Source organism: Panthera leo, chromosome D3, assembly GCF_018350215.1.
Source record: "Panthera leo isolate Ple1 chromosome D3, P.leo_Ple1_pat1.1, whole genome shotgun sequence".
Lineage (NCBI taxonomy): Eukaryota > Metazoa > Chordata > Mammalia > Carnivora > Felidae > Panthera > Panthera leo.
In genome coordinates this window covers 2,555,893-2,844,250 of record NC_056690.1, presented here as the reverse complement: position 1 = coordinate 2,844,250, position 288,358 = coordinate 2,555,893, and the positions used below count along the sequence as shown (strand labels likewise).

At 50.7% G+C, this 288,358-nt stretch overlaps 1 protein-coding gene and 1 pseudogene across 1 annotated transcript; both read right to left on the bottom strand.

Annotated features, from left to right (window-relative positions):
- Positions 1 to 65,144: 65,144 nt before the first annotated feature.
- On the bottom strand, positions 65,145 to 284,049 carry LOC122203992 (transmembrane protein 132D-like). The gene is made up of 5 exons (XM_042911160.1): positions 284,045 to 284,049; positions 282,469 to 282,615; positions 159,205 to 159,388; positions 65,951 to 66,094; positions 65,145 to 65,162 (listed from the first exon to the last, which is right to left on the bottom strand). The coding sequence occupies exons 1-5, from the start codon at positions 284,047 to 284,049 to the stop codon at positions 65,145 to 65,147; spliced, it is 498 nt and encodes a 165-aa protein (XP_042767094.1).
- Positions 77,194 to 77,292, bottom strand: LOC122204282 (annotated as a pseudogene).
- Positions 284,050 to 288,358: the final 4,309 nt, after the last annotated feature.

Genomic DNA, 288,358 nt, shown 5'->3' with positions numbered 1-288,358 from the left:
TGTTCCGGGACTTCTGTCTGAGACTTTCCCAGTCAGTGTTTACTGGCAGGTGGCACCGCCTGCTCTCGCTCTTGAGGCCATCTGTGCACCTGCCCCAGCCTCCCTCCTTCCACCGAGGCACCTTCTGCAAGTGACTGAACAGGAGGGTCCCCTCGTCGTCCAGATGCCTGCGACGCTTTCCCCACTCGGAGGGGCAGAAACCCCACTAACACCCCATAGACGGCAGCCGGACAGGGAGGGGCAGAGCAGGAGCGCGGACCTGGCCACAGCGTACCCACCAGGTGTCCCTCCCAGAGACGCAGGACCGAATGACGGTCACTCCACACACCGGGAGCAGGTCCCAGCACGTAGGAGGGAGGACGGCACACTTAGGTGAAATCACGGAAACATTGCTCAGCACCCACAAAATCTACAAGCTGCTGGCAGTGCCCTTCTGTGTTTGCCCATCGGGGAGACGGTTATTTCTAAAGTCCCAAGTCTGGCCGAAATCCACACGGCTGCAGGAGGTACCCGTCCCCCGGCTGTCTCTCCCAAGCAAACCCCATCAGCTCTCTGAGGGCCGTATTCCTGCGCCCAGGCCCCAGCCTCGACCCCGTGGCACCGAGGAAGCTCACCGCGAGCTACTTTTCCCGGATTCTGGGAGGTCGGCCTGAGCCAAGCTGTGTCTCCTATTTCCCGGCCTGGTTTCCGGGCGGCACTTCAGGGTTCGGGGAGAGGGCTCAGATCCAACACCTTTGGACGGCCTGCTCGACTCAGCCGTGGCCCCGCGGGGAGAAGGGAGGCCACAGGACTCAGATGCATTGTCCCGGGAGGCCACGGCCCCACTCAGGGGCCGGGGAGGCTGAGCCACCGGGGTCGCCCAAACTCTTCTGTCCCCTCTGCCGCCCGGGGAGCCCTCTCTGGCCATCACCTCTGCTCACTCTCTAACGCGGCGTTTCCCAAACTCCCACAGTGGTCCGCCTCCCCACGGAACAACTGTCAGAGTCAGACATCGCCTCTGGTTTTAATATTTCGATCAAAATGTTTGACCTGCTTTTCCAGCACATTGTTGTGACACACTTTAAGCATAGGGGAAAATCCGTATCGTATAACGAACACCCATACACCCGCCGCCTAGCTTCTGCAGTGGACATTTTCTGTGTTTGCTTCAGCAACAGATCTCTCCGCGTTTCAAGCCTCCGTCCCTCTGCTTTTAGGATTCCCTCCAAAGGAAGCTGCAAACATCAGTATCTTTAATGCTAAATGCTCCAACTTGGGGCACTTCCTGCCTCTCTGATTCATCCCTTGCAGGTGCTCCCCTCACAGGATCGCCTGTGTGCCCAGATCTGCCCGCTCCCAAAGATGCACACGGCCCCTGAACGTGCCCCACGTGCTGGGATCTGAGAGCTCGGCGGAGGCAGGGAAACGGCACGCTCCGTCACCACTTCTACCCTCCCCCCTCCACCACTGAGAAAACTCACCAGTGGTGCGTCCATCCTCTGGCAATAAAGCCCTTTGGTCCCTATTGACCCCAGAGTGGACTGAGCCATCCTGAAGTCTTTGTTTTCTTTTCAATTTTGCATTATCTACTTTTTCTCTTCAGTCACAGAATATAACATATATGCAACAGAACATTAAACACGTACGGCTGCACGAAAATTATAAAGCAAGCACAGACCAGCAAGCCGTGCCGTGATAACACCCTCCCTCTCTGTCTTATCAGAGGTGCCTAAGTCAGCAGAGGTGCTGGCAGGGAAGGGGCGGGAGGGCCGTGCTGGGCCTGCTTCCCCTGTCAGCACAGACCGCCCAGCCCGACCCGGCCCGTGACTCTCCTTGTGAATCACCTAGGTGCTTGCTGACCACACAGCTCTGCGGGCCACACACACCACATGGGTGCAGGAAGGAGCCAGGAGTGCTCTTCACTGACGTGGAGGGAGCATCAGGGCGGATCCCTAAGCGAAAACGGTCAGGCAAAAGCACCCGGCGTCCATGGCAAAGGCCAAACACGCCCTCAGCGCTGACATTCTTCTTGGCTCTTGGTTGTCACTGCCTCTGTGTCTCAATGCCCCCTGCATCCTTAGGACCCTGGCACCTCCCCACTGCAGAGCAAGGAAGGGGTGTAGGTGCCCTGGAAGGAGGCCGTGAGGACCCGGACAACAGAGAAGCCCACGGAATAGGGAAGGTCAGAGTATATATGTATAAACGTCCTCCAAAGGGACATAGAAAAAGGCAACGGAACCCATAGAAGCAGGGGAGGAAGAGGCAGGGTTGCGACCCGTCCTCGGGGAGCACGTGGGCAGCAGACAGTCGCTTGCTACCATGACAGGTCACTCCCGGGGCGGGAGCCAGGTGGGGACACTAAGACCCGCCACACAGGACACGTGGACGCATGGACCGCCAACCTGCGGCCCAGCTCCGTGGTGGCCTGGCTTCTCCCCCTGCTGATTCTGCTTCCCCCTTTCCCCGCACAGCGGCTGGCCCCCCTCAGAGGCGGTGGCCCCTGATTCCAGCCCAGCACCTGCTCCTGGAGAGCCCGCCTGGTCCACTTAGCCCGGCTGCTGTACCCAATCGCCAAGACGGGGAGACTGTCAGCAGCAAGTGTTCATGTCTCACATTTGCGGAGGCTGGACGTCCAGGGTCAAGGTGCCAGCAGGTCCGAGGTCTGACGGATCCCGCATCCTGGCTCGTAGACGCGGTCTCCTCGCCGCGCCTTCCAGTGCTGGAAGGGTGGCACAGCTCTTTGGAGTCTCCTTTATGAGGACATTGATCCCGTTCATGACCAGCTAACCCCCAAAGACCCTACCTCTCAATGCCATCACCTTGGGCATCAGGTTTCAACACATGAATTTGGAGGGGCTTGGGCGTTCGGTCTACAGCACCATCTATGGCAGGACCTTAGTGTGTCCCTTCCTCCAGGCAGCCCTCGCTTTGCACTGTGCTAGTGAAACAGGTAAGATTGGGGGGCGGGGGTTGCTCAACACATGGTCACAGACCAACGACACGGTCCTGAAGCAGGAAATCCCGCTAACGGAACGCTACACAAATGAGAACCGCCCACCTACCATTATTCTTTTAACCCAGGTGAATATAGCACCAAGTAAGAAGAAACTACAAAACTGCAGATCTCCAGGACCGTCTGCAGACCTTCTACAGGGGGCTGAATCGTGTTCCCCAAATGCTTGTCTACCTGGACCTCAGAATGTGACCTTATTTGGAAATAGGGTCTTTCCAGACATAGTTAAGATTCGGTCATACTGGGGTCAGGTGTACTCTGGGTCCGGTGAGCAAATCCTTGTAAGAGCCAGACGAGGAGAGACACAGGCATCCAGGGCAGAAGCCATGAGACAATAAAGACAGAGGCTGGAGGGAGGCGGCCACTGGCCAGAAGCTGGAGGAGGGGAGGAAATGCCGTACCCCAGAGCCTCCGGAGTGGGCACAGCCCTGCGGGCTCCCTGGCTGTGGGATCCTGGCCTCCAGGACTGAGACAGAAGGGAAGTCTGTTGCAGAAAGCCACCAGCTTGCAGTCATTATTATGGAAGCCCTGGGAAACTAGCCTGTCCACTGAGTGGGACTCCTGAGCGAGGCCAGTGAATCTGCACCCTGACAGACAATTCTCATTTCTGATTCTCGTTCACCCTGTGAGCTGAGAGCCTGAGCCCAGAGAAGGGCCGACCCGAGGGGCTTCTTACAAAGGTGAGACCCACCCGTAGGTTCTGAAAGGCGTGGGTTTCCATTGCATCTTCCAAAGTGGATGAGCACTGATGGCGGAGTCCTCCCTCCCTGTCAGCCCCTCAACAGAAGCCCAGCTTTCCCAGCTGCTCTGGGCTGCAGGACTGTCCGATTAGTAGCATTCGATGTTGCGCGGTAACCCTCAATGGGGCAACGTGAATGCTCACACGGGCATTTCAAACACAACCGTGCAGCGTGGGTCGACTCAGCATTACCTACGCAACGTGCTCCCTCACCACCTGCAGAAGTGCTGTCACTGGTGGCCTCGGGACCTGGGCCAACAGTCCAGGGGCGCCACGATAGGACCCCTGCTCGGTGGGAGTGGTGGTGGCGGGGTGGCAATGTCATGAACGCAAATGTCTGCTACTCCTCTGCTTCCTCCCTCCCTCCCTCCTTCCTCCTTCCTCCCCTTATTATTTAAAAATTCATTTTATGGGGAACCTGGGTGGCTCATTCAGTTAAGCACCTGACCCTGGATTTTGGCTCAGGTCATGACCTCATGGCTCATGACTTGGAGCCCCATGTCAGGCTCTGTGCTGGCAGTGCAAAGACTGCTTAGGACTCTCTCTCCCTCTGTCTCTGCCCCTCCCCTGCTCTCTCTCAAAATAAGTGAACTTAAACAAAAAAGTGCATGGGGCATTCTTTTACAAAATGCAGACTTATCATATTACTACCGCATTATTCTTGGGACGCCATTTTAAAAACTCATCCATGGTTTTCCATTGCTTTGGGGTAACACAGGAGATTCTCACTGTGCCCCACAAGGTCTGACGTAGCCTGGCCCCTGCTGGGTTCCTGGGTCCCGTCCAGCACATGTCCTCCTCAGCATATCACAAGGTGAAAGAAACGCCAGTCTGAAAAGGAGCCATACCGTGTGACATTCTGGCAAAGGCACAACTATGGAGACAGTAAAAAGATTAGCAGAAAGACCAGCAGTCAGGAAGGAGGGAGGGATGAACAGCAAAGCACATGTTCTCTTTGGGGCCAAGGAGCCGTTCTGTATGGTGCTGAAATGGTGGCCACATGTCATTATGCATCAGTGAAGACTCCCCAAACTCACAGCCAAGAGGGAACCCTAAAGCAAACAATAAGCCGTCATCTCTAATAAAGCGTCAATATTCGTTCAAAAAATCCCCAACACGTACGTAGCGTTTACTACGTTGCACGCACTCTTCTAAGTGCTTTCCGTTTTTTATTGAATCTTTGTAACAAGCCAGTGAGGCAAGTATAATTGCCGTGACTGCTTTACGAGAGAGGCACAGAGCCAGAGACGAGGGCCCGGGTCTGAACTGGCGGGAGCCCACGCGGGGCACTGTCTCGCCGTCTCTAACTCAGTCAACCCCAGCGAGCCCCTGTGACAATCTGATCTCGACTCGACTGCAATGAAGAGAAATACTGACATCAATGAACACGTCTCCTTTTAATGATTTTTTAAAATTCATAAAGCTTTGTCGTGTGTTATGAATGTTTCATGCCGGCTTTTCAAGTCGGAATACCGCAGTGGAGATTTTCTTTCCAACTGCTAATTTTTTTGGCATTACAATGGAAAGTGGATACTGGCTCATGGTCTAAAAGTTAAACAGAACAGAAAATTGAAAGAAGCACACACCTGCGAGTCATGTGTCCCGCCCACACCCACCAGGTTCCCTGTCCTTCACCCTGAAAGGGACTGTCGTCGGTACAGACTCTTGTGAAGCCTTTCTGAGTCTCCGTATGTACATGCATCCAAGTATGTACTTTATAACTGTTTTCTAAAATCATGATGGCCAGTATTCTACCTTCTGTGTTTGTTTGTTTCTCCCTTTAAAAATACAGCTTGTAGAGAGTCCTAAATCCTTCTTGGTAATATTCAAAAAGTCTGTGAATCAAAGTCATGCTTTTGAAGACGATGGTTGAGTGGCAAAGGGACGCCCATCTTCCTTTAAACACAGGTGACGGAAATCAGCACGGTGGTCTTCTGAATTATCGGGAACGTCTGCGCGGGGGCCTGGCCAGCCGTTCCGGGTTGCATCATGACGCAGCACGCTTAGCGCCCAGGATGCACCTGCCCTCCGGCCTCTGTGCCCCCCCTCAACCCCTGGGACCAGCAAGGTGTCCCTCTCATCTCTGCCCTGCTGGACCCTGGGACGATGAATACAGGAAATATCTAGTTGGAAGTGTATGTGTTCTCCGGTAACTGTGACATTTAGTAGTGATCAACCTGAGGGCCTTAAAATTCTGAGTTAAAAAGCAATGTCAAAATAGGTCTCTGGGTGCCCGGTGGCTCAGTCAGTTGAGCATCCGACTTTGGCTCAGGTCATGACCTCACGGTTTGTGAGTTTGAGCCCCGTGTCGGGCTCTGTGCTGACAGCTCAGAGCCTGGAGCTTGTGGGGCCGTAGAGGAGGGTGAACTGAAAATGGCCAGTAGAGCAGCTCGAGGACACGAGACACAGCAATGGTGTTACTTGACCGGACTTTGTATAAAGGAACGTAGCTGCCAGATCTGGGATGAGGCGCCACCTTGGGGTCTGAGGAAGGTCACTTGGACCAGCGGGGCTAAGTGCTCCTCGACACGGCACTGGAGAGAGCCATGGACCGGGAATATGAAGTGAAAGGAATCCGTTCATTCAACAAATATTTTATGAGCACCTTTGTGTCCTCAACACTGGAGATAAAGCAGTGAATCACACAGATACAGCTTCCTGATTTCAAGAAGTTGATGGTGTCGTCGGGGGCAAAGACATAAATCCCGCCGGCGTCAGGGTCCGGGAAATGAAATGAAGCCGCTTGCTGCGGAGAGATGGGGGAGAGGGTGCTGGCAGGAGGGTGGCGGCCCTGGAGGGAGGGGGGCCATGCTCTCACCGAGACCTGAACCTAAGTCTTGTGTCAACCGTGGGAGGGCCTGAGCCAGGGGATTTGGGGTGGGGGGGTGGGGTGGGAAAATCAGACAGTGGAGACGAGTGTGGCATCTTGGAGAAATAAAATAAATGGGAGGCGCTGTGGCTGAAGCCTCAGCGAGAGAAGAGGCAGAAGGAGTGTGGGGGTGGGGCATGGGGGTTGGCAAGGCCAGATCACACAAGGCCTGAACGTCCTGGAGAGGGGGTTAGATTTTATGAAAAGCACCAACTGGGGCCATTAGGGTGTTTCGTGCATGCGAGGGACACAGCCTGAGTCACGTGGTTAAGAAGCCACTTGGGCACCTGGGCGAGGAGTGGGCTGTAGGGATGCTGAGCTGAAGCTTCCTCCCATGGACGGGACCACCGGCGTGCGGACGACTGACGGGGAGCGGGCTCGCGGCCTGGTGTCGGGACGCCACCCCAAATGGATTGCAAAGGCAGAGAAGCAACTTCACAGAGGGGCAGCCCGGCAGACAGCACCTTAAGCAAGGGGTCCACGCTGACATCATACTGACGAAAAGCACACCCTCGTCCAATCACGAGAAAACACCAGACAGACCCAAACTGGGAAGCGTCCTTCAACATAGCCACTCAGTACTCTTCAAAAATGCCAAGGTCAGGGGGCGACTGGGGGGCCCAGTCAGTTGAGCATCTGACTCTTGATCCCAGCTCGGGTCATGATCTCACGGCTCGTGGGTTCCAGCCCGCGTTGGGGTCTGCGCTGACAGCCCGGAGCCTGCTTGGGATTCTCTCTCTCTCTGCCCCTCCCCCATGCTCTCTCTCTCTCAAAATAAGTTAATCACAAAAAAAGGAAAGGTCAAGAAAATAAGGAAAGACAGAGGAACTGTCCCAGATTGGAGGAGACGTAGCAGCCACAAGAGAGAACTTCCCACTCTGCTCTTGTCCCTTCCTTCTTTTCCACGTGAGGCCATGGTCCCTGGGGCTGCAAGAGCCACCTTCTGGTCACGAGGGGAAGCTCCCTTCGAGGTCACCAGGACAGTGGCCAGCGAAATGCTAACTTGGTCCTGGAACTGCCTATCCCAAATCGTTCTGTTCAGCGAGACAAGAAATATCTCAGCTGTGGCTGCACATCAGCGTTACTTGGGGGGAGTTTTTGAAAGTACAGATTCTTGGGTCTCACCCGAGACCACCTAAATCTGAACTTGGAGGGGTAGGGGGGTAGTTACTTTTTTATTCTTCTAATGTGCAGCTGGGTTGAGATCACTGGCTTAAGCCACCGTTGCTGTTGGACACGGCATTACTCCCAGCTGGAAGCAGTCTTGACCAGTCCCATCAATGTGTCTGCGTCTACCTATGTGCCAAAAATGATGGAACTCATCGTTTATATGCCATCAACTTCCGGCCTCTTGGAAGCTGGTGAAATCTGGCTCAAATTCCCGCCTCCCCACCCATTTCACAGTCAGGTGGGAGTTTAACAGAGATGCGTCCCTAAAGAGATCGACTCTAAGGCCAGTCAAAGGTCAGCAGCTGCCTTGAATGGTTCTTCTCCCAAGCAATGTGTTCAAATGTTCAGGTGCTCTTGTGCTACTGGCAAAGTAAGTGATTTAACCATAATTATTTAAAACCACTGTCTCTTTCCATTACAACTGTATCTTCCTCATGCTTAGTCCGTGCCAGAGGGGTTTTGAGTGGCCATGGCATTTTTCTGTCCCTCTATGGGGCAGTTGGACTTGGGATATTACTGGATGTGGTTCTAAGGGGATCCATTTATGTGATGTCCAGTTAGTTCCACGGCTGGCTATCCTGGTCTAGCACGACATCAGAAATACTTAGATGGGGAGCTACGACAGCCGGAGCATGTGACATAACGCCTACCATGAACTTGCATGTGGCATCGGGCTCTGGAAAATGTGGACGGTACAGAAGAAGCGAGGTTTGCGGTCCAAGGAGTCAAAGGCTTGACTGGAAAACTGTTCCCATCATGTGACGTGCAACATTGGGGGTGGAGAGTTCCGTGTCCCTCTTACGATCCGCTTAGAAAAACATACGCTCTAACATGTCAGAAACCGGGCAGCCCATCAAGTAATAAACACACTCCACATTTTCTTCTTGGAGTGGGAATTATGCAAATTGGATTTTATCAGAATTTCTGTTTTAATGCCTTGCTTACTTGACGCGAAATATTGGCAATGACAAAGATGACGTAAAACTCCTAACACATCAATCTACAAAGATTCCAATGGCAAACTGGTTACGGTTAATGACTGCCAGGAATTCAAAGAGTATCTAAGATTAGTCACTTTGTAAGGAAACGTGAAATGCCCTGAAATCTTACAGCTCGTGGAAAGAAGACACAAGAGGGTTTGCCGAAATTTGAGAACAATTATACATGGGGTTAAGCATGTCAGGTTATAAAGCTGAAGGAAAATTTTCTAAACTATCAACATTAAAAACATTAATGTTGATCTGCGATGCTAAAAGAAATATCGAATTGCCTTTCAATTCTATCACTAAGTAAAGCACTTATAAGATCATTGTCAGGAATGCTCAAAGTAGATACTGCCAGAAATACGTAGGAAAAGGTAGGACAGATTAGTTACCGATTTACTTAAAAATAAAGACGTTATAATACTTTTGATATGTTTGATACATTTTGTGATGTCTGTAGCATTTTCCCATTTTTTGCAACTTGTAAGTTGCTGATTCCTTTACTTGATCTAAATAAATATTCAGTAAGCTTGCGTACATGGTCTTGCATTCATTCTCTTAGACGTGCGCCCCCAGCCCAACGGTGAAAGTTTCAAGCTGCACAGAATCTAGGTCTGGCCCCGCCGCATTTCATGGTTTCTGGGTGTTCAGCTCCCCTCCCTGTGCTGTCCACATGGGCTGTCTCAGATCCATCCCAGGCCAGCCCGGAAAATGACCCTCCGCTGGTTTCCACGACAGAGACCCTCACGATGAGTCTGTCATGAATTCCCGGGGGGCGCGCAGGTGACGGGGGCTCACAGTGCCTGCAGATGTAGGCTGGCCTCCTCCCTTCTTCCCCTTCCTCCAGAATAACATACTCCGTGCTCCCCTTGACTCACCAGGAGCGACCCCATCCACTCAGGACCTTGTACGCACGGGTACTTTTGTTTCCACAGAAGCTGAATTACAGCCTAACGTTCGGATGTGCACACACCTTAACTGGGCGACTCAGTGGACATCTACCCAAGCGCGCGCCTGTCAAAGCCTCCCGAGCTCAGGACCTCCAGCACTCACACAGACGCCCCAGCTCCTGCTGTCCGTCACCCCCACGCCTCCCATTAACTATTTTTCTGACCGTTCTCCCCATAGATTAGTTTTCCCCATTCTAGAACTTCAGAGAAGAAACCACATGGCACATTCTGTCTTGTTTCCAGCCTCGTTTACTTGCTGTTAGGTCTGCGAGGTGTGTCTATGCTCAGTGTTCTCTGTTGCTGACAAGCGTAGAGGTGAGCACACAGCGTCCTGTTTAACCAACTGAGCCACCCAGGCGCCCACAGCGTCCTGTTTATCTCTCCTACGGACGGGCGTCTCCGTCATCGCCAGCCGTCAGTTATCATGAACAAAGCTGTGTACATCCTCATGCACAGCTTCTGCGATGCATGCCATTTTTTTCGGGATAGAACTGCTTGGTTTTGGGTAGACACGCGTTTTCCATTTTTCTCGGGGTGAAATTGCTCAGTTTTGGGCAGACACGCGTTTTCCATTTTTCTTGGGGTGAAATTGCTTGGTTTTGGGTAGACACACGTTTTCCAACCCCAGAACTCTTAAGGGCTTTCCACCTCCCTCTCAGCCAATAAACTCGGTTTCTTCTCTAAGAGGGATCCTGGTGCCAGCTAGGAATGTAATTATATTTCCCCGTCTCGTTGCAATGATCTGACTGGGGCTGGAACTCATCCGCACAGGAAGACCAGAAGAAAATGGCGTGTTTGCTTTTGGGATGAAGGGTATCTTGACAAGGCTGAGGGGGAGCGGGGGTGCCTGGCATTTATTAATGGCGCTTTGTGCTTTTCCGTTGGTTCGCACAGATCGACAGCGTGAACCAACCCAGAAATAACGTGACGTGTTCCCGGAAGTGTGTTCGTTTCTGGAGGGATTATGCGTGTCGATAGCTGGAAACTCCTGATCAGCTCTTAAGTACCTTCTGGGACACTACCTCCTAATCGACATGTATGTGATCAGAGCCGCTGAAGGACACAGCTCGGAAACCCATTCCTTCTACCCTTTTAGAACATTAGCAAGAGACTAGCTCGGTGCACACGCAATCCTTCTAGCTCGGGGTTTCTTACGCTTTCTGTGATGAAGTTACGTTTTTTTTTTCTTTAATTTTCAATCCAGTACAAACTAACACCTCTGTAAAACACGATAAAAATGTGTTTGGAGGATGTGATGCTGTCCGGTTGCTGTCGGCATTTCTGGCTGCTTGCGCTGGACTCCTGTACCGATCTCGCCGAGGACCGGCGATCAGGTCTCTGGACCTGAGCTAGCATCCCGACCACCCTTGGTGGTACACCCGAGCCCGTCTGCTCCCCGGCCAGGAGGCTCCCCTCCAAACATCGTCAGCATGGGGTCCCTTGCCCCCACGATGCCCCTGCTAATTCACGCCATGTACGGGGGGCAGGACGTCTCCTGGAGGATGTGCCCGGCTGTGCCAACCCGCACGCGCCTCTCTGTGGGAAGAAGGGAGCGCGGGGGGCATTGCCTGTATGGCTGCTTCTCTGCCCGCAAGTTCTCCCAGTAAATTTCCCTTTACTTTTGCTCGACATGTCAGAAGAAGTGCATGTGCTTTAAAATTCGCCGAGGCGTGACATACAGGGTATTTAAATGCACAGATATTAATATCTATAAACCTCTCCCTGCGTTTGTATCTATATATCCATATTCATACCCCTCGCTGTGGCATCTATTTCAGTGATACTCGGAACCGGGAGCACTCTTTGCGTGGTTCCGTGACCCTGAAGACGTGGCTTCCCCTCTGATGCCTTCACTTTCTCCTTTTCCAGCAAGATCCAGTCTGCAGTTTCTGGCTCCCAGACCTCTCCACCAGCAGAGATCCTGGAGCACCGAGTGCCCGCAGAGGGGACAGACGTCACAAACAGCAGCTTGAGAGGCTACGGTGGGTTCGTTCTCTCTCACTTTAATTAGCATGGATAACATCTCGTGTATACTAGCCCACTCAAGGCTGCGAGCACCCCATCAGCGTCTAAGGGATTTGGCTCATTAAAGAACAAAAATATGCCAGCCCCGTCAGGGTGGTGGGTGCATGCTATGGGAATAATTACGATACGTATACGTTTGGCAGGAATTTATATTAGGTATTGAATTAGCATCCTTGAATTAACACAGGGTTCTACTTTAATATATTTTTCAAGAGCCTGATAAAATGAGCCAGAGAAGAGAGTTTTTATCTTCGTCGCTCCAAAATTTTAAATTAACAAAAGCTTTTTCCTCTTCATTATTAGCATCAGGCAATTACAAACCAGGGCCAAGTCCTGCATGAAAAGATGTGTCATTAGAGCTAACAGATCTGTCACTGGAATGCCAAGACGCTTCACCAGGAGGATGTCATATCTGCAGTGGTTCTGGGCGTGTGATGCTCTGCATTTGGGGACACCATCTAAGGGACAAGTATGCCGTCCAAACCAACCCAACATCTAAAGGGGAAACACTGGGTGCCAAGGACCGGCGGACCCGCCCATCAATCACGCACGCCGAGGGAGACAGATTCATGACACACATGCACACATTCGCTTCAAGGCTTTCCTATCGGACTCACGCTAAATGCACCAAAGCACACATTTCCTTGATTAAATTTCTGATATCTCCAATCACTCACCTCCAAAGAGTGCTTTTTCTCCTCACCTTGCGATCTTTCAAAGCAAGACCTTTCCAAAGCCCATTCGTTGCCGAACGCGGCACAAACTAAAGTTCCGTACCTCCCTGTGCCAAATGCCTCACGGTCCCCAAATCCAAACGAGTCTGGACCAGCTGAGGCTCGTTTCATCACCGTGGCTGAGACTTACAATCATCAGATACGGGAGGGGCGGGTTGGGGGGGGAGGGATTGGCAGGTGCCGTTGGCTTCCAGCAGGTTCTGAAGTCTTCCCAAGAGCCAGATTTCGGGCTTTACTCACACAAACGAAAGGAAATAAGCCGAATGCACGAGAAAATCGGCTGTTTTAGGACATGCGAAAAACCTGCTATCCAGGCGTTTGCTAAGTATTGGGGCTTTCGGAAACGCTTGTATTTTACCCTTGGTTTCTGGGCAGGCGGAAAGCAGAAAGCCGCATAAACGCGACCTCAACCGCAGCGAAGGAGATTTTTGTACACTCGCTGCATTTACGTCTCGAGTTCAGATGCCCGGCTGACTGAGGGGAAGGAGATCGAGGCTGGCTGGCCGTTTGTGCCAACGCCCCGGTGTCCTGGGTCTGTGTTCTCACTCACCTTCTAACCAAAGGGCCTGCTGGTGCCTCACCTTGTTCCCCGAGGCTTCTCTGCTGCTGCCACACGGGCACCTGGGGGAACTGCTTAGAGGGCGACCACCTGTCTCGGGTTGCCAGGACCGCAGAGCTCCCTGGGACGGGGGACCTTCAGCACCACGTCTGGGGTAGCCATGGGCAAACCAGGACAGTTGGTGCCCTTCTGCTTGGTCTCAGGGACCCAGGCGCACACTTAGAAGTGCAAGGAGCTAAGAGCCTAGCCTAGCAACCCTCCAGCCACGGGGGACTTGGGAACTGTGGGCAGTGCTCCCCTCCTCGAGAGTGCTCCACACACCCCTCCGAGGGCCCCAGCGGCACTGAGCCCCTGAGCTTACGGACGAATGCGTCCTTCCCTCATTCCCTGCATCATTCTTCCTGCTCTCCTCAGCCTGCTCCCTGGGACTGCTTGCCAGAAAGAAGGACCTCCATGCAAGCTCAAATATCAAAGCCCTGCTTTTGTTTTTGGAGGCGGGGAACGGAAAGACACATCGTCTGAAATATTGTTTGAGCACTGCGGTGGTTGCTGGGATCCGGCTGCAGAGGCCAAGCCTCCTCGCTCAACTCGGGGCGGCTCAGAAGGGCCGTACCAGCCCCAGGACCCCCGTGGGGGCTTTGCGGCACTCAGCGCCCCGCTCTGTCCCATCCTGCCTCTGTGGCTCCCCCCTACAGGTGTGGGTCCCTAAGCGATATCCTGCCTGCTAACCTCCACCTCCGGCTCTGCTTCAGGACAGCCTAACCTGCCACAAGCACTTTCTGGATGCTTAGGATGCAGCAGTTAGAGCAAAAAAAAATCCTGGCCTCATGGAGTTGCAATCCAGGGACACATACAAACCATAATCCGAGAAGCAAGCAAATTCCCTGGCAGTGAGACACGGTACGGGGAACAGCAAAGCAGGGCTGAGGGATGGACAGTGAGGGGCTGTGCGTCCAGACAGGGTGGCCAGGAACGTTCCAGGTGAGTGCCAGGCTTTCCAGAACCTACCAGTGTGGACGTCCGTAGACTATTGCAGACAGTAGACGTTGGTGGGAACTACCCGCCTGTGGGTTACGTGCAACCTGTTCTTACAGGCAGACTAAAACTCGCCCACAAAACATGGTCCTCACCCATTAGAATCATCTGGGAGGCGGGGGTGCTGGAAAAATGCCAGTTCCCAGGACCCACGGTTCCCAGGGGTTCTGATTCCCCTGGACGGTGGTGGGGCCTGGGCCTCAGAATTTAAACAGCTCTCCAGGTGATTTCACAGGACGTGGGGTGGACACCAGCGAGCTAAACGCTCCCTGAGTTGCTCTGTGGAGAAAATCAGCACCCGCACACGCGAGAAATCCTGCCGGAAAGTAGCACACGGCCACCAGGGATCAGAACCAGGCGCATTCAAAGCGTGTTTAGGAAAATGTGAGGGACTGAGGGCGCGTGGTGCCCCGGTCACCGAGGCCCTGCAGGAGCTTCTCACCACGGGGCTTGTTCGACTGGCTTCGAGCGAGGGGCCCAGGTCAAGGGCAGCAGACCCTGAGGGCAGGGACGTCCCCGCTGCCCGTGCAGATGCATGAACAAATCCCACCAACTGAGCCTTTTAAAAACTAAAACTTCATTACGTTTAAATCATTTTTGGACATTTATTCATTTTTGAAAGGCGGAGAGAGACAGAGTGTGAGTGGGTTAGGGGCAGAGAGAGAGGGAGACACAGAATCCCAAGCAGGCTCCAGGCTCCGAGCTGTCAGCACAGAGCCCGACGCAGGGCTCGAACTCACGAACTGTGAGATCATGAGCTGAGCCGAAGTCGGCCACTTAACTGAGCCACCCAGGCGCCCCAAAACTTCATTACATTTTAAAAAATACCCCAAACCCTGAAAAAGGACCCGTCAAGCAGTGCATGCAATGTTATACTGAAACACGCCCCAGCTGTGTTTCTCTGCACGCCCACAGAGCCCCCAGACCAGGAACTCATTCTTTTTTCTAAAAAAAATTTGTTTTTAATTAACGTTTATTTATTTATTTATTTATTTATTTATTTAATTTTTTTTTAACGTTTATTTTACTTTTGAGACAGAGACAGAGCATGAATGGGGGAGGGTCAGAGAGAGAGGGAGACAGAATCGGAAGCAGGCTCCAGGCTCTGAGCCATCAGTCCAGAGCCCGACACGGGGCTCGAACTCACGGACCGCAAGATCATGACCTGAGCCGAAGTCGGACGCTCAACCTACTGACCCACCCAGGCGCCCCAACGTTTATTTATTTTTGAGACAGAGAAAGACAGAGCATGAACGGGGAGGGTCAGAGAGAGGAGACACAGAATCCGAAACAGGCTCCAGGCTCCGAGCTGTCAGCCCAGAGCCCGACGCGGGCTCGAACTCACAGACCACGAGATCATGACCTGAGCCGAAGTCGGACGCTCAACCGACTGAGCCCCCCAGGCACCCCCAGGAACTCATTCTTATATTCCAGTTCCCACTAAGCGCCCGCAATCTTTGCTCTTGGAAACTTCAGTGAAATAACCAAAATTAAAGGCAAATATTTTCTCAGTATTCTGAAACTTTTGCTGGAGGACAAATACTGAACTCTCAGCTGGGTTTCGCTCGAACGATTGCAAATTTAGCCGTCCCAAGTTGTTGAAAGCAAGAATTCATGGCACAAAGCAATTATCCTCTGTTTACAAAAGGGTTGGGTGCGAAGTTTTCTCCTACACTTTACTGTCGTGTTTATTTGCAATAAGTGATGTTAAAAGCATTTTTGAGAGCAAGAGAGCTGGTGCAATCACTTGCTTTAAAAAGAAGAACACTGAAAAAATAGCTTTGCCCGGAATTTGTAAAATAGCAGGAAAAAACGTATGTGTGTGTATACACACATATAATATGTGATTATATGTTATAAATTACATAACACATATAATCACACACTATTAATCATAATGTAATTATAATAGTATAGTTGTAATTATACACCTATATATTAAGTTCCTAAATACGTAAGAAAGATTCTGTCTTGAGGAAACGGCAATGTGGTCCTTATAAGTGGAAGCATTTTTAAAAAATTAAATTACGGGCAACGGTCTCTGCGGTCAACTAAAAGCAACAATCTCCGTTTCCAGAGACCTTTCACAAAGAGACACAGAGGAGTGTCTGGGGCACTCCTGGGGGTGACAGACTCACCCGCGGAGGGCTGGGCACGGAAGTGGCACGGGGCTGGTGCTAGGTTAGCGGAACAGGCTGGCGGTGGCCGCGACACTCATTGCAACTTACGTCCAGGCTTCCTTTCAAGGATGCTGGCTGGAGGGCGTTAGCTGCCACTCCCACGACTTGGGATCGGATGCCGGTGCTGAGATCCCCTCGCCCCCACCTGTTTCTCTCTCCCTTTCCTGCTTCTCTCTTCTCCCTCCCTCCCGTTGGCCCCTTGTGACTCAGGGCTGGTGCCCTTCCTTCTATGTCAATGTCTTCAGCTCAAGGTAATTCTTTTCCTTGACCTGGACGGGCTGGGAATGATTTAGAGCCCTTACTATTTGCCAGGCATTGTTCCCAGGACCTGCAGTACATTATCAAATAGAGGCCCCCTGACCAGCGTAGGAGATAATTCCTATTATTCCCACTTAATAACTAGAGCGTGGAAACACCGGGGGGACATCTGTGTAATGTTACTCAGTGAGGGATTAATGGGGTCCGGCTTTGATCCTGGGCAGTCACCTCCGGAGACTGACTCCCCCACGCTGGACCGCGCAGCGGGAAGCAGGACCGGGGAGGCTGGGGCTCTCAGCCGGTCAGACACCCCGTGTTTGTGGCTCAGAGCCTCATGTCTGTGGCAGACACACTGGGTCTGAGGTCCGGCACTGCCCTTGCTAGGGGGTGACTCCTCTCAGGGCCTTGGGTTGGATCACACCCTGCTTCCTCTGGGACAGACCTCATCCCCGTGCTGCACACAAGGCACGTCTCGGGCAGGGCCGATCCCAGCCCGGGGCCACAATGGCGGGTCCGTGGCTGTGTCTCAAGTCAAAGCAAGTCGATCACAGTCCTGCCCTGATACCCTGCTTCAAGTTAAAGTCTGTGAAGAGACATTCTTTTGTCCTCTCTGGTCATGGGGACAAGCGGAAGAAGCAAATGGAATTTCTCGGGGCCGTGCTGGCCTGGATGTGGGGGGAGTCACGTGAACACAGATCGGGAAGACCGGCCAAGGCGCAGAGATTACAGACTGACGGCGGCACCTTGGCCTCCTCTTGAATCTCATGACCTTGACCGTCTTGGGAGCACCATTCAGTTACTTGGTAGAACGTCCCCTGATGTGGAGACCCCGGGTGTTTTCTCGTGATTAAGCTCAACTTGTGTGTTTCTCAGCGCCTTGTCTCAAGGGTACGTTAGCACTGCTTGGAAACTCTATTTGAAAATAGCTTCCTGTAGCTTCCCTTCATAAACCCTGGATGAAAACCCACCGGAAGCATCATCGACACCATCTTTTACGACGGCCAACCGTGTGCCAGGTGCTGTGTGACATACTTCATAGTCAGTGACTCGCTAACTCCCGTGGAAATCAGCCATGACAGGTGCCCCTCCCGCCCCCGTTTACCACATGAGAAACCGAGTCAGGGGGACTAAGTGACTTGTCCGAGGTCACGCTGGAGTATGTGGTTAAGTCAGAGCTTGAATCTGAGTCTTAGTGATGGCGTGCCCCACTTTATTTCCCCCCCTCCTTGAATGTGACGTTCACCTCTGCCTGCCCCTGTAATGTTCAATGCTGCAATGCATTTACCTTTCCAAATTCCCCTGAAGGTGGTAGTGGTTATGTGATACCTTGGGGACAACAGGAAATAAGCTGATGGGTTCTGGAAATGTTCTGCTTTCCTGATACACCCCGTGCCAATTTCTGCTTCACTCTTGTTCTTGCTTGGAACGCAGAACTGCGGCTGGAGGTATGGCAGCCATTTTGCAACCATAAGGCAGCAGACATGAGCAAGAAAGTGATTCTATTTCTGAGTATTTATTTGAAGAAAACAAAAACACTAGTTCAAAAAAAGATAAACACACCCCTGTGTTTACTGTACCATTATTTATAAGAGCCAAGATATGGAAGCAGCCCATCAAGAGATGGGCTGAAGTGGGGCTTGAAGGGTCCATCAAGAGAGGAATGAATAAAGATGTGTGTGTGTGTGTGTATTTATATGTGAATAGATGGATATATCTATATCATATATATTATATGTATCATGTATATATAAATGGATAAATGGATATATATAAAGGATATATATATATGTATACATATACACACCACATCTCTTTTATCCATTTATACACATCCATGTGGATATATACAAGTGGATCCTTTATACACACACACGCGCGCACACACACACACACACACACACACACACACAATGGAATATTCCTCAGCTCTAACAAGAAGGAAATCCTGCCATTCGCCACAACATGAATGCACCTACAGATATTACGCCAGGTGACATTAGCATAGCAGAGAAAGGCAAATACAGTGCGATTTCACTTACATGTGGAATCTAAGTAAAAAAAATCCCAAATGAGCAACGAAGTCAACAAACAGAACTGCAATAATAGCAACAAAAAAGAGGAAGACTGGTAACTACGGAGAGCACCCTGCAGTTGCCAGGGGAGGAAGATAGTGGCAAAACGGGCGAGGGGCATGAAGACATACAAACTAACATTATATATTAGCTACACTTTAACTCTTAAAAAATCCAAAAACTGGCTCCAGGCTCTGAGCTGTCAGCACAGAGCCCGATGCGGGGCCCAAACCCACAGACCGCGAGATCATGACCCAAGCCGGAATCGGTCGCTCAACTGACTGAGCCACCCAGGCACCCCTCGATGCAAATGTTTAATGTAACAATTCCAGATTTTCAGATCCTGGCCAGGATTCGGAAACGTTCAGGCCAAACACAACGTGCGCACTGCGACACAAGACCCACGGACGGACCTTCAATTTGCAACCTCTGACTCCGACAAAAAGCGAACTTCGCGACCTTTGTTTCCTTGAGGGATGTAAGAGAAGGGGGATGTTGCAAGAAACCGGGATGGAACTTCTCTGATCTTTGAACTGGCAATAAAAACGGACAGCAAGAACAAGTTGACAAATAGTATCTTCTCACATCGCCATCCTTCTTCAACCCGGAGGCTGCAGACCATGAAATATGGTGACAGGAAGCCCATTCTTCCAGCCTCGCTGGGTCTCTGCCGGCAGCACCACACCAACGTCCCCGCCTTCGTGCGGATGACAAACAGCCGCCTCCAGACTCAGCCTTGGCACGCTGACTTCCGGGGCAGCACACGGCAGCCCCGAGAAACCGTCTCAGCAAGAGCACGTTGAAATCCTCCCCTTGTGCACACTCTATTTTTTTTTTTTTGCAATATTAGTTAAAGCTTGCAGGGAGGAAGAAAGATGAGTCCCAGTTTACAGTTAGGAAAATAGAGGGGGAAAAAGTCAATTCTCCAAGGTCCTACTGAAGGAAGTGCAGGGTTGCCTGGAGCAAATGAAGTCTTTCTCTTTCCAGTTGAGTTTCTGGCTCCAAAAATAGGTATGTGGATGCATGCGTGTGTGTGAGTGTATGTGTGCATGCGTGTGTGCATGTCCATGTAGACGTGCATGCATGTGCGTGTGTGTATGTGTGCATGTGTGTGAGTATGCATGTGTATGTGAGTGTGCTGTATGTGTGCATGCAGGTGTGTATGTGTGCGTGCATGTGCATGTATTTGAGTGTGCATGTGCATTCTATGTGCGTGCGTGTGCACGTGTGTGTAAGTATGCATGCATGTGTGTATGTGTGCATGTGTGTGAGCATGCGTGTGTATGTGAGTGTGCATGTGCGTGTATGTGTGCATGCAGGTGTCTGTGTGTGCATGCATATGTGTATGTGTGAGTGATGCATGTGTGTATGTGTGCATGCATGTGGGGTACATGTGTGCGTGCATGTGCATGTATTTGAGTGTGCACGTGTGCACGTGTGTGCATGTGTGTTATGTGCACACACGTGCATGTATTTGAGTGTGCATGTGCGTTCTATGTGCGTGTGTGTGCACGTAAGTGTAAGTATGCATGCATGTACGTGTATGTGTGCATGCAGGTGTCTGTGTGTGCATGCATATGTGTATGTGTGAGTGCGTGCATGTGGGTACATGTGTGCGTGCATGTGCATGTATTTGAATGTGCATGTGTGCACGTGTGTGCATGCGTGTTATGTGCACACACGTGCATGTATTTGTGTGTGCATGTGCGTTCTATATGCGTGTATGTGCACATAAGTGTGTAAGTATGCGTGCATGTATGTGTGTGTGCATGCATGTGCATGTGTGTGTGCACGTGTGTATGTGTGCGCGGACATGTGCATGCTGGCAGGTACAAGCTGTTTTCAGGTGCTGTCACATGCAGTGCCAATTTCCAGCATATTCAGCCACCAACACGGCCTGGCTACAATGGCCATCCGGTCAGACACCGGCCTTCAGTTCAGCCAGGCCAGTGCAACCCTTCTGAGTATCACCCGTGGTCGCAGGGAACACCCGAAGGGGTGAGGGTAGAGGGAGGGGAAGGAAGAGGATTTCCCCGGCCAATAGCACTTGCCACTGGTAAATGACAACAAATAAAAACACATTTCCTATCCTGTCTCTACCGTGGAACTGTTGCCTGGCCCAAAAAACAAGTGACAGCTCTGGTGGCTTTATGTCCCTATTTTAGTAATACACTTTGTTTTGATTTTATTTATTTTTTTAAATTTTTTGCATTTGAGAGAGAGAGAGAGAGAGAGAGCAGGGGAGAGGGGCAGAGAGGGTAAATCCCAAGCAGGCTTCATGCTCCGTGTGGAGCCCAACGAGGGGCCTGATCCCACAACCCTGGGATCACAACCCGAGCTGAAATCAAGAGTTGTAGCCTCCACCAGGGGCCCCTAGTAATACATTTTAGAGTCTGCAGAGAAACATGCATTTTTAAACTTGCCATGGACTTCTCTTCTTGTCTCTTAGGGTACTATTCACATACAGTAACGTTTGATAATATGAAGCATGCACTTTGATGGTGTTTGGTGATTTGCACACAATCGTGTGACCCCCACCACTGAGACACGGGACACGGCCTCTTACTCTCAAGGTTCTCATCTATCTTCATATTTGATTTCCTTTTCCCACCATGGGCCACGGGCAACGACTCATTTGCTTTCTGCCATTGCAATTTTTCCCCCCAGAATTTCATGGAAACAGAATCTTTCAGCATATAATCTTTTATGCTTGCTTCTTCCAGACAGCACAATGCTTCTGAGATGCACCCACATGGCTGAATGTGTCAATAGCTCACCCACGCTGATGGCTCAGAAGCATCCCCCCTCCATGGTTTATCCACCACTGGCTTATCCATTCACCACTTATTACTGGACATCTGGGTTGCTTCCAGGTTTTGGCTTTTATGAATAATATCACACGCTCTGAATTTCGGCTTGATTTTTTAGCACTACGTATCCCATGGATGACCTCGCAACTCTTAGCTTGAAACATATAAAAACAGAGAAGGGGAAATAACTTTGCTTTCAACAAGTTGGTCACTGGCCCTGCTAAGAACTAGAACAGCCCCAGGAAAGTGGATGCCCTTGGGTTTATGGTCCGTCTCAGGTTCAACGGCCAACATGATTAGATGGGAAATGATTCACTCATCCGACAAATGTCTGTGGTGTGCTTTTCTGTCAAGGCCCCTTCCCGAACTTGGAAACACAATTGCGAATTAGAGTCTTTGCTCTTGCTGAGAGGGCAGCTGGTATACAACCAGAAAAAAAAAGTCCATGAACAGGTAAGGATTATTTTTGGTGATTCTGTGAATGATGGAGAAATTAAAACGATGTGATGTGATGGTGAGTACTTCCTTGGGTTGAGTGATTAAGGAAGGGAGGGGCTCCTGGAGGGGTGTTGGCAGGAGAAAGGTGTAGTCGCTGGGAGAATTCAATTGACAGCTATCTTTAGACCTAAGTGAAACAATCAGGCATTACCTAGAACAAGTGGTTGGAAAAAAGGCTGATACTGGGCTGCGTTCTACGGGACCCCAAAACCAGTACAATTTTCCCGGAAAAGACGAGGTCGTCTAGAGTAATAATGATTAGCCAGAAGCAACACACCGGACGTCTTCTCCCAAGTGGGCAAAATGTATCTATAAAAAACAATCTCGTGCAACCAGTCGTACGTTTGTGGACCACCTTGGAAGGTGGTCTCTTCCATAAACATAAACATTTGTTGGACGAACGAGTCATTTCCCATCTAATCATGTTGGCCATTGAACCCGACCATAAACCCTCAAGTTTCCTGACCCCAACCCCCAACATAGTGATCACCACCTGTGGCTGACGGCGGCCCCGATTCTCTGTGCTGATGAAGAACATCACACCCCACCCCCCCCAAAGAAATAATAACATGAATCAGAGACCATGAGCACGCATACAACCACGATGTGAGCTTCCGTTTACAGCCAGTGTAGCCCATGGATTGGCCTCATAGCCCTTGTTCGCTGTGTGTTTTGTTGAGTTGAATGCATTTATGAAGATCTGATATATGAGACTTTGATTTCAATGGAATGTTGAGAAATGTATAATTAAGTTGGTAACCAATATTTAAATACAATTTAACTTAATACGTTAAATTTGTTAAATTAAAATTTTTAATTTTAAGCCTATTTATTGTCGGAGTAGCTTATGGCCTTTAGAGAAAAGTTAATTGTTTAAAGACTGAGAAATTGGATGGGGGACACAATACATGTCCTGAGCACTGAATTGCAACGGTAAGGGGGTCATCGGGAAACCGTCTCTCTTCGTGGCTTTCCTTTGCTTCCCTAATCACAGAGACTCTCCCGTAAGCATGGCCCCTGTTGGCATAAGATGCCTGCGGGTGGTCTCAGATGCTTTTCTAATAGCGCCCACTGATTTCCAAGATCAAGTGTGATTTGACCGAGTTGCGTCCCGTGCCCGCCCCTCTCCCAATCGTGATCAACACGATAAAAGTTCTGGTCTGCAATTCTGGAGCCAGAGAGGGTGAGAGTGGCCCATTCAAACCACAGGAACACATGGGGGTATTTCCCCCAAGGAAGCTAAGCCTAAGGGGAATTGCTGGGTAGAATCAACAGCCATACACATATATGAACTTCGGGGAAAAAAAGGAGAGACGTAGCAGTTCTGAGATCTGAGTTCCTGACAGCACAGGATGCATGCAAATGAAAAAGGCTTTTTATTGAATTCCCAGGCTTTGACATTGTTCTTACTTTCCTCCGGAAGGTCAGTGCAGTTTGAGGACTCAAATTACGCCCCTCAGAACAGAAGTGAGCGGGAGACCCGCTGAGCTGCACTGACGACTTTGAACTCCCGGGGGAGATTCCCTGCACCATTCGTGGGACGGTTAATTGGGGCTGTCTTGTGACAGCTGGGCAGATGCCTTGATTTATTATTTAACATTTCTCTGCTGGACCCTTATCTACTCAGGTGGTTGATCAGTGGCCTGAGGGCCAAGGTGATATCTACTTATCTTTCTTGGTATTCTCTCCTAACAGAGGCTTTCCTGCAGGTTCCCAGTTAATGAAGAAGAAAGGTAGAAAAAAGGAGGAGCAGAGTGGGCGGCAGGGATGAGCCAGGGTGGAGGGCAAGCCTCGAAATTCTGGAACAAGCAGAACATGGGAGACGGGGATTGTGTGCTTGTCATTCTCTGGCGGAGGTGAAGCCAACGGTCTCTAATCAATCACAGACCCTTGCGCAATCCCTTCCCACATCAACTGTGGGCTTAGTGTCAAAATGATGATGTTCAGATCTGCTCTGGCCAATGTGACATCAGCAAGCATGACACAGACGGCTTGGGGAGTGCTCGCCCACCGGAGTGCGCCCTTTGGAGGCCAGGGGCCACCTGCCGTGCAAGGAAGTCCCACTGGACCACGTGTGAACCCTCGTGCAGGAGAACCAGGGCCCCGGCTGACCGCTGGACTCGTGACTGAGGCGTCTGGCACCATCCAGCCCTAGTCCGGCTTCCAGACAATGGTGGCCACTCATGTGATGGCAGCTGAGACCAGCCCAAATTACAGAGTCACGCGTATATGTAACTGATGGGTGTTTTAAGCCAGTCTGGCGTGGTTTTTCACGCAGTAATAGGTGGTTGGCACACCCTCCATTAGCAATAATCTAAGGCAGTGTGTGTGCGTGTCTGTATCGAAACACGTATCTGGGTTAGTTACATATATTTTGTATCTTACACATCAGTTGAAAAACCGATATGCATGCTATAAAAGTGCACATAATCAAAAGTTATATAACAAGACTTCTCCTGCATGTGATGCCTGATAATATTTTCTACCCCTTTCCTTCCACTCTTTCCCTCGTTCCCTCTCCTTCTCCTTCTTTAATTCTGATTAACAATTCCCTAAACTGACTGCACAAATCACTAATGCCTCGTAATTCATTTTTCAAAACCCCTGGTCTACAGAATGTATTTTTAAACTGGGTGGGGGGAGGGAGGGTAGCAGGGATGAGCTTCATGGGGTAGTTCCTTACATTTGTAAGACGACTTCTCTGTGCAAATGGCTGTGTGCATTTTCTGGGAGCGGGCCCCAGACTTCTGTCACACTGAAAGAAGCAACCATTGATAATGAGTCACTCTGTGCTCTCCGGCCAGATGATGTCATCCACGGTCACACTGTCGCCAAGCTGAAGGCGATAACCCTGAATCTCTATCTTCAAACCTGGGCTCTGGATTCGCAGCCAACAGCCTACTGGGTATTTCCATCTAGATGTCCTAAAAGCACCTCAAACTCACTGGTTTCTAAGCCTTTTCAATGTTTTATTACCCCTGCCCTCTGCCCAAACCCAGTGCCTCCTGACATTTTCCATGCCAGAAGCCTGGGAAGTCATTCTTGATGGTTTCTTCTTACCAAGACTATGTAGAATCTGATGGATTCCGCTAGATACCCTTCAAATCCTTCCTTCCTACCTAGTGTCTTGGCAATTGTCCTGGTTCCAATGTTCATTATCTCTTTCCTGGATTGTCACCAGGAATCGTTAGTGGCTTTCCACAGGGGATTTCCATTTGTCGGGTCTATTTCCTACCACGGCCACCAGAGTGGTCTTTGAAAATTACACGTCATGACATCACTCCCCTCTTTGAACATTAATTCCCCAAACACCATCCACACTACAGAATGACAAATAACAGACTCCTGTGCACGGGCAAAAGGCACTTCACGACTGGCCCAGCTCACGTGTCTAGCTTCGACTTAAGCCACGTCCCACCTCGCGATGGAGTCTTTAGTTATTCCCCTCGACACGCCCCTGCTCAAATCTTTGCACACTTCCCCTGTGGCACCCTTACCCTGTGCGTCCAGCGGGCAAACTTCTACACATGCTCTAAACCTCTGCCTAAAATCTGCCTTTTCTGGAAAGACTAACAACAGTGGTGGTCAGTGCCTGCTGAGCACAGAACGCTCCACCCAGGGCTTCACATGAGTGAGTCCACTGGAGCCACACATAGCCCCACAAGGGAGGTGCTGTTAGTACCCTGATTTTACCGATGGGGAAACTGAGGCCCAAAGGAATTGTGAAATCACATAGCCAACAGGAGGCCACTGGCAAGACTCAAACCCAGGCAGTCTGGCTTCTGAAGTCAATTTGTTGGCTGAAAAATACTTTTTATTTGGAAATGATTCCAAACTTATTGAAAAGTTACAAGAAAAATACAAAGAATGCCTTACGCTCTTGACCCAGATACACCTACTTTTAACATTTTGCCTACTTGCCATTATTTGTTCTTTTAGCTATGTATCTATCCATCTATCTGTGTATCTACCTGTGTATCTATGTATCTGTGTATCTATCCATCCATCCATCCATCCATCCATCCATCCATCCATCCATCTGTATATCTATCTGTGTATCTATCTATCTATCTACCCATCTATCTGTGTATCTATCTATCCATCTATCTATCTGTGTATGTATGTATGTATGTATGTATCCATCTATCTATCTGTGTATCCATCCATCCATCCATCCATCCATCCATCCATCCATCCATCCATGTATCTACCCACCTACCTACCTATGTACCTATCCACATATCTATCTATCTATCTATCTATCTATCTATCTATCTATCTATCTATCTATCTAATCTACCTATCCATCCATCTATCCATCCATCCATCCATCCATCCATCCATCCATGAATCTATTTACCTACCTACCTACCTACCTGCCTGCCTATTGGCCTCTCTTTCCTTTCTGAACAATTTGAGAGTAAATTACATACAGCATGCCCATTTATCCTTGGACACTCAAGCATGTATTTCTCGAGAATAAGGATACTTTCTTACATAACCTCAGTACAGGTATCAAATTCAGGAACCTTTTAATTTAAATTGATCTAATCTTCTGTCTGTAGTCTAATTTGGTCAATTGACCCAAGAACGTTTTTATAGATTTCTGTTCCCTTCCAGTATGAGACTCTGTCTTGGACTGGGTATTGCATTACACATCATGTTTTTCTTTAACTTGGAACATTCCTTGACCTTTTGTTCTCTTTCACAGTATTGACAGTTTTGAAGAATACTGCCAATCGTTTAATAGGATGTTGCCCATGGGGGTCAGTCTGATAGTCCCCTGTGGTTAGACTACTCTACGCACGCCCCCCTGGGATATCACAGAGGGGATGTTGTGTTCCGCTCACCGGTCACATCACAGGCATTAGATGTCCACCTGCACCTTATGAGTGATGTTAATTTCGATCACCTGGTCAAGGTAGTGGCTGACTTCCCCATTCTGTAGCTACTACTTTTTTCCCTGTAACTAATAAGCTTTCTTTGGGACACACTTAAAACCATGAGGATCCTGTCCACCAAATCTCGTCCTCACCTTAGGTTTAGCATGAATTACTGATTCTCATCTGGACCAACTTTGGTGGATGGTTTCAAATTCATGATTTCACCCCCAGTTTCCAGCAATCTCTGCGTGCTCTCTGGTTAGCATCTGGCACCTGCTTCCGTCCCACCTCCAGACAGATTTGGGCGTCCCTTACCTATATCCCCATGCTACTATAACAGAAATTAACTGTCTGGTTTACTCAACTCTGTCACCGCCAAACCTGCGGTTTCCTGAGGGCAACCACCCCGTCTTTCCACCTTTGTATTCATGGCAATTGTGAAGAGCTTGTCCTAAAATGATCAGGAATATTTACTTTCTTTTTCTTTAAGTTTATGTCTTTTTTTGAGAAAGAGAGATAGCGTGCACATGTGTGCATGCATGAGTTGGGGGGGGAGAGAGAGAGAGAGAGAGAGAGAGAGAGAGAGAGGGAATTTTAAGCAAGCTCCAAGCTCTCAGCATAGAGCCCAGGGTGGGGCTCACCAACCATGAGATCATGACCAAAGCTGAAATCAGAAGTTGGATGCTTAACCGATTGAGCCACCCACGCGCCCCAGGAATATTTGCTTTCAAATGAGATGAAATATGTCACCTAGTGCGGTAGACAGAATATCGCCCCCACCAAAGTGGGCCTCGTCCTGATCCTTGGAACTTGTACGTGGGTCGCCTTACATGGTAAAGAGGACTTGGCAGGTATGATTAAGTGAGGACCTTGGGATGAGCAGACTACCCTGGATATTCTGCCCGGGTCCACTGTCATCCCCAGGGTCCCTCTAAGAGGGAGGCAGGTCAGGGACAGAGATTGGAAGGTGCTCTCTCCTGGTTTTGAAGATGGAGGGAGCCAAGAGCCAAACAGTATGAGGCACTTCTAGAAGCTGGAGAAGGCAAGGGCGGGATTCTCCCCTAGAGAGAAGGAGCGCCCGCACCGGGATGTTAGCCCCTAGAACCCGTTCCTGGACTCCTGCCCTCCAGGACGGGAAGAGAATAGATATCTGTTGTTAAAGCCATTACGTGCGCAGCAGTCTCTTAACAGCACTGAGGAGACACTGATGCTCCTGGTTCAGTGGGGACTGTTGCCCTCCTCGCTGGCAAGGAGGAGAAAGGCCTCCTGGCGTGCACCCCTCATGCCCCCACCACCTCTGAGGGTTTCCTGCTCTCTAAACCACCTTGCACGCACCGGGCCCCGGCCTGGGCAGCCACATCTCTGGCTGGCGCCCCCCTCCACCCCCGCCCTTTCATTGGAAGGAAGGTGTTCTCCATCGTGGGCCTCCCCAGCTTGCTCAAAAGGGATTCTCCAGAGAAACACTGCCCCAAAACCATGGGGCTCAAGTCTTTCCGCCCCTGAAACAAAAGCAGGGGGATGCTATCCCAGATTTCTGTGATGGCTCAGGACTAAGGCTGGAAAAACACCCAACACAACAGGCGACCGGGCGTCACTGGGGAGAGCAGAGGAAGGTTTGCGCTTCTGTCCTTCCAGAGCATGAAAGTATCTCTCAGGGCTTCCTGGTCCCTTGAGATCTGCTGGACTTTGAAGATGAAGCAAAGCATAAAGAGAAGGGGTATGGAGGCGGTGAGGGTGATTTCGCCTTTAAGTCCTGCCTCTTCCCTCCCAGAACCGTACACCCTCCTCCCGCACGTCCGTGAGCAGTGCTGGGGACTGGACGCGGCATCGCGAGGGACAGAAGTGAAGCTAGCTCACGTGAGACCCATGGCCGTGGCTCCCACAGCTAGCTCGCGGCTTCTCCGATTTGTGGGCCTGGACGCGCATCTGTTTCTTCTCTCGGGGAACAGCCTAACCCTTTTTGTCAAAAAACCTAATGGACGCCCCAGAGCAGAGGGGAGCGATTCCTGACAAATTGGTGCTATTTTTCCACAGACGTAGAACACAGATGGCAGCAGGCAGGAAGCCGTGACCCCCAGGGAGGAGCACCACTCTGCCCACACCACGGCGCACCCCGAGCAAGCACCCAGGGCGTGGGACACCCGGGTCCTGCTCTCGGCTGGCCTTGAACGTGCCGCGTGCTTGACTCATGAGCTCGTGTTCTCCACGAATGAGTGGGAACACCACCAACATTGCTATGCACGCTTATACATACAATCTCGGTTATTCCCCGTGACACCCTGTGAGGCATGTCCCCCATCCCTTTGTTAACCATCAGGACGCCTGGGCCGAAAGGTGTGAGCGCCATTTGCCCGGTGACAGGGTGAGTCAGTGGCAGAGCAGAGGCACGGACTCAGTGCTGGTTCCCTATGTCCGAAGCGCTGACAGGCTCCATCGCGGAAGAGGACGAACACACAGCCCATCCCTTTGCCCCAAACCTGCACAGCCGTCACGGTTGGCCACACTAGGTGGAGGGTCAGGAGCCAGTCTGCAGGTATGCCCAGTCGGAAGACAGCGTCTCGGGTCTCCCCGGAAGGAAGAAGAGAGAGAGAGAGAGACAGAGCACGAGCAGGGGAGGGGAAGGGAGAGAGGGAGACACAGAATCCCAAGCAGGCTCCAGACTCCGAGCTGTCAGCATGAGGCCCGACGCGGGGCTCGAACTCACGGGCCGCGAGATCATGACCTGAGCCGAAGTCGGACACTCAACTGACTGAGCCACCCAGGCGCCCCTTTTGCTTCCTGAACCTCAACACCCCCACCCGCACACCACCCGCTCTACCGGGCCATTTTCCCTGCGGAGCTGGGAAGGTGTAAGACAAGAGGGATGTTACAAATCTATCGCAGTGTCTTTGATGCCTCGGGGCCTCCCTCCAGAATGTGCCGGGTGGGGAGAAGGCACTTCTCTGGCTGCCCAGGACTGCGGGGCGGGCACACAGCACGGCGATGGCTCAACGTTAACGGGGCGTTAACGTTCACCAAATACTCAAGGATGCCACGTACTTTCCAAGTTATAAGATACCTGAACGTACATGGTGATGATGGGACAAACGTTTACGTTGTGAAAGGATCCCCCCCATCTCGTTAACACGTTTGTCACCTCACCTATTTATCTTTTGGGGCGTGCAAGTTCTGCTCCCAGCAAATTTCAATTTGTCGATGCAGTGCTGTCAACAGTGGTCACTGCCTTTTACGTGAGACCCTCAGACTGCCTTCGTCCCATACACCTACTGTATCCACTTGCTTTGAAATCAGTTCACCTTATTATTTTCATTTTTATTTATTTATTTCATTTTTTAAATGTTCACTATTTGAGAGGGAGAGACACAGACAGACAGAGAGCAAGCAGGGAAGGGGCAGAGAGAGAGAGGGAGACACAGAATCAGAAGCAGGTTCCAGCCTCTGAGCTGTCAACACAGAGCCCGATGCGGGGCTCGAACTCGTGAACTGAGGTCATGACCTGAGCCGAAGTCAGACGCTTAACTGACTGAGCCACCCAGGTACCCCTCAACATTGCTGTCTTTTTTTTATTATTAAATTTTTTAATGTTTATTTATTATTGAGAGACAGAGCATGAGCAGGGGAGGGGCAGAGAGAGAGGGAGACACAGAATCTGAAACAGGCTCCAGGCTCTGAGCTGTCAGCACAGAGCCCGACGCGGGGCTCGAACTCAGACTGTGAGATCACGACCTGAGCTGAAGTCGGCCACCCAACTGACTGAGCCACCCAGGCACCCCGAAATCAGCTCCCTTTAACACCCTGGAGGTTTCCACAGGCTGGGAATTTTCTCTGGGAGCTTCCAAGGGCTGGGGATTTTGCTCCGAGGTCCTGCAGGTGCTCTGACACTGAGGAGTAGGGAGTTAGAGCAGAGCGTCTCTCCACATTCCCGCCAACCTGGAAATTCTATCTGCCGAGGTCTTCAACCTGCCTTTTCATCAGAGTCCGGGAGGGAGACCAGGGGCAATCGGGTTTGCGGTCTCACCCCTGCTCGTGGCCTCCTGCTCGGCAAGGCAGGAGCACGGAAGGCGCTGGAAAACACCCAGGTTTGACCCCACGTAGGTCTGGGCTCCTGCACGAAGGCACCGTCATAATTAGCCGTTTCGAAAACGTCCAACCACTCCTGCGAGCACGTTCTGTCAGCGGGCGGTGAAAGAGGGGTCCCAGAGAGACGGGGTTCTGGCGCATCCGGGGGAAGCTAGTGGTCCTGATGCTGGCTCCGTGCACTCTTCTGTCCTTCAGAAATTATCTCCCGGGTGTCTGACGTTTCCTCCCATTCGCTCCCCTCCCTTCCTCTGTTCCGGGTCACAGCCCTTCGCAAACCATGCCCGGCTGGCCACCAGGTGGTGGCAGGCGGGGTGGAGGAGGGGACATGCCGGGGGACTTCTGCCCCCATCCCTCCGTGCTCCCGACAGCGTCTCTGCCGGAGGCCGGGTTTCCAGCTCCCACGTGGCCCCTCCGTGACGCCAGATCCTCTGTGCGTCCCCAGGCCGAGAGGCGGTCGTGCCTGCCGGCCGCGGCTGATGTCGGAGCGTCTCCCGATTTCCCGTTTGCCCCTTCAGGTCTACAGCTCTAATCCCGCACATTCAGCTCCGTCCACCGAGCTCTCTTCGCTGTGTTTTCTAATATCCCGATTGGGTCCGGCTTCATGCGCTACTTTGCGTCCAGGGCTGTGCCGGACACGGCGAGGCGGGGCGGAGTCGGGACGTGGTAGCGCATCGCAGATGTGAGCCAGAGACACGTGCGCGGTGTACCTGGGGGGGGGCTCGCCAGACGCAGAACTTCCACGCGGGCACGCAGGGTCTCGTGCGGTAAAGATCAGAGGTTTCTGCCTAAACAAGTGGAAATCAATGCTCGCTGGCTTTTGCTGCCTCCCCCGCGAGGCTGGATCTCGGTGCTCAGGTCACAGTGAAATGTCACCCCCCCCCCCCCCCAGGCTGCGCTGTGAAAAACGGAAGCAGATGTGCACATACTAACTCCTTCTACCTCCTCACGCTCCTCGTGGAGATTCTCACAGGCTGATTTATGAAGCATTTTCGTACTTACAAAGAAATATTATGAATGTTCCACCTTTAAGGTACCTACGTGCTTTTCAGAATGCCGGAACCAGAAGGAAGGGGCCTTTCCAAAGAACGCCGGACTCAGCTGGTTGAGGCCGCCCCAACAGGAAGATGAGGAGACCCCGGGGCCCCTCATTTCACTGGGGATCAGTGAAGAAGGCAAAAGCATCAGGTGCAATTTACGGGAGAGATTTCGGGGGGCTGGGTCCTGTGTCTTCTGTGTGCCTGGGACCGGCGTGTGGCACAGGATGTGCACTCCAGACGAGACCGTCCAGAACCTTCACCGAGTTTCTGGTTAGTCTTGCATTGTCAAAATTTGCTCTGAAACCATCACTAATCTCGTATTTAAAGTTCAAGGGGCGCCTGGGGGGCTCCGTCGGTCGAGCGTCCGACTTCGGCTCGGGTCATGATCTCACGGTTCCTGAGTTCAAGCCCATTGTTGGGTTCTGTGGTGACAGCTCGGAGCCTGGAGCCCGCTTCGGGCTCTGTGTCTCCCTCTCTCTCTGTCCCTTCGCCACTCTCACTCTGTCTCTCTCTCAAAAATAAACATTAAAAAAAAGTAAACTTCAAGACACAAGTTCAGTGAAGCCTCAATGCCTCTACCTGGATGACCAATAGTACACTTGACACAAGGTTGCTGGGTGGTCCACAGCCCGGGTTTTGGGATGGGATGCACCGGGGATGCCGTGAGGGGCGGAGACAGCGCAGGTGGGAGTCCCCAAGGGAGGCAGGACGGCCTCACAGGACACACAAGCAGGTACCAGCATCCACGGGGCCATTCAGATTTGAGCGCTGCTCTCCCCGCCCCCACATGTTTAGAAACCGTGGGAAATACGCGTTGCTTTCCCAAAGTCTGCAATTTATGTTAGCGAGCCAGGATGCGACGGCTCTGATTTGTTCCCTGATTCAACAAGTACGGACTCTTCAGCACCCATCTCGATACAGCATTTCCAGGCTTGTTCAAAAGACGGATCCTGCTGTTGGGTGAAGTTTTCTCAACATCTGGCCTCCTCAGATGATTTCATGGGGCGTCTGGGTGAAAATCACTAACTTATAAATACAACATAATATTTAAAAACTTAATGGTAATGACACTTATTACTAAGCAGGATCATATTGTTTGTGATATTACCCTGTGACACCTGTGTCTTTTTTTTTTTTTAATTTTTTTTTTCAACGTTTTTTATTTATTTTTTTGGGACAGAGAGAGACAGAGCATGAACGGGGGAGGGGCAGAGAGAGAGGGAGACACAGAATCGGAAACAGGCTCCAGGCTCCGAGCCATCAGCCCAGAGCCCGACGCGGGGCTCGAACTCACGGACCGCGAGATCGTGACCTGGCTGAAGTTGGACGCTTAACCGACTGCGCCACCCAGGCGCCCCTGTGACACCTGTGTCTGACTCAGTGACAGATGGCTGGTGCCCTTAGCCATTTTTCGTAACCACTTGGCTACTTTTCATTTTCTCTTCCTCCCTCCCTCCCTCCCTCTTTCCTTTCTCCTTCGCGCTTCCTTCCTTCCTTCCCTCCTTCTCCCCTCCTTCCTTCCCGCCCTCCCTCTTCCTTCCTCCTTCCCTCCCTTCTTCCTTCCTTTCTCCCTTCCTTCTTTCCTTCCTTCCTTCCTCCCTCCCTCTCCCTTCCTTCCTTCCTCCCTCCCTCTTCCTTCGTTCCTTCCCTCCCTCCTTCCTCCTTCCTTGTTCCCTCCCTCCTTCCTTTCTCCCTTCCTTCCTTCCTCGTTCCCTCCCTCCCTCCCTCCTTCCTTCCTTCCTTTCTCCCTTCCTCCTTCCTTCCTCCCTCCCTCCCTTCCTTCCTTTCCTTTCTCCCTTCCTCCTTCCTTCCTCCCTCCCTTCCTTCCTTCACCCCTCTCCCTTTCTTCCCCCCTCCCTCTTCCTTCCTTCCTTCCTTCCTTCCTTCCTTTCTTTCTCCCTCCCTCCTTCCTTCTTTCCTTCCTCCCTATCTCCCTCCCTCCTTCCTTCTTTTCTCCTTCCTTTCTCCCTTCCTTCCTTCCTTCTTTCCCTCCCTCTCCCTTCCTTCCTCCTTCCCTCTTCCTTCCTTCCTTCCTTCCTTCCTTTCTTTCTCCCTCCCTCCTTCCTTCTTTCCTTCCTCCCTATCTCCCTCCCTCCTTCCTTCTTTTCTCCTTCCTTCCTTCTTTTCCTCCCTCTCCCTTCCTTCCTCCTTCCCTCTTCCTTCCTTCCTTCCTTCCTTCCTTCCTTCCTTCCTTCCTTCCTCCTTCCTTCCTTTCTCCCTTCCTCCTTCCTTCCCTTCTCCCTTCCTCCTTCCTTCCTCCCTCCCTTCCTTCCTCCCTCCCTCTCCCTTCCTTGCTCCCTCCCCCTTCCTTCGTTCCTTCCTTCGTTCCTTCCTTCCTCCCTTCCTCCTTCCTTCCTTTCTCCCTTCCTCCTTCCTTCCTCCCTCCTTTCCTTCCTCCCTCCCTTCCTTCCTTCCTCCCTCCCTCTCCCTTCCTTGCTCCCTCCCCCTTCCTTCGTTCGTTCGTTCCTTCGTTCGTTCCTTCCTTCCTCCCTTCCTCCTTCCTTCCTCCCTTCCTTCACCCCTCCCTTTTTTCCTTCTTTCCCTCCAACCCTAGTTTGTTGGTTCCAACAGTTCTGGTGGTTAGAAATGATGGCACACCCAGAGCATTTGCTGTGGCTTCTCATCGCTGACTACGTCCTGGGAGTCATGTAATTACTGCCCAGTTGTCTGCACCTCCCACTGAAAGGACACATTCCCAGTGTGTTTTGAATCATATTTACACTTCTCTGCCATCACAGAGTCAAGATCAGGGAGCATACTGTTGACCACAACATAACAGACTATGGCGTCATTTGCCGTTTCTCCCTCATGCTCACACAGCACAGACGCCCAGAGCTGTTATGTATGAAACACACACATCAATGAGTCCTTGCAAAGTAAAGCACTTGCGAGACGGCAGGTACAAGTAATTGCTTTTGCACACAGAATGCTGTCTGATAAAAGAGGTTCCCAACACCGCCTCGCACGTACTCTCTGAGCCTCTGACGTGCAATTTGCACCTGACTTTGCAAGCTCCTCAGAGCTGGGCTAATTTGTACTCATTTTACGCTACAGGGAGCCCATGCATCTTTGATGGTGATTATGCGGTTTTGTTTTCTTTCCCTTTGACCAGAACGTGAGCTTGGTATAAGAGCACGATGTTGTTCCTGTGGTAATAAGTTTATGAGAGAGGTATTTCTTCCGAAGGATTGGAAATGTTCCACGTCAGTTTAATAAAATCCAATTTTCAGGGAGTCATTAGCATTCATACTCGTCACCCTTTTCTTTGTTATACCAGATCATCGTATTTCCGGATCCCCTTGTCTCCTGTCCACTCGGTATGTTAATTCCGTCATTGTAGATGTAACGCTAATATTATTATTTTAATCACTATGCTTTGCACTTAGTTAGCCTGCATTGATCTATCTTTACGAATTCGGAATGAGATCCCAACGCAAGGGAAACAATACGCATCACAGACTTCAGAAACTCAAAGGAGACACGCGTACATTCCCCCAAAATACGTCAGCTGATATTAATTATACGCTGATAGCTGAGTGTTAGCTGAAGATAGAATCCCAGACCATCTGGTCTTTGCAATGCCTACACTCTTAAAAATTATAGTGATTATTAAGAACAAAATGTGGTTTTCTTAATAAGCGTAATTAATCTCACATTTAAAATTTATGACACATACGATCTCATTGCTTCTCCTCTGTGGCTGTCCAGCCACTTGCTACCCTGTTGTACATCCTCCGCCAGAGAGTGGGGGTCTGGCCGGTGGGGGCGTGGAAGTCACAGCATGACGTGCTTACGGAAAGGGGGTTCGGTGTGGCTGGAGAAACGCAGCTCGACAGGTGAGCGGGGGAGGAGGGACGGGAGGGGGTGGCAGGTGCGTATTTTGGAGACCACCGTGTGCTCGGGGACCCACATCAGGCAGAAGTGCACCAACTGCCCAGCCAGATGGGGAAGCGGGCTCAGCTCTGCAGACTGGCGGAGCCCCCCCCGCTGGATCTCGGCACGGGTGCAGCTGCTGGTAGAACGCAGTCCGCCGAGAGCCCCGTCTCTGTCTGATCCCCAGTGATTCCTGGGAGGGGACACCCAGGGGGCCTCCTGGGAAGTGTCCCGCAGCTCTGGTGTCCCCGGACGTCCAGCCGGGGCCCCCCTACCCACTGCAGAGGCCACAGGCCCAGGGACCCTCGTGGCCTGGTGTGGGGCCAGCTGGGTAAGGCCCTGTGGTCAGTGCTGCTGTTCACCCGTCTTGTGCTGTCTTGCTCAGACGGGCCTCCACACTCCCGGATTTTCAGTGGTGCCTCGTCGATGGACAGCTGCTAGTGCGGGGGACCAATCTGGTCCCCGCTAGGACGGCGTGGCCTCCAGGGGCTGTCAGCTCACAGTCGAGAGGGGCCGGAGCCAGCTCGGGGTCACCTCAGTATCCACAGCCAGGACCCAGGCCCGTACGCCCATCGCCCAAAGCCTGGGTGGCCGAGACTCCTCCGGGCGGATGACGCTGGCGACAGAACCAAAGCCAACCGAGTCCTGGGCAGGCTGCTCTCTCTGGCCACTGCGGGGACCACGGCGGCCAGGCTGCGTGGAGGTCCGCCTTCAGATGGCTCTTCTCGGTCTTGGACAAGCTCCCACCCGGCTCTCACCAGTCCCACAAAGGCAGTGGGGATGCTGCGAAATTATCCTTGAGGGGCGGACGCCCGGGGTGGCTCCTGGTCTGCAGTTTCCTTCTGCTCAGCACGAATTCCCACGGCCACTGGCGCTCTGGACTCATCCAGGCTGTGTGTCTGGGCTGCTGGGGCCCGACCCGGCCCCACAGGCGGGCAGGACTCAGGCCTGGGCCGCTGGACGGTCACCTCCGCCGCCCCGGTGACTGCTTCAGTGACACACACGTGGCCGGGGCCCTGCGGAGAGGCGCTCGCTTCTCCCCTCGTCCTGGAGTGTGGGCAAGAAAGTCTGAAGGAAGAGCCTGCTCGAGAAAGACGCCGATGTCGAGGAGGACGGGCAGGCAGAGACCCGGCCTGCCCGCCGGGCTGCGCCCCAGCTGTTACCTGCGGACGCGTGGCTACGTTCACCAGTAATCCCCTCGCCTCCCTTGTTCGGGGGCAGATGAAGCCACTGTGACTAAGCCTCTGTCACGTGCAGCCACGATTCCGGACAGAAACGCCGTCTCTGGGGGTTTTGCTGCGACCGCGCTACGTGCGTGGTAACTGTGCTGAGTGACCAGACATAACGACGCGGTTAACGACTAAGAAATAAGTGTCTCTCCAACTCTCTGCTGAGGACGTGCGGCTTCAGTCCCCAAATCCACGTGAGGCACATCTCCAGGCAGAAGCAGGGACCTGGTCTGCCCTGGCTTGGCCTCTGGTATCCGGGGGGAAAGCCAGTGCACCCCTGATCGAGTCGGCATTTATTCTGAACACGCTGTAAAAATCACCTTTACCCCTAATGCTTACAGGAACACCAAAACCAGAACGAAAATCTTAGCAGGGGTCTTTAACTGAACAGCTTAGGTTTTTAGAACAGGCTGTGAGACATCAAAACCCAGAACCTTCTGGTAAGCCAAGCTTTGTGTGGGCACTTAGCATCGTAACAGGCTTACCTCAAGGAGCATATCTCGGAGGTCTGGGGACAATTTATAACAGATCCCTTTTATGTTAACAGAGCAAAGCGAGTACGTAGCACCCTTCATGTGTTTCCAGTAATGTTGGAGCCTGTTACGCGACGGTTAATGAGTGAGAAGTTAGATCACAATCCAACTATTTCAACCTGCAGAGAGCACGGCTTCCCAGAGCTCGCTAGAAGTCACGCACAACTATGTTCGCCGGGTACTCGTCTCGTCCAGCTGGACAACTGCACGGTTTCTTTTTTTCTGAGTTTCTGACACTTTGGAGATGTTTGCCATAGTCCCCAGCAACGTCAGGATCTTCCAGAGGGAGCAAAACCTTTCAGCAGGTTCCAAAAAGGACCTCTCTCCTTCCTTCACCTGCTCAAGCCCCGTCCCCTTTTGTGGTTGTGTCCTAAATGCCTGCATCATAAATTCCTTCTGCGTCTCTGCGGTCTGGGCCGGTTGATCCCTGGGCCCCTCGGGGCCAGGCCCGGCTCTGGGTACCTCCAGCCCCACCAGGAAAGGCCAGCGGTGGTCCTGTTCTCTGCGTTCCTTCCCCTCCTTGGGAACTTGTACTCTCTTCTTGGAAAATAGCTGGTAGATATGGGAACCACCCCCCCAAATGCCTATGAGTAAGAGACCAATGATGTAAATCGTAACACGTGATGCGTGATTCCAGGCCACGGAATAAATACTCTGGGGCAGGTAAGACAGAATGAGGCAGGGGTGCCTGGGTGGCTCAGTCGGTCGAGCATCCGACTTCGGCTCAGGTCATGATCTCACAGTTTGTGAGTTCGAGCCCCGCGTCGGGCTCTGTGCTGACAACCCAGAGCCTGGAGCCTGCTTGGGATTCTGTGTCTCCCTCTCTCTGCTCCTCCTCTGCCCAGGCTCTGACCCTCTCTGCCTCTCAAAAATAAATAAACATTGAAAAAATTAAAAGAAGAGGACAGAATGAGGCAGTTGTGTGCTAGTCCGGTGGAAAGCCAGGCGCACAGCAGACGTGGTGAGTCACATTCTGTGCATCGCAAAGGTGGGGGTGGACACGCGGATGTCTCGACTGTCCCCGGTGCTTGAACTGGACACTAATGACAGGGCAGAAGAGCTGGGCACCAAGGTCCGGGAGTGCCTTGACTTCATTTCACGAGCGTCCGCGTGCGGGTCCTGTGACCTGAGTCGTCATCCTGCCTCCTGCACAGACTGTGTGTCCCCGCGGCCAAGCTGCTGAACCTCACTGTGCCTCGGTATTTCCATCTGTACAGTGGGGGAAATATCAGTGCTTCCCTCATACGGTTGTTACAAAGGGTAAATGAGTTAACACATGAACAGTGCCCGGTTCATACGATGTGCCGAATGAGTGTTAATTATAATCCCTGTTTGAATGCCTTACCAGGCACATGGAAAGCCTTCTCTGTAAATCAGGGGAAATGTGTGAAAAACAGGCGAAGGTGAAAAAGGAAATCTTATTCGGACTAAGGAGACCCTTTTCAAGCCCAGGAAGCGATCTTTTCTCTTTGCTGCTGCCCCCACTTAGCTTCCAGCATAAACAAACACGGAGGCAGAGAGAGGCCCAGGCTGCCTAGAGGAAGAGACAGAGCTTCTGAAAAGGACTGAATAATCGTGCGTGGACGCAGGTCAGCGAATGCCACCGGGGACGTAACCCATTTGCTTTCAGGCTGGGCAGGCGGGACGGTGGGGGGCGGGGGGGGGGGCTCCAGGAGCCAACTCTGGCTTGAAAGTTCAAATGAGCTTTGCCACCACGCACAGGTCCCTCCTGGCCCCGAGAAGCGGACAATTCCGAGAGCTGCACACTGTCCCACTTCGTCTGTTCTCTGTCCGTGTCCGCATCACGCCTGCGTCAACAACGCAAAAGCCTCCGCCCCTCCTCCAGAATGTTCCGGGACACAGCGGACGCACCCGACGCTTGCTGATGGTTTGGGCACGGAGGGGCTCGAGGGGCAGAGAGCAGGCAACACTGGGGACATATGGGGACACCTGCCGCCAGAAGGGCACAGCCCCGTGTCCTGCCACGGGAGTGTCCACGGGCCGCTGGGCTCTGCCCTCCCTTCCCACAACCTCCACCTTGCCGCACTTCTCCTGTGACAGATCACATCCTCTCCTTCCAAACCACACCTGTTGACACCCTGAAACATGGAGGCGGCGGGAGAGAGCGCAAGGCAGGGCCGCGAGGGGCACTGGCTCACTTGCTGTCCTCAAACAGCCATTAAACATTGCTTTTCTAAATACATCACAACAGTTTCCTAAAGCCATCTTCTCTGAGATGGCTTTTGCCTCTCTCTGGGTCCCCCTGCTCGGTGAAGATTAGGTTGGAGAGCCCCTGAAATTATCTTCCAAGTGAGGCCAGCCTCTCCCGTGGCCCCCTTGAGGATGACCTAGTTTGCTGTGTGCGGATGTCATTGTTGGGGAATGCAGGGCGGGAAGCACCCGCTGTCCTGAGGGCGTATGGTGACAAAAACTTCCCAGGGCCCTCACAGGACCCCTCGGTTGCTAGGAGGGAGGGAGGGAGGTTTTCAAGACCGTTTGGGGTGGGGACCAGTGGTCCAAAGTGGGGGTGTCATCAGACGTGCACGCGGGTCTGCGTTGGTGACTCAGGCTGACGCAAAGCCCCACGGATTTGCTGGGGAGCATTTAGTGCCACCGAATGCAATGTCGTGTCTTGGAGATTAACGAAGGAAGCTACGGCCTGAACTGTGCCCCCCGCCACTTGTATGACAAAGCCCTAACCCCCAGGGAGACTGTATTTGGAGACAGGGTCCTCAGGGAGGTGATTACGGTTACATGAGCTCATGGGGGGGGGGGGGTGTGATCCTTACAAGAGACAGCTTGAAGCCGGAAGGCGGCCGGCCGCAATCCAGGAAGAGCACTCTCGCCACAGGCCACTCCCGACGGCACCTTTGTCTTGGACTTCTGGTCTCCAGAACTGCGAGAAAACAGATCCCTGCCGTGCGAGCCCCCCAGCCCGCGGTGTGAGTCACGGCGGCCCAGGAGGCTGATGCGCGAGCGTGTGAGTGTTAACACAGGTGTCCAACATGCGGGCCAGACCTGGGCCGGCAAGGTCACCACCCAGCATCAAGCACGAGGCCATCGGGCCGTGCGGACCCCGTCCTCGACGGAGACACCACGTGGCCGCGGATGCCACGCAGCTTTGTGGCGTCACAGCCCCCCTTGCCTCCCTGTCCTCGCTTGCTCTGTGCAAGCCCCCCGCGGTCCCCGGACGAGGTGCTGAGTGGGTGGCCGCTGCCAGGAGAGTCTCCTCTTGATAATAAGGCAGCTGTGTTCTTCAGGAATTAGTCCGCAACAACATAAGAGGTAATTGCATTTGCGTCTGGAATCGGCGAAGTGAGGCGTTTCTCGGGGTAACAATGTTAAAGCAGTTTTAACAGCTATTGTTTCAAATAGCGTTTTAATTTCTTGCTCCTACAGCCGAGCAACAGCTACGATGAATTCCGTGAGCTTCGGGATCCTACTGCGTGTTTTTTATTTCCTCTTTCTGCCTCTTCAGACACACGGTCGGCCCTTTCCTGTCCCCGGCCTCTCCCAGAAAACCCACTTTTATGGAGTGTGTGGCACTCCATCGCTTTTCCCCGCCCGATTCCGGGCTGGGTCCGGCCGGTGGGAGGCAGTGGCAGGAAATCAGAGTAGGAGGAGAGAACGGCCGGGGTGTTTGTTCCCTGTTGGGCTGCTGGTGTCACACTGGGTGCCTCTGCCTGTGCACGGAGCCCCTCGCGGTGCCGTGGCTCCATCCGGGGTCCAGGGCCAGCCCCCCGTCCCTCCCCTTCAGGCCCACGGGAGCCAATGGCTTCCCACCGTGACGGCTCCCTGGGCTCTTTGTCGTTCCTGCCCTCGCCTCTGAAGACGCCCCTTCCCTCACGTGTCGTCAGTTCCCTCTATACCTTTCCTGCCAGCCCGAGTGACACGGGATAATCCCCAGCTTCATCTTTGCACCCCTTCACCCTCTGTACTCGACACGGCAATCCGCTCTGCAGGAGAGGCGATCATTTAGGTGCACCAGCTGGAGGGAAGTTGGTACCAAACGACTGTGCATTCTTGTTCAAGCACGTGGCTTCTGTGTGGCTCCCGTGCCCTCCCTGACTGGGGCTGGGGACCCGAGCACGGTGACCGCCAGCTACCCCACGGGCAGCTCGATTTGTGCGCAAGATCCTCAGCAGCAACCTCCGACCCAAGCTTGGGGTCTGGGGGCTGGTGGGAGGTCATCCCAGCTCCCAGCTTCGCGCTCACCAGGACGATGCTCCCTGGCCCAGCAGCGGCAGGAACGGAATGCGAGGGCACCTGCTCTGAACCAAGTGGGATGCTGACACCCCTGGTGCCTGTGCCCCGCGCTGGCCTGGCGGCTTGTCCACCAGTGAGATCTGCCGAGGGTCCCCGCAAAGGACCAAAGCCAGCCGATGGCGGCGAGGACCGGAGGCATCCAGAATACCCAGACTCTGCGGGCGGACGGTCTGGCAGTTTCTTACAAAGTGAGGCGTATACTTAGCGTGTGACCCCAGCATTTCACTCACACGCATTTACCAGAAAGAAGCAGAAACACGCATCCGCATGCTTACATATGAACGTTCACACCCGTATCCACGTGAGCTGAAACCTGGAAACACCCTGGGTGCCCATCCCCGGGGAAATACGCTGGGAGTGGCATCGTCATGCAATAAAAAACCGCTCACCAGTAAGAAGGAAAGGATTATCGCCCCACGCGATAGCTTGAGCGAGTCTCAAAGCTATTGCCCAGAATGAAAGAAGCGCTCCCCACCCGCTGGATGTACGATCTTAAGACAGAACAGCAGTGGGACTCAGCACCTTACGAGCTCAGCGGCAGGGTCTCCCCGGCAGCAGGGGAGGCAAAGCCTCGAGCAGGGAGGCAGGGAGGCTCCCCAGACAAGCCCCAGCAACGGCTCATACCTAAAAGCAGACGGCGGAGTCAGCTGTCTGACTGCCCAGCGAGGTGGCTTCCACACCTGCCAGGTAAAAACGGACACTGGTGGCAGGAGTCAGGCCCCTCCCACCCCAGGGACGCAGCCCACCGTCCCAACGTCTCTCCACGGACTGATGCCAGGTCAGGGGTCCACCGCCTTCCCTTGCTGCTCCTGGCTTCGTAATTTTCCCCAGTAAAGCCCATTTCTTGACACGTATCACATGACATCGTGGAGTCTGCCTTCTGCCCCTTTGCACCACGGTAGACATTGCTGAGATCTCCGGGAGGTGCGGCTCTTTAACTTTAAAACAATCTAATTTTGGATCCAAATGGCAGTCTGACAAACCGGGAACCAGCCGAGCCCTGCATTCAGAGTTGCAAAGATACGGGAGCTCACAGAAGTGCAAAGAATTACCCTTTACCCAGAACATCGCAGGGGGCGGCCGTGGGCACGAAGTGGATGTCTGTGGGTGGACGGAGCGAGCCTTCCAGAAGGAGAAAGCAGTGGAAAACAAGTCTTTCTCCTCTTGTCCTCCGGGATGACCACACAGTCGAGCCGTTGCCAGGGGTAAAAATGGCGGCCGCATTCACCGAGATAACGATGACGAAGGCAGAGATCATGGAAGGCAAAGTACGAAGTCATGGCGATTCTTGGAAAAACGCATTCACTTGGGGAAACACTGAAGGGATTAGCCGTGGGGTGGGGGGGAATGTGGCTTTCTGTAAGACTTGGAACAGTGGTTTCTTAACAGAAAGAAAAATGCCTACCGCCAAGAACGGTTTTGCTAAACAGTCTCCCGCTCAGACCCTCATGTCATGTCTGTCCGCACCCAGCCCCTTAACTGTGCTGTAACTCACATCCCACACAAAGAACCCTTCCCCAGTGTAACCTGTTTGTAGCGTCTCCACAGACCTACGCACCCATGACCCTTCTAACCACTGGCACCCCCACAGCCAGCCCCGGCCGGCCCCCCGCAGCCACCAGCCTGCTTCCTGTCTCTACGGGATTGCCGATTCCAGATATCTGACAGAAGTGGGATCCTACAATGATGGGAGGCTTCTTGTCTTCTACTTAACATAATGTTTTCAAGGCCTGTCTGTGTCCCGACACGTCGTGAGTTACCATGTGCCCCCCCGTACATCTAACCTTGTGACCGCCGACGCGTTGGGCTGGATGCTTCTCTGTGTGCCGCACGCTGTTCAGGACCAGCCCTGTCCACCACCCACTGGACGCCATGGCATCCCCTCCCGTGTTGGTGGCAACGACAAACGTCTCCAGATATCGCCAGATGTCCGCGGGTGCAGGACAGGGTCGCCCCTGGTCGTAAGTCTTGGGAGCCAAGCTCCTGACAAAGCCACGCCTCACTCCGCCCCCATCGACATTTAGACACACAAAATCCGGGGAGGTCAATTTACATCCCGAAGCCGCACACGGAGCTGGTGGCCAAGAAAGGGGCTAGAAACCCCAGCGCGTGACAATTTACCTTTCAAATTTGCCTTTGCTGAAATCGGGCTGCTTGTTACCCAAACAGTGCTTTCTTCAAACAGCAGGTTTTTAGACCTCACCTGGCAATCAACTCATCGAAAGGGCTTGTCAGGACACGGATTACCAGTCCCAACCCTCAGGGGTTTTGATCTGATTTGATAGCTCTGGGGAAGGGCCCTAGAATTTGCTTCTATCCAGTCCTCAGGTGCTGTCAAAGCTGGGACTCTGGGGATCCTACCTTGAGAGCCACCTCAACTCTCGCAGGAGAGTAGGATCCTCCTGTCCTTTTTATGGACCAAGACTCTCACAAATTTCTGCTGTGGGCAAACAGGAAACATACCTATGAGGCGTGGTGGTGCGAGGATGCTGTGGCTGGAGCTGTGGCAGCCACTCTGGGATAGTGAGTACAGAGCCACGAGAGGGGCTGGGATGCCAGCCTGGAGGCCTGGCAGCCCGGAGCTGCTGACATAGCCACGTCTGAAACTGGCAGTCTGTGAGCTCGTTATCCTGCAGCACGGACTGTAACTCGTTTTATTAGGCCCTTCTAACCTGTTGTTCTGTTATTTTCACCTGAGAGCATCTTGATGAGTGCATTCACCTTGTAGAATGCAAATACAATGAGGGAACTTAGCCCGCCTATGTTTTGTTTATCTCTATACGCCCACCGTGTAGGAGTGAGTCTGACACAGAGAGGGGATTCAAGACGTACTTGGTGAATGAAGGAAGGGATTAGCTGCCGAGACTCTTCTCAAACTTCTGCTGTCTATACATCCCATTTTCTGGATGTGAAAAGCCACGTCCACTAAGACTGTTACTTTACGAGAATTCCCTTAAGCTTCTGCTAACGCAAAATATCTGCGATCCCAGTTCTGATGTGCTACTCCTATTTTCCTAATATATTAAACTAGATGCACAAACACCGTATTCCGAAAACATCGATCTGTGTACCATCCAGAATCCTTACGGCTGCAGTCCCGGCCACACGTCAGGAGGCCATGCTGGACCACGGCCAGCACTTAATTGGGCCCACGGGGGTCCAACTTGTTCTTGAATAATCGTGAAGTCTCCAGGCCCCTCTCTCATTTAGAGCCTCTGCACTCAGGTCAGGGGTGAGGCGAGGAGAGGCGGGGAGATGGTTTCCGAGCGCTCTTACCATACGCACACCGAACACATAGAAGATGGTGAGATCTGGGGCCGGTCCGGGGGACCCTCGGAGCTGTGGCTGATTCACCGGTGCGCTGGGGTGTGGGTTAGGGTGCAGGGAGCGAGCAGGGATTCCCCGTGTTTGCTGATACACAGAAGAATGAGGCTTGCTTCTTCCCAAAGTATTCAAAATGGGCTGTGTTAAGAAAAACTGCTTTCGACATGCACAGCATGATGCTTTATGCCCCCAGACGATTTTCTTATTTTGTACCTAAACATTATAAAGCAGGATGTTCCCTAATGATGCCTTATTTCTCAACACAAGCTTAGGCAGCCTTTATTGAGCTGGCTCCTTTTGTCCAAAGCCAGGCTTTTTCTCACCAAAGATTTCCAGCCAGAGGGATGCTTTGCCCGATGAGTGGATGATCTTTTTAACACCTGCAGTTTCGGACTCTCATATCGCATTAAACCAATCTTCTTTTGTGATTTATATTTATGTGTTCAATTCTAGCACCTTCTCCTACCCGTATTCTCGATTTCCTCTCTGATTCCTTTTGTCTCGATGATATCATTTTGTAGCTAAGTCCTAGGCTGTCGCTTTGCATTTACGAACCGAGATATAAATGTGCATGATTGCTTTTGTGGGTATCCGTAAGGACTAATGCACTGACTGGATTTCTAAGACGGGGCTGTAAATTCTACTTAACGGACTGTCCTCACCCCAGCCCTCCAAATGGCCAGCTTTTTAACAATCCACACAGGCTGGAGAGGTATAAACATTTGTTAATTCCTTTTCAGGGGTTTTCAGATGTGAAGAAAGGTAGGGCTGTATCAAAACTGTCTGAATTTTAGAGTAATTCTAAGTTGTGGTTCAAGAGAGGAGGGGAATGGAGGTCTATTTGAATAAGAATGGACCAGACGAAACCTAGCCAGGCTACATGAATACTCATCCAAAGTAAAAATCGGACCGTCTAGGAAACGATGCTGTGCTGGAACAAAAGGCGCCCAGGACGTGGAACCAGGTGTTTATGCGATCACCTAACTGCCCAACTGTTATCGAGAATGTCCAACATTATGTATTCCAGCCCCCTTATCTGTCTTACAATTTTTTTTCGCAATGAGGAGACTGTATGAGAAAACCGCATACATTCTGAATACGTTCATATATTCAGAAACACAGCACCGCATCAGGGAAGCCATCCTAGCAAGGCAAAGCCGTCTTGCTGCTATAGCCCCCTCGCTCTCTCAGTTTGCCAAGCCTGCCGTTGCAAATGCGGTGGTAATGTGTCCGCCTAACTTCTTGGAGGTAGTATCCTCAGCTTTGTAAGTTTATTTTTGCCACGTCCAGGAACCTTCTGGGTTTAGTCTCGCACAGGGGTTGGGACGGGAGGTCAAATATTCTGCGGAGTGCACACGCCCTTGCAAACTCCTCAGGGCAGCGTCGTGTTGGATCCGGAGACCGTCCCAATAATTCCAACACGTTCACGCCCCTCTCCGCAAGGGAACTGGTCACAACTTCTCCGGTCAGGGATGGGCTGTGGGGAGGGGGCTCGGGTCAGGGACCCCGCTGCGCGGAACCTGGTGTCTTCCCAAGCTAGGGCAGCCAGATGCTGACACCCCAGAAGCATCTGGGAAGGGAGAGGTCCCCGGGGAAGGCAGATTTTGGCTCCCTCCTCGCTATAGCCACAAGGGGGATCCTCAGCGCATGCGAGGTAGGTGACATCTCCCTCCTTATCTGATGATGATTTCTCCGTCTCCCCCCTCTAGCCCACGTACGTAAGTGGCTCTCGGTGACAAATCCACACAGCGTGGCTCCCCTGTGCCACCCAGAAGCATATACGGCTGGGCTTCCTCATGCAGTCTTTGGGACTCATAACTTTAATTCCTGAATCTCGGGAAATCTTCTGACGGCCTGGCCACGGCCAGGGACGGAGATGAGCCTCGAGGAGGAGAAGCTGAGTTCTGACACAGTCCCCCCTTCTCCACGCCAGGGAGAGGATTTCACCTCCTGGGATTCGCGACACCCCATCCACTCGGCTTTGGCAGCTCTCTCTGCAACACTGCAGAAGATACCCCGCTTTTAATTACAGTGAACTGGAACCCATTTAGAGACTCGCGTGGCCCCTGAGAGAACGTCAGCCGTCTTACTGTCAGTAATTAGCTTTGCAGAAGGGCGGCCAGTGACGGCAGGCCTGGTGTGACGACCAGGTCCGGTGATTAGTGTCCAGGAAATCAAACGATTTCCCTCCACTGGGTCGTGGGTACTGCCCGTCACAGCTGTCAAGCGACTAAGTGCTAGGCACTGAGGTGTACTTAGCCTGAGAACAGAAGCTGCAATTGGTTAAACGTCCTGTCGAGCACGTTGGGAGGGAAAATGCAAATCCAGCCAGGGCAGCCCTCGGTCGTGGCCGACCTCTCTCCGAGCGTCTTCGCTGGGATTCGGTGCCCGCTGTGCAAGGTCCCCCCCAACAGAGACCTCCGCAGCCTGGAAGGGTATCACGGTGGCAAACGCACAACTGGAGAGATTCGATTCTTGGGAAACGGGGAAAGAACGGGATAAAGGAAAAGTGCTGCGAATACGTACAAGGGGAATCACACGTCAGAATGCCTTGTGAGTCGGGTTCTAAAGTCAATGGATTCCTTCATTGAAACAAAGGCTTAAGGAGGTCCTAATGAGGCATGTCGCCATACGGGCTCTCTCACTCACCGGAAGCCGGGGATCCTCACTCACAGGATGGGTGTTTGCGAGAAGATGGGGGTGGCAGCATGTGCTTGTACTCCAGGCGACGGGGGCGGACCCAAGGCTGAGCTCCCCGCACGCGAGGAGAGGGATCTGATTTGCTACACAGACCACACGGAACAAAGGTGCAAATTATTTCACTGACTCTCAAGTCTAAAACCAATTAATGTGAGCCTGGTACAACCTGAACTGAACCCATTCATTTTCTCAAATTACAGAATAGCCTCCCACTTGAACTTGGAGCTGACCTTAAAGGTTAAAATTCCTAGTTCTGCCTTCAGGGAGGAAGATCCAGGGGCTCATTTACACCACCCCACAGAAGCGGGCCAGAGGAGAAACCGGGGGTCGGGCACGAGCAACCGTCACGTTTGAAAAAGCATTTCCAAGGTTTCAAAGGAAAGAAGATTTCTGTTATCTGAAATAAACTAAAAGTGTGGCGATGCAGAAAAAAATCACATTTTCAAGTCAAAAGAAAACAAGTTATCACATGGCAAATCCTCAATTAATCTGCCCACCCAGAAAGTCAATGTTTTTCCCAGGTGTTTCCAAATATAACAACAATTGGTCATTTAGTATGTCCAACATTCCACATTTCCTTCTCAAAATTGGTTGACTTAAGATTTCCTTTAAGAATGCTTAAAGCTTATCTATATTTTTATAACCATCCATCCACCCTACCTATCTGTCTATATACCCATACTATCTATCAATCATATCTATCTTTCCATCGCTATCTGTAAGTCATATCTATCTACCCATCCATCCAACCATCCATCCATCCATCCATCCTCCATCTATCCATTTTATCTGTGTATGTATGTATCTATCCATCCATCCTGATATCTATCTATCTATCTATCTATCCATCCATGTATACATCCATCCATCCTTATATCTATCTATCTATCTATCTATCTATCTATCTATCTATCCATCCATGTATACATCCATCCATCCTATCTATCTATCTACCTATCTATCCATCCATCCATGTATGCATGTATATATCCATCCATCCATCCATCCATCCATCCATCCATCCATCCACTCTATCTATCTATTTATCTATCTATCTATCTATCTATCTATCCATCCATCCATGTATGCATGTATATATCCATCCATCCATCCATCCATCCATCCATCCATCCACTCTATCTATCTATCTATCTATCTATCTATCTATCCATCCATCCATGTATGCATGTATATATCCATCCATCCATCCATCCATCCATCCATCCACTCTATCTATCTATCTATCTATCTATCTATCTATCATCTATCTATCTCTCCACATCACTGAGTGTAAGCCACTGTGTTCTGAAATACACTGCATATACAGCTCCTGAAACAATCCAGAGGCCCTGGAAGTGTGTCTGGTTTTGATGAAGTGATCTTACTGTGACAACCCCACAGAAAACCTCTAAATTGAACTGCCACAACAAGAACTCCTCAGAGCTGTCAAGGGTTCTGCAGAGGAGTCGGAATAGGGCGCTGAGCTCCCGACTGCCATTGACAACAGAGCTCAGGGAGGTTTGTGACCTGAACAATGCCAGGCCTTTCCTTCAGGAGCCTCTAGCACGTCCATCGGGGGAGTGGGTGCAAGCGAACGTTGGCCCCCACAGGGGTTTTATGTGCATATTTATTTATTTTTCTGAAGGTATTTTTCTACTTTTCTTAATGTTTATTTTTGTGTGTGAGAGAGAGAGAGTGCGGACAGGGCAGGGCCAGAGAGAGGGAGACACAGGATCAGGAGCAGGCTTCAGGCTCTGAGCTGTCAGCACAGAGCCCGATGTGGGGCTCGAACTCATAAACCGTGAGATCATGACTTGAGCCAAAGTCGGTTGCTCAACCGACCGAGCCACCCAGGTACCCCAATGTTTATTTATTTTTGATAGAGACAGAGCGCAATAGAGGGAGGGGCAGAGGCAGAGGGAGACAGAATCCGAAGTAGGCTCCAGGCTCTGAGCTGTCAGCACAGAGCCCAACGCGGGGCTCGAACCCACGGACCGTGAGATCATGACCTGAGCCGAAGCTGGACGCTTAACTGGCTGAGTCACCCAGCGCCCTGAGAATGCATATTTAAAATTTAGGTGATCCAAAGATTCCCTGGGGCAGGGCCGACTCTCATCCTGCTCCTCCGGGCCTGCTCTGGTCGCTGGGGCTGGTGGTTCTCTTTGCCTGTGAGAGGAGCCTCCAAGCCCACCCTGCCTCTGGCTCGACTCTGCCTCCTTCCGCGCCTCTCCTGGGGCAGGGACTCTGACCTGCACTCTTCCGGGGTCACTGTTCCTTCCCTGGGAAGGGGTGCGTGGCCGGGCTGCCCCTCCCCGCCACATGACCATCCCCCCCCCGAGCCATCTGCATTGCCACTGGGACCCACTGCCTGGCTCTCCTGGGTTCTGTCTCTCGGCGTCTCAAGCAGTGTGTTTATTTGTGACAGGTCCTGGCACAGGCTGGAGCCAGACCGCCTGGGTGTAATGTGGGCCGTTCTTCCGACCCCTCATCCACAGCACGGGCCCCACCTTCAGGGGGCGTTATGAAGCCGACGGGCGCTGTTGCATGTAAGGGCTCAGAACGGTCCCGGGGCCGGAATGACCACGACGAGTTAGCGTACCTACCGCCGTTCGCTAAACCAGAACGGCCGCTGTAAATTCACTATAAATAGGACAATCTCATCTTTTTTCAGATTTGATTTGGCACAGTACTAACATCTCATGAATGCTCAGAATTCACTGAATTAAACCTAAGTATTTAATCCATTTTGATACGGTATTTTTACGTATTACAAAATATGAGGTAAATCACGCACTCGTCGCACGCTACGTACTGAACAACTACTGTCCATCTAATGTAAATAATCAGCTGCTCCTCTGGGTTTCCGGGCCCTCCAGCCCGAGAGTGCCTCTTTACTTCACTTCTTCCCGGGTGCACGGCTAGCCTCCCTGTCAGGTAAATCCTCAACCAACTTGTCCACCTAGAGAGTCCGTGATTTTCGGTAGGCAGGACGGTGTGACTGAGCTGTAGCGAATGGAACACATCCAACCAGCCTCGTGCATGATTCTCCAGACGGCTCTCCATCCCGGAGAGCTGGGCAATAGAGTAGCCCCAAGATGGCAGGAGCCTGGGTCCCCGAATCGTCTCGGGGTGGGGGGTGGGGCAGGGCAGGTGATGTTGGCTGTTGTACAAAGAGAAATGGATCCTGAGCGTGTTAAAGTCTCACTCGTTACAACAGCGAGCCTCCCTCTAACCAGTGCAGTGGGAGGAGGGCAGGTGGTGGGGCACTAAGGAGGCTTATGGTCTTGGAGGTAAAACGAGGCAGGGGGATTTGGACAAGGGTGTCGGGGAAGCAGTGGTGCTGAGGGAGGGCCGCCGGGGGTGGGTGTGCGCAGTGAAAGTCTGGAACAGTGCTACTTAAAAGTTACTTAAAAATCAGCTCAGGTAGTAAACCTCCATCACCATCATTAAACCAGAGCCACTGAATTTTTAAAATAGTAAGAGACCCGGCTGTGCAAAGCGAGCGTGGTGTGTGCTGTCACAGGGACACAGTTAGAAGTGACAGGCTGCTGTTCGCCCCTCTCTGCCCCTCGGAAGCGATGGAACGTGACGTGTTTCTTCTCCCGCACAGTCGTCTCCCCGCCAGCGTGAGACAGAGCGAGTGCGCGCTTCAGTGACGAGGCTCACCTGTGCTCACCGATGAAGGGTAAGCCCACTTCCGGCAGCGGGCTCGGCAGGGGACATCTGCCCACTTAATGAAGTCCTAGGTCAAAGCGGGATTTTCTGAGCATTGCGCACGACCTTTACTGCTGGTGTATATCCACCCACCTCCGACCCACATTATTCTTTATCGAGACGCTTCTTTACCTCTTCTTTACCCTAACTGCTTTTTCAACTGAGTCTGTTCCCAAGAAAGAACATGCAGGAAAAGCACAGTTGACTGCGTCAGACATATGTCCCTCTAATAGACATCAGAGTATAATCCTCCTAATACAGAGGATGTTCTTGTCGCCGTCTTGACAAACGTGGTGAATTACGCCTGAGCAAATACGACGTGAAAGCATCCAGGACACGCGGCTTCCTTAACACCACGCAGCTCGGTGAGCGAGCCCTGGGGGCCTTCAGAAATCAGGACCGTGTCCTTTCTAGGTCTCACCTTGGGGGTGATTTTTTCCTCTGGAAACAATTAAATCGTAGGTTGTCATTCAGTAAGACGCTGCTTTGGGGTCTCTGACCCACAGAAACACATCGATGTTCGCCGCTCAGGTTTTGGCTGTGCTTAGAAATCTCCCCCTGAATGTGAGGTCCCCCTAAATATGAGGTCCATTCTTGTTCCATGAGGCAGTTCCTGCTTGGCCCATATCTGGGGTGACCACACATGTGGTTTGTCTAGGACAGGACAGCTGTGCGCCTCTACTCGCGAATAATGTCTCATTTGATTCTAAAAAGTGACCTAGTGGGAGGAAGATACTAAATTAGATTCCACTCGGAAATGGCCCATTGGCTGCTCCCATCACAGGATCCCTCAGCATCTGAAGCTGTGAATGGCATGTCTGTGCTGTTCCAACTCCCTTTATCCTCCTGCCCCCCACGAACCTGCTTCTTTCCAAGTTCGGTGTTCGTGACTGTCCCCAAATCTGACCGAGCCGGGAGCCTGGGCACCATCCGTGGACTCGGCTATATCACCTGCCCCTTCTCGCTGGCGGTACGTACCCATTTAATCCCTCGCTGTGGACTACATCCACTTTCCCTCTGCAACCCCTGCCACGATTTTAGGTTATCACTCTTCATGTCTTGCCTTGCCCGACACGTGGCCCCTTCTGCCTTCCAGTCCCTGTGCTGCAGCCAGAGGGACGTCCCTACAACACACACTGCTTGTGCCACTCCAAGCGGGCAGACGGGACCCCGAGAGTCTCAGCGTGGCGAATGGATGGACTACATCCACGCTCTCGTGACTTCGAGCTTCCCCCGTCAGGAGCTAGCGTCTGTTTCCTACCGCGTGAACCGGGGCATCGAGACGTGCTGGCCAGTAGAGCTGAGCGGCTCTGAGACCAGGCTGCAAGAGACCTTGTGCGTGTTCCCCCTTCTCTTAGACCCCGCCACGGCCCAGGTGGCCTGCTGGGGGATGTGATTCGTGCGGCCGGGGCATCTCCGACCGCCAGCCCCAGCTGACGTCCGGCCCGGCTCGGCCAGCCCTGCGGCCCTCCAGCGGGCCCCGGGTGCACGAACCAGCCGGGCTCAGCTGAGGCCAGCATCACCGCCCAGCGGACCACAGGCTTCTCAGGGAAACCAGTGCGGACTTTAAAATCGTTACTTCGTATGATTTTTGCTAGGTAGTGTCACTGTGGCAACAGAGGACAGCTACACACGGGGGCTCCAGCACGTGGGGTTCATGAGCCCCCACCCACGGACATGTCTCTGCTCCCCAAACGGGGGCGACTCTGCTCCCAGAAGACGGTCAGCAATGACCAGAGATGTTGATCAGCTGTCACCTACGGGCATCTCGCAACCCCAGGCCGGCGTCACCTCCTACCCCTTCAACGGCCACGCTTCAGACCCTACAGCACACGGCGGCCCTCGGTTCTAGCATTCTCCCTTGGGTTCCCTCTGCCTGGGAAGACTCACCCAGTCTCTCCTGCGGCCCCTTCGATCCACAACTCTGACGCCACCTCCTTCAGGAAGCCTTCCCACACTCCCCTTACCAGAGGCAAGTCCCTCCTCGGTGAGCTGAAGTACCTCCCGTGACACCCATCACCTTGCACTGTGATGACGTGTCTGTTCCCAGTGCTGAGCTACCTCTGGGTCTATGGAGAACGTACCTGGGGTGCTAACCAGACAGAGAGAGGGAGGCAGAGAGGCAGACTGAGATGGAGACAGAGAAAGAGAGAGACAGACAAAGAGACAGAGAGAGAGACAGAGATAAAGAGAGGGACAGAGACAGAGAGAAGTTTCAGCCTCTATGAGCTCCTCCAGAACTTTGAAACCAGAAACCCTGGAAAACAGGTAAATGTCGTATCCCACACGAGACAGGGTGGGTTTAAGTACCAAGCTGGATCCTGGCTCACGGCACACACCGTTCTAAGTGCTGAGACCACCCACTCTCCCGAAGGACGCACAGCGCTGCTCGGCTGCAAGACAGCCAACACTGTCCGCCCCTCACTGGTCAGCCAAGGGCTGGGCCTCCAGGCCCCGAGGGGCTGTCCCAACTGGGAGAAGCCAGTGCTCCTGACAGAGAACCATCTGCGGCCCTCGGTTCCCCACGAGGAAGGGGAAAAGCCCCTGAGAGGTTACCGCCCGACGGAAGCCAGGGGAAGGACGCCCCGATGAGGCACCCAAGCGTCTGGATGTGTCGAAGCCATCACCCGTCACAAAGCCAGCGGCTTGGGACCTGCCATCCCAAAGTTGGGGAGCCCCCGGACAACAAAGGGCCCCGGGCTGCTTGGAGATGAGAGAAGCGAGAACAAACAGACGGCCTGATGCGGAAACTTTCACGTCTGCACCTGCTGGCCAGTAAGGAAAACAGTCCCCGCTCGGGCCTCAAGAACGAAAGCCCAAAGGGGAGATGATGCTGGAACTCTGCACAAGGGCCCGAGACCAGCTCTGGGCAAGGGGGACACACCCGGGACCTGGACACGGCCCCCGTGGGGCCCTCGCGAGGCCCGGCAAAAGGGAAGCATTGCAGGGACCAGGGGCTGACCAACAGCCCGGCCATCCACAAGGATCAAGAAAACACGTGGAGGGAGGCTGTGTGTGGCCACGGGCAGTCCGTCTCCTATCCTGTCACCTACAAATCAAGAGAGAGGGCTGTGTGTACCGTGCCACCACCTAAACATCAGAAGAACACATCCCGTCAGCGGAGATGTTGGCGAGGTGGCCCGGGACGACGTGTCCCCAAAGACATCAGCACACGGATGCCGGCACCTGTGAACACATCAGGAAAGTAAGGTCGTGGATGGAGCCACGCTTGCTCCGCAGCTGACCCTGAGATGCACAGATGTCCCGGGCTGCGCGGTGGACCCAGTGCGGTCAGAGGGAGGGGCGGCGGGGAGAGAAGGGGAATTCTCAGACGCGCGACCTCGGCAACACAGCAGTGGGAAGAGCCACACTGCAGGCTTTGGACACGGAGGAAGGGGCCACGGGCCCGGGGACGTGGGTGGTTTTCACCGCACTTTTTCAAAGGCATTTAAAACTTCACAGGATTTAAAAACTTTCTGGGGTGCCCGGGTGGCTCAGTTGGTTAGGCCTCTGACTTTGACTCAGGTCACGATCTTGTGGTCTTTGAGTTCAAGCCCTGCGTCCGGCTCTGTGCTGGCAGCTCGGATCCTGGCTTCAGATTCTGTGTCTCCCTCTCTCTCTGTCCCTCCCCCACTCACACTCTGTCTCTGTATCTCAATAATAAATAAAAGTTAAAAAAAACTTTCAGCGTCTTTGGCATTTTAAGTAACAAGCCTCTGCCTTGTGCCTTCAGACACCCCTTCCGTAAGGATCCTGCAAAGTAACAAAACACCTTTAAAGAAAGTCATTTGCCCAAAGCGCAATTTACGAGCCCAGGATCGTGCTCCTGAGGGACAATGGTGCTGCTCAGTTCCAGGAGTGTCCTCTCTCCCTCCCGCCCTCCCTCTCTCTCACGCTGCCGTACTACGAAATCAATGTAAAAATCGATGATGAATTAAATCTGATGACAGATTAAAAATTGATCTATTCTTTTATCTTTGTAAGTATTAGACATATTTCATTATTTTATTTAACTAATTTGATTATACTTTATTATTTTGTTATTACTGCTCTCATCATCCCGCGTGGTTTCACACGTTTTGCTTTCACGGAGAGAGAACACTGCAATGACCTTGGCTTCAATATGAAACATTTTTTTCTCTGGCTTTTTACCCCAGCTTTAATGAGATATAATTGACATAGAATACCGTGTAATTGTACAACACGGTGATTTGACCCATGTATCTTTTGTGAAACGGTCCCCGCGACAAGGTTAGCACCTCCTTCACGGCGGTGAGAAAATGTAGGCTCTGCTCTCTTGGCGGCTTCCCAGTCCCAGTGCGTAAGGCAGGACTGCGAACTCGGGCCCCCGTGCTGAACATCAGATTCCCAGAACCTATCCATCTTGTCACTGGACATTTGTGCCCTTTGACCCACAGCCTTCGAAGGGGGAAAAGTGACGGAAACAGATTCTGCCCTGGAACCGCCCCGAAAGGACGCCGCCCTACAGACCCCTTGATGTTAGTCCGCTGAGACCCATGCTGGTCTTCGAACCTACAAACCGCAGCATGATAGACGCCTACTGTTTCGGGCCAATACGCTCGTGGTACTTTCCACAGCAGCCGTGCAAAACCAACACAGATCGCAAGGGGGTCCACACAGCAGCAGCCGGGCCTGCCACCACCTCCTGGCCTCACCGCCCCAGCCCCGGGCACCGCAGAAGGCATGGTCCTGCCTCTCTGGCTGCCCCCTCATGTGTATCGCATGTGCCTGCCCCACACGGTGCCTCCCACCCTCTGCCCCCCCTGCTGCCCTTCTGGCTCCCAGACATACCACGCAGCTCCCACCCGAGAGCCCTCTCCCTGCTGTTCCTCCTCCCCCAAACACTCTTCCTTCCTGCCCACCCTCCCTGGGGACTCGTTCCCTCCTCCTCTGGGCCCGGGCCCAAGGTCCCCTTCTCAGTGAGGCAACTACACTCTTATATGAATATACACATGTATGTGCACACACACACACACCTTGCTGGGAAGGCACAGAGGAGGAAGGCAGACGAATACACATATATGTATAATTATAATTATATGTTATATTACATATTGTAATTATATGTAATTATAACGTATTTTTCTGTTTAAGATTGTATAGGAAGACTTTATATATTCTACTACACATAGGAGAATATATATGTAAAACTTTCATATAAAATGTAAGGCACAGAGGAGGAAAAGAGAAGCATATATATTCTAATATTATGTATTAGAATATATGTATTATAATTATATTCAAACATATAATTATACTATATATTTTATTCTATTTAAAATTGTGTAAGAAGGTTATATATTCTATTATATATAGGAGAATATATGTGAAACTTTCATATAAAATGTAAGGCACAGAGGAGGAAAATAGAAGCATATGTATATATATTCTTATATATAAGGTTCTATAAGAAGGTTTTATATATTCTGTTTTATATAGGAGAATATATGTGAAACGATTATACAGGAGATACATGATAATAAAATACATATGTGAAAAAGTATGCATGTATAGGATATACAGAAAAGTAAAAATATTTTTCCTCCTCTGTAAAGGAAACTACACGTACGAAACTCTTTATAGACTGTAGATAGCTTATATATGCGGTATATATTAATGTGCAGATGACTAACATGTAAACAGGATAGATTCTCCCTCCCCTGTATATACATCCTGTTTTCTTCCTCTGTGGAGGACGCTACATATACATGAAATGATATATATGGGATATATTCTGTCTACATTTGAAGCTATATATATATTTCGGTATATGTATCTTATATATATATGAAAATACCTATTTTCCTTTTCTATAAAAAAATTATTCACATATTTATGAAAAAATATGACATAGGATACTATATATATATCTCCTATACTTGTATAGATAGGATTTCCTATTTTCCTTGTCACGAGGGCAGGAATTTTGTTTTGTCCGTGGCTCAGTCTACAGCACCTGGAACCGTGTCCTGTATGCCATCAGAGATTCAGTAAATATTTGTTGAATAACTTATGTTTATACTTAAGACTCTTTGTTAGACTGTTTATAAACATTTTAATATGGTTTTAATTTTGAACTCTATATGGGAGCCTCCATAGTATCTTCTGAACTTTGGGTCTCTAAAATCTTCATGTGTTTTGGAAAAAGAGTATTTCCATGTAGAGAGGTGGCCAAATATTAGCCCGGGCTGGGCCTCCCCTGTGTCCTGCCACAACATGACTTGTGTCTAAGCCTGCCGGAGAGGCCTCTCTGGAATAGACCCCTGGACCCGCCATCGTGGTGGCTTTTTGTCCCAAGAAATGTTACTCAGAGGCCTGAGGGTCCACATTTGGGACTAGGGACCAGGCTGACTCTCTCACGGACTGAGCCCACCGCCTCCAACGTGAGAAATCTGGTTTTACCAGTGTAGAACTGCCTCAGAACTCGGGTGTTCCTTTTGGTCACAAACACACATTGTACTTCCTGGTATGTCCTTTCTCTCTCTTCTTGGATTAAAGACCTTTCCCTCAGGGAAAGACAGCAGAAGCTTTCTGTGACTCACCCTAAAATTAAACTCAAGACTCAATGTCAAGCTCTTGGGAGACAGGAACACAAGACTCTGAAAGAAAATAATAGTAAAAAAATCCCTTTGGACAAGTACAGTCTCTAATTTTGGTTTCTACATGTACATTTTTTGCCACCTTTTCCTTTCTCTTAATTTAACTCTGTAGAAGCAGCTGACAAGGGTGTGCTACTGGGTTGGTACTAATTACCTATTAGATAATTAGTTCATTAATGAGAGTCTCTGCTGTCCATTCAGGTTTGCAACACAGCAGGTGTATTGTCAGCTCAGATACATTCAAAATGTGATGTTCAAGGGAAGCCCGAGTGGCTCAGTCGGATGAGCAACCGACTCTGGCTTAGGTCACGATCTCACCGTTCAGGGGTTCCAACTCTGAGCTGGGCTCCGTGCTGTCAGTGCAGAACCCACTTTGGATCCTCTGTCCTCCTCTCTCTCTGCCCCTCCCCTGCTTTCCCTCTCTCTCTCTCTCTCTCAAAAATACATTTTAAAAAATGTGATGTTCAAGCGGGCCTCTGCATGCCTCGTTTTAGCACCAGTGAAGGTTTGACTCCTAAATCGTCAGGCAAGATAACAAAACAAAAAACAAACCACTACCATTCTGAGGCTGGGTTTTAAAAAAAACATAATACAACGGCTTTGTGCCAACCATGCACATTCTGTATATACTACACACTGCTTAACTGTCTGGGTGCTGAGTGAGGATTTTTTTTTTTTTCAACTTTTTTTTTTTTTTTTTTTTTTTTTTTTTTTGGGACAGAGAGAGAGACAGAGCATGAACGGGGGAGGGGCAGAGAGAGAGGGAGACACAGAATTGGAAACAGTCTCCAGGCTCCGAGCCATCAGCCCAGAGCCCGACGCAGGGCTCGAACTCACGGACCGCGAGATCGTGACCTGGCTGAAGTCGGACGCTCAACCGACTGCGCCACCCAGGCGCCCCAACTGAGTGAGGATTTAAAATGAGTCACAACCTGCATCTCATGCCCTAATGCACCTGTTGTCAGTATGTTTTCCTTCTTCATAGAACAGTGTGTTTGTAGTCACAGAGCGAGTCGGATAAATGACTTCCATCACAGAAATGGAGGGGAATTAGCCAGGTTCACCCTTACAGGAACGTTAGAATCCTGGAAGGTACTACACCTGCAATTCCAGCTGCTGCCACCAGGTGGTGCCCATCAGGTAACCCGCGGTTCATACCCAAAAAGAAAAACAAAACTCACAATTTCAGACTTTAAACTATATTACAAAGCTGTAGTCATCAGAGCGAGAGTCTGGGTCCATCCAGGTGGGCCTCTGCCGCCTCCAGCTGACAGCTCCCGAGCATTCGGCGAACAATACATCCAAAACCCAAATTTACTAAAGGAGCCCATTAAACACAACGTATGTGTGTTAACGATGTCCATTTAGCCAGAACTATCCCAGAACGGTAAAGGAGGCTGTGATACTTTATAGCTCACTGGATGTTTCTCAATGCTGAAATACAAATCTAGGTTTATTCTCCCGTCATTCATTCAGCGAATAATTACTCAGGAACTGCCACGTGCCAGGCCTGTGGTTTAGTCCGGGAACCCAGAAATGCGCTCGATGGGTCCCCAGTGTAGGATTTCTGCAAACCCATCAGAGGTGCCCACACACAGACAACTCAGGATAAGAGTGGTCCAAGCCCGGGACGGTCACGTCTTACCTAAAGAAAGGTCAGTCACCTGCAGTGAAAATTACTCTTGCAAATCTTTTAAATTGAAACCCTTTTGGCCACGAATGCTTTGTTTGACTTCTAAAGTCTGACTTTTGCCATTTTAATCCTTAAAACCTTGGAAGTAACTGTGCACGGTCTTCCTGCTGAATCTAATCACCTACACGGTGTCTGCAAAAGGGACACTTGGCCCATGGCCTCCTGTTCCCATTGAAGCTTCAGAGAATCCCAATTAACGATACATTTCACATAGGAAACGGGAAGTATGGAGTAGTAATCAGGCCGATCCCTGTCTTGCTTACCTCACCCCTGCTCCTGGCCTTTCCATCCAGAATGTTCTCTCTCTACAGCCTTCTAAACATACTTTACTCCTTCTGAACTGGACCAACAGAGCTGTTTTCATACAGTTCTAAATACCATCCATCAACTCACTATCCCTATCCATACTCCCTCCTGGGGCCCGGAGGGTGGGCCATCCACTGTGTTTGGGATGTTTTTGCTTTTTTATACGAAGGTCCAGGGAGATCCCACTGCACAGTCAGTAAACAGGCATCTCCCACGTACTGAATTTTTCCTACTGGAGAGAAGTTTGTCTCTGACATCAGCATCCTCTGTGTGGCAGCCCAGAGAGATGATGCTCTCTGCCCACGTTCGCGGTACAACTTCCTAGCTAAGGGCCTTCCTTTCCGCAGCTCCTGGCAGAGGGCCCACGAGATGCTCCAGGCACTGGGGGACCAGCGATGACCCAGCCTGCAAGCCCCTCTCCTCAGAGAGGCAGAGAGCGAACAAACGGACAAGGGAAGATACAGTAAGACAATGGGGGTATGTTCCACGAAGAACAGTAAGTCTGAGAAGGGGGTGCAGAAGCAGGCGTGCCACGGGAACGTCATCACACTCACTTCCCGAGGAAGAAACCGAGGAACAGAGAGAGACTACGTATCTAGCGCTGGTTCTCATCTAGAAGTATCGGGGCCAGGATTTAAATCCAGGCAACCTGGCTCAAGAGCCTGCGCCCTCAAGAGCCCCGCGCGCTCTTTCCGCATGGTGAGTCAGGTAGGACACAGTCACAGCTGCGCCCCCCAGTCCGCCGCAGGCCCCACCCCTCCCTACTGTTCACACGTGTGTTATCTCCTGGATCTCGTAGTCTGCTGGGTTTGTGATCCCTGGTCTCCGCACTCCGGGACCCCTCACGTAAATTCTACGTAAGTGGGGGTCGCGGTATGTGGTTTCCTTCTAGGTCTGGGAGGACAAAGGGGTGTTGTCTCTTATGCCCACGCTGGCAGCGTTGTGAGGGGGTTCCGGCCCAATGTCTCAGCACAACAGAAACACGTGCTGAATTCTACTGGTGATGTCTGCCACGGGGCTGGCGCTGTCCTAGGCTAACCCGGGGTGTGGGGCCAGGCTGATCCCCACCGCGGACGCATCTTGCCCCTCTCCCCAGAAGGCAGAATCTCGGCTTGTCCTGATTTTTCCTATCACGGAGGAAAGTGACCCAAGCAAGTCCATTCTGACAGAAATGTCTGGAAACTGATACATACAGCGTCTCCCAGGAGTATATTTGCTTTAACAAAGCATCGCAGGGAGGTGTTCACGCTCAATCCCACAGCATGGCATTTTGCCGGAAGGACGGTAACCATCCATGGAGGAGTTATTTCTGGCCAGGAGCGCAGGGTCTCAGGGCGCCCGGAGAGCAATCGGCCGCGGAGGAGAGGCCTGCGTGGAGCCCCTGAGCAGAGATCCGCAAGCCTCTCTGTAGGAAGCGGATGGCGAGGGCACCAGGCCCTGCAGCCCTCCGGCCCTACTGCTCCCTCACTGCCACTCAACTCGGCCACGGCAGCGCAAGAGCAGCCACGGAAATAATACACGAATGGGCATTCCCGGCTGGCTCCCATGGCGGGAATCGTCCGCCAAACCCCGTCCTGACAGATGAGTGATAGAGGCAGGAAGGGAACGGGTCTTGGGTACCATGGCAACGGGCCCCACGAATCTTGGTTTCTGAAGACGTGTCAAAATTCTGCGTGCTCGGAGCGGCGTGTCCGGAGACGGCCACCGGGAGCCTCCTAACACCACCCATCCGCACGCCTAGAAATCGTTAAGATGGCACATTCTACGCTCTGTGTATCCTGCCACCGTTTTACAAACCCTCTTCTGGGTTCCCTTAAGCAGAAACAGATAACACTTCTTTCACGGCCTTGTTGTGAGCATCCAAGGGGTGAACGCTGGGCTGCTGTGTAAGGAGTGAGCAACACACACTCAAACGCTATTTCTGTTATTACTGGCGCACCACGGGCTGCCTACACGTGACCCGAGGCGGAAGCCAAGGGCGCCCCAAGCGCGTTGTATATCAGAAACTGATAGACACGGAGGAAAACAGTTGGCATCTAGGAGACCGGCCTGTGCATGGGGAAGGGAAATGCTTCCTGTAAACCCAAACATCGAATTGCAATCAAGGAATCACGAAAAGCTGACACCAGGAAGGAAGTCAGTTTCAGGCAAGGAACACGATTATCTGGTGTCGAAAGAGATGAGAGAAGCAACAGCACCAGACGACCCCCAAGTCCCTGCCCACCGCCTCCGGGCTGTCTTCCATCATTCCTCTCCTGCCCCGCCTGCGTGTGCATCCCCGGCTCCCGCGGGTGGCTTCACCTCACTCTGCAGCTACAGACTCCATCCCGCCGTGGGAGACGCCTCGTCTACAGGTGGACTGGCGGAGGGGTGTCCTGGGGGGTCCACCTGCTCCGAGACCCCGCTGGGCCCAGGAGCCTAAGAGGGGCCAGGTCACGGACACCAGTGCGTCCCCCCCACCAGGGCAGGACAGGATCGCGCTCGAGCCTGGCGGGGGGCGGGGTTAGAGGTCGGCTGCTTTCTGAGGCTCCTCCCTGCAGGGGACCCAGGAGCGGTCTCCAGCGGGACGGCAGAGACCGTGAGGAGCTTTAATCCCTGCTGCTGCCTGTTCCTTCAAGGGATACTTACGAGGCCATCTGGCTGCGGTCTTGGCGAGAGACAACCGAGCTGCCCTGCAGAGCAGAACCGCAGCCAGAGGGTAAAGACGGGACTAACGCGGGCCTTCCTGCTCGCGGCTCCCTGCGCTACCCGGTGACCGAGCCCCGCAGTGCCCTGCAGGGCTGTGTACCAGCCGTGGCTCCCTCTGTTGGGGCCCACAGCCCCCGCCAGGAGGGGCCAAGCAGCAGGTGCACACCCAGCGCTGTGCCGGGGGGGCCGACAGCCGGGTGGAGGGCCCCCGCCCCTCCGGCCACTCTCCCGGCCTCCAGCTCGTCCACGAAGCTTGCTCGGCGTCTGGCCCCTCGCTTCCCCTGACAGAGGTCAGTAGCCGTCTTCTGCGGGGACCAACCCTGGGAGAACGGGCCGGGCCGGGTTACGCCCTGTTCCCAACGGGCATGTCTCTGCTGGACACACAAGGGTGGACCCTGAGCTGGGAAAGTACTGCGAGGTGGCGAGTCCAGCTGTGACGGAGGGGCTGAGTCCCCCGTCCCCACAAGGGACCGGCCAGTCCACTTTGGAGCTGCTCGCGAACGCCCAGAACCACAGTGGAGAAGAACAACTCAGCCCACGTCTTGGTGATACTCCAGCAAATCCGTCTTTTTTTTCCCCACAGCCTGTGATAGACCAGCTGCCCATGGCACCACTTTGGGGATTCCTAAAATCCCCTCACCCCCAAAGCCCAGTCCCAGGCAGTGGCAGGGTGGACGCATCTACAAAGCCCGTTCCCCTTCTGTGCCAACAGCACACAGAGCTGTCCTGGGGCCTCCCTTCCCCGCCTCTCCTCCGCGGATCATGTACCTCGGGGTGATCAGGCTTCGGACAGTCGGGGGGTCGTTGCTGCAGGCCGGGCTCAAGGATAAGGAGGACCACCTGGGTGGGTCCCAAGAAAGCAGGTGCCAGGACGGGCCCAGAAGGTCTGCCTGGGATTCGAGCCACGAAGAGGCGCCTGTCTCCTCCCACAGGGTGGCCTCTGGGAGCAAAGCCATACAGGACGGAGCTCTGTCTCCAGGTGGGGGTTGAGAGAGACAGAGACAGAGAGACAGAGAGAGAGACAGAAAGAGACAGAGAGACAGAGGCAGAGACAGACGCAGAGAAAGAAAGACAGAGAGACAGAGAGAGAGAGACAGAGAGAGAGAGACAGGGAGACAGAGGGAGACAGAGAGTGAGACAGACACACAGAGAGAGACAGAAAGAGACAGAGACAGATTCAGAGAAAGAGACAAAGACAGAGAAAAGGAGATACAGAGATACAGAGAGTGACAGATATAGAGAAAGAGAGATACAGAGAAACAGAGAGAAAGAGAGACACACAGAGAGAAACAGAGACAGAGAGACAGAGAGAGACAGGAAAGAGAAAGAGACACAGACAGAGACACAGAGATACAGAGAAACAGAGAGAAAGAGAGACAGACACACAGAGAGAGACAGACACAGAGAGAGACAGAAAGAGACAGAGAGAGATACAGAGAAAGAGACAAAGACAGAGAAAAGGAGATACAGGGAGTGACAGATATAGAGACAGAGAGATACAGAGAAACAGAGAAAGAGATACAGAGACAGAGAGACACAGAAACAGAGACAGAGTCAGAGAAACAGAGACAGAGAGACAGAGAGAGAGACAGAAAAGAGAAAGAGACAGAGCAGAGACACAGAGATACAGAGACATACAGAGAAACAGAGAGAAAGAGACAGACACAGAGAGGAAGGGAGGGGTGGGAATGTTCTCATGATACCTTCTGAGAGGTTTTATTTTATCTGAATAAAACCCCCCAAACTATCCCTGACTCTGGACTTCCCAATGACATCAGCCAGCAACACTTTCTGATCTTTTTTTCTAAACTGGAGTCGGCGTGGGTGGGATTTCCCGTCATTTCCAGACCCCAGGACTCACGACGGACGTGACCGCCGAAGTCTGCTGGCTCCTAAGCTGAGCCTCCAGCCGTGCGGCTTGAGATGCCCTTGAGACCCCGGGTTTCTGGGGGTGACTGCATGGGCCCCGGGATCACTCGGGTCGGATCCCAAGCCTAACTCAGACCGCTGTGCACAAAAGGGATCCCAGTTCGGGAATGTTCCGGGCAAGCCTGGCTGGTCTGACGGGACTCGGGCTCTCGGGCGCCCTCACAGGACCTGGCTTCCCCGCAGAGCGCCTCTGCCTTCTCTGTTGTTGGACGTGTCCCCGGCAGGTCCCTTCCTCGAGAAGGTGACTGCAGGAGATCTTGTCGGGAGGGGAAATCTTTCACAGGAGTTGCAGCCCGCGTCTCCAGGCTGCCCTCGTCGGCTGGGATTGGGACCCTGTCTCTCCCTGAGCCAGTGACGGGGTCCAGAGGGACGCAAGGCTTTATGGCCACGCTGGGTCACTCTGGCACCAGAAGCTGGCGTGGGGACGGCACCGTGTGTTACGTGGATTAAGTGCAAAGACATAGAGGAACTTTCTGGAGAGCACGTTACTGTTATGGGAAGACGGGCAAGTGAGAGCTAGTGAGAACACACACGGATGTCCTTCACGGGAGCCCGCAGCCCTCTCTGTGCACGGACGCGTCCTCACCGCCCTCCTTCCCACCGCCCCCGCTGCCCGCGATGTGCTGCCATATCTTGTTTCGTCTGGCCGACCGCGTGCAGAACCGCCCTCAGTGTCTGGGAAGTGTTTCCACGATTCAGTGACACGTTTTCCCTTCTAGCTGGTTACCGACCGCACGGTTCGCTCATTCATTCAACACACATTTGCTGAGCACGTCCTACGCGCCCAGGGTTGTAAGTGACGGGACAGAGCGGCGCAGGGAGGGAACCCGACAGCACTGCCCTCCCAGAGGGCACACGGAACACCCCCACTGACCTTGCCGTGAGATCATCCCGGAGCACGGCCGCACCCTGGCCAGCCTGGGTCTGGCCCTCCTTCCCAGCCCCCACACCAACCCCCCCCCGCCCCGCCCCGCCACGGCCTCCCCAGGGGGCAGGAAGAGGCCCGAAGCACCTGGCAAACGCTGAAGGTCAGGAGCTTTGCAGACCAGGCTCAGCCTCCAGCGTGGGTTTGTACCCTGTTCTACTACTGTGCAGGGGAGGGTCTCTGGACCCCAGCGGTGCGGCAGCCAGGACGGGCCGGTGGACACAGACACCGCCATGGCAGCGGAGTCCCGGGGAGGACAGGGAGGTGTCGACTTGCCTTGATGACATCCTCGTCAGACGACCTGCACTCCACAGACGTGAGCACATCCGTCACCGTGCCGTCTTCCTCCACCGAGACCACCTTCACCGGGACGGCCACCGTCTTCCCCGTGAGGATGGCCGTGTTCAGGATCTCCGCCTCCTGGAACAACAAACACACCTGCCCGTCACACACCTCCCGCTGGGCGGACCGCCTCCCCGCCACCCCTGCAAACGCCCCAGCGCCAGCGCCGCCCGGAGCCGACGGTCTCCCGTCACCCAGACGTCCACCGGGAGAGTGTGATGGGGAGGGATGCCACGTGCGGAGGGGCAGGGGCGCATCTGACGAACGTCACCAAGTGCCAGGAGCCGTTCATCTGAATTTTCAGATGAGACCAACAGGCATTCGTATTCTCTCCGTTTGGTAGATGGCACAGAGGGGTTGTGTCACTGGCCCGAGGTCACACAGCTAGGAAACAGTGAGCTGGGATCTGAAGCCAGGGAGTCCGGCAGCTGAGTCCCCGCGAGAGCTATTCGAGCAGGTCTGAACTCACACAACACGCGTCTGCCTTGAGCAGTGAGCTGTCGGCCAGGGGCGCGAAGCGCCGTAAACGGGGCTGAGGTCACCTGCTTCCTACAGTGTGTGGGGGCACGCGGACGCTGAGACCCTCACTCTCTGACCCTTCCGCTCTGCCTGTCTCTCACCTCCTGTCCCTTTTCCGGGCTCTTGTTGGGTCCTGGCCCCTGTGCACATTTGTAGTGCCCTTGTGGCTCCAAGGACACACTCAGCCCCACCGATGTGACACTTGTGTGCAAAACACACACATGCACACACTCACCCAAACATGCCTTCTGCCTGATAACCACGTTTTTCAGCTCAGCTCAAGGGCTGTCCCGCGGGATGTCCCCGCCTGCCCTTGTTATTTGCTTTCCGAGCTCCCCAGAGCCTGGGAAACACAGGCACAGAATCTCCTCTGTGGCACCTGTCACTGCTGCTGTCTCACTTGGGAGTCATTCAGTCGGTCATCCCTCTTCTAGGCCACCAGGTCCACGGGGCTGGATGTGCCTTCTGCCCCCCCCCCCCACCCCAGTGCCCGGCGCAGTGCTAAGCTATGGCGAGCGGTGCACGTCTGCAGAATGTACGGCTGAGGACTTCAACAGGAGGACTGCAATCCACAACCCCCTCCCTGTTCTCAGTCCTGCGCACGAACCCCGACCTGAGCAGCGGCCGTGCTCCACACCTGTGCCCAGTGCACCTGTGCCCTCTTCAGATACTCCTACAGGGCTCTGGGAGGCCACATGAGCCCATTTCTCAGATGGGGAAAACTGAGCTCCAAGAACCAGAAGTGGGTCTCATTTCCCTCTGCGGGGACCGTCTCCTCCAATCACATGGCGATCAAAGTCCCCGTGTAACCCGCAGCCTCTGTACAGCACGCTTCCCGAGTTCCAGCCCACAGTGTCATTGACCACACGCGACGGCGTCCCCGAGAGGCGTCGTATCGGCGCGAATGCGGAGTTTCCTCTGTAGGTCCGACCTTGTCTGGCCCACCCTTGGTAGAGGAACAGCAAAGCGCCTGGGGGGCTGCTGGGAGGTACATCTCTGTCTCTCAGAGCCAGGCTCGGGCAGGTTCTAGCTAATTTGATTTTCATGTGAAATCACAAACGCCTGTTTTAGGAGCGTGCCAGAAGAAGGAATAGAAATGTATCATCTTCGCATTGCATAACTGTTTTCCTTATGTTAACTTTATTTCTTACGTAAGATCTTTTTTCCTTACAGGACGAGGTTCATCTTATAATTAGCTCCTTTGGTTTAGATTTGGATGCAACACTACATATACACACACACACACACACGCATATATATACATCTGCATATGTATTTTTTTCTTTATTTAATTCTGAGAGACCTCCAGTTTGGAATGTTCCTGAATCTCAAAGACCATGCCTGATACTGTCTCCATACACAGGAGCCTCCAAAGGCCCGTTGATTATGCACTTGGGTTTGGTTTTGTTCCCTCCTCTGAGTTCCCAGCCTGATGTGATTTCATCTTGGGCACAAACACCGTAAAAGAATGAAGGTGGGGGGGGAAGTGAGGCTATGGTGCTACTTTCTGCTGCATCTGGGGAGAGAGGCCCGCGTGCACGCTCCTACTAAACGGGTAGAGATCCAAGAGGACCGTTCACACTTTGGAAAAATACGGGAAAATGCTCCTTAACTCTCTGGTCCAAACTGGCTCATCCCAAAGGAAGGAGCAGACCGGGGTGGGGAGCGGGGCATCATGACCGCTGACATGAGTTTCAGGGAAGAGGAGAGCGATTTTGCACCTCCGTGCAGGAAGGGTTACGAGCATCTCTGTCCACCAGTAAAACCCGAGAGGCCTTCGGCGTGTGCACACGGACGCCAGCACGGGAAGGAACGGCGGCGGGAATTAGCTGGCGACCATCTGTAAGCCCAGATGTCTGGGGTGCTCCCCTGGCCTCCGAATGGGCATGCCACTCTGCCTGCAGGATCTCGTGGGGATTCGTGAGGCAACTTTCAGGTCCTCCCTGCCTTCTCTGTGCACGTCCAGGTTTTCGAGGTCAAGAGCGCTCTCTCCGGCGCAGCTCTGCCGTCCCCGGGAGGCGAATGACAGGTGCACAGCTCGTAAAAGTCTCCAGGCAAGAGGTGGTGGACGTGCCCTGCACATTCGACCCGCAAGTGCCCGGATGATTAGATGCCATAAATCCCTAGAGAGCTCAGCTGCCTTACGGTCATGGGCTCTCTTCACCCCAGGCCTTCAGAGCTGGGAAATCAAGGAAGGAACCTCTTGAGAAAGCTCGTGTCCGTCCTCACTGGTGGCTCCATGCTCCCTCTGCTACCTGGACGCTGTGCACGCCAGCAGTGACTCACTGGGTATCTGACCACAGAGCGTCGGGCTCTCCAGAGGCCAGGAGCAGGCAAAAATGGCGGGAGAAGGTGACGGTGCCTTGAGAAAAAAGGGGCAACCTCGTAAGAGAGGCCACAGATAACGTTTCTGGGGATTCGACTCTTTATCTCTCGTAAGGAAGCAATCCCTGTCCGGATTTTGCTGGAGAAGCGATGACTCACATCTCTGCCCGGATCCCCTCTAGAAACCGACTCTGGCACAAGGATTCAAGGGCGGTTTATTTGGGGGGTTCGGGAAGTGTCAGTAGGGGAGCAGGGAAGAGAGAGCCGGGAAGGCGCGTGGGCCACGCCAGCTGCCACGGTGGACAGCTGGAGCTTGATCCCGCGGGACGGGGCTGTGATGCAAAACACAGCATGCGTGTCAGATATTTCAGACATTCCCTTGCAGGGAAATTACCTAAAATACATACTTAAAAATAATTCCATGGTGGGGCGAGGGAGCTGGGTTATTTATACGGCACCTCCTGAGAGGTGCTCCGGGGGCCGACCGTGCCCGGCAGGTCCAGCCTGCTGCACGAGCAGAGGAGGCAGCCCTCCGTGGTTTCAGAGAACGCTCTGGACGGGTGCTGTCCAGAGCGCTCTGCCCGCGTGGGGTACGGAGCTGGGGCACGGGGCAGGATCCGCTGCGGTAAAACCGAGGAATAGCGTCTCATACCGAGGTCTGATGGATTGGGCCCGGAATTAGAGTGTTTGTTTCTCTTAAACTTCCTCACGCCTCTGGCAGCCTGATTTTCTGCTCTGTGAACACAGTCACGGGTTCACCTTCACCCTCCAACACCCATTCGAAAAACAGAGGGGAGGAAATGATGGAGAGATAAATATGGCACGGGGGCCCTTCTAGAACGCACCGCGAGGTTGACCGGGGGGTTGCCCACTTGGTGTCCACCCTCCTTTCTGCCCTCCTCGAAAACCCCCCATTTTGTCTGAGGCTGTAAGATGCCCAGCTAAAATTACCGCTTTTTTTGGGGGGGGGGGCTGCCCTTACTTTGTGACACAGTTCTGGTCCGTGAGATATAAACGGAAGTCAGTTGGTGAGGCTTCCAAAAAAGTTCGTTGGAAAAAAAAAAAAAAGCAGATTCTGAAGGTTGATTTGTGTTTCCCCATTCTTCCTGCTGTCAGCACAGAGGATACTGGAGTTGGGGCTGGGTCGTGCACCCCAAAGGCGAGGGCGTGAGGCTAAACTGCATCATGTTGGGGGTCGAGGGCAGGGAATCTGTTGTCGGAGCGTTGGGGGCAAATCCCGCCTCGGACGAGGCCCCCTGGGTGACCTCGGGTGACTCACCTAACTCTCGGTGCCTCATAAGCTTTGACTATGGACTGAGGACACAGCAGTGCCCCCCTCCCGCGTCTGCCCCGGGTTTGGTGAGTTAGTAATGCTGGAGAGCTCACAACAGTGGCCGGTGCCTCGCCCACCCTGTCTCTGACTGTCTCATAAACACGCAGGTGTGAGTGGTGGCTGGGCCAGAGTGGACAGCGTCCCCCCAGCATCCGCGTCCGCTCAGAACCTCAGAATACGACCTCATGCGGGAAGACGGAGCTTTGCGGATATAATCAGTTAAGTTCAAATGAGGTCGTCCTGGATGGGGGTGGACCCTCATCTAATGGCTGGTGTCCTTATGAGACCAGAAGACACAGACAGATGGTTCTGTGGGGCTGCAGGCGGGGGACATCAAGGAAGCCAGCAGCCACCGAGGCTGGAGGAGATAAGGAAGTATTCTCCCCCAGAGCCTTGCGAGGGAGCGTGGTCCTGCCGCCATCTCGATTTTGGGCTGTGACCTCAGAACGGCGTGTGGACAGATGTCTGCTGTTTTCCGGCCACCACGTTTGTGGTGCCGTGTTTCGGCGGCCCCAGGAAACCGGTACGATGGCCGAGCCAAAGAGAAGGAAGCGGACGCCTGCGAGATGGATCAGAACGCTAATCCCGGACGCCCCCTCCAAATGCACGGCGCGGCAAATTCTGAGATCTTGCTCATTCACACCTGTGTGCGTGTTCTGTGGCTCACAGACGGGCCACAGTCCCATCACATACCGCCTGCCAGAAACAGGCCCTCCCTTTTCCCACGTCTTGGGCTGAAACCAGCAAGTCGAACAGCCTATTGTTCCTAATGAGGGGGGAGGAAACACTTTTTTCGTCTTCACCGTCACCGTGGCCCCTTTGGAGATCATGCGCCATTTTAATATGTGGTTCTGAGACCATCCACATATGTCGCACTGGAGGCGTAGGGTTGGAAGAAATACAAAGAAGCGTGGCGTTGGTGGTCTCACCGCTTCAACCTCAACCAAAGCATCGCGGGTAAGCTTCAAGCAGCCCGCCGGAGGAGGGCAGACAAGGGCAGACATCCCGTAACACCACTGGCGGCCGCCAGCCACGTCCCTCCCCTGCACACGCTGAGTGTGTCACAGCATCTTACTCCCTGAGAGAGACACCTGGGAGACGGGCATTTCCAGCAGGGGGAAACACAGTCAGGGGGCACACTACGCCTGCCTCAGCGTGGACATGCACGAGGGAAGCATTTCCTACCTGGGCCGCCAACGAGGACCTTAAGAAAGGGTACAAGCTCTCCCCCAAACAGGGCTTGAGTGCAATACCGCGGCCGAGTTCCTTATAACATCTTTTATTACGAGTCCCGCGGACTGAAGCTTCTGGTTTTGCCTGCCAACCTCTTGTCCGTAACCGTGCACCCATTTTCCTCTGGGAAAATCATCCCTTTTCCTTCGGAAGGAGAGTCACAGCAATCCTCCCCGCCCCCGGCCCAGAGTAGGCTGGCATCCTCTACACGCGGTGGGGCCTGTCCCCCTGGGACAGAACTCCACTCAAGGGGAGCGGGCAGGAGCCGAGATGCTGGGATCTCCTACGCAGTCAGCGGCACCTGAAAACTGGTCGTTCAGCCTGTTGTCTGCGTTTCCATGAAGGTCCTGGATCCCACCTTTCCGGCTGTCCCATCCATTCTTTGGGAGAGCCCATGTTCTTTCACTAAATTCCTTTCTAAAAAATTTTTTTAAATGTTTACTCATTTTTGAGAGACAGAGAGAGAGCAAGCCAGGGAAGGGCAGAGAGAGAGGGAGACACAGAATCCGAAGCAGGCTCCAGGCTCTGAGCGGTTCGAGTGGGGCTCGAACTCACAAACTGAGAGAATCATGACCTGAGCCAAAGTTGGATGCTTAACCAATTGAGCCACCCAGGTGCCCCATCACTAAATTCCTTTTTAGAGGATGGTTCTTATGTTAAGTGTTCTAACACACGCACACACACACACACACACACATAATAATGATGATGATGATGATGATGATGATGATGATGATAATGGAAACTTTGTAAGGTGATGCCTATGTCTGTGGCCTTGATCATGAGGCTGGTTTCACAGGTATGTATACTCCTGTCCAAACTCAACGAGCTACATACATTAACTATGCACAGCTTTGTAAACGTCAACAATACCTCAAAAGTAGTTAAAAAAAAAAACACAAAAACAAAAACCAAAAAACCAAACTTAAATCAATTTCCTTTGCTTCCAAGGAACTGTAATCAACACAGTTGACCAGGAAGGTGGATGAAAGCACATTGGTTCACAGGGTTTCCTCCCAATTCTCACTGGGATGCAGACTTCGTACTTGGTAACAATTACCAAGCTCAGTCCCCCAACTTGCGGGCTGGAGACGGCATTAGTCTGAATCTGCACCAGAGCACAGCCTGGGGCGGCGATGGGTGGAGTCGATTTATTTGCAAGGGGGGGGGGGTGGTCAGGGGAGAGGCGTGGGAGGCAGACAGGTGGTGCTATCAACCTTGCAAGCAGGGACCCTGGGCACTAGTGTCTGCAGAGGCCTGGCCTCCCAGAATTGTCTGACGTCAGGCTGAAAGCAGGAGTTCCCTCCAGGGTGTCATCTGCCCACCTGTGCGGGGGTCAGGTGGCTACACAGTTCTCCTGTGTCAGGAGAGAAACTGCCCACGACAAAGTCTGGGACACGTATCTCACTTTCTAAAAAACAAAAAGAACACACCTAGGCTTTCTTGTTTGCACGGAGACGTGTGGCCAGAAATGACAGTCACTCACACAGCAGGTTTCAGAAGCAACGCTTCTACTCTGTTCTGCTTATAATCGTCGGAGAAGGGAGACACTCTCTTAATGAGACGGCATCAAATGCGCCGCTGAGGCAAGGACACACACGTGGGCGCATCCCTCCAGGGCATCTGGACACGACTCACATGCCCTGCGTCAAGGATCCAGGCGGACAGGGCGGACCCCCTCTGGGAAGGTCCCCTGCAGGGCTCTGGGAGCTCACTGCACGTCTACCTGCAACATCGTCCCTCCCTCCTGCTACTTCTGCAACCGCACTGCTCCTATCATAGATGGGCCCCACCTGTCTCCATATATTTACTCCTTCTTCAAGAATATCCTGGAAACCACGGTCAGTCTTGAGAGATACCGTGCGGGTCCAGGATCTTAGCCGTAGACAACGCAAACCACTCTCGTTCATTTCAGCAGAAAGGGGTTTGCCGAGGCATCGGCGCTGTTGACGGGGTTGCGGAAACAGACCCCCACTGACCTCCCGAGATCAGTGTGTGGAACCCCTCGGTGTTCCTGCCTCGCACCTGCTGCTTCTGCCCCGACTGGGATGCCGGGAGATCAGGCACATTGGTTTAGACCCTTGTTGACACTCCCCACCTTCCACATACATCGCCTTCCCCCTGCTGGAAAGAAAGCGTCACACAGGCACATCCAATTGGCAGAGACTGAACCACAAGCCTGATCCCTCAGGGACACTCTGTTCTCTCCCAGGGGAGGCTGAGCAAAGTAGATTTTTGGAATTTATTTAGAGAACACGAGATTTCCACAGCAAGGGGCTGTAAAGGATGGAGAGAGAGTGTCTTCTGGGCAGCTGCATTTGGTGGTTTGCCACGACCTGTATCAGCATCGCATGCCCTGGGATCTTCATGATGTTTAAGTACAAAAAGGGCATATTCTGCTAGGTCTATTGGTTCTCTTTAATTGAAATTTTACTCATTTTATATTTAGTATTATTTTTTAAATCATGGTTTTAAATTTACATCCAAATTAGTTAACATTTAATCTTATAATGATTTCAGGAGTAACATTTAGTGACTCATCACTTACATACAACACCCAGTTCTCATCCCAACAAGTGCCCTCCTTAATGCCCACCGTCCATTTAGCCCATCCCCCACCCCCCACCCCCACCCCCACCCCCTCCAGCAACCCTCAGTGTGTTCTCTGTATTTAAGAGTCTCTTAGGGTTTATCTCCCTCTCGGTTTTTATACTATTTTTCCTTCCCTTCCCCTATGTTCATCTGTTTTGTTTCTTAAATTCCAAATATGAGAGAAATCATATTTGTCTTTCTCTGACAAATTTCACTTAGTATAATACCCTCCAGTTCCATCCAGTTCCAAATGGCAAGATTCCATTCTTTTTTATCGCCGAGGAATACTCCATTGTATCTATATACCACATCTTCTTTATCCATTCATCCATCGATGGACATTTGGGCTCTTTCCATACTTTGGCTATTGTCGATAGTGCTGCTATGAACGTTGGGGTGCGTGTGCCCCTTCGAAACAGCACCCCTATATCCCTTGGATAAATACCTAGTAGTGCAACTTCTGGGTCGCAGGGTAGTTCTAGTTTTAACTTTTTGAGGGACGTCCATACTGTTTTCCAGAGGGGCTGCACCAGTTTGCATTCCCACCAACAATGCAAAAGAGATCCTCTCTGCGCATCCTCACCAACATCTGTTGTTGTCTGAGTTGTTAATGTGAGCCATTCTGACAGGTGTGAGATGGTATCTTATTGTGGTTTTGATTTGTGTTTCCCTGATGATGAGTGATGTTGAGCATTTTTTCGTGTGTCTGTTGGCCATCTGGATGTCTTCTTTGGAGAAGTGTCTATTCACGCCTTTTGCCCATTTCTTCATTGGATTATTTGTTTTTTTGGGAGCTGAGTTTGATAAGTTCTTAATACATTGTGGATACTAACCCTTTATCCGATATGTCATTTGCAAACATCTTCTTCCATTCCGTTGGTTGCCTTTTAGTTTTGTCGATTGTTTCCCTCGCTGTGCAGAAGCTTTTATTTTGATGAGGTTCCAGTAGTTCATTTTTGCTTTGGTTTCCCTTGCCTCCGGAGACATGTCTAGTAAGAAGCTGCTGCGGCCGAGGTCAAAAAGGTTGGTGCCTGTTTTCTCCTCTAGGATTTTGATGGCTTCACGTCTTATGTTTAGGTCTTTTATCTAATTTGAGTTTATTTTTGTGTAAGATGTAAGAAACTGGTTCAGGTTTGTTCTTCTGCATGTCACTGTCCAGTTTTCCCAACACCATTTGCTGAAGAGACTATCTTTTCTCCATTGGATATTCTGTCCTGCTTTGTCAAAGACTAGTTGGCCATACGTCTGTGGGTCTGTTTCAGGGTTTTCTATTCTGCTCCATTGATCTGAGTGTTTGTTTTTGTGCCAGTACCATACTGTCTTGGTGATTACAGCTTTGTAATATAGCTTGAAGTCTGGGATTGTGATGCCTCCTGCTTTGGTTTTCTTTTTCAGCCCTCTAAGAGCCCCTAAAATGTTATTATATTGGCATCATTTACCCTTGGCTCTAGACCCCACCTCCAACAACACAGAGAAGTATGACCTTATGATTCTTTGTCCACAAGAGACTGAATTCTAGGACGTCAAATGTCAGAGGGGCGTAAGATACAAGAATTCAGTTTACATTAGCCAACTTAACAATAAAATATTAAAAAAATAAATCAATCTCTGTAATTTTGCAAAAATTTGTATAAACTTAGAGAAAATTTTAATATTAAAAAAATAAAACAATATACTCTGCAGTTAAAGACAGATGTTCATATCTGGTATAAAAGTGATTTTCTTCCTCCTGCTAAATTATATCATACGTAAAGGTGATATTTGAAATATGGGGGGAAAACCCTAAAACACACAGTATGGCATGAGTCGTGACTGATCGGAAGACATACCTGGTCAGTCAGTCTGGATGCTGATGGTTATGTCACATGATTGGATTTCAGTGTAAGACAGAAAAAGGAAGGCTCAGGAGGCATGCCACTTGTCCCCCTGTATTTTCCAGGTCCCTTGCAGTTAGAGCCACACGACACTCATAGCTCCCAAAACGGGAGGGAAGTGTTGTCTTACTTCTTGGGTTGGGGCAATAAAGCTTTCATGCACAATTACGACCTTTCTCATCCGCTGCCCTGGTGACTGAGGAGGCCGCCATGTTCCAGATGGAGCTGCCATGTTCCAGATGGGGCCGCCATGAGATGGGAGAGCCTGTTAGCCTGGTTACCCCAGTCACCGTGCAGAGAAGAGCTTTCTACTGACCCACGCAGGACAGGAAGCAAGAGTGATGAATATGCTTTCCTCGTCTTCAGGCAACAAAGACTTTTGGGGTCACTGGCTACCGGATAACACCTAATCTATCCTAACTAACACACGACACTTCCCAACTCCAGTTTCCAAAAATAAAAATATTCATGAACACTCTGAACTCTGCCCCAAGCCGAAACAGATTGCTCAGGTATGAAAAGCTAACCTTGCCTCCACATGCTGGGCGGCTGGCCCACTGTCTCCTGATTTCTGTTGTCGTGAGCTCGGACAGACCCGGCCCAACTCAGTGCGGAGACCAGACCCTTCTGCAGCTGTGTTCTTCCCCAGTGTGATTTCTTAACTGTGGTTATTTTCCTAAGTCTTTTTCGATGCATTTCCCCACAAAGATCAATAACCCAATGAACAGAAGAATGACTCATCACCCTGTCCTTGTTTTTTGATGGTTTGGTCAAGCTCTGTTATTCCAGCCCCCGTGACCTATGCCCGCATAAATAACATACACATACTAGATGATGGGCTGCAGTCTGCCATTCATACCACATGAAACAAAAGAGCTAGTACGTGAGCATCGAAATACTACATTTCACTAGCAATAATGCTGCATCGCGATAAGTAACTTGCATGCTTCTTTTAGTTTATATTTTTTAATTTTTAAATATAATTTATTGTCCAATTGGGTTCCATACAATACCCAGTGCTCATCCCAACAAGTGCCCTCCTCCCATGCCTTTTTAAAAAAAAATACAGAATGCCTGGGGCACCTGGGTGGCTCAGTCGGTTGAGCGTCCAACTTTGCCTCAGGTCACGATCTCGCAGTTCGTGAGTTCGAGCCCCGCGTCGGGCTCTGTGCTAATGGCTCAGAGCCTGGAGCCTGTTTCAGATTCTGTGTCTCCCTCTTTCTCTCTGCGTCTTCCCCACTCATGCTCTGTCTCTCTCTGTCTCTCAAAACTGAATAAATGTTAAAAAAATTTTTGAAAAATAAAATACGGAATGCTTCAGAAATTTGTGCGTCATCCTTGCAAAGGGCCATGCTGATTTTCTCTGTGTCGCTCCAAGTTTAGCAGACCTGTTGCCAAAGGGGGCACCTGTGTGCTTCTTTTAACAAGTGGGGCGCATCCGTCAATTTGGCCTGTGCTGCAAACACATTTATGAACCCCTCTGTTTTTAAAAGCTGCTGACAGCTTAGAGCCTGAACCTTTTGGATTCTGTGTCTCCTTCTCTCTCTGCCCTCAGTTTAATGTGACATCAGCGCCTCAGTTTAATGGTTGTGGCACAGTATGGAGAATTACCACGTTCCAGCAGCCGTAGCAGGTAAAATGCAATTATCGTCCCGCCCGTGGGGAAGCGGCAAAGATGCCACACAGCAGAGCCCACACGGGGCTGATGGCAGCGTGTGCCTCTCGCTGGCCGGGCCGTCTTCCGGAAGCCGCTGAAGCAAGTCAGGTGCATGGTGCTTCTTCTCTATGTGAATGAAAACACACCACCTCATGGTTGAAATGCTCCACTTGTGGAAGGGTTTACCATAAAATGCCACCAAAGGCCATCCTTATCTCCATTCCTTCCCACTATTTCGTTCCCCTCCGGCCACCACTTTGGACTCCTAACTGTTACCGAGGCGTTTTCATCTGTCTAAACAACACGCTACGTTACACTTTCTTGGTACGGCGGGCTCAGCCATCATCTGCCGATTTTCTGGCACGACAGGTGAAACCTCGTCTCTCTGTTTTCTCAACCACCACAAGTAGATTCCTGTTTTGGTTCTTCCATGGGCTTTATTTCTAACCTGAAGCAAACACACCTCTAATCAAGACACAACGTGTTGTAGGCGCCTGGGTGGCTCAGTCAGTTAAGCGTCCAACTTCGGCTCAGGTTATGATCTCGCGGCTCGTGGGTTTGAGCCCTGCGTCGGGCTCTGTGCTGACAGCTTAGAGCCTGAACCTTTTGGATTCTGTGTCTCCTTCTCTCTCTGCCTCTCCCCTACTCAGCTCTGTCTCAAAAATGAATCAACGTTAAACAAAAAAATTAAAGAGATGCTGTGTCGATTCCTGAGGGGTTGTGTCTGCAGAGGCGGTGACACTCCTCCTGGGTGGTGGCGGACACAGGGTGCCCTGGCCTTCAGTACGGGCTGGCCTCTGTGACTCACACGTGTGGTCGACATGCCGTGCAGGTAAGGTTGTGCTACTTGTGAGGCTTGGCCACGGAGCCACTGTGTTTTCTCCGATGATGCTCGCTCGTGGAACTCGGTCGCCAAGGTGTGTGGAGGCCCAGGTGCACAGGAGGGGCCAGTGGAGGTGGTCTGGTCCACGGCCATGGCTGTGACCCATTGCCCACCCCACAGACATGACCACAAGGAAGCCTTCCAGAGGACTCCCTGCCCGAGCGGAAGCCGCCTCACCGAGTCCCATCAACTCCTAGAACCCTAACGAGAGCATAAGTGGCCACTGCTGCTTGACCACTGGCGTCTCCTCACACAGCCACGGAGACCCCCACGCACCGTAGGAAATGACAGTATGAGCCTGGTTCCAACTCCCGCCCACTCTTCCTACCACCGCGGCCTCCCAACATCCTCTCGTTTCCAGCCGACACTTCCTTCTTCCCAGGGCTGACAACGCCCCCACCGTGCCCCCAACTACCACATAGCCTTCCATGCTTTATACGAAGGTTGAGTCCAGAAACTGGAATCTGGAAACGGGCCTCCGATGCTCACACACGGTGGGGCCGTTTTCCAGCCTCCAGGCTACTGCTGTTCTGGGCCAGATAATTCCTTGTTTTCAGGCTATCGTGTGCACTTCGTATGTTTAGCAGCATCCCTGCACTCAACCCACTGGATGCCAGGAACGGCCTCTTCCAGCCGTGGCAACAAGAGACGTCTGCAGGCTTCTCCAAACGTCCCCTGGGAAGCGGTGGGGGGCGGGCGGCCTCGAGAACGTGCTGCAGGAGTGAACCGTGCCAGGGACTCTGTCCTGTGTCCTGTTATTTCTGTGTCCATGTGTTCCTGGTCGCCTCTTCTTCTGCCTTGCCTTTGCTTGTTTTAATAAACGGAACGCACCAAAGGGTGGGGGAGGTTTTCAAAGCACAGAAGCAGGAGGGAAATCCTCAATTTTCTTCCTGTTGGTGGCAATTACAGGCTTTGCAGCATACAGGGCTTTGTGTGACCAGAGCCGGCAGAGCCGGCAGGCTGTATGTGGTCGATGTACTCTTGAAAACCAAATATAAATCAACGTTTAAAATCGTATTTTTTTACACCAGAGGAGTTTCCTATTAAAAGTGATCCTAAGAGGGGCACCTGGGTGGCTCACTCGGTTAGGCGTCTGACTTCGGCCCAGGTCACGATCTCGCGGTCCGAGAGCCCCGCGTCGGGCTCTGTGCTGACGGCTCGGAGCCCGGAGCCTCTTTCGGATTCTGTGTCTCCCTCTCTCTCTGCCCCTCCCCCACTCACACTCTATCAAAAAAGGAATAAACATTAAAAAAATTTAAAAAAAAATTATAATCGAGGGGCACCTGGGTGGCTTAGTCGGTTAAGCATCCGACTTCGGCTGAGGTCATGATCTCACGGTCCGTGAGTTCGAGCCCCGCGTCGGGCTCTGTGCTGATGGCTCGGAGCCCGGAGCCCCCTTCGGATTCTGTGTCTCCCTCTCTCTCTGCCCCTCCCCCGCTCATGCTCTGTCTCTCTCTCTCTCTCTCTCTCTGTCAAAAATAAATAAACTTAAAAAAAAATGATCCCAAGATAGTAAGTTCTAGGCCCAACTCAAATGCTACATCTTTCTTAATCCCTCCAGGTGGAAATGATCAGTGTTAGTGTCTACAGTTTATTATCGACATTACATAAGAAAAATTATATATGGAGGCAGTAGAGCCTGGTTATGGGGCCAGACAGCGTGACTTTGAACCCTACTTTCTATACCTACTAGCTCCAGGACTGTAGACAACCTAGGTAGGGACTGCACCGTGCCTCAGTTTCCTCATGTGTTCAATGGGGACTGTGAACATTTCCATGTTATTGGCTGGAAGTGAGGACCGAGTATGTGAGAGGCACTCAGAACCGTGACTGGCAGGTGGTAAGAAAACCACGTGTGAGCATCGTCATGATATCAGGTCACTTGACGTGGCCTCAGGATTTCTTCCCGCCGTGCCTAGCAGCCTGAGAGCAGGAGCCGGGAAGGGGAGCCCAGGCTGAATAGCGTGAGCCCTCCCTTGGCACGGCTGGGCGATCTCGGCCAAGTCACGTACCCCCTCGGGCCAACCTTCCCGTCTTTCAAGAAGATCTCAATGGCATCTGGGAAAGCCTGCTCACGTGCGGGTCACGTAGGCACTGTGCACCTCGTTTTTCTCACCTGGAAAGTGGGGTTCCAAGTAGCATCTACCTTGGTGAGTTCTCGTGAGGGACGGGTACGCTAACGCATGCCAAGTGTTCAAACGGTGCTTGGCATCGCCAATTTTTCAATAGGTTGGCTATTATTAGCAGTATCATAAGACATGCGGTGACTTATATTAATTCAGGATGTTCTTGGCAGAAGGAAAAAGTGAGAGAGAGACTGAGAGAGGGAGGGAAGCAGGGGGTGAGCGAAGGGGAGGGGAGGCGGGGAGACACAACCCAACTGCACGCCCGTGAGCGCTGGCCCTGTCCTGGAGCGAGACTGTGGGGACAGGCAGGGACCCAGCGGCCCACAGCATGCGCCTCTTACAGCACTGACAGGAACTTCAGAATTAAAGGCGTATTTTTCAGCCGCAGGTGCCCCAAGCATGAGCCAGCCGCTCACCTGGAGCCCAAGCAAGGAGCATTCAAGTGTCTGAACACGGAAGGAAAAATGGAGGTTTTGAGGCTTAGAGGCTGTGTTTTGCAAACTCAGGTTTTGCACATTTCCTGATTTTTTTTGAGAGAGGCTGAGAATCGATATTTCTATGTGAAATCTCCTGAATTTCACATTGGGCTCACGTTTTGTAAAAAACACCAAGAAGCCGGGACAACATACATTTACACGGCGTGTTGACCTCCGTATGGGCTCCAACTGGTGACTTCTCTCCTGGTGGATAATGAATCGCCCCTAACCATGAGATCCCTTGTGGGTAAAAAGGGTGAGATTTTTAAACTCTTGCTTGCCTGCCCGCACCCACCAGCAGGGCCAGTGTTTTCCCAGGACCCTGGTTCACTTCTCCCGGTCACCCCGCGACCCCTGCTGTCTGGGAACGCGGCCCCCTTTTATCCTGTGCCACCTGAAGAAATCTGGTCTCATAAAAGCACTGCTCAGTTTTGCATAACTAATTTCAAATCATATTTAGCATCAAGTTTCAGAATTAAGGAGCTAAGTGACAGCTGTTTAATTAGCTCCTTAAGCTGATTAGACGGCATTACCAAAATCCCCTGAGGAGGAGGACGTCACCGTGGGGAGACCCTCGGGCCAGGTTCCTGCCACTGTTCAAACTCAGTAAGCTGCTAAGCCAATTGGCCAAGCATTCTTGACATCCTCAAGGATGTGGTCAAATAGAGATTTCTATTTATGACATTCACTGCTGCAGGAGACTCTAAGGGACAAAAATAACGCAAGCCTCTTTCGGGATGCTAGGCAAACAGACTCTGCATTAAAAAAAGAAAAGAAAAAAAGGAGTCAATTGGGAGTCTCAGAAAGCACTTTAGGACGTGCATAAGCCCCATGTGTTCCGTCCTTGTATTGTATTAAGGAGAGGGGCACAGATTAACCCTTCGTCCCCACCGAATAGGCTGTCTAGCCTCCTCCTGATCAGTAAGACAAAGGCATATTAACGAATTTAAGACTTTAAGCCAATTTTATCCGTGAGATTAGTGCTTTCAAAGTGGCATTTCCAAGAAAGACAGGGAAACTACAGTATATGCCTGACTTTGTACGTGAGCCCGGGAATGGACGGACATCCCTGGCCCTGGAGAAAGTGTACAAAATGATGGGTTTTCGTCTCGATGTTCCTTTTTAATCCTCGGCAACACTGGCAACAGGACGTGTGGACAGAGTGTCTAAGACCTTCTCGGCAGGAAGGGAGGCTAAGTCAAAATGCACACTACCATCGGCCTAAATTTTCTGGAAACAGGACATAAGTTTAACTTTTGAATTGAGTTTTAGGGGGGATGCTTCCAGTGAGCCAGGGTGGGTGGTGGTGCGAATCCCAGACTTGGTGGGATCGGTTTTGGGTGCTGAAAATTTCAGCTCCCTGCTCGAGGGAGGAAGAGCGGGTTTTGGGAGCCGTTCGTGTCGTTATTCTTCTTGACAGCTTTATTGAGATACAATTCACATCCCACATGAGTCACCCATGAGAGTGTGCAATTCGTTACTTTTCAATATATTCAGAGATGTGTGCGACCATCACCACAGTCTATTTGAGACCATTTTTATCATCTTGAAAAGAAGCCCGGTGCCCTGTGGCTATTGTCCCCTCCCGTCCACCTGCCTGGCTCCGGCCGTCAGCCATGGCCAATCTACTTCGTGTCTCCATGAATTTCCCAGTTGTGGACACTTCCCAGGAGGTGATTCATGCGACACATGGTCTCCCGTGACCGGCTGCTTTCAGGAGGCATCACGCCCTCACGCTTCATCCACGCCGCAGCGTGTGTTCACGCGTCCCTCCTCGTACGGCTGGGTGACGTCCCTTAAGGCATTGAAGAACTTTAAGTCTTCCATTTTGCACAACTCAATTCTCCCGATGCCGTTCAAATCACAGTCTGTAAATTAGGGTTGTGTCAAGCTGAATCCAGCTCATGGAGGGCTCTGCTTGAATTGCACAGATTTAATCCTTTTCAACTGTTCACAACATTTAAAAATTGGGAGATACGTGAAAATCTGGATTTCTGGTTTGTCCCGAGTAATCAGAACGGACAACTCTGGGGTATCATTTCGCAAGCTCCAAGTAGTGACTCCCCTCCCTTCCACCAAAGTTCCCATCTCCTGTGTGCCACACAGCTGGCCGCAGGAGGCTGAGTCTGGGACGCCTCGTATAGATGCTTCTGGACTGCCAACACGTGTGTGATCCAGCAGTCCAGGACGCAAACTTCGCCCGATCCCAACAGCCAAACTGAAAACAAGCAGGACACATTAAGGACACAGGGGTAAGGATGTGGCTTCGTTTAGAACTTTCGTAACTTTTTTGTTAAAGCAGGATACCGTGTGTCGGAAATGATACATCCAGGGGCTCACTGCTCTCCCTGATGAGAAAAGCCTGACAGAATTACAAGATGCCGTTGAGTACCCTCAACATATATCCGTGATTGACGACTGAGACTGTCATTGATGGTTCTTATGAGAATCTTCGCTTCAGCCTTGGTTCCAAACAGCAATTCTGTGAAGCTCGGCATGAATATTTAATTTATGTCTGTTGATAGAGTTCTCTTGATATCATAAAGTATTTGCTCTTTGAAACTGGGGGAGTTTTTGCCTGTAGCCTTTAACTAAACGAGCTGTCAGCCCCTTTCTCTATCACTACAGAAAAATGCATGTCAAATTGTCAAAGGCAACAGAATTTTCCGTAGGCTGGAAGAAGCCTATTGGTTTTATGGTACGTGAAACTAAGGAATTAATTCAATCGGTACGGAAAGGTCATACAAAATTAATAAACATCAAAGGGCCGCTGCAGACTTCATTTGACTCAGTGGGCACCTGAAAGCTGGTCTTGCTTAGAACCCCAACCCTCCAGAGGGATGGTAAGTAGTTCCGAGTCCTTTTTTGACCTGTGAGCCATAGGGATTTTGGAGAGACTTATTGGTGGGGCTTGTGGCCACGTCTCGGTTATCTATGCTAATGAACATCCAGTGGCGTGGCTAATCCCAAATCATGTGAAGTCCAAAAGTCATCTGCAGTCTGGCCCTGGAATACATTATGGGCTCTTTCTTTTTTTCCACCAGACAACTTCTTAATTACGTTTTTCTTAGGCTAATGCAAAAAATGAGTTTGCATGTCTTGAGCCCACACTAATTGGGAATTGCGGGGGGATGCAATTAAGATTGTTCTGGGAGGCAAGGAAAGAGGAGTCTGGGTTTTTTCAATGACCACAGCCATCCCTGCATTGACTTCACCCCCATGATGTACTACTGGCCGTGGAAATGTTTCTTAGATCTCTGCTTCCCTTTCTGGGGGGTGGGGGCGGGAATGCCACCTTTAGGAGGAACAAAATCAGTATTCTTGGCTACTCCCCCAGCCGGAGTCTTTCTAACCCCATCTCTTCTGGTTATCCAGGCCTAGGATTCCAGGATTCACAGCTGTGCGTGGCTGGCGGGGCAGTCCTCCGCGAAACACAGATGGGTGCCAGGCGTGCTTGACGAAAATGAAAATGATTCTACGCCGTCCCGTACGGCGAGGCTCTGTGAACGAAACTGTGGACACCGATCTAACTCTCACCCATTTGAAATGCAGAGAAGTGTGGGCGAAGCAACTCTGTTGTCAGGTGTCGGTGGCCCCATGTGACCGCGGAAGGCCGAACCATTGGAAGTTATCTCATCCAGTCCTGAGATATCTGGGTTCTGCTCATTTGCAGACTGATGTCTCTGGCTCTGACCTCTCCCATGAGCTCCCGACTCAGATGCTCCCCTGCCTGCCTGACCTTTCCAATGGGGTGTGTCCAACTCCCTGGGTCCCAAACAGAACTCTTGCTATCCCTGCCTTGAAGCTCTCCTCTTCCAGCGCTCCAAATAGTACATGGTGCCACCTGGTTGCTCTGGGCAGAGCCTCAGGGATCGTGATTCATCCTTTAGTCCACCCCCGTGTCCCATCCAGCAGAGCATCCTGGGAGCACCAGCTCCAATGAGTCCTGCACACCCAGCCACTTCCTTCCACCTCCACCCCTGTCAACTCCACTCAAGCCGCCATGATGGAAGCCAGCGTTAGGGAAAGCCTTTGAAACCACTCATCTTGGTATTCTACAACATTGCCCTGGGCATTCCCAGAAATCATTTTTCTCTACACATCTCTTGCCTGTTTGACCACACCAGAATATAAAGCTCCAGGAGGGCAGGGCCTTGGGGCTGCTCCACACACAGCCCTGAGTACCTGCGGGAGACACCGTGGGAGCTCTGCCTCTGGGTGTCATGCGTGCTTAGCACGAGGCCCATCAAGGTGCAGTCAACTCCCACTTTCAACAGGTAACTCGCCTCATGGCCGTGTTCCCTTCAGTGTTTGGTGCCACACTGAAAGCGAAAATGCTTCACTGGTGGATCCTTATAGATATCTCTAGCTTTCACACTGCCTGGCTGGACTCAGGAGATCTTGTCACAATCATAAAGCCTGCAGGGGAAACTGAGTCACACGGTTAAAGCCACTCAACTTTGTCGGATGCTGCTGAACGCAGAGCAGGAACAGAAGGAAGCGATGCTGCATTTGCTGGGATCGCGGGGAGATCACCACCTTGTGCCGCCATCATGATTTTTTTCCTACTGAATTCAGCTGGGCTTTGGCAGGCATGTTCCAACCGGTGTGTAGCCAAGAATGCAACTGCTGCTCATGTGCCCAGGTGGTCCGTGCATGGTACTATTGAGTCCGAAGTCAGGGCTTTAATCCCTACCTGGTCACAGGTTTGCTCAAAACCAGCAGGCTGAGATGGTAACCCTGGCTCTGGCCGACAGCTTAATACTTCCAGGAGAGAATCACTTTCAGTCAAGCCACCACGATGGGCAGCCAGGGGTGTGAAAAGCGTCGGACATATCGGAGCCTTGTCCTCCTAAGGCTCTAGCACACCTGAGGTTGAGTCCAGAACTGTACCCCTCAAGCAAGGCTGCAGGGGAGATCTGACCAATGCCAGGAATCCGCCTCAGACCTGGGGGGATGAGTCCCAGACATCAGAAGTGTCGTATCTTCACCGGACATTCTGACCCAGTGACTTCCAAACTTAGTGGCTCCTGGCATCACTGGGGCAGATTAAACAGTGCTGATGCTGGACCGTGCACTCAGAGATTCTGATTTAACTGCACGGGCTGCCGTCTGGACCTTTGGAAATTTAACATCTCCCCAGGTGATTCTCACAGACAGCAGAGGTTGAGAACCACCGGGAATTATCTCTGCCCACGATGGATGGCCACTTTCCCCAGTGATTCAGAAGCCTCCCCACCCCGACTGGATCTATAAAACACATGCACACACCAACACGGTCCGAGACAAATGACTCAGCAGACAGGGCAATCGGCAAACCAGCGCGAGGCAAAAGGTTTACGGCTCCACGTTTAAGGGATATTAGAAGAGAGCAATGATGCCATAAAGTAAACACAGCAGCGAGGGAAGGATTCACCGCAGAGAGTGGGATTCAGGAAGAGTAACGTGAACCTTGGCTTGGGTGGCGCAAGGCGATTCCAAGTGAGGCAGGTGCAGGGGGTGAGGCAGGACCTCACAGCCCCGGCCCGTCCATCACGCCTCATCTGTGGCATCACCACCTCCAAGAATCTTCTCTGACCACCAAGGGGCTTCTGCTAGTCCCGGCTCCCAGTGTACAACCCCCCCCCCTCCAACCGTTCCCCACTAGAACGCTCCCTCTTCAACTCTGTAGCACGTACAATTAGAGATGACCCTATTTTTCACGTTGAAGGTTAATTTCTTAAATTACATGATTATTAAGATGAGAAAAAATAAAAATTATTGAGTAATTCATTGTTTAGCCTTCTCAGTTGAGAGATTTACACTTTTAAAAAATTTTTAATGTTTATTTATTTTTGAGAGACAGAGAGAAACAGAGCACGACTGGGGCTGGGGCAGAGAGAGAGGGAGACACAGAATCCGAAGCAGCTCCAGGCTCTGAGCTGTCGGCACGGAGCCCTACGTGGGGCTCGAACCCACGAACCGTGAGATCGTGACCTGAGCTGAAGTCGGACGCTCAACTGACTGAACCACCCAGGTGCCTCGATGGTTTAGACTTTCAAGCTGTCTCCTGCTCCAGACTAAAAGATGGACAAAAACAAGGACACCGTGTGTCTCACTTACTGCTGTCTTCAGACCGCGGGGCAGTGGGCACAGCACCTCAGTCCTCCCTGGGTACGTAACTGGGTGAATGTTACCACAGGTTTGTAGAAGAAAAGGGTCTTTTCTCTCTTGGCTGTTATTCAGTTACTGCTGCTGGTCATTTGCAAATTTAGGGAGCTTTGGAAATGTGAAATCCAAGAAGCTATTATGAAGAGACATAATCGGTCTTGTAAAAAATATTCTTAGAAATGACACACCAGTAAAGGCTTCGGATCCTTTCTCATTGTAGGCATGGCAGGAACCGTTAAATACCTAATCTTTTCAGACCGGTAGCAATAGAATTTATGTTAATGCCCGCTCTGTGTGCTCAAGAAAATAAATCTGGGCTTGACTTTGGCTTTCAAAGCTTGTGCCTTGAAAAATCTACATTTCTCCAAAAACCTGATTTTTGCAGTAACTTGCAGTCTCTTCTCACCTGCCCCAAACACAAGATCGGTATTTCTTTTGTGCTTCTTTTCCAAAATGAAGTACATTTCGTGAAATTTCCAATATTATCTAAATCTCTTTAAAATACCACAGGCGCACAGAGTCACAAATCCATAAAGAATGCCGACAGCAGCGACTCCTTATGTTAATTGGATAGGTTTTAATAACTGATAGAACTCTAAGTACTATTATTGTGGGTGAACATAATGGTTTTCATTCACAAAGGCAATCTATGTGGGTGAAATCCATTATCTTAAAAGTATTTTGATAAGGATAGATCTATGTAGAAATGGCTATGCTTCTCCCCTGCAATTGTGAAACCCCATTAAACATGCCTAATAATTAGCTGGCCGAAGAGTGTCATTAGATGTACATTAAATGTGTATTTAAGGAATATTTGAGACACTTCATTAAAGGTGACACAGTGAGCCTTACTGAATAACTTTAATAAAAATTGTAGTCAAATTAAAACTTGAATTTATGGTCACTCCTTTCTGTGAGAACAGAGCGCTGCACTGAATTCTTGTTTTTTGTTTTGTTTTGTTTTTCGTCCTCGAGAGATCAGTCCTGGTCATACTATGTATTTTCTAACTACTTTATTTAGCTAAAAGTTATATAAAGTGAATGCAACCATTTTAAGTGTATAATTTGATGACTTTGAGTAAATTAAACATTTTTTATTATTTATTTTTGAGAGAGAGAGAGAGACGGGGAGGGGCAGAGAGAGAGAGAGAGAGAGAGAGAGAGAGAGAGACGGAGACACAGAATCCGAAGCAGGCTCCAGGCTCTGAGTTGTCAGCACAGAGCCCGAGGCGGGGATCGAACCCACGAACCGCTAGATCATGACCTGAGCCAAAGTCGGAGGCTTAACCAACTGAGCCACCCAGGCACTCCAAGTTTTAGTAAATTTGTATCATTGTGCAACTATTACCACAACCCAATTTTAGAGCATCCCGTTGTCTCTGAAATGTTCTTCTGTACCCTGGTATGGTCAGCCTCCCTCCCAATCGATGACTTCGAGTTTTTCTCCACCCTTGAGTATTCTCTAGATATTTTATGCATGCATCATCAGGCAATACATCCTCTCTTTAGCATGACGTTTTTGAGACTGGTCTATGTTGCTGTGTGTTCATTCATTTGTTCCCCCTTTTTACTGAGAAGTAATATTCCACTCTGTGGATATATCACACTTTGTGGATACATTCGCCAGTGGGTAAACACCTGGGCTTTCTCACTCTGGCTACGATGAATGCAGCTGATGTGACCATTCAGAGAGAAGTCTTCGTGGGACATACGTTTTCATTTCCTCTGGAGAATGGAAACACCAGGTCCTAGAGAAGTTCACGTAACTTTTTAAATCTGCGCACTGCTTCTCAACATGGCTGCAACGCTCCCATTTCCGCCACCGATGTCTGAGGCTTCCGGCTTCTGCACATCCTCTCGAGACCTTATATTGTCAACCTTTCAGATTCTTGCCGTTTTAAGGGAGCGTGTGGATGTATCTCTTTGAGACGTTAATGTGCACTTACCTAATAACTAATGTTTTTGGACATATTTTCAGGTGCTTTGTTTGACATTTGTAGGTCTACTTTTATGAAGTATTTATTCTAACAATTTAGTTATTTTTATAGTATAGTGTGTCCTACATCCTAATTCAGAGATGAGATTTGCTAAGATTTTGTAAAGCATTTTTGCATCTGTGCTGGGAGATATTGGTCTACGGTTTTCCTTCTTTTGATGTCTTTGTGTGGTTATATTATTGGAGTAATCCTAGCGTCATTAAATAAATTGTGAAAATGTCTGTAATTTTTGAAAGGGATTGTGCAGGATTTACTTCATTTTTTAAAACTAAATACCTTATTTAGTTTGTTAAGATGTAATACACCTTTATTGAGGTGTACTTGTCATGCAATCAAACACACTTATTTAAAATCCATGACGGGGGCGCCCGGGTGGCTCAGTCGGTTAAGCATCCGACTTCGGCTCAGGTCATGATCTGGCGGTCCATGGGTTCGAGCCCTGCGTCAGGCTGTGTGCTGACAGCTCAGAGCCTGGAGCCTGCCTCAGATTCTGCGTCTCCCTCTCTCTCTGCCACTCCCCTACTTGTGCTCTCTCTCTCTCTCTCTGTCTCTCAAAAATAAATAAATGTTAAAATCACTATTTGCAATCTAAGGCACAAATCGCCAGCGTCAGAATTTCCTTGTGGTCCTTGACCATCCTGACTTCCCATACTTCCCTGTCACCAGCTCCCTTCCCACCCCATCTCTAGGCAAGCAATCATCTGCTTTCTGTCACCATACATATATAAAAAAAAAAAAAATATATATATATATATATATATACATATATACATAATGGATATATATAAATGGAATCATTTAGTATGTGTTCTTATAACGTACAGCTAAGTTGGCGGATACATGTATTGATGGTTGAACTGTGTCCCTCTTCCCCCTCCCCCACCCGCCCCACCAAAAATGATACATGCAAATCCTAACTCCAGTAATCTGTGAATGTGACCTCTGAAAATGGGGTCTTTGTATCAGTGATCAGGTTAAGATGAGGTCCCACTGACAGTGGCCTTAATCCAGTGACTGGTATCCTTACATGAAAAAGGAAATTTGGATGCAGACACGAAAACAGGGAGAATGCCCAGCGACCACAGAGGCGGAGATCCATATGCTAAGGAACGTCAAAGATTGCAACCACCAGAAGCTGCAGGATGGACCCTCCCTGAAAGCCTTTGCAAGACAGCACGGCCATACCCACACCTTGACTTCCGGCTTCTACCTCTAGGGCTGTAAGAGAACACATTTCTGTTGTTTCAAGGCTATCCAAGTTTGCGGTAATCTATTACGGCAGCCCTAGGTCACGACTACACTTTGTTTGGAACAGTTGTGATTATAGTCCCCTGGGTCTGGAGCCAGATTTCCTGAACGTATTTCCCTCTCAATACCTTAACAAAACTGGCCTTCTCTTTGCAAGGAAAGGGCAGGAATGGCTCTTAGGTTGCTTTCCAGTCCAACTAGATGGATGGCCATTCTGTCCCTTAGAGATAAAGCTTGCATCAGCTTCATTGTAGAACATTTGGAAAATACATGGGAAGCATAAAGAAGAAAATAGAGGTGAGCAATAATCTTGCTACCCAGACACAACCACCGTTACGATTTTGATGTCTATCCTTTAAGACTTTTCCCAGTATCTAGGACTATTTGTTTGTTTTATGTATAAAATGAGTCCCTGGCTTCCTTTTATGGCATTGTGGATGGGTCTCATTTCCTATTCTATAGCTAATGTAACTTTGTTCACTTTTAGTTCAGTTTCAGTAAATTGGTTTGCATTTTCCCGAGGGGGGCAGTAATTACGCCGGCCAAGCAGACGTTACGCTACAGAGCAGCTGAGGCAGCTGGGTGTCATAAATTCTCTGAATTTTTTTGTTGAATGAATACAAACTTCAGAACTGTCCCGAATGAGAACATATCAACCTAGACAGTATATTGTTTCCAAACTGTAACATCAGAGAGCAGGAGAATGAGGGAAGCTTCAGACGCAGACCAATTTCTTGATTTGTGATTAAAAAAAATAAAACCTTTGCGATACTGAGTGTTGAATTCACCTGTGTCATCATTACCATTTTTAGAGATATTTCCTCCCCCCAGGCTGACCTCTCCAAAGTCCAGGCAGGAGACCTGTGTATAGGTGCACTAATGCTCAATTTCTAAGGTCAAGCTCAACATATTCGTACCCAAGCTAATGATCTTCCCCTACTTGAGTCTCCCCATCCCAGACAACAACACTGCCTTCCACCCAGGTGTTCAGGTAAGGGGATCTGGGGAGCCCCCAGACACTCTTCAGCCATTTATCCAACCATCCATCCATCCATCCATCCATCCATTTATCCATTTATCCATCCATCCATGCATCCATCCATCCATCCATCCATCCATCCATCCATCCCTGTGTCTTCTCCATTCAACCTTCTGGACCTCCTTCAAGCCCATCTGCTTCTCTCCATACCCATCATACCCACCCCAGTCCACAGATACCCTTATCTGAAGTGCCATTTTCTCCTGCCAGAGCTGTGCCACTAAAAAGAACCCCCCATTTGGCCCACCCACTCCTGAGCCCCATTTAATAATCCGTTCACTATACCCCAGTCAAAAGGGCCTTTCCCACCTCCTGACAACCCATTCCCCTGCCTTACCCATCCCTGGCCAAAACCCAACCTCAGTATTTTCCACTGCTCTTGGAACAGCCAACATCTCCCTTGATGCGACCCATGAGGCCCTTGGTGATGTGGCCACTTGCCACCTGCCCATGCACACCTTTGAGACACTCTTCCTGCCCCTGTGCTCTGGTTCCTGCATCCTTCCATGATGCTCCCTCCTGCCCCATGCTCTCTGCATGCCCTATTTTCTCACCCTGCAGCCCCGCCCATCCGCCCCGCGGATGTACGAGGGTTTCCTCGTACTCATGCTTTGGGTCTCTGACCAAGCAACTCTACCTTGGAGAAGCATCCTCCACTTGTCTTAATAAGCTAACCTCTACACTGCAGCCCTTCTGGGATGCTCTCTCTCCTTCCCAGCACTCGTCAGAGGTAAACCTTCACATACGTTTGTGTTCATTATGTGATTCAGATCTTTCTGACTCATACTGGAGTGCTTGGAGAACAGCAGATGACCCAAAATATTTACTAAGTGGATGATGCAGAGGAGGCCCTCCTAATTATAAAGATGAATGCATGAAAGGGAGACCAAACTTATTGAAGAACCAGAAAAAAACCATTACCTCCTATAATCTCACTAATCTGAGGGAGACAGAGACAGAGAGACTCCGAAGACTGATCCATTGACCCGGGGCACTTGGGTCAAGGGGCACTTAGTAACATCCATCTCTCGTGTTCAAAGGTCTCAGTTAGGACCGTAGAGTCCCTCAGTCAAAATGCCATTCCGAAAATGGCTGTGGCCCTATGCTTTCAGATCTGTGGAGACCGGCTTCCACACCTTCTCCCATTGACCCCGTTCTAGAGTTCAGGCCTCCATTCAAGACATGTTTCCTTATGTCTGATAAAGTTGTTCTTTTCCTCCTAAGAGGGGAATGAAGTTTCAGAAGCCTACTATTTTTGGTGAGATATTTATGCATGCACCAAGTGTACAGAATATGTGTATATGTACAGAGGCCATTTTCATGTCTCCTTATACCCTTTGCTTTAAAGTCTATTTCACTTGATAGTTTTATGGCCATACTAACTTCCTTTTGGGTAAGAATGGCTTTGTATGGTTTTCCAACCTTCTTTCAGTCCTGCCACGTTCTTAATTTTTAGGAGTGCATTTGTGTGTGTGTGTGTGCGTGCCTAATAGTGTTTATTTATTTTTGAGAGAAAGAGAGAGAGAGACAGAGAGAGAGAGAGAGACAGAACATGAGCAGAGGAGAGGCAGAGAGAGAGGGAGACACAGAATCCGAAGCAGGCTCCAGGCTCCGAGCTGTCAGCACAGAGCCTGACGCGGGGCTTGAACTCACAAACTGCGAGATCGTGACCTAAGCCTAAGTCGGACACTCAACCGACTGAGCCACCCAGGCGCCCCCTACACATTTTTTAAGTTTTCTTTGATGGTCTTGGTTTTTCAATTGCAAAGTTTAATTCCTTTTCATTGGAAATCATTACCTATGTATTTGGATTAATTTATTTTGTGCTTTATATGTTTTGTGTTTTCTATTTGCCCTGGTTTTTAAACTTGCTTGATTTCTTCTTTCTTCTCTTACTACTTTTGTTTTGTTTGGGGTTTTGGGCTGTTTTTCCTCCCTTCCTTTGATCTTTCTTCTTTTTCTATTTTCAGAAGTTAAACACTCATGTGGCTCCTATTTCCAGCAATTATCCCAGAGATTTGATTTCTAATGACGCCCATTGATTGGTTCTTTAATCATTTAATTATTATTCAGCGGCTACAAAATGCCAGATACCGGGACTATGAAGGCGAGTAAAACACTCTTGAGGACACTCCTGTGTAGGGTGAGGGGCAGTATTTTTAAAGTAGGGTAGGGTCTGTAAGTCCAGCCCCTTTCGTGTCTTGTCTACGGAAGACCTTGTTAATGAATCCCACGCCGGGTGCAACGCCAGCCTTAGCTTCAGAAGTCCACTCAAAACCGACAGCTAGACTTAGCCCTCAACCACAGCACAGTGAAGAACGCCCACACGTGCGCGCGCACACACACACACACACACGCTTTTGCTACCTCCGATCACAATAGATAAACTATAATACAAATCACTCGATGCTCTTTCAGAGGTGATGTAAGCAGATGTAGGGAGCCCTGTATTCACTGCAGTAAAAACTATTATGTGCCCCCAGCTATTTCTTGTTGCAGGCCCTTCTGATTCGCTTTTCCAGACGAGGACTTCGGAGTGTAGAAGTCAGGAGCGTTGACCCTAAGATTTATGAACCAGCGGGTACCTTTTCTACCACAAGGCAAGGCTAAGTGGATTTGCCTACATTGTATCCATGGCCTTATCTCCCTCCCGGCTTGTCCTTTGCAAAAGTCCATGTGGGTTAGTGAGAAGCTGGGGGGAGGGGCTGCAAATACCAGTTTAACCTAGTCCCACTCTGGGTCCACACATGCAGCTGCTGCACAAACCTACTTCTGCAAACCAGATTAGAACAGCTGGAAAGAGCTTGGCCTCTGGCTTGTCTCCTTGCTAACAGAGGGCTTCATCTCCAGTAATTTTGAATCTCATTATCATCATCTGGCGAGACTTGATTTCAATTCTTGTAAAGGTGAGTTTAATGCAAAGTAAATTAGATTCTTTAATGGGATTTTCTTTAGCATGAATGAAAAATATAAAATGTCAATATCAAATAGCAAATTATTCTTGATTAATTTTTTTATGGGTTTAGCTAACAACCGATTGAATACATTGTAGATAATTACTTCTATTACTATCCCATCTTGGAATTTTAATTAACCGTTGAAATGTCCTCATTTTGATTGATTTGGTTTTCTTGAGTGAACGGAGCAGGTACCTGGCTTAGGTCTGTCTCTGGAATCCTAACGCTCCCTGGGGAGGAAGTGCTGGGGGCTCCTATGTTAACAGTCACTTTTCCCCAGGGACAGAAACACCGGTGAACAGCGAGGGGTCCGAGGAAACGGATTTGCTGCTGACTACAAAATAAAGGGTAAACATTTCCCACGGCTTCATGCATTTTGGCTCTGATATGGAGAAAACAGAAAGGAACCACAAATGATTTGGAAGCTAGGGAATACAAAGAGGGCAGACTTAGGATTGGTCTACTCCCCAAAATCAGGTTCTAAGGAGCAACTTCGTAGCTCTGTCTTCAGGGCTGAGCTACCTCCCACCGTCTGGATGGATGGGGCTTTGTGCCTCCTGAAGGACGCCTCGGTTGCTTCCAATTTGGGGCAATTATGAATAAAACTACTATAAACATTTGTGTGCAACTGATTTTTTTTTATCATTAGAACATTTTTTTTTCTGAATAAAGACAGCTATTGCGCTTACTAGATTTCTGATGTCAGCTGATGGATAGTAACTTCTATTCCCCCTATTTTTATGGGGTAGTGGTGCATTTGTAAAAGCACAGTGATAGTGGGATAGTGGGCTATAGTGGACGAGCCACTACCGCTTTGGGCTAAAAAGCAAGCAGGAGGAAAGTGGCAGAAGCAGAAGAAAATCGACACGCCAGCAGACAGAACGTGAGAAACAGCATCCCAGCAGCCAGACCTGGCCTGCAGATGTGTTCTGTTTAGCCTGTCTGGTATTTAAAAAAAAAAAAAAAAGGAATTACTTGCCAGACTTTAAAACCCAGGAAGTTTGGCATAAAAATACTGCATTATAGCTTTTATTGAAAAACCGGAAAATCTGCGAACGTGGGGTGCAACAGGGGCATGATGGCATTTGGCTGAGTGGGGGGGCGGCGGCCACGGCAGCCGGACCGTGTATCATCTGACTTGTCGTCCATCCTGCCCGACTCACTTCATCTCATCCAAGCTCCCAGAGACTCTAGGGTTTTCATCTCACAAAGCAGGTTACCATATGCATGGAGAAGGGAAGGCATTCTAATGCAAAGGCGGTAGAGGAGTTAAGAGTTTGAGAGGCCTGGGCGTGAGAACAGAAAGGCAGGGTGGTCATCACGGCATACGAACCAAGGAGAAGCGGTGGCTGCTTTTCCTTCCAGGTGCAGGCAGAGAAAGAGACTGAAACCAAGGTCAAGAGATGGGCCAAGAGCTCAACAAGGGCACAGGTGAAACTACACAACGGACCAAGACGTTATCTTCTGTGGCGAGAGGACGCAGTGACGTGACAAGTGCATTACTATTTAGCGACAGGCCAGCTCTGTTCGCTTACTGGAATGGGGAAGGTGCTTTTATGGCCCAGAATAAATTATATCCCCATCCAACCAATTCTCCCTGCTCATTAAGCTGGTATCCAAGGTATAAAAACTGTACAAGCTATAATATGGATTTTCTTGTTAACGTCTCTGCCTCCCTAATCGAAAAGGTGTTTCAAAAGCCTTCTAAGTAGCTCATTTTAGTTTCCCTAAAAATGTGTATCGGCAAATTGCTAAAGCTAAAATCTGGAAGTCGATGTACAGAGTTTCTTCAGGAAATGTACAAATTAATGTCAGTTTTTAACTTTGCTAACTCTTCAGATTTGGGGTTGGCTGTAGAGGTTTTTCTGCATTTGGTGTATTGGAATGTGAATGGACAGACCTCATTTTGCAGCTGGCAAGTATTGGGATCGATATTTAAAAAGATGACATTTATAACAGATGTCTAGACCAAATGGGCAGCCCCTCCCTTTCTGGCTTCCAGAATTCTCAACACACATTATGCTGTCAGCCTTCTAAAATATTACTGAAACAGGTCACGCTCTGGACTTGGCCAACTAAATGTCATTTCTTCCAGTATTTTGATGACTAGAAAAAAACACATCCTCAACTACTTTCTCCCCTAATATTATTCTGCACTTTCTCATTCTTCTTCATCAAAACATGAAACAAAATCTTAATATACATTATCCCAATAAGATTCACATAGATGTGGAACAAAGGATAGACACAACACTATCGAGAACAACTAGACAGAATGCTATCTACAATAACTAGACAGAACACCATCTAGAACAACCAGACAGAATGCTATCTAGAATAACCAGACAGAGTGCTATCTAGAATAACCAGACAGAATGCTATCGAGAATAACCAGACAGAATGCTATCGAGAATAACCAGACAGAGTGCTATCGAGAATAACCAGACAGAGTGCTATCGAGAATAACCAGACAGAGTGCTATCGAGAATAACCAGACAGAGTGCTATCGAGAATAACCAGACAGAGTGCTATCTAGAATAACCAGACAGAGTGCTATCTAGAATAACCAGACAGAGTGCTATCTAGAATAACCAGAGTGCTATCTAGAATAACCAGACAGAGTGCTATCTGGAATAACCAGACAGAGTGCTATCTGGAATAACCAGACAGAATGCTATCTAGAATAACCAGACAGAATGCTATCTACAATAACTAGACAGAACACCATCTAGAACAACCAGAAAGAATGCTATCTAGAATAACTAGACAGAATGCTATCTAGAACAGCTAGACACAACACTGTTCAGAACTAGACTCGACACTATCTAGAACAACTAGACAGAACGCTATCTAGAACTAGACAGAATGCTATCTAGAGTAACTAGACAGAACACTAGCTAGACCAGCTAGACACAGCACTGTTTAGAACTATACTCCCTGTTTCCGATTCTGTGTCTCCCTCTCTCTCTGCCCCTCCCCCGTTCATGCTCTGTCTCTCTCTGTCCCAAAAATAAATAAAAAACGTTGAAAAAAAAAATTTAAAAAAAAAAAAAAAGGGGCGCCTGGGTGGCGCAGGCGGTTAAGCGTCCGACTTCAGCCAGGTCACGATCTCGCGGTCCGTGAGTTCGAGCCCCGCGTCAGGCTCTGGGCTGATGGCTCGGAGCCTGGAGCCTGTTTCCGATTCTGTGTCTCCCTCTCTCTCTGCCCCTCCCCCGTTCATGCTCTGTCTCTCTCTGTCCCAAAAATAAATAAAAAACGTTGAAAAAAAATTTAAAAAAAAAGAACTATACTCAACACTATCTAGAACTAGACAGAACGCTATCTAGAATAACTAGACAGAATGATATCTAGAATAATTAGACACAGCACCATCTAGAACAACTAGACAGAATGCTATCTAGAATAACTAGACATAACTATCTGAACAACTACACAAGACACTATCTAGAATGAGACATGAAACTATCTAGAACAACTAGACAGAACATTATCTAGAACAACCACACACAACACTATCTGGAATAACTACACACAACACCGTCTAGAATAACTAAAATAGTCCCTAGTTCTCAGGAAATCTCCCTCAACATGGGCAGGTGTCTCTCCTCACCATCTGAAGTCAAGGTGACAAGTTGGCTAGTGTGGAAACAGAAGATGATTCCACCTGACTAAAAAAGCGTGTCACTGAAAGTGGAGGCTGCCTGTCTTCAAGAACAGATTTTCATGATAAAACTTGAAAGAACAGGAAACGTTGAGGCAACAAAGCTCCCAGCTGGCAATTAGATTTTAATAGATAAACAAGGTTGTATTGATAGAATATTCATATACCTGTAACATAAAATTTAAGTCAAATCTATAATTATTCTATCTTGATATCCTGGAGTTAAACTTCTACAAGTCTGTTTGCAAAGAAAGGCAAAATGTATTCACACAAAATTGAAGCATCTAATAATTCTCAGCCCTTTTGACTTGCCATTTTGAGACCAAGAGAGATTACTGAGGGCTCTACACTTTTTGAAATGTTTGCTGAAGGAAATGGCGTTCGCTCACTCAGTGTGGAAACTGTGTCATATAGTTGATTTCCCCATCAACTTTGTGATAATGAGCTCAATCCGACCCTCTGATCTCACACTAATTAACTCGACTATCACGAAAGAACGCTGCAGATGCTCGTGGTAGTACAAAATAGCAAAGGCAATCCTCCTTGAAAAACCTGTTCTACAAGCAAAATGAAGACAACTCTAATGGATTAACTTGAAAATGCAGACTCTCATTGTGCCAAAGCAGAGACACCATTGAAGGTGCAGGATGAGAACCAAGTAAATTGCTATTTATGGCCACACAAAGGACTTAGGAGCTGGTGGGAACAGAGGTTGACCCTTTATTAAAACGCCCATTTAAAAATTTCACTCCAGACGAGATCAGGGATTACAGACCCTCCCCCCCCACCTCACTGTGTAAGACCCCTGTGGCCGTGACACTCCTTGCTAAGCAGTTATGAAATCACCTTGGCACCTGCCCGCTGCCTGCCCCCATCATTAGGTGCTTTGTCCTGTCTGAGAATATTGAGTGGGTGCTGAATCGCAAATGACAAAATCAGATTTATAATTAGTGCTTGGGGATGCCCAAACATGCTTCCCAAGTCTTCCTTGACTGGTTAATCTAGGTACTCCCTCACGTCCAGGCACCCTGAAATTCCCTGAAGGATGTTTTTCTTCTCTGCCACTGTCACGCCTGCTCATAAGTTTACTGACTGTCTTGTCCCCCTTGGGGGGGGGGGTGGCAGCACAAACAAAGAGGGAGCAGAGGATGCATTTGGTGGTGCAGGGAGTGAAGGTGGCCGGCTGGCTGTGTGTCCTCACGGGGCTGCTGTGTGACATGATTGTGGCTGTCACCCTGGATGCCCAGTCTCCCTGTGCTCTCTCTGCTGGCCTTCATCCATGGGCCCCTTCCACATGGAACCCCTCTCTCTTCGCCCCTGCTGCTTGGTCTGGGTGGGGACTGGTATAAACCACAGTCAGAAACCCTTTTGCCCAACTGGCTTCTATTTGGACTCGGGCGACGGGAGGTGCCAGCGAGGGTCTGACGGGTGGAGCAGAGGATCCCTGGGTGTTCGCGCCTGGTCCACCTCCCTGCAGGGCTTCCCCTGGTGGCTCCATTCCTTCTACTGAGGGTCTCAGCAGGTGCAAGTCAGGCTAGTCGCGCAGCCCTCTGTCCCCTGATCCCGGTCGTTACTCTCTCCTGACCCGGTCAGGTCTCGGGGGCTGTCCCCACCCTACCGCACTTCGCCAACGTCTTCGCCAGACCCTGTCAAACTCTCTTCGAAACATCCTAGTGTGAGTGTGCTGTTTCCTGCAGGGATCCTGATGCTCTACTGTCCATTTTCCAAATGTGGTTCTAGAATTTTCCCCATGATTCTGTGAGCCACAGGGGGTCCTTACACCCGAATTCCCTTTCTGTCTTTATCAGCCAAGGCAGGTATCTATTATTGGAACTGGGAGCCGCGGTGCACACAGCGATTGGCCACTCTGCACGGCAGGATCTCGGCCCGGTTCGCCTGCACCTGTTATGGGGGCCCACACACAGTGGACACTCAGGGAATGTTTGCTGAACGACGGCAGGCGTGTGGCCGAAGAGACAAGACTGACACGTGTGCCACAATCCCAGACAGACGCATTCTGGGCCGTTCTCAGCTGTGCCCCCCGCAAAGCCCTCTACCTCACTGCTCAGAGTACTCTTGGAAAGTCTTCTTTGGGAATTACCTCCAGGGTAGACCGTTTGTTCTTTGAGTGAACAGAGTGGAGACAGGCACCGACTTTAATCTGCTCAACAACACGAGTCCCATGGGGCACCTGGGTGGCTCAGGCGGTTAAGCGTCTGACTCTTGATTTTAGCTCAGGTCGTGATCTCACAGTTCCTGAGTTCGAGCCCCGCATTGGGCTCCTTGCTGACATCTCGGAGGCTGCTTGGGCTTCTCTCTGTCTCCCTTTCTCTCTGCCCCTACCCCACTTATTTTCTTTCTCTCTCTCTCTCAAAATAAATAAGTGAACATAAAAAAAAAAAACAACCCCAAACCAAGCAACCAAACAAGGACAAAGTGAGTGACTGCAATCCCCTCACGCTGACAGCGTCTGGGACACACACGCACTCCTGCAGGCGAGGCTAAAAGAGTGTGTGGTCCCTGAACTCCCCTTCCTCTTAGACCAAGAGTCCACCCCTGCTCAATGCGGTGAGTGACCCACTCGTGTCCTCCGTGGGGTGGCTGAAAACGGTTCCACGACAGAGCTCCCCCTTCTCCCGAGGGTATCAGACACATGCACGGGCAGGTGCCAGGGGCTGGCCCCGGGGAGGAGGACCAGGTTACACCCCTGCCTGGGGCCAGGCTCCGCTCTTTGGGTTGCACGGCCCCGCCCCGGGTTTCCCTATGCAGAGGGGATAGTAGATGTCAGCAGCTGCATTAGGTAAAACCGTGTGTAATCAAGGCTGGCTTTGAAAATCTGCTCAATCGCTCACCAATTTCCATTTGCCCGGGCTCGTGTGTGCAGTCTCGCACGCCGAGGATTGGAAGCACCACGCAGAACTGGACACGGGGCGAACGGAAAAGCTCTTTCGAGGACCCTCAGTGGCTGACACTCTTCTGCCTTCGAGCCCCGAGTCCCGTCCAGTCCCTTGCATGGATGAGGGGTGTGGTCCTCATCTGTAGGAGGCTCTTCACCTCGCCTTGTATGAGGCCTCCCAACTTCCCAATGTGCTCACACTTCTTTCGAAGGCTAAATGACACACAGGAGCCGTGAGCGGCACTGAAGCGTCAAGGTCAGTCAGTGTTCTTGGCACAGACTATGCTTATCCCCTGGCTCCAACCCTCGCCTTTGCCTAGCACACAAGGCTAGACTACATTTCCCAGCGTTCCTTGTTTCTGGGTGTGGCCGTGTGACCAGGAATGGCCAATGGAACGATGAAATGGTGCTTTTGGACAGGTGCCTTTAAGAGAGGAGGTGTGCCTGCTTTCTGTGCGTGTGCTGGCTGGACCTCAGATGTGGTGACTCCTTGGCCGCCCAGACAGCAATGAGGTTTGGGGACGGCAGAGCCATCAGGTGGAAGGAACCTGGGCCCCTAAATCGCTACATGCACGGGAGCAACTCAGGAATCGGAACATCCTCCTTGTACTTCCAGAGTGAGAAATCCTATGGCGTGAGCCATTGCGTTTCGGGGCTTATCTGTCACAGCGGTTTAGTGGACAGAACATATCCAAACCACTCACATATCCCGTAAGTACTCCTATACCTAAGTCTGGATGCTGGGCAGTTAAGAACCTCCCTGACGCCCGTGTTTCAAACTTACAAGCCTGAGAAAACTGGGCTTGTCCAGGAAAATAAAGGCAGGAGGTGGGACGCAGGCCTGACGCCACAGCCTGATGAAGAATGAGAGGAACGAGGACTGGACAGATGGTTTTGCCCAGAAGCAGAGGACCCGGTGTGGCCTCGCCCTCCTGCCTGAGCCAGGGAGCAGTGTCCCTGGGTGCGGGGGGGCGCGAAGGACAGGTGACTCCTGCCCCTCGGGCATCCTGGTGGTGCTGATGGAGAAGGAGTGGGAATGCGCAGAAACGTGTGGCGGTGAAGGCAGGCAGGCAAGGCTGCGGTTCCCTCCTGGGAAGACTCCGGACTCCTGAGCACCGTCAGGAAGCCCTCAGAGCCCCGATTCCCGGCCAACACGAGCGGGCTCGCGGCTGCCCAGCGGCGACCAAACCCGGCAAAGAGTCTGAGGGCCTCATGGGCACAGCTCACCCACGGTCCGTGTGCTATGAGCCCGCTCACCCCTCCCGTGAACAAGCTCAGAAACAAGCAAAACGGGACTGGGGTTAATTTTCCTGCCAAACCATAACAAATTGGGAGCTCGGAAAGGTAATCACGTTGAGGTACCGCAAAACAAAGAAATAAATATTTCTTGATCAAGTGAGCCATCTGAGTATGATTTATACCCAAGGAAGTCAGACCTGAGATGCTGAGCAAAAGGGACACCCGAGGTCCGCGAGCCCGGAGCGACCTTTGTCTGGGCGTCTCGGCCTCTTGCGCATGGTGGGTGGTCGTTCCAGAGTAAGGAGAACACGTTCCGAGCACGGGCAGGCTGTGCTGGCCTGAGTCTGGGGGTTGCCTTTTCTCTTCACTTCCTTTTGTGGGAGGGGGAGGGACCGACTTCTTTGCCCACGTAAACCCGGACTCGGGAGTGAACAGATATGCTTCCAATGAGACCAGATCTGGTCACTCCTCCCATGGAAACTATCAATTTGGAAGAGAAACACAGGTGGCCTCGGTTCAGTCCCCGGCCCTGCCACTTACTAGACCTAGGACTGTCCCAGGTTAATCCCTGGAGGCCTCAGATCCCTCGCCATCCAATGGGAACAGACAAGAGGGTCTACACCACAGAGCTGCCTCGCGGATTAACTGGGATCATGCCTGCCCGGAGCTTATCCAAGGGCCTGGAGCGTCCGAGGGCTCACTGCGTGCCGTGGGGTTTTGTTTCCCCTACGAAGGGCACAGCTGGTAAGGACACGGCTGTCCTCAGCACTTCTAGAATGGGCACTGCCCGGGGACACTTCTTTGGGTGCCCTTTCTCGTTCTCCTCCACCCCGTCATCCCCTTCCGATGTCAACGTGTGTCCTTCCATAAGTTAACCAGCTGGCAATTCAGTCTTCCCAGCCCCGGATTCTCAGCCCTTGCCCCAAACTCCCCGCGCATGGCGGTTGTGACAGTTGGGTGAAAGTCACAGAAAACCCAGGCTTAAACCGAAATGGGAACTCATTGTTTTGTAACTGCTGCGTTCAGGCAAGGCTTGATCCAGTGGCTCGAACAATGTCACCCTATAGGAAATGCATTTCTGTCCCTCTCACGGGAAGCTCTGCTTTCCACAGTATCAGCTTTACAGGGTTGCTAAGATTCGGCGAATAAAAATACAAGATGCCCTGCTGGATTTCAGGTAAACTACGCTTACTTTTTTAGTACAAGTCTGTTCCAAGTATGGTACATATCCGGCGAGCCTATGGCTTTGAGAATCCTTTGTCTCTACTCCACCCTCCAAGCACACGCCATCTCTGTTCTCCAGGCTCGGCGATCTTGACAGTGAAATAGCCAATAGGACTTCCTGTCTCCACAGCGAGGCAGAGATCCACCGTGTGGGACGTGGCACCCTGCCTCACCCGGAGAGGCTACGTGTCTGCACGTGACGTGCCAAAGGCACTTGGGAACGATGGTGTTTTCTGGACAAACGGACCCGAGGGAAACCGAGCTTACCTGTGTGCGACAAGTCAGCTGAGCCCGGCCGCTGGAGCCGTTCTAGCGGGACCCTTGTTTGTGACAACCATTCACTCTTCTCCTGCTAAGGACACCTGGATGGAGCCCCGAACTACCCCTGCTCTCCTTCTCAGGTAGCCCAGGGTGAGCATGTGACCCAGACCCGGAAGATCAGAGCCTTCATCCTTCTGGGCACAGAGATGGGTCTAGAGACGAACGTGCCACCCAGGCAGAGACAGCGACGCACGAGAATTTCGCCGGGAGTTCTAGGAAATACCCCGGCATTGAGTCTAGGAGACTGTGAACTTACATTTGAACTCCAGCTACTGTAGGTATCCCAACACCACAAGGCGAGACGCTGTCTGAGAGATGGGGAGAACACAGATCCTAGCGATCCTCTTTGAGCTCCTGGATACAGCTCCACCTGAAGCTAGTGCTCACTGGCTTGTTCTATTACATGTTCACATGCGATCCAGAGTTGCACGAGCCCTTTGCCTAGGCTGTTTGGGGCTAGGTTGTGTGTCTTCAGCAACTAAGAATCCTAACCAATTCAGCAGGTAAGGAGGACACACAGCCCACACACCCCCCACTGTTCAAACAGGACACGGTTTTCCATAAAACCGGACATGTGTTTGAACTGCGGAGTCTAATCCCTTCTGGACGGCTGATTTGGGGCAAGCCATTTAACCTGTCGAAGCTTCAGTGTCCTCCTTTGTAACACTGGGCTAGATCCCACTTAATTGTTTTCAGAATTAAGTAAAATCATCTGTGTAATTCGAATAGTGCGTCTATGAACCATAGTCAGAACGCTGCCAGTATTATATGCATATATTATTACCAGCCCCGTTGATAGTGACTGGAGCGGGGACGTGAGGCGACACTACGGAAAAGACACAGTCCGTGCCTAGAAACTGCTTATCCTCAAATTGGGAAATGAATCATCTCTAATACATATTGGCTTACAGACGCCCACTGGGAGAAATAATTTTCGAATGGTGAGGTTATGGGACTCTCATAAGTTAATTCAAATTGACATCTGCGAGGGGAAAGGATGATGACCCAGGCCATGTGCCCCTGTCTGCCTCTGTGCCCAAAGACGGTCATTTGCCTAGGCAGTCACGGGCGACTGGCCGCCTGCGCTCTGCGTGCATTCCCTCGTTCTTCCCTTCGTGTTCTCCCACGGATCTCTGTGCACCGAGCGCTGCCCTTGAATATGGCACAGGATATGGATCGCCCACTTTCAAACAACCTCCAGCGGGAGGAAAGGACGGAAAATAATAAGTAAACAGATCGGTCTGTTCGGAAATGATAAGGCTTCACAGTAAATAAATAGGCGGTATTATCCCCCGGCGTAACGTGTGCCTTTGGTCCAGTTTCCTAGCGGCGAGTCTGAGACACGGGTTGGGGAGCGCGTCACTCTTCAGGAAACGCCTGTGTGAAATGAGGGGCAGAGAGGAGCAGGGACGTGTCTTAGGCGGAGTCTAGCCCCAGCCCGTCCTTGTGACCTCCTGGGGTACAAAGCACACAGCAAGGCCGTCCACAACTTCGGCCCACGTGTCAGCCAGCCACCGGCTCTGGGCCACCCTCGGGAGGGACACTGTCTCCCAGGTTAGGTGGCCCCTGAACCCCTTGGGTCATTCCCCAGAGCAGGCAGTCCAGCCGACAGCTGGGGGCCTGGGCTGAGAGCCGACAGCGTCCACACGTACGATGAGTGTTTTAAGCTGGTCCGGTAAGGGTGACATTCTTGTGTCGGTGACATGTGAGCTGCTACCCGAAGGAGAAGAACTAGCCACGATACGATCCAGGGGAATACGTTCCGGGTGAGGGAGGAAGCAGTGCAAAGGCCCTGAGGCACGAATGAACTCAGTGTGCTAGTACGAAAGGGCTGGAGCCTAGCGAGGTGCAGAAGTGAGGCTAGAAAGGGGGACAGAGGCCAGATCACATCTTTGAGGAGAATGGATGGTAGGAAAGCCGGGGAAAACACCCAGGGACCGGGTGGGAGGCCACCCAGAGGGCCCGCGTGTGACATCCCGGGTTTGGAGTAGGGTGGCGGCTGTAAGGGTGGGGAGAAGCACACAGATTCGAGAACCATTTCAGGGGTGAAGCCATCGCGACTTGTAACAGCCCGGGTGTGTGGGATGGGAGTCGGCAAAGGGTCGCAAGACGGCTCCTTGCGTCGTGGCCTGAGCGACAGGGACGATGTGGGTGCCATTTCCTGGGTGGGGAGAACAGGGGGCCAGGCTGGCCTCAGAGGCTAGGACACCGAGCTTGGAAATGAAAGGGAAGAGGGTCCTGTGCAGAGGGAGACCTGGGCCACTGTTTCTGGACGCTGAGCACAGGGGACCAAGGAGGAAGGGACCCCGAGGAGCAGAGGGGAAGGTGGGAGAGGCTGAGGATGTGGACACTGAGAGCATCCGATGCCTGATGGATGAGGGGCCTCCCTGTCCTATGTTGTCACAGACAGGTGGTGACAGGAGAAGGGCGGGGGCGGGGGGCGTTCCACTTGAGGCCCGGCCACCAAGAGAAGGGAGAGCTGACCAAGTGGGGGGCGGGGGAACACTGGCTTCACAACGTCCCAGGACGATGGCTACGGGAAGGGAGGAGGGCTAAGGGAGGGGGTTCCTGGGGGTGTCTGACTCCGTCGGCTCAGGCTGTGGGAACAAACAGACCGGGGGGCCCGGACAGCACACGCTTGTTCTCAGAGAGAGTTCTGCAGACTGGGCGTCTGCAGGGCTGGCTTCTCCCGGGGCTGCCATCACCCCCCGTGTCCCTCGTGCTGATCTCCCCACGCACCAGCCGGCGCTCAGGACACTGCGGAGGCTCCACAAACGTGAACGGATGAAGGCACGTGCCAGATGTGCATGGGGACCGTGCAGACAAACCTGGGAGCTGGATTGTCAGGACGGGACGGGGGCAAAAGGAGGAGACAGGAGCCTCGGGACCTCTGTACCCAACACGAACCCCGGGGCCCCTGTTCTCACCCCTCCCTCCCCCCCGCCACGCTCAGATTCTGCTTCTTCCCTGCGGCCCCACGGGCAGGCTTGGTCCTTCGTGTCTCAGTCCTGGGGCAGCTAATCAGCTAGCCGGGCTTCCTCAGAGCACAGACTACGTCGCGTCCTCGATGCAGCGCCTGGCATCTCGCTAGTGAACGTGCCAGAACAGCAAGGCATCCGTCACCGCCGCTTAGTGACGGGTGGGGAGGTGACCCAGGTCCCCCAAGAGAGAAGGCAGCGCCGTGAGCGTGGTGGGGGGGAGCGGCTGACGCGTGAGTGACGCTGACGGCCGGGCCAGAATGGAAAACCCAGCGAGCCACTCGGGAGAGCCACGGGGTGCGTGAGAGAGGGTGTCGGAGCCACCTGATGCGCTCTGGCTTTCTGGCTGCAATTTGTGAAGTTTTGGTGCTGGTGCCGGGGTCCTGTAGGCAGATACGGCGTCTCTCCCTTTGTCCGTTCCTCATTTTCCTTCCGGCGGCGATTTATCGCCCGCACGTCCGCCTGAAAGGTAAGTGTTGTCGAGAGGTTTCCTGTAACGGAAGCTGAGTCGTTGCATCAGGACCCGAAACCCAGCCCCCAGCAGTCCGGCCTGGTTTCCACAGAAACGCCCAGAATGCAGGTCCCACCTGAGCTGAAATTCGCAGACTGGAGAGTCGAAGATGACTTCTGGAAAATGCCTGCATCGTTAGGCAGGAGGGGCATCCGTGAGCACGCGGGTGTCACCGCACGTTTCCTCCGAAAACCATCCGCGTCCGCGACTTAAATGCCACTGGATGACATCTAGACAAGTGTCCATCGAGTGACAGAAGCAACGCGATACGTGCGTGGACGCCCCCTCTTCCGTCCCTGTGGGGGCAGCACATCCTGCCCGGTCGAAATGCCACGCTGCCTAGGTGGGCGCGAGGGTGGGCATCGGGCGACTGTGATGCCACTTACGGCTCAAGTTAATTTGGAAAAAACACCTGCTCTCTGTTTCGTTGCGCGAGCGAGGCTCTGACGGGTTCTCTCCGCAAAACGGCGAGGCGCTTTCAAATTTCTCCTCAGCCTCAAAGCTGGGCACGTGTCAAAATATCAGCATCCCTTTGAATTCGTGGCAGATGAGTATAGTCACGACGGGGTTTCACTCGTGCTTTAAGGATGGCTGTTGTTGGTATCTTCCTCGGGCACCTGCTGGCTGATGGGCAGAGCTATTTCTGCCCTGGCGTTCCCCACGACCACCGCCCAAAGGCATCATTGTTAGCAGCGAGAGAGGGAAAATGCTGGTGTTTTATTAAGCCACAGACACGCACACAAAGGTTTGTCTTTGTTTTTGTGTCTCAGAGTACATCTTCCCTAAAGCGGTAGCTTTTAAGTAACGCTTGGGAAGTTCATTTGGAAGAAAGACCAAGCCCTGTTTTGCTGGGAATGAGTGATATTGTCAGAGAAAACAAACAAGACGCCCAGACAAGGTGCCCTTGGAAGACCAGGGGTGCTCCCTTCCATGAGTTTAAGATTGTTATTCTTTACTGGGCAGCCCCACAGCTAAACACGGGAAAAGAACGACTTCCTGTAACGTTCTGCCTAGAAAGCCACGCTCCTCCTGGGGAAGGACAGACCTCAGGAGGATTTTTCCCTCTGCCACGTGGGAGGTGGCTGACTGCCAGGTGCTAAAACGTCCCCGGGGAAGACAGCTTCCCAAAGAGCCACACAGCACCTCGCTACTCCAAGCCTGGTCCTTGGAGCACCAGGGAGCACTCCGGGCACCTGCTAGAAATTCAGTCTCAGGCCATTCAAGTGCCTTTCAGTCAAATTCTTCATTTTAACCAGACTGCTAGCTCATGAGTACCCGAATCAAATCTGAGAATTACTTGTCCAGCGAGTCAGGGGACCAGGTCAGCCATAACCCCCGACCCTCCTCCTGGAGGACCACCTACCCGCTTCCTCTGATGAATTCCCTGGAAACATGACTAATGTTTAAGTCCCTCATTTGAAATTCCATGATTTTGAGCAGTGTGGCCCCACAAGGTTCTTCATAAATTGGGTATTTCTTTGTTATTACAACACAGCCCCATCCTTAAGAGCATTTGCATCTGACTTCTAGTTCAGGGTCCGCAATGGCTTGACTGTGCCGATAATGGGCACCTAGTTCACACGCACCCTGTCCTGGCCCCAGTGAGGAAAATGGGTCCTCTCTGACGTGAGGCCCATCGTTGTGGGCTAAAGAGAATGAACTTTAAATGCCCAGATGCCCTCCAAAAAACTGGGGAGCTGGACGGAAGCATCGAAAAGGATTCGGGGTATCTTTGTTCCCCCACCTCTCCACCTGGTGGGAACGTTTCGATCAGAACTGCAGGCTCTCCAAGATGAGAGAAAGCAGGACGGTGTCCACGGCAATAATGACAGCTTCGCAATGGAATTCGTGGGGCTGGAGTTTGCCGAGGGTGGAATTAGGAGCGGTTTTCACTAGTGCGTGCAAACTGCGAGGAGGTACCACTGAGTTCCTCGTACTGGGACACAGGACCCCTCCTCAATTCTCCAGCAATGGCTCTGAGCGCCTCACAGGGCTGATGCCACTGTGACCTGACCGTCCTTCAGCTATCGCCAACCCACAGCCCCGCCCCATACACACACACACATGTTTCTTTTATATTTTTTAAGTTTATTTATCTTGAGAGACAGAGGGAGCGTGAGAGCAGGGGAAGGGGCAGAGAGAGAGAGAAGGAGAGAGTATCCCAAGCAGGTTCCATGCTGTCAGCGCAGAGCCTGACGCGGGGCTCGAACTCACAAACCGTGAGATCATGACCTGAGCCGCGAACCAAGAGTCGGACGCTTAACTGACTGAGCCACCCGGTGCCCCTACCTTTTTCTTTTAATAAAGACCAAGAAGCCCCTTCCTGGCGAGGAGATGCTCAGGAATCGTTTTATAACATAGTTATTTTTTACAGTTGCCCTATTTTCAAACCCTACTAATAAAAGTGATACAAAGTATCTTTTAAAAATACATTTATCAAATCAACAATTGTGCCTGCTTGAGGAACAGCATTCGCTTTAACACAAGGAGGGACACAGGAGTACCCCAAACCACGAAGGTTGTGCTTGCAGCCGAAGTTGGGCAGTCCTGCCACGACTTAAGGAACAGTGTGTTTACTCACTACCGAGTATATTCTGTGCCACTCGCCAACTTTGATCAGCGGCTGAAAATACAAACCCTGTGCTCAGAAAACTTAACCGTCGCCTACAGGCGACTCACACAAAACGACGTGATCGAGACGGACCGCAGGCATCTCGGCGGCCGCACGCCGGGCCACGGGATGACAGAGACAAAGATCACAGGGATGTCGCCCCACGTTTGCCCCCTGAACATTTCAGACCCCTGCCAGGCACCGGGCCCCTCGCGTGACCCAAAAGCCATCCCTGAGACCGGGCACCTGGCTTGCGCCCGGCGAGCGGCTGTTTGCAAAGGCATGAGCCTGACTGCTGCAAAGATTTTTCAGGGATAGGTCCACTTAGGGAAATAGTGTCTAAGTAACTCAGTGACCATTCTCCCAAGAGAAATCTCTCTCTGTTGGTGCCCAGAGATAAGACGTTTGCTACCAAAGGCACCATTTTGTTAAAGAGCAGCTTCTACGGGAAACCCCGTTATCAGTAACTCTGAAAACTCGAGTGCCAATCTGCAGAGAGCACTGCATGTTTCCCTTTCCAGATAGCTTTCAAGGGCACTTACGATAAGTCTATGAAAAGTGAGCTACTCACAAGCCAAGGATTTGTGGAATTTGCCGGTTATTTGTGTCTCTTCTTTTGTCAGTAGCCTTACGAGTTGCTGTTTGTGTGGATTCATCCACTGACCTAAAACCTAGCAGGCTATCAAAATCTGCTTCCCAGATAAAGTCGTGCGGGACTGGGAGACATCTACGGGTCCCAGGCACGAGGCCACTCCTCGGAGGGGGCAGCTCCGCCTTCTTCCAGTGCCAGGCAAAGGGGTCGCGCAAACAGGCGGCCACCCACTTACGCAGACAGTTCTCAACAAACAGTCAGTGCCTATTGTTCACAAAGTACGGTAACAGAGTCCCCCTGCCTTCTGGTTTCCTGCAAACTTTTAAAGCATAATGACACCCAATTTGTTTACCTAATGCACAGCCCCTGAAGATTACTGACAAGGCCGGTGTGATTTATTGTTCCTGCATTATGCAAACCTCTCTGGATGCATCACGCCTCATCATGCAAAATGAAAAGCACCACTATTCACTTGAGTGAGTGTCCCTGCCTGAGACTTCAAGGCAAGGCAGGATCCCAAGTAGAGCCCTGAGGGAGGAGATGCTAATTTGGACCAAAAGGCTGGGGTCCCCGAGTCAGCAGGAACAGACCAGCACACACGGGACTTAGGAACAGAAAGGCGAACCTTGAGATCTCAGGTCATGCGTGGGAGAGAAAGAGGCACGTGTGTGTAACACGAAAACTTCAGAAACACGCGTGCCTTTCTTTCTCCCTTTACTTTATGTTTCTGGCTGGAAGGATTTGGTTTTGTGTGCCTGTGAGTCTTTGAAGGGAGAGATGAATTCTTCTCAACCGGGAGACCCAACTCTTAGAGGCATTGATGTCAACTTACAGCTTCATCATTATTTTGAAATATTTGACACCAAAAGAATTGTTTGATCAGAGAGCAGCTCAGATTGTCACGAGACATTTCAACATCAAATCTGTCAAGGAATTAAAGGAAAAAAGATGTAGTTTCAGCTGTTGTAAATTTCTGAATGCTTGTATAAAATGGTTTTAAAAAAAAATGTTTTTTATCACCTACTCATCAGTGAGGACCTATCAGGAATTTGGAAGGTGGGGAGGGCGCCTGGTGGTTCAGTCGGTTAAACATCCAGCTCTTGGTTTCGGTTCAGGTCATGCTCTCACGGTTCGCGAGTTCAAGCCCCGCGTCGGGCTCTGTGCTGACAGGGTGGAGGCTGCTTGGGATTCTCTCTCTCTCCCTCTCTCTGTCCCTCCCCTGATGGCTCTCTCTCGAAATAAATAAAAAAACTTAAAAAATGTTTGAAGGGCTTATTAAAAAAGATCCGATGGGGCGCCTGGGTGGCTCAGTCGGTTGGGCGGCCGACTTCGGCTCAGGTCATGATCTCGCGGTTCGTGAGTTCAAGCCCCGCGTCGGGCTCTGTGCTGACAGCTCGGAGCCTGGAGCCTGTTTCAGATTCTGTGTCTCCCTCTCTCTGACCCTCCCCCGTTCATGCTCTGTCTCTCTCTGTCTCAATAATAAATAAACGTTAAAAAAAAATTAAAAAAAAAAAAGATCCGATATGGCCATTTCAAGAATGAGACCAAATATTTAAGTTATGCTCAGGCTGGCATGCTGAGGTCTCTTATTAAACATTTAGAAGGTTGGATTTGGAAGGCAGAAACAGATACCGTACCCTATGTGTCTCTTAATTGCTTGCATTGTATTCTTCTCATCATGATCATATAACATGAAGAAAGAGCCCTGTGGATGCTCTGAAGCCCCTCCCCTTCCCCCAGGGCCCCTCATGTTCAAGGACGGTAAAGCTTGGCAAGTGCTCCCTCCAAGGATGCCCCCTCACAGGCAAGAGCTCCCCTCTGCCCCACCGTCTCTTAAAGCCCCAACCTCTGTGTAGACAGGAACCTGTCCAGGCCCTCGCTGAGGATCTGTTCTCTACTGGCCCCTCTTCCTTCTGCATCGAGAGAAGCCCAGTCTCAGTGAGACAAGGGAGCCCAGGCACAGACCGGGGCAGCAGAGAGCGTGGGGGACAAACGGGGGGTCGTCCTGGGGACTCACCTGGTCTGGGGCCAGCCTGGGTCTTGACTGCCCCCCTTTACACGGCAAGCCCATCCCTCCCAAGCTCTCAACTGCAATGAAAACTAGAAAAGCACGGGTTCCCCATGGGTGCTAGATGGACCCAGCAGCAGACTTCACATGGGGGGTGGGGGAGGGGCTCCAAATGAGGATGAGCCCGGTGGCAGGGTGTAGATAGACATCCAGGGACTGTCACTCCCAGGCCTGAGAGCGACCCGCAGGGGGCAGGTGAGCACACAGCCCCGGGCTCCCATGGGTGAGGCTCTACGTCACTGCCCGGCCACGTCTCCACAGTCAACGGAGCCCCCAGAGAGGAATTCTCCACAGAAGGGAAGGGGCTGGCTCAGGGGCCAGCCCTTCCAGACCAAGCCCCAGTCCCTCCCCCGGGTCCCAGCCATGTCTGGCGAAACTCTTGACTTTCCAGGGGGGGGGGGCATCCAACCGCATTTGGGTTTCCTCCTGAGGAAAATGAGCTTAATGCCATTGCACCTGGGCTTCTGTGGGCTTCTGTGGGCTTCGGCTGGAGGAGGAACAAAGGGAATTTTGCTTTAGAAAGGATCATGCTGGCCTCCCGGCTACGGGCTCCTAACAGCCAGCCCTGAACTGCCCAGGGGGGAAGGAAATGCAGGGAAATTAGCACAGAAAGGGTAGGCGCCTCGGGCATGAGCCACTAGCTCGATTTTGGACAAGTGTCTAGATGGGGCCTACAGGCAGCGGGCCAAGCAGGTCCCGGGGCCCCAGACACGCAGGGTGTGCAGGGGGGAGGTCGCTCGGGGCCCGCCGCTGGCACCGAGCAGGATCCCCACCTGTGCGCCAGTCTCTACTTTTCTAAGAGAACTCAGACATCCGGGATTTCCTGAGGTTAAAGTTATCGATGAAATTTCAATAAAGCCCTGTGAACAACCAAGCGGTCCTTCCGTGGGTGAGCGGGTTCACAGACTGCCGTTGTTTCCGGACAGTGGGATGTTGTTTAGCACGGGAAAGACGGGCTAGGAACCACGCAAGACGCGGCACAAAGCCTAACGGTGCATCGCTGAGAGGAAGAGGCCGGTCTGAAAAGGCCGCGGCATCCCCCCGACGCTGTGACATTCTGGAAAAGGCAGACCTCACAAGAGCACCATCAGTGGGTGCTGGGGGTGGGTGGGGAGATCTGAGGGCAGTGAGAGTGTCCTGAGTAAGGCCGGGATGGTACAGACACATCATCACACACCTGTCCAAGCCCACGGAATGTCCAACAGCAAGAGTGACCCCTAACGTGCGCCACGGGCTCGGGTGACGACGTGTCCGCGTGGGTCACCACTGTGACAGACGTCCCATCCGGAGGCGATGCCGGCGGTGAGGGAGGCCGTGCGCGTGGGGCACAGGGTACATGGGAAATCTCGTACCTTCCCCTGAATTTTACCGGGAACCTCAAAAGGCGCTGAAGAAACAGTAATTTCAAAAAGGCACCGCACAGCCTAGGCACAAACATATCTGGCTCACGGGACACCAGGGTCTGGTTTTTGATCCCAAGGGACATGCTACTGTCATCTACGTGGTGTTTAAGAGAGAAACTTAGGAAATCGGATTTTCTCTTGCAGGATAACTGTCGGTTCCTAAAACTGAGCACAGCAACAGCACATTAAATAAACGTAACCCTAATGGACTCTGGCAAAATAATGAATGTTGGGGCCGAGGGTATCTTCCCCCACTTCCTTCGCCTCCCAAAGGAATGTTTGGGAATGAGGACTTTGTCCTCACTTAGGAGAGAATGGACCAAGCGTTCTAGCAACATGTGAAACGTGGTCGCAAAGCCTGTAAACCCAGAGCAGAAGCTCTGGTTCTGCTAAACAGCAGTGTGGCCATGAAACGTTTGGGCAAGTGGGGATGGGGTGGGGTCTGAGAATTCCCCAGTGGCTATGCTCTTTAATATCTGATTTCCTTAACTTGATTTTTTTTTTTTTGGTAGAAAAACACAAAACTTAGAAAATCTTTTAGCAAGACATTAAATAATGGATTAGAGCCAAGCCGTGAAGGGCATCCATTCGCGGGGAATCCCGTCACCCCAAAAGATGGAGCTCGGGGTCTCGCGCGTGTTAACTGGGAGGTCCCAGAAATGTCCTCCCCAGGACGGCGGGGCAACATTAAGGATGATCTCACGCTTCACACTGCTGCCTCTGTGCATTTTCAAGTGACACGACTTCCTAATGGACAGTACCAGACAATCCCACTGTATCTGAAGTTAAGTACGTTAATGTAGCTCGAATTAATTTTCCCGGTGTTAAAGTGCAAACCGGCCTAATAAAAGTGACACATTGACTTTTCCAGAGAATAATGTTCGGCTTATGAGGAATGGCCGCTCAAAGGGAAATTAGCCTCAAGACAATGTTAATTACACTTTATCCATTAGTAGGAGGGTAATTGAACTGTTCATTTCACAGCAAAGAAAACCCTGCTGGCTTCATAAAGGGAAAGTATAGTAGTTAATGTTCTCATTAAGGCCTAACAACGTGGCTGCAGAGACAAGAAAGGAAGTGAAATACGCACCGTCTATTGGGGAGACAAACCGTGAGAGCCATCTTGTTGGGTTCCTTGAACATCGCCAAGGTCCCTCTGACTTGTAAGCAGGTATTGCATAAAAGGCATTGACGTTGGGTGCAGTGGAAACAAAGAAAGAAAGAAAATCCAATGACTGATTTTTACAACAAACGTGAGTTTGCTTAGGTATTTTGAGAAGTCAGAGGAGATGGCTGTGCCCAGGCCACTGGTGGACGTGCAGGGACTTCCCAGTGGGATGACCCTGAATTTTGTCAATGGAGAGACACTGGTTTTGCGAATTTTGGAACAATGTGGCTAATCTAGATGGCAGACTCACTGAGAATAGGAAGAACCTTCTTGGTGCCCCAGTGGTGGCTCATCTGCTCCTTGGCATCCAATTATCTTCCATTCCTAGATAAATGGGATCATGGACGCCCCAGCCCCAGCCCACATCCACTGTGAGGGTTGGGTGCTAACAGCCCCAGAGCTCAGGGATCTCCTGAGATCTGCCTTGGGCCGATGGCCCCTGCCTCTCTTGGGGTTATCTGGAAGGTTATGCTCTCCCCCAAAGCACCTCCCATGCCTGACTGATGGGGAGGACAGCCTCATGAGGGCTCTGCTCAGAGATGCCTTACATGTCCCAGGGCTCTGTCTGGGGTCAGGCTGTCGATGGACTTCTGTGAACCCTTTGCACACTTCTTGCCCTTCCCTACGTATTCCCTTCCCTCTCCTGAGAATTCTCCCTCAGTCACTCACTGAGAGGGGCACCTGATGGCTCAGTCGGTTAAGCGTCCGACTTTGGCTCAGGTCGTGATCTCACGGTCCGTGAATTTGAGCCCGATGTCGGGTTCTCTGCTGTCAGCACGGAGCCCGCTTTGGGTCCTCTGTCCCCTTCTCTCTCTGCGCCTTCCATGCTCACCCTCTCCAAAAATAAACGAACATTTACAAAAATCATTTAGACAAGAATCTGCATCCTCCTTCTAGACAGAGCTCAGAGCCGTGGTATCTGTGACCCAGAGATTAGTTCAGAGTCAGCAAGGGGCTGAGGGCTCTTGAGGAGATGGCCACACCCTGACTCCTCCCTGGGCTGAATTCCCAAGGCAATCAGGGCACCTGCAGGTGAGACTGGGAATGTGACAGCACAGAGAACAGGTCTCTTCCCCTAGTTCTGTCCCAGAGCGTAAGAACATCTGTATGAAGATAAGGTTCAGGACAGACCAGAGCCTCCTGTCCCTCCCGGTGGCGTCTCCGGTGAATGGCACAAGTGTGGCTCAGAAAGCTGGCAATCTGCAGATGCCCGAGGTCCAGGTAAAGACGAGCAGTCATCTGGGTCGACTGACGACCGGAGGCCAGGTGGGAAGGGCTGCTCTGGAGGCTCAGCGCCCTTCCCCGGAACCCAATGCATGGCTCGGCGATAAGAAAGTTCCATGGGAGTTATGCCCCGCCCTAGACAAAGTGGGAGTTCAGCCCAGAGAGCGTCTGAGATACGGGTGGAAGGCGGGTGAGTCTGAAAATACAGTTGAGAGGTAGAAAATCAGAGAAATGTACGTTTCTGGCACATCCACGTTACTGAGATGATGGTTGCAGCCAGTAGGGCTTCAGAAGCATTTAGGGTTGTGGCCCCCTGCTGGATGACGTAGCCAAAATGCACCAGCCGTGAAGGAGAAGGGAGGTAGCTGTGAGCTTCTGGGCTGGCCCTTCCTTCTCACTGGGGAGGCCAGACGGACACCCCTCGGTCAGTCACGTCTTGTGGGAATCAGGCTACTGTTTCTGGTTCTCTGTGTCAGAAGTGTGCATCTCCTGGCACCCGAAGATAACAAATCTTTGGTTCCCGAGTCCCCTCGGAGGCTGTGTTTATACCGAGTAACAGAGAGGACTCGTCAGGCAGGAAAAGATAGCTACGGATCTGCCATTCATTCACTCATGAGCCAAACAATTATTTACTGAACACCTGCTATAACCCAGACGTGACTCTTGGCTTTAGGCTTGCAGTGGTGATAGCAACAGAGAAGGAGTCCCTCTCACGGCACTCACACTGTAGTGGGGAAGACAGACAATGAATAAATAAATCATCGATATAATTTCAGACGGTGATAAGCACTCTGAGAATGATGAAGCATGTTCTCCATACACCAGACCCTCTCGTGAGCGCTTCACAGGACTCTGTCACTCAGCCTTCATAAAAGCATCCCGAGGTGTGTGACCGTGAGGTCCTAATTCAATAAAAGCAGAAACGGGGAGGGACACAGGGGTAAGAGATGTGCCCGAAGTCATCGCTAGGAAGTGGCTGGAACGTGGAAGGCCATCAAGGCAGTTCGGTTTCCGTGTCCGCGGAATGATGTCAAGTGTCGCTAGACTGTGTTACACTGTGGCCTCGATACACCGTCCCTCGGCTGCGGCGTGACACAGGGAACTAAACGTTGGGGTCAGACACGTGCAATGGGTACAGTGCTCAGGGACAGCCTGCGGTCTGTGTGGTGGGAAGGAAATCAGCTGGTTTAGTTGAGGAGAAAATTATTCCAGGCAGAGGGAATATAGATGTGGGAATGAGCCTGGCATCTGAGCAGAACAGAAAAAGAAATCTTCATGAACTTGGCCCCCACATATATTTTCGAACTTCCACGGGGAGAATTCTTAGCACGAAGTCCCATCCTACAAGCTTCAGGAACACCTCGCCCTCACCATCTCAGACGTGATGCGGGTTCCTGTGGCTCACGCATTTGACTCCGGGCATCAGGCACCTCATACACAAATTTCCTCAGTGTGCACAGTAGGCATCCGTCCAAGTCCCGTTCCCCATTTCTTCCTCCTCTTTCTTACACGGGTTTATCAGGCTTGCATAATTATACAAAACACCTTCGACTAACACAGGTTTCTTCTAAAGCACGGAGTGCTTTCCAAACATCTCCCTGAAAATGGAACTGTCCCTGCACGGCACATGATGGAGACGTAAGACAATGGCCACGGAGGGTCACCTGGCTGGGCGTCCGTCCTCTAAAAGTCTTAGGCCACTAACCAAGATGAGAATGTTGGTTACCCCACGACAGGCACCAAGCTGTCCACACAGTTCCAATTCTCTCAGCAACGACTCCAACGACTCCCTGCCTTGGGGCGTAGTGAGTCTACAAACGTGGCCCCGGACATCTTTGTGCCTGTGCGCCCTGGGGGGTGAGCAAATTCACCCCCTCCCTGGATATGGGTCTGTCCACACAATGGAATATACTCAGCCATAAAACGGGGTGAAACCCTGACACCTGCTACCACACAGGTTCACCGCAAAAGCGCTATGCTGAAGGAAAGAAGCCAGACCCAGAGGGTACACATCGCATGAGCCCATGTAGAGGTAACATCCAGAAGACGTGCACCCACAGAGACAGAATGCAGACTGGTGGCTGCCATTGGAGGGACTGGGGAGAAGCCACTTGATCGGGGCTTCCCTTTGCAATGGTGGAGATGTTTTGGAACTAGACAGAGGTGGTGGTCCCGTGGCTCTATGTATGTATGTAACTGAGCTGTTCGCCGAGACGATTAATTTTATGTTACTGGAGTCTGACGGTCTCCCCCAGTCAGTCCACCAGGATTTGCTGAGAGGAGAGGCTGGATCCAGATTTTCTCCGGCAGATCCTTGTCGAAACGGTACAGCTTCACCAACCGTGCCTTGCCGTGTCATACTTTTATTTATTCAGAGAAGACGATTAAAAAAAATCTGCTATTAAGCCCATGATTTTCTTCTTGCTAACAAGAAAGGTTTATTTTTTCTTTAAAAGAACAGTTTATAGAAAACTGTGGCAACCAACCCTTGAGTCCAATTCTGGAGAGAAGTTTTCTCTAGTTTTTGGGTTCATTAGGAAGAACATGGAACTAAAAATAAGATAACTAGAAGCAGAGTCTCAGACATAGCAGCTTGCCACAATCCACTTGAGATCATTATACGGGAAAAACAGCTGATGATAAACCCAGAAAGAGTGCAGAACCCAAAATATATGTGGGCATCAGTGTTTCGCGTGTGGTGTTTAATAAAATTCAGAAAACATATCACCAGTGCCATATTTGAAGCTGTCCTAATCTTCTTATAGTTCAGCTGGGATATTTTTTAGGGATGATGCGCATAACAGTCTACTGGGAATGTGACCAAGGAGACAGGCTTGAGGGAGTGTGTTGCAGGGTTATTTTCAAGAGTGAAAAAGTGGAAAGCAATTATATGGCGAAATAAGCTGGAGGCTAGTCACACCGAGGAACTCTACTGTGGAGGCAATAATGCTGCCTGTTTATCACATTGTTTTGCCCTACTGGAAGCAAAGAGAAAGACTTCTGGGTCTCCCTGTGTCTCAGGCTGGGGCAGGTGACGGCACGCTGGCAGCTGGGAAGGAGAACAGGGCGGGAAGCGCTCTTTCCCTCCGAAGGCAGCGAAGGGCAAGCGAATGCCTCTCGCACCAGATCTTGGAGTCTAAAGACCGTCTCTCAAAGGAACCTGGGCTCCTTGGAGAAACAGCAGGCCCCAGGGTAGGGCAGGAAAGGTACAGGATGAGCCTGGGACCTCTTAGGGGGGCAGATTGTATCCTAACAGGACATAGGAGCCAACTGGAGGCATTCCGAAAGGACAGATCCGGGACAATTTGTGCAACAAATAAATAATGATAGTAAAGGATTACGATCCACAGAATAAAGCAAATATCTAGGTGTCTGTCAGTGATGTGAGTGCACAATTGAAGAAATAAATGAGTCCCAATTAACAAACGTAGAAGGAAGGACGGAACTAGAGAATTGCCATTTGGCAAGACACCGTGGGGATGACCGTTTCAGAATCGAATCGTCAAGGGAGGCTGAGATTTGTGGGCAAAGTACAGCCATCAATAGGATATTTACGTAGTCTCCATGCATCTCTACATTTACTTAGTGCGTCAGGGAGGACGGAAGCATCACAGTTGATGAACGTGGCAGATACCACCTTAACCAGATGCTCAAAGCCCACCTCCCCCGGAAGAGGCTATACTGACATCATCTGCCAGATGACATCACGTGACGTTGACGGGACAGGGAAAGTCACAGCAGAGCTTCCGTGATCTCCATGCCCAAACAGTATAACCGGAATCTAATCGTCAGGTCACACTAGCCAAACCCTAACTGAGGAGTATTCTACGAAGTAACTGGCCAGTACTCTCTCTCTCTCTCTCACACACACACACACACACACACACACACACACAACGGCAAGGCCACGGAAAACCCAGCCGGCATAAGGAGCCATCCTCAGAGGCATGGCGCCCATCTTCAAGGTGTGGCCCCAGACTGCTCTTCGCCAGGCAAGGGCCTTTGTGCGCCAGCTGGTGGGATTCGGCTGGATCTGTATTTATTATTAGTTTTGTGTCTGTGTTTACTTTCTGGTTTTGACCATGGCATTGTGTTTCTGTAACACGTTAGCATCTGGTGAAGTCAGTCAAGGGACTCTGGGAATTCTTCCTGTGATTCTGGCAACACAGTTTTAAGCCCAAACTTGTCTCAAAATAAAATGTTAACAGACACAAGCCAGTGTGTTTCTTCCATGTCTCCCTCCCCTTCCGTGTTAATTTTGGGAGTCATGCACTGAGGCGGGAGCATCACGAAATGGGAAAAGTCTGGATCCCTGAGTCACTGGCTGCGAAAGCACCCATGGCAAACTGAAGTTAACTTCACGCGAGCGAGAGAGAAATTTCTGTTGCGCGGGGACACAGAGCCTTCAAAGAATATCTGTTACGGCAGCACATAACCTACCTTGTTCTGAGGCAGGCAATTATGGGCCAGTTAACAGAAATCACTAGTCCTGTGTGTACAGACACGCAGAGCTTTCTAGAAACACTGTCGATTAAGGAAATTGTAAGGTCACAAACGATAGCTACAAAATGAAACCTTTTATGCAAAATCATGAAAGTTGAATGCAGCATTTATATTTGCAGGAATGTGTGTATAAAAGCACAGAAAAAGCTCAAGCAGGATACCCAACATGGAACAGAGGTCATTTCCGATGAGGACAGAAGGCCGCGCGCGGGATGAGGGACGGTAACCTTACCCGCAGTATTTTAGACACGATGATACATTCAGGAATCATTTTTGCAATTAAAATTCACAATAAAAGCAGGCAGTCTGTTAAGCTGTTGACCTCAACTAAATGATTTGTAAATCCATGGCAAAGATACATTTTCATTACAGACATCATTAATTTGGCACGGCCAGATTCTGTTTACTGTCTAATGAAATTGCCTTTCCCCAGAGGATTAAGTCCCAGACTCAGAGCTGAAGGCAGAAACGGCATAAAGCTCATTACTCCTAACATTTTCCTTACATTGTCCATAAAGTACAGGGGAGACGGTTTCCCGTATCCAATGCAGTACAGAGGTTTTCACGGCTTGAAGGTCCAGGACTCACTGAGCTACCCTAAGGAGAGAGGCCAGACAAAACTCCAGCAGCAGACATCTGGGCGCAAGATTTCCACTCTTAAGTCAAGTGCAAAATCCCTGTCAGTCCCTGGAGCGTGGCCGGAGAACCACGCCTGCGTGATGTCTTCTGTTCTAATGTTATGCTAGTTTTAACACATGCTAATGGGTGTGTCTACTGCTGGGGAATTGAGTAAAATAACGAGGTTTCGTCTTCCCAGGGTTCGCTCCTAAGGACAGTTCAAACGTGATGGCAATCGTGGTGTAGCTTTGCTTTACGAGGCTCTTACGTGGACGGTACCTTGTCCATAACCTTTCCTCTGGTCTTCCTGCCAAGAGTGTCAAAAAACTACAATTCTTTTGTTTTGTTCTTACCCTTGACGACTTTCTGTCTACCCTGAGCTACCGTAGTAAGACTGGGACGGGAAATGCTTGGTGAGACGCTCGCTCATGACTGCTGTAGGACAGCACACGGGCGACGGAAGGAAATGCTCAGTACATAACGGGGCACAGGTTACGGAATTGGAATCTGATGTCTCTGCAGTCTGGTTCTCACTTGGGGTTCCTCTGGGGTCCTGGGAGGGGTGGCGAGGAGCAGAAGAGCTTGGGGATGGCTATGAGGCCATTGTAGGGCAGTGGTTCCTGGCCTGAGCAGAGGCAGGGAGGCCGGGGGTCACCCAAGCAGGTGTCGCATCAACGGGAGAAGGCAAGGAGCTGGCCACAGGGGATCAGAAAGACAGAGCGAATGGGTCTGTAGAGGCCACGCGAGAAGCCATGAGGTCGTGGGAGATGGGGAGGAAGGTTTCCAGCATGAGCCCACAGCACAGCCTGTGATGGGAAACATCCTACAGGATTACAGCCTGCCCGCCATGTTAGAATACCTACAATCTCAAGGCGGAAGAACGTTGGTCAGGGACAGCATTCACGTCTGTTGAACTTATTCACATTCTTTCTGTGATTTAGCAAAATCAACTCATTCTCATCCATAAGAAGACTTCTCCACATTCCTTTCTTTTGCATTAATAGAAAGCTTGGCTCCCAAAAAGACACCTCCTCTCCCATTTCCAAAACATAGCCCTAATGCCATCAGCAGAGGAGCAATGGAAGAACCCGTCATCTTACTCCCCAGTAGCCTGCCCGAGTGTGCCGATAACTAACACTGGAGCAGTCAGAGATCCTGTTAGAAAAGGTGCCAGGGCGGCCCCTCACTGCTGGCCAGATCACATCCGTGAGAGACACTGAGATCGACCCATCCCTTAAGGAGAACCCTTTAACAAGGGGAGGGCCAGGGCTAATCAAAGGAAAACAGCCCAGAACACTTGAACTCGGTGCTTGACCATCTCAATTCCAGCCTCAGCCTCTGGCTGAGATGGGTGGTATCCCGCCACCAAGGGTCACTGGTGTAGACGGATAGGGATAACTCAAGTGTCACCACCCAGAGAATCCACTGATATTGTTAAGGTTCGTGAAGATGTTACCTTTATTAATACCAACAGATGGTGATCATGCCATTGTGTGAGATGAGACGGTGAGAACAGAGAGCAGAGCAGAAAGCACAAGAGGGAGGGAAAAGTCTTTTCCTGCCTTTGGATTTCCAAAAACCTACACCATAAGAGAAAAAGACCACAGGCAATGTTGAGACTTGAGGGAATAGGAGGTGGGTAACAGCAAGGGTTCCTTGACTTCTGGATCCTTCCTCCTCAAACCAACAGGAGGGAAGGCGGTCGGCGGGGAGGTGGACAGAAGTTGTGGGTTCTCGCACGAAGCCTTGGTCTTCTGCTCCCCAGAACAGGCTAAGCAGAGATGGGACCGGCGAAGGAGGAAGCATGTGCTTCCCAAGGAGGGTTCCCCGGGGACGCAGGGCGTCTGCAGAGAGAGAGACTGCCTGAGACTTCGCGAGGCCAGAAGGGCTTCACAGAGCATCTTGGAGACGCGCTGTGCCCCGGGTGCCAGGAGTGGCTTGAGAGTGCCAACACGTCCTTGGACCCAAAAGACACCCTGAGGTAGGTGGGGCGAAAGTTCTCAAGGTGGCTTGTGTGCAGTGGGCTTTCCTGGGCCAGGGTGTAAAAGCAGGTGGGGCAATCTTGGAAGACACCTGCATGAACGCATTACATGTCACCAGATATTTCCTCCCATGTGCTCTGGAAACGTATTCTGGGGCTTCCTGGTACATGAAACACAACCCAGGAGGAGAAGGAGGGGTGGTGTGTCAAGCGACAGGGACCAGGTTTGTGACAGCGAGCCCGGCAGAACGTGGCAACTTGAAAAAGACATTGAGTTGCGTTATTAAAAAGTATTTACCCTTCAGCGCTATGTGGATAGCCGAGGGCACCGTCTCCATGTATGGATCCTGAACATGTACGCGTTAGAATGTAGTGAAGTATATGACTGACATTCACTGATTCTAACTCAGAACACACTTCAAGACTCCCAATGCCCCGAGTGCGAATTATGGGCAATCGGTGGCTGGCTGGTCTTCATGCCTACTTCCTAATCTGGAAAACAAGGTCATTAGATGAGATACTTCATAAAGTGAAACAGTATAGGGAGGCTAATCATCAACTGGCTGCCCCGTGGTGCTGATGCGGGGCTCAAACAAGGAAGGCGCTAGGACGTGTGCAGGCTGCTAGTGGAGCTGTGCCCGGTCCACAGCCTCTCCTGCCTCTCGGTGCAGGCCTGGGACAGGGGACAGAGGCAGGGAGAGAGGAGGCTGTTTTTTTTTTTTTTAATGTTTATTTACTTTTGAGAGAAAGGCAGAGTGCTCGCGGGGGAGGGGCAGAGAGAGAGGGAGACATAGAATCCGAAGCAGGCGCCAGGCTCCGAGCCGTCAGCACAGAGCCCGACACGGGGCTCGAACTCACAAAGTGCGAGATCATGACCTAAGCTGAAGTCGGATGCTCAAATGACTGAGCCACCTGGGCGCCCCAAGGTTCCCAGGAGAGAGTTTTTAGCCCGTCTTCCTGTTTCCACCTCTGTCTCACACTGTCGATTTCCAACATACCTGGAACCCCCAAGTCCTATGCATTTTTTCTTTTCCTTTCCTTTTAAATCACTATGGGCCCCATCCTCCCCCCTTCTGCAGGGGGCGCGCTGCCTCTGGTCTGCTAACTCAGCTCCCAGCTGGCTGTCTTCTTCCCATCTTTCAATATTTTGTTGAAATCTCTTCTAGGACTGTTTATTTTTTTTCTTCCGTTTGCTGAAGTTTTGGGGGGAAATACCATTGTGATGGTTAATTTTATGTGTCAACGTGGTTGAGACACAGGGTGCCTGGATATTTGGTCAAACGATACTCTGGGTGCTTGGGGATGAGGTTAACATTTAGGCAGAGTGCTCTCCGTAATGTGGGAGGGTCTCGTCTGATCAGTCGAAGGCCTGGATTGAACAGTATGATTGACTTCCCTCGTGCAAAAGAGAATATATACAATTCCAACTGGTCCACATCCATATCGAGAGATACCTAATTGGGTCTGTTGCTCTGAGGTGCCCTAAGATGCCCATAAATGCAGGTAGGCAATCCTCCACGGACAATCCAGATTCAGCAAGAACAGTCTTGGATTGTTTCTTATGTACCAGGAGAACTTAAATACATCATCTCATTTAATACCCCCCAATGGTGTTGCAGAGAGATGCTTGGAGCAGGTGAATGGCTCGCAAAGGAAAAATGGCAGTAAAGGTATTTTTTTTTTTATTAAAAAATGTTTCTACAGCTTTACTGAAGTATAACTGACACGGAAAACTGTAGTATATTTAAAGTGCACAATGTGATGGTTTTGCATTCGTGTGCATTATGAAGTGATTACCACAATCAAATTAAGACATCTATCACTTCACATCGTTCCTCTCTTTTTAATTTAATTAATTTTTTTGGTGAAAATATGTAAGATCTACTGCCTTAGCAGATTTAAACGCACAAGGCAATATTGTTAGGTATGCTCCCTGCTCTGTACAGCACATCCTCAGAACTGATTCAACCTGTAACGGGAAGTGTTTCCCTTTGCTCAACGTCCGATTTCCGCCCCCCACCCCCCAGCCCCTGGCAAGCACCACCCCACGGTTTCTATGACCTTCTTGGTTTTTTTTAGGTTCCACAAATAAGTGACACCATACGGCATTTGTCTTTCTCTGTCTGGCTCATTTCACTTAGCATGATGCCTTTGGAGGAAATGCAAACTGGTAGAGCCATTATGGAAAACAGTATGGAGGTTCCTCAAAAAAAAATCAACAATAGAATTACCCTATGATCTAGCCATCTGTCCCACTTTTGCATATATACAAAGGAAATGGAATGGTATCTCAAAGACATATGTGCACCCTACGTTTATAGCAGTGTTATTCATAATGGCCAAGATATGGAAACGACTCACATGTCCATCAACGGATGAACGGATAAAGAAATTGTGGGCTCATGCATGTACGTGCACGCACGCACACACACACACACACACACACACACACGGGAATATTACTCAGCCATGAGAAAGAAGGAGATCCCGCCATTTGTGACCACAGAACAGGAACCGTAAGCTAAGCACAGAGCCCACTACAACAGAGATGCCTCCCTAAAACACCTTTACGTTCTGTCCTAGAAGGAACACGACGTCCTTGGGCACCATCAAAGAATCCCTGTGTCATGTCCTTTGTCTTCCTGCTTTTCATAGCCATGCCGCATGGTCAGCAGACAAGTGTTAGACACTCCCAGACTATACTCTTGTTTCTACCCTTGAGTACCAGGAGGATCTAGATGAAGCCTAGGGGTGCCTGGGTGGCTCAGTTGGTTAAACACTCTTGGTTTTGGCTCAGGTCCATGATCTCATGGTTTCATGGGTTTGAGCCCCAGGTCAGGCTTTGCACCAACAGCATGGAGCCTGCTTGGGATTCTCTCTGCCTCTCCCCCACTCACACCATCTCTCTCAAATAAATCAATTTTAGATGAAGCCTGTAACTCTGCCCTTCTGTGCCCGACACTTCCCTCCCCACAGTGCACTAACATCCTAGGTGTGTGGGGGCCCTTTAAGGCCTCTAAGAGAGAAAGTTTACCTGATTCTTCCAAATGAACCACAAATCACAGTTCAGCCTATGTTCTGCAGAGCCTGGAGCAAGGGTTATGTGATAAAGAACATCCCTGGAGGGCCAGCCCAGGAGCAGCGGTACAGGAGAAGGTGTGGGGCGGTGCGAGCGCAGGGCTGAGGGGGCCAGTGTTTGGTATCATGTGTGACAAATTAGTAGACTCTGCCAGACTGTTTTCCGGGAATGTTTCTGAGAATGGCCCATTTGTGGACGACTTTATCCACTGGTTTCCATCTTTTGCCAGTCAAAGCTGGTCCCTGCAGGTGCTAATTCTTCTCTGCTTCAGGGTAGCATGTGGGTGCTTCTCTGGAAAAATATTCACATTCTGGAGTGAGCACGAGAGGCCTAGGGCAGGACGGCAAGGGCTTGAGGTCGGACGCTGTCTCTTGTGCAGAGAAAAGTCACTGGAGTCAGAGTCGGATGCAACGGTGGCAGCCGGGTCTGGAAAGCTGGCCCAACACCTGGAACCAGGTGGGGCTGAGAAGACACAGCTGTATCCGGTCCCGTTTCTTCAGTCCAGTTCTCTTCTCCTGCCCTCCAAAGACCCCCTGAGTGACTGGGGCCTGGCTAAATCTTACAGTGGGCACAGGGCAAAGCATTCGCTCCAGGCAGTAGGAGGCGACTGGATAGTTTCACCAACGCAGGGATTTACCGGAAGGATACTGGGTAGCCACCGCACTCCAAAGCACAATCACAAAGCAGGTCTCCAGAAGGACAGGAGCTTGCACATAAAGGGGCCTCTGCAAAGACGCAGCTTCCAAGCATTTTGGGGTCAATGGCTCTCCTTTCAAGTAGAAAATTCTTAAGTCCGATTGGTTTGGCTTGCATGGGTGTTTCCATGCCTCTGTCACTCAGGGAGGCCGCAGGTTCGTGGCAGGTGAAAGGTGGGCCCGTCAGAACCCCACATCAGTCTGGATAAGCTAGGTTATGCCGCAAAAAAGAACACCCCCGTTGTCTGCTTTAGCCTTCATACTCGTCACAAGTTGGCTGGGCTCGGCTCTCCAAGACTTCCCGTTCTGGGCCCCGGATGACCCTCACAGCCGGCACGTTGGACATCCTCAGACACCAAGCCGGAGAGAAGGTTGTTCTGGAAGTTTCTGAATTGACAGTGAAAGGTTCCTTAGTAAGACCCGGTCATTTGACTCCATCCAACCACAAGGGGAAGAGGAAAGATAAGTCCATGATGTGACCGGAAGTGAGGAGTAACGGAAGCCTTTGACCAACAACGTTAATCGATACCACAGACACCGGGACGTGCTGGCAGGGGATCATTTCCCAGGGGAAAGTGAAAGAGGTGCTAGGCAGACCAAACAACCCATGGCTGTTACAAGCAATGAGGAAGATCACGGTATATCAGAATTCTAGAGTTCAAGGAAACCTATAGTTTACCAAGTAACAGTCCTACTTTTAATCAGTGGCAAAGCTGGGACCAGACCCGAGGTAACTTCCAGGCAAATGTTCTCCTTTATATGCACCTGTTATCAAATGCTCCGATGGACCCAGTGTTAGCATGAGGCTTAAAAAAGGGCCCGGTCAATGTCAGGTAACTGGCTGACTTTCTGCCATTCGAACCATTTTTTTTTTTTTCTAACTTTCACATCAGAACCTTAACTTCCCTTCAAGAGAACAAAATTCACTTCACTTTCCAGCCAAGTGCTTCAGAAAGAGTTTCCGGACGTGGATATGTGACTTAGGTGTGGCCCGCCCGAGCCAAATGGTGCAGACGTGACATCCAGGTGAGTCCGTAAGAACCAATGAGAGGCCATGAGGTGTTGGCTGGGGCTCTTGGGAGATACGTCTGCATGGACTGTGACTGATAAAAATGATGTGGGCTTGGAGGTACTGGGGTCAGCCTGTAGAGGGTGACAAACACAGGGGAATCCAGGGTGACAAGCTGAAAACAGCAAAACAGGTCCTTACGATACTATCCGAGCTTCTGGATCCAGCTGTACCCGATGAAGTCTAAATGCAGGCTCTTTCTTAGGACAGTCACATAAGTAAGTCTTTTCTGTTTCACCCAGTTGAACTGGGTTTTCTGCCACTTGCAACAAAGAGTTTTAACAATTTCACATTGGACGGATGTGTCTCCAAAGCACATTTTGGGACTCATTTAAGGGCCATTTAAGGACTCATTTACAGAAAGCTAGGAAGGCTTTGAAAGTCTTTTGTGTGTAACAACTCATGGCAGTATCCCCTACCCCGCCTCCCATCAAACTGAACAAGCTTTTTTTTTTTTTTAACTCTTGGAACTAATGTGTGCAGTATTAACAATAAAATATCATATTCTCTTCTTCCTTAGTATCCAATTTAATTCACTGCTGAGACAAGAGGGACATGGCCACGGCCTCTTCCCCCGACGTCCTTCAGGACGGTCCACGGTGGTGCAAAAGAGGAGGAGGCTGTTATTTCTACGAACCTTTCATGCTGTAAAGTTAAATGGGTTTCTGCAGTGAACCATCCCGAGCTGACTGCCTTCTGATACGCTTGGTTGTCTCCGTAGGCAAACTTCAAATCTCAAGTGCTTTCCTAGCGCTTTCAAAATCCGAAATTAGCCAAACATACAAAGATGACTTTAGTGCTTTAAAGGTTGACCAAAAAAAAAAAAAAAAAAAAAATGGTGAAAACCAGGAAGCAAAAACATAAAACCTCACACCTTTTTCTTTTGTGAGTCCCTGCACATTTGGAACTTGGGCGCACAGAAGTTTCATAAAATAATGACGGTTTTAATAGCCCTTTCAAAATGTGCTGGGGAGCCAAGTCTTCTTAGAGGAGATGGTGAACATTGGAGCCAGCTGCTTAATAGAGACGCAGGAGCGTGTGGTCCGAATCCGACACTCCCAAGGCCAACCGATGCGCAGAGAAGCTATTAACCTGCAGAGCAAGGCACGTTGCCAAATCGCTCCCCTGGAAAAGGAGAGAGTTCTGAGCCATCAAAATGGGAATGCCATTGATCCGTTAAGGTAAAAAGGTATTCGATTCTGCTTAGTTGCCAGGGTGGCTTGGGAAAGCAGAACATGATGACCGGCTATCGACGGTCCCCGCCTGTCGAGAGCTCACATACATGCCACCTGCCTCTTAGGTCCTTGTTTGGGTTTCCTGTTGCCATGGTAACACATGACCATGAACCTAGTGGCTTAAAACGACACCAACCTATTGGCTCTCACTTTTGCAGGTTAAGAGTCCAAAATCAAGCTGTCGGCAGGGTCTGTTTTCCTGGAGGCTTCAGGACAGCATCTGTCCCCTTGCCTTCTCAGACTCCTGGAGGCCACCTGCATTCCACTGCTGTGGCCCCTGTCCAGCATCTGTCCCACCTGTCACTTCCCTGCTGCTGCCTCTTTATCCTCCTGCGTCCAGATGCAGGCTACTTCTTCCTCTGAGCGTCCCTCACAGAAGGCCTCGCGTGGTCACACGCACACAGGCGGTGAGGACAGCCTCCTCGCCTCGCATCCTCAACCACACCTACAAAGGGCCATTTGCCACTGCAGCTGACATTCACAAGGTCCAGAATTTAGGATATGGGCATCTTGGGGGACCATCATTTAGCCATACGGTCTTCAGAACAGAAGACGGAAACAAGGCACGAGCTGTCCTGTTGCAGAAAGGACTCTCCTCTTGGAACAGGGACCGGTTTTGCTGTGCCCTTTATTTCAACTTCTTGGTAATGCACACCCTTTCCCAGACTTTGGTTCATCTGGTGCCTGGGTTATCAATACCCAAATCCTCTTTTGTGCGTGTGCATAGTTCATACAGCCATATGGAGCTGCGGGAGCCCAGGGAGATCTTTGGTCAACTGTCCACCCTGCCTGCGAACGCTGGGTCAGGAAATGTTGAGGAAGACCTTGTCGGGAATGTTTAACAAAAAGAGGCCCACAGAGGAGGTTCAAGCGCCCATGGTGATTACATCCTCATAAAACCTGCTTCAGAAGCACGGACATTCTTCGTATTTTCCAGATTGAGAACCAAAAGATGCATGGTTGGGTCGGCATCTGACCCCTTCACTTGCGTCTGGAACGACGCAGCAGCCACCATCATCCCAGCCACCATCATCCGCGAGCGTGACGGGGAACATCTACTGGGCACTCGTGTTGCACTGGGCACGGCTCTAGGTGCTTTTAGGCATTACTTCATTAAATCTGCTCTCCTTTCCAATCCCGGTGGGTGGCGAATCATTGATTTATTTTCCAAGGAGGAAACCAAGGTTTAAGGAAGGCTGAACAAAACACCTAACGCCCAGAGCTAGTGAATGGAAGACACAGGATTCACTCTCGCCTCAGTCTGATTTCCAGGCTCTGCCTCTCAAGCACCACATTCTCTTGTTGCAGAGGACGACGTGGCCGGCAGGGAACATGATATTTTAGGAGGTACACTGGAAAAGACCATCACAGCACCGATACGCCCGAGGAACTCTCAATTCTTCCTTTCACCCAGGGTCCACGGCATCTATCTGAAGGTCATAAACTGCAGTGACTGTGAACCTGGCAGACTCCTGGGCTCTGAAGACTTTGCCGAAGCCAGGCCAGAACAGGGCCCGCCAGCCCATCAGGCTCCCGAGGCGGGGCCGGGACGCGTCCCTGAAGGGCCCCGCTCTAGTTACCAGGGTTTGGCGAACGGCACCACGCACCTGTTCTCGCCACCAGCGACGTGTGGATCGGCAGCTCTGCTTCAGGCCGTGGGTCTGCAGGTCGGCTGGGCTCTGAAGGTCCCCGGCACTCGGCCCTGGGCTGCTCCACGTCTCCCGTTCCCCCAGGACCGGCAGACTACGGCATGTTTTCGTCAACGATGGCAGAAGGTACAAGAGGGGGGCCCCGACCGCGGAAGGCCATTGCCAGGGTCTGCTGTGTTCGTGCCTGCCACCATCACCTTGTCCAAAGCAGGTCGTGTGGCCAAGCTCAAAGTCAACGGACAGAAAGCGGCTCCGCCCTCCTGGAGGCTGCCCAGCGACGCGGCCCGAGAACCAGCGTAGACCCCAGTGTAGTCCACCACAGGCTGCCTATTTCTGGTTCTGTCTCCCCGACTGCGAGCTCCTCCCTTGTGCCGCCGCTTCAGGCGAGGAGGAAGCGAGGAATAAAACCCGGCGTCTTCCACCCCCTCGTGTCTACACTGTGGCCACTGGTGATCTTTACAAATGTGAACTCCCTGCATCCACGATAGAATTCAAATTCCAGATCATGCCCTGAAAGACCCCATATTCTCCAAGGCCTGCCAACCACTCTGCCCTCATCCTGTAACGCCCCCTATCCTGACCTCATGCTCAGACGTGGCCTTCTCTTCGTCTGCTGTGCCGGGACCCCGGGCCTCCACACTGCCGGCCTCCTTGCTGCTCAGGGCCTGCACACACACCCTCCCACACCCACCACTAACTCAGCCGTTCTTAGTGTCTTACTACTTGGGGACGGCTAGTACCTCCCACAGAAGGCAGAGAAGGGACTGTAACAGAACCTTAGGAGCCCAGCTCGCCACTCGGCCGCCCGTGGGGAGCACAGTGTCCGCTTCTATCAACGGTTCCTGGACTACGTGTTGAGTTACAACAACGACCAAGCAAGGAGTCACGAACATGACACTCGCATGGGGTCCAGAAGGTTGGAGACAGGGATGCTTTGTAGCCATTACTCATGTCTGAAGAAGAGTCCTCCGAATATGAGCCCATCACCAACCTCAGCACACACTGGGGAATGCATCTCTGACGTTTGGGAAATGTCAGCCCGATCGAGTTTCAGGGGGTCCGCGGGCCGGTGTCTCTCCTGAGGCTCGGCCTGGGTCTCGACTCAACCCCACGCCGTGGGACATCGCGTTATGGGGGACTGGGAACTGGGCATGAACGCGTGCACAGCTCAAGCGGCGGTCTGCCAAGGCTGAAGGAAGGCAGCAGGCGAGTCTGAACTCTGGAGCCGGACTGTCTCAGTTGTTAGAATTCTGGAGAAGCTCCTTGGCCTCTCTTGACCTCTGTTTCGCCATGATTCAAATGGGGACCGTAACAGTACCTTCCTCACGGGTTACCAAGATTAAACGGGTCAGTTTGTGCAAAGCCCTTTGTGTACCGTGGTCGGGTACCTAGTAAGCGATCCATCTGGGTTTGCTATTATTAGTATAAATAAATATTAATTTGGATCAAATTGCAGTTGCAAAGCAGAGAGAGAAAGAAAAAAATCATAATTAGAGTTGTTAAATAACACTTGTTATAATTTCCCTGTGGTGCCTTCTCAAAATAAGGTCTTCTGTAAATGCCACTTCAAATCTCAGAGCTTAACAACTCACCCACCAGCCAGCTGTCGGGAATGGGCCTGGCTCACAGAAGTGGCTCGGTACAGCCATTTCTCCTTCTCTGACAACGCTATCTCAGGGTTACCCGGTAGAAAAGTTACACGGCTTATTATAACCACAGTATAAACAAGGCCTGGGATTTACATAACACCTCGGTTACCGAAAGATAAAAAGCACATCTAAGTGTTGAAGTGATGTCTGTACGTACCCACAACAGCCGTGCAAAATTAGGAAACTTTGGTATACACCCCATTCGCAGATAGAGAGAGGGGAAAGCGATCGAATAACTTGTTCAGGGTCACCCAGTATAGAAGTTAACACAATCGCTTAAATAATCCATCGACCAAGTAAGAGATCCCGATTGCATTCCACGGGACGGATACAGGTGGTAACAGGTGTGCTTGAGAAAGCAGGCCCTCTGCGAGCAAACTGGACCCCACGGAGAAGAAAGTCTGCGGAACGTGGCAGTATTTTAATGCCTGCAAGGGGGAATCTGATTATTATTTATGGCTCCGAGTGGCCCCGCTGTGGGGAAGCCTGCTAACTGTGTTCACTCAGCATCTGACATGCCTCCCAGAGCATTTTGAAAATACAACATCAATAGTATTCAGAGTGCCAGTATTCAGATGTGCTGTGGATCATCTGGTGGGGAAATCACGGTGCAGAGAAATTAGGGGGACGGATGAGAGACCGAGGGTCAGGCGGGTGTGCACGAGTGAGCATCCCGCTGGCCGAGGAAAAGGCCGGAAGACGGGTAGCTCTAAGCGTCGGCTAACGGACCCGTAGATCTGAAAGCAGGTAGTTTCCAGGGACTGGATGAGCCTTTAACTCAAGCTCAAAGACTTTAAAATTTGAAATACAGAAGAGACACAGGACAATGAGCAAAAAGCAAAAAGACTACCCGGGTTCTGTTTTGTTTTTTGTTTTTTTTTTTCCCTAAGCAAATTTAGCAGTTCCAAATTTGACTCGTGACATTCTTAGAGGTACTATTTAAATTTGTTTTAAAATTTGTGCTACTAGTTTGAAAATGGCCATGTATGTTCATGCGGAAAGACTTCACAGAGAGTTTCTGGAACGAAGGAGAAACTTGAAAACACCATGGGAAGGACATAGCTCAGAGAACGACGGCGACCAGGGGGGCCCAGGAGAGGACCCCCATTGTTCCTGTTGCCACGGCACCAGTGGAAACGCCACAGCCTCCTTAAGCTTCAGACTGTGCCCAGCCGCTCGTGGGAGGTGGGAGGTTTTTCTTGGGGCAATGAACCTACGACTTACATGAGGTTCGCTTCATCACCTTAACCCTCCTGTGTCCCCAGCGTCGAAAACTTTACATTTCCAAACCTAAACTCTTGCTTTCCCCTTGAAACCAGGCTGTCCCCATCGTGGCCGGCTCAGTACACGGCACCCCACATTCCCACTTGTCTGAAGACAGACAGACAGACAGACAGAGCCCCGCCAGCGGGCCCTCTCCTTCTCGCGGTGCCTGCGAGGGCACACCAGCTCCTCTGGAGACGCTGCTCTCTGGCTCGGATCCCGGCCACGCTGGCTGTGCCGAGTCCTTTGAGCCGACCTGCGGTGTCCACGTCTCTGCGTTTCGTGCGCCGGGCATTTCTTCGTCCTTTGAGCCTCATTTAAAGAACACCTCCTTAAGGCAGATCTTCTCTGATCTTCCAAATTAAGTATTGCTTTTTCCCAACTCTCAACTCTCTGTCACCAAAGTCTGCTTGGTATCTTTAACCTGCAATTTCTACTTACTTATTTATTTGCCTATTCACTGTCTGGCTCCTACGTCTTCACTGCCACGGGGAATCTATGCCTTTTTTATTTGCCAAATCTTACACTTTGCCTGAAATATTCCAGGCATAAGTGCACGCGCACACACACACACACACACACACACACACACTATATGTATATATATATTTATCAATCTATCTTTGTAGGATGAAGGAGGAAAACCCCACAAGGGATTCTTTACAACAAAAGAATAGAGTTCGAATGTGTGGCACATTATAGAAATAATTTGCAAAGCACCCAAGACAGGACGGTTCATTACTTAATTCCCCCCCATTTCTCCACCACAAAAGCCACTTGGGCCAACGTCTCAGAACGCGAGCAGGTCCTGCCGTCTGTCACCTTACCTTTAAAACCCTCAACGACTCGCTGCCTTGCTTAGAAATCATATGAAATACAGCGGCAAAATGAAAGCAGATATCTTCCTCATTAGTTCTCAGTGAATGATGAAAAGTGATAAACAGCGCCCAGCACTGATGCAGTAGGTGGACTTACTAACTAGTTTGGGAAAAGAGAGGGCAGTGGAGACCCAGCTTTCTGGGTTAATCTCTGCTACACACGGGTAGAGAATGTCAGATGGAATAAAAGCGCCCTGGGTCAGAGGTCTCGATCTGCCAACGAGTGGTAGAGAGCTGAGTCTAGGCAGCTACTGATTAAGACGCCATGTTAGATGTTAAGCCACTGGAAAGGACGTAGGTAACAGTAGGTTTTACGTCTAAGTCTCCAAAGAAAAGCCCCTAAGGGAGCATTGACTTCGCTAGTGGAAGGCCAAGGAGCATTAGTCTTCAGGGTTTGTGGGCTGCTCTTCATAGCCTCGGTTCACCATCCACTAAGGGAGCCCTTCTTTCTTCTTACTCGCACAGCCTCCGGAACAAACACACTCAAACAGCGTTTATGCAGTGTGGTTGTTGATAGCAAAACGCATCGTCATTATCTTCTTAAACAGAGATTTCTCTTAGGTCCTACATTATGCATTCCCTCTGCTTTGTTTCGAATGTTGAGTTGATTCTTAAAGTCTTTTTTATGGCTGTTGGTGATATGGTTTGATGCGGAGGAAAGAAGCTGTTCAATTACCTATCTAATTACCAGCTCAGTAATTACTTTATCACTACTTAGGTATCAACTTAATCTAAACAGTGTTTACTCCAGGATTCGTCTTCAAGGTCCTCCTTGGATTTGTCTCCTTACCGTACTGTTGGCCCATCTCTTCTCTCGATACACACTCTAGAGTGTGGGTGGAGTCCTTGGGCACGAACATGGGATTCTACTGGGTAGTTCCTTGCTTTAGGGTCTATGTAGTAGATGGCCATCCAGCCTACAGTCTCCATTTTGCAAGCAACCTCAGGCAGACCATCTAGAGGAAAGCAGGGTCTATGAAAATCAACTTCAGTCTTCGTTGTTATTGGTACTCACTCTTTAGCCCGCAAAGATTAGCACAGCAGGAGCCTCATGGGCTGAACCACTGAGGTGTGAACATACCGCCCTCATTGAAAAAGAAGCAGAGGGCAAATCAAACTCCCTGGGGGTGAACAGGCGGTCACACCAGGTAATTGAGGAATTCTAGGAAATAAGCAAAGCAAAGCTAGAGCTCAAAAGCCCGTAAGAAAGTAGCCCGTGCAAGCTAGAAAGGAGGGACTCCTTATACTTAGAAAGTTCCCACAAGACACCGTGGCCGAGTGGAAGTGGCCAGTGTGGCAGGGCCATGTTACAAAGTAGGGTCACAGAAGAAAGCCAGATTATTAGGAGTCTCAAGAAAAGACAAAAAAACAATTCCGTGGACAGAAAATCCAGATGAAATCTAGCCGGGTGGGAAAACTGAAATTCTAATTTCCTAACCCAAATGATTGCTAGAGGAAGAAAAGTCAAAGGAATCCAAAGGTCTACGGTTGGCCAGGAGACAACATGGGAAGACACGTGGCAAGAAATGGGATCGGTCAGCGCCCCAGCCGAAAACAGAAGGGCAGTCTGCGGAGGGCTCATTTAGAAAGGCGGGGTGTTGGGGAGCCATGGAAAATGCTTCTGTAACACAGAGCTAGCAGCAGCTGAGTTGTGGTCACCCAATGGCCTGGGGGGGTGAGGAGGAGACAAATATGATGGGGGGCAGTCACGTTTGGTGATGGAACAAGCCCAGCCCACCTCGGGGGACCTTGTAGACGAGGAGCCAGGAGGGAAAACGCTCTGACGTTCTCTGGCCAAACCTAGCTGGAATCTGAGGGCCCCGAAGTCCCTTAATGTAGGACACGCAAGAGAACAGCGGTAACGGGTCTGGGGAAACAACAGAAATATCCCAGGCAATGGAAGTCCTTCACAAGATGACAGCAGCTCCTCACTCCCCTTTGTGCCTCCATTCGTGTTGTCGGAGAGGGTCATCGGACTAGACATAAAAGCGATTAAGAAGGAACTGGATCTGCACGTGGTGAGCACTTTGCGAGCCATCACTGAGCCTTTTTACGTGACCTCGAGTCTCCTGGCTTGCACGTACCATTCCCCGGGACACCAGGATGGAATCTATCTGTTCACTGAACCCGTGAGGAGCTATGTATACGGAGAAAGGTCCTAGAATAATCCTCCATGAACAAAAATGACATCAACGCAGACAAGAGTTAAAAATATCGCGGTGCCTTCACAAACACCTGATAATCAGTAGAAGACAGAACAGCCTCAATAAGGACTTGTCGCGTCTGAATAATCTCAGCTATGATTTGTTGACTATTAACAATAACCTCAGTTATTAATTCACATGCACCAGCATTTAGTCATTCAGCAAATATTTCTGAGCCTCCACTATGTGCCAGTTAATGTTCTAGATGTGGGGATGCTCCATCAATCGAGGCGGACAAGCTCCCTGTCCTCAAGAGGTTTACCATCCAAAGGGGGTGGGGAACACTCACAAGTAAACATAAAAATAAACAGGATAATTTTAGGTAACCAAAGGTAGAGTGAAGCAAATAAGCCATGTGATGGAATAAATGGTGTCTTAACGGTGAGGTTGCGGGGGGGGGGGGCAGCATTCATCAGTTGATTCAAGAAAGCTTACACAGAGGGTCCCACTGAATGTCGGGTGAGTTGGCTGAGACACATGCTGGTGGCAGAGATTTCCAGGAAGGGGAACAGTGAATGTAGACACTCAGAGGTAAGGGTGAGTTTCAGAAATAAGAGAGGACAGGGCATGTGAAACCTACCAGCAAGTGAGTCAGTTTTAGGAAATGAAGTCAAGGAAGCAGAGAGGGGTCAGACCATGAAGGGGGTCCCTGAGTCTTGGTAGGAAATTTGAATTTTATTCTTTGCATAGATGGAACTGCATGTAACAGCTTTAAGCAGAGAAGAGGGCTATGCACACTGCATTTTAAAAAGAGCTCCCTGGGGGTACCGGGGTGGCTCAGTCCGTTGGGCGTCCAACTTCGGCTTGGGTCATGATCTCACGGTTCGTGGGTTCTAGCCCCATGTCTGGTTCTGTGCTGACAGCTCGGAGCCTGGAGCCTGCTTTGGATTCTGTGTCTCCCTCTCTTTGCCCCTCCCCTACTCATGGTCTGTCTCTCTCTCTCTCTCAAAAATAAATAAAAGCATTAAATAAATAAATAAAACTCCCTGGAAGCTCTGAGGAGAATGGGAACAGGACGGGGTGTGGGTGGCAAGAGGTGAGGAAGGGGGACCAAGGGAGGGCGAGAGTATCTTGAACTTAGCAAATAGCAGAAGAGATCAAACTCAAGACTATACTTTGGAGGGGGCACCTGGGTGGCTCAGTTGGTTAAGCGGCCGACTCTTGGCTCTAGTTCAGGTCGTGACCTCAAGGCTTTGTGGGATTGAGCCCCACATTGGGCTCTGTGCTGGTAGCGCAGAGCCTGCTTGGGATTCTCTCTCTCCCTCTCTAGGCGCTCTACCCCCACCCATGCTGTCTCTGTCTCTCTGAAAATAAATAAATAAACCTAAAAAAAATTTTAAAAAGACGATACTTTGGAAGCAAAACCAAGAGACAGGGTTCTAAGTTGGCTTTTAGGGTAAGAGAAGTCAGTATCATGGAGAACTCTTAGGTTGTTGGTTTGAGGACCAGGTGGAATGGGGTGAAATTTATTGAGGTGATGAAACCAAGGGAAGAAACGGTTTAGGGGAAAAGAAGAATTTATTAATTTTTAGACTATGGCAGACATGATTTATTGGGGGTATGGGTCCAACGGTGATAAAATCTATCTCATCATGTCACTGTGGACAATGAGAAGTGACGTGAGTCTGAAGGAGAGGGCATCCATCACTTATTCATTAACTTACTCATCTGAAAATATTTTTGAACACTTACTATGTATTAAGAAATATTTTAGATACCAAAACTAACCATAAAAAAAAGACAAAACAACAATTCATGCCCCCATGGACTTACAGAAAATCATGTAAAATTCGCGGCATTTCAGATGATACTTTGGACTGTGGCATTAGCATGAGATCGGGTCAGGTTCTGGGTATCCTGTGAAGGCAGAATTACTTATCAGGATCAACCAAGAGACTGGGTGCTGGGTCTGATAGCAAAGGCTTCCTCAGGTTGGGTCTGAGCAGCTGCAATAATGGAATTGCCACTGACTGCGACAGACAGGTTTCAAGGACCAATGCGTTTGGAGACTGAAGATGATAGATGCTGGACAGAGAGGTCTATTAGACAGACCACAGGTGCTCTGGAACCAGGCAGCTGAGACGTATTCCAAGCTATAGGCATATGCTTCAGAATTATCAGTGACTAGGTAATACTTAATGTCACAAGGATGAAATCACCAAGGGGCTCAGCGTAGGCAGAAAGGAATTCGAAAGACTTCCTCAGAGCAGAACAGGTGGGTAGGTGAGAAGTTGTGAGTGAAGAAGATCAAGAAAGAGGAGCCTATGAATTAGTAAGAAACCATGAAGCATGTGTTGTCTCAGGAACTTGGGGTTCCACAGAGGGTGTTGTTCTCTGTGCAGAATTTCAATTAATGGATTGAAAGAGCAAGTTGATAGCATGCTAATCATATTACACATGACATAAAGCTGAGAGTTATAATCGAAATGCTCAATCACAGATTCAGGATCCTAAAATATTTCAACGGGCTGTAATGATGATGGAGTGTGTCCAACGTGATTCAATTTTAGAAAGAAACGCCACATCTAGCTTCCTGGCTCGAAGCCCTCACCAGACTAGAACAATCATGGTTGAGACGCAGCTGAGGACCAGCATGTGAGAAAGACAAAGAGGTCTATGTAATTGGCGGTCAACAGCGCAACGTGGCTTTTCCCAAGGAGGGTCTCGGCAGACTGGCTGGTGTCAGTAGGGATACGGTGCCCAAAGGGAGACACTGACACACAGCTCAGCTCTTCTCTTGGTCAGCCCACACCCTGAATGCCATTTCCAGGGCTGGGTCTACAAATTAAGTCTGGGACCCAAAGTGACACTGATGGGCAATCGGGTGAAAAGACTGTCCCCTCCAAGAATCCCACTCAACTCCAGGGTGGTTAGATAAGAAGACCCAGCACAGTCAGAGGAGAACAGTAGTCGAAAGAACGGAGGGATATTCAAACCTGAGAGCTACTCCCGGTGGGACACTGTGTTGGGGATTTACCAACTCCTTCCTGGGTGGGGAAAACTACACTCGCCCGCTCTCGTGTAGTTAGGAAGGGCAGGAGACAATGGTGGAAGAGGCTGGGAAGGTAGGCGGGGGTTAGATCCCACGGGGTCAGCCTCATGTGCCATGCCAAATACTGTGGTGTCTCTTCTAAGAGCAACAAGATGGCATTAGTCTGTTTTATGCAGGAAATAGGGACATCATCAAAGTTGAGTTTCTAAAAGATTACTATCTGCATGCACGTAGGGAACAGAGCCGCGAAACATCGGGAGTGGATGGCACATCTACAATGTAGACCAGAAAGGATAATTTGAGCTACAATATTGGCAGTAGACGCCGGAAGAAAAGGACAGGCTTGAAAAACAGGAAGCAAAATCAAAAGGACTTGGTATTGGGCTGGACACAAGGAAATGAGAGGTAAGTGTGTCAAAGGTGATTTGAATGGTAACAAAAAGGAGAAGCCACCCACTAGATATTGAACATCACAGTTTTCTCCCTCTCTCTGTATATATGGACAAAACAGGATATCTATCTATCTATCCGTCCATCCATCCATCCACCCATCATGTATGTATGTACGTATCTACCTATCTTTCCATCCATCCATCTGTCCATCCATCCGTCCATCCATCCATCATGTATGTATGTACGTATCTATCTCTATCCCTACATATCTTTATATCTATCAACTCTGCATTATCTGTTTCTATCATCCTCATCCATATCTACATTTACCCATATCTTTATCTATCATATCTATGTATACAGAATGGCACGGGTTTCCTTAAGAAGGTAGTGCATCATTTCCTATGCCCAGAAAATACCAGAAAAGAGCCTAGGCAAACCCCTAGTGAGGATGTTGTAGAGGGAATTCTATCACATTATGGAAAATGAATAGGTTGTTTTGAAACGTATCCACAGATCTTTCTAACAAAATGTCAAGAATCCCATTAAATGGATGGGGCCCATGTGGCATTTTTGCACAGATAAGAAACGGGAGGTACCAAGACAGAAACGTGCCAAGCGTACTCCGGGAAGGGGTGGCAGAAACGTGGGTTTTCCTTGTGAGCCTCATCTATTTTCCTCTCTTATTCCAAAAGCTCTAAACATCATTCTTCCATCACTCAGTCACATGACAGTCCGGCTCTATCACCCTCCAGTTTGGAGATAAATTTATCCAGGACCATTGCATGAACACATCTTCCCCATCCGTCCGTGTGTGGGGTCAATGTCTACCCTCTGTTCCTCTGTAGGCACCTCAGAGGGCACGTGCTGGCTCAGTGTATTCTTTCTGGCAGAGCTCCACACTTAAATCCTGGACATCGGGAAGCAAGAGTCTGCAGTAATTATGCTGAGTGAAATAAGTCAGTCAGAGAAGGACAGCTATCATATGTTTTCACTTATACGTGGGTCTTGAGAAACTGAACAGAAGCCCTTGGGGGAAGGGAAGGGGAAAAATAGTTACAAACAGGGAGGGAGGGAGGCAAGCCACAAGAGACTCTTAAATACAGAGAACAAACTGGGGGTGGACGGAGGGAGGGGAAGATGGGTGATGGGCATTGAGGAGGGCACTTGTGGGGATGAGCGCTGGGTGTTGTATGTAAGCCAATTTGACAATAAGTTATATTCATAAAAAGAAGACAGACGCTCTCTAGCCACGTGAATTTCAGTAACTTATTTTCTTTCCATAAATCGCAAGTTTTCCCATCTGAAAAATGACCATGATACCGCTCTTGCGATGTTGCCGTGGAGCCTGAATAAGAAGTTTTGTGAAAGAGCCTGTGCAGTGAGTCAGGCAGCAAAACACAGTAACTCCCAATGTACTTAGTAAAGGAGACGATCTGTTTATTTTCCAGGGTTGAATCCATTCTCAGTTGTTGAACAGCACGTTTATTATTCCCCAGCTTCATTATCAAGAAGGGAATTCCATTAAGTCAGAGATGGGTTTTCTAGAAAGACATGGGTCCTGGGTTCCATCACCACAGCTGGACTCAGGTACTAGGAAGTTAAACTTGCCATCTGTCCCCTATCTCAGAAATGAGTTCAATTCAACTTTTTCCTATTATTTACTTATTTAATTTTTTATATTTATTTATTTTTTGACAGAGAGATATAGCGCAAGCCGGGAGCAGCTGAGAAAGAGGGAAAGAGAGAGAATTCCAAGCAGGCTCTGCACTGTCAGCACAGAGCCTGACACGGGGCTCGAACTCACGATGGTGAGATCACCACCCGAGCCAAAATCAAGAGTCGCATGCTTAACCGGCAGAGCCATCCAGGTGCCCTGACTTCTGTTTTTTAAAGACGAACCTTTTACAAGCAGTAAGAGGCAGGTAATATCTAACACTCTTCTATTGGGTAAAAGCATTAACCAGCTAATCACGCACATTTTCGAAACGGAAATACAAGATTTATGGAAAGAACTCTCAGGCCGCTGGTAACAAGCTTAGCAAAATCCTCTCCTTAATCATTCCATTGTGTTTCCATATGTTGTTTTATTGTCCTTGCATACAGCTAGGAATTTGCAAGGACAGATAGCCTCCGTTTCCATCTAAAACCGGTCAGGAAAACAGATCTATATGGAACACACAGGACAGTTTAAACACTTGCGTCTCCACAGTTTGTTGCTGACAGTTTAGGAAAAGTAAGTCCCGTAAAAGTCACTTTGAACTGCAGCCACCAGATCACTAAAGTAGTCATTCTGAATAATTCCACGCAGGGCCGTCATTCTGTTGTTTTGTGATACATCCACCTCTTTCGACAAGGCATAAAAAGTCCCTTCTTCCTAGTACAATGGACTTCTCTCATGGTTTTACAATTAAAAAACTTAAATACCAACTTTCCCCATCTTTTCTGAGCTAGTCACGTTACCATCTGACACACACGATCATTCCGGCCGTGGAAAGAGGGATACACATCCATCTACTTGTTACACATGGCCTTAGGGATCAACGCCAAGCTCTGTGAACAGACGCCAGATAAGACAGACAGACAGACACACACACACAAAACCAACTTAGCCTTAGCTGAATTAACAGACCAGAGAATCCCTGCCAGTGAGCCAAAGTAGACTGATTGGGAATAACAGTGACAATTCTAAGGAACTGTGGTCAGAGGTAGTTTGGAGTCAAGCGTAAGATGGTCAGAAAACTCTGTTACATTTGTTAACATTCCTCTTGATGGGGATTTCACAGGTTATAAATAAGTACATTTCTTTTTTAAATTTTTTTTTAATGTTTATTTATTTTTAAGAGAGATAGAGAGACAGAGCTCAAGAGGGAAAGGGCCAGAGAGGGAGGGAGACACAGAATCCGAAGCAGGCTCCAGGCTCCGAGCTGTCAGCCCAGAGCCCGACGTGGGGCTCGAACTCAGGAGCCGTGAGATCATGACCTGAGCCAAAGTTGGACGCTTCACCGACAGAGCCACCCAGGTGCCCCTAAACAAATACATTTCAAAGCTTCAATCTTGGCTGAAGCTCAGTCTTCAACTTTTAATGTCACCAGTGGGGCACGTTAACGTAGCTATCAATGACGAGCTGCAGCCAGATCAGTACTTTTGTTTCAGGAAGGACCGCGGGGCCCCTGGTTTCCCAGTGTGCACAGCTGTGGTTCACTGACAAAGGTCAGCGTGCACGTTCCGTGTCCACGGGTCATCATTGTTATTCGCCAAGCACCCTTTCCATGGGACATTTTTGCTGTTGCTGAAGGTTTTAATATTCGGTTGTTCATAAAACGTTAAGGTGGGTACAGTATCTCCTTCACCCCAAGCCCTGTGCAAGCACATTTGTCCCGTAGTTTTCCACCGCGGATGTCCCAGCGACCTCGTGTAATACCATGCTTTCATTCTTTCTTCTCTCCTTCCTACCAGAACCATGGTTTTCTTTCAGCAGCTATCCTGACTTACAGCTTGTGAACTCGGGAGAATGCTGACAGCATCCCCATCCCAGCCAGGCACGGCCAGACTATTCCCTCAGCAGGGATAAGTTTAAGAAGTCTGCTTAGACCAATCAGAATGTCTGGCCATTTCGTCCAGGTTGGGGGCAGGTGACGGCCTGATGTGGCACGGTCTGACCGCCAGGAAGGATTCCCACGCGCAAGATGGAGGAGAGGTGTTCTCCTTCCTCTGGCTGGAAGCGAACAACCTCCCTCTTTGCTCCAGTGGTTGCTGAGGACCACGAAGGGAGGGCAAGACCAAGGACAGCCAAGACTGAGCTCCCTGGACCGGCCGCCCTCTCCGTCCAGACTGCCCTCTGGACGCGCCAGGGTGTGCCATGGGAAGCTTGCTTGTTGGGCGAGCACGTTTGAAGCGGGGCTCCTCTTGCTTGCGTTCCGAAAGCACCCCCACTGATGACACCCTGCTCCCTCATAAAGAATAAGATCCTGAGGAGCTCCTCAACCTGCTGTCTACAAGCTGGGGGCCCAGAAGAGCTTGTGGTGTGGATGCCAGTCTGAGAGCAGGACAGGAGAAGAGGGGACGTCCCGGGTGAAGCCGTGAGGCAGGGACACGGGGGCAGGCTTCCTTCCTTTCTCAGCCATAATATCATATGATTTTAATAATATTTATACACATTCATATTTATAATACATAAAAATACGTATCATATGTCCTATTGGTTCTGTCTCCCTGGAGAGCCCTGGCTAATGCAGGAGGAGGGAAGGGAGGGAGGAAAAGACAGCTTCCTTCACCAAAGTGGGAGGGAGGGAAAAAATCTGCAATAGCATTCGTATCTTCCTCTTTAAAGCAAAAGAGAAATTGAGTTCAAGGGTAAAGCAATCATTTTTGTTCGGGCTAAATTTAATCGGTAATTTACTTGCACTACTGGAAGACTGGTTTATACAAACGCAAAAAACAGATTTCTTTCCCTAATTTGCCCACATTGGGAAGTCCTAAGCCCGCATTTACTACCCAGCGTGCAAAGATTAACAGAGTAAAGAGCTCGTGGAGTGGTGACCTAACCCGTATTTTACTGTAACTATATATCAACTCATATTCCAGCATCCACTGAAATCTCCAGTTGCCTCAGCATCTGTCAAGAAAATAATGGTTTTGTTGAAAACTTCTGAGTTAAAGAACATTGGAAAAATAGCTAGGTCCCACACGAGAAAACCACTTCTTGGTGAAAATACATATTCTAGTGTGCTCGTTTCAATTTTCTTAATGTTCATTTATCATTTATTTTTGGGGGGGGTGAGAATCCTCAGCAGGCTCCATTGCTGTCAGTACAGAGCCAAACGTGGGGCTCGATCCCACGAACCGAGAAATCACAACCTGAGCCGAAATCAAGAGTCAGATGCTTAGCCAACTGAGCCACCCAGGTGCCCCACAAAAAATTTTAAAATATATCTTTTTCTCACTAGGGACCAATGTGTAATTGCTAACACCCTTACACTGAGGTTCTGTGAGTTTTGTATGGAAAGGGAGTTTTCCACACGCCCATGTGTGTCTGACAGCCAGGACCGGTGAATGCCGACTAGCGTCTTCTCTGAGATGAACGTGTTTTACGAGGAAGAAACAAACATTCCCTTTAGACTCTTCGGGGCTGCTCTTCACGGGCACTTCTGTCATACCCTGTCTGCATTTTAAACTCTTGAGCTCTTACTAAAAAGGCAACTAATGCTCCATTCCTGCCCTGAAGATGCTTCCAGATGGGGGAGGCGTTGGGTTCTGGGCGGAGTGCACATCCCCAGGCTATAGGTTGATACAGTTCTACAGGAGCCTCCGCATCCAGCCCCAGGGATGGTCATGTGACTGACTACAGGGACCAATGCGATGGAGACTCCTTGCAGGACGCGGGCTCTGATGCTATGTCTAAGTCTGTAGCTCCAACATGATGGCTGGAGCTCCACCGGCCTTTCTGGACCAGAAGGTGAGTTTGAGAATGGAGTCACCTGGTAGAAAGACACACCCAGGTGCCCAAGGAAGCCACCAGGTTCAACTCACAGTGTCTACCTCTGGACTTAATTCACGCGCAAAAGATGAACTTCCACCATTGCTAAAGCCATTGTATTCGGCGGTCTCTATGTCTGTTTCATGTAGCCAAATGGATGCAACCTTACCCAGGGGGCCCGTAAGTTCTCATTTCTGCATAAAACCAGCGTGGACTGGATTTGAAAAGTCCTAACGGATTCACTACCGGTATCTTGTGCCTGTCCACCGGGCCAGCGAAGACTGCCGTATGGAACACGGCCATGCTTCCCATTTAAATTTAAATTATTTCAAAACCGGTAGGTTAATTGAGTCTTGTTATTTCTTCAGGACATGGCTTTTTCCTTAATTTCTTGCAAAACTTGCAGGGGAACATAAGAAGAAAAGCACTTAACCGCTTCAACTTTTTTGTGCAGATATTCCAAAATGTACCTTCTCTCTTGTTGTTACTAATAACCGCAGTGGCCGTAATTATTTGACAGCCAGGTACTTCCAGGCCCCGTGCCAGACGTTTCACTTTGCCTCTCATGAAAGCCTGCACCCCCCCCCCCCCAGGAAGTAGAAATCCTAGAACTCATCCACACTTTACAGGTGAGAAAAGTAATGCACAGAGAGGTCGTTGGACTTGCCCGAGGTCCACACACTCACGAACTCTCAGGGATGTGAATTCAGCTCCATCTGGTTCAGCCTCCACTTCAGGATGTGTCTCCAGCTTCCCCTGTGGTCAGACGCGGGTCTAGGGGCTGCAGACGCAGCGTCAACTCTGCAGGCAGTGTCCCTGCTTTGGTCTTCATATGCTGGACAAAATCAACGTATGACGCACTGGGTCTCAAGAAGTACCATGGAGAGAAGAGACAAAGCAGCCTCTGACAAAGGCTGCCTTCTGAAGTGATCCTGACCACCGGCTACGGGATGCCTAAAGCCTAACTGACGCTAACACAGAAGCCAGGTGGAGCTGGTGGTATCTCAGAATCACATGGATCCTGATGTTGGGTTTAGGGGGTCTCTACTGAGAGAAATCTAACAGATTTCACAGATACAAGAGACGCCACGGGCTCGGCAGCCGGCGTGCAGCCTGGAATGCTCAGGCACGTGCATGCGACCCGGCTGTACTGCGAGAGGTGTTCACCTGCTGGGAGTTGCCGAGATTTCGGGGGTACTGGAGCGAGCCAGCCTTCGGGAAATGATCTAAGAAGCAAGAAAGTGTTGGGTCTTGAACCTGGGAATTTGCTGGAATCATGCTCTTAAATCGGCGTCCATTTCTCTTTGTGGACAGTTCTCTTCAACTCTTTGATAATGAGGTTAATCAAAAGGTTAATGGCAGCTGTACCACTGGCAAGGTCTGCCACTGTCCAGGGGATATCGCCTAAGAGGAAGATGAAGTTAATCAAAAAATGGGAGGGATGTTCAGGCAGATTTAGGAAGAATAACTACCAGGGATGTGGGGAGCTCCCAGGGCTCTGACAAGGTGTAAGGCGCTCATCCCACTTTAGGGGTCGAACCATCAGAAGGGCTTACTGGCACAGGGAAGTCACGGCACGGGGCTGAGCACCAAGCCCGAGGTGGGGGCGCCTGGTTCAAGGGAGGAGCCAGGCTCCCTCCACCCGCTCAGGCTGACCTGGGTCTCGTGGGGACCCTCCACTGAGTGCAGCACAGCGGGAAACGCACACTTTTCTCGTGCAACGATGCTTTTCAAAATTGCTTTTCTTTTTAGGGATCCCTTCCTTCAAGGAGGTTAAGCTTTACATCATGACTGGACCACAGAGGAGGGCCGCTGTCAACCTCCTGAAGGCTAAGAAAAGGCTCTCTCGCGAATAGACGCTTTTCCAAAGAAGACACCCAGATGGCCAACGGACACGTGGAAAGATGCTCAACATCACTCATCATCAGGGAAACACAAATCAAAACCACAGTGAGATACCACCTCACACCGGTCAGAGTGGCCAAAATTAACATCTCAGGAAGCAACAGATGTGGAGAAGCGGGAACGCTTTTGCACTGTTGTTGGGAATGCAAACTGGTGCAGCTGCTCTGGAAAACAGAATGGAGGTTCTAAAAAAATTAAAACGAGAACTACCCCTATGATGCAGCAATTGCACTACTAGGTATTTATCCAAAGGATACAAAAATGCTGATTCAAAGGGACACATGGACCCCAATGTTTATAGTAGCACTACTGGCAATAGCCAAAGTATGGAAAGAGCCCAAATGTCCATCAAGATGAATGGATAAAGAAGATATAGTATATCCATATCCATATCCATATCCATATCCATATCCATATCCATATCTGTATCTATATCCAGACACACACACAATAGAATACCACTCAGCAATGAAAAAGAATGAAATCTTGCCATTTGCAACAACATGGATGGAACTGGAGGGTATTATGCTAAGTGAAATGTCAGTTGGTAAAAGACAGATATCATATGATTTCACTCATATGTAGAATTTGAGAAACTCAACCGATGAATATAGGGGAAGGGAAGGAAAAATAAGAAAAAAACAGAGAGAGAGGCAAACCCTAAGAGACTCTCAAATACAGAGAATAAACTAGGGTTGTGGAGGGGAGGGGTTGGGGGATGGGCTAGATGGGGGATGGGCATTGGGAGGGCACTTGGGATGAGCACTGGGTGTCATAGGTAAGAGACGAATCTCTGGGTTCTACTCCTGAAGCCAAGACTACACTGTATGTTGACTTGAAAAAAAAGAAAAAAGAAAAGCTATGTCTATAGTAGACCAGGAATGGCCTTAAAAATTACGTACCACAAACTCTAGGTTTTTGTATCGCCTTAATAGTCCTTATATTCATAAATGGTTGAAAAACATTTAAAAAGCATACTTCCTGGGGATATGTGTAAATTACATGGAATTCAAACTCCAGCCTCCACAGACAGTTTTGGTGACACTCAGCCACCCCATCCGTGTCTGTCACAAAGCCAAAGCTTTGGAGCCGTGCTGTCTAATCCAAGAGCCATTAGCATGCATGGCTATTTAAATCCAAATTTCAGTTGGCCCTTAAACAACATAGGTTTGAAGTGCGTGGGTCCACTTGTACATGGATTTTTTTTCTGATAAATCCGGTATTGTACTGTAAATGCATTTTCTCTTCCTTGTCTTTGTAATACTATTTCGTTTCTCTAGCATACCTCATTGTAAGAATACGGTGTATAATACACAGAACATCCACAATCTGTCAATCAACTGTTTATGTTATTGGTTAGGCTTCTGGTCAACGGTAGGCTATCAGTGGTTACGTTTCTGTGGAGCTCTGAGTTATACATGGATTTTTTAACTGTGCAAGGGGCTGGTGCCCCTAACCCCTGTGTTGTTCAAGGGTCAAGCGTAATTAAATCACACAAAAATTCAGTTACTTGCTGACATTAGTCATGTTGCCAGAGCTCAATGACCACGTGTGGCTGCCATATTGGGTGGCTCAGGTAACACAACCAACATTTGTATCAAGGCAGAAAGTTCTATCAGTACTGTCTACTCTAGACTCATTTTGGCCTCGCCCATTCAGACAAACTCCTGGTCTTGCCTCTAACCAGGTCCCAATGGCCATACTTAGGAAGTACACCCCGAGGTCTTTAATTTGTCTTCAACACCGCCATCATCTCCATAGACCCAGTCCTCAGCCCTTTCTGCCTGGACTATCAAAGGAGCTCCCAGCATGGTCTTCCTGCTTCCACGGCTCACCACCCCCCCCCAATTTTGTTCTCCTTTTGGTATTCAGAGCGATATTTTAAAAGTAGATCATGAATCAGAAGAGATTTAAACACGATAAATGAGAAATCCTTCCGCACACCTCATGGCTGGTGAGGGTCTACATAATCCAGAGCCTGCCTCCTCAGACCTCATGGTCTCCAGTCACTACTCCCCCGCTTCCCTCGACCTTTCCATCCGGAGGCGCACCACACTGGCCTCTGCTTTGGGTCTTGGCAACCACTTTCCCTTCTGTCTGGAAAGCCAGCTCTTGTCAGATCTTCCCACGTTGGATCCTTCTTGGCGTTCTGTCTCAGTTCAAATGTCACCTCCGCAGTGACGCTCCAGCCTCCAAGGGCTCACCTTGCTACACCCTGTTTTATTTCCTGCCGAGCATAGATCAATTTGGAATTCCTCTTGCTCAATGATTTTTTTTTACTCATTTGCCAGCCGCTCCCCTGAGTGGGATGTGAGCTCTGCGGGATCCCCAACACAAAGGCCAGTGCTCGGCACATCCCGGGAGCCCAGGAACTGCAGGGATGGACTGTTCTCTGGAGCGCCTACAAAACAAGTTACATCACGAGCATATCTGCACACCGACAGCAACTGGTTGTACGCGAGCCGGGGCTGTGATAAGCACACGGAAACCAGCCACAGCAGACACACTCTGACTTATTTTGTGCGACGTCGCTTTAAAGGCGCTGGGGTTCAGCCGCCACCGTCTCATTATAAATCACCTCCGGAGAGGACGCCTCATTAGGGGCATCAAAGGCCCCAGAGTGGGCTGAAAAGAAAAGGCAGTGGCTTTGTGCATGATAAATAATTCATTTTCAGACGCCTTTCCTATTTCAGTAAGACTTCTCAATTTCATATTTTTTATGAGTATGTTTTGTGGATTGGCATCTTCCAAAGATCCTTTTGCATACTGAACTGATCAGCAGTCCAAACCCTGTTTTCACAAGGAGGGCGGTGGCGGGCACTGGTGGGGAGCACGGCCTCTGGAGCCCATCCGTCTGGAATCTATTTCCAGTTCAGCTTCTTGGCTGGACTGCTTGGGGCATCCTTCAACTGTGTGCCCTCCCGCACCTGTGAAATGGGAGGGAAGCAGCCTCACCGGGGCCTTGTGGGAATTTAATGCCTTAATATATAGAAGGAGGGGCACCTGGGTGGCTGAGTCGGTTAAGTGTCTGATTCTCGATCTCAGGGTCATGAGTTCAAGCCAGTGCTGGGCATCTCTCTCTGTGTCTCTCTCTGTCTCTCTCCAGATAGGTAGATAGATAGATAGATAGATATGGGAGACAGGGAGAGGGGTGAATGTAGCGTCGTGCCTGGTACATAATTAGCATCAGGAATCTGGTGTCACTATTGTGAACGCTCTTTGGGGCGGCCATGCCTATTCACCAAGCACAAAGCGAGAACGCTTCTTGAAAGCAGAGAATTTCCTCAAGGGCTATTGCAGCAACTTAATTTGCACTTGGTGGAGAAGGTCTAAAAATGAAAGCAGGGGTGTGCTATCCAGTGTGACTGAATTTTCAAAAAGTCTGAGTAAAACAACAGAGGGTATCTGGCATATTAATTAACAGGCTGACACAGGAAAAGAATGCCATGAAAAGTCAAACAAAAAAGAGCCAAGAATCTGCTTTCATGCCAAACATAAAAAGAAATGTCATTACTGGAGCCAGGAAAGATAGTTTCCTACTGTAACGCGGGAGCCTCTTCTCTGGTTCTGCCCGTGGCGGGTGACTGGCAGGGAAAGGCTACCTGTGCTCGCTTCGGAGGTGGCGGGGGACAAATGACCCTGCGTTACCCTATCTCCGCGTGCAGGCCAGGGGGCGGTGAGGCTGCTCTCTGGGCATCGACGACGGGGCGGTACCCTGCCTTCTGCGGGGTGTGCCGATAGGAAGAAGGCCTGGGCTGGTGGGAGAACACGCAGGCAAGGAGGATATGCCAGGAGACTAAGTCGTGAAGGTCCTGAAGATGAGCGAGAGTGTGGGCCGATAAAAAGAAAGTTCGTTTTCTAAAAAATTTTTTTAATGTTTATTTTTGAGAAGAGAGAGACAGAGCATGAGCAGAGGAGGAGAGAGAAAGCGGGAGACACATAATCTGAGGCTCCAGGCTCCGAGCTGTCAGCGCAGAGCCCGACATGGGGCTCGAACTCAGAACCACGAGATCATGACCTGAGCCGAAGTCAGACGCTTAACCGACTGAGCCACCCAGGCACCCCAAAACTTCGTTTTTCACTTGATTCTTAACGCAGGGCTTAGGAGCACCGACCCCTGCACAGTCGAAAATCCACATATAACTTTTGACACCCCCCCACCCCAGAACTTAACTATTCACAGCCTACTGGTGACCAACATCCTTAATGGTAATATAAATAGTCAGTGAGTACACATTCCGTGTATTCTGTGTATTATACTGCACTCTTGCAATAAAGCAAGCTAGACACGATAAACGTTACTAAGAAAAGCATAATGAGGGGCGCCTGGCTGGCTCAGTCAGTTGAGCACCCGACTTCGGCTCAGGTCATGATCTCATCATCTCATGGGTTCGAGCCCCATGTCGGGCTCTGTGCTGACAGCTCAGAGCCTGGGGCCTGCTTCGGATTCTGTGTCTCCCTCTCTCTCTGCCCCGGCCCTGCTCGTGCTCTGTCTGTCTCTCTCTCTCAAAAACAAATAAACATTAAAAAAAGAAAAAGATACTTAAGAAAAGTATGAGGAAAAGAACACACATTTATAGTACTGGACTGTATTCACTAGAAAACCTCCCCTTTTAAGTGGACCTGTGAAGTTCAAACCTGTGTTGTTCAAGGGTCAGCTGTGCTTATGGAGAAGAGGGTATTAGATCCAGGAAAGCTTGCTTCAGATGCATTTCATCAGAATGTTTACAATGTAGTAAGTTATATGGCCATCAAAATGCGGGCGAGCTTTGCATGCTGGGTTGATGGAAATGGAATGGTCTCCTGATTCAGGAGGACAGGCCCTGATCAGAGAGTTAAGAAGGGGTACATGAGACAAGGAGGGAAGGCGCTGTTTGATGATTACTTTCTCATAATGCCAAGAATCACGTAAGACGAGAGCTGAGCAGCAGTCAGGTGAGTGAAGGTTCTGGTGAGGTCTACGCTTCACCGCTCGGGCTTGCGGTTCTCTGGGCGACCACATCCCCCATTCACGCTAAGAAGCAGAAGGCATCTGAGTGTGGCATCGCCAGTGAGTCAGGAGAAGTACACTGGCATCTAGCCGTTTCTCCTTTGGAAGGGGGCCTGAAGATCGGAAGGGCTTAGGTGGGGTTCGAACAGGATGGAATGAAGGAGGACACAGAGGGTACGTAAAGGGATGCACTAGGGTGTTGTCTCTATGACTCTTACCTATTACAGCTCCCGATGGTGTGATCTCAACCATCAAAAATAATTCAAGAGTGTTTGCATCCTGTGACTTGACTACTGTCCCCACCGTGCACGAGGAAATCGTGGGTTGGACACAGCGGAAGAGTCAACAAGGATCAAGGAAGACTCCCCGGAAGAGGTGACAGGGGAATGGGCTCTACAAAGACCTATGAGATGCATCTGTGTTCTCATTAGAGCAAGTTTTAAGGTCATATACTGTACTTCATGAGGAGCACAGGACACAGCTGACTCTTTGATCTTGTTTAAAAACCCTGCTGGCCTTCCCCAAGGATCTAGAGACACGTCTACACCCTCACATCGCTGTAAATATCATAGAATGTCACCATCGCCAAATGGTTCATTAGGGTGAGAGTCTTCTGATGGTTTGCACAGATTATGATGTTCCACTTGACTGTATCCCTGATTATGTCCTGCTGAAAGTCTCACCCCACTTCCGATGACTAACACTTGGCAGTCAAGGCTGAACGGCACACAGTGGGAGCCCCATCAAGAGCCCGAGAGAGGAGGCACATTCCTACCATCCACAGGAGAGTGGCACCACCCACCTGTATTCCCAGACTTAGAGCAGCGCCCACAACTACAGTATCCGGACAGCCACCACCCAGCAGGATCCAAAACATGTTAGTTTTACTTCGGAATCGAGAGCATGTGCTACCGTTTTCAAGGACTAGCCCGTACGGCATTCACGCCGATAAATATCAGTTATTATTGGGCGGAAGCCCAAAACACTTGTTTTCCCCAGACCCTGGAGACAGGTAGGAGAGAAGGATGTTGAAAGGCCTTGAGGAACCGGAGCCTCCCTCCCCAGCCCCCACCCAGAACGTTCCAGCTCTTCTAAGAAGTGCAAACACTTCTTTCCAGAATCAGACACTGACAAGCAGTTACAGACGTGCACCAACTGCATTAATGTTAATGCACGCTTAATGACCTTTTCCTCAGGATTCTCTTCCTAAGGACAAAAATATATCTACCTACAAGATCGTAAGGCATCATTTCCTGAACGTAAAAAAGTAATGTAATAAAACTCATAGAAATACATGAATGGATTTTTTTTAAAAAAAAGGTTTTATGGCTGTAGACATCAGGGAAAAAATGGGCAAAACACCGAGTAAGAAATAAACGTCTTTTGGGAAATTAGCTTTGAATGTTAGTACTTAACCGCGTCTCATTTCAAAGCTTTCCTGGGGATGGAATCGTATGTCACACAAAGAATGGAGGGGCCGTGAGCCCCACCCCAAATGGATCTTAAATCCTTAATAACAGTATCAGCTGTCACAACTGCATTTGCCTTCAGCATTATTTTCGGAAAACTACAGTTCTCTCCGTTCAAATGCACGGTGCGGGGGTATTTTAATTTCTGAGATTTTACAAGAACAAGTGAAACAGGCATGTTTTTCCTCTTGGTGGTAATTAGGGGGAGGAGGGGGATTTCTACTACAGAAAACGTCTGTGGATGTGGCTGCATGGAAATTACATACCCCCCAAACTTCTGCATGTTACACCCCACGACCTGTGGGATTAGAAGGCAAGTGGTAAATCGTGGAGAATACGTGCAGTGATATGTCAATCAAAAGGTCCGCATCGCTCATATACAGAAACAGAACGTAGAAGGTGGTGTCCGTGGGCTGGGGGTAAGAGGAGGGAATTCATGTGTAGATGGCGGAGAGGGTTTCAGGGCTGAGGGATGAGAAAGTTTCTGAGATCTGTTGCACAATAATGTGAACATATTTAACACCAATGGACTGCACGGTTAGAAGTGGTTAAGACAGTAAATTTCATGTGATGTGTTTTTACCATAATAAAAAAAAAGATTTTTTAATAACAAAGTCATAAGAAATGAAATTCCCAATAGGGAAAGGAAATGGGTAAGAGCAAACGTTTGATGGGGAAATTTGCAAATGAACCAAAAGAGGGCAAATTTAGGCAGCAATAAAAAAAATTGAAGCAACGACGAGGTATCATTTTTGCTTAATAAATTGCCTATGTTAAGATTTTAATATCCTAAGTTTGTGAGTCATAGGGAAATGGGTACCATCACACACAGCAGGTAGAATTATATTGGTTAAACTTACCGGAGGGCAGTTTGGCGACTGTTATCAGAAAAATTACAATATTGCGTATCATTTGATTCACATCCTTTGGCTTGAATTTATTCCCAAAAGTATGTGCAGGAATCAGTCGGAGCTGTGTGCAAAGATCTCTGTGCAAAAATGTAAACCATAGGCTATTTCATAATAGGAGATCTCTTACCTATTTTAGGTCTGTGTGTGAACCATGGAGACACAGGGGAAGCTTTCTGGATGAGCCTAAAACCCAGACTCCTGTTTTCCCCCCATCTTTCCTTCACACCCGTGCCCAATGCAGGGGAAAGTCCAATCACCTACCCACTAAGACGGACCTGGAAGTGTCCACCTTGCCATGTCTCCACTGTCCTGGCTGCAGTCTCCTGGGGCCGTCCAGGATGGCGTCAGTGTCTGTCCTTCCTTCTCCCACCGTCACATGCTTTTAGCTGGACACATGCCCTCTTGGGATAGAGCTCACTCTCGCCGCTCCCCCGCAGCTACAGGTGGTCACTCGGCTGAGTTCAGGGCTGGCGGGCTCGGGGCACACGTGCTGTATTCAGGGACAGGCCGTCCTCGACGGAAAGGAACACATCCTCCCTCTGCCCCTCTGCCTATTCCTGCTGGCTGCCACAGTTTGTTATTATTCTGAGGCCATGGGGAGGAAGTCAATAGCTTTGGGGATAGAGGGAGGCTATGTCCTAACTCCCTGGAGGCATCAGAGAAGCCCCAGGCTGCTCACGCTCTTACAGGACAGGTGAGGGACGAGTAAACGCCTAGCTCATTAGATCCGGGTAATGGGACAGCAGCCAGGGTGCAGGCCCTAACTCTCTCTGACATCTCTCTGGCTCTCCAAATCTACTCTCCACCTACAGCCGGAGCGTTCTTCTAAACACATACATCGGTCCACGTGACACCCTGCTGAGAGCCTGGCACAGGCTCCAAATCACATTTGAAGATCCACCCCCTTGTTCTAGCTTGTGAGCGCCCGGTGCCCACGACCTCAGCCCAGAGCGCCTTCTCCTCACTCGTCATGGTCCCAGTGAGCTGGCTCTCCTTCCGTTTCTCGAATATTTCAAGAACGTGTGATGCAGATGAATAGACGCATGGATATCAGATCTCCTTCAACTATCCCGCAACGAACACATGTTGAACAAAGACACAGTGGCAGTGAAATGAAGTGGCAAAACGACCGTGTGGTGAGGGCAATGTCTCTAGAAATGGCCAGAGTTCTTTTCCCAACCGAGTCAAAGGTAAAATGAAGCCCCCTTCTCAGGAAGGGGGACTCAGAACACTCCAAATATAAAAAACTGGGGAGTCAGGACCCTGAAGACTTCACCCTTAGCTCCAAAGGAGGATATTCTGAGATCACTGGTAAAACGTCATCAGACCAAAAGTGCTCTTACAATTCATTCAATTCGGCTCAAGAATCAGTGAGCACGTACACAGTGTCTACCACTCTTCTTACGCCATGAAATATGGCGGCCGGGGCCAAATCCCTTTCCAGGAAGAATTTACAACGTTATTGTCAGGGCGCTGTCTACCCTTTGCATCGAGGGGTTAAATGAACAAAATAACAGCTACCGTTTATTGTATGTTTGCTCTGGACTGGACACAGTTCCAAGCACTCCTGAGTTATCATTTTAGCCTCCTACTAGCCTATGAGTAAGTATTATCTCTTCTCCCCCTTTAGATGAGGAAACGGAGGCACCGTGAGTGAAATCAGCAGGTCTGCATAGCTAGCAAGTGGAGGCTCTGATTCCGTTATGTTATTTTGCTTCCTGGGGGTTTCCTAAAGATCAAGACAGAAAACACACACAGGTGCTCAAGATGAGTCTCCACTTCCTCAAGTGGAAAGGAAGGAGGATTGTGACAAATATTGCACAAATACTCATTTTCCTCTTGTTTCCTTGCAACAGAGTTTAAGCAACATGCCATGCTAAAATAGAGATTAACTAGCCTTCCTTCCAACGAGGTACGGCCATACGACTACGTGCCGATTGGATGTAAGCAGAAATACTGTGTCGGATCCTTCTTTCTTGAAAGCTCATTTTTTTGAGCTTCTTCACTTCTGACCTTTTCTGGTCTACCGAGCGTGGATATGTTGTTGGCCAGCCCTCCGGCAACCATCTTGGACCCTAGGGTTACCATGAGGATGGAAGTCACGCCCTCAAACCACCGAGGCAGAAAGAAAGAAGGAACGAGGCATGGGCCACCACACCGAAACCAGACCACTAACCTTAGGAGTTCCTTCACGTGAAAAAAGAAACGCATCTGGATTTTAGCCATTACTGGCTGGGTCAGAGCAGGCTGGGTGGGCGAGGAGCCCTCCTGATTTCAAACAAATGCAATTCCTAAATGGCGAAAGGCACGACTAGGTCTTGGCTGTCTCATCACGCGATCGTACGGTACTACACCCATTGTAGCTAGACGGCGGGGTAAGATGAAAATGGTCACAGACCAGCAGAGGCCCAAGAGGCGCCTTGTCGGAGTGGGGATTCATGCGTGTTACGGGGAACGGTGGGGTTGGGGATACGTGATGGGGGCGTCAGGGACACGTGAGGCAGGAGAAACGCTGAGTGCGGGAAACGAACAGGACGCTAACCTACGCTGAGCAAAGCCACAGAAGCCGTGCTGAGTACTGCAAAGAGCTCATTTGATCAAAGGTGCTGCACAGGAGCAAATTCAAATAATTCCTTGTTCGAGATAAATGGTCTTGCCATCCCCAGTAATAGAACCACTCACTAATAGCCTAACCAAAGGAGTGCTACCCTCACACGTGGAAAGATACACCAAGGGAGGCTTAGCACCTCCAAAAAAAAACCACACAAAACAAAGTTAAAAGGAGCCCTTATCAAGGACGTACCCCAAACAGTTACATTTCCTAACGAATGGCATAATAAGGAACCTGCCGTCACTAGGCAACTGTCCATGCTACCTTTTATCGAAAGATTGATTCCCAATGCTCTTTCTCTACGTATATAATAACACTTGTCGATATTTTCTAATAGATGGTGTGGAGGAGACACCAGGCAGGCAGTGGATAAGTCGACTCATGTTTTACATCCGACAGGAAAAGTAGTTTTTATAAACAGGGGAAAGCTCACATTATGGTCGGCAGACCAACATGCCCAAGCTTTTGCGCTGTGAAAATTCACGATTAAAAAAGGTATCGTTCCTCTGTAGGGGCTCCTGAAGAGTCCGAGGTACAGGCAGGGCTCTACGGGGCATGTGCGTGTTTCGCTTAGGGGAACGCGGAGGACGGGTGTTCCCACAGGCGGTGGACTGCGTGACACAGAAACCAGGGGCTGGTCCTTCCAAGGAGAAAAGCCCATCTCTGTTTCATGAACCCTAAAGAACACGTAGACAGACTCACCGTCTTTAATCTTTTCCAAACAGGTAACCTAAGAATGGAATACCATTAACTTCTTTCCTAGGTCGTGTTTTATTTACTTCTAACTAGCTGCCAACACGAACAGGTTGGCATTTCACATTCAAACTGGATTTATGGCTTCCCGGGAAAATCGGTAGCTCGTAAGAACTGAGAAGCCGGCGTGGCTTTCCTGCGTGGCTGACGCTAGCTGCAGCTTTGAGAGGGGGCAGGCGTCTGCCGTGCGACCTGCGACATTCCCCTCACACTTGATCGATGTGGTCTCTGGGGGCGGATGTATTTGAGATTGTTAAAGTCTACACTGTATGATGGAAGCACATTTATTAAATGATCCATATTTTTCATATAATGAAGATCCAAATCTAATACCTGGAGTTTGATGATTTTGTAACTAATATTCTCAGAATATGATTTAGAGAGAACACAGTTTTGAGACTCAGCTTTGTGCAGCAGACTTCGCGGGTCAGGTCCCCCCACCCCCCCACCCCCGGTTCCTGGTTCTCTGACAATTCCCCGCCAGGTGTGGGGGGCAGCCTGGAGCCTTTCTTTCCCTTGGGTTCTGTATTAACAGCCCAAGGCAGGGACCTTCTTACCATGGCCAGCGGTATGACGCCCATCAAGTCCTTCGGACTCACGTAGATCTTGGATACGCCCAAGTCAGACGTGATGTCTCCTGGATACTCGACCTGCCACGTGACAAGCTGTGTGGCGGGCGGGTCACTGGGCTCCTCTATCTGTACGTCAACCTGCATGACTTCATCGGAGGCGTCATCCACACTAGAGAGAAGCAGAGAAGAGCAACGTTGAGAGACTGGCGAGTGGTGACGCTCAGCAGGCCCTGGGCCGCACCTGTCATTTCCGCACGTGCGTCCTCGTGCACGCGTGTGTGTTCCCATCGTCCCCGTGAAGGGCGTCTCAAGACGCAGCGTCAAAGAAACATGCCACGTCCACCGTGATTCGCGGCACCGGGCTGGTCTGAGACATCACCGCTCCCTGTGTTTGAGCAGGCGCTCGCAGAGAGTCATGAGCAGCGGGCATGCCTTTTCCTAAATGCTTTCCCTCGCCTCATCCCCTCATCATCATTAGGATTCTTTCCCCCACTCCCCGAAATCTATAGGCTGCTTATATCGGACTTTCCAGAGCCACGGCCAGCCCGGAACTTTCAAGGTGTCCAAGGGAGAGAGACGTGGCTCTGCTATCTGGTGGGGGGGAGACAGAGCTGCACAGACACAGAGGTGAGGCAAGAACGGGAGGGTGAGGCCACGGGGGCCATGCTGATAGGCAGGAGAAGCGGCCGGATGTCGCTTGGGGATCGGAGTAATCGTAGCAATTATTAGTGTTTACACGTTTTTCGCCTGTAAACATGCGTCTGGAAACGAACCAAGTGAGACTATCAGGGTGGTCTTTGCCACTGTTTGTATCAGTTTAATTAACCGGCCACCTCCTCTGCCTCTTCACAGATTGCTTTCACAAAATGCCTGCTCTTGTATATCATGGGTGGAAGAAAGGCAGGGTTGGGGCCGGCCACTCCCTGAGGGAGGGAAGAGTGCAGAGGGTACAGGGAAGGATTAGCCGGGGAGGCAGCCACGAGAGATGCTTTTTAAGCCTCAGTGGCCAACGCAACTCTCACCTGTCAGATCCGTCTCTGAAGATTCGGATGTCACGTAATTGCAAAATGACCACTGACACCTGACACTCAGAACTACAAGGTTTGTCCTCTTCTATACACAGAGCTACTGAAACATGTGTCTCACACCATCAGACCCGAGAAGAAGCTCAGAGGCAGATGGTGGGGCTTCCCGGGGGCTTTCTTCTCAAAGTAGGGGATGGGCTGGAATACTGGAATAGGGGCAGCTATAATGAATGGAGGCAGGGGGAAGAAAGGAGAAAGAGGAAGGGGAGGGGAGGAAGGGAGGAGGAGAAGGAAGAGGGGGAGGAGGGAAGAGGAGGAGGGGGGAGGAAAAGGAGGAGGAGGAGAAACAGGAAGGGGGGGGTGAGAAGGAACAGAGGAGTGAGATCAAGGAGCCATCCCAGGAAAGGAAAGAGGCCAGACTGAACCCCAGAGGCTGACTTTCTCCTTGAGCAGCTCTAGCACGGAGCAGGGACAGGGACAGGGACAGGAGCAGTGGCAGGGGCGGGGGAGGGGCAGGGACAAGAGTATCGGCAGGGGGAGGGACAGGGACAGGGGCAGTGGCAGGAGTAGCTGCAGTGGACGGTGAGCGGTGATCAGGAAAAATATGGCACCGAGTATGGAAACCCCACAGGACTCCCTCTCTCCCGACCTCTGCAAGAAAGCGTAACTCTGAGAAACGGTGGCTGTGATCAAGAGTCAGCCACCGCCTGGCTGGAGCCTCCCCCTGGCATTTCCACAGGCAGAGGGATCCTGCGGTCAGGATGCTGAACACACCTTTCTGGGTTTGGGATTTACGAGAACTCTGGCGTCTCCTCCCCGTTCCTGAGATGGCGCGTCCTTCTTGCGGCCGTACCGAGCCCTGCCTTCTCCACCTACTCACAGGAGAGCGAGATCTACAGGACAGAATGTTCAGGGACCCCACGCCACAGCGGACACCTTGCAGTGGAGCGGGGACCCTGCCGTACACACGGCTTTCTGTTCTGCATCCTCACAGGTGACCTAACGTCCAGCAAAACCCCACAGTCCTCGCTCCCCTTGACACTGGATTTCACCGCTCCCACTGCCCGCACCCTCGCTTCCGGAGCTCACTCTACTCAGAAAAGCCTTTGTCAACCTCTCCACGGATGTAAATTCTTCCCATTCGGCAAGAGCTAGCCATAAAAGCAACACCAGGAACTTTAAAAGGGCTCTACGTACTTCATTAGTTTTACTCATTCAGTAACCTTGCCCGGTTCTCTATAAAGTTTATTTTCTCTTTTCCTTTTAGGTCCCTTGCCTGGCCGAGATGTGAAAGAAACACGGTCACTTTTGAGCGGACTCTCCTCTCTCTGATGTGGTGATAAAAACTCCCTTTGTTGGGAATTCTTAACCCGGGGACCACAGCAGACTCGTGGATTCTGAAACTGCGTGCAAATGTGTGTTTTTCTCGAACGATTCCTTGGCTCGCACGGGCTTCTCGGTGATTCTGATGCAGTCGGGCTTTGGGGCACGTTCCTGGTAGTTTCTCCTGTAAATTCTGCACATGGTGATCTAGCTTTAGACTAGCTCGTCCTGCGTGTCTTGGTGGGTCGGTGGAAATCTGAATTTTAATACTTTTGCAAATAGTTAACGCGTGCGGGATTGCAGGACGCTTGCCTACTTGGCGATATTGACCGCTTCTTCGTGTTGAAGTGTAAAGCTAAGGACTGCACCTTTGCAGTTTGTGTGTTTAACCGTGAGCGTCCTGAAGAGGGGCCGATGCTTGCTTTGCACCAAGTCGTGCCCAGCAGTGTCTGATGCCCGGTACTCATCAGAATGGAGTCTACTGTGTTACAGGGCGTAAGCACAGGAGGTGACGCGAGCGCTCGTACAATCTGCCTAAAGCCATGGTCTTCGTCTTGCCTGTGCGTGAGCACTGCTGGGGGAGCTTTGTAAATAAACCGATGACCAGGCACCACTCCAGCTGAGTTTCTCTCTCTCTCTCTCTCTCCTTTTGTTCCTTCCTTCCACCTGTCCGTCTTTTTTATCCAGGCGACCCCACCACGCCACCAAGACTGTGAACAACCGACACAGTGTAATTATATGGATATTGGAGCTCTGGGAAATATTCTGGAAATGATGTGTTAGAAATAAAATGTATTCAGTTAGTGGATTTGGAAGGTATGCCTGGAAAAATCAGTGAAGGCACAGGGGAGCTGTGAAGAAGGTTTCAGATGCCCATGAGCACAAGGGTGAGGAACGATAGGAAAAGAACGCCAGCCAAGGAGGCGCAGGGGGTGGCGAAGCATGACGTGTCCAGAGGCCACCCCTGCAGCCTCCCTCGTCCCCTGCCCCCCCCCCAGGCCAATCAAACACCGGGCAACAAGGATGCGCTCCGTGCGTGAGCTCCACGCAAAGGGCGATACTGTGGAGTCGGGAAGGTTTTGCGTGGACACGCTCCGTGCGCCATCAGACTTGGGGACTTGCCAGCCTCTGGCCACGGGGACCACGTATGGTTTTAGTTTCTTCTGCCTGCGTGGGTGCTACCAGCAGAGGAAAGCCAAGAGGCCGCCTCTCTGTCCTGTCTCGCTTGCGGCTGATAAGTGGCAGGGAGCAGAGTGGGGACGCGGCCCCTCACCGCACGGGCACCTCAGATCCCTGCACGCTGGCTCCCTCCATCTGGGTTGGGAAGCCCCTTTCTGCAGCCTGTCCTCCTTCCAGAGATGAGCACGTCTCCCTGGCCTGGAGACTTCTTCCCATTCCTCCACAACCTTCCCTCACGCGGTCGCTTTTGTGTGCTGGGTTCAAGATCTAAACCTTCTCGCTAAGAAGACCTTGCTTCAAGCGGACAAAGGCACAGTTGGAGACTTCCCAACATTTAAGGGAAATGAAATGCCCTTTCAGATAACCAGGCTCTCAGGCATAGACGGTGACCACAACCCTCAAGGCCACATGGCTCAGAAACCCAAGAAATAAAACGAAGCTTGAGGCTTTGCAAGACCACCTCAGCACATCCTGAGGCCAAAAAGGGCACCATTTTCGAAAGAAAAAGTCTCACTTTCGGATCGTCGCAGCTCTTTCCAGAATGATGCAAACAACTAACCTTTACCGAGTAGCTCTCATGTCCCAAACAGTGATTTTAAGGGCTTTTTACGTCTTATGGCATGCGTGTAGCCCTCACGGTGTACCAATACAGAGCTGCGATTCACTGCCAGTTGCAGACGAAAAGCTAGGTTCAAGGAGGCCAAGAAATTAGCAGGGTCGCCCCGCTGACAGCAGAAGGAACCGGGAGAAGTGAGTGGGCATGCCTACTCTTGATCTCCGTGTGCTGGGCTCCCCCACCTCGTTCTCCGGGGCAAGACACGTGTGCTGAGCAGCGATGAAGATCCAGGAGGGCAATTCTCGGCCCCCGGGGGAAACACAGGTCAGTGCGCCACACCAGGAGACCAGATGCCTCAGACAAACCGGACAAGCAAAGCTCGCACACTTTTGTGACAAGAGAGTTGGACATCAGGCTGCCTTTAAAAAGGGTCCTCAGCCGACTTTCAGTTCCATGATGTGTCTACAAATCCAAGCAGAGACCTGGAAACGGGAGCTCTGGACAGGAGAGCCGACCCTCCATCGGAGGGAGGAGAAACCACATAGACACGGACCTGGTAGTAAGAGAATGATCTAGAAGGAAGCATCTGAGACGCAAGTCCACGCATGTCAATGCCTGAACTGCCAGCCCCCACGTGGGCACCTGGCTTCCGGCGTGAGCGTCCGGGGGAAGCTGGTGGGGTGAGGGGCGGGGGGAAGCCCAGAGATTCCATTTCCAAATAGGCTCTGCGACACGGTACTCTCAAAGATAACTGGGTGACATTTCTGAGATCAAAAGGAAAGCCGGAGAGAAGGTGAAGCTCGTGTCTAAGTGTCTGTGAACTTAGAAAATAATTTGAGATGCGCTCCCTGCCCCCCAACAATTCAGAACACTCCCCAGAGGTCATGGGAATGAGAGTCATTTACCACAGGGCGGAAATTACTTCCTCACCCCTTGTGTCATTCCCACGCGCTTCACCTCTGGCTGGTGAGCGCTGCTGTTCCTGACGACCCTGACCTGTGACTTTCCCCAGATACCTTTCTTTCTTGAGTGTCCAAAGCCACCCTGCCCACTCCAGAGTGTTCCCCCCCCCCCCCCCCCGGGGTCGGGCTGGAGCTGCCCTCCACGTGCATGGGTTCTCTCTCTCTGTTCTCTTCCCCTGTCTCCCGGGACACGTCCTTCCTAAATGGTTTGCATGCAAGGCTTTGTCTTCCAGGGAAACTGAAGGGGGTTTTGAGGCAAGGAGAACACCAAAGGCGGCTGGCAGATGCTACGTGAGACAGCCTGGCAAGAGAAACGACGAAAGAGTGAAGGGGCAAAGGGGCCATCACACCGGGTCCTCGGCCTCGCCGGCTCCGCTCGGAGGAATCCTCCAGACCCAGCCAACGGTGGCCCGCGGTGGCACGTTGGAGATCTGGGCCAGACACAGACGCGGGGTTACCGGATGTCTCTCCCGAGCAGAGGAACCTCCTTCCCCCTCCTCTCCTCCACATCTCATTTTCCAGATTCAAATAAGGATATTACTCAAATTGTTTCTTCTTGGACATTATCGCCAGTATTCCAGTTTTCCATTACGGACGTCTTTTCTCCTAACTTTTTCATTAGCATTCTCAGAATAAAATCCTTTCATTAGGAAGTAAAATATGCATAGACCCTTTAATGTATGTACTTTGTAATGAGATTTTTGTCACCATAAATTTGTCTTCTCGTGTCCTCTGTTTCTACCTTATAATCCTCTCAGGTCTGCTAACCAGAGTCGTTCTGGAAAAGACAAATGGGAAAGTCACAGCTTGGACCACATCATGCGGTCTCCCCTCCTTTGACCTCAGGGCTTCCTTCCTCCCGTCCCCACACTCCCTCCACCCATCCAGGGAGAGGCCTTGGATTCCTGGTGCTTGTTGGATACTGTGCTGGGTGATGGGGAAGCGGACGTAAAAGCTGGCTTTACGATCTTGGGGCGTCTGGGTGGCCCTGTCGGTTAAGCATCTCTTCAGTTTTAATTTTTTTGGAAAGTTTTTTACTTATTTATTTTGAGAGAAACAGACAGACAGAGACAGAGAATCCCAAGCAGGCTCCACATTGACAGCAACAAACCCACTGTCGGGCTCCTACTCAAGAACCTTGAGATCATGACCTGAGCTAAAGTCAGATGCCTAACCGACTGAGCAGGCGCCTCAGCATCAGATTCTTGATTTCAGCTCAGGTCATGGTCTCACGATCGTGGGATAGAGCATCATGTCAGGCTCCGTGTGGAGCAAGGAGTCTGCTTGGGATTCCCTCTCTCATTCTCTCTCTCAAAATAAATAAATACTTAAAAAAACAAAAATAAAACTTTAGAAACAATAAAAGAACATTTATTTCAATGTGCAAATGCTTGGGGACATCTTCAGTGGGTGACATTATGAGGTAGTCAAATATTTATTTCCACCGAAGATGAATAAATTTGGAATTAAGTGTTGATGTGAGACTGTTCTACATTAAGAAGAACAGGAGAGGGGCGCCTGGGTGGCTCAGTTGGTTGAGCGACCAACTTCGGTTCAGATCATGATCTCACGGTTTGTGAGTTCGAGCCCCGCGTCCGGCTCTATGCTGACAGCTCGGAGCCCGGAGCCTGTTTCGGATTCTGTGTCTCCCTCTCTCTCTGCCCCTCCCCCAGTCATGCTCTGTCTCTGTCTCAGAAATAAATAAACATTTTAAAAAAATTAAAAAAAAAACATATTAAAGAAAAACAGGAGAATGAAAGAGACAGGTGTATGCACCGGCCCTGGAATAAATCCTGCAATTAGGAGAATAAGTCATAGACCAGATTTATGTGTATAAGGTAATAACGAAAGTACAAGATGATCTTAATTGACCTAGGAAAAGTAGGCTAAGCCAAGTTATAGATTGTTGTAAAGGGGGGAAAGTGACAAAAAAGGGACACTCTCTGAGATGAGTTGAGCTAGGAGTCCTACAGGAGTGTCCACCGGACGTCAGAATGCCGAACAGGGTAAGGAGCCAAATGCTTCCTTGTGTGGAGCCACGCCCCACACGGCAGGACGTCTGTCATCCTGGGCCCTGCCCAAACTCCAGTGACAGTGACAGCCAAACCATGCCCTGTGCGCCCCAAAGAGAAGCACAGCCACGCCGTGGGTCCGAGACCCCTAGGCACCCTTCTCTGAATCGGGCGGGGTTCCGGTGCTCTCTGTCAGCCACACCCCTGTTTTCAGCAATCAATGAGCTCCTCTAGGTCAAGCTCTGAGAGCGGGGTCAATCGGACGAAGGTGGGGGCAGAGAGAACAAAGGTGGGGATACTTGTCAAGGCACGGGTGCTTCGGCAGGGGGGGAGGGAGGCAGGCAGCGATTATTTGCTCTTTCCACAGGGGAAGGTGGGAGAGCCCCCCTGAAATCTGTGACCACACCCACCCTCTATCTGATCGCCCGGTTTGGGTTCCTGACCAGGGGATGCTGGTGGGTCTGCAGTGGGAAAGGGGAAGGAGGGCTCTTCAAATCAGCCCACAGATAGGTGGTGGTCAGGAGGTCGGCCCAAGAAGGGACGAGGCCTCTCCGGGAAACATGGCCACCGTCTTCCTGACCAAGCAATTCCCGATCTACACCTGGATGCTTCCCACGGCGCAATCACGGCTCTTTTGTAGCTTGTTCTGATGACAGAGGTGCCTCGTAGAGCCCGTGTGTCAGCATGTGGCTATTCCCTGGAGGGACTCACCGCTGGGGTCCGATATGGGGGCTCTAGGGGTCCGGCAGTCAACCCATGAATGAACGTGCCCTGGTCTAGAAACACAAGTGACGCTTCCTGTGCTCGGGGCATCCTGGGGCACATCGGGACATCCGCACCTGCTGAGGCAGCCGTGGAGTCCTCATCTAAGTGAGAGTCCGCCGAACTGTCTTAAGCAAAGGTTCATGGCTTGAAAACAGCACCGTGAGTGTCCCGTGGAGAAGGGACCAGAGGTGGACCAGAGACGATGTGGGCAGACCGGGCAGACACGAGAGAAACAGGGCCGTAGGGGAGACACATCTGGGCTCGCGGACAGCGGGGGAAATCTGCGGGCTGACTCTGGTGGCGTGTGCACGAACTTCTGTTCTGTTCCGCTGACGGTCAAGGTCTTCCAGCCCCACGACCACCTCCACTGGCTACCACCCACTCCTGCAGATGTGCAAGGAACAGACACACCGCTGACGTAGTCACCGTTCCCGAGAACCACAGAGCCGCCGAAGCAAATGGCCCACCTGTGCCGGCAGCAAGTAAGGGTACGATTACCCCCTAAAAGCAGAGAAGATACCTGAATAACCATGGGGGGCTCCCTGCATCTGAACAGAGTGATGTGACGTGCCGTTGACAGAAGACGCCGATCTCTCCTCACTGAACATTTGCATCCTAAGCGTCCCTCACAGAGGTCACTGTGGACTGCCATTCATACACATGACATAATGGCACGCAGATGCCACCGGGATATGTCCCGTCTTGGAAAGGACGTCATACTTAATAAAACCCGTGAATGGAATCTTGGAGACAGCCGCTGGGGTTGTCTGATTCATGCCTAAGAGGACTGACAAACCAGGACGCGGCAGAATCAAACAAGTTAGCGTTTGAAAGAGAGAAAAGGGACAAGGGACAATGAGGAGACAGGCACTTTGGAAACACAGGATGCCACTCACCAAAGCGCAAGATAAGCCTTCGAGGCAATTTCATGAAAATCTAGGTTACTTTTTCGAAACTGACCAAAACTGAGGGTTTTTCTCTGAAAGGTGACCTCTCCCCCCAATCAGTACTGATTTCCATCTTTATCTGAGAATAAAGCCATTGTTACAACTTTTGCATGTTTAAGGTGAAGTCACCTGATATTTTGTGTTAAGCTTCATTTGTAAAAAGTAGGTTCCTAATCAAGCTTCATTTATAGTGACTCACTATGATGCGGCAGCCTCTATTTTACAGGTTGACTTTATTTTTTTTAACTTTTTTAATGTTTTATTTATTTTTGAGAGAGAGACACAGAGTGCAAGTCGGGGAGGAGCAGAGAGAGAGGGAGACACAGAATCCCAAGCAGGCTCCAGGCTCCGAGCTGTCGGCACAGAGCCCGACGCGGGGCTCGAAAACATGAACAGCGAGATCATGACCTGAGCCGAAGTCGTAAGCTTAACCGACCCAGCCACCCAGGCGCCCCCAGATCGACTTTAAACGATCTTTAAAGCATGCCTGTTAGCTCAGTGAAAAAGGGCTTCCAACACTTCAAAGTAAAAGGGAGGCAGCCGTTGGGGGGGATGGGGAATCAGGAGCCCCAAAGGTCTTCAATCGGAAACCGGAAAGAAAAGCAAATCCCATTGAAAGTGAAATGACCTTGAAGTGTCCTGGAGCTGCCCCCACTCACCTCCCCCCCATCTGAGGGTGTCTCCCGGACGGGAGCTACAATGGCTGCTGCAAACATAGGAAAAAAAAGAGTAAAGCAACTTTTGTCTCCACATCGTGACGTTTTCCTGAGCATACTCAGAGACGGAGAGCTATTTTCTTTGTATCTATTTCTTTGTGTTGGGAGTTTTTTACTTAAAAAAAATCCAATTTGTACGCCACAGACACATTAGCATTCTTGCCAGGGCTGCTGACTCTTCGAGATTGAGATCACGTCTTGGCTGCACGAGCAGGTAACTACGATGCCATACAGTCTTTCTGCTCAGTGTCTCTGGCGAAGCCGGGCTGTGACTTGGGCAGGACACCAGGGTCACTGTCACAGAGCGGGGTGGAGCCGGAAGGGAGGTGAGCGAACCGATTATATACAATTAGCTCCGTCTCCCCTTTGGGGACTGGGGAACGGTCTGTCTTTGAAGCACCTTCCGCCTTCGACGTCCAACTGACAACTGTACCCGGGACGGCTTGTCCCCCTAGACCTTGCCCTGGAGGATTGTTACGCTAAAAAGCTTTCCTCGGCTACATCTGGGAACTCAGTGCTGCTCCCTTCTTCCACTCCCACTCCCTTCGTTCTTACTTGTTTGTTTAAGAGAGAACGTACTAAGAGGGGGTCTCTGTTCAGACCGCACGTCGGCAGGCTCCGTCAGGAGACAGATCAGAGGAAGACAGTTTGGAATGAAATTCTTGGTGTCCCGATGAGGGATTTTCGTGCCTCGTCACAGAGGAAGTGCGTTCTTCTTCATCTGGCCACGATCTCTTGAAGCTGAACTGCCGGGGTAGAAGGAAGGTTCCACATGCATTTGAAAACGCGAACAGGATTATTAAGGGAGAGTGACAATCACTGTTCGCTCCACTAATGGTTTTCTCAACTGCCATCCGACATGACAAACACAAGCCCTGAGAGGCTCGGATGCTCGACTCCTTTGCGATAAAAAAGAATTCAAACATGTATCTAGCTGATTCCTCGTACGAAAGAGAGGACTCTGTTTCTCGAGGCTTAGCTGGTAAACTGCCATGCAAACAAGCCACGCTGTGTCCTACGATCAATACGTAACTGCTTCTGCCTTCAAGTGCTCAGGGTCTGGGGCTGAGGAATTAATTTGCTGGTTGAGGTTAATAGAATGTCAATTAATTTCTTGGTGTAGATGTCAATACGTTCTGGTAAGCCTTGTGATTTAAATATAATTAAAGATAAACTTTAAGTCAATGTTGCCTTTTTGGATTTGGGCATGATGGGTGACTTACTAAAATCTCCCCAAGCTGCAGGGAGGAAGGATTTCGGCAGGAGGTCCGATCTTCTCGTACGAGCAGTGAGGTATGTTTGTTATCGGTGTCACGTGAGGAAATGGAACCGACTGTGTCTTATTTTACCTATGGCTTCATAGGTTCAGACGGCTCTTACCCAACGGCCTCGTAACAGTTTATGCCACGCACTGGGAGTTTACCAGCCTAGAAGGCCATTTGGTCACCACGAACACACTCTAGTTCAGACAGCGGCCACAGGCCGTGACACGGACTGGCTGAGACAACGGACTTGGCACTGACTTGCCCCCAGGAGGGAATCCGGACTTGGCACGACTTATGTTACCCAACACCTCATCTCCCGAAGCCTCAGGTTCTGCAGCCACAAAATGGTCAACAATCACAGCCATCTCTGTGTCCACGTGATCTCCTTTAATCATCATTGCCAGGGCTAGGACTATCTCAGACATCTGTGAAGGCTGTGCACCGCACACCTCAAGGATGGCCCACTCTGAGTGTGTGAATGACGCACCCAGAATTGTTCAGTGCACCCCCTGTACACCACACTCAGAGGCCTGACCACCATCAAAAGACATAGTCGTGATTGACTGATTAATCACTTATTCACAGGCGTAATTCTCTAAGTGAATGAGTGCTCAGAGGACAGGAACTATTCCTTCCTCCCTCCTTTCCTTCCAACCGTTCCTCCTACTCAACCTTGCAACCCTCCCCCCCCATGTTCTAGATTCTCAGGGGATGAGTATTCAACAACAAAGTGAGTCAGTGACTGTGTGGCCGGTGTTGGATGTACTCAAAATCCATTCTTCCCTTCCTCCTTTCTGACAGAGCCCAGTTTGGTCAAGTTGGCAATACGTGCCCCTTGCCAACAAGAAGCAAATGACTGGGAAGCTACTGGCCAATGAGACGTAAGCAGAAATCTGTTCTGTAAGGATTCTGGGAAACAAGGTTTTCCCTTGGTAAAGAGACACGGTTTCAGAGGGCATGTGCTTCTGACCCTCCTTCCTTTCTCTTTCCTGCCTGGAATATTGATGTGATGCCTGGATGTGCAGCAGCCATCTTGTGATGGTGGCACATCAGGAAGATAGGAGACAAAGACCCCATTGCCTCATTTCGTGATTATACCAGCCATGGAGTACCTACATGCATCTTTTTTCTGTTTGGGATACACAAACCGTCATGTTTTAAAGGTCACGACATTTGGTCTTTTGTTCCATGCAGCTGAACGCTACCTTAACGGAGCAGAGAGGATGCACACCTCTTGCTGTGATGTCTGTGTGAAGGTCTGCTAGGAGACAGGAAACAAAGCCAGGACAAGTGATGACCATCGCCAATCTCCCTCATCAATAACCCACCTTTTAGAAATTTAACTTAATAAAAATATCTGTTTCTCAAGTTCGGTTTTTTTTTTTTTTTTTTTTTGTTTTGTTTTTTAATTCAGGTATCAGTTCCACGGTCTTCCCAATTCTGAGTGAGTCCTGGCAGGTGTCTTACATAGAAAACTGATGGAATTCAGTTGTTGGAACACTAATCTTCGTTAGAATGCTTGAGAATACATACAATCATAAAATTACACCATTACATTTAAGTGCTCACTGGTAGCTAGCACCCGTCTGTCATTTATTCTTTAAACATCCCATCTAGCTGTTGAGAGGCAGCTTGGAGAATATCTTAGTAGTTGGGGCTCTAAGGGATAATTTGCAAATATTGCTGCATGGAGAGGTGACATGAGATGTGTCAACGGAATTTTCCAGCCATACAGAATGTAGATGAGAGCCATGAATAGTCATCTTAAGCTACAGACACAGAAAGGGAGGGGAGAGACTTCTATTATGAAGAGATCAAAGCCAGGTGAGACCAAGTAATTTTGGTGCCCTTGTTAGCTCCCTTTATCCTTTGACACTTCTAAGGCTATAATACCGGGGACAAGATCCTCACCTTCAGACAGGCCAAGCGCAGAGTGAGGAGAGCGGCCCACGGAAGGAAAACAGCAGTGGTGGGGTCTGCGGCTAACTGAGAAGGCTTACCATCCCTCATGGGACTGTCCCCACCCAGCTCTCACCTGTTGTTCTGGGAAGTATTGAGAGCTGTTCTCAATTTGCCCCCAACACCTCCATTTTTTTTTTTTTTTATTAATTGAAAGCTCCTGATTGTCAAACATTGACAATTAATTCAAAGTTTCTTAAAGCCACCAGGAAGCCCAAATAAAGGTGTCTTTAGGCCAGACGTGGCACAAAGTCCCTTGGGTTTGCACTGATGATGGCGATGTTGGTGATAACGGTGATGATGTGGAAGGGATGATTAATGGGGCATCGACTGGAACTGGGGAGACACCCATGTCTCTTCGTATCTCTACATACCTGTTAAACCTGGCTCAGTGTGTGAGGATAACGAGCAACATTTAACAACTCATCTGCCCTCTGCTTTTCATGTCACAGTAATGAATGGCAAGGCACGTGCTGGGGGCAACACGCATTCTGCAGCCTAGACCCGGACTGCATCCAAGTGTTAGTTCCTGTGTGGGCCAGTATTCATTGGTCAGTCTGAGCATAGGATACCAGTTATCCTTCAGCTGCTAACAAGAAAGGGAGGGCTAGTGCAGTCAGCCCCTCGTGCAGTCAGTGCCAAAGTCAGTCCCTTTGGCGGCAGGGACGATTTGCCATTGGTTGCTGCCATTGGACGATGTCACCCGGCAGAAGGGGCATGTAGAGAAGAATCCATTACCGCGTTTGATTTGTTCCTATGTCATATCTCACATATTTCCTTCAACGAAGAACAAGTATGGTCCGTTGAATAATGACCCCGAAGATGTCCACGGGTCTAACTGACAGCAAATGCGAATGCTACCTTCCACGGCTGAAGGGATGTTGCAGTTATGATTAACCATCTCGAGATGGGGTGATTTTTCCAGCTGGGCCCTAAGTGTTATCGCAAGTGTCCTTGTAAGAAGGAGATTTCACCCCAGGAGAGAGGAGACCAGGTGACGATCCCAGAAACAGAAATTAGGAGGATCTGCTTAAAACGGAAGGAGGGGCTACAACCCACGGAACACATGTGGCCTCTAGAAGCTTGAAAAGACAAGGAAACAGATTCTCCATCACAGCAGCCAGACGGGCTTAGCTCGGCCAGCACCCAGTGAAAATGCTTTGAGACTTCTGACTTCCAGCACTGCAGGGGCATAAAGGGGTCATGCTTTAAGCCACAAGGTTTATGGTAATCGGTTCCAGAGGCCACGGGAAACAAATACAGCCAAGGACTCGGTCCTTGTTAGAAAGACCAACTTACTAGGGGAACATGCTATTTCAAAGACCGAGAAAGTCAGATGCCAAGTTTCACAGTCGACACACGTGTGTTGCTCCGAAGTTCATGTTGAAACCTAGATGGTGTCAGGAGGCGGGGCTTTGGGGAGGTGATGAGGTCACGATGATGGTGTCCCATGATGGGATTAGTGCCCTTACAAAGAAGACCCCGGAGAGCTCCCTCCCCTTCTCCTGGTGTGAGGGCACGGCGAGAAGATGTCTGTGAGCCAGAAATCCACCCAAACCAGACACGGAATCTGCAGGTGCCTTGATCTTGGACTTCAGCTTCCAGGGCTGTTGCCTATAAGCCCCCCCCATTGGTGGTATCACAGCAGGAGACAAGGAACCACGCTTTTATGTAGATACAGCGTTTGGATGCTAAGCATCTGAAACGGGGACTGCAGAGCGGGACTCAACACCATCACTTACATGAACAAATTCTTCCAGCCTGATCTATGACCCCTCCCCCACCTCACGTTTCGAGCCCCATTCCAATAACAAAGGCACTCAAACGATCAAAGTTTGGGTCCTTGCTCCGAGCTTCACAAATTTGTAAAAAGAGAGAAAGAAAAGAAGAAGAAAGGGGCAAAAAGCAGGTAGGGAACTTCTTGGTATTGAATAAACACACACTTCCCGTTTCCTGCCAGTGTCACCTGGGTTGCATGTACATTACATCTAGAAGGCAAAGACCCTGCTCAACCCTCAGGACTTCAAGACGTGACATTAAGCCAAGCCGTCCGAGGACGCGGTGAGGCTGGCCAGGCAGAGGCCGCAGGCACTCGGTGCTTCTGGGAGAAACGGACGAGCGTCCAGGCTTTTAAATTTCAGACGCCTCGGGCCTTAGGGAAATATAAAGATAACAAATAAATAAAGGAAATAAAGATGTAAACATTTAGAAGAATAAAAAAGGACGCGTAGGGAAGCATTCCCAGCCCTCCCCAGAGAACGGTCAGATGTGCTGCCTCAGTCCGCTCGGCTCGGGCTGCCAAACAGAAGCCACAGCCTCCGGACTTACACAGCAGAGATCTGTCCTTCCGGTTCCCAGGGCTGCAAGTCTAGACCGGGCTGCCGTGGGGTGAGGTTCTGATGAGAGCGCGTGTCTGGCTTGCGGACGGCCACCTTCCCTGTGTGTCCAGATGTGGCGGGGAGAGAGAGAGACAGAGAGACAGAGATCTTCTCTCCTTTCTCCCCTACTGGGTTAGGGCCTCACCCTTACAGCCTCATTTAATTGCCTCCTAAAAGCCGGTCTCCAAATATAGTCACAGTGGCAGTTAGGGCTTGGGCACATGAATTCTGGAAGGAATCAATCCAGTCCAGAGCACACGCCCCGGGCTGGAGGAGGGGATTCAGAGACGGTAAGAACAGGTCTCCGGGTGAGAAGTAAGGGGCCAGAGCTGAAGAGAACAGGGGAGGGAGCTGAGTCACAGCACAGACTCCCAAGGCTTGCTTCGAGAAAGCCAAAGCATCCCCAGGACCCGAGGCCCACGCTGGCCACTTTCAGGTTGTGCGAGACTCTTTCCCTTTGGCAACCACAGAACAAGGGCTGACGAATGACAGCATGACAGCAACTTTTGCCCCAAGACTGCTCACTACAGTTTGGCTCATGGCATGTGAACAGTATTTCAGGAGGCCTGGAAGGAAGAAGAGGCTGGGTGCCCGCACGGCAACGGTGATGTAGAATATAACGCTCCCCAAACTATACTTGGGTGTGGCTTAAGATCAGTCCTTGGGGGACCACCCGCCCCCCCGCACCCCGAGCCGAGAGACTGCTCCAGCTCCCGGACAACACAGTGATCCCCCCCGGCACACCCCCTCCCTGGACCACCCTTGCTCAGGCCCGGCCCTCCTCTGACCGCTCAGATTCACCGGGCCCTTGCAGGCCGACCAGAGGGAATTTTGGTGATGGAAACCTTGGGGAGCCTGATTCCATTTTCTCACATCATATCTGCCACAGTAAATACAGCAGGCATTTAACCACTTTATGTAGAGTAGATAATAAATTCGACATCTCGCGCGTTATGCTGAACCTTATAATAACTCAATAAATTATTCAGTACAGCCGTCAGTAAACACAGAGCAATTTACAAATAGCCCAGTCACGAGATATTGTGATTCAGGCTCAACATCTGTACCTCGTGTCTACACTACAGGCTCAACACTGGAGTCAGTGTAGAACAGAGGTTTACGACGTCGGTGACATTTGGGGACGTCAGGCAAGACCATTAACAAGGTCCGGCCTCCCAGAGATTTGAATTTAATTCCCCTGAGGTGTGCTGGGAATGCCTCTGGTTTCTCTGTTTTTTTTTGTTTTTCGTTTTTTGTTTTTTAATTCCTTGCCTGGTTCGAATGTTGCGAACACCATTTTTGAGCTGCAAGGAAATCCAACTGTTTGGGGGCACTTGATCCTATGAGGTTTGGGGAGCAGGTGTGGAGAAGGCACCAGTGAAATCAGTTGTCCTCAACCTGCACAGCACGACACAATCGCCCGGGGCAGCTGTAACTATGGCTCAGCCTGGGTCCCAAGCTCATTCTGATTCCACGGGTGTGGGATGCCGTCCGGACATCTGCGTTGCAAAAGCATCCAGGTTATGGCAGCACAGAACTCCTCCAAACTGGTCCTCCGCGTGCTCAGCATGTTAGGATCGCCTGGGAGTTTTACAACTCCCGGAGCCTTCTACAAGCACCCAGAAGTGGGAGCTACTGTTTTAGACATTTTCGGGTGGACACAGCCGGAATAGGGAGGAAATGTGATCTTGCGGTCCCAGAGGTGAATGTGGATGTCAGGATGCTGAAAATCCCCAAGCGAATAAATGTGTCACGATTGTGGGCATTATAACAAAAGCAAGGTGCCATCTGAAGGGGCTCTGGCCTTTCAAACCGTCTCCCTGTCACCCCCACCCCCCACCAGCCAGCAGGTTGATGGCACCACAGACTCGTGTTTCTGTTTGTCCCCAGGCCCCTCCCTGCTCATCTGCCGTTACACCGCGAGATCTGCGTGCAGAGCCATGTGGAAGTTTCACTGGGAAGGCTCTAAGGAGATACACCCTCAGGGGAGTGAGGAGGAATGACAGGGAGAGGGACACCTGACTGATCCAACAGGCAGCTCCAGGGCTGGGTGAGCAACGAGGCTTCATGCCCCTGCCTCAGCCGGGTTCGGCCAGGGACCATCTCCAGAAGGGGAGTAGCTGGGACGGAACAGCTACTGGGCATCGGGAATTCGTTCTGCCTGGTGCCCAAGGAGAGGGGACCCAGATCAGGCCAAACATCGAGATTAGATGATAGTCTACACTGTTCTCAAAAGAACTGAAGGGAACAGCAGAATGTCACTGGAAGCAGGAAGGATGATAGGTGGAAGGAGCCAGTAGCTTCCCACATACAACAGACATCTACTGGCTGCCTATGATGAACAGAAACTGTGCCCCACAACTGGGTGGCAGGTGAATGAAAGATGTGCCCCCTGCAGGGGGTGTGCTATTTTCTCGGCCCCCACCCTTCATTCTTCTAACTGCACCTTCACAGCATTTTGGAGGGGGCCTCCCCTCCCCACCCTCTGCCCAAATGTCCCGGTCCCTGGTCAATCCCCAGCACCTGTGGCTCTCGGTCACAGGGGTCTGCTCACAGGGGTGCGGCAAACTCACTTAAATTTTTTTTAACGTTTATTCATTTTTGAGAGACAGAGAGAGACAGAGCATGAGTGGGGGAGGGACAGAGAGAGAAGGAGACAGGCTCCGAAGCAGGCTCCAGGCTCCGAGCCGTCAGCACAGCCCGACGTGGGTCTCAAACTCACAACCCGCGAGATCATGGCCTGAGCCGAAGTCGGACGCTCAACCGACTGAGCCACCCAGGTGCCCCTCGATTATAAATTTTTTTTAAATTTTTTTAACGTTTATTCCTTTTTTGATAGACAGAGTGTGAGTGGGGGAGGGGCAGAGACAGAGGGAGACACAGAATCCGAAGCAGGCTCCAGGCTCCGAGCTGTCGGCACAGAGCCCGACGCGGGGCTCAAATGCACCATCTGAGATCATGACCACGGCGCACTCATTTAAACAAATCCACTTACATTTACGGAGCACCCACGAGGCCAGCAATGCTCCAGGCACAGGGGCTAAATCCGTGGGCAAAGTGGACAGAGCCCCTGTGTTCAGGTGCTCACGATATTGGGAGGTGCGTAACAACGAACAAGCAAGAACAATTGAAAAACAAACAAACAGGGGTGCCTGGGTGGCTCCATCGGTTGAGCATCTGACTCGGTTTCGGCTCAGGTCATGATCCCAGGGTCGTGAGATCAAGCCCCACCCCGGGCTCTGCGGCCAAAGTATGGAGCCTCCTTGGGATGCCCTCTGTCCCCGCCCCTCCCCTGCTCCCTCTAAAAAAAATAATAAGATTCTCTCTCTCCCTCTCTCTCAGAATAAATAAATAACTAACTAAAAACAAATAAAAATATGATGACTGGTAATGTTCAGGGTGGATGCTGGTGTTCGGCTCACCCCTTGGGGCACCTGTCCCGGGTGTGCCTCGAGGCGGGGCCCAAGGGGTTGGTCAGCTCCGAGAGGCCCACCCAGCTCCGGAGCTGCCTGTCGGATTAGCGTAAACCACGACGGATGGGAAGTCAGCTGTCCCTCTCCCCAGGCCTCCCGCTTCTCTTCCTCACAGGCGCATCTCCCAAAAGTCTCCCCAGTGAAACATCTATCTGTACCCAACTCTTCCTCTCAGAGACTGTTTCCAGGGAACCCAACCTAAGAGGAAAGCTCTAAAGCAAAGCAAACACAGCAGAGGGAAGGGATGGAAGGTCCACGTGTCACGGGGTGGCTGGAGAAGGCGTTAGGGCCGAAATACATCCCCGGACACACGCGGGCTGGAGTCCTGACCCCTGGGACCTCAGAAGGAGACCGCGTGGGGAGACACGGCCTTTCAAGAACCAATCCAGGTGTCATGGGGTCACTTGGGCCTTCTTGAGCCTGTAGGACTGGTGTCCTTAAGAAAAAGGAGACCAGAGGGGCACGTGGGTGGCTCCGGTCATGATCTCACAGTTCGTGAGTTCAGGCCCCGCATCAGACTCTGTGTGGGCAGCTCAGAGTCTGGAGCCTGCTTTGGATTCTGTGTCTCCTTTTCTCTCTAACCATCCCTCACTTGTGGTCTGATTCTCTCTCTCTCTCAAAAATAAATAAGAAACGTTAAAAAAATTTAACAAAGAAAGAGGAGACCAGGAAATAGAATGACACACAGGGAAGACCGTGTGAAGACAGAATACGGCCATCTGCACGCCAAGGAGAGCGGCCTCAGACAAGACCGAACTCGCTGTGGGCGCCCCAGCAAATTGGTACAGAAGGTTCTCTGGGGGCGGACGCTTCACACGAGGCATCACTCAAGCGAGGTCATGAGCCACGGGGCATGTTGGAGGACAGCGTTCCTCGTCAGGAGAAGGGCAGATAGCTCCGTTCTCGGTCCATACTGGGGAACGTTTAAAGGAACAGCAGCAGAAAAATTAAATACTCTTCCTAATCGTTGCGATATTGCCAAGGGCATGGTCTGCCATGTGGCACCGAGTCCCTTCTGTGAGGATGCACAGAATTCCATCCAGGTCCTGCCCCCAGGAGACACCGTGCTTCTCGCCGGGAACCAGAATGGCCACGTTGCAGCTGCTCGGAATCTTTTCTGCGATGGCATTCTTGCGCCGGTTAAAGGCCGGAACTTTCTGAGAGAGGCACCTGGTCTACGGTCTGCGACTGTACAGAGCCACACGGTACAAATGCTAACTGGACTTTCCTATTTCCATCCACAGTCTCCTTTCATGCATTTTTTAAAAGCTTTTATTTATCTATTTTGAGAGAGAGAGAGAGAGAGAGAGAGAGAGAAAGCGTGCATGGGAGGGGAGGGGCAGAGAGCGAGGAAGACAGAGAATCCCAAGCAGACTCTGTGCCGTCACCACAGACCCCTCCTGGGGGCTCGATCTCAGGACCATGAGCTCATGACCTGAGCTGAAATCAAGAGTCGGTCGCTCAAGCAGCTGAGCCACCCAGGAGCCCCCGCTCATTATTTTCACGTGTCCTGTGGGTAACTCCGGTGATCAGGCCACGCTACGTCCTATGCAGAACGAAGGAGGTGTAAACACATTAAGCATCAAGTCCAACTACTGTCTGTATGCCTGTTAATGACGTTTCCCAATCGCCACGGACTCGTTGCTTTTTCAAAGGCTGTATCCAAACGATCGTCTTCTCAAAGTGAAGCTTCAAACTATACTGGAGAACAATTAGGGGCTGCACGCCTCAAGAGGTCTTTTAATGACAAGACGTGGGGACGTGTGCAGGGTGAGGGCAGGCACACGACGAGTCCGCTCTTGCAGAGGCAGCGAGCCTGGCTTGCGTCTCACACGCACGTCCCCAGGTTGATCAAAGCCAGGCTGCTTTGAGCTCTCCAGCCTCTGGGAACGTGCCTGCCACCCAGCACTCTCAGAGCTAATTGAAAGCCGTGGTCAGGCTGTGTTCTGAAACGCAGACCCTTTCAAGGCCCTCAATAGCAGGGAGTAGATTTTTCAGGAGCTAATCAAAGGTTTGGGAGGAACCCGAGATGAGTAATTTCACGAGGCAGCTGAAGCAGAATTAAATACTGGGGTCTCTCCAGGCTCTGCCGGCTCCCTCTCAGGCCCCGAAGCAAAGCCGGCTCTCAGCAGAGGGGGGCCGCCCTCCTTCCCAGCCAGCCACCTGCAGGACGGCATTTCCCTGCCGCCGACGCTCGGTGGGCTGTACCAGAGCCGGGCTATCTTAAAACGTACTCGGAAGCACATTATTGCTTTTGGCTCACTTATTTCACGGGGGCTCCGACCACTTGGAAAGTCCAGTCGGTGCACCACTGGCCCAGGCTGAGGGAGTCAGTTTTGAAAGCAATGTCTTAAGCAGCTTCAGAGACAGAAACAGGTGTGGGCCCCGAGCTTGGGTTTCTGTTGCGGCTTGCCCGCGGATGCCGTCAGGAGGCAATCGCCCAGGAACACGGGCGCACTTGACCAGATAGGTCTCTGGAGAATATGCTTTTAATTCAATCAAGGGACTACATTTAATGAACCTGATTATGGGTAATAAACGATGGAAATGTGTTACTCTGGAAGGGGTGTTCATTCTGACGCGGGATTTACTGTTCTGGAAACAGCAGTTAGTCCCTTCTTAGAGTCTGTTTAGTTCATATGTGAATTTGGCCACCGTTCTGCTGCCCACACACACACACACACACACTGTAGTCAACTTACCAGCTGAAGAGTTTGCACTCATCAAGAAGAGAAAGAAGGAAAGAGACTCTGTAGCCTTTAGAGCTACACCTGTCTCCTAGGTGACAGCAATCCCAGCAACTCTAGGAATGGACGGACGGATGAATGAACGAAGGGTTGGATCAATGAATGAATGAATGAATGACACTATAGTCATGATGTCTCTTTCCACAGACAGACATTTATACCACAAGATATGCTTTACGAGAGGTGGTTGGAGACATGGTGTCACACACAAACCGAGACATTAGAAAGGGGGAAGCATTTTGTCCCCAGACCCTGACCCTGCTGAATCGTTCAGTCCATGTCCGTTAGTGCAGGTGACAAACCGAAGGGGCCTTATGTGGCTGTAGGACGTCTCTGTTTCTATCACGTTCCCCAGACCTTAAGAACGGCATGACTCCTTGGAGAGAGACCCTACCCCTTCTTCACTTTTCCTCAGTTCTTAACAGCACTTCTTCCTTTAGCACCTAACATCTTTGAAACAGACAGGATGGTGTTGTCTTTGCGAATGTGTGAGCTTAGTTGTTTTATTGGTGATATAACCGGACACATGCAACCCTTTGACATTTTAGTCAGTCACCCACTTTGAGGGACATCTGAAGGACGAATACGAGACCTGGGGGTTGGTCTGAAAACCTTCCGCTGACACCTGCTAATATCAGGAAAGGGTCAAACCTGAAATTGGCAAGGGTTTGGAAGGAAATTCTGAAAACAATGGTTGGGAATCCTTTTAAGAAATGCTTCCTTATTATAGGCAAGAGGGTGAGACTCTGGGAAAGTGGGGCCATTGACAGCTCGGAGTCGATGCGACTCAGAGAAGTTAGTGTCAAAAATACAAGAGGCTCGGACATGCCTCTCAGTTTGCTTTCCTCTTAGTTTACGTATGTGTGATGCAGGCACGTGATAAAAACCCAAGTCTAAATGAGCCTAAAAGAGATCTTTCATTTGGCATAAAAATAATGAAGAAGAAAGACTGTGTTATAATTTAAACGGCATGCTGTTTTCTTACTGGGAATCAAAATAACAGTACATTTTATATCTTCAGGTCCAATTGAATATGATAATGACATCCATTTACATGACAATGCATTTAATAAGGTACATGCTTAAAACCACTAGACACATATGTAATATGCTGCTGTTATCTTCAGGATTCACTCAGCAGATAAACACGGAACCCAAAGAAGAAAACTCCCCATTTCTCAGGGGAAGGACTTTTTAAATGATTAATATTCAGAGTCTCCACTTTTATGGTATTTTTTTAAAGACTCCCAACAAAATTTTTGAGTGACTTCTACACCCAGTGTGGGGCTCAAACGCACAACCCCGAGATCAAAAGTCACGTGCTGTACCACCTGAGCCAGCCAGGAGGCCCTACGGCATTAATAATTGCTTAATTTAATGCAAATTGATACTGGGGTCATTGCAGTTTCATGCTGAGTTACAAGAAATAATAGAGAAAGATCCCCTTTACCCCGCTTCTCCCCATGAGGACATCCCGCATGCCCTCTGGCACAACATCACGGTCAGGATACAGGTAGCAATGAGATCCACAGATGGTAATTTCCCAGCTGGACTTGTGTGTGTGTGTATGTGTGTGTGTGTGTGTGTGTGTGTGTAATTCTATATCATCTTATCACACACGTTGGTTTGCGTGTCCACTGCCACAATTGGGGTTCATCACCACAAGGACCCCTCCCACTGCCCCCCTACAGTGGCTCCAACCCTCCCACCTCCCTACCCCTACCCTTAATCCCTAGCAACTACTATTCTGTGGCCAATATCTAAAATGCTATCAGTTCCAAAATGCTATATAAATGGACACACGACATGTAACCTTTGACGACTGGATTTTTTTTCCCCCCAGAATAACTTTCTGGGGAATCGTCCAGGTTGTCCCAGGTGCCAACAGTTCTTTCCTTTTTGTTGTCTAATTAAGTATTTCTTAAGAGACCTTTGAGAATTGTTTTGAGTGGGAACTTAGGTAAGTGTATAGAGAATGTCATTTGTGTGGTCTTCCTACCGAAGACAAGGGATCCTTCAAGCAGGATTACAGCGACTCTGAGAGAAATCAGCCCACGCAGTCAGGAGTGGGTGGGGTTGGAGCTGGAACTCACAGGTGCTTCCGGAAGCCCACTGAATTCAAAACCATCCTTTGCGCACACTGCTTGCTTGCTAAGCCAAAGTTATTACTAACAGTGGCTACGGCCATTGGTATCGGATTTCCTGTTTCTTTCCTCCTGGGGACTCTTACAGATATACAAACAACCAGTGAGAAGGTTGCCAAGAAAACCCAGCAAAGAAGGAAAGTGAGGCTCTGAACGACTCTCAAGAGGATTATCTACCTTGGAGAATATTGGAAAACACTCCCTTCCCTTCAAATATTTAACCGACGTGGAACCGTGGCTTTTCACTGCAGTGAGGTTTTGGGACGCCCTTTCTGGTTTTTAGCATTTATTTAACAAAAACTTCCCACTGGCATCCTGTCGTAGATTTTCCAATTCTTCCCATTTTGTGTATGAGAAAACTTAAACCCAGCGTGACTAAGGGAATTCCTCCAGGTTCCCTGGCTCTAAAGTGGAAAGTCATTATCTGATTCCTTGCAGTCCGACTCCACAGTTGTCTGTACGGCTGTTAACTGCTTAGATGTTTCGTTGAGGGTATACGATACCTATCAGCAGGTGCACATAATATGTGTAGAGCTTGACAAATTCTCGCATCTGGCCCTCAGCTCCTAGATCAAGTAACAGGAACATTCCAGAGGTTCTTTTCCAGATCCTGCCTTTTGCCCCCAAAGTAGCCATTCATCTGGCTTTTAAAAGCAAAGATTAGAGATGAATCGCTGGCTTCTGCTCCTGAAGCCAACACTACACTGTATGTTAACTAACTTGGATTTAAATTAAAAAATATATATGTACATGAATCAGCATGGCTGTGTTCCAATAAAACTTTATTTAAAACCACTTAAAAAAGGCAAAGATTAGTATTGCCTGTTTTGGTGCTTGATGTAAAAGGAATCGCACAGGGTATACTCTCCTATGTTCAACTTCTCTCATTTAACACAAGCTCGTCCACACTGCTGCATACGCTTAAAGGTCATTAATTATCGTGGCGGGATAGTATTCCGTCACGCGAATGTTCTAATTTATGCATTCATTCTACACTTGATGAGCATTTGAGTCATCCACCATTTGAAGCCACATTCTAGGAACAGTCTAGCACACATCTTTTGGTAACATATGTGAGCCTCTTTCTTCTCAGCGTTACCCAGGGGTGTAATCGTGGGGTAGAATCCATACTCGTAAGCACCGCCACGTTCTTGGAAAACCTGTTGGTGGTGCAAGTACTGGGGAAGCCTTTTAAATTTCAGGAGCAGCCGAAATTTCCATTCTGCTACCACAAAGGAAAGTAAATGCTGAAATATTCAGCAATTTAAATATCAAAACGTCCCACTTCGCTCTGGTAATCAAACATCAACTCGGAAGCTGGTTTAAGAGACTTTTTCTTTGAAATTTACCACCTTTCAAGCCATAGTCATTTTAATCAAGATTAGAACATCTGATCACAGTTTTTTGAGCACTGAATTTCCTTCCAGTCCATTAGGTTGACAAGGGGCATCCGATTACCAAGTATTACTATAATCATTGCTGGAAAACGGCCTTGAGGCAACTGCCAGCATAGAGACTTAGGCAAAACAGTAGTCATCGGCCACCCGTCATACGGAAGGGTGGTGCCAGACCCAATTCCCTTAGCGGGGTGGCTCACAGGTAAGGTGATTTGTGGAGTGGATGCGTGCAACCTGCCCCCTGCTTGCAGTTCTGATCATGTGAGGACAAACAACATAAAGTCTTAAGTCTCGACTGCAAAAGAAAGTATCAGTTCAACTGAACCAGCCCGAAAGGGAAGGGAGAGGCCCCAATTATTAGCACCAGGAAGTGCTAGTAACTAGAAAGCATTGCTTTTTTCATGATCATACACATTACTTTCTCGGTAAGTAAAAAATGCTAACCCAGGTCAATTTTCACACCGTGGCGCCCCAAGTTGGTCAGACGTGCATGGAATTTCGAAAACTGGCCTCTTTTCCTGAGTATGTGGTTTGGGGGAAAAGTCAAAAGCGAGAATTGGGATGAATGCCTGCTTAGAGCCCGATCCGTGCTCCTAAGAGCCAGGAGTCCAAGGGTGGCTTTTCTTCCACGGCTACTGGTGCTGTTGCGCCCCATCTCCCCCTTCTGTTTTTGGCAGAACTGTTACTGATCCTGTAATTTCTTTGTGGTTTTTGTTGCTCTGCGTTTAGGCACAGAGGACAGAATCCACTGTTTGTTTGTTTTTTTTTTTTTTTTGTAGGGCGCTAATGACATATGGTGGTGGTGTCTAAGAGGCAGTCCAGACTGAGTTTCCACCATTTAGGAAGACCTGACCACCAAGAGCCCCCTCTTTTTTTTTTTTAATTTTTTATGTTTCATTTTTTATATTTGAGAGAGATAGAGCAGGAGTGGGGGAGGGGCAGAGAGGAGGAGACAGAATCCGAAGCAGGCTCCAGACTCTGAGCTGTCGGCACAGAGCCCCATGTGGGGCTCGAACCCACGAGCAGTGAGATCATGACCTGACCTGAAGTTGGAGCCCAACCAACCGATCCACCCAGGTGCCCCTCCAAGAGCCTCCTCCTGTCCCAAGCAGAGAGTTGTCAAACTCTGCATGCTGATCTAGGCTACCGACTCCAACCAGCCCCAGCAACAGAAGATGCCCCACACCCTGCCCGTCTCCCCAGTGATCCAGTTCCAAACGTCAATTTACCTGTGTGCATCTGACTGAAGAAATCTAACTCACCTCCAGAAATCCTCACTTCAAGGACATCTGGGAAATGCGTATCGAGATTACTACACAGAACGCACACGGAGCCCATCGGCCACGCCCTCAGTGCTTACAAATACTACCAACAGAAAGACGGAAGTTACCACTTTCTTGCCACAGGGCAGCCCTGTACATTTCAAACTCAACTCTGCAGACAACCTTTATTGAAGCTGGGATTCCCATTAACTAGACTGTCTTTTAAAAAATTTTTAATGTTTATTTATTCTTGAAAGAGAGACAGAGTGGGAGTGGGAGAGAGGCAGAGAGACACAGAATCCAAAGCAGGTTCCAAGCTCTGAGCTGTCAGCACAGAGCCCGACACAGAACTCGAACCCATGAACCGTGAGACCCTGACCTGAGCCGAAGTCGGACGCTTAACCCACTGAGCCACCCAGGCGCCCCTAATTAGACTGTCTCTTCACCTTTGTGGTGTATCAGATGCATGAGGACACATGGGCTGAGTCCCAACTCCTGGAGGTCCTGACTCACCAGGTGAGGGTGGCCGGGAGAGCCCCTGGCTAATTCTCATCTGCGGCCAGAGGTGAGGAACAGTGTCAGAATGCACTGCAGAGATCTGGGAACTGCTATCTTTTGAGAACCACAGAACTTCACGGAATGTACAAGACCTTCATGGAGCTCAGGACCAGACTGCAAAAACAAGGACACCTGAGAACACAGACTCAGGAAGATGCTCCAAACGCCTGCACAGCAAGCCAATCATGAGCCACGAGAAGCTACAGACAGAGTCACATGGAAAGTCTTTGGGTGCAGGGGGCGCCTGGGGGGCTCAGCCGGTTGAGTGTCTGATTTCTGCTCAGGTCATGATCTCACAGTTCACGAGTTCAAGCCCCGCATCGGGCTCTGTGCTGACAGCTCAGAGCCTGGAGCCTGCTTCGGATTCTGTGTCTCCTTCTCTCTCTGCCCCTTTCCCCCTTGTGCTCTGTCTCTCTCGCTCTCTCTCAAAAATAAACATTAAAAATAATTTAAAAAGTTGGGGCGCCTTGGGGGGCTCAGTCGGCTAAGCATCTAACTTCGGCTCAGGTCATGATCTCACAGTTCACAAGTTCAAGCTGTCCAGCTTGCTGACAGCTGGGAGCCTGGAGCCTGCTTCAGATTCTGTGTCTCCCTCTCTCTCTGCCCCTCCCCTGCTCATGCTCTGTCTCTCTCTGTTTCTCAAAAATTAATACAATACACATTTTTAAAAATTAAAAAAAAAGAAAGTGTTTGGGTGGACACTCTGATTAGCAAAACCTGAAAGGAGCTGCTGAAAACCTGAAAGGAGCTTATCGAAGCTTCAAGAGTGAATCAAACAAAAGAAAACAAAGCAAAACAAACGAAAATAGACAAAAGACAGCAAGCAACAAAGGGCATCACAACTTCCAAGAAACTCCTGGGGGTTTAAACTATGTTTTCATCTTCTCTCCAGACAAAGGAAGCCTCAGAACTCAAGGTCAGTCCACAGGCTCCTGGTCATCAAAGGGAAAGAGGACTCTGCTCTCGTGACCATTTATCCACACGGGTCTGCACCCAAGGTCTCATTCCACTTCCTTCCCAAGACAGACCCTGGTTACTCGATGTGTGGTCCATGGACCAGCATCACTCAGAGCTGTTCACACACACAGACTCTTAGGCCCACCCCAGATGTCCTGGATCAGAATCTGTGTTTTAACACAATCTCCAGACAACGTACGTGTATATGAGTCTCAGAAGCACTGGAAAAAACTTTCCTGTGTTTCTCACCATTTTACACTACATGGCTTATGCTTACATTTTAAAGTAGAACATCCAGGGGCGCCTGGATGGCTCAGGTGTTTGGGCATCCGACTCTCGATTTCAGCTCAGGTCATGATCCCAGGGTCGTGGGCTAGAGCCCCGCATCGGGCTCTACGCTGAGTGTGGAGCCTGCTTGAGATTCTCTCTCTCTCTCTCTCTCTCTCTCTCTCTCTGTCCTCCCTTCTCCACTTGCTCTCTCTCTCAAAAAATTTTAAATAAAGTGTCATATCCTATTTTAAAACTTTTGAGAATATTAAAAAGGAAGCAGTATTCCAGTGTGCTGGCTCTGAGCCAACCATCCCTCACGTGACAGAAGGCGTCGATAAACCTTCACCGTCCAAACGGTTCTGTTCATCACGAACTCTCGACACAATGTGAGCAGACTCTGAACCTGCACTTCTGTCCACCCCCCGGATCCTGATGAGCATTTTCACCACCCGGATCCTGATGAGCATTTTAAGTGGTTAAAGTTTTTCTTACACACACCAGGGTATAGATTTACCAGGACATTTAGGGGGAAAGAGTTTTGCATCTTGGATATTTTCCGGGCTCTGAAAGCAAACAGGCTGTTCATTCCCTCCTGTCCACCAACTGACTCGATAACTAACTGATCTCTGACGACGGTCGGGTTGGTTCTAAAAAGAATGAGACAGAAATTTCCCTCCTTCTTTAAATATGCAGCCAGAATTAGTTGGAAGCTCAATCAAATCTCCTATGTGCTGACAAGAGAGCAGAAAGATAAGATTAACTGTAAAAATGTCTCTCCATCTTATCTTCAGGTTTAATAATTTACAGCGTGAATTGTTTGCTCAGAAGGCAAACAATATCTCCTGATGCATATTTTATGACCGCGTATTCCAGAGAGGAGCTGGCCAGGAGCCGAACCATTGGTGCATACTTAACAGGCTCTCCGGAGAGAAGCGGTCCTGTTAGGGAGGCGTCTGGGATCAGCCCTGACATTCCAACCAGAGGCTCTGACAGGTGCGTGTTAGAACCTCTTCATTAATTTCCCCTGGAGACAGGCCACTCTGTGATGTATGGTTTCCCAGGCTGTCCCCAAAAGTTCCTGTCTCTGATGGTCTCTTCACAAACTGGCCAATTAGGACCAACACAGCCTTGTTACATGGGTGGCACAGACCCGTGTAACCACTTGGTTTATAAGATACGCACGCACCTAATCCCCCATTACATCAGGGTATCTGACATCCCGGATGGAACCGAGAACATGATCTTGCCCGATTATGAAAACAGGACCTGTCGTGGACAGTCTCTGTAACAAAGGCACAGAGTGATTGTTTCTCAGGACCGGAGACAGTAATACTCATAATGCAAACACTAATACTAATGTTAACGCCAATGGTAACGCTCGTACTATTCTATGTTGATACAAATATGACTATTAATGCTTATACTAATTCTACTACTAACTATATTCAATAAATAAAGTCAGAATAGCTACCACACGTTAAGCATTTACTCTATGTTCTATGCTAATTTAAAATCGTGACTCATTTAATTCCTAAAACAACTCTTAACACAGGGACTATTATCATTTCCGTTAGCAGATGAGGAAATTGAAGCAGAGAGTGGCTAGGTTCCTCGTCCGAGATCAAAGAGATGAGTGTAAAAAAATTGAAAAAATAAAGGTTTGGAGGTGAGCAGTTGGACGCCATAGTGTAGGCCTGTGGCGTCTCTTCTGCCGTGGGGAATTTAAGCTGTACTGTAGGCACAGCAGCGTGTCCTAGGACATGCCGTGCGGACCCTTCCCAACGGTGAGCATGGGGACCCCGTCTCCCACATGCAGACCTCGACACAGGCCGCATGTCTGGTGGACTGGCTGGGGGTAAGAGCATCGTGAGCGGGCAATCACCCTGTTGTGGATGAGTGTTCAAGCTCGTCCCGTACTTCCCTCATACCAATAAACTCTTCCAAGGTGCAGTCTACACCTAGGGCTGGCAAACCGTACCTGAGGCCAAATCAGGCCTCTCTCTGCTTTTGTACACAAAGTTCTAGGACAGCACAGCACACCCGTTCACTTGCAGATGGTTCACGGCTCCTTGGGTTTACAATGGCCAAGCTGAGTAGTTGTGCCAGAGACCATGTGTCACTAAAGCCAAACGTGCTCACTCCTTGACCACGTTCTGGTCTGCCACGACCTACCTGACCCTCGGTGCTCATTCACCCCACCCCTTCCTCCAATGGCACGCCGCAGTCCACCCCACTTATCAGAAACAGGTTTCTAACAATTCCAACGTTTCTAGAAAGCTTCTGGATACAAGGCACAGACAACTCAAACTGGCTTCAACCACAAAGAAAACGTTGGTGGGGTTTTTTGTTTGTTTTGGCTACAAAGTTCCGGTTTTTGCTTCAAGTGTGGAAAAAGCCAGAGTTTCCAGAGGTCCTCTGGTGTTCCTGCTGGCAAAGTGGGTGCAGATGCTGGCAGGTAAGGACACTTGTTGGTCCTCAGGCTTCTAGCTGGTGGTGCTATGATCGCCACGCCTCCTGGTCTTGTCACGTGACCCTCCCCGGATTACCCCTTTCTATCCCAGAGCACCCTATCAACAGTAAGCTCACTGCCCCGGGATCCGGACTCAAGGGCCATGCGTGTGGCCAGTAGTGGCCATCCCACTGTTGGTGGGACGCTGGCCATGTTACCTAAACTATCCAGGTCTTAGTTTATTTATTTGTAAAATGTCAATATTAATATCCTCTAGCATGGGATTTGTGTGAATCTAAATTATTTAATATGTGCTAATACTCAGACACATACATGCACCACATATGTATCTAACACATCATAGATACTATATACCTGTTGATTATTATATCTGTCGGTTAATAAGATCATTAACCTTTCCATGGCTACTTTCTTCCCTCACCCTAACAATGTCATTCCCAAGTTTATATCATTAGCATGCTTCTTGTAATTTTGCTCTTCCTTAAGTGAACTCACTTTTTTTTACTGACATAATGGTAACAGTGTGACATCATCATCATCGTATTGGCAGATGACATAGTGTGTTTGCAAGGGCACCTGTTCTAAACATTCTGCATATATTGTTGGATTTGTTGATAAAGCCCATCCCCCAAAGGATAACAACAGACCAGTGTGGAGTCCCCAGTCCAGCCTCATAAATGCCAGCAGGGACTTGTTTGAAATACAATTCTTGGGCCCCCTCCCATGGATACCAAATCAGAAAACATGGGTGGGGCTCATAATCCTTGCTGTACCAAGCCCCCAACCTCACTCTTGTGTGAAACTGATTGATGCACATGACGATGGGGGACCATCGTGATGTGACATCCCCACTTGAGAACATCTGGACCACACTGAAAGTGACAAAATCAAATGTTCACAGCCCAGACGGGTAATCTGACTGGACAGACAGGGCCAGTGTTAAGAGAAGAAGTAACAAAGAGTCAATGATTCACGACTCATGACATCACCCCTACTGTAGAACTAAGCACCAGCGGGAAAGACCAGTACAACCTACAGGATAAACCCCACCCGAACAGGCAGCCTCGGTTTGTGTCCGGTCTACATGACAGGTGCCAAGACAGGCTCACCGTGGATGGGTGTTTCTCATTTCTCAAGGGTGAAAGCTCTTGACTTTTCAAACAAGGCACATAATTTATTTTAACTGAAACACGGTTCAAACCGCATCCCATAGGACCATCGAAGTGTTATCTGTGGGACAGGTTCAGTCCCTGGCTGCAAGTTTCTGACATCTGACATACTCTGTGAACTCTTCATTATTTTTGCCCCGTGTGGGTGACTGCAGAGGGCACAGAATAGATATCCAGTGAATAAATCTGTGAATGAGTGAATGAATGAATGAATGAATCAATCAATCAATCAATCAATCAACACTGGCACTATCCAGCTCTTTGTTAAAAATGTCATTTGTCTCATTGTGGTTTTGATTTGTATTTCCCCGAAGAATGAAATCTTGCCATTTGCAACTACATGGATGGAACTGGAGGTATTATGCTAAGTGAAATTAGAGAAAGACAAAAATCATATGACTTCACTCATATGAGGACTTTAACAGACAAAACAGATGACCATAAGGGATGGGAAACAAAAATAATATAAAAACAGGGAGGGGGACACAACAGAAGAGACTCATAAATGTGGAGAACTAACTGAGGATTACTGGAGGGGTTGTGGGAGGGGGGATGGGCTAAATGGGTAAGGGGCACCAAGGAATCTGCTCCTGAAATCATTGTTGCACTATATGCTAACTAAGTTGGATGTAAATTTAAAAAAATAAAAATTAAAGCAAGTTAAAATTAAAGAAATTTAAAAATGTCACTTGTCAGGGCACCTGGGTGGCTCAGTCGGTTAAGCATCCGACTCTTGATTTTGGCTCAGATCATGATGTGATGTTTGCTGAGATCATGCCCCGAGTCAGGCTCTGCACTGATAGCGTGGAGCCTGCCTCAGATTCTCTCTCTCTCCCCTCCTCTCCCTCTCCCCCTCCCCGATGCATGCACACTCTCCCTCTCTCTCTCAAAAGAAATAAACTTAAAAAACAATGCCAATTGTCCCTGGCACTCTTGCCGGCTTGATCCAAATTTAGATGCAGTGACTTCTTGCGGATTTTCCCATTTCTCTCCGGGAGAACAGCTGCTGTGTCTGAGGCGGGGGGCTGAGGGCACACAAGGGGCTTCCTGAAGACACACGTCACCTTCCGCTGGGTGGCACCAGGCCAGACTGCAGTCTTCGTGCTTGCTTTTTGAGGGGAGCAAAGCTCACCCGACAGCTCCACGCTGCTTCTCAGAAACCTGGAGCCCTGGAGAGCTGCTCTGTTCCACCCGCCTGGAGACACTTCTCAAAAGGCCATCCTGCAAAGCCTTGAGTGGCGTCCCCTTCATGAAGACAAACAGATGCCAGCTGGCACCAACCCTCCAGCCAGCCATCGATCGCGCCAACCTGAAGTTCCTTCCCTCTTGCAGGTAGCGTACATCTCTCAGCAATGCCCATCACGACGCACAGCGACAGCCGTACAACGAAAGAGCAAAGCAATGTTCTCCAGCTTCGGCGGGGCAGCTCTTCCCCGGGAAACGCAAACACCGCCCCAGAGCTCCACCCCGGATCCGTCAGGCTTCTCAGACAAGACGTCCACCTCGCCACCACAGAGCAGTGTTTGTCCTGGCAGGATCGTCGTGCGAAATTCCTACTGAAATAAGCGACGATGCGCTCCATCTCCCCGCTTCCTCTTCAACGAGGCAGAATTACAAATTGAATTAGGCGCCTTCGATCCCCACGTGTTTCAGTGGCGCTGCACACGCTTCACCTGAGAACGCGAAGCCGTTGATCCAACTGTGTGATCTCAGAACGATGAGGGAGAGAAAAAGCTGGCCTCGGAGCTGGGAGTTGGACCCATTGCTGTCAATTCCACTTTCTGCCCAGAAACACGGAGACTTTCTTCTTGCCGGTGTGTGTGTGATTGCTGTTTCCCTCAATACATTTTTGTAAGAACGCGGAAAACACCCTGAACAGGAAGGGGGCCTGTTACGGTTGCCTGTCTGGGCTGAAATACTACCTCAAAACTCAAGTGCAGGACCCAGCTGGTCGATAAAATTATGGAGATCGGCTGGCTCTGCAGTGCCCGTAAGTGTTTTTCCCGATAATCCCTACGAAGGACACAGCTAGAAGTCTCCGGGCCTGCCTTGTTTCTTGGGAGCCATCATATGAGGTTCCTGTGCCGGCCATAATAAAGGACTCCCAGATGTGGGCCACTCTGGAGTTGGGGGGCTTGGAAGCGGTGTCCCCAGGGAAGGATCTGAGAAGCAGGTCAGAGAAGCGCAGAATCACAGGCTGGGCATGGTGGCTCTGACGCGCCAAACCGTGCACACGAGACCCCCACAGAGGGGCTCGAGGATGTGTCACGCCCTACCCACGTGGAAACACAGTGACCTGGAGAAGGCCACGTCTTGATGGGTCCATGTACATGAAATGTCTAAAACAGCAAGTGTATAGACAGAGAGTAGGCACACGGTCACCTGGGGCAACGCGTGGGGGTGGGGACCGGCTGCAGAGGCTCACAGGGGTCTTTCCGGGGTGACAGAAGTGTCTTAAAACCACATTGTGGTGATAGTTCCACAGATCTGCAAATATGCTGTCAGTCACCGAATTGTACACTTAAAGCAGGTGAACTCTGTGAAATGCAAATTAGACCTCCATCGAGTTCTTAAACAGTAATGACCACAGGACTCTGTCATCCTCTCATTGTGCCTGTAACCACACGTTCCTCCAGGGACAGGAATGCCCTGAATCATGCGGGGATTTCCACCACCAAGGGGAGCGGAGGCTCAAATAGAAACCAACTTTTATTCTGGGAAGTTACAGGGATCCTTGTTTGCCGGTTAGACTGGTGCAGATTGAGGTGCCTGATAATATCAACAGGAACAAGAATGAGGAACAGTGTTGTGATGGAAGCCTGGGGACGTAGTGTGTCCCTCAAGCCACTCTGGAGGGGAACTGGACAGCATTTGGTACAGCAGAGAATATTCGTAACTAGCGCCCAGGAACTCTCTAGAATATACCTGAGAGGAACATTACCACATACTCACTGAGATCTACACAGTCATGCTCACTGCAGTAATGTTTATCCAACTGAACAAGAGAAGACAGAAGTGTCCAAACAGGTGATTGAGATATCTATGCCATCTATGTCTACGTCTGTATCTATCTAGATCTATAGACAGATAGATATAGATATAGATATTTATCTTATGAGATATATATGACCAAACAGATAGATATCACCAAACAGGTGAATGAGATGTCGATGTCTAATGTCCAAGTCTAATGTCTAATGTCTAAGTCTAAGGTCGAAGTCTAAGTCTAAGGTCTAAGTCTAAGGTCGAAGTCTAAGTCTAAGGTCTAAGTCTAAGGTCGAAGTCTAAGTCTAAGGTCTAAGTCTAAGGTCGAAGTCTAAGTCTAATGTCTAAGTCTAAGGTCGAAGTCTAAGTCTAAGGTCTAAGTCTAAGGTCGAAGTCTAAGTCTAATGTCTAAGTCTAAGTCTGTTTATGTCTATCTATGTCTATATCTATCTATCTATCATCTATCTTATGAGATATATATATCTATATATATATAGATATATATATATGTATTTATCCTGTGACATATATATGAGAAATCTATATTATCAGATTATATATATATATATATATGAAAATCGGCCTATTTTGTGTGTATATACCGGTGTGAGTATGAGTATGAATAAGCCTCAAAGACAAATTCAGTAAAACTAAAAACTAAAAAACCCTATGCTTAATTATCATTATTCATTTGTGTGAAGTTAAAGTAAACACCCACTTCTGTGAAGGTAGAAGGTGCACACCAAGCCGGGGCAGTGATGCCCAACAGGGCACCGGGCGAGGGATGGGGCAGGAGATGGTGGTCCCGGCAGAGACAGCGAATTGTCTCCCTCTTCACTACATACCCCTTCCTCTCTGCCTCTTAATAACAGAAACCCCGGGTTTGTAATGTGGGCATATGGCCCACTGTATTCACGTGCGGCCACGCGGCATGGGGTGGACGTGTGTCCACCCCATGGTGGATGAGAGGCCTCATCTCTGCCATTTCGAGGTCATGCCCGTAAGCGGAGTTTGCTCGTCCGCAGCCGCCTCCCCGTCCCCCTTCGTGCCAGCTGGATGGAGCGCGTGATGGTGCCGGGCCATCTGTGTCTATGTGGATGAGGGAGCCGCTCTAGGAGGGAAGATGCAGGGAACCGGGGTCTAGGACGACCACGTCGAACGGACCTGCTCCCTCACCTGGGCCGCTTACCAGCTCAGACTTCCATACAAGAGACAAATGACTCTTTTACTTTGTCCACATATTGCTAAGGATTCGTTCTTCAAGCACCTCAGACTCAACGCTCTATATAATGTCATCTTTAAAAGATGACTTTCACCTGAGTATTTTTCTTAACAAATCCAAGGACAGTTACGATAAGACAGTATTTTAGTGTTTAATGGAGGTGAGCTATGTCTGCACGGTTATTTCTGTCTGGGTTATTTTTGTAGTTGCCTGAAACTTTCCATTTACCCAAGGAAATAGAGCCAAGCCACACTGTTTGCACGCCTGGAACGGTGGCTCTTCAGGACGTGGCTCCACTGGGGACGTAACACACACACTTGTTGGTCTGCAGGTGAATCTGGCTGATGTCTCCTCTCTTCTCCTGTGTCCTGTGCAGACTTACAACCCTGCTCTCCGCCTTACGGGAACATGGATGGTGCTCTCGGAGTTCCAGTCCCATGGTGGGTGTGCAACCATCGTCCACGTTTGACAGTTCACCACCAGTTCGCCTGACGTTACATCTCGGCATAGAAGACGCAGTGGATGCTTACTAACCTCTTCCCATAGCCTCTTATAAATCCCTCTTTGCCTCCTGAGCTTGTGGAAAATCTTGGTTATTGGGCGGATGAAGTTTCCCCAGCCCATCACTCACCAAGAGTGTGGCTGTCACTTGGGGTCAGAGACTAGATTTAATTGTGATGGTGATGAACAGGGGTCCTTACACCGCGCTTATCCTTAATCATGTTACGCATTTAACCTTTCCAACTAACACCATAAAACTTAATGAAATATATCCCTGGAAGGCGATCAGAGTGGTATCCATCAAAAACTTGATTTAATGCTTTCTCGTTTGCGTCCAGATGATTTCCTGAAGCCTATCTTGGGACCGAAGATGAGTAGAGGACAGAAACTGGGGCTGGGGATTCTGGAAAACCGCAGTGACAGTATCTTTGTTTCCCATCCTCTGTGTCTGGGGGCGCGTCTAATGCCGTCAGTGGTCATTGCTGGCTGGTTGAAAGCTTTTCACAAATCATTTTACTATTTTCTCTCTGCCAATGCTTCTCTGTCCAAACACCGCCTGGAAGAGAAGCGAGGTTGGATAGTGGCATCCAGTCCTCAGGGTTCATTCACCCCTGCTCTGGCCACACTGAGCTCTACTTTGTCCCAGGTTGTGAAGCCACCGGCTTCCAAAAAAGCTGCAGCTAACCCAGACACAGAGGCCACAGCCCTGCAACGAGAGTCTTGTACTTGGGGCTAAAGCTTCAGGAAGCACTGGAGAAGCAGGTGTGTGGTACCCAAAAGTCATGGGAGATGAGAAGGAGGGATGGGGAGTTGCCTGCACCCCAGGGGTAGGGGGAGGCCCACTGCATCTAGTAGGGGGAAGAGGCCCAGGGCAGGGGTGGGTGGGAACCAACACAGAGGCCACAACCCCCAAATGATTATCTAGACGCAGATGCATTACTAAGAGCGCCCTTTCCGTGTGGCCTTGTAGGCTTGCACCCAGTGCCGGGAACCCCAGCGTAGGTGTGTCCAAGCCTGCTGACGGTGACACGGTCCACGAGGGCCGCCCTGGCTGCCTTGACAGTGAAAACTATTCCTCCCGCACCTCCAAGATCCTGTAAGTGGACTTCGCAGCCCAACGGACAAAACCCCAAAGGAGCGGGATGGGAAGGAGACGGTGACTTGGTGCCTTCCTGAAGAAAAAATCTTGGGGAAAGTATGTCGTGTTTATGCCAAGTTAAAGATATAATATTTTACACCTAACCATCAGTAGTTCCACAGGGGTGGGAAAGCCACCAGTATCTTCATGGGAAAAAATGTGACTCGTGTCCTGTCGGTCATTTAGAAAGTTTTCCACGAAGAAGAAAAATAACGTCATTTTTCCAAACATGACCTTGCAAACGTGAGGAAATTTGGGCACGGATGTTTACAACAACGTATGTCATTTCTCCACTTAGGGACCTGGGGTGAGGCTCCCGCACTTTTGTGACCCACCCCCTGCAGAGTTTTCACTGAACCCCAAGGACGGTTTTGTCTTTCTGCACCGAGTCCGCATGACGAACCTGCATGGCCTCAGCATGAGCGCAGCTCACCGCGACCCTGTCACTGCTCAGCCAGCACAATCTGTTTGTGAGGAGATGTGACAGGACACAAAATTCTGCCTTCAGAGAGGTGACGTGGCCACCCAGTGTACCAGTGTTGCCGTCAGATGCGCTTTGCACACGTTGACTCATTTAATCCTCGTGCTTAACCACATGGGGAAGGGAGGCAAATGAGCAAGAGGGTGAGCGAGTGCTCCTAGGTCACAGAGGTAGGGGGTCGGGACTGGGGACTTGTGCTCAGTGCGCTGTCCAGCAACAAATGGTGCTGAAGGATGGGAGAGGACCTGGCCAGTCAGGCTGTGGGATAACGCCCGCCCACTTCTCCCCACGTGCCCACGGGCTTGGAGACTGTGCGGGGTGCAGCACGACTGGTGGACGTGGGTGGAGGGGAGGGAGTGCACAGTGAAGCCCAGCCACCCAGGCTCCCTTCCCATCTGTTCCCACAACCCACAGTCTCCCAAAGGCAGGAAGCAACTCCCCAGTCGTGGGGGCGGACACGGACCACCGGGCTGGTGCCCACCTACCATCGAGGTTCAGAATCGGCTTGTGCTGTCCGGCTACAGACCCACAAGGAGGGAAAGCCGGGAAACTCTCTGGGGCATCTTGAGGCCTGAATGTCAACAGCTTCTCCCAGAAGCATGCCCCGAGGCTGCCACGGAAGCCATCAAGCTCACGTGTACCTGGTGTTATCTAGAATCCCACAGCCGGCCGAGGCTGCACAGCTGTGGCACACTGACATTTTCCCTGGGGCCAAAGGAAGATGGGGGTGACAGCCCCTCAGCGTCCCTCTGGCAAGTGCCCACCACACATTACACAGATCTGTGAGTTTCCTTACTTGACACCCAAGTGGAAATGGTACATCTCACGAAGTCAGCATGCCCCAACCCTGTGGTTCAAGGGAGGATGTGGAAGGTCCATTTCACTTTTCAACCGAAGGGGCAGAGATTTTTCCTGCCGCTGGCCATGACGCCAGAGGAAGAGCAGGGGGTCGGGTGGGACGGCCGCCCTCGGGCAGCGGTGAAAGAGCCAGTCCGAGACTGAAGCACAGTCTGAAGACCTGGCCGGGAACATTTCTTGCAGGACCCAAGGTCAGCCTTACTTCTGAATTTCCACCTACGTAAACCAATGATTCTTTGTTTGGCTAGATCGGGCTGTACTTTCAGTCCCAGACTATCAAAGAACACTCCACGTGATAGAAACATGTACCAGGATTGTGCTGGCCCTTCAGAAACCCAAACTCAGGGCTCACTACAAAGTATTAAAGCACCTTGTTATGAATGAAGGATATCATTCGCCTAGAAGGTCTGTCCAAACCAGCTCATCACCCAAAGGGACACGGTCCCACGGCTGGAGCATTCTTATTCCTTGCTACCAAAGATTTGCCCAGCAAGGCTCCTGCCACAGCTCAGTGGGGTCAGAACACTGATCCAGAATGCCAAAAAGCTGCACGTGGCTTTAGAAAATGCTCTCAGGATGCATCCATGCCACACACATACCGCATCGTGGGCATGCACATCATCGGTAATGAGAGGACAGAGATCGGTTGTCTGCTACGCCTCACAAGCTATAGGTAGCACAGTTAGACTCTAGTGTGAATGGCAGCCCAGAACTCTCCCACCTGGAATTGTGTAAAGTGTGTCCTACATTCACAATACAGCCGTTCCTGGTTATGGACACAGAAGGCATGAGTTCTGTTTCCAGCCTCTAAACGATCCTGCTTGTCTGGTTCCTCTCTGCCTCCAACACAGCCAGCACACTAATGAGAGTTTAATTTTCTTTCGACAACGGTCCCCATCAAATCGGGCGAAGGTCCCCTTGATCAAAGAAAAATTGCTACAGGAAAAGGCAACTTGAAAAGAATCTTCTTAAACCAGGGTCCCACACTTCAAAATCAACAAGGCAAAAATCAATTTTTAAAGGCTTAGGACGAGGCATGAAGCTAAAATTATTACAATAAGTTGGGCTCCTGCCACTTCAGCAAAATTCGAGTTACGTTGCAACTTTTTAAATAGTTAAGGATGCACGGCAATTCTTGCCCTCAGGATTACGATGTCTACAGAGGTTTAAAAATGTTAATTCGTTAAACATAAACCTTTAAAATGTAGCACAGTCCCTTTGCTGTTTCTTCACGCAAGAATTGTGGAATCCTTGCAAACTGGAAGGGGCCCTTGCCTCTCAGTCCCTAAGAAGCTTCGAGCAAAAGGCGTAAGGGTGAGCTGTACAATGATCACTTATTTATCTAAAAGAGGCAAAGAGAAAGATATCTGACCAACTGTGGTGGAAAGAATGGAAACGTTGCCACGAACAGAGGCTGGGATACAAGATACAAGAGTCTGTTTGTGGTTGTGAGATCTGTACCCTCGACCTATCCTTCTTGGAAGCCCGAACAACGTGCGTCCTGCGTACCCTGACATGTTTCGTTCGCGACACGCAGTTCTGTTCTCGCCCTGGCTCTTCTCTGCTGGCCCCTCTCTGTCTCTGCAGAGAAGGGGGGGGATGTTCCCTTTCTTGCTTCTTGTCAGCGATCAGAGGGGGCCCGACTCAGAGGAAGCCTTCCGTCTAGGCTCGCGGGATATTCCCGTCTAAGCGTGCCCGTCCGTAAACGTGTTATTTGTAAAGTATTTGTAAGACGTGTCTTCCTTCGTCGCTTCTTGTCTGCAAGGATTTGGCCGATTTTATACATAATTTAGGAAGATGGAATGCCTAATTAGGTTACTTGAGGACTACTTCCTACCTCTCAGTAGAGTGGTTTGGGATTTTCTCCACACTGCTCCCAAATAATCGCTCTTTTGAGTTTCCTCCTGGGAACTTTTACATTTTCACACAAAGCAGTTTAGTACCATGGAGAGGTGTTCAGAGAAAACACATTAAGTCGGGGACTCCAAACTTTTCTGGGTCATGAATCTCTGGGAGTGTACGATGTATATTCATGCACTCTCTGTACACGTGTCTGTGTGTCCGTGGACGTGCACCTGCATGGACCCAGCACACGTTCCGTGCCCCTTCAAGGGCCACGAGTTACTTAGGTGAACCATGTAACGACTTTTTAAATACAGAGACTGCTTCACCTTTGGAGAGAAGTCCTCTTTATTCAAAGCGATCGTTATATAGCTACGTCTGCATTCCAACTTAACTTACGTCTCCCTTGGGAAAAAACAAATATCAAGGAATGAAGGAAAATTAAGGGAGAAAGTCTGTCTGACTCTCTCTCTCTCTCACACACATATGGACAAGGACAAGGCGACCAAGGATGAAAACATAAATATTTTGCTGGATCCTCTTGGAGAAAATGTAAAGGCTCTCGGTGTCTTTAATCATTCCTGTGCCAGCAACAAAAACACCATGCGAGAGAAATTCTCCTCCTGTGCACGCTGAGAACCTGGTGGGAGAATCGCCTGTATGAATTACGAATTTACTATTTTCTACAATTTGGGGAGGTAATCGTCACGAGCTTTATGAGACTCTCATATGTTGTTCTAACTTCCATAAAATAAACAGAAGCATTTCTTTACATATGGAGTGTGAAAACCCTGGGTACCTATAAACAGCATCCTTACATATTTGAACACTATGTTAGTTCATAGTCGTATGTTACGGAACTCAGAATGTGGAGCTTATTAAATAGTGTATGGAAAATAGTACACATCACCCCCTCAATGCGATTCGCACACAGAACCACGACTCACACGGCTGATTGGCCCAGAAAGTCCCGCTTGTTTACAAAGGCACAAACGGCGAGAGCGTTGTGAAATCTGTTCGCTCTGGTGATGCTGGTGGAGGCTGACATCCTACTGGAAAGTCTTTTCTTTTTTTCATTTTCATTTTAAAATACTTCTATCATGAACATTCGAATAATAAAATCACAGTCAGAAAAAGCAGTGAAGTTGTTCCATTGGTTTCTTTTTTTAAGTTTATTTATTTCTTTTGAGAGACAGAGAGAGAGAAAGCGTTGAGTTGGGGCAGAGAGAGAGGGAGAGAGAGAGAATCCCAAGCAGGCTCCGAGCTGTCAGCACAGAGTCCGACGCGGGACTCGAACCCACCAACCGTGAGATCATGACCTGAGCTGAAGTCGGACGCTTAACCGACTGAGCCCCCCAGGCGCCCCCACAGAAACCCTCCTTCGCCATTGTTTTCCTGAGCACACGACGGTCACTCCCACGGGGTCTCACACACAGACGGCGTATGTAACCACTTAGGATGCGGAAACCCTAAAGATTTACTCCAAGTCTCGAAAACTCATTCATGTAATGTTTGGACAGCTGAGCTTTCTCATTTGCTCTGTGGGTTGACCCTGCACCATACTGCTTTCCAGACCGAAATTTGTAAGACTTGTGTGCGGTCATGAGGCTATTTCCTTAGCCATAATGAGTACGTTTTTTGTGAAATTCATCTCCTCCCACCTCTATTTTACTTAAAAGCAGTTCTGATCTAAACTCTGTAAACATCTATAACTAGTATTGACTGAGGCTAAGCTGATGTCTTCCCCGACTAGTTAATAGCAAGTAAGTAAGAAGCCTTCTGTCTGTCACACACCCCTTTCTGTGAGCTCTGGCTTCCACTCCACTAAGCAATGGCCCTTTTGAAAACCCGTGTTTTTGCAAGCATGTGGGGCCACAGCATTTTCTCCAGGAGCAATTACACTTACCATGATGTAATCTTTGATTTTCCCCTTAGTGCTGCTTCAAAAGTTATATGCTTTTTTCACAGTTCTTGCTTGTCATTTTGGCAAGTGTTCAAAATCAAATGTCATAATGTAAGAAACTTCCTAAGAACGTCAGGATATAAGAATTCACCCTCTTTTCTGAAAGGATAATTTTTGGGGGAAGAACTTGTCTTATGTTTGTTCATGCAAATGTCAGAGACATGAATTTACCCCAGACTTTCAACTCCAAACTCATGCTTTTCCTATCACACTGTGAGAGAATTCACAAATTCCACACTCTCTCTTCTGTGACTCAGGCCATCCCTGTCAAAATGCCAGTAACTTTGCATTACTCATCCCCCTCGGGACCGAAATAGCCCCCACTGCCTATTACATGAAGAACAAATACCTCTGTGTGGTAGCAAAATCCTCTCCGAGGAAGCCACACTCTTGGCATACCAACAGCAAAGATTCCTGCCTGACGAAGACCGTTCTTTGAGGTAGATTTTTGGGTTTTAGTATTGCTAGGGAAGTCACATTCAGGTTCTAGGTGCTTCGTGAGAGCATAAACTCTCATCTAAACAGAAATAGAGCTACGCCCACCTGGTTCCTGCCATGCACCGCAGAGGAACAGAGCTTTCTCCCACGGTGGACACATCGGACATCAGCGCCTTCCAAAATGGCGGCCGTTGGCCACACGCGGTTATGAAGCACCTGAAATGTAGCTAGTGTGAGCGAGGGTCTGAGCTTGTCCTTGAATGTAATTTGAATTTAAACAGCCACGGGTGGCCGGTGATGTTCGTGCTGGGCAGCACAGAACGGAAGTGTGCTCCCACTCCAATGCCATGGGATGAACAACGCCAGACACTGCTCCCCAGGAGGCAAGCTCACCGCACTCCTTTGTGCAGCTCTGAGCTCTTCACGGGGGCTTACGCTGTCTTTTCTCAAGGTCTCCCGCCTCCCCTCCCACAGCTCCTCCTCCCACGTAAAGCTCACAAGCCAGGTGTCCGTCTCTCATCACCGTTCACAGCACTTGAACACGACTCGGTTGCTTGCGATGTCATTAGCACGGACGAGGTACAATAATGGGGGTGCTGCAGCGGGGCCTGCGCGGTTCAGTTTAGACGGACCCTGTCCTCCAACTCCAGAGCCCACCCGTCGTTCTTCTCGCACACACAGTCTTGTGCGTCTGCACCTTTTCTAATATTCGGCAGGATTCACCGGAGAGAGGTCGCCACGGGGACTGCTGGCCAACGGGCAGAATCATATGGACGTGCTGGGATTCCGTCGAACTCTCTTCACAGGGCCGGGCTGTTTTTCACTCACCAGAAATGCGAGAGCTTCTTGGCACACGGTCATGCCCTTGACCTTGTTGGTCATGCCAAGAGGGTGCTGTGGGTCCTTCATTAATCATGAAGGTGACACATGGGATCTCAGAATACTTTTCATTTACATTTGTCTTTAATGAGCAAGCTTGAGCACATTTTTATACGGCTAAGATCTACTCACTTTTATTTTCTGCACACCGATACGACTCTAAACATTTTTCTATAGGGCCATTGATCTTTTTTCCTTCTCTGGCTTTAAAAACTCCTCCTAGGGATATGGTTGGGTCTGTTTTATAACTTGCAAGTATTTTCTACAGTCTGTTATGGTTCCCCCCACCCTCCCATGCGTGGCTTATGTCATCCTGTTTATGTACATTTTTCCTTCTGAATTTTGAGTCCAAGAAGAATTTTCCTCAGTGTCCGACCATAGAGAAATCTATCCATATTGTCTACTAATGCTTGTATTTACTATTTCACTTGGCTTTGATTTTACGTTAAAATCTCTGCTTCATTTGGTATTTACCTTGGTATATACCCGAGTAGTAGCCCCAATTATATGATTTTCATATGGCTTATCCAGCTGTCCCAACACCTCTTGTTTTAAAAGTCTGTCTTTTCGGGGCACCTGGGTGGCTCAGTCAGTTGAGCGTCCGACTTCAGCTCAGGTCATGATCTCACGGTTCGTGGGTTCGAGCCCCACGTCGGGCTCTGTGCCAACAGCTCAGAGCCTGGAGCTGCTTCGGATTCTGTGTCCCCCTCTCTCTGCTCCTCCCCCGCTCACGCTCTGTCTCTCTGTCTCTCAAAAATAAATACACATTAAAAAGAATTTTTAGGGGCGCCTGGGTGGCGCAGTCGGTTAAGCGTCCGACTTCAGCCAGGTCACGATCTCGCGGTCCGTGAGTTCGAGCCCCACGTCAGGCTCTGGGCTGATGGCTCGGAGCCTGGAGCCTGTTTCCGATTCTGTGTCTCCCTCTCTCTCTGCCCCTCCCCCGTTCATGCTCTGTCTCTCTCTGTCCCAAAAATAAATAAAAAACGTTGAAAAAAAAAAAATTTAAAAAAAAAAAAAAGAATTTTTAAAAGTCCGTCTTTTCTCCACTGTTTCGCAATGCTACCTTCCTCTTCCACTAAATTTCAGTATGTTAGCGAGTTTCCAAAATTGTCTACTATGTTCTACTGGTTTCTGTCACTGTTCCCACAGCAGTAATGCATGTACCAGTACTGGGATCCTGCTCTAAGTACAGAAGCTATAATGCGTATTAATGTCTGGTAGGTGTTAACGCCTCCTTATTCGTTCTGTTCAGAACATTCCTGAATCTGCACATCTGTTTAGTCTTCTAATGGAATTTCTGTAGCTCCGGAAAAAAAAAAAAACTATGGTAATTTCATCGGAAATGCACTGAATTTATATATCACTTTAAGGAAAATGGACATCTTCGTGATATAGAGATTATCTACTCATGAACATGGTATGTTTTTGTCATTCGAGTGCATGTGTGTGGAATTTTCTGGAAGCGTACTTCTGTCACCGCAAAGGAAGATGGTTTCCCTTCTGCCTCTCTGATTCCCGGGTCTAGAGTTGCTCTCGACTATCTGACTGAAGGATGGATGCCACCACAGGGTTACACGGCTGGGAAGACACAGGGCACCTTGTCCCTAACTTTAGTTAACTGCCTTCAGCACTAGTCCTGCTGGGCCTGGTATTTTTGAGCCATAAGCTCTCTGAGGTGCTGGGGGGACGCTGGGTCTGCGGCCCTTCCCCTGGCTGCATGGCGGTTCAGCAACCCCTCCTTCCACAGGGACCCCGTGTCTCCCCTCCCCCGGGCCCTCACGCCCAGCCTCCTCGGGGTTGTGTCCCATCCCTGTGGGGATGTTCTCTCCTGTGTTTGACACGGCTCCTTGTAGAGGGGGCGTCCACAGGTGCGTGCGGCCCTCCCCCTCAGCCCAGAATCGCCAGGTGGGAAACCAAAACACAGCACCCTCTTAAGTGTCACTTGTGTTCCTTTGTCGTGAAAGCTAGTCTCTTAACCACCTGTACGGGAACGATTAGCCAAAATATCAGAAAATACCACCCAAAGCCATTCTATGTAAGTTTATGTGAACACGCATATCAGTCATCTATCAATCTATCAATCTATCTATCTATCTATCTATCTATCATCTATCAATTTATCTATCATCTATCTACCTATCTATCTATCAATCATCTATCTGTCTCATCTACGTCCATCCATCTACAGCTGTCATTAAAATTCACAAAAACACCCATGGCTTTTGCAGAGTCCAAATTCTCGTTTGAAAAAACAAACGCCCAAACAAACAAAAAACCAACCGGGACTGGGCTCTCTCTCCAGAGCATGAACGGCTTCAATAAACCGACTTGCTCATTCAGGCACACTCTGTGGAAGAGACTGCTAGTTGCCTAACCACAATCCTGGAAATTCACCTGTTTGGGTTGGCAATGAATCTGAACAGACACAAGCTCTCCCCTTGCATTCGGGGTGGCCGAGGCACAGCTTTGCCTAATATTTTAGGAAGCGCAAGTCTGCTGTGCCCTGTTAATTCCCTGTGTCTTTCTTTCCTCCAGTTCTTCCCTCAGAGAAGGAAGGACAGGGAGTTCCTGTCTTAAAACCACTTCTGGGATGGACAGCAGAGGCACAGAGCCCACAACGGACACAGGCTGGGCCAGTCCTGGACAGTCTTCATCCGCACTAACATTGTTGGATGGGATTATAATCCTCTGTCGTCCAGTGTCTGCCACACAGATTCAAACAATATCTGATCAATACACTTTTCTGGATATTTAACATGATTCGTTTGAGACTGAAAATTTCCCTAGAAAGTAAGCCAAGCCATTTCCTACAGCTTGGGCAGAAAACTCGTTTGGGAGGACGGAGTGGTTTTTGTAACTCTAGGGAAATAGAGTCTATTTTGGGAGAAATTAGATAAATCCCCTTTTCAGCAAGTAAGCTTCTAGTGACTCTGGACTTTCGAGGATGATAATACATTTCCCCCAAGGTTTTGAGTTCCCTGATCACTGAGTGCTAAGTACTTCGCTTAGTGCCAATGCATTTGAAAGTCTTACCTTGCCCTTGGAGAGGTCACACCCTATTCCAGGAGACACACAATCAAACAATGTGGTAAACGCTTTAACGGAGGTTTTGGACAGAAAGCTACTGAAACGCAAAGAAAGGAGTCATTATTCCTCCCGTGGAGTCATAGGAATTAAGTAACGCGAACACCTCAGCTGGCCATGAACGAACCATGTTCAATACTCAGTAGGTACTCACGAACCATTTTCGAAGTGGAATTAAATCATTCGTCCACATCAGCAGCCAGAACATGACCACGCCTATCTCTGAGTACACTGGCCCTTTAATGTTTTATCATGAAGAATCATGTCAAGTCTCTAGAAGTGAACTTGTTTTCCCGGCTCACTGGTCCCCCAGCGGCATCTGAGAGCCCTTCCAAATCTCAGTGAAAGCTGGGACGCCTCATTCTTCCCTGTTGGGCCCCCATACCCTCTGTCTTCTTCGCATTTACTACAATTTGAAGTTAAGTATTTGTTTTGGGCTCATTTCTAACACCCATTAATTTAACGACACCAAAACCCTCATGAGGGAACGGAATGGATCTCTCGGTGCTTTATTCCCCGATAGCGCCCGACACGCGGTAAGTAACCAATGATTCCACGTGACGTAAATAAATGAGTTTCAGTGTTGCTGTGAATATTCTTCTAACGTTGTCCAGAAGTCACTCCTTCCTGTGCAGAGAGAAGCTCTGGTCTGACATTGTGACTATATTTGATGGGGAAATGTCAAAGCAGAAAGGAAGTTCTATTCTCCTAGTTGAAAAAATATCTCGGGGGCGCCTGGGTGGCTCAGTCGGTTGAGCGTCCGACTTCGGCTCAGGTCATGATGTCAAGGTCCATGGGTTTGAGCCCCGCGTCCAGCTCAGAGCCTGGAGCCTGCTTCAGATTCTGTGTCTCCCCCTCTCTCTGCCCCTCCCCCACTTGTGCTCTGTCTATCAAAAATAAATAAATGTAAAAAATATCTTATACAATGAACACAAGTGAGTGCACACATGCATCGAACAGTTCCTGCCAGAGGCTAGAGTCACTAACCAAGTAGTGTCCCTGGCCCGTAACTGTAACTCGCGACCAATGCTGAATTCACGTCCAAGGGTAAATGCCACTGACACCCAACAGGGTGGGGTCCACCTCTGAACCTCGCCCACTGTCCCCACATTAGCATCCAGCTGATGCCAAAGGAGCTACCCCTTCAGCAAAGACCGCCTATCCTGTCCCCCAGCAGTCACAAGGACGTCTGGGCACAGAGAGAGGAAGTGGTGCCTGTCACTACAGATCACTCACGTTGTAGATCTGGTGGCCAGACGTCAAGGCTGAGATACAGAAGTCAGCACGGAGATGAACGAGACCCTCACTCTCCGCTGGGGAGTTCAGGCCTCTGCCCTTCGTTGCTGAGTGTTAGTGTAGCACTGCTCGGCTTACGGGAGGGTTCTTTCGGGCCTCAGGATGTTAATCGTGTCCCCTCTATACTGGGCGGAAGTGTGTCCCTCAAATACTCATGGGTCCTTGGAGCCTCAGAATGTGGCCTTGTGGAAATAAGATCTTTGCGGTTGTAATGGGTTCAGATGAAGTCCTACTGCATTAGGGCAGACCGCGAATCCAACAGCCAGGGTCCTCAGACCAAGGCCATGTGAAGACACAGGGGCACAGACCGGGAGAAGCCACGTGACCACAAAAGCATGCAGCCCCCCAGCCAAGGACACCAGAGAGTCCCGGCACCTCCGGGCTGGGAGGGAGGAAGGGAGGACCCCAGGGCCTTCAGAGGGAGCACAGCCCTGTGGACACCATCGTTCCAGACTTCCAGCCTCAAGCCTGAGAGAATAAATTCCTGCTATTTTTGCCCAGCGGGTGGCAATTCCTTATGGCAAATTAGAGGCAGGAAACTGATAAACCATCTTCCTTGTGTTTTCCGTGGGGAGGCATCCCTTTCCCAGTTTTACCCCCAGGATCAGGTTGGGCTAATGCCAAGCCCATGACCTCAGGGTAGCCACAGGACCCACATATGGCCAGTCAGTATTGACTGGGATGGGGTCAGGAATAGGATGTGACCCAGTTTGGGCCAATGAGAGAGAGTGAATTCCAGAAATCCCATGTTTCCTAGAAGAGTCTCTCTATGCCCTGGGTGTCCTGGGATGAAGATGTGAGTGCAGGTGTAGCTGCAAGCATTTTGCCACCATGAGGGAGCCAGGTGCTGGTAGGAGACATCACATGCTGCTACCTGAGGACAAAGACTTCTACACAAGGAGACAGACTCTGCCCCCAGGAACATCAATGATGGTAACTATTAAAGCTTTGCCTAAAACCAGAACTGCCATTTACCTTTCAGTTGCATGAATATTACCTTTTATAGGCAATCCACCTCTATGATATTTTCTATTACTTCCAGCTAAGAGAATGTTAGATATAATTTTGTTTGAATAAAGCTATACAATACTATGTTTTCTCTTTTATTTTAAAGTTTATTTGTTTATGAGAGAGAGAGAGAGAGAGAGAGAGAGAGAGAGAGAGATGTTGAATGGAGGTGGGGCAGAGAGAGAAGGAGAGAATCCCAAGCAGGGCTAGAACTCATGAACTGTGAGATCATGATCTGAGCCAAAATCAAGAGTCAGATGCTTAACAGACTGAGCCACTCGGACACCCCTATACTATGTTTTCTTCGCTGCATCTACAGTTAAATCCTACCCCACATGAATGTAAAATGCCATGTCTGTGGTCTTCTCTTTCCGAGGTGGCAAATTACCTTCAGGGAGATTTTATAGAGCTGTGTCTTAATCTTCTTTCAAATGCAAACTAATTTACATAGAAGTTATTTGGAGCTAATTTACTTCTGGTTGGGGGCGGATGGTAATTTTTGTTCTGTCCTGCTTAACTACACATCATCCTTGGACCAAACCATTCTGGGAATTGAAGGATATCAAGGATATTGATATTGTTGTAAACATAAATTTAGGACAAGACGGGCATACTAGCTTTATCTTCAACGGCCACTGTTACAGCTTGGTAGAGATTTCTGGAGAACTGTGTTAAGAAGGAGCCCAAGTTCGTGACGGCTCCATGGGAAAACACTCCGTGGTCAGGTAAGGATGCCTGTTAACAGTGCTGGTGGGAATAACACTAGAACCGACTGATACCGCCCTTGGCTAGAAGACACACGCAGCCAGGCGCTGTGCTTTTTGCTTTAACCACCCCAAACAACATGTGAAGCTCATCTGAAGTGATTACACATTTTGGGGGGATTATCTGGGCCGCTGCCGTCTGCAACACTAACCGTGAGTCCTCTCTACTCGTATCCCGCCTCTGGCGGGCTCTACACTGGTTTCCACCTGGGCGCTGTCCATTTCCAGACCATCTCTACAGCAGCGTGGGTTGCGGGGAACAACATCGTCACAGACCTGCCAAATAAACGAAGAAAACAGCAGGAGAAAATGGAGCCACGAGGGCAAAGGCACGACATCGGGAAGGAAAGCGATCTCCTCTGCTGGGCCGGTCGTCGGCGTTGCCGGCCCATCTCAAGTCCTGTGGGACGTCACGAAGGCGAACACTTGGCCTTACTGCCAAGGATCTCTCCAGCACAACCACTACCTGGCAAAGCGGCGAGGGACAGAGTCCCCAGGAGACACCCTCGTCTTCCGCCTCTCTCCGAAACCCGCCTCCAAGTGGACCGACACAAAGTAACCACAATGCGTGCTGCCTTTAGCACCCTACTCAACGATGTGCTCAAGAATGGACTGCAGACCACTGACGCCTTTTTGATCCTGACATACGACACCTGGCCTAAACGCATTAACTGAAGAAACGTTTCAGGGATGTTTTTATGTTTCAATAGTCAAGAATCACATACAGCATTTGATAGGATTTGAGGATATAGTCTAGAACTAGTTAAGGAAATCTCCCATCTATTCCTGCATCTAAAAGGTTGAGTTATTTGCCTATCTATTTTAAAAATCAAGAAATGGAGGGGGCGTGGCGCCTGGGTGGCTCAGTCAGTTGAGCGTGCAACTCTTGATTTTGACTTGGGTTGTGATCCCAGGGTCGCGGGATCGAGCCCCACCTGTGGCTCTGCACTGAGTATGGAGTCTGCTTAAGATTCTCTCTCTCCTTCTGCCTCTCTCCCTCTCAAAAAAAAAAAAAAAATCAAGAAACAGTATTAAATTTTATGAGACATTTCATTCGGACATTTATGAGCCATCCGTTGAGATGATCATATATTTCTTCATTTACTCTGCTAATCAATTACATTAATCCAGTGGTGCTCATGGGGAACTCTGCCATCCAGGGCACATTTGGCAGTTTCTGGAGATAGTTTTGGTTGTCCTATGATGGGTGATACTAGGTGGAGATCAGACGTGCTACTGAACATCTTAAGCGTGCAGGACAAGCCCCCGCTCCTCGACAAACGAGGAATCACCTATTCCAAACACCAGCAGTGCTGGGACCAACAAACCTGCGCTGACAGATTCCCTAACACTGACCTTGTGGACTCATGTTGAGCCACTGATGGGCTGTGTTCCAAGAGAAACCACTCGGCCGTATTTTTAACTCAGCGCTTGATGCGATCTACCAATATCTTGCACACGATTTTTGCACTTACAGCTAGTTGTAAGTGATGTGAAGTACATTTTCCTTTGGTTTTTAAACTACTGTGAGACGTCACCAGGATAAAGCTAGGCTTACACGATGGCCGGGTATCTTTCCATTTTTTTTAAAGTTGTTATTTATTTTTTAATTTGAGAGAGAGAGAGAGCACGAGTAGGGGAGAGGGGAAGAGAGAGAGAATCCCAAGCAGGCTCCACGCTGTCAACACAGAGCCTGACACAGGGCTCGATCCCAAGTGAACCCAAACAGGTGCCCCAAACACAGCTTTTTTTTTTTTTTTTAAGTTTTATTCATTTTGAGAGACAGAGAGAGAGAAAGAGAGCGAGCATGCAGGGGTCAGATGCTTAACCAACTGAACCACTAAGGTGTCCCAGGAATGTTTCATGTTTTAAAGTTTACTTTTTTAAAAAAAAAAAATTTTTTTTTAACGTTTTTTTTTAATTTATTTTTGAGACAGAGACAGAGCATGAATGGGGGAGGGGCAGAGAGAGAGGGAGACACAGAATCGGAAGCAGGCTCCAGGCTCTGGGCCATCAGCCCAGAGCCCGACGCGGGGCTCGAACTCACGGACCGCGAGATTGTGACCTGAGCTGAAGTCGGCCGCTTAACCGACTGAGCCACCCAGGCACCCTAAAGTTTACTTTTTTAATGAACATGCTGTAACATTCCCCCTTATGGTATGCATTTCTTTCTAAACTTTGACAAACGCATGGGGTCACGTGACCGTCCCAACAGTAAAGATCCAGAGCAGATCCATCACTGTTCCCAACCAAAAATGACCCCTGGTCCTGCCTCCTCCTGGTCAAATCCTCCCTCAGCTGTCTTTTCCTTTCCTTTTCTTTTTCTTTCTTTCTTTCTTTTTTAATGTTTATTTATTTTTGAGAGACAGAGAGACAGAGTGCGAGCAGGGGAGGAGCACAGTGAGAGGGAGACACAGAATCGGAAGCAGGCTCCAGGCTCCGAGCTGTCAGCACAGAGCCCGACGCGGGGCTCGAACTCACAGACCGCGAGATCATGACCTGAGCTGAAGTCAGACGATTAACCGACTGAGCCACCCAGGCGCCCCTCTTTTATTTTTTTTTGAACTGTATTTCTAATTACAAAATTAACTCATGGTCATTGTAATCTATCAAACCAAACAGCAATGTTAAAAAAATGCTTTTCTGCTTCTGGGTCATCCTACCCACTGCTGGCACTAAAGTTTCTAATATTTAGGAGAACATTTACATATCTGAAGATTGGGAAACGCCTGCTGTGACAGATAAAGATGGACCTTCCTACAGTTTAACAATTTTTTTTATCGTTGTTGGTACAAGTCAGCATGAACAAAGCTCGCAAGACTGTGCTTTCAATGCAGATAAATGTTGCTTAGCCGTCCTGGGAGGAGAATCAGCACTGAAAGATAAGATAAAGACAAACAAGGAGGTAGAAAACAATTAGCCCAGGATGTAAACAGGCAAGTCACAGAAGGGAGACGCCAGCAGCCAGGAAACATCTAGAAAAAGGCCTCCTTCATTAGGAGTCAAGTAACTGCAGAATAAAACCACGAGGGTAACATTTTCCCTCATCAGATTTAGCAAGACACAGGCTAGGTTGGGGAAGGCTGTTGGCTAAGTAAGAGCTTTCACAAACGTCGTCAAACGGGCCGACTCAAGTTCCCGAGAATTACCCTGGCCGTGTCTATCATCATAAAAAATTCACATCTTCCTTGACCCACAGATCTCACCTGGGATTCTCTCCACAAAAATAAAATCACCAGGACGGAGGAACACGGGCAGAATTATGCAAACTGCGAAAAGTTATCGGGAAAGAGACTGCCGGTAGGTGAATGGCTGAATAAATTATGGTAAAACTATTCTGTTGATTATCACACAGGTGTTTGAAAAGGAAAGAATTCAATCCATATGTATTGATCTGGAAGAATATACCTGACGTATTTTTAAGCAAAACTAAGTTAATCCCAGTTTATAAAAAAAATATACACAGACATGTTCAGCTGGGGCTGACGTTTCAGGTCTGAAATGGTATCATTTGGTAATTTCTCTTCTTTCTTTCTCGTCCCCTGCCAGGAACCGTGAAGCAGAGCTCTGTGGGTCAGAACGGGGGCACACGGTGGAATAATATGACTGAAGGCGGGCCACCTTACACGGCAAGTTGCTCCTCTGGTGACAGGGACTGTCCCGCAGCGTCCTCGCTTACCCTCGGGTGACATGCTCACGAGGACGCCTGGTTCTTCGGGCGTTGGGCTGGTGAACCTGTCTCGTGTCCAGAGCCAAATGAGACTGACCGCTGGTGGCTGCCTGGAGCCACGTCAGGGCTCGGCGGAAGAGGGTCACGGAAAATCACCTGTGTTCCCCAGGTGGGATGAGGGGACGGCGGACGGACAGTCTGCGTGCGGCCAGACGGGTCCCAGAGGCGGCTCCAGACGGGATGCAGTGACGGGAAACGGAAACCAGTGAGGCCGAGAGCCGCAGAAGCCGGGACCCCACGGCGGCCGGGTAGTTATGAAATGCAATTTCCTAAGCAAATAGTAACGTCTGATACTATTCACAGTCACATCTGGACCTGAACTCGGAATATGTCTCAACTTTTGACGAGGAAAGCCCACTGCATCCCAATTTTTTGATATAAATTTTCCAACCAGAGAAATTTAGGGCATGGAATCCAATTCATTAAAGCCAAACAGATCATAAGTCTGAGATCCCTTTAATTTATAACAGCCTCACGGGGAGGTCTCCCAGGAAGCTTTGGCTAAGAAAATATTTGACCTTTTCAGGAAATTACATAAAGTTTCCCCAGCCTTGTTTTTATTGTGTCCACGAAGATGTACTATTTCCTATGAACATTATATTTGCTTGGTACTAATTACAACTTAATAATAATAATGATCAGTAATAATAGTATTTAGAAGCATCTCTCGTCGTGGATGATTTACTTTCCAAGAAGCTACCGGTCGGTTCTCTTTCTGCCCACGAGGGTCTAGGGCAAAAGTGCCATCAGCAGGCATTCCACTACTTTTACCATGAAGTTTCCCCCAAAAATCTTAGTTCTCTTCTGAACTGGTGCCAGGAAAATGGGCGGTAGATGTCGAGCTGCCTCTCTGGTGACACATGTACCCTCAACGACCAGTCAGGCCACTTCAGGCTCCCGTGGCCCGAGAACGATCTAAGTTCTCGGCTGAGACGCCGAACTCATTCCCTCTCAATCCTGCATCGAGTTGTTAGAACATCGGAAGCAGCACGTACTGACCATGAGGTCATTCGCAACAATAACAACAACAATGTAACAGTAACAATAATGGCACAGCCGCCGATGCACGGTGCTCACTCTGGGCCAGATTCTCTGCTAGGCTCCTTACACGCATTAGTGAAATCTGAACCCACAACCGTCACCTGGGGGAGGTACCGCGATCACCATTTTTCAAAGGGGAGGGGAAACTGAGGCACAGAGAGGTTAAGCAGTTTGCCCAAAGTCGCACAGTCAGGACGTGGCAGGAAGTGGAAGAAACAGTTCCCAGGTCCCGGCGTGGGTCCTTCCCCGCGACCCACGGCCGGTCGGGCCCAGAATGTCCCGCTCAGAGACCCACGTCCACGGGAGATGCACACGTGCCTCTCCCCGAGACCCCGAACGCGAGGTGCACGTGCCTGGCCGGCCCCTTCGCTGCCCTCCTGCTCGAATGCTTCTCATCTGAATCCGAATCCCACTGCGCGTGAGGCACAAGCGGTGTGGAGGGTAAGACACGGGGAGACGGGGCGGACACGGTGGGGGAGGTCCCGAGACGCGAAGGGCAGCGAGGCGCCCTGCGACCCTCCGCTTGTCCATCGGGCCCGTGGCGTCACTCCCTGCGTGTCCCAGCCTGGGTGAGAAAATGGTGAGATGACGTGTGCCTTTTGCTTTCCTTCTTCCTTTTTTATTTCTGGAAGAAAACAAACCTCGTACATTTGCTACAGGAGGAAAATAAAATAATGGCTCTTCTGTCCCGGTGATGCAACCGGGGAGGCTTGATTTCGCTTCACTTGCCGTAATTCACGGACTTCTCAGGCACGGGGTCCCGCTGAGTGATCCCGGCCACCCTTCCCGTCCTGTCTCCGCGCGGCCGCTCAGTATTCCAAGCCTCTCCAGGACCCACGGGAATCTCCGTTTACGCTTCCGTAAAATTTTACACATATCGGTAAACATTTTCATCCACACGATAAACAAAGGAACGAGCAAGAAACCACAGAGACGGCAGGTCAACTCTCAAACGGGGGGGGGGGGGGGGGGGGGCGGAGTGAGAAATCTGTTTCTTCCTTGTGAGTTTACAGATCCGTGTTTAAACTGAATAATTCAGCAACCAGGTGTGCTTGTCAGATAATGTCACAGCAAGAGCACCTTATTAATAAAACATTCAACAACACCTTTCCTTCCAAAAAACAAACAAACAAACAAAAAAGGGGAAAAAAAAACCCAAAAAACCAGAGAGCACTGCAGGGCCTACGTGTGAAATTCAAAAGATGAAGGGCTAGTCCACAAGGCTGTGGTTACCGCCAGGCATGTTGAGGAATTCTTAACACGTGTCGCTGGCTCGATGAGCAGGCCCGTTGCTTCTTGACAGGCAGGTTTCAAACAGAAACTCAGATTTTTATTTATTTGTTTGTTTTTATCCCTAGGACCAAATGGGGTTTTCCTCAGCCGAGAGACGTATTAGCCACGGTCAGTGCTCTGCATTACAAATTGGGGGAAGCCGGGGTGAACGCCGTTTGCCATCGGGAGGCAGTGTGCTTTTTACGTACTGCAGGGCTTGGATGTGCTCTCAAGGGGACAGCTATCCCCTTGAGCACCTGAGCTTTACTCCCCGAGACAGCCCCAGAGAACGGTGCACTCCTGTCCCCACCGAGCTGCAGGGGAAGGGGACGACCTCAGCAATCGCCGGACACAGAAGCTCCTGGACCTCGGCGCACAAAGCACGGAGGCTGTGTTCGCGCGCTGCACGGCTTACGCGGCTCGGGCGTCTCGGAGCTGGCCGTCCCCGCGGTCCTGCCCCACGGGAGAAGAGGGATCCGTCGGTCCGTCGGGGGGTGGTGCCTTCACAGAGACCACCCTCGTGGCTTGTGCAGAAGAGGGGTTGAGCGAGGGACTCGGGCGACAACACTGCTGTCCCTGCTGCAAAATCGGGCCAACACTGGCCCCCGTGACGGCCGTCGAGGATGGCTCCCGGGGAGGAGCCCTGTGTCAGGAAGCGGGTCCCACCAGGGCCCCTGGGGCACGCCTGGTGGTCACCCACAACTGCGGCCTCCAGAGCAAGGCCGGCCACCGACCCGCCCCAGCAGAAGGACGCGGCCGTGGGCTTCCCGCCTCTGCAGGGTCCCAAGGGCATCCGACTGTCCGTCCTTATTCCGCAAGGGGGTCCAGCGGGATCGCTTTTTGCCTTTCCGTGTCTGCAGTGCTGGAGGGTGTTGGCACAGGAAGCCTGTAAGAGGCTGACAAAAGTGCCTTTCTCCCGGGGTTGTGTGCCAGAATAAAGCAATCCACGTCAAGTCCGCCAACAGCAGGCAAGGGCACGGTAACTGCCGGTTCCCTGTGTCCCCTACCGGCCGCCAGCAACGGAAACTCGCGGAAAGGAACAACGTTGTGCTTCCTCCCTGACGCTGGGCAGGCTGGTGGCACAGCGGCTCAGGAGGTGGAGGAAACAGGCACCGTTCTGGGCCAAACTAACTTGCCTGCCTGGGTCATCTCTGGGGCTCCAGGACACCTGCCTGCTCGAGGCACCTGGCCTGAGACCAAGCACAGTGGTGGTCAGCAGAGACCCTCGGGCACGGAGTTCCAGGAAGGACCAGTGACTCAGTCCACAGCCTCAGCAGCTGCGCCCACAGCCCGCGCTTTCCCGCTCTGCAGGCTACCCCCCTGCACTCGCCACACGAAGCCTCCTCTTGGCTTCGGATTTTCCAGAAATCCAGTCTCCTTCCTGTTTACCTCTCACAGGGATTAAAGGCAAAGACACATCTGTCACGTCTGGGCTGGGAGCCTGAGCCCCTGCGCCCAGCGGCTGGCAACGTCTCTCGCCTTCTCCAAAGCAATGCACACGGGGGTCCTGTGGGTACTCAACTCCACACCGTGGGCTCTGCCTTACAGAGCAGATCTGGTTCCAACCACAGTCCACCGCCTCCCTCCCCCCTCCTGGGCTGTTTCCGTCACCTAACTGGTCAGCTCGCCTCCGCCTTTGAGCCCCCACACTTAACTGCTCACGTGGCAGCCAGAACGACTCTGATCATGCCCCTCGGCTTCTAGAAACCTCCACTGGTTTTTCCACCTCACTCTACGTAGAACTTGGATTCTCACCTCCTGCTCGAGCCCCCATACAGTCTGGTCCTCGTTCTGGGTCGCTCCCCGTTGTTCCTCTGCTCCATCACCACCTGCCTCCCCCTCGCTCTCCCTGAATGTACCAACCACGCTCCTACCCCAGGACCTTTGCACAGGCTACCCTCCTGTGTTCACTGGTCTTCCCTTACATACGCACAGCTCACATGGGTCTCTGCACAGAGAAACTCCTGGGGGTTTAAACTATGTTTTCATCTTCTCTCCAGACAAGGGGGCTTCTGGGAAAAGCAGGGAGCACATGACACAGAGCCGGCAGCACAGGGCACGTGCTGTGTCTGACAAGCAAAAAACGCTGAGCTTCCGGCATGAAACCCCAGCGTGTGCCCGTGGGAGGGGGCCGCCGCTGGAGCTTCACCTCCCTGCCGTCCCCGCTGTCCCCGCCTCGTTCACGTTGCTCTCCTGGCCACTGTGGGCAGTGACTGTGATGCCCAAATGAACCCTAACTTGGGTTCTTACCGCCTTTTTCCCCCACACTGGCCTCTAGAGATGATCCCCTCTCCACTTCTCCTCGGTAACTCCTGATTCGTCTCCGGGATTACCTCCTCTGGGGGCCACCTGCGCCCCCACTTCCAACAAAGCCCCCGTGCACACCTCGGATACCACATCTCCCCTGCTTCTCCCTCCTGCTGAGGCCACTACCTGGTGCTGCTGTGAGCTTTACGCACAATAAATCATTGATTCTTTACGACCCGTGAGGAAGGACGGCTCTTGTCTTCGTGTACAGAGGAGAAAACGGAGGCACAGAGACCAACAAATTTGGCCAAGGGTATTCACCAGACAAGTGGCCGAGTCAGGATTTACTCCCAGGGTATCTGGCTCCAGAGCTCAGGTTCTTTTTTTTTTTTTTTTTTTAATTTTTTAAAACCTTTTATTTATGTTTGAGACAGAGAGAGACAGAGCATGAGCGGGGGAGGGGCAGAGAGAGGGAGACACAGAATCTGAAGCAGGCTCCAGGCTCCGAGCTGTCAGCCCAGAGCCTGACGTGGGGCTTGAACTCATGAACTGTGAGATCATGACGTGAGCCCAAGTCGGACGCTCAACCGACTGAGCCACCCAGGCGCCCCCAGAACCCAGGTTCTTAACCAGTACCTGATGCAAGTCCCGTACCTGCTAACTTGTCTCATTCCCCAGTGGGGGGAATCCCAGGCACGAGGGGCTTTTTCGTGGCCTCTATCTCTGAGCAGAAGCTTTCGTTCTACGGGGAACTCGTCCCCATGATACGCGAGATCCTAACACGCCATCCAGGCTCACTGGCAGGTATTCTGAAAAGAATTCCAGGGCCGGTGTTCTAATGTGTCTTGCTCCTCGGTTACTAGCTATAGACCTCGAGTCGTAGCATCAGGTGCGTAAGAAATACCTCTGGCCCTGTTTTCTGCAACCCGAATGAATTTCTCACTGCAGACCCCACCTGTCTGCCTGATGAACACTTGGCCTCTGTCCTGCTCGTGAATTTTTCCCCAATCCCCCTTTTAAAAGAGTTTTAAAAAGGAAGGGAAATGTGGTCCTCTTTGCAATTCAGAAAGATTGAGCTTAAGTTTAAAAAAGACCTTCTGAGGGCGCCTGGGTGGCTCAGTCGGTTGAGCCTCCGACTTCAGCTCAGGTCAAGATCTCATGGTCCGTGAGTTCGAGCCCCATATCCGGCTCTGTGCTAACAGCTCAGAGCCTGGATTCTGCTTTGGATTCTGTGTCTCCCTCTCTCTCTGCCCCTCCCCATGCTCACTCTCTTTCTCTCTCTCTCTGTCTCCCAAAAATAAACATTAAAAAATTAAAAAAAAAACCTCAAAAACCTTCTGAGCATCCCAAATGTCGGTGAGGATCTGCAATGACTCCCAGACGTACCCTGCAGGGGGCAGGGGGCGGGGGGCAGGGGCCGTAAATTGTAGAGCCAGTTTGGAAAAGCGTTTGCCAGGATTAAAGGCCAAGTGCGTCTGCCATACAGCCCAGAAATCCGATCCCAGAGAACAGAGCCTCGGGTAGGGCTCATGTGCACGCGTCACTGCGTGTGCGGAGAGCTTCCGTGTTCTTCCCCATCCCAAGCGCGACACGGCCCTACGGCTCCTCGACGGATCGGATCGCTAACGTGCGGTGTATGAATACGGACACCGCCCGGCCACCGGCACAGAGAGAAAACACTCCTCCGCGGGTCACACGGCTAAGGCTCAGGGACGCGACTTTCAGGAAAAGACGCCAGACCCCAGAGAGCGTATGCCGCACGGCTTCGCGAACGCAAGGAACCGCTGCTCTCGGCGAGAGGGGGCAGCACAAGTCCCGTGCGCGGGTGGAGGCGGGTTCCGGCACGCAGGGAGGGGCGCCCCCGTGCGCTGCTGGAAACGCTCTGTGCGGGGACCGGAGGGCGGGGGCCACGCCCATGCACATGCGACGTTCCGTCCTGCCGGGCACGCCACACTCGTGCGCTTTTGCTGTGTGTGCTAGAGCTTCATCGTTTGAAACGCGTCCTTCCATCACCAGCCGAGTACACGTTGCACAGAAGGGAGTTTGAATGGAGGGGGCGGGGCGACGCACACAGTTTCACAGCGTTTCCGGACTCCGCTACTCGCGGGTGCGCCGCCCGGGAGGCCGTACGGGACCGTCCAGAAAGCCTTCCGCTGGCTGCCGTTCCCAGTGGGAAAGCTTCTGGCCGGGCTTTCCTCCCTCCAAACCTTCCAAACCCCGTGTGTGGCGCCCGCCACGGGGCTAAAAATAGACCGGAAGCTGCTGGGATTCGCAGCTCCACCCCGGGGCTTCCCTCCCAGTAAGGCCGCGGCAGGAAGCCAGACAGACAGGCGCTAAAGAGTGAGGTGGGACTTCGGGGATGACGGAATAAATGGAAATGAGTACGAATACCCCAAACTGAAGATGCACAGAGTTAATCAGATTTATCTTTGGCAAAAGATCCGTTCTCGCGGGGGGGGGGGCTTGAGGAGTGGGAAGGCGGCCTGTGTCTGGGCTAACTCCCCGACCTGGTAACAAGAAGAATACGGTGGGCCCAAACATCGGAAGGTTAATCCTCGGCTTGCATTTATGCAAAACCAATATGTTTTTTTTACTTTTTAAAATTTATTTTGAGAGAGAGAGAGAGCGCACGCGCACAAGCAGGGGAGGGACAGAGAGGGAGACAGAGAATCCAAAGCTGTCGGCACAGAGCCCCGTGTGGGGCTCAAACTCACAAACCGTGAGATCATGACCTGAGCCGAAGTCAAGGGTTGGACACATAACCGACGGAGCCCCCCAGGAGCTCCCTGAGACCGTATTTTTAAACACACAGCTTGGGTCCCTGCACCCACCCACCCTCTTGTCTCTGTCCACCTTCTCCCACCATTCAAGCATGAGCTAGTCTGTTCTGTTGTTAACGTTCAGTAGATGGGGCAGACACGGACTGCTTCCCGGATGCTGAAATGTCAGAAACACAGCTTATTCCATCGTCCCCACTCCGTGCCGGCCCTCCGCTTGTTGGGGTGATGGCTGCCCGCCCAGGCCATCGGGCCCGGACACGTGACTTCCTTTGATCCGTGAAATGAGAACTTAAGGAATTATTACGTGGTTTCAAGATCTTTCCTCTCCCTCTTCCCCAAGAAAGCAAGTCCCAGATCATGGCGGCTCTCTTGGCCTGGCCCCATAGCGCTAAGCCCGGCTGGACACACACGTGCAGTGACAGCATTCAGCAAGCTTCTGTTGTCACATGCCTCGAAGACACCGGGGTCATTGCTGACAGAAACGGATTTAAGCAAAATGTCGCTACCCCGGGAAACAGAAAAGACTGGTGTGCACGGAGAAAGCAGATTTTGGGGTCTCCACAATGACGGAGGAGTGAAGCATCCAGTTCTGAAGACAGAAATGCTTGGTAAGGAGGTTGCAAGGTGGAGTTCTGAAAGGAAAGCAAGAAGCGAGCGGACGCTGGGGGCCAGGTCTCTGCCATCAGGTGTCCGGGAGAGGATACCGCAGACGAGGAAGAGAGAGGGAAGGGAAGTTAGCCAGGAGACGGTGGCTCGAGGCTTATGTGGAACAGAACCCAGATGGGGACAGGAACTCACTGAACAGGGTCCAGGAGGGCGTGAACAGCAGGGCTCAGTGACGGGGGACCCGGGCAGACTTCTCAGGGGTCCCCGAGATGCACGGGGGCGTCGGAGGTGGACGTCCACGCGAGTCGGACCCGCCGAGGGAAAGATTCGCGACACAGAAAACACCCGTGTCCTGACCCACGGCTGCAGGCTGGGCAGTGCAAAACTCGGCTACGATTCCACAAGGAGGCAGGACGCCTGGACTGGAGGGGGTGTGTGTCAAAGAGCCTCTGATGACGGGGGCTGAGTGCTTTCCCCCGACAGAACGGAAGTTCGAAACACACAGTAGGATCGACGCGAGACGCTGACGCCGTATCTTGCCCGCGTGCGTTTCTAGATTGGGATTTGCATCCACCACTGTTCTATTTACCAACTGTCTCTGAGGTCTTGTTTGTAAAGCCAGGGACACCGTCTCGGTCAGGCGTTTCAGGGAGTGAATTTAATCCAGGGGACTAGTTTGAAAGATGCTGGATGATCGCTCGCTTGTACAAAATTATGCGAATTTCGTTGCAGTAAAAGCTGCGAGAGGTACGGGACGAGGAAGCCTGGGCTCGGGGCTGGCGGGACAGAGCGGACCAGGGGAGGCGGTCTGATCGGAGCCAGAGAGCGGAGATGCCCCACAGGAGCCGGGGTCACGGCAGAGGCCGTCTGGTGGGAGACAGAGTGACAGAGGGCATCCGTGTGAGATGCTGGCCCGACCAGAGAGACCGGGAGCGTGGCACGTAGCCTGGGGTCTCCTTCCCCGGGTCTCACACGTCCTGAACTTGCCCTCCACCAACCACACCGAATCAGCACCCGGCGGGCGAGGGAGGGAGCCTGAGACACGGCGTTTGTGGAAAAGAGCCTCTGTGGCCCGGCGCAGAGCAAGGGAAGTGAGGAGGGGTCTGCGTGCAGGGTGCCGGCGATGTGGGTCCACATCTGACCGGGCGATTGGGGCAGCCGTTCTCGGGACCCTGGACGGAAGAGTCCCGAGACGCTGCTCTTTCCCAGCTGTCACCCTCGGGCACATCCCTGCACAGTCCCCCACACCGAGAGACACAGGCTGGGACCCAGAACGTCTTCTGAGTACGCACCCCGCGCCCCCTGCATCTGGCACGGTGCTTTGGGAGCATACACAGCGACACGGACCAGCAGAGCAGGGAACGCACATCCTCTGGTCGACTGGCCGCGTCTGTGCCCTGCCTCCCGTAAGCCGCACGTGGGGAAGGCCAGAGGCTTTCCTTCCTTGAACACGGTCCAAACTGACACAAGGCAAGAGTCAAGCGCATTTCGTTTGTGACCCAGAGGCCCGCCCGCGCCTTCTCTTTATTCAACCTGCTGTGTGCAGAGGCGCTCGCGGATGCCGGGGGTGCAGCCGAGCTCCCGGCGCTGCCCCAGCTGCCCCAGCTGCGGAGAAGACACCTCCCCCGGGGTGATGTCCCCTCCTGGGCCGAAGGCCCCGTCTGACGACTGCTCAGGGCGGCTTCTCCCGGCTCCCCTTGGGATGGGCTGAGGCTTGGTCGGGACCACGTCCGACGTGCCCAGTCCTGTTCCTCCGCCAGCTTTTCCCAGGGGCACGGCCCCCAAACTTCCTGCACATACAGATCTCCATGCCGGAGTCTGCTTCCCGGGGATCTGTGTGCATTTCGGTGGCAGCGCCTCTCAAGGTTACCCGGCTTCCCTCTGCAGCCCTGTGGGCACTGCCGAGCCCTAGTATTTGAACCGTGGAGCCCATTCTGGTATCATCAAAACGCTTTCCATGCTCTCTGATCTGATGATAAATAGGAGAAGATAAGAGCAATGACTCATCCTGCGGATCCGCTCTGGGTGTCCCTGACACCTTCTCCTCCAGTCGCCCTCCGCCTCCCCAGCCTGTCCTTCCCCCACCCCCACCATCCCGAGCTGGCCCGCTCCCTCCCCCCGCTCTACACGCATCCTTCCTCCTCCACTCACTCTCTCACTTTCCCAGCTGTAGCTCACACCCGTCTCCCCCTTCTTCCTCACAGCATCTCTCTTGCACGTAGGAGAGCCGCCCCTCCTCTGCCCTCCGCTCGGATCAGAGCCCTGCCTATGCTTCCCTCTCCATGCAGAGATGAGCAAAGAAACCAGGCCTGATCGAGAAACATATTCCACACTCTTTGGGCACCGTGATGGCTTACAGTTTGACCGTGTGACCCAAACGGCGGCAATGATCGAAATCCCAAAATTTACATTTTTCTCTGAACCGACAAGGGAAACGTGTTCTTTCTTTCAGAACCAAATGTACCAGAGTCTAAGCCTGCCATTCCTGGAGGCCGTCTGCTCACTGCCTGGGGTGTGTGCCTAAGACTGAGGCCAACCCAGAGGCAAGGGGATGACAGAGGTGGCAACATACGAACTCCTGGATCCAGCCATGCCTGAGGCTCTCCCTCTGGATTTTCGGTTTGTGAGTCATTCAATTACCTTTCAGGGTTAAGCGAGCATAGGTTGTATTTCTGTCCCTTGCAACTTGAATTTCTGGAGTTCAGCCAAATAAATCAATCACAGAAAATCTCACAGCATAGACACAAGTCATTTTTATTCTTTTTAAAAATGTTTTAAATGTTAACTAAGCATTAGATAGAAAGAGAGCATGTGAGCAGGGAAGGGGCAGAGAGAGAGGGAGACGCAGAATCCGAAGCAGCTCCAGGCTCCGAGCTGTCAGCACAGAGCCGGATGTGGGGCTTGAACCCACGAGCTATGAGATCGTGACCTGAGCCGAAGTAGGACGCTCAACTGACTGAGCCACCCAGACCCCCACGTAGGCATTTTTATTCTTATGTGGTGCAGGTCAGGTTTCCCATGCAGTGGACTCTGAGATGGAAATGTGCTGAGGAGTGTTCTGGGGATAAACATTTGTGGGGAAAAGAAGGAAGCAGGAGGGGGGAGGCGGGAATCAAAACCGTGATGAGGTCCTCACGGAGGTATGGAGCTGGGCTTGAGACCAGGGCTTGAGCCTTTGCACAGCTGCATCCTCCAGTCACCGGACATGAGCTGCCTCCACGAAAGGGGCAGGACCTTGGATGCCACTCAGGACAAGTCCGGAAAAGGGACTCAGTCCACAGTCACCGGCTGCCACACTCCTAGGAGATGGTGGAGGGAGAGAGCCTCGGCCCTGGACGGGGAGACGTGGGTGGTGCCTGGAGACACCCAGCAGCGGTCTGGAGAAAACGGTGACCTCGGGGAGAAGGTGGCAGGGCGTGGTCTGTCCTCCCATCGCTGATACCCCGGCTGGAACACTGCTGGTCAAGCTCTGCACGGCCGGACTCCCAGGGGCTCCGGATCTGTGCACCTCAGCCATCCTGCTGATTCCCTTGCAGAAACAACTTGCCTCCTCATTCAGAGGTGCTTCCGGAGAAAACACGACCCAGATGGGAGTGAGTGACGGGGACAAGATCCCTGCCCTGATGCCGAAGGAGACAAACAGTCCGCAAACGACCGCATCTTTATGAACGGCTGCTTCGGGTCCATTTCGCGTCCACGAGCCTTTCTCAGATCTCGGCTCCTGAGGAGCCCAGCCCTGCCTGCCTTCTGAGCAGTGACGCCCAGTAGAGACATCCAACGCGTTCCTGTTCCACACGCAGCGGTGAAGTGCTGTGTAAAACTGATCAGAGGTGGGGAATGAAAAGGTGCCGACAACACCGTATTTCAGGCCTCTCCCACGATGTCTCCTCCCGTCACTTGAAGGAGGAAAACGATTTGAAACAACGACACCTGCCAGGTTTTAATCTACTTGCCTGGCCGTGAGACCAGGCTGGCGTGCACGGTCCCCAGGACATAAATGCCTGTGCCACTGAGCACACTATTAGCACGCGGCCAAGTCCCCGACTGGATCACACACAGCACGTTTGACTGTCCTGTGAAACCCCAAATAGGCTCATCTGTGTGATGAAAACCCACCGCTCCCCGGGAGCCCCGGTGTTCAGCTTGCCCCCCCCCCACACACACACCCTCCCAACAGCCTCTCCCGTGTCCCTCGCGTGGTCTGCCCTGACGCAGGGGGAGACACGAATGCACCCTGACACCCTCAACGTGCTCTACCAACTACGGTTCAAACCCCAGCACTTTGTCCAGTCTATCTTGTCGCTCAAGAGCCATTTTTATCTCAGTAAATCATGTGGCTCAGGGTTTTTGACTTCAGTCGTTCTGGAATCTGCCGTTTGCTCTGTCTGCATATAGCCAGCACTATTATGTAAACTGAGTATTTTTTATTAGATTCGCTTGTTTTCTTTCCTTAAATGCATTCGTTTGGAAAGGAGGCTGTACTGCCCTACGGTTTGGTGAAGGCTGGTGTCGCTTGCCCTAAGTAGAAGGCAGCCATAAACAAACAGCCAGGAAGAAAATAAAGCAACCTTATTAATTCTAACTAGATACCGTTGTGTGCCAAAGGCTTTGCGTCCGAGTTGTACTTCTCTTTGAAACACGAGGTAAGCAAATATTAGGATTTAAAGACACCCTACTATCAAACAGAGACTTTCTCTGGGAGGTAATCCGATCGGCTGGGAAAGAGCTGCAGGAAGGTTAACTTTCTGCTTTGTGATTCACGGCTCTCTGCAGCTACGTCCGTGTTCTATACATACATCGGCTCACTGCCTTCTGGGGAGCCCGGCGGTAGATCAAGCTCTCCCAGACACGCAATAAAATGTGGCGATGTGGGCACCGCTCAGGCCCGGGACGCCTCGGCTCCTTGCTATCTCTGCCACTAACGAGCTGTGTGCGTCCTGCCTAAGCACTTTGTCTGTCTGGATGTCGCTGCCCTGAGTTGTAATAATGCGTATGCTGCCTTCTGGCCTCCAACAAGCCACGAGCGCCGGGAAGACAAGAATATCTTGTTTATCTACGCCTTCCGTATGGGCATAAAATGTGACAGGGTCTGTATACCGCGAAGCGCGATGCTCGACACGTTGTAGGTGCTCAGCAAACTTCTATGGAACGGAGGAAGGAAGAGCAGCGGCGTGCTGGACGCGGCCTGTGTGCCAGGCACTGTGATGTGCGCTTTATGTATTCATCTTTCTGTCTGTTGCAGCTATACGACATAGCGTTCATTCTGTGTGTTTCCCAGACGAGGAAAGGAAGGTTTATTTATTCTGGCTAGACAAGTTCCTCAGATGGGCAGAACAATGTCTGGGGGAACGCACGTTTCTTAAAATTTCATCATGAAACCCTTTGCGCCTCCAGGAGAAATACAGGAAGTGGTATAAGGAAGGTGTGTGTATCCTGTGCCTGGATTTCAACAGGTGTCTGTGCTTTGCCCTATTCGCTCCATCTAATCCTGCAGGCCTTAAGAATTTTGAAGGATGCTATTAATTCCTTTATAGTAATTACCCCTAGAGACTGAATGTTTGCACCTCCCTCAGAAAAAAGTCACATGCTGAGATCCCGATCCCCAAGGTGATGGTAGGAGGAGGTGGAGCCCTTGGGAGGCAACGAGGATGGGAGAGTGGAGCCCCCATGAGGGGGTTGGAGACCCTGGAGAGCCCCCTCAGCCCTTCCAACCCGGGAGGATGCAGGGAGAGGACAGACGGCCGTCTACAACCTGGACCCACCCCAGCCTCAGACCTGCAGCCTCCAGACCGTGAGGGATGAACGTCGGTTGTGTATAAGTCCCCCTCCCTCGTCCGTGGCATTTTGTTTCAGCAGCCAAAACAGACTAAGATACGTAGTATCTGACACAATGCCAGTAACACATCACAAGTCAGATCGTTTTAAACGCCCGGAAGTAATAAAACGTAGCATGTGTTTCCGAATCTGGGAAAAGGCAGAGGACGTATCCTGGATTCCACGTGGCCACTGGCAGAAAACACACAGCGGGGAACACGCTGGGACAACGTTGGGACGGTGCCTTTGTCTGCGGTCCACAGGGCGGATGGGTTTGGGGAGGGGGCCACGGCCACGGGCGTGGGGGGACCAATTCAAACCCCGGGTCAGTCACTCCTCTGTCGTTGACCCGCACCTATGCGGTGGTAGGAACTTAAAAGTGAACCTGGCAAAAATGCTTTAGACACAAGCTGGTTGATAACTGTGATGATGCTGTCCAGTGTCGGACAAAAGGGACAGGTAAGGGCCACCCCAACTGCTAACAGCCACACAGAGTTCGAGAAGACGGCGGGTGGGTCCCTCCCACGGCCGTCAAGGCTCCGGGGGCTGGAGACAGGGCTCTGAATGTCACGCGTCTTTACACATTCGGACTGTGACGCGGCAGCCACCAGCGTCTGGGTGGGCACCCTGAGCCTGGAACTTTCCTCGTCTGGTGGCCAGGGGCTGAGCGTGCCTGCTCTGGCTCCGTGCCTCACGGTGGGAGGCCTGGTTCTCCTGTCCGGGCCTCAGCGTACCTGCCAGTGTTGCTAAGCGTGAGGTCATACAGTGCACGGCCAGCCCTTCCCTCCCCATAGAGTCGCCCCCAAGGGAAGGAGACAGGGTCCCTCCTGCACCACAGGAGAGGCGCCTGGGGTCCGCTGCCCCAGGGGGTCACTGGACGGGGCCGCTGCACTCAATACAGACGCTGTGTCGCTTCGTCCTCCGGGCAGGAAGGCAGGTGCCCGCACCCGGGCCTCGTGTGTTGAACCCCCTCGGGCACCCCAAGTCTGGGGAAGGCGCGGCGGCCTGCGGTCCGTGGCGTAAAGGATCAGGGCCTTTGCTGCCCTGCACCTGGCTGGAAGCCGGATCTCCCTGCCAGACTCGCCCACAGGCCCCTTGGAGCCGTGGGAGGGGGGAGTCACGGCTACAGGAACATGTCAGGGCACTGAGCATGAGTCCTGCTCCGGAACGTTCTTCCAGCGTGGCCAGCCCGCCAGTGACTTCTCCGCGTACTCCGACGACACTAATCAAACTTTCCGGGACGGAAGCCCTGCTCCGCTCGGTGCTGGAGGTTCAACAGGTGTGTTTGATTCAATGAAAGCAGATGCATCCGTCTTGGCGTAAGAGATTTTCAAGAACCATTCTGACGCTAAATGATTTTCTTTGTTTTTTTTCAGTGTTTATTTTTGAGAGAGAGAGAGACCGAGGGCAAGCGAGGGAGGGGCAGAGAGAGAGGGAGATGCAGAATCCGAAGTTGGCTCCAGGCTCCAAGCTGTCAGCACAGAGCCCGACGCGGGGCTCGAACTCACGAACCGTGAGATCATGACCTGAGCCTAAGTCAGACGCTCAACCGACTGAGCCCCCCAGGCGCCCCAACACTGAACGATTTTCAACACTGCTTTGATCTCACAGTCTAACTCCAGGTACGACTGGGAGTTGGGGTGAAATGCACCTGAAAAGTAAAGCAAGCAGGATGATCTGAAACAGTTTGATCAATAATGTGCTGATAGCCGGGTCCGCAGTAGACCAGGCCTTGCAAGTTCACTGCTGTCTGCAATGCGGTTGGCTGGGCGCTAAGAAATCACTTAGTATCCAAACAGGCGTCTCAGCCACAGGAAGTTTCCGTGACTTCTTATCAAGCCCCCTGGGCTGCAGCAGGTGTATCTGTCTTCTGCTTCCCGGTGCGCTGAAAGGACGCTCCCCAAATGCTCGGGGCGCCCGCGAAGGCTCCCTGCATGGGTTTCCTGCACAGTCACTGACACTCCTCCAAATTGTCAGGCAAATAAGACACACAGGTGCTGGGAAGGTCTTCATAAATATACATCAGGAAAATCTACTAGAATTGACCCAGCCGGCAGCACGGACCTCAGATAAACAGGCATAAATGAAGGCAGAGGCATCATTAAAACTCAGGTCTGCATGGCTGCCCAGCTGTACCCCCGTATGGACCCTGTGTGCCCGTGTGAACTTCCTGCTGCATATCTGGCACCTGCAGAATGAGCGTTAGTTCCGGCTCGTACGGAAGTCACGCTGATGTCTGAGTGGCAATCACGGGGTGATAAATCAGGTAAAGAAATGAAACGTCCGGAAACAGGGGAACCGGCATATTGATAACCAGGCAGGACTATCATGTTCACACATGTGAGGCCAAAGAAAGGACTTGAATGATGAGGCCAAAGTGGAGTGAATTCACGAAAGATGTAAAAAATCAGAAACCATGGGGCGCCTGGGTGGCTTAGTCGGTTAAGCATCCGGCTTCGGCTCAGCTCATGGTCTCACGGTCCAAGAGTTCGAGCCCCGCGTCAGGCTCTGGGCTGATGGCTCAGAGCCTGGAGCCTGCTTCCGATTCTGTGTCTCCCTCTCTCTCTACCCCTCCCCCATTCATGCTCTGTCTCTCTCTGTCTCAAAAATAAATAAACGTTAAAAAAAAATTTTTAAAAAATCAGAAACCTGTCTACAGAGGTCTGTCCCGGTCTGTTTGGCATGCCGCCACATTGAGGTTTTCCCCAAGGAACAAGGAATCCAGAGAAAGGGGCACCCTGGAAGGAGGGAAAAGGGGCCAAGACTGAAGAAGTATGCCCTTTGAATATATTCGCTTAGACACTTCACCTAGAAAATTCCACCTGTACCGACTGACGAGAACTATGTCACAGGGCCACTCTAAGGGACCGAGTCCGGGAGGGTAGTTTGACCTGGGATGACCGCTGTCCTCGGAAGGAGGAAGGACAGAGTGGACACCAGGTGTACAGGCAGAGGTCACCATAATGGTGCAGAGGCGGGAATGAACAGCTCATCTCGAATCCGGACTCCTAGGGGTCAGTCCCCAAGCCCCGGCGAATTCTCCCCGGGGCCTCATTTCCTCTGAGACGCCGGGCGGGAATCGTGACAGATGATACCTCTGCACTATTCATTTGGCCCACTTTTCAGAGCAGTGAGGCTCACTGGATTTTGCCTGGAAGGGACCATCAGAGTGCCTGGCCGGCGGGGGAGAAAAAGGCTTCTGACAAATGTGGGAAGGCAGGTCTCTGTTAACTGTGAAAACAATTAGAAACGGCCTGGGGTTTGCAGATGGAGAAGGCAACACTTCGAACCTGCTTTCCTGTCTATCCGTAAAGCTCACGATGCCCTTCCCACGGGGCGGATGCTATTTTTACCATCATTTATGGAGGGCTTCCGGCCACACTCCCTCCTCATGCTGTTGTGGATGCTGACTCAATCGGGCAAGGGCCATACCTGAGGACAAAAATCCTCAATACCTCTCAGCAAGGACACTCAGGAGCCCAGGTCTGCAACGGAGTCTCTCCATCGATGTACAGGTTAAATAAAAGAGCGTTCAAATGAGCATTAACACTGTCTTAATGGAAACACGCTAGGAATTCCTAAGTTGATCATTTTTCTTTGTGAAACTTTTGTTGATCCATGGCTTCTGGGTATTTTTAAGAGATTGGGAGAGAGAGGGAGAGGGAGGCTCACTTTGTTTTCCTCCTCTCACTTTCCACCCCCGTCCCCACCCTGTGCAACAGTTTAACCAGAATACAATATACACATCCTTTGGAAACATTTTAGGATTATCTTTGCTTTGCAACTCTTAGCACAAGCTCGGGGGATACTATAGATGATCTGAGGCTCTCCGCAGACCCCATGGAAGTCCGTTCCGTTTGTTCCTTCTCTTGGCTTTTGAGCGCGGCGTTCCTGCGCCCGGAACCCCTACCTGACACCCACCCCTTCTAAATCTGCACTCAGAGAAGGGGCCACAGCTGCTCTTTCCCACTGGATAAGGCTCCGTCTAATAATAACACATTCTCATCTCAGTTGCTTGCAAATAATAGAAACTTCGAACTAACTGATGCCAAACAGAAATTTTCAGAAGGATTTATCCACATGCCAATGGAAAATTCTAGTGGTGGCTGGACCCAGGCGATCAAAGCAGGCTGAGGCTTGGCTTTGTCTTCCAGATGCTTTTGTTTGTTTTCCAGCTTCATTGGGGGTATAACTGGCATATAAAATTGTAATAATTAGTGTCCGGCTCTTAATTGGCTGTGACCTAACCTTCTCCACCGGGCTGGACACAGTGTCGTCAAATCCGGAGGACTGAACGCATCTCTCCTTTGATTGGTACCCAGCAGAACTGAGTACCTCCATGTCCGATGCACTCGGCTTGGCTCCTAGACCCACTCGTGAACCGATCCCTGTCGCTGGCCTTCACATTGATGTGAAGCTGTGTTTGGTTCGGCCCCCTGGAGCCGGTGTCACGGCAGGGACTCCGTAGACACCTGGCCTGACGGTGAGGGAGGGGAAGTTGAAGTTCTTTTTCCAGAACAGATCTCAAGCACCGACTCCAACGATCATTCTGTACCTCCACTCAAGTTGCACCTCGTATTATGAATCTCTGCAGAGCCCCCGTCAAGCTTCGGGCCAGAACAGACTCCTGGAGGTCGAGTTCTGGGTCTTTGAGCTTTGTTTCTGGCTAGCGCTGAGCAGGGTGCACGAGTATCTCGCACTGAATGGCCAAACCGAATGGTAGTTTTGAGCACTGCTCTTACTCTTGAATGCAATATTCAACTGTTCTTAACTGATTCAGTAAGAAAAGACTGGACTTCAGATTTAGGGAAGGTGCTCCCGCAGTATCTCATGTTCTCCGTGTCAGTGGGGTCGCAGCGTGTGGTGCAGGTGACAGGTGCGGGAACAAAAGCCCACAGGAGCAAAACTAGCTGGGAAGCATTCAAGGTGGGTTCTCGTGAGAACCTCGTATAGGGGGCTGCGGCCGGCCTCAAGAAGTGTCCCGTTTCGCTTCCAGCTGGGGACAGAAGAGCTCCGAGATGGCAAGTGAAGATGGTCCAGACACGACGACGCTGCACCGTGCAGCCAAACATCTCTTACCAACTGGCTAAACCAAAGGGTCCTTCAGCTGGTGCGTAAGTCAAGGCTAGGAAGCATCGCATTTGCCTTTTAAAATGCTAAGGGCTCTCTCCCCAGAAATCGCCTCTTCAGTGGCTGCGTGGGCCGAGGACGATATGGCCTACAGAGAGCGGATTCTCCTGCGAGAGGGTCCGCTTCCTGTCTCTCTCTCTCCGTCTCCAGTTTCCAGCAGTCAGTTCCGAGACCTTCTCTGTAACTGTCACAGTTGCAGGCAGCCCGTGTGCGTGTCCGCGCTCCTCAGTGAACTCCGTGGGAGGGACCTCCCGTCTCTAATACGTGACAGCCAAATCCAAGGATAAAAATCCAGCTAATTAACAGTTGACCTTTCAAAGAGACTCTGAAAAGCGTCTGAAACACAGCAAGCACTCATAACCCAGCTCGGTCTCACGGAACCACAGGCGGGGTGCCTGAAGTGGACAGGAGTAGGGACGTGTGACCAAAGGCTCGCAGAGTTCATCCGTTAACACGGTCGAGTGTCTAAGCTCTGGCTGTCAACTCCAGAAGGGATGACTGTGTTTATCCCGTCAACGGGTTCTTGGTTCTGCCGGTTCTAACATTATAAAAGTGTAGCGTATTCACAGAAAACCATATAAAGCCACGGGGATGTGACACACGCAGAGTGGATATGTAATGCTACAGAGTAACGGAGTTAGCAAAGCCCCATCACTCACACGCTGTGCATCTTTGGGCAGAGTGCTTAACCCTTCTGAGCCTCCACTCCCTCAACTTTAATTGAGGATAATTGCAGCATTTATCTGATGGTGTTTTTAAAGCACTAAATGAGATAACATATGCAAAATCACTGTGTTACTATTTTGAAGAGGACAGATTTGAGCCGGAAGCTGACCTCAGCAATGTGATCACAATACATCTTGATGACAACGCATAAATCGGAGAAAACACATGGAAGAGAAGACAGCCCTGGGAGCCGGGGAAGGCTTCGGGAGGGCCTGGAGGCATTGCGTGCTGACTTGTTAGGAGGGATGCACCGTGGAGAGAAAAGGAAGAAGGGAGCCGAGCATGTGCAAAGGCACGGGGGTCGGAGAACACACACCGTGTGTTCTGGGAGGGGGGAGGGGTGCATCAGGGAAAGCTACCAGTAAGATGGGTCCGGACCACGTCGTGAGGGACCTCGCCTCATACGGCCCTCGGAGGAGCCACAGGTGTTCAATCCAGGGTAACACACTGTTTTCAGGAAGAAGAACCTATTCTTTGCGTGCAGAATGGACTCAGGGGTAGGGGTGATGGAGGCGGGGAATGATCTCAGAGGCATGGCGACAATCCAGGCCAGAGACAGACTTTGGGGGTGGGGGGGGGTGGGGAGGGGGGTTGGGAGATATTTGCCGGGAGGAGCACACAGGGACCCACACCGATCCCACGGGCAGAAAGGCCACCGTAATCATGAGGAGCGAAACCTTCAGAGACAAAAAGAACCTGTTTCAGATCCCGATTTTGCTGCGTAATCACCTTGTTGGATAAATCATCACGCCTGCTGTTTCCTCATTTCTTTTTTTTTTTTTTTTTAATTTTTTAATGTTTATTTCTGAGACAAAGACAGAGCATGAGCATGGGAAGGTCAGAGAGAGAGGGAGGCACAGAATCCGAAGCGGGCTCCAGGCTCCGAGCTGCCGGCACAGAGCCCGACGTGGGGCTCGAACTCACGGACCCGAGATCGTGACCTGAGCTGAAACTGAGTCAGAGGCTCAACCAACGGAGCTACCCAGGCGCCCCAGTGTTTCCTCATTTCTAAACTGGAGACCTCTTCAGGGGCCCTTTCCAGGACCATCATGAGGAGTAAATAAGAGAATGTATCAGCAGTCGTCCACATAGAGGCGGATGCACAGAGAGCGTTCAGCAAACGTTGGCGGCTGTTTGCCACCACTGACTCTGCTCCTGGGGCGGGTTCTGGGCTCCCACGGTCCTGGGGAGCCTGGGGAGCCTGTGTCACCAGGAACTCTGGCTCAGAAGCCAGCCCCACCCTCTCCCCTTCTTCCCAGCACCTGCCAGAGCCTTCCGGGGGCAGACGGAGCCACCCCTCCCGACGGCTCTCCTGTTACGGGCACAACACAAACGATTCTCTGTGCCAAGAATTTGAGCTCGTCGCGCAGCCTGTCTTCCTCACCTGCTCCCTTCATGGGTCAGTGACCACAGGGCTGGGGTTTCCCTCTGGGTCTGCCGCCCACCCACCGTCTGCCACCGTAAATCCACTCCCCTTTGCTGAGCTGCCTCTCCCTGGATCCCTCCCTCCTGGCAAGTGATTGATTGTGGACAGTGAGTACAACAAGACAAGGAAGACCATTTATTCCCTGCTTCTCCCTGATGTGTTGGAGACCTCCCAGCCCGGGGGCCCCTCCGAGGCTCCAGCTCTTAGGGCGCTCTGAGCACACGCTCTCCCTCTGTCCTCCAGACTGGCAGGTGAGAGCCTCCAGCGCTGCTAGGACCTTACTGGGCCCTCACCCTGCCCACACCTTTGTCAACACGCTGCGCACGCAGTCTTCCTCTGTGCCCTGACTGAGCGCCTCTCGTGTTTCCCGGCGAGCCCCTGGCTGTGGCAATCCATGGGGCAGAAACTCAGCCGGGCTGGCTAATCTCTCGGCATGAGTCCTCTCTCCCTGCTGGATATTTAAGGGTATTTAAACAATAAAATGAGGGGCATCTGGTGGCTCAGGCAGTTGAGCGTCCAACTTCGGCTCAGGTCATGATCTCAGGGTTCATGGGTTCGAGCCCCGCGTTGGGCTCTGTGCTGACAGCTTGGAGCCTGCTTCGGATTCTGTGTCTCCCTCTCTCTCTCTGCCCCTCCCCTGCTTACGACCATGCTCTCTCTGTGTCTGTCTCTCTGTCTCTCAAAAATAGACATTAAAAAAATTTTAAAACAATAGGTGTAAATAACCTTTTTTTTAAAACTCGTTTTGGGGGCGCTTGGGTGGCTCAGTCAGTTAAGCGTCCAACTTTAGCTCAGGTCACAATCTCACGGTTCATGGGTTCGAGCCCCACGTCGGGCTCTGTGCTGATGGCTCAGAGCCTGGGGCTGCTGTGGATTCTGTGTCTCCCTCTCTCTGTTTCGTCCCCGCTCATGCTCTTTCTCTCCCAAAAATAAATAAAAACACTAATTTTTTTTAAATTAAAAAAATAAATGAAACCAATAAAAAGAGAACAAATACAGGTTTCATTGTTCCTTTTTTTTTAAAATAGGACTTGAGTCCATCAATAATGATACTATGAGACACAAGCTAAATTGATTACAATTTTCAGCCTTTTCTACCAAAAAACCTTCTGAAATGGTTTAATCAGACGCATCTGATAAGGACAATTACACAGCGAGACTCTGGGCATCACACAGAGAGAGAAAGGGGTCTGTGAGGAGAACTGGTGACACTCAGTCCTGGGGGGATCTGAACTCACAACCTCCCAGCCAATAGTTATTCCAGGGAAGGGGGGACGGGCTACACAATGGGGCTTAGACGGAGCACCTCATGGGGCTGTTACTCCCCAGAGCAGGCCCCTGTCGGTCCCGACACGCGGCAGATGCCACGGGAGACTAGAACTGAACACACACAAATCAGCCATCAAGCTCGGAGCATCTGAAACAGCGAGTAGAGACGGGTGATATCCGGCTTGGAGGGGGCTGGGGGGGGGGGGTCGGTAAAACCCACCGAGTCGTGGACGGGGGAGTTGGAAGACAGCTCAGAAACCATGGCCTCCATGCTGTCTGCGGGGCAGGAAAGGGAAAGACATTTTTCTCAATTACCAAGAAAAAGCCTAAGGCTAGCTTTTGCTGTCTTCGATTTGGCACATCACACACTTCCAGAATTAGCACATCAGGCTCTGCGGGCTGTAATGGCACCAGAAACACCTGCTTCTGGGTTCCTTGAAGGTCGCCAGTGACTTTCCCTTCACCTTGGCTCATGGGGGGACACGTCGCTTCGTGAATGTCCCGGGGCAGCTCAAGGAAGCGCTCGCCGATGAGCGTGGGCTGCAGACTGGCAGTTCCATTGGCTTCCACGAAAGGATCCTTCTGCGTCAAAGTCAAGAAAGCATTTCGTTCGACGACCAGGGTCAGAACACTCTCTCCTCATTTTCAACGTTTTCTGTGCACAGTGCACACCCTGAACGGTCAGTCTGCTCATTCAGCCACTGACCCATCAGACGGTGACTGAGCTCTGACGACTGGCCAGGAGCTGTTCGTGGTGCTGGCTTTACCCAGGCAGCCTAGACAGACCAGTTGTGTCTTTCTTTCATGAAACTTCCATGACAGCACGTGAGACCATTAACAAGGTGATTTCCATTCCGGATGGAAAGATGTACTTTTATTTTTAATGTTTATTTATTTTTGAGAGGAGAGGGGCAGAGAGGGAGGGGCAGAGAGAGAGGAGACACAGAATCCGAAGCAGGCTCCAGGCTCCGAGCCGTCGGCACAGACCCCAATGCGGGGCTCGAACCCACAAACCGCAAGATCATGACCTGAGCCGAAGTCGGACGCTCAACCGACTGAGCCACCCAGGCGCCCCATGACATGATATTTACTGTGTGACTCCCAAATACTCCCGATATAATCCTAATTGTCTTTTTTCTTTGTAACAATTTATGTCTTAAGCATGAATTTCACTGATCCTTTATTATTTTTTTAATGTTTATTTATTTTTGAGAGAGACAGCGTGAGTGGGGGAGGGGGCAGAGAGAGACACACACACACACAGAATCTGAAGCAGGCTCTGGGCTCTGAGCTGTCAGCACAGAGCCAGACACGGGGCTCAAACTCATGAACCGCAAGATCATGACCTGAACCGAAGTCGGACGCTCAACCAACTGAGCCATCCAGGCGCCCCAAGATAAAATTCTTTAACATGTATAAAGCCATCCAAAGAGTGTTTGGCATGTAAATAGCGTTCCGTAGAAGCTCCAGTGAATTCAGTAAACGTCTCTCTGGGTGACAGATGACAGTGGGGATTGCTCAAGAGCACGTACAGATGAGCAGGGACGGATGTGCGAGGACCATCACGATTTTTCACATGCTTGTGTGTGGGTGCTATCAATCCCTGTATGAATCAGCCTGACAAAGAAGAGACAGGCACCAGGGGATCCACACAGGAAAAGGTTTCAAGTGACTATAAAGACCTTATTTTCCACTGGGGTATTGCTCAACACCCCCATTTTCTGATGCCTGTGGCCGCAAAGGCACAGCCAGGCAGCTGAGCAAGTGTGGCCATGAAGCAAACATACGGATGTGTAGCACTGGGTACCCCGTGTGCATCCGTGAGAGAAGGACACGGGGGCTGGCCAGGTGGGAATGGAGGTGATCCTTGGAGGGGTTCAGGCTCTATGGCTGCCAAGCTCACCAGTGCGAGTCTGAATTACAGTAGGTCTAGAAGTTCTAATGCTCTGCGGGGAAAGGCTGCGGGCGGCGGGGGGTGCAGTCAGTACGAACTCTAAAGACTAGAGGTGTCGAGGAAAAGGGCTGGGCGAAGAAGGAGAAGACAAGACAAGAACCAGCTCAGAGACTTGCATTTCAAGATATTCTCACCCAGGACAGGGAGCCAGAGCGGGGACTCCGGGAGCAAAGCCAGGGGCGGTCTCTGAGTGAGCTTTTCGGGGGATGCAGGGGAAGACATTTAAACAGAAGCCAGAGGACAGGGGTAGAAATGTGGACCGAGAAGCCAGGCCAGAGGACTGACCGGAAAGAAGGTGTTCGGTTTGCACACGGGTGTGGGTGGACCGACACGAAATTAAGAGGAGCTGGGAAAGGGACACAAAGTCTTTGTATCACACGAATAGACCCATTTAAACGAAAGTCCCATCCGCCTTTTGACTCATTCATTTATCATCTTCAGGTGTTCACATCAAACTAGAAAGGTTCGTGGGGCTAAGTGGATACACGTGTGCTTTGTTGAGACCAAGGAAAGAGAGGAAACGAGTCCCCAGTGGCAGGTGACTGACAGAAATACACAGGTAGGTCCATACACACATACTTACGTATTCTTATCAGAGACAGAAGGCTTGGTTCAGGAAGACTGAGCAAGCGAACACCCCAGGAACCCCCCAAGAAGCATCTCGTTTGGGTCTCCACAATTCTGGACGCCAGCATTGCTGTCTCATGACAGATAAGTCATTTGAGCAGGGAGGGTAAAGTAGGTCACTCCAGGCGACAGAGCCAACAGGTTGGCTGAAGACCCCAGAGAAGCATCTTGTCCTGAAAGTTATTCGGAGACCGGATGACAGACACTGGCTAAAGAAGCACGTGGGCAGTGGGTTCCATTGGAGGGGAGAGAAGCGGACACAAGAGAGACAGACCAAGAGGGAGGCAGAGACCGAGAAACAGGGCCACGTGGAGGTACCTAAGAGAAAGGCAGGTGGCCTGATTTTCACCTTAAACGGGACAAGGAGTTTTAGAAACTGGAATGGCTATTTTTTGAGAGGGAGGGAGGCAAACCATAAGAGACTTTTAAACACAGAGAACAAACTGAAGGTTGAAGGAGAGGGGAAAGTGGGTGATGGGCATTGAGGAGGGCACCTGTTGGGATGAGCACTGGGCGTTGTACGTAAACGATGAACCACAGAAATCTACCCCTGAAACCAAGAGCACACCGTATACACTGTATGTTGGCCAACTTGACAATAAATTATATTAAAAAAATAAAAATAAATTGAAATGGTATCACAGACCAAAAAAAAAAAAGGCATTACAATATGAGTTGCAATTTTCACATTTGCGTGATGGAAGGAACATGATGCTTTGGAGAGAATTTTATGCCTGCCCTTGCAAAGGAAATTATTATGAAAGCTGTATGGTTAATAAACACTATTCACATTACCACTCTCTCAGCCCTTGCCTATTGTGGGGGTAGAAACATAACACACCCAATTAATTTTACAACGGCACTAAATATTCCTCTTTGTTAAACAGAAATTGCCTGCACAAACAAGCTTCCAGCAATTAAATTTTGGCTACCCTTGGGATACAGTAATGAAGAATTCTTTTGTCCAATTAACGATTTCAAATTGATTATAAACGGGACTTTGAGAATCAGAGGTCAAGGCAGTAGAAAATTAATCCATTGGATCCCAAGCCGTGCACAGATGAGACTCGTATTCCATAACCATGGCCACGCTGTGTCTTTCACTGTTTTTCAAGAAGGGACCTTGACAAATAGAGAGGTAGGCTCCTTCACTTTTGAACCAGGGAACCCAACAGGGGATTTCTCAAACCACCAAACACTGGAAATACCTAGAATAGCACTTGCCAGTGATGTTCATTCATTAACTCATTCACTCAACAGATATTCATTAAATATATTCCCCAGAGAAGACGCCGTTCTGTTAGGTACTTTGGAATTCAGCGGGAAAGCCAGACAATCTTCCAGCCATGATGAATTATGTGCATTCCCCCCAAACTCACTATCCTTGCTCTGACTTGTTCTCGTGCATTATTTCCTAAGTCTGGAGTGCTCATTCCCCAACTCCCTTGTGGCCTGTGTGGCAAACTCCTATGCATCCTTCAACACTCAGCTTGTACATCACCGCCTCCAGGAAGTCTGCTCAGGTATGCTCAGGGTTGTATGAACAATACTGATTCTCCAAAGTGTCTGTTGAGCTACTTTGCACTGCTAGAATTCTCTCTCTCCCTTTAGTAGGATCCCTAGCCCTTCTAAGGCGGGCACTGCCCCTGGTGGTGAACAGGGAATCTGACAGATACCATGTAATTGAATAAATAATATATGTTAACTGAGTAATTGAGAATAAAATTAAAAATACCACCCATAATTATAATCCAAACAATAAGTACTGCTTTGGTAAGCACATGAATAGAAAACACAGTAACACAACTGTGGCTCAGACCCAACAATAATACTTCATTGGATTCTATTCCTGGGGAATTCTCACGGTGGCTCTCAACCCAGACAAGGCTGAATCCAAGGTTTAAACTCTCTTCAGGATGTGCTCTTGACTCAGCTCTTTTCCACCTCAGTTTTATTCCCAAGCAGGCTTCCAACGACAGTGACGTAGAGGTCCAGGCTTTAGTGACATCCACTCCCATCTGCCTTGGAAAACAGCTGTTTTCCCAATGGCCCCCAGCAAAATCTAAGAGTGGAATCTCATTGGCCATCCGGGAGTCACATGACCATCCCCAACCAATCACTGCAGCCCAGGGCCTGGGATGCCCTGATGCTGGGGCTGAAGTGGGTGCCCACACCTGTTACCGGAGGTGGAGAATGACAGGAGGCAATGATCAGAAAAGGAATGGATGGTGGGCAATCAGGAAAGCAGGCTCCACCTTCGAACCTTACGAAGAAACTGAGATACGCGTAGAGGGGCACAGAGGTAAAGGCATTTGCACTTGGCCTGCAAGCCAGGAAGAGGTTAGACATGTAGACGGTCCTACGGGAAGGCACAGCAGGTGACCAGTCCAGCTTCACGCTCAAACTTATATAACGGACTAAACGTTTGGAAACGGGATTTAGAGCCAGCTCCCCAAAGGCCTCGGATGTTGGGGTGCAGGACTGGCTTTCATTCAGAAGGCAATGGAAGGCCACTGATGCCTTTCACTTGGAAGGGGGCCAGACCAGAGGCACGCTGTAGAGACATGAGGCAGACAGCTGGTGTGAGGGCACTGGTGAAGTTGGAGGGCACAGGTAACAGGTAACTGGGATCTGAGTGTGATCCACAGAGGCAACACGGGGATGTGAGCCACAGAACAGGTGGGATGGAATCAATGATCCTGAAATGGCTTTTCACCCAGGCTGGCAACTCCAGTCCAGCCCACCTCTGGGGATGCTGTTGAGGAGCAACATCTGGGGACATGGGGGACCATTTCCAGGCATTACACATGGCTGCACTCCTTCCTGGCTTCTGCCTCCAAGGGCTGCGTTTTCCTTCTCTTACAAGAAGAAGGCAGGTGAGCACAGTAGATGAGCCCTGCCTCTACCGGTGGCACTGTGACCCCAAGGGAGGCCACTCACGGATGGTTCTGCTAAAGCCTGGAGACACAGAAGGCAGAACGCTACGTCCCTGCAGATGGCCCCTGACACACACACACACACACACACACACACACACACACACAGGCATTCGTGACTACGGAGAAGGCGCAAAGGATACGACGCATCTGTCACCCACACATCACTTCTGCATCCACAGGAGGGCAATCAAACAGAACATGTCCCCATCTCGGGTCTCAGAGAGGCTCCAAGCATCTACGCAGTCCTTGGGGACCTCCGGTCAATAGGCTTTGTGGTTCCAAAAGGGAAGTCGGGAGACATTAATCAGAAATGCAAGTACATCCATAAATATTTCCCCAATTGTAGCTCAGTGATTACACTTCTTCAAAATCCCCCTCGGCAGCCTCTTTTTCTCTTCACACTTCATAAAACAATATTTTACGTAAGATGCTTTGCCAACTGCTATCCCCCCCTGACAGCAGTATATTTCTAATTACTCCAAGCCGAGGGTGCTTGCTACATTTTACTTTGCTTTATCTTTATGATTAGATAAATCAATTTTAATGTCATGCCTTTAAAATCTGGCTTCTTCCAGATGGAAACAGATGTTCTGCTCCCTTGCCGGGGCCTGTTTTACCGCGGCATTCTCAGAAAGAGGCCCGAGAGGTAGCGACAGGCCATTTAATAAACTCCCTCTCTCTCGCACCCTGTGCTCCAAACCCGCACGTCACCTAGTGCATTAAAACAACAACAAGCAAAACTTCTCCTCCCTGACTTAATGAAGGAGGCTGGCCCACAAACAAGGGATGCTGAGATCACAGGGACAGAACACCGCCATGCCATAAAGACGCAAGAGACTGCGTCCCTACAGCCGCTGAAAAAAGGATGGCTCCTTTGTCTTCTGTTTGCATGGGAGGCATTTATCCACTGCGTCAAATCGAGAGATTAAAACTGTCTTTGGTTGGTTGGTGTGCCTAGTAGACAGTTTGCTTTCTGCTTCTACAGATGCTTAAGACAATTAAGGGAGAAGAAACTTGACGGGAGTCCTGAAAGTGAGTCCCCAGGATCACCCAAAGGCACTTCTATCGTTAGAAGAAGTGCAAATTTTCCGGACCTACTGAATCAGAAACTCTAGGTGTGGACCTAGCAATCCGTGTGTCAAGAAGCCCTCCGGATGATTCCGGGGAGTGTTCAAATTGGAGAGCCACTGCAGAGGGCAAATAAGAAATCGGAACATCAAAAGAGCCCCAGTAAGAGAAGAGAATGTCCATTCCAGCCATCATGCAAGAGATCACACATCACCTGCTCCGTCCAGGATGGGCTGACCATCCCGCCGGACACACAGCGAGAATCTTAGCGGCCGTTACCGCCGTTGCAGTCCAGCAGCTGATCTCTTGCAAAACCAGAAAGGGTGGCTCGCTCTTGTCTGCTTCTGACACACACCAGAATGTCTTTGGGTCACCAAGCACCACACCCTGTGGGCGTCCCACGGGGGCAAGCCTGTGTACGGCGAAATGAGATTTTGGAACACCGGACGAACCAACCTCACATCACCCCGACTTTGCCATCTGTTGGCGCTGTTGAAGACCAAAATCACGGACGTACCTCCAGTAGAATCACAGGACACGCTTGGCAGAACAAGGCTAAGGAACTAGAGATATGAGCCCTCAGTCCCTGCTGGATGCTGGACGCCGAGTGAACCTCTCCGAACTGCCCGCTCCCCTCCAAAGTGTTCTCTCTGGGGTCACATTCCCCTTCCAGACATTATAGGACGTGCTGAGAAGCACAGGTATTGACTAAGTAATTTTGAAGAGGGATGGTGGGGGAGGGGAGGCACAGCTGCCTGGCCTGTGTGTAGTATGTGAATCAACCTAGAATCTACCGATGGGAAGGTATTGGACTTATCCATCTTTATTCCTAGGCAATCAAGCAAGGGAGCGTCTTCAGGACCCTCCACAGACAGCTCATAAAATGGGGGTATTGATCAAGGGGTCTAAATTTGTAGTTCTGACTATAAAAGCAATTTGTTTTTGTGGAACGTTCATATAAGATGAATGCATTTGGGTTATTAACTTCAGAAACAATTCCTCCCGGGAACTTTGTAAGGCTTTGCAGCAGGGTTTCTTTGTGAAGTCACCGAGCAGTTTGCAAGCATTTTTTTTCTTGTGTGTGTGGTAAATTATTTTAGGCGATCGAGGTGCCTACCAACACATCTAGGAGTATGGTTTACGTAACAGATACCTCGAGGTGCTCTGAATAACAACGCGTGAGCCAGCATTTGTCAAGGGCTCCCTGGTTTGTGTCAGCCGTATAACAGGGCTTTTGCTAAACATTCCTAATTTAATTTATCCTCCTGATAATTCCGATAATTCCATGTGTTTGGCTCTTTGTCCTTATTTTACAGATGAGGAAACTCCCGCTCACAGAAGTGAGGTGCCCAAGGACACATAGTTCGTGGGCCAAGAGTGGAGCCCCAGGTCGGTCTGTCTCTAAAACCTGTACCCTCTAAAGGGGTTACAGATGTCTTGGAAATTGCACGTGAAGAATCCCATGTCACCCAACCATACTGCACGCGATGATTTGTGCAATTCTAGAAAGAGCTTCTTCCGTAAGAAACTGACATCTACTAACCAGTTGCCCCTCCAAGGGGTTAAAACAGACCCCCGTTTGTCTTGGCACGTTTTGCCTCCAGAGAAGCAGAGGAAGCTCGTCATTTGTTGTAAGAATTTTGGGGTACCCGTTGGGGGGGCAGGCAGGTCGGTGAGCAGCTGGAGAAGCCAGTAGGCAGGGTAAGAAGAACGAAGAAGACAGAGGACGTGAGGATCCCAGACCAGTAGAGGAGGAGGGCAGGTGCCGAGAAGTTCCGGGCCCGCGTGCAACCTCTTCCACACCCAGCTCTTCACCGTAGACCCTTCACGACACAAGCCCGCGTGAGTGAGCCTCTCCGTGTGAACGCAGTGTCAGAGCAGACCCTGCAGGTGCCTGGCAGGGGGGAGTCTGGGCGGGGAGAGTGTCGGCTGCAGGAGCAGTGAGCCCCGTGAGGCCGTGGGGCCGCGGGAGAGCGCACAGGGTGGAGAAAGACGGCAGACAGCCCGGAGAAGGAAGGAAGCGGGGAGGCTGGGAGGCTCCTGTCCTACAGTCATGGAGGGGAGAGGCGCTCTGCGGACACATTAAGTCATCAGAGATCTCTGGCCCAGCTTTGAGCAGCGCTGTCCTACAGGGCTTTGGTTTTTTATTTTTTTAAGTTTATTTATTAATTTTGACAGTGTGTGAGCAGGGGAGGGGCAGAGAGAAGGAGAGAGAGAATCCCAAGCAGCCTCCACGCTGTCACCGCGGAGCCCGACGAGAGGCTCGAACTCACAAAACTGTGGGATCATGACCCGAGCCGAACCCGAGAGTCGGATGCTTAACTGACTGAGCCACCCAGGTGCTCCCAGTCCTACAGGACTTTCCGCAGCAATGGGAATGTTCTATAATATATGACCATCTCATCCTGAATCGTAGCTTTGAACCTCCCCCCCATATTTGATCATTTTTTCACGGACAGCGGAGGAGGGTGGGTCTCCGGGGGCTGGAGAACATTGCCGGTGACGGCAGAGCACCGGACGATGCCGAGCGTTGGCGAGAACGTGGGGAGAGAGTCTGGCACGACGGGAGGAACGTGCCCAAACGGAGCAGACACGTCCCCTCGCCCTGCCGTCCGCTTCTGAGACGCATCGGGACGATTCCCACACAGGACCGCAGGGGACACATGCACGCGGGCTCGGCCGCAGCCTCGGTCATGGAGCACGGCTCTGTGGCCACCGCGGGTGCCCTCGCTGGGGCTCGGGGGGCAAACGGGGGCCGTGAGCACCATGGGACTCGTGAGGCACCTGGACGTCACCCACCAGGAATGCGGTGGCACGGATGGAGAAACACGGGACTCAGATCAAGGCCTAGGGGAACATCAGAAGTCCACAGATGCAGACAGGGGCCTCCCACCGAACTAGAACTTAAGGAAAAACTTAATCTACCCAGAAGATCCCACAACACTGTGACAAACGACCCTACAAAGGCAGAAAAACATAAAACAGAAGAGGGAAAATTCAATTTACCAACCAATGTACGGAAAGATTTCCGATCTCACTAACGGTAAAGGGAACGGTGGTAAAACAGCAGTTTTCACCTATAATCCTGACAAATCAAAAAAACGTGGCGTGACCGGTAGCCGTCACTTCAGGAAAGGAGGTCTCTGACACGTGACGGGCGGCGATGTGGACGGCCACGCCTTGGGGGGAGGGGCTTTGGCCGTGTCAACCAAAACCGGACGGCAGACATCCTCAGGCCCAGTGAGCCTCTTCTTTGTGACCCCGATATGCCACCACCCCCAGTTCTGACACCGCCCCGCCTGCTGCTCCCACACCCGACACGCTGGGTGTGAGCGGGCCGAGCGGACAGGAGCACGTCTGACGCGTGCGGAGGCTGCATGAGGTCTCCTGGACAAACCCTGGTCTCCTGAGGCCGCCACGTTGCTGGAAACCCCCCACGGGCCACGCAGACAGTGGCCCGCGGTCAGGGAGCCGGGGAGCCCGGCAGACCGGCCGGGACGAGGCCCCGGACACGCAGCTGTAGTTCACGTGCTGGAATAAATGTCAGAGAACGTGCGCGGGAGCGTGGGAGGCCCCGAGGGGACAGCGTGCGGGCTGGTGGCTGTAGCGACTTCAGGAGGCAGCCAGCGCTGACATTTAGATACGTTTTTAGAGTCATTTGCTCATTACACGGCCGTCATCTGGTGATGAAACGGGAGAAGAGGACAGCGTTTTGGAGACGGGCATCTGGCAACTGCTCTGTGGGCTTCGCACAGGCTCCGGGTGGAGTCCCATGGCCTGCGGGTCACGTCGGCCGCCTCACGGTGACATGAATCCCGCAGGAGGGTTCAGCAGCCTTCGTCGGCCCGGGTTTCCGAGGCTCAGTTTATGTGGTTACTTGGCTCTTTTCCTAGCGCTTTCCCGTTGCAGAGGGCAAACGTCTGCGGGATGTTTGTGGGGGGTTGTGCAGTGTGATTATGCATGTGGGGTGTATGCATGTATCTGCGGGGTGCGTCCATGGGGTGTGTGTGTCCGGTGCGGTGCGTGTAAGTGTGTGAGCGTGGGGGTGGGGGTGTATGCGTGTGGGGTGCGTGTGTGTGTGTGTGTGTGCGTGTGTGTGGTGCAGGGGGCGTGCCAAATGATCCAACCTCCAAAAATTCCTTTTACTCTGGAATTCAAACCACCTGAGAGCTTTCAAAAAAAAAAAGAGACGCTCGTTTCCTAAATAACACCCTCAAGAGGGCACCTGTTGAGAGGAACACTGGGTGTTGTACAGAAACCAATTTGACAATACATTTCATATTAAAAAAAAAAAACCACCCTCAAATGCTAACATGACGAGGAAAATGTGCTCTTGGACGGCTGTCATTGTTTCCACTCTTAAGCCTTCGTGGCACTTTTCTAAATTGAAGCGTAATTGCCACCGATGTGCCGTTAGCTTCCGGGGTGCCTCCCAGCGATCCGACCTTTCTACACGTCACCCAACAAGCCCCCGGTGCGTCTGGTCACCATCTGTCACCAGACACGGTTATTACAGTATTATAGACTGTACTCCCGATGCCTCACGTTACCTGTTTATTTTATAAAAACTGGAATTTATGTTTCTTTTTTCGAAGGAAACATCTGCACGGACGTTAAGACCTGGCCAAACCCTTGCCTACATGCTTGGCTTTTTCTACATTTTGTCTGCTCCTGCAGCTCTCATGTTTGGCTTCCCGTTAGAATCTTCCAGAAGATTTTGAAAGAAGTACAAATTGCAGGGTTCTGACTTAATTTGGTCAGAGCCTGACCCCAGAATTTGGGAGCAGTCTTGGAGATGATTTAAATATATACCCACGGCCGAGAACCACTGATCTGGGATGAGCAGGTGTAATATTCTCAACACTCTCCTAGAATGTTCGAGTCCTGTGTCTTGACTCAATGACGGATCGAATTATATTTCATAGAGTTTTAATACCAACTAGACTTTACTGAAGCTCAGTCATTTGAAAACTGGTTGAAGAAAATGTCATTTAATCTAAAATCTCAGGCTACCCGAGAGTGTCACGTGCAGCCCGCCCGAGCAGGCAGGTGGCTCCCCGATGCCACCGTGAATGTCTCCACACCCACGGGAGTCGGGCTATAGCTTGGTGGCATTTGGTAGCCCTGTTGGAGCATCTCGGCAGGGTTCCGGCATTTCATTCACAAAATCCCATCTATGCGGTAATCCCACCTGCGTTTCTCGAAGATTTTCCTCTACCTCAGCTTGGACCCATAGCGAAACCATCTGTGTGCCGACTGTATTTAAAATCGTGAACTTGCACCCCGTGGGATGATGAGCCCTTGATTTACTGCCCGAAATGCCCCTTAACTCTCGGGCTGGACCAAAAACTTCAACGAGGGACGGAAAGTGACGTTCTCGGCCGTGTCAGGCATACGACGGGGTAATCCAGTCTCTGTTCCCCCGATTAATATTTCTGCTTGGCAAAATCGTGCGTGCTGTAAAATGCCATCCTGTGTGCCGGACGAGTCGCGATGATTCCTGCAGGTTGGAGGAGAGCCGTCCACCGTCCAGGGGCCGGACAAGTTAGCGCCTTTACTCCGTCGGTGGTGAGACGGACTCCACCTGGCCACTTTTCTCGAGCGGTCAAACGCGCTCGCCCCCAAACCGTGCGTCCAGGTGCCTCTCCCTTCTCCCCGTGCCCAGTTTCTGGGAAAGTTGGGGCCGGTTTAGCATCCTTGGTTCATGTACTGAACGTTGTCTTTCAAGCAAGGCTGTTAACTAAAACTCAACCTAAACACAGCTTCCTTCCATTTGTTAGGAACAGTTGACACGTATCCGAAGGAATCGGTAGGTATCACAGAAGAACTCAAAAGAGCTGGGTTCTTAAACAATGTAACAATAATAGCACAAGCGCCCTTATGTTGGGCTCTTACTGAGCGGCAGGTAGGGCTCCTGTTGTAGCGGTCCCAGCTCTGCTTCTCATCCCTGTGGGGCCACCTGATGCCCACGACCCCCTTCTAGACAGGGACCCGGGTGCGTGAAGGCCATGAGGTCGTACGTGGGTGCAGGCACTGGCTTTGGAAGGTGAGGCCAGGAAGTGCCGCGGAGGAGGGTGGACGTGGGAAGGGAAGGGACGGGTCAGGAAGTGGCGTGTGATGGGAGTGTCCCCGTGGGTCAGCGTGGGCACCTCCGAGAGGGGCGAACAGGCCAGCAACCCCGGGAGGAGCAGAAGGGACCCCAGCCGCCACAGAAAACCCCCAGCAAGTCACAGGCGTTTGCCCGCAGGGTCAGCTCCAGGGCCATCACGGGGCGGGGGAGGGGGGGGCCCGTGGCGCACTGTGGTCAGGCACCATCAGTGTCCGCCACACGGGGACCCGAACGTGCCGCCCAAATGGACCCGACCCGCGTCCACGTCTGCGCATCCTCATCCCGGGGGACCTCCAGGGAGAGCCGCGTGGCGGTGCGTTCGCTGCTGGACCCAAGGGTGGCCGGGAGCGGCTGCAAGCAGGGCACACCCAGGGAAGCGCCCGTGAGGTGGGCCTCTCCAAGCGCACGTGCGTGGCCGGGAGCCTGGCCGCCCGCGGGGCCGCAGGGCCCAAGGGGTCCGAGGATTCCGACGGCACCCTCGCATCCCAGGGAGTTGTGAAGGTACGGACGTCACGGCGGGAGGACCCAACGTCTTTTCTTTATCGGCTTGTTAGCTTGATCTATGACTTTTGCGCATGGAGACATACGCCGCCTTCGGCAGATGCTGCTGGCTCCCGGCCCGTATTCCCCGGGCTGTGCCACTCCAACTGCCGAAATCTGCATCTCCGTGCCTCCGGGCCCTTCGTTACTGTGGGGTCCCCTCTGCTGCCGGAACAGCAGGCCGAGGACGCAGGGGAACGGGGCCCCCGGGAGCAACCCTCACGCGAGACCCGTGGGTGTCGGTATAAAAATATCCCAGCTCCCGCAGCCCTCGGGCGGAGCCATTTCTGGGCGCTTCCCCGTGAGGGGAAAGCTGTGCCCGTCCACAGGAATCATCACGCTTACGACGCCCGTCTCATCGGCTACCTCCCCCCCCCCGTCCCCTCCCCGCTCCTGGCACTCTCCTCTATGTCCGCGAAAATTGCCCGCACCCAAATGCTTGTGTAGCACCTGCTCCTGGGAGAATTCATAGCAAGGTGGCATACGGGCCTCTGTTGATTACACGCGTGTCCCAGGCTCACAGATGCGACCTGGAGTGGCCCCGTTTCCATTCTTTGACTCCTCGCCACAGCCAAATGAGGAAGGGGACATTACGACCCCCATCTGAACAGTCCTAGGGCACTGAAGTCATCTGCCCAAGCTCCCAGGCTAATACACAAGAGAAGAAACGATGCCTGGAATCTTGGTTCCGTCCCTTACCTGCGGTGTGTCTGTGCAGACGGCATCTGACGCTCAGGTTCTTCACCCGTGCGATGGGAGGGGGGAGTTATATCCACCTGACCCATCTACTGGGTCGCTGCAAAGGTCCAGGGACATGACCAGAGCAGGAGATCATATGCACTATAAATCATGCCATCAACGTCAGGACTAGGATATTGGTGCCGATGTAATCCCGGGACCTGAGTGGGGCCTCACCTCCATGCCAGTGGCTCTTCCCCACTGGTTTCCTAATTTCTCCTTCCCTTCCCCTTCCCTTCCCTTCCCTTCCCTTCCCTTCCCTTCCCTTCCCTTCCCTTCCCTCCCCTTCCCTTCCCTTCCCTCCCCTTCCCTTCCCTCCCCTTCCCTTCCCTCCCCTCCCCTCCCCTCCCCTCCCCTTCCCTTTCTTCCTCCCTCTTCCTTCTTCCTTCCTTCCTTCCTTCCCTCCCTCTCTCAGATTAAAGGTAAGAATGAGGATCTCTTATCTATGGAAATCAATATTATTTCGAAGGAGCATTTTCTCTTCTGGAATCAACTGGAAGAGAAGACAATTTTGTCTCTTTGGGCCCATCTTTCTTGGTGTCACTCCCACCAAACGAACATCAAAGTGTCTACTCCGGGCTCAGTGCTCCGTTAACCATGGAAACCCTCGCCCTTGGCATTCCTGCTCAAAGGACTGGCAGGGTCTTGGGGACACAGGGCCTCTGTACTCAGGGTTTCCCCGGCGTCCAAGAGCGTTTGGGCACTGAAAGAAAGCAACAGAACTTACTGACGACCCTTCTCACCCGGGCCATAATTTAGAGGTGCTGAAACCACTGAAACAAAATGATAAGACGTACGTGACCAGGTTAAGTGACACACAGCCCCTGGGCTCTGTGGCCTTGACGACAGTGGCTGTAAATGTCACGTGGCCTTGGCCTTTTAAATGATGCCACTTTTATGTGTTTCTTTCCTGTGAAATATCGGAGGGAAACGGAAATCATTACAGTACGATATCATCATCACTCTTAAAACTCTGCTTGCCTTCTAAACTGTACAAACAGTAGTTCTAAATGGTGGACGTGTTCATAAACAGATACACAGTGGATTCTGGAAATCACCATTCTGGAATCCCATCATCCAGAGACAATCACGTCCGCGTTCCAGTAAAGGTTGCTCTTAGGTCTTTCATGTGTATAGTTGACCAGTCGTCCATACAGCCAGCTGACCCGTCACCTTGGGGACAGAGACTAAGCCCTCCCGCCTCCTGGAGATCCGGTCAATATGAGAGTGAGAGACAGAGAGAGAGAGAGACAGAGAGAGTGAGAGAGAGTCAGAGAGAGAGACAGAGAGAGGAGGCCAGCAGCTAGAGGCCCGTGGGGACGGAGACCAGACCCAAGGACCTCATGAAATCACAGTAAGGACATTCTTTTCAAATGTATGGCATCCTAGCTACTGACCACATCTTATTCTGTTAAATGTAGCTCCTGTAACCCACTGAGTCAACTCAAAATAAGTGGACACGTGGGTTTTTCTGGTACAAAGCTACTACGCACCGCGCTCAGAAAGAAAGAACCTTCCCCAGCCACCTGACTCTGGATGCCACCTGAATGTGTAACAGAGGCCGAAAATGCTCAGCCACACTTTGCAAACTAATGACCCACAGACAGTCTACTGGTAGGCGTAGATGATATTTTCAACACTGGAAAACCTCGCTTGAACGTCTGAATTTCTTCCTTCTCCCGAAAGCCCTGCACAGCCACGGCTCACAGAGCGTCGGTGACCCAGTAGTGCGTGCCTCCGCCCACCGCAATACCTCCCTCCTTGTCCCACGCGTGGTTTCTCTGCTCATTTAAGGTTCCCACCTGCCCCCACCCCCCTGGCGTCTCACCGTGTGACCCTCTGTTGGCCGCAGGTATGGGCTCCCACAGCCCTTAACGTACCCGATGTGGGACTGCAGACAACTGAGTCCCCGGGCGACCGAATTTCCCCTTCTGACACCATCACCCAATTTGCTCCTGGTAGTCGTGAACATCATCCAGAGGGCTCACGTTGAAAGCCCTCCGAATACCGCACAAGCCCTGAAAACCTGTGTGCTGTAATCATCCATCCACAGGGACGATCTTCCTGCCCTTTCAACCAGATCACGCTGACTGCTGGATGAAAACAAGGGCAAGGGCGGACCAAGGAGGCCAGCTGGGCCACTGCCTCACCAGTTCTACTCTATTTCTGTCACCAACACTGGAGGGCTCGTCACCGAAAGCCCCCTTTTCCTAGCCGTGGCACAGAGCTGGACTACGTCTCCCAGGCTCCCCTGCAGGAGGGGTCACAGGGTATGCCGGAAGTGATCTGGACACGTGCAGGCCATCCTGGCAACTTCCCCATGAGCCTCCCTGCCCTTCTCCTTCCGTCCCTGCAGAGGACCTTGGTAACCATGGCAACCACGTGCTGAACTGAAGACCAGGGAAACAACATTTAAAGGAGCCTTGGGGCGCCTGGGTGGCTCAGTCGGTTGAGCATCCGACTTCGACTCAGGTCATGATCTCACAGTTCGTGGGTTTGAGCCCTGCATCGGGCTCTGTGCTGATGGCTCAGAGCCTAGAGCTGCTTCGGATTGTGTGTCTGCCTCTCTCTGCCCCTCCCTCACTTGCACTTGGTCTCTCTCTGTCTCTCTCAAAAATAAATATTTTAAAAAAATGAGGGAGAGGGATGCCTGGGTGGCTCAGGTCATATCTCCTGGTTCGTGGGTTTGAGCCCCGCATCGGGCTCTGTGCTGACGGCTCAGAGCCTGGAGCCTGCTTCGGATTCTGTGTCTCCCTCTCTCTGACCCTCCCCTGTTCATGCTCTGTCTCTCTCTGTCTCGAAAATAAATAAAAACATTAAAAAAAATTTTTTTAATAAATAAATAAAGGATCCTGGGTTCTCAAGTCTTTGCTTGGTGCAGAGCTTTTCTTAGCAATACCTGTTAGGATTCTACACATTTCTACCTGAGAAATGAACCTCGCTTGTGTGGGGGCCCTTACCAACTAGGCTTTGTTTGTTTAAAAAACCAGTACTGTTCAATATCTACTTTGTAACGCCTAAAAGAATACCAAGTAGGAAAACTTCCAGAATTTAGTTTGAATTTCTCCTCCTTCTTTTTTTTTTGGGGGGGGGTTAAAATTAGTAAGAAAAATGAGCAAATGTCAGTTCCAACCCAATTAAAAATAGTTTTGGTTACAAATGCAGCACGTGGAGACCGGCTGATTATGAAATACTTCCTGGGAGACGCATCTCCTTGTCAGAGTTCTCTGAAAAGCAATTAATTTTTATTTTAAGGAAACATGAGAGAGCTTTTCAGTACGGAGGAAAGAAATCAAGAAAGAAATATGTCTGTAAAGTGGGGGAACAGAAGTACACTTAGATACATGGCACAGAACATTTAATTCTGCACCTTATCATTAAATACATTACAATAGAATGACAATTCGTGCGCAAAATAAAACCAGATGCAGCCCCCATTTTTCTCTGAATCCACTCATGTGACATTGGCTAATAACATCATTTTGTTTGCCAGTTTGCTCGGTGGGAGCTCTGTTCCCTCGACGTCCAGAGGAAACACGGCGTGTGCAATTCAAAGTTGACTTCAGACACCCTCCTGGTTGACTCTTCCCTGTTCGTAAGAGGACGGTACCCCCGTGATTGGGCAATGGCACCCCAAGTACTGTGGGGAATTATCCATTTCCCACATGTTGGGTTCATGAGAGGCTGTGCTCCCCCAAACTCATATACACCTGCCCATGAACCAAGCCTGGACAGCTGGGGATGTCCACGCTCTAAAAGAGGCTCGGAGGGGCGCCCGGGTGGCTCAGTCGGTGAAGCATCCGACTTCGGCTCAGGTCATGATCTCGTGGTCCGTGAGTTCGAGCCCCGCGTCAGGCTCTGTGCTGGCAGCTCAGAGCCTGGAGCCTGCTTCCGATTCTGCGTCTCCCTCTCTCTGACCCTCCCCCATTCATGCTCTGTCTCTCTCTGTCTCAAATATAAATAAAGAAAAAAAAAAAGGTTAAAAAAATTTAAATAAAAGAGGCTCGGAGGGGGCACACGGCCCAAGCCAAACCAGAGAGGTGCAGACCTTGAAGTTTTTCTGGGATTGTTGGGAAACAGAAATCCCATCTTCCCTGACGCTACTCTCTACCTGGAGAGCCCAAGCCAGCACGTGGACCCTCCCGAGGAAAACAGAGGTGACAAGAAGAAGGCTGAGCCCAGCAGTGGAGAAACTATGCCCTCCTGACACCATTTGTGCCCCTGTATCCAGATGTACCTCATACTATGTGCACTCATCACGCTCAGGCCCTCGAGCCAACAAATGCACTGTCTCGCACGCATGCACGCTTCATTCTGAGTTTAAATTCCATAACTTGCAAACAAAGAGGTCAAATTGATCCAAGCGTTACTGGAAACATCTTTTTTAAAAGTTATTTATTTTGAAAGAGAGAGAGAGAGAGAGAGAGAGAGAGCAAGGACCAGCGGGGGAAGGGCAGAAAGAATCCCAGGCAGGCTCTGTGCCAGAGCCCGATGGAGGGCTCAAACTCTCACACGTGAGATCATGGCCTGAGTTGAGACCAGGATGCTTAACCGACGGCACCACCCAGGCGTCCCATGGAAACACCTTTTGGTAACGGCTACCATCACTGGGAGTCTATTAAAGAACAGGCATCAGACATGGTAATTAATACAGCCCAATGTAGTGTCTGAAACAGCACTGGAATTAGTCTCACGTAACACTTATTAGGTGCTTGCTGTATGCCGGCACTGTCCCGTGTAATTGATACGGTTTAACAGATACACATTGTTCTAACAAATTCAAACAGGTACAAACTGGCGTACAAAGCTACGTCCCTCTACTGTCCCAGACCTCAACTTCCGTTCTCTTGCTCAGAATCGTTACTGACGCCAATAACTTTGTATCCTCTCAGAAACATCCTTGGAAATAAACATGCATTAGAATAAAATGGACAGATACATGCCCGTGAACCTGCGTTCACTTCACACGCACAACACCTGCCACCCATAGTTGGTTTGCACAGACTGGGTACGACTTAACACACCGACCTTCCGACGCTATGAAACCCTCCCGACACTCGTGAAGCAAGTAACCCCCAGAGGAAGCCAAGATGCCCGGAAAACCAGGCAGCTGCCTCCAGAGCATGAATTCCTAACAACACCCCTGCTCTGCTGACACGTTAGGGGAGCAAGAAAAGCACAGCCCCACTCTCTGCCCAGGTTTGCAAGGAACAGAGATCGAGTGCCAGATTCTGAGCTGGCGCTCAGCACGTGCTAGACCGTGATAAGGTCAGGTGTCAGGGTGTGGCGCGGGCAGACGTCAGCGGGGCATCCTCACGTCTCTGGCCTCTGTCCCTGGCCACCATCCAGTCTGGAGTCTGGGGTGGGCCACCAGGGAGGTTCGTGTCGGCAAAGCATGCCCAGCCAACATCCCCGCCTCTAGGGGAAGGAAAACCGACACCTGATGCCTGGGTGGCCCAGGCATTCAACAGAAACGAGGATTCGGGTGGAAAACTGGGTGGAACCTGTCTGCCCAGGACATACGAGGCAGAAGTGTCCCCCATGTGGACCCAGGAAGGGTACTGCTCTTGGAGACCTCCTTCACATCCTTACTAGGTTTGCGAGGAATTGAGGGCCAGGGGAGTTAGGCAGTACACCCAAGGTCACACAGCGGGGCGTGAGGGTTGGAAAACCGCCATCCAGGGAGCTGCTTCGCAGAGACACAGCCGGCAGGTGCAATCGGGGCCAGCTGCAGGCACGCAGCTTTCTTCTTGAAGGGACTCCTACATCCCATTTTCTCCTCACTGCCAGCCGAGGGCAGGATATGCAAATGTGTTATTTACATTTGCATATTAACAATTGGGCAAAGCGCTCTAAATCAGCGTACAGAGAATAGATATTGCGGCTTTGATCAGCGGCTCGGCCTCGTTTCTTTGTGAGGCAGAGCGTGCCTCTGCTGGTCTTTGATGATATTTTATTCCAGAACAACTGCTCCTCCCTTTAAAAAAGCAAGGACTGGACACGACACGTGCCCCCTCAGCCCGTCCTACATCTTCCCATCACTGAATAAAGCCGGAAGTCTGAATCAGGGCCCCTGCCCCACACCTGCCTCCTTTCGTCCCCGCTCCCTCTGTCGGCTCCAGTCACCCGGGCCTCTCTCGGGGCCCGCACCGCCTGTGTTCACCAGGGATGCCCGGTGCCTAGAACAGCGCCTGGCAACAGGCACGTGCTTGGTCAACACCAGCTGAGTAAATGAGCAAGGCTTTCCTGGGGGAGCGATGGGCGCACACAGAGGCGGGATGGCGAGGCAGGCTGGGGTCACTGACCGGGCTCCGCATAAGGGGGCTGGGCAGAGGTGGGCTCGGGCCACATTCTGCAAAACCTCATTTTCTTAACCAGGAGGTAGGGAGTTTAGCCTCAAGATAACACAAGCCCGGGGACCGTCGGCTCAGATTCACGCAAATACGAGACCAAAGCCAATATCGAGCTCTGCCGGTAATTCCACGGAAACAAACGATTGATGGACACAACGTGGGAACGGCTGCAGGACGGCAGGGGCGGAAACCCAGGATCTGTCCCGGCGCTTTGCACACAGCCGACCCCAGGCTAACACCGGAGGGCTCCCGGGGGCGCGCATGGTGGGTGTGTGTGGCTGGGAACGGCGCTGGCGCTCACCGGGCATCTCCGCTTTACATGCACACGGTCACACGGCTGATGTGACTCTCCTGCGAGCGACGCCCCTAAGCCCATCCACGCCAGGACTGTTGGCCAGAAGCGATCCCGGGCCAGCAGGTGCGCTCTGCTAAGGTGTTAACCGAGGTAAGGACTGTGCTGCCAGCAAGGGCCCGGAGCCTGTCACTGTGAGGTGATGGGAGGGAGTCCAGGGCACCTGCCTTCCCTCCTCCCCAGAGGTGCCCCCACCACGCTGTCCCGGAAGGACAGACAGCACACCGAGCGCCGGCCGGGCAAGCCTGCCCCTCCCAAACCCACAGCTGATGGGCGGCTGTGAGGGGCTTAGGAACGGGAGCATCACATCCGACCGTTTATGTCAGAGTTGCCCGAAGAAAAGGACACAGGATCAAGATCCTGGGGGCGAGGGCCACATGCCAGGGTCCTCTGATTCCCACTGAGCCCCACAAATACCTGCCTGTCAACACACGTCTGCTGAACTGACTCCAAACTATGAGGCGTTTCACGTTCATTTCTGCAAACGGGTTATAAAATATAATAAGCTAATAGGATAAACACAAGAAAATACAGTAAGATAACACACAGCAGGTTAGGGGCCTAGACAGTCAGTGTGAACACACAGAGAACAATACACACGCTGCTTTATGTGCCTGTTTTTTTGCAAGAGATTTGTCCGGAAGCTCTATTAGTGAAAAGATTAAATTGTTTCATTCGCCGCTGTATGCCTCATATTTCGTCCAGTATACTCATACAACTAATATTCTCTTGAATGAACGTATTGACTGAATATGTACGGAATTGAAAACACACAGCAAGCTATTAAGAACGAGAGCTGATATGCTGAGAAGCGTATTAGTGGGGTTGGCAGGGATGAGTTTGAAAGTGAATACACATCACCTTAGAAAACCACTAACCCCTTTAGTAGAGGATCTTAAAAGTCGGGAGAGCTAAGGGGCGCCTGGGTGGCTCAGTCAGTTAAGCGTCCGACTCTTGCTTTCGGCTCAGGTCACGATCTCGGGGTTCACGAGTTCAAGCCTCGCACTGGGCTCCGTGCTGAGAGTGCAGAGCCTGCTTGGGATTCTCTGTCTCTCCCCCGTCTCTGTCCCTCATGCACTCGCACTATCTCTGTCTCTCTCAAAATAAATACAATTAAAAATTTTAAAAAAAATCAGGAGAGACGTCCTGGACTGGCTTTAGCAAGCGGTGGAGACAAATGCCACTGAATGACAAGGCTGGCTTGCTGGAGGAAGAAAATTGTTTGGCCCACTCATCCTAGACCGCCCGGTGTTTGAGGAGAGTAAGGGGACCACAAAGGAGGAAGTTGCAATCGTCAACGTGGGAAGTGGTTCTGCACGAATCATGACCAAGGTAAGGATGACTTTGGAAACGCTCCCAAGACGGGAACAGGCAGCTCCCCGGCAAGACACAGCCTCGCAGGAAGGAAGGAAACGATGGGGCTCAGTGTAGCAGCATCACTGTGTCCCCCACGGCGGCTAACGGTGCAGGGAGCAGAGAGAAGGGTGCACCCACGGGAAGAGAGAGAGAGGAAACTCCCAAGGGTTTGCATGGCTTTGTGGGAGGGAAGGTTCCCAGCTGAGCAAGACTGGAAGGGGGAAGATGGTGGAAAATCATGGTGGCCTGGTTATTTTCCGTTTGCCCTCCGTTCCGCGAAATTCACTCTTCACCTCCTCCGTACCCAGGATTGACTCCCACAGGCTACGTCATTGGCTCAATCAGGGTCCCCTTCGGCCTTGCGCATCCAACTGGGTTTGCCAATGGGGTTTCCTGGCAGGAGACAGAGGCGGGGGGTGGGTTTGTTCTCTCTCCCGTGGCCCTGCTTTGTCCCACATCGCTGCCACCACCTGTGTTCCTTCAGTTCGCTGCTTCTGGCCAGTGGCCCCTCCTCTGGGACCCCACCTCTTACTGGCAATGCTGTCCCCCTCTTTCCCCTGTGTCCTGAGGCCCAGCAACTGTCAGGGCTCACTAGAGCCAGTCTCTGGGTGAACAGACACCCCAGTTTCTCCCGTGCCCCTGCCCACCTTGCTGCGACGCCTCTCTTTACTAAAGTCCCTTTGTTCAAACCATCAGGGTTTCTTGCTAGAGACCCAGCTCGCGCAAACTATTTCAAATTGTTTAACAGGGCACCCGAACACATCTAGAGCCCCAGAGTGACCCGGAAATGTCCAATGTCTGCGGCTGAAAGACAGAAAGAACTGTCCACTGGCTTCAAAAATCTTGTTATTTGATGATCTTTTTTGTTTGTTTGCTTTTGTTTTATTTAGCCACACTACACTGATAAATTCCCCAGGCTTGCTGATTTGGTTTCCCCCCTTTGAGCAGTGAAATTAAATCGCTAAGAAGAAATCACTCGCACCCCGCTCCCCCGTGGTGCACCTTCCCATGTGAACCCAGAGAGCAGAGAGTACACAGGAAGCTCAATAATAAAATGGTTCGGTGTCTTCTCAGTGGGGTGAGGATCTTCTGGGAGCATGTGAGAACGAAGCCCACGGGGCTGTGCTACGTGCGCCACGAGGAGGCATGTGCTACCAAAAGTCTCAAGAGGGGAGACCATGGAAATTACCCCTGCCTACATCCTTCTCTTCTTGGAAACGCTACCTACCGGTCGGCTTGGGTCAGAGTGCAAAGCTCGGGGTACTGGCCATCCACATGCACTCTTGGGCAAATAAAGTACTCTACTCGGTCCAGGGCAGTGTGTCCACTGAGCAACCCCCCCCCCCCCCCGTGTACCTGTATCAGCTCATGTGCCACGACGTTTCAGGAGAAAGAACGTATGGAACCCCCGTCGAGTGCACCGCGTTGTTCTAGAAGCCAGGGGTAGTGTAGGGAGAGAAAGGAGGGCGACCAAGGCTTTACTCTTGTTTCTTGCCCAGTGCGAGAGGCAGGCGAAAATAAAAGGAAGTGGCATGCTACATGATTTGTTTCGTGTTTCGCCCAAATTACGCTCATGTAAGCAAATAACATAACCGATGTTTAAGGTTTACCTTAGGAAGACGGTTTTATGTTTGGAAACATGAAGTCCCTGCAAAGGGGTCACGGCGGTGTTGCTCAGAACAGAAATACGTTTTGCCAGAGGAACGAACGGGGGACAGGCGGTGGGTACCCAGAACGAAAAGGTACGAATCTGAGATGACGTATGCTTCGAACAGTCTCCGTTTATCCAGGAGAAATGCAGCGTCCTGCCGGGTGGCTCTGGTCAGGAGATAACACGGGGCACCCGGAGTGCCGACCTCCCTGCACCCACGAGACTCATGGGCTGAGCTGCTAATACAGTGAGACCCCCACGCAAGAGTCACTCCTGACGCCCCAAGAACGGCCTCTTCCCCGTGCTGGAAGCATCGTGAGCCACACGACAGGAGGCAGATGAGAGGGAATCAGGTCCCCGGGGGGGACCTCCACTGTTGGGGAGTCACCAGGGTAAGTCAGAGGAAGGACGTAAGAAAGAAACAAAGAGCAAAGGCGTCGGGTGGGGGGCTCGGAGTGCAAGGGTGGTGGGGCAAATGGGAGCCTCGTGACGGTGTCCTCCAGAGACCCAAGCACCTGATGTGGCTCAGAAGGACTCCTGGCCCGCAGGAGACGGACCTCAGCCTCCTGACGGCCTCAGGAGCTGCCTGGATCGCTGGCAAGTGTTCCGTCCGCCTACCGCCCGCCACGAGAACTCACAAGTCACGCCCAGAGGACACGGCTGGGTCCGCTCAGACACTGACACCCTAGTGCCCCGTCCAACCCTCGATGGACAAAATATGCCGTTCCGTGTGTCTGGATCCCTGTGAGCCGCCCCTCCCCTGCCCTGCCCCGCTCCTAAGCGACAAAGCGAGTGTCAGCACAGGCCACCGGGAGCGGCAGAAGTCCCCCCGAGCGGGACTCCTCTCTGCACGCAAGTGACGCCCAGCTCCGACTGTGCTATTACGAATCTCGCTCCTGGGCACCTGATAAAACATCATGTGGGTCCACAAGACATTTTATGGTGATTCCAATGGATCACAAGAAAACCGGGCGGGCAAGACGGGGTTCACGTCTAAACACTGTAATTCTGATTATAACACATTCGCTTCTTTCCTGCTCTCTCTGTACAGCCTCCCTGATAAGCGAGGGTGCCGTGGAGCACCTTGTGTCTGCCTCAGGGCACAGCGCATTCATAAAAAACAGAACCTAGAAACTGCAGCATCAGAGTAAAATTAAATTTCAGGCTACAGGAAAAGGCGCAAAATCAAATAAAACTTCCAAGATTGAGGGGAAATGCATACTTAAAATGACAGCCGAAGTGGAAACCATTTCGCACAGGTGGAGAGACACAAGGTTGATCTCCTCGGATTAGAAAACGAGGCAGGAGAGGAGAAACGGAGGCTGACACAATCCTAAAGTTCCGTCTCCCGTCTTGGCATTGCCGAGGCTGCTACGACAAGGAGCCTGGGGAGTCGCCTCGCCATTCCTGCTTTGAAACGGAAGGCCGATCCGATCAGAGAGACGAGCTCATATCTCATTTGACAACTTTCTAAAACCTCCAGAATCCAGACTATCCTCCCAAGCAATGCACGGAGAGAGCCATCAAAGGTTCGCAGCAGATTCTAAATTCCACGTCGTGAGTGGGTCATCGCAGCGGCCCGACTGTCCTAAGACCAGGCACCCCCAAAATTTCCTCGGCACAGGTGTGGTTTCTCCATCTGCAAAACGCACCTTGTGGACCAAATGGTCCCTACTCGCCATTTCCGTGCTTCTCTTAACCCGAGTGACGTTGCACACCGTCCGGGAGACTGGATATCAGGTTTTCCACAAGGGCTTCCCAGGCAAACCAAGTAAAATCACAGATTCACTTCACACACTCATATATTCCCCACTTGAAATCCCAGATCCGGGGAAGAGAGGCTCAGAGGGCATCCTCCCGAGACGGAACATTTCTGACACGAGCAGCACGCAAATTCAGAAGCCTGGAAATCTCGAGCTCTCTGCATTAAACCATTTTAAATAAACGTTTTTGCACAGGGGCCGGAACCAGAAGCTCTTCTCCTTGTGCTGTTCTTGCAATCCTGTGACACGTGCTATGAAGTAAAATTTGGAACTTTTATACTTATCAACTAGAATATAGTCGGGACTATAACCTGGCGTGAGAAGACTGGCCTGCAAACGGCAGAAATCCAGCTTCGACTGGTTCAAGCGACGAGACATGATTGGCTCACGTAAGTATGCGAAAAGCCCAAGGACGGTTCTGATTTCGTGCGGAGCCGGATCTAGGTGTAAAACGCGGCCACAGCCGGTCAGGACGTCCCCCTCCCCTGTCCCCTCTTCTCTGCATCCTATTCCCAGGCAGACTCGGGCCACATTACGGCAAACGGGTCCCAAGCAGCTCCAGGCGTACCTTCTACCAGCTGGAAAGGAGGCTTATTTCCCGCAAAAGTCCTGGGATTGGCTTCGCTGTCCTAATAACGCGGACGTGCTATTCACTATTTTCCAACTGCCTTAATGGTTATGTGTCACAGGCAGAGTCCAGAGAGGGGGTCCGAAGATTCCCGGCATGTGCGGAGGGAGAGAAAATCCAACGAGCAACTGAGCTATGGACAGCGTGTTTCAGGAGCAGCAGAGAGACAGGTCCTTTTACCTTCGTTTGGGGGATTGGAGGCCAGTGACTCCCAGACACTGGGGACATTTAACCCAATAAAGGGTGAGTGTATCTGGATGGGCAGAGACAGGAGGGAAGGACATTCCAGGCGAGGAAGCAGAGTATGTAAACTCTCTCGTAAATACCTTGTTTTTTGAAACGATCTTGAATTTGTTTAAGTTTTATTTAAATCCCAGTTAGTTATCATACATTGTGACATTAGTTTCAGGTGTGCAATAGAGTAATAAAACCTTGGTTTCACAGGCATAATTCGTCCCGGAAACATGCTTGTAATCCAAAGCACTCGCATATCAAAGCGAATCTCAAAACCCAGTTGTGATCACGTGACATTCCGCAACGCGTATGACTGGGATTACAAGACATCGCTCGTTTATCAAGCGAAAACGTATTACACGTGTTTGCTCATCTCGCGGAACGCTCGCACAACAAGTTACTCGCAACCCAAGGTTTTACTGGATAGCGACTCGACCCTCCTGTACAACGCCCAGCACTCGTCGAGACAGGTGCGTTCCTTCATCCCGTTCCCCTCCCCATCCCCCACCCCTCCCCTCTGGTGACCATCAGTGTGTTCTCTGTGGTTCAGAGTCCATTTCTTGGTTTCTCTCTTTTTTACTTTGCCCCTTGGTTTTGCTTGTTAAGTTCCACAGGAGTGGAATCCTACGGTCTAACGATCTTAAATATTTTATTCACACGTTTTGAATCTGGAAACTACAGTTACTTTACAAATGGCACTGCACAGCGCCGTAAGTTTGCTCACACAGGCCATCCACCCTCTGGGTGACAAGCACGATAATCCATAATGTCAATTCGTTTACCCTATTTCATCAATCCTAACAACACTGCGGAAGGAGCCAGAATGTGAGAACAGAAGAACGGAAGAGGTAGGGAAAAGACTCCACGTTTCCAGACTGCTCTCTCTCTCTGGTTGCGCCTGACCGCCTAATCCCGCTCCCTTTTCTCTTTCAGTTTTGAAACACGGTCATCCAGACCCTCCTCGTCCCGGTTCTCCTTTCTCCAAACTCCGACTCCTCATTGGAGTCTTGTCTCTGGAATTCCAAAGCCTCCCTCCCTCCTGCAGGTGAACCTGACGCTTGTGGATTCCCACATCTGACCCTCATGTTGCCGGCTGCCCCCGCTCCCCTCCCCGCACCACCCCGGTTCGTCCATTCGCTCCACGGGGTCGACCGCCCGCTTCGCCCTGCCTGTCCTCCGTGTGCCCTTGCAGACACAACTCCATCCATCAGGTCCGTCATTTGAGGGGACGGGAGCGACAGCGGGGCCCTCTTGCCAGGCTTGGGAACAGCAAGAAGTTCGGCGGAGCCTGGAGGCGAAAGATACCAAAGGGGCAGAATCGAGGGCGTGAAGGGCTATCAATACGCCAGAGACTTTAATTTACCTCATACAAGAGTCTTTTCAACTCGTGCGACACTATCCAATATGGACAGGTGATGCTCTGGAAAACGTTTTCAAGTGTCGGCACGGAGGGAATATTTGATTTAAAATAAACAACAATGGCGGGAATATTCGAGAAGAGATCAATTCAGTTCAGCAGCAACAACAAGGAAGTGTTGTGCCGGCTGAAACCCGGATAAACCAGGCAGGGAGGCAGAAAGCAAACGGGACGGTGAGCAAGCCATTAGTTTACAAATAACTGCTCTTTTCCTCCCCACCCTCCTCCTTTCCACACTGATAGGGAGCACTACACAGGACAAAGAGGCCCCTTGAGTTCCAGCTCTAAAAATTCCACCCACGTGGCCTTGGGAAGGTTACGGCCTTGGGAAGGTTAAGGCCTTGGGAAGTATTTTTTAAAATACTTCTTAAAAAAGTATTTATTTTCTTCAGAGAGTGCAAGTCGGGGAGGGGCAGAGAGAGGGGGACAGAGGATCCGAAGCAGGCTCGGAGCTGTCGGCACAGAGCCCGACTCGGGGCTCGAACTCGTGAACGCTAGATCGTGACCTGAGCCGAAGCCGGACGCTCCACTGACTGAGCCACGCAGGCGCCCGCGTTTTTTGACTTTATGTTTCCTCCTCTGTAAGAAGGAAACGAGAGTATCTACGGTGCAGGAATTACTACAGAAAACGAAAGGAGACGGTGCACGTATCCAAGCGCCTGTAGGTGCATACCCAGAGTATACACGCTGTATCGACGAAGGGTGTTAAGGGAGGTACCTAAAAGAAGCAATCAGGCATTAAAAACGAGAGGAGGGTACCGAGGCAGACGGAAGTGCTGTCACTCACACAAAGGGCTCCGACCGCCCTCCCACTAATCCCCGCCACGGCCGCGGCCACGCCAAGGTGGAACTCACTGTGTTGCATGAGAAACCCAAAGTCTACATCTGGATGTGAAATTTCCCAACTCCAAAACACGGTGTGGGTAAAATAAAACACAGAGGGGATCTGATCTGGTCCGCCATTCACCGCCGTGCACCCCGCGATAACACACATTATCACCGCACCTACCACCTTGAGCAATCGAGCGGCCCAATGACTCAGGGCGCCCCTGCCGGCTGTCCCCAAATTCCCGGAGCTGCAAGAGCCCCCATCCCCAAGGCCATTTGAGAAGGCCCTGGCTGCTTCCACGCGTCTCCAGCGTACCCTAAAATCTGGGGTCGGCGAGGCCGTCGGTAAATATCAACTTAACTTTAAATGACATTTATTGAAGTGCAGTTCACATACCATAAAATGCTCCCGTCGTAAGCGTCCAGCTGGATGAGGAACGGCACAGGTCCAGCCGTAGAACCTCAGTCCCAATCAAGACGTGGGACACATCCATCCACCTGGTGAGTCCCAGGTGAACCTGAGTTGTCACCTCCCAGCCCTGCCACCGCCCTGGGCCACGCCCAACTCGCCTTCCATCACCAGTAGATTTGACATCTACGGCATTTCCTATAAACAGCACGGTACAAGGGCCACTCAAATAGTTTGCCCGTTTTTTAAATGGGGTCCTTTGCCTTGTATTCTGGATATCAGTCCTTTGTCGGCAGTAAGATTTACAAGAACTCTCTCCCGGGCTGTGAACGTGGTTTCAGTACTGAAAACAATACTATCCTGTATTTTATATACTGTTTCCACATCCATCACCTCATTTTATCCTTGGAAAAAACTCACCAAGGGAGAGAAGACATATCGTATCCTAATTTTTCAGGTGAGGGAAGCAAGACGGAAGGAAGCGACTTACTCTGTGTTACGCGGCTGGTAATTAACACATATCGTCCATCCGTGGGATCTGCAGCGTTTTGAACAAGTCAGATTTCAATCACCAGAATGAAGCAACATGAAGAAGAAAAATTTGTTCTCTGGTTTCCTGATGTGGGCTGTGCCTGGCACACAGCAGCCACTCAAATAATCGTTGGCTGCATCCCCCTTGGTTCTCGTGAGAAGACGATGATGGTCTGGTGGAGAGAAAACCGTCCCTCACCCCAACCTCTGTGTTTGCTGACTGACAATTCCTGTCCCTCCAGCCTGTGACCTAAGTCCCAGCCACAGTGACCGGTCCAGAAGGAGGCAAATGACCAAGGCTGGTCCCACCGGAGTCCGTTGTGGGACTTCTAGGGAACGACCGGAGGGATTTTCATCACGTCTCTCCTGCTGGCCCGGAAACCGGGAGGCTCTGATGCTGGAACGTAAACATGAATTTTCCACCCAGGGAGCAGAGCCCTTCTGAGCCCTTCTGAGAACACAGCCAGCACGGAGCAGAGCCAAGCAACAGAGAGAAGCTGAAGACTGACGCCATCTCCTCAGCCACAAGCCCAGCTGGACGGTGACCACAACAGCGGGAGGTGCTTGTGTTCTGCATATTCTCTGAGGTCGGGACCTTCGCAGAAGCTGCACGGGGTCGGGGTCTCATCAAGAGGCAGCTGGGGCTCCGTCGCCCAAAGGCTGGCCTGGGGCTGTCGGTCGTGCATCTCGGGCGGGGGGGGGGGGGGGGGGGGCTCGTGCATGTGGCGGAGAAGCTGGTGCTGTGGTGGCAGGAGCCCCCTCCCCACCCCACCCCGGCCCCTCCACAGGCTGCCCAGTGTCCACGTGTCATGGCTCCAGCCACTGTCCCGAGGTGAACGTGTCAAAAAAAGAGCAAAGCAGGGGCGCCTGGGGGGCTCCGTCGGTTAAGCATCCGACTCTTGATTTTGGCTCAGGTCATGATCTCACGGTCGGCGAGTTCGAGCCCCGCGTCGGCCTCTGTGCTGACAGCTCAGAGCCTGGAGCCTGCTTCGGACTCTGTGTCTTCCTCTCTCTCTGACCCTCCCCTGCTCACGCTCTGTCTCTTTCTCTCTCTCAAAAATAAAATAAACACTGAAAATAAAGAGTCAGATGCTTAACCGAGTGAGCCACCCAGGCGCCCCATTCTGCGTATCTCTCAGTCAAGATGCCTATCAACTTCCCGAGGAGGCAGCCAGGCAGCCACGTCCATGATTGTCCCCAGAGTCAGAATTCCGCACCCCTCTTACCACCCACGCTGGCTTTCAGCCTTCGACCATCATTAGAACTCATTTCGGGGAGGACTTTTTGAACACCCACCTCCCCCCCACAGACCAGTTACAAATAAAACGGGTATGAATCACCGAATGAATGAATGCAGAGTGATTCAGCTTTGACTTCTAAACCCTCGTGGCCTTCGGAAGTCTTGTGGTGCCTTCTGCTAATTACCAAATGCGATCACGATGTGGACAATCAGGTCCGTGGAAGCGCGCCTCACGCAAACGCTCCCCCATCCTCGGGACCCCCCCCCCCCCCCAGGCTAAGTGCAGCTGTTCTGTTCATTTTACGCGCGTGGACAGTGAAGGGCAGAGACCATGCATCCCGGCCGAGGCCACACACTGCTGGTGGCAGGGCAGGGCTCTGGACCCGAACCGTGGGAATCCACATCGCCATCCGCTCACCCACTATGCTCTCCTAAGTCCAAGGCATCTGGGAGTCAGACGATCCCCAAGGCCAGCGCCACGGCTGACGGCCCAAGCCTGGCACCTGCCTCCCTGGGGCTGACACCTGTTCTAACGGCTGCTACCGGGTGAACCAGGGAAGTGCACTCGGGACCCCTGGCTGCTGTACAAATTCCCACAAACGTGGTGGCCACGGATTACACACACTGGCTCTCTTCCAGTCCTGGAGGACAGAGTCTGGAGCCCAGGCACCGGCAGGCACGGTTCTCATGAACAGTCCAGCGGAGAACCCTCCATCCTGAGTCGCCAGCCTTCGGAGGTGGCGTGTGTTCCTTGGCTCCTCGTCCTCCTTTCTGATTCTGTCACATCTCTGACCCCGTTGCATTCAACCCTCACAAGGACCATTATTAGATCCCCATCATATCAGGTCAGCCGGGACGACCCCAGAGAGCCTCCCCATCTCAAGACTGGCACACACACAGAGGTCCTAGGAGCTGGGACAAAGATGTTTCCCATTTTGAGAGGAGGAGAGAGGCATCGGTCGGCCCATCACAGGGACTGATTCACATAACCTGCCTCCGCCTGGGTCTCAGCTTCATGGTCCACAAAACGGGAGCGAGCTCTCTGAGCCTTTCGTGTCAGGAGAATGAGGTACTAAGCTTAGCGTGGTTACAGGTACAACACCCAGGAGAGGCTGGTACATATTGATCTCTTAATAAATGTGAGATATTCGTAGTCAAATGACCATGTGTTGGTGACTAGAAGAAGACCTTACACTCTAGTGGGCAGGAGTGACCCTGAGGTTCTGGTAAATGCACAGACAACAGAGGTCACAGCGAGACGGGTCTGGCCATTACATCGGCAGAATGCTGAGCCCACTGCTGTGTCTCATGTTTCCAGGGACAGTGAGAGCCTACCACGCGGCTGGCACGGGGCTCAGGACCGTCTGCAAGGGCGCCAGGCCATCCCACTGCCCTGTGTTAAAACAGCACTCGACAATAAATACTAAATGAAATTTTCCTTGCCCATGCAAAATCCAATTCTCATCCTCTCATAAATCCTGCCTGAGGGTTCTGCTACAATTTCTTAGGCTCATAACCCCATCACAAGGTCACTCTGAAATTAGTTGGGAGGCAGTTTTCGCCGTGGCAGGCACGGTTGAATAAAGAACAGGGGGAAATTGGGATCGGCTGTTTCGGCTGATATTTATGCTTTGAAAAGAAAATCCAAGTTCTGATCCTATCAATGGCATTAGAACTTGTTGATTTCCTTTGTTTTCATACGATTTTAATGTATGCCCTAAGACTGCTCTATAACAGAATGAATCGATTTTAATTTATCTTGCCAAAAGATAATCAATGCACATTGTTAACTCAGAAGCGTTGCAAGTATTTCCATTCCCGCAATCCAGAGAGGATTTAGCATTTGTGTCCTTAAAGGTAGACACACACACATACAATGTGGCAACCGCCAAGATGATCAGAACACGGTCCCTTTTCCCAGACAGTTCTTCTTCCAAGGACAGTAAACAACGTCGCCAACACCTGGGCCCGTCAACCCCGCTTTCACTCTTGAAGGAAATGCGCATGTGTCTCTAAGGCAAGTTTGTAATAAGAATAAAAGACTGGAAGCCTCTGGATATTTTTGTAATTAGTAAAACTAATACAAGCTTATCGGAAAGACTGGCAAACGTCGAGACTGTAAGATCCGTAAGAAGAGGTGTCACGTCTAACACTGAAGTCCTGTACAATCCAGCCCCCGGTACGTGGTAGGTTCTATGGCTTGACTTCAGGACAAAGTAAACACCACCCATAATCTCACTGTTACTGGATTTTGTACCATTTTACCTTTAGTCTCTTGACTGTTGCGTGTGTGTATGTGTGTGTATACGCGCCAGAAAGTTGACAGCATATTCTTGGGCCAATAAATATCTTAAAACACCATTTTATTGGCCCAGTTACATTTTGTTGTGTGAGTATGCCAAAGTCACTCAATTATTCCTCTATCCCTACCTGGGTGGCAGATTCCAAATTTTTATTAATTTTTTTTAAATTTTTAAAATGTTTATTTATTTTGGGGGGCGGGGGGGAGGAGCAGAGAGAGGGAGACACAGAATCCGAAGCAGGCTCCAGGCTCCGAGCCGTCAGCACAGAGCCCAGCGCGGGGCTCGAACTCACAGACAGTGAGATCATGACCTGAGCCAAAGTCGGACGCTTAACCGACTGAGCCACCCAGGCACTCCTCAAGTTTTTATTATTAATTCAAATGTGAAAAACATGTCTGTGTATCATATTCCTGATTACGTACTTAGGATTAGTTCCTAGAATAAAGGACCAAAGAGTTATTAAACATTGTAACAAATCTTGGCATGCACAGATATATTGCTTTTCTATATGGGAACGTTTTCTGATGTTTGCAATTATATTCATGGGAAGCTGTAATATAATATACATTTCTCAACTGCGGCAGAGGGAGGGGTAGGCCTGATACATTAGAAGTATTTCGTTCTTTTAATTATGTCTCATCCCACTTCAAGGTGCCCAAACTTGTTTTCAGGAAGGGTCATTAATCTAGGGCCCCAAGGAGATGGAATTCAGGGGTCTATACACCTGGATGGGGAAAACACATTTTCATAATTGTTTTTTTTTTTTTAGCCCGGAACTGAACATCTAGCACATCCTCCAATAATGAGTGTAGGCAATAGCCAGAGTAGCAATGATGGTGACTTTTCGCCAACCGAAGAGGCAGTGACCTTCATGTGACACTGCATTTATAACAGATGCTTCAAAACATATCCCGCCCTTCACACTTATTTGAAATCCTAGCGGTTATGAGATGTGCTCCCCAGGCTTTTACGAAGGAAGCACATACAGCACCTCGCAATGAGAAACATTTTTTGAAGCCGGGTTTTAGTACAACCGCCCTCCTCAGTGCTGCTATGAATTTGAGCCTATGAAATGAAAAACATCATCCTGAGAGAAGATTCGTGAGCATCACCGGGCCGCCAGCGGAGTCCATGGCCCTGAAAAGGATGTGGACGCTCGCTTTAGCAGCAGGTGCGGGGCCATCAGGATAAAACACGAGATAAAACACGTCACAGACGCACACACACACACACACACACCGTAAGACACATGGCCAACTGTAAGGGGCCCTGGGAATGTGCGAGTCAGGTGGGGTCAGTCAGAGCCATGCAGGACAGCGTTAGTGCAGGCCTGGCATCTAATAAGACACAGAGGAACTCTGTTCAGTCGCTTTGAGCCCCTTCTGAAGAAAGGCTCAGCCGGGTCGCGACCGCCTCATGCTCCTGGAGGACTCGTGGGCCGTCCACGGTGACACAAAGAGGTGGCATTCAGATCCTGCTGCAGGCAGAAGGCTGGACCTAGAGCTCACTAGCACTGCCTTCTTTCACTGTCTGGATTCTATGGCCAACTTGGGCACCCAAGCCACCCTGGTTTCCTGCTGTGGGTAAGATCAACTCCCTTCTGAATAAATTCACTTCCATTCAGGAGCGCCCGGAGTTCAAGGAGTCAGTGGGCGATCCTGCGGGCGAGATGGGAAACGGTCTGCTGCAAACACCGCGTGCGGCTGCCAGAGCTTTGGGGAACGTGGACCAACCTCAGCTGTTTTGATCCCATCACACCTCCGTTGTAATGAATGCACGGAAAACAAGCAAGCCTGCACACAAGCATTAAGCTGTGTGCGTTGAACACAGCCCATTTCTGGATATTAACACCAACGTGCTGCTGGGATTCGAGATCCACCCACCGACCCACTCCACGCAGCCCCTGGACACCCACACTGTCTCCTCCCTCTCTAAGGGCTCCCGGCCGGTTCTCTCTCCAGGAGGATCGGTTATAATGACACCAAGCCACATGCGGTTCTCACCCGTGTTCCACTTGCCTCCGGGAGTGGGCAAACCGAAACCACCCACAGCAAGCATCTCAGGCTTCGAGAGTTACACGGGCACAATGCTGAGCAGTGACAGAGACAACCCCAGTGACAAACACTGATGTCGACCGAATGGAAAAGTACCTGCTTATGCTTAGAGAGTCCCGAATGATCGCTATGCATTTTGAAATGGATCCTGACAGGATTACATCCTGTGCTGGCATCTCTCCACAACTGAAAAACCCACTTTTTACTCTCCGGGATATTTTAGAGTCAAGACGGTGGAAAAGAGGCCTCGACCTTGTAATGGGAGTTGAGGTCATAGGTCTTATTTCTATGGTATGAAGACAGGGTCTACCTTTATGTCAAAGATGAAGGATGTACAGCCCCCTGCACTTTATTGACTGGGATCTTTTGTTCAGTGGGATAAATCTCTTTAAAATAGGAGGATGGAAAACCTTTCATTGCTGCCTGGAATTAGAGCGGCCGGCCGGCCAAGGCATCACTCCCTCGACGACTGATCACAGAGCATTCACTGTGAAGTGAGGGTTCCACTCAGAAAAAGTTCCGAAGTCTTACACAGGAGCAAATTCGTGTATTAAAAAAAAAAAGGAAAATGAAAGAGTAATTCGGGAAGCAATGAAGTGATCTGGTGCCTGGTAACACGGTGGGTCCCAGTGAGAAGCTGAAAACGAACTGCCGTCCAATGAGGTCTAGGAATTGCACACAAACGGAATGATACCACATGCCATCTTCCGCCTGTGGCTTCCAGCCCCCAGCGCCACGCCGCTGAGGTTTCCCCAGCCTTGTTCACGCACACTGCGAAGTTCTTTTTCATCGCTGCATGCTATTCCTCTGCTAAGGGGCAGCTCAGGTTTTTAGCTACTTGTCAGTTGATAGATATCTGGGTTGTCTCCACTTTGGGTTCTTACGGAAAATGCAGTATTATGGGGACAGAAAGGAGACAAAAATGATTGCTTGGAATTGGAAAAGAAAACGCACAGCAGATGATTTAAAAAAAACAACAACAACTTTTTCTGGTAATGGAAGAAGTCTAATAGCAGATTGTGGTGATGGTTGTAGATTTCTAAAACTCATTTAACTGCACACTTTCCATGGGCGAATTTTACAGGATACAATTTATAACTCAAAAGCTCTAAAAGAAAAAAAAAAAGAGCTCTAAGTAAGAATATAAAGTTCCATGCCCTTCTGGCTATCTTCTCCAGCTCTGTCTCAGAGGAGAAGGCACAGCAGACTAACCCGTGACAAAATTCATCACGAGACTTAGAAGGCTAACAAGTCACTAAGGAAACTTCTTGAACTCATTGGCACACAGCACGGACGTGGAGAGCTGTCAGAAGACGGGCTTTTTGGAAATGATAGAAAACCCAAAACGTGTACATTTAAAAATAAAATGAGCCATCCTGTCCAAGAGAACAATAATCAGGATGAAATTTTTAGAACATAAGAAGCAAGATGATATTTTTCACAGTTTGACTATAAATAAGGCTACTTTGGATGGATCCTATCATCTTTCTTTTGTTTCTTTTTTTAACGCTCCATGAAATACTATTATCTCTCTAAACTGCTCCCCAGGCCTTCAAGAAACAGATCATCCAAACGCAGCATTGGTTCCATGCAGCCAAGGGCACCAGCGAAAGGTGGCGATTTCAGGATGCCGGCAGGTGTTTGTGCTGAACAGCTGGGCAGTGAAGGCAGAGATCAGAAGGACAGAGTAGCCTGGGCAGTTCGATGATCTAAAAATGGGCTTTCCCCCAAGAACTTCTCCCTCAAAACATCTAAGGTATGCGGGGTCTATGCACCTGCCTTTTTTTTTTCAATAGGCTTTTTTATTTTTAACCCCAAACGTGGCTTAAAAGTATATGCCTCAACATGAAAGCTTCATAGGAAAATATTTCATTAAAATGAAATTCCAAGGAACTAAAGCTGACAGTTTTATAGATTTCTTTTTATTTCAGTTTATTTTTTTTTTGTTTACATCATGATCCCATTTTTATTTGATTTGATCTTTTTAAAATATAATTTATTGTCAAAGTGGCTAACATACAGCGCAGACCGTGTGCTCTTGATTTTGGGGGTAGATTCCCGTGGTTCATCGCTTACATACAACACCCAGTGCTCATCCCCACAGGTGCCCTCCTGAGTGCCCATCCCCCACTTTTCCCCATCTCCCAAACCCCCATCAACCCTCAGTTTGTTCTCTGTATTTAAGAGTCTCTTATGCTTTGCCTCCCTCCCTCTCTGTTTGTAACTTTTTTTCCCCTTCCCTTCTTCCATGGTCTTCTGTTAAGTTTCTCAAGATCCACATATGAGTGAAAACATACGATATCTGTCTTTCTCTGGCTGACTTATTTCACTCAGCATAATACCTTTCAGTTCCATCCACATTGCTGCCAATGGCATGATTTCATCCTTTCTCATTGCCAGGTAGTATTCAGTTATATATATAAACCACATCTTCTTTATCCATTCGTCCGTTGATGGACATTTAGGCTCTTTCCATAATTTGGCTGCTGTTGAAAGCGCTGTTGTAAATATTGGGGTACTTGTGCCCCTATGAATCAGCACTCCCGTATGAACACCCACCAAAACAGTATGACTACAGAGGCTCATGACTCTTAGCGGAGTTTTAAAAAGTTGTATTTGGGGCACCCGGGTGGCTCAGTCGGTTAAGCGTCCGACTTCAGCTCAGGTCACGATCTCATGGTCCGTGAGTTTGAGCCCCGCGTCGGGCTCTGGGCTGATGGCTCGGAGCCTGGAGCCTGCTTCCGATTCTGTGTCTCCCTGTCTCTCTGCCCCTCCCCCGTTCATGCTCTGTCTCTCTCTGTCTCAAAAATAAATAAACGTTAAAAAAAAAAATTTAAAAAAAAGTTGTATTTCGCATTATGCATATATCCACATTACGCATATGTATATGCACAAATATAGATGAGATACAGATATGCATACAGACGTAGATGACACAGAGAGGCTGAACCACGGATACATGGATATAGAGATACAGATACAGATACAGATACAGATACAGATACAGATACAGATACAGATACAGACCTATTTTCCCGGTAGGACTTTGACCGATCATGGTTTCCATCTTGAGAGAGAAGGACTCTAAGGGCTGGGCACGTAGGGCGTGCACACACACACACCCACGCACACCCACGCACACACCCATTCGCTTCACGTGCAGATTCAAGTTCAGAAACATATAGGAAGACGGACTGCATCCCCCAGCGTTCTGCACGGGACGTTACGTGTCCCGTCTGCTATTTCCACCACTGCAGATGCTCCTGGTGATTCCAACGGACGAGGGGCTTCTCCCTCCTCGGAGCAGCACACAGTAGGTCCGGTCGGCTGTGTGACATCACAAACCACCGGCAATCCCACACCAGCCAGTCTCCACAGCACCAAAGCGTGTTTAGGAAGCGCTCTGATGAACACCAGCCACCGGGGTAACACAGTCATCGTTGCTACTGGGGGACCACTCAGGCCGCGGTCGCTAGTTCTGTGGCCGTGGCAGCAAACCCAGCCGGTGCATCAGCCTGGAGGTCCTACCGAAGGCAAAGGCAGGTGCTGCGAGCAAAGACGTGAGGCCCCAGCTCACTGCCGTGGCCCCGCTACGAGTGGGTGTTAAATAACTTAATTCTAAATTTGGTGCTCTACTTGGAAACAGGAGGCACTAAATATCAAATACATGGATGTAACAAAAAGAAAAGCAACACGGGGTAAATTAAGGCAAACCTCACACTTCCCGTGCTCCCGCAGAATGGGCCTGGGGGAGGCAGATCGAGGTACCGTTTCACAGAGACTTGGGCTCGGGACGTCCCGCTAACTGTAACGCCATGTGCTTGAATGATCACAGCGCCTCCCTCAGTCTGTGTGTTTCTAAGGGGAGCCGCACAAGGAAGCTTCCATTTCCTGGGACAAAACGCAGTGCGGCCCTGGGAGGGTCCCAGAGCTCCGTCCTCTGGGCCGTCCGCCCACAGAACACCCCTGCACACCTTCCCCCGCGCTGGGTGTCAGAGGCCAGCCTTTCAGACAGCATCAACGTCTCATCCTACCTCTGACTGTATTAACTCAGCGTCTTCCTCGAAAATGACACACTTGCGTGGGTCTCTTTTGTAATCACTTGAGAGGCAACATCGTACGTGACAGCCACACTTCCTACTTCCCACGATGTTGGACTTTCTTTTTTTTTTTAATTTTTTTTAACGGTTTTTATTTATTTTTGAGACAGGGAGAGACAGAGCATGAACAGGGGAGGGTCAGAGAGAGGGAGACACAGAATCGGAAACAGGCTCCAGGCTCTGAGCTGTCAGCACAGAGCCCGACGCAGGGCTCGAACCCACGAACCGTGAGATCATGACCTGAGCCAAAGTCGGCCGCTTCACCGACTGAGCCACCCAGGCGCCCCTGGACTTTCGGCTCAACTTAAGGTCGACACACACGCACAACAAGATCTAGGCTACTCCTCACAACGGCAGAATGAATGCACCATTTTTAAAACTCGGCACGCCTCTTGATGAATACTATTTTGTTTTTGGACACCAGCTATTTTTAAAAATACAGCAATGGGGGCGCCTGGGTGGCGCAGTCGGTTAAGCGTCCGACTTCAGCCAGGTCACGATCTCGCGGTCCGTGAGTTCGAGCCCCGCGTCAGGCTCTGGGCTGATGGCTCGGAGCCTGGAGCCTGTTTCCGATTCTGTGTCTCCCTCTCTCTCTGCCCCTCCCCCGTTCATGCTCTGTCTCTCTCTGTCCCAAAAATAAAAAAAAAAAAAAAAAAAAAAAATACAGCAATGAATGCTGTGATACACGTCTCCCCGTGTCCGTGGCTAAGCTTTAATCTGGACCAGATGTATCCAGAAACGCAATTTTAGGGTCATACGGATTCCCGTCTTAAATGTGATTAGCCAGATGCTGACAGATACCTCTCCAAAGTGGATGAAGCATCTTATGATTACTGCAGCACACAGCATACACATCCTCAGAAAAAAGAAAAAAGAAACATTTTATTACGTGCATCTTCTCCCTCCAATATGATTAGAAGAAATGATGTCTAGCAGCATCAGAAACAATACCTCGGTCTGTTGTCTCCCTAATGCAGAAGTTATTAAGACACACTTGAACCAAATGGCTCCTGGCAGGTTCGAAAGTCACACGCAATGCTTAATAAAACCTCCACACACAACTAATGTAATTCATCTCGTACTCTGGGAAATTTTCATTTAGAGTATGGAAATAACGTGTAATTCTCCAGGATCTTGGAGGACTTGGGTACGCGTGCTTCGTATATTATACAGTCATCTAAACGATCTGAAAACGATCGGTAGACGGTTTTCTTAGAATGGTGGTCTTGATTCTTTCAGTGTGTTCCCGCACAGGATCACATGGGGTTCTCACAAGAGTTCGGCAAAGGCCGACGTCGCGTTGCTGGTATTATAGAGGAGGATGCCCAACCTCTTATCACCTCTCTGGTGGTGAGATGTGAGACGGCCAGCGTGAAAATGAGAAACACGCTATCAGCTCTTCCTGAAGGGTGCCCGCGTTCCTTCCACGCTTTGTGAAGGAATTATCACTCAAACGGTACCGTGGATGCATGTCGTAATCCGTTAAGTCACTGATAAGGATGATGCAATCATTTAAGGCATCAGACAAATCACACTTGAACAGGAAAGACTTTGTTGTTGTTAAGCCCGGGTTCTGGACGTCAGAAGAGTTGAACTGTCTCGCTGGTGACAGACTGCCAGAAAATAAATCTAATCAAATTATTGAATTAATGCAAAAACAATCTCAAGGTTTTTATTTTCCATCCCTGGGTCTGTGATCTCGGCATGGCCAAGCAGCAGTCAAGTGCAACGATTCAAACTTGGCTTTGTAAAGCAAAATGGAGCGTTGACAAACAATCTACAAGGTCTCTGTTACAAGCTGTTTTTGCCAGAAACCAAGAGGCCAGATCTTGCTGGCTTCAAATCTGGGCACCCCTGCAGATGGACAAAGCATCCCCAAACAGCCCGTATTCCATTCAGCAATGACAAGGACCAACATCCAGGACTCTGCTGAACGAGATTTTCCATGATGAAATGCAGCTTATGTTTTATCCCAGTCTTCCATACCTTGTCTTTTCCCAAGTCAGAAACGGCCCACGTTCACGATGGGAATTTTCAGAAATACACACGGAGCAGATGAAGGGGGCAGAACACGGGTCCCACGTGGCGTCACCATCTGGGATTGAGCTGCTCGGTCCGGCCTTGATCTTTCCTGCCCTCTTCTCACTTACACGCAAAATCCGTATGACCGTGTCAGCTCTTGCCGTCTGCCGACTTCTACAACACATTGATCGAGACGGAATTCATTCGCTGTAACACTCGCCATTTTAGACTGCCCGAGTGAGTGGCTCTGGCTTATCCACAGCGCGTGGGACGGTATCCTTACTACTTCGGGAAGACACCCCCGTCCTCGGCGGTCAGGCTCAAACCCAGAGCGGCGAGCAGCTCAGACACAGGTCTCTGGGCACCGGCCGCTCTGCACACATGGTCTAAAAGGAGCCACACAGCGCGTGGCCTTCCACAGCTGGCCTGTGTCGCGGGCTGTAGCACCTTCAAAGCCGACCCGCGTTGCACAGGGCCCGGCACTCCTCCCCACGTAACTGCTGAGCGACATCCCCGTGCGTGGACGCACCGCACTGGGCCGCCGTCCGCCTTCCGGCTGCTGTGGGTGGTGTTGGCGAGAAGGTCTGAGCGGCGGCTCTTCCGCGGACTTTTGCTTTCGGTTCCCCTGGGTGGGTAACTAGCCGCGTTCGACCTGGTGGTAACTAGGTTAGCTCCTCCCAGGGGCATAACTAGCAGGGTTCGACCTTCTGGTAACAGGTTAGCTGTGCCTGCTCCTTTGTATATTCTCGTTGGGCTGGGCTTCAGGGGGTTCTCCTTATTTCCAGCTCTTTCTCACGCTCTCCTCTGAAGTCTCCGTGTCCCGAAGGTTCGGCTCGACCCCACTGATCTGTTTCTACGGCCGTGGCAGCCCATCTTCTCACCCCCTGCCTGGTTCCGCGGCCTCTCCTCCCGCGGCCGGATCCGTCTCTTACGATACAAACGTGAGAACGCCGACCAGCGCACAATACCCCCCCTTTCATGCGGGCAGTTCTGGCTTTGCCTCTGGTTTTCGAGGGTTTCCCCCGAATTCTCGCTTAGGGTGGTATTTCGTCTTCTCCTGGGCAGGCCAGGGCCCCCTGGCCTCTTGCAGCCGCCTGTCCAGAGAGTGAGGCTCGCCAGCCCCGGCCTGCCGTGTGCGTCCGGCTCCTGGTTCTTCTGTCCGGGTTTCCACTCACATTCCGGCTCTCTCGGGATTGGCCACCTTTGCACCCTCGTTCAGCTCAGTCCTGTCTTCACCTGGACAAACTCTTCCCTAAGTTGCCAACACGTGCATGACGTTTCGGGTGCGTTGCTAGGCGGGCCTCCCTACCCCTTACGTTTCTCTGGAAACCTCCGTAGGAGCCTGGCAGAGGGAAGGAGATCACTGGGTACCATGAGCTTGTCATCGCCCTCCTGGAAATGCCACAACATCTGCTCATTATAAATTCAGAAAGAGGATTCAGGCTGCCCAACCCACTGCGTCTGTTCTTCTGTCTTTGGAGCAGAAAAATGGTTCTGAGCTGGACATACCACTGTCTGTAATAAATGATGTTTCCCACTTTCCTTGGACATCTGGTGCAGCCACTTGGTTAAGTCCTGGCCAAGGAGATGTGAGAGAGAACTGGGGGTTGGCATGGGTTTCCAGGCAAGTTGCTGAAAGGGAGTTGACCCAGCTCAGAAGACCCTCTTCTGGAGGGCAGGTGTGATGGCCGGCACCCCCGCAGCCATCTTCATCTGTGAGGACGGAGTCCTGGCACTGGTGCGTGTGGAAGAGGGGGCCTGGGACCCTGGAGGTGCCAGGGAGTGTCATACCAGCCCCAGCCCACCCACCCACAGTAGGCTTTTTCTGGGTGGGAGAGAAATAAACCTCTGTCTTGCTTAAGTCACTCTTTTCTGCAATAAAAATTAAATAATCAAATAATCCTAACAAATACAGTTTGAGATACATTAATCGATGCCAGAAAATCCTCCCTTTGAACATACATTCATGGTTTTGTACATCGGTCTGTATTTGAAATATCAATTGTCTTTATAGCAGTTCACGTATTTATCTAAAATATGTACTTCTTAAAGTGAAAAATACTACCTACGATACACATGAAATTAGTGCATATACAATAAATGGACAGTTATTAAAAAAAGATTCATTCCAGCTGTGCACTTCCTGTCTACGATCTTCTGACAAAGGACAGGTGCTATAAAGACAAGGTAGATGAGCATGTGCATCGAAGTCTCGCCGGAGAAAACCATGGAAGCTTCTGTCGCTCAAGTTGATTCAAACCCGTATCTATGCCCTACCTATGCAACGGTGGCAAACTCTGGAAAACACTCATCTATGCAGGGAAGAGCAAAGAGATAAAAAATACACGACTTGGGGTGCCCGAGTGGCTCAGTCGGTTCAGTGTCTGCCTCTTGATTCTGGTTCAGGTCATGATCTCACGGTTCGTGAGTTCCAGCCCCCAGTCATCAGCCCTGCTGGTGGTGCGGAGCCTGCTTGGGACTCTCTCTCCCTCTCTCCCTGCACTGTCTCTGTCTCTCTCTAAATAAATAAACTTAAAAACAAATACACAGCTTTTGTCATACATTGATCTCGGTTCACATTGTGCCTTAGTGACGAATTTGATGGAGGGACATTAGTTATTCTACCCTGTTCCACACTATTTCTTGGCTATGTTTAGTCAAAAAAGACCAGAGAGGGGCACTGGGTGGCTCAGTCATTTCAGCCTCTGACCTCGGCTCAGGTCATGATCTCGCAGTCCATGAGTTCGAGCCGCGTTGGGCTCTGTGCTGACAGCTCAGAGCCTGGAGCCTGCTTCAGATTCTATGTCTCCCTCTCTCTCTCTCTGCCCCTCCCCTGCTCTCTCTCTCTCTCTCTCTGTCTCCCAAAAATAAATAAAAATGTTAAACACACACACACATTGAGACAGTAGTTTCACATGGCCAAGCACATTGGTTTAATTAAAAAAAAAAAAGACCAGAGAGTTGTGATAACATTCATATGTTAATACTATCATAAGGTTTTCAGCAACCCAACTTTTCCAGAAAGGAAAGGATGTATTTCAACTCAGATGAGAGATCTTCACTCCTTCCTACTGAATTCATCACGATCACAAGTGTCTCCTTAATCCATAAAATTACACCTGTCACAGTGATTTAACTTCATTAGCACAACTTCGTGATCCGTGGTGAATTATTAGCAATACAAAATCCATGACTCTCAAGCTAATTAAGACTGCCTCTTTACATTCTGATGATCTGATTCTGACTTTTAAGAATAACTAAAAAAAACATTCAAAGGGAGTAGGAAGAATTTATAAAGCAAGACAACTTCTGAAGCAAAACCTTCTAATAGTAAAATACCCACTCTGTAATACATTTTCCAATTATCCTTCAGATAAAGAGAAATAGATCTCCTCCCAGGCCACTCACTATCCCAGATCCTGGAACATGATGTTTCGTCATTGAATTCCATACAGACAGAAGATGAAAAATTCTGAAGTGAGGATAAAAGTTGACTGTATTAATAAATGTATCATATTCAAAAAATGTCCATTTAGCTGTCTACATTTTATTAAATGGCAATACATGCACAGAGCAAACCATTCGTGGTCCAAATGGTTCACAGGATAAAGCAACCCACATTCAGCCTTCTCCCCCAACTTCCTGGCACGCTCCTCCGGTAGAAATCAGTTGCTGGACCCCTCCGCTCAAAAAAGTACCTTTCTCTTGGGGCGCCTGGGTGGCTCAGTGGGTTAAGCATCCGACTTCAGCTCAGGTCATGATCTCACGGCTTGTAGGTTCGAGCCCCGTGTCGGGCTCTGTGCTGACAGCTCGGAGGCTGGAGCCTGCTCCCGATTCTGTGTCTCCCTCTGTCTCTGCCCCTCTCCCTGCTCACACTCTGTCTCTCTCTCTCTCTTAAAAAATAAATAAATAAACCTGTAAGTTTTTTTTTAAAAAAGTACCTTTCTCTGGGTTTTCCCCAACCTAGGCTTCAACACACCCCTTATTATATGCCTTACTGTTTCAAACAGGTGTACTGGAAAGGATTCACTACGTGTGATTTGCATCGTAACACTTAGAATAACAGAGATGAGGTGTAGCTCCAGAACCGCAGCCGACCAGCATGTGTGGGGAGCCCCATGTGCACCAGGGGGTGCCGTCGGGCTGGGGCCGTCGCTGCGGACGAGACAGACGTGTCCCCACACCAAGACGGCTTCCGCTTTTAAGCCTCCTCGCCGAGCAAAGCCTTCCTAGCTGTAGCGTGAGAACCGAATTCCGAAACACGAACTTCCCCCTCGACAGATGTGAGCACAGATAAATCACGTAACAGCGTATGCATACACGCAAGCACACGCTAACACCTCCATCGTATGTATGTTCTATAGAGTCATACGATATACGCATGTATCTCAATACACACACAAACACGTCGTGTCCGCATACATATGCAGAATACTGTTTATGCGCATATAACATAAGTGTGTGCGCGTCTGTCTGTGCGTATGCGCGTGCTTTTTTCCTGTCCTCTGGACCCATAGGAAGAAACAGAAAACGGACATCAGGATCTACAAAGCGATCAGGAATAATCTCCATAGGGGGTCAGGACTTTGAAGGACTAACGTGAAATTCCATTCAGGGCACTTGCTTCTTAGAACAAGATCCTGATACACAGGAGAGAAGAAAAAAGGCAAACGCCATACATTTGTGTGTTTCTGTGTATTCTGCAGATGCTGAGTTTCTGTTCCATTTAAAGAAGGGTTAAAAGCAATTCTTGGGAGCCCCTGAAGTTTTGACCCACAGAAAAGCGGCTTACGCCTTGATGGGGATGAGCCGTGTTCAGAAATTTTCCTTGTTCCCTCCTCCAGGCCCGGGATAAACTGAGCTAATCCTTGGCCAGGGACTCAAAAGAAACAAAAAATCATAAAAGTTTAAAACTGCTCAAACCTTTTCATATTTTATAGAAGATGTTCCAACCACTCCTACTTACAACAACCTACAGAGGAGAGGGCAAGAGAGAGAAGAGAAAACAGAACAGACTAGTCGAGAGCCTTCCTCCCAAAGTCCTCTCCTCTTCTAGTTAAGAGTAAAATAAGCTGATTGCCTGCCTAACTACCCACCTGCCTCCTACCGGTCATGTATCTATCCATGCATCCACCCGTCCATGCTTCCTAATTTTCGCTAACGTCACAACGCAGAAGAAACCTTTCTAGGTGACAGTGTCACAGCCATCAGTTGGGATCCACGACCTCGAGATTAGAATAAGTAAATGGAAAGAAAATAAACGTATTTTTCCAAACACTTGCACGCTGAGGTCTAATCACCTGACACCAGAAATAACATGTTCATCTGCTTGTTACTTTTCAATGGTCAGTATCATAAGGAGCAAAAACACAACCAACCTAAAAGTGGTAAAAATACGAGACCAGACTAGGGATTCTCCAGAGCCCCAAATGAGGCTTCCGGAAACAGGAATAAAAATCGAGAAGCGCTGAGCTTCCAAGTCCCTCTGCCCAGCTGTGAGTTGACGGTTTCTAACTTGCTGGGTATGAGACACAGATTCCAGTTTTAATTGGCCTCTCGGGTGACTGACGATGCCCTATGATCCCACAGCAGACACTTCCCCGTGCATCGGAAAACGCGTGCGCACCAACGCAATCGCGTACGTGATCCTGGACTCTGCACGGCAAACGCGGAGCCCGTGTGCCAGAGATTCACACGCTCTCGTGTGTAAGGCTCGCAGGACAGGCCGCTTCATCAGAGATGCCCTTCCGGCCGGAGGGAGGCCTCGGCGACGTGTACCCCCAGCTGTAGGTTAGATCCCACCTGCGCGGAGCGGCCCCTGCGGGTGACCCCGGGGCTACGCTGGAATTTTAAGGAGGCCCGGTCTGCAGAACAGCCCCCCTTCCCCAACGACGGATTCCGCCCGCCCCTCTGAGAAGCACAAGTGATACGGACAGACAGCAGGTGCCGGTGCAGGCCGCGGTGCGAGTCTGAATCTACCGCGGGCCGCGGGGACTCACCCGGTTTCCGAGCCCGCGGATTTCTTCTGGCAGAGGATGACAGCCGGTGCGTACTTGCCAGTGTGCTCCGTGCCCTCCGTGACCTCCCAAATGGAAGGGCTGCTGGCTCTCACCCCCACGACGCTCACGCCTTTCTTCACCTTGGCCCTGGGGAGACAGAGAGAGCACAGCTCAGACGGCTCTGGGGAACCCCAGGGGCGCCGCTGCTTCTGGGACTGGGGAACCTACTGCAGGCGTGAGCCTGTGTTAATCACATCCTCGCCACCTCGCCGTCACCTTGCAATCCCTCTGTCCTGACTGCCCCCCAGCTCTTCCCAGGTTTAACGGAGGAGCTCGGACGGTGCACAGACAGTCTGCAGGCACAGAGGGTCAAAGCCGCGCTCGTGGGTGGATTTAGTTTAAAAAAAAAAAAGAAGAATCACCTGCAAACCTCCAGACCATGAAGACCGAAGCAGAAAAGGGAAATGAAGGAAAACGGAATGCGCGTCCGCTGACCGTCTCCTCTGCACCAGGCGCTGAGGACGCCTCGCCTGTATTGGCTGATGCCCTAACGATGTCCTCGGCTCAGAGCGGGGGGCTGCAGCTCAGACGGGGTGGGGGCCCCAGGAACGCAGGTGCGGAGGTTTGAACAGACCCGTCGACTCCCCTGCGTGCCCTTCCCACCCCACCGTCCCCGTCACGGCTGCTGTGAGCGACCGTGCACCACGCACCGGGCGCCCTTCACGGGCCTTGCGGCCTCACCTCTACGATGCCACGTGCCCGTGGGGCCAGTGCCGCTGTCATTCCCCCCCAGCGGCTGAGGACCCGGGCGTCACGCAGCTCACAAGCAGCAGACCTGGGTGTTTCGTCACCTGGCCGGGCGGCCACGAAGGTCGGGCCGTGCCCTGTGCTACCCTTAGCACCACACAAACCCACGGAACTCAGGAGCCACGTACTCTGATCCCACGCACGTCCGCGGCCACTCAACACCAGTCCGTGCGCGTCTGGAGGTCTCACGCCCACCAGACTTTACACGAACACAGATTTCCTGATACAAGTGTGCCACCGTGTACACGCTTGGCACGTGCACACACGTGCCTCCCTACACACACGCGCGTGTCACCCCGTGCCCGTTCACTCGTTCTTCCCCACCATCTGAGGCAGGGGGCAAGTCATGTGCCCAGAGCTCTGTGCCCAGACAGGAGGGGCTTCGCTCCTTCCCGAGAAGCTGGTGGGTGAGGAAGGAGGTTCCTTGCCTGCCCTTACTCTCTCTCCGACAAGTTTCAAGTGGAAAATCGCACAGAATGGCAAGTATGCAGGAAAATGCACGAAGCGTGGCAAACCGTCTGATGTTCAAACCGGACTCGTGTTCGAAAGTCGTGTGTGCGGCTGGGCTTGCTCCTCCTGGTCCCCCGGGGGGTGCGGGGAACACACAAGGGGCTTTGCAGCCAGAGCAGAGGAGGGACGAGCACACAGTCGGGGACGAGACGGCCCGGGAGGGGCAGACTCCGAGGTGCACCCTCCAGATGTGAAACCGCTGTGCCTGCACGGACACGGAGGCCAGGCGCCAGCCTCTGAAACCCTGGTGCACGCTCACACCATGCACACGACCTCCCACAGAAACGCCTTCAAGGCGCACGGTGGCACAGAGTCAAGGGCAGGTCTGAGGCTGCCGTTCTAGAAAGGCGGGTGGCAAGGGTGCCCCTGGCTGGCATCCAGGCACCGGCCTTGTGGGCAGGGGGATCCCACCATCCCCTGAGGAGAGGGTCCACTGTGCCCGACCTGTCTGCACAAACAATACGGTTTACGTCCGACACCTGCTTGCTTTCTGGAAGCCTGGAATTATGGTGCGTGCCAGCCAGAGGCGCCTAGTGACCAGCCCCCGGGGGACGCCCTGGGCATCCAGGCTCGGGTCAGCTTCCCGGGGTGGACGACACTTAACACGTGAAGCCACAGCTTACTGCTGGAGGGACTTGGGGCGTCCACAGCGACTCCCCGGGAGAGGGCCGTGGGGCCCCCCCAGACCTCACCCCACACGTCTTTTCCCTTTGCTGAGTTACTGTTCTACCATGAGAAGAGGCATCGTCTCTCATGTGGGACCCTCGGTGCTGAAGCTTGTGGTTTTAGGAGTTTTATTGACAGCCTTGTTTCTGCGTGAAAAAAAAAATAGCATGCTTTCTGTTTTAAATAATCATCGTACAAGCCAACACTTGGAACAGTCATCTATAAACCAGGAAGGGCATGCGGTAGGCCAGAAAGCCGTCTCGTTTTCCAGATACTCCGGTGAGATCGGCAGGTGAATAAAACTATGATTTCTGCCTTGCGGGAACTCAATTAAATAGCAGGCAACCGGGAGGTGGTGGCAAAAAAAAAAAGTTCAATTCACTGTGGACAGCTGCTATTATACGGAGATGAATTCTAAGGGCTGTCCCATTATTGTGCACTGGAATTTTATTGAATCAAATTTGCTTTAAATAAATAGGTCATCATCCTGGATTTGGTGATCTTTTCATTCTATAGGACACATCAGGGCATAAGACTTTTCTGATACAGGACAGGCTCACGTTTTTCTTACATTTTATTCACAAGTAGGTCATGTGGAGCTCTGACAATGTTTCTCCCATGAATCCTTTTTAAGTGCTCAAGCAGGAACCTGGCTGATCATTTAAGCTAGGGAGTACCCAGCTTTTGTTGCTAACAATTAGTGCAGCTACCTGAAGTTATAATGAATGGCATTACTTCTAAGGGGACACGCTTTCTGAAATTTAGTGCAGGACGCTGGGAAGTTGCCTCTCATAGACACAGAACGTTTTCGGGAGAAGAGACACATTTCTAGGACGTGTTTCAGATGTTCCGAACTGAAGAATGGATCCTGGCTCCAGAGAGATGGCGTGTGCATTTCAAGCACGATCGCGTACAAGAAAGTGGGTGGTCACTCCCTGAAGACACAGCTGTGGCATATACTGAGCACGGTCTGCCTCAGGTGAATCATTTTTACACAGTGACCTCCGAGCAGCCTTTTGGAACCATTACGATCATTCTTAGCACACGTGCACTTTGGTTTCACTGGGCTTGAACCAAGCGCTAATCCCTGCCTTGGTTTATGACAAATGAGTCACTTGTATTCATTAACGGAAGTCTTACAACCTACTCGTGGCTCAATAAATACAGGTTACGGTGACAGCCTCATCACACAGAGGTAAACAGGGCACTTGATTTCCAAAGACACTCTGTTGTCCGTTTATACTTACTTGAAAATGTATCTACCGTAGTGACAGGGAAAAGTCGTAACTTCCGCCCACAGTAGGCACATGTACTATGGATCGATACGGGTAATACCTGCTCGGGTGCACGGTGTGCTGTGTTTTGAACACACAACTGAGCTACAGTGCACATGCACCCACGACTATGTGCACGCATCTGTATATGTATACAGTTAACACTGGTACAACACGGCTTTGAGGTACACATCCACTCACTCGCACATGAATCGTTTTCGATAAAGACAGCACACGACCATAAATGTGTTTCCTCTTCCTTATGGTTTTCCTAACAATGTTTGATTTTCTCTGGCCTATCCTACTGCAAGAACGCAGGATACAATACAGAGGACACACACGGAATGTGCTAATCGATGGTGTATGTTTTTGGCAAGGCTTCTGATCAACAGAAGGCTGTTAGGAGTTCCGTTTGGGCGAGTCAAAGTCATACTCGGATTGTCAACTTTCCACCGGGCAGGGGGTCGACACCCCTAACTTCCGTGTTGCTCAAGGCTCAACTCTACACACATACACATATGTGGACACACACACGCACACATATAAACGTGTGTGTGCGTGCACGCATGTGTGTTCCAAGTACGGCATCCAGGAACCTGCTGGAAAACAGCTAACGGAAACAGCTGGCTGATGTCTGCAGTGCATGCTGGGTGACCCGCTCCCCACACCCAATCCCTCCTAGTCTGGCTCACTCATTACCCTGGGGGATTTGGTCAACGGCAGCCTCCCCCATTCGCTGATAGAAACCTGTATTTCCCCACTGGTTCAAAGTCCGGTGAAAACCCTTTGGGGCCAAAGCAAAGCTTCAAAAACAAAAATTCCCCTCCCGTGTTTACTTGTTTTCTCTCATTAACTGTGGAAACAATACAACCTGCCCCATACGCCCATGTGCAATGGCCATAGTGCCGTATTCCACAATCACGCACTGCTTCTGTGGCTAGTTGACCAGGAACAGTTTACGACAGTGAGGCTCCCCACCGAGTCCACGTGCTACAAGCACAGAGCCACCTTCCCTCCGTCCCCGCGTCCTGGCCCTGCCTCGGCCAACGAGTGCCTCCGTGTGCTTGTGAACGACGTTATTAGCGGTTCTGTGTGGATCGCGTGACACCGGGCCCCTCTTTCTACCACTGGAAAGTGCTTGGCTGAGTCTCCGTGCCATGGCTGTGGGACGATCCCCAGTACACGCAGTGGCATTACGGAAAAACTGAGTCCTGTGTACGTAAAATCGAAATGTGAAGCAGCAGATTCGAAATACTCATCTATTACTATGCATTCATGCCAGTAAATTATTTCAGCATTCACCCTTAACACGGGCATATTCATTTATCGGTTTGGTACCTGGACTACCGCAGCGTAAAATATACAACAGACACACGACGGGATGCGTCGAAATGATGAGAGGAAGGCGGACGTGTTGAAGCCCAGATTCTCCACCGTCTCGTGGAATCACGCTGCCCACCCCATGGGGGGAACGTGCACGAGGAAGTCCCGCTCGAACTGACTCCCAAGTGCAGGGTGGATAAAGGTGACGGGCAGAGGTCACGTTCCAACGAGGCGGGGGGGACGGGTGTGGACGAGAAGCCGAGTCTCCGGCCAGCTCTGTGTGTTCACAGCTTCCCGAGGATGAGGGAACCTGTGTGCACGTGGCCAGTTTGGGGTAGTGCTAAATTTAGAAGGAAGGCCAGTCACTTCACAGAAAACGGTTTCTGATGTCACGTCATCAGCGAGGGACGCAAGGGACTGCACGCACACGTCCCGGCTGTCAAAGGAGCACCCTGTGGGGAACTCTGTAGGACAGACGATAAATGTGGGCAGGAGTCTGTCCCCATGAGAAAGAGGTATCTCCAAGAGCCCCAGGGGAAGGAGCCTGGAGTGGGGGAGGCCTGGGGGGTGTGGCCTGGGGGTGCCAGGACCCACCGCCAGGCAGGAGGGGTGAGGGGTGAACGGCTCTCAGAAGATGGTTCAGTTACCGGACACTATGAGGCCCTGCCTGTGGGCTGTCACCACTAGAAAGGACCAAGTCAGGCTGGGAGCTCCGGCCTCGCCTGTGGGGCAGAGCCCTCCCTCCAGCTGCCGTGCAGGCGTGGCCAAATGTGCAACCCTGGAGACAGGCCAGAGAGCCTCACTTTTAAAACAAATTTTGAAAACACCATCCTGGCTTTTCAAAACACGTGAGGACTGGAAGCAGCCAATGTCGCCAGCCTGTAGCCTCTGTTAGCTGGGACTCTGTAAGTCAGGCCTCTTCAACTTGCGCACTGACCAACCCCGGGGCAGCATCACTCATGTACATCATGATGTGAAGTGAGGTTTCCTAGAGTTGAGCAGTATACAACCTGCACAACTGTATTCAGCTGCTTTCATTACATGCTGCTTTATTTACAGATCATCCTGGTCTCTCTTCTTGACTAGCTCCAGGGACAAATAAAATAACTTAGAGCAGGGACCAGTTTGGCTACCAATCAACTCAGGAGAACCCAAGGAAAGCAGAAAAACAGAGCATTACATCTTGGTTGGCCCAAAGGGTAAGCAACATGTGATGTCAGGCAGGCTGCTGGCTCTGACGACGTCCCGTTTATTCTGGGGCCTCGATAACTCAGCACTTGTCCTCCTATTGAGCCTGGCCCCTGGGCTTT

Coding starts and splice junctions, on each gene's coding strand:
- LOC122203992 (XM_042911160.1), bottom strand. Junction 159,389..282,468: donor TCCGCGGGCTCGGAAACCGG/GTGAGTCCCCGC, acceptor GCTTCTCTCTAG/TGTGGATGACGCCTCCGATG. Junction 66,095..159,204: donor GCGTCATACCGCTGGCCATG/GTAAGAAGGTCC, acceptor TTGTTGTTCCAG/GAGGCGGAGATCCTGAACAC.